The 277,420-nt window shown below is 38.4% G+C and overlaps 14 protein-coding genes, 2 long non-coding RNA genes and 1 other non-coding gene across 33 annotated transcripts in view; 6 read left to right on the top strand and 11 right to left on the bottom strand.

Annotated features, from left to right (window-relative positions):
- pwwp2a (PWWP domain containing 2A) overlaps nucleotides 1-4,757 on the bottom strand; it is a 9,482-nt gene extending 4,725 nt beyond the window's left edge. Inside the window, exon 1 of the mRNA XM_055179443.2 lies at nucleotides 3,645-4,757. Within this exon, the coding sequence (XP_055035418.2) occupies nucleotides 3,645-4,711 (1,067 nt within the window). The 5' untranslated portion in view covers nucleotides 4,712-4,757. The remainder of the gene's footprint in view (nucleotides 1-3,644) is intronic.
- A 2,482-nt stretch (nucleotides 4,758-7,239) lies between these two features.
- fabp6 (fatty acid binding protein 6, ileal (gastrotropin)) lies at nucleotides 7,240-9,517 on the top strand. The gene is made up of 4 exons (XM_055179468.2): nucleotides 7,240-7,397; nucleotides 8,821-8,996; nucleotides 9,229-9,318; nucleotides 9,394-9,517. Exons 1-4 carry the CDS (start codon nucleotides 7,331-7,333, stop codon nucleotides 9,454-9,456), a joined length of 396 nt encoding a protein of 131 aa, XP_055035443.2. The 5' UTR covers nucleotides 7,240-7,330; the 3' UTR covers nucleotides 9,457-9,517.
- Nucleotides 9,518-13,737: 4,220 nt separating this feature from the next.
- Nucleotides 13,738-32,207, bottom strand: ccnjl (cyclin J-like). The gene is made up of 6 exons (XM_055179454.2): nucleotides 31,894-32,207; nucleotides 31,195-31,290; nucleotides 28,092-28,302; nucleotides 18,877-19,176; nucleotides 16,146-16,305; nucleotides 13,738-15,951 (listed from the first exon to the last, which is right to left on the bottom strand). The coding sequence occupies exons 2-6, from the start codon at nucleotides 31,270-31,272 to the stop codon at nucleotides 15,486-15,488; spliced, it is 1,215 nt and encodes a 404-aa protein (XP_055035429.1). The 5' UTR covers nucleotides 31,273-31,290; nucleotides 31,894-32,207; the 3' UTR covers nucleotides 13,738-15,485.
- A 1,369-nt stretch (nucleotides 32,208-33,576) lies between these two features.
- LOC129423220 (uncharacterized) lies at nucleotides 33,577-39,987 on the top strand. Its single transcript, XM_055179442.2, has 3 exons — nucleotides 33,577-34,387; nucleotides 34,525-34,582; nucleotides 34,905-39,987. The coding sequence occupies exon 3, from the start codon at nucleotides 35,088-35,090 to the stop codon at nucleotides 38,691-38,693; it is 3,606 nt and encodes a 1,201-aa protein (XP_055035417.2). The 5' UTR covers nucleotides 33,577-34,387; nucleotides 34,525-34,582; nucleotides 34,905-35,087; the 3' UTR covers nucleotides 38,694-39,987.
- slc23a1 (solute carrier family 23 member 1) lies at nucleotides 39,730-49,146 on the bottom strand. Its single transcript, XM_055179447.2, has 14 exons — nucleotides 48,703-49,146; nucleotides 46,046-46,201; nucleotides 45,745-45,902; nucleotides 45,577-45,665; nucleotides 45,190-45,257; nucleotides 44,924-45,105; nucleotides 43,885-44,005; nucleotides 43,609-43,765; nucleotides 43,304-43,451; nucleotides 42,668-42,773; nucleotides 42,305-42,434; nucleotides 41,769-41,912; nucleotides 40,547-40,642; nucleotides 39,730-40,457 (listed from the first exon to the last, which is right to left on the bottom strand). Exons 1-14 carry the CDS (start codon nucleotides 48,733-48,735, stop codon nucleotides 40,204-40,206), a joined length of 1,842 nt encoding a protein of 613 aa, XP_055035422.2. The 5' UTR covers nucleotides 48,736-49,146; the 3' UTR covers nucleotides 39,730-40,203.
- Nucleotides 49,147-51,521: 2,375 nt separating this feature from the next.
- Nucleotides 51,522-70,191, bottom strand: pfdn1 (prefoldin subunit 1). Its single transcript, XM_055179467.2, has 4 exons — nucleotides 70,044-70,191; nucleotides 69,291-69,457; nucleotides 69,122-69,206; nucleotides 51,522-51,971 (listed from the first exon to the last, which is right to left on the bottom strand). Exons 1-4 carry the CDS (start codon nucleotides 70,104-70,106, stop codon nucleotides 51,888-51,890), a joined length of 399 nt encoding a protein of 132 aa, XP_055035442.1. The 5' UTR covers nucleotides 70,107-70,191; the 3' UTR covers nucleotides 51,522-51,887.
- Nucleotides 70,192-70,930: 739 nt separating this feature from the next.
- On the bottom strand, nucleotides 70,931-76,134 carry hbegfb (heparin-binding EGF-like growth factor b). Of its 2 annotated transcripts, none has more exons than XM_055179466.2 (6): nucleotides 75,782-76,134; nucleotides 75,089-75,283; nucleotides 73,626-73,812; nucleotides 72,312-72,467; nucleotides 72,132-72,210; nucleotides 70,931-71,974 (listed from the first exon to the last, which is right to left on the bottom strand). In XM_055179466.2, the coding sequence occupies exons 1-5, from the start codon at nucleotides 75,822-75,824 to the stop codon at nucleotides 72,135-72,137; spliced, it is 657 nt and encodes a 218-aa protein (XP_055035441.2). In that variant the 5' UTR covers nucleotides 75,825-76,134; the 3' UTR covers nucleotides 70,931-71,974; nucleotides 72,132-72,134. The 2 variants fall into 2 exon arrangements, with proteins under 2 accessions (XP_055035441.2, XP_055035440.2); XM_055179465.2 differs by having other exon boundaries at nucleotides 70,935-71,977; nucleotides 75,782-76,130.
- A 406-nt stretch (nucleotides 76,135-76,540) lies between these two features.
- On the bottom strand, nucleotides 76,541-81,226 carry hnrnph1l (heterogeneous nuclear ribonucleoprotein H1, like). Of its 2 annotated transcripts, XM_055179452.2 has the most exons (11): nucleotides 81,088-81,225; nucleotides 80,554-80,667; nucleotides 80,315-80,470; nucleotides 80,080-80,223; nucleotides 79,469-79,607; nucleotides 78,217-78,398; nucleotides 78,019-78,128; nucleotides 77,790-77,925; nucleotides 77,604-77,687; nucleotides 77,099-77,197; nucleotides 76,541-77,020 (listed from the first exon to the last, which is right to left on the bottom strand). In XM_055179452.2, exons 2-11 carry the CDS (start codon nucleotides 80,636-80,638, stop codon nucleotides 76,932-76,934), a joined length of 1,224 nt encoding a protein of 407 aa, XP_055035427.1. In that variant the 5' UTR covers nucleotides 80,639-80,667; nucleotides 81,088-81,225; the 3' UTR covers nucleotides 76,541-76,931. The 2 variants fall into 2 exon arrangements, with proteins under 2 accessions (XP_055035427.1, XP_073727280.1); XM_073871179.1 differs by having other exon boundaries at nucleotides 77,604-77,925; nucleotides 81,088-81,226.
- Nucleotides 81,227-82,258: 1,032 nt separating this feature from the next.
- trnaa-agc (transfer RNA alanine (anticodon AGC)) lies at nucleotides 82,259-82,331 on the bottom strand. Its single transcript has one exon. It is a non-coding gene; the product is annotated as a tRNA-Ala (tRNA).
- Nucleotides 82,332-83,060: 729 nt separating this feature from the next.
- Nucleotides 83,061-98,477, top strand: brd8a (bromodomain containing 8a). Of its 3 annotated transcripts, none has more exons than XM_055179444.2 (20): nucleotides 83,061-83,164; nucleotides 83,639-83,732; nucleotides 84,069-84,138; nucleotides 84,418-84,467; nucleotides 84,564-84,686; nucleotides 84,759-84,839; nucleotides 85,546-85,610; nucleotides 85,891-86,015; nucleotides 86,093-86,284; nucleotides 86,509-86,599; nucleotides 86,752-86,874; nucleotides 89,519-89,658; nucleotides 89,908-90,301; nucleotides 90,608-90,651; nucleotides 90,768-91,042; nucleotides 92,125-92,217; nucleotides 92,304-92,372; nucleotides 93,273-93,555; nucleotides 94,080-94,124; nucleotides 97,680-98,477. In XM_055179444.2, exons 1-20 carry the CDS (start codon nucleotides 83,146-83,148, stop codon nucleotides 97,737-97,739), a joined length of 2,436 nt encoding a protein of 811 aa, XP_055035419.2. In that variant the 5' UTR covers nucleotides 83,061-83,145; the 3' UTR covers nucleotides 97,740-98,477. The 3 variants fall into 3 exon arrangements, with proteins under 3 accessions (XP_055035419.2, XP_055035420.2, XP_055035421.2); XM_055179445.2 differs by having other exon boundaries at nucleotides 89,522-89,658; XM_055179446.2 differs by lacking the exon at nucleotides 94,080-94,124.
- Nucleotides 98,211-105,540, bottom strand: dnajc18 (DnaJ (Hsp40) homolog, subfamily C, member 18). The gene is made up of 8 exons (XM_073871180.1): nucleotides 105,053-105,540; nucleotides 103,108-103,309; nucleotides 102,869-103,018; nucleotides 102,562-102,770; nucleotides 102,206-102,318; nucleotides 101,969-102,078; nucleotides 100,443-100,615; nucleotides 98,211-99,489 (listed from the first exon to the last, which is right to left on the bottom strand). The coding sequence occupies exons 1-8, from the start codon at nucleotides 105,186-105,188 to the stop codon at nucleotides 99,365-99,367; spliced, it is 1,218 nt and encodes a 405-aa protein (XP_073727281.1). The 5' UTR covers nucleotides 105,189-105,540; the 3' UTR covers nucleotides 98,211-99,364.
- A 300-nt stretch (nucleotides 105,541-105,840) lies between these two features.
- On the bottom strand, nucleotides 105,841-111,316 carry ecscr (endothelial cell surface expressed chemotaxis and apoptosis regulator). Of its 8 annotated transcripts, none has more exons than XM_055179459.2 (10): nucleotides 110,970-111,311; nucleotides 110,451-110,534; nucleotides 108,665-108,781; nucleotides 108,495-108,551; nucleotides 108,194-108,295; nucleotides 106,898-107,008; nucleotides 106,735-106,833; nucleotides 106,616-106,649; nucleotides 106,391-106,461; nucleotides 105,841-106,137 (listed from the first exon to the last, which is right to left on the bottom strand). In XM_055179459.2, the coding sequence occupies exons 1-10, from the start codon at nucleotides 111,031-111,033 to the stop codon at nucleotides 106,037-106,039; spliced, it is 840 nt and encodes a 279-aa protein (XP_055035434.2). In that variant the 5' UTR covers nucleotides 111,034-111,311; the 3' UTR covers nucleotides 105,841-106,036. The 8 variants fall into 8 exon arrangements, with proteins under 8 accessions (XP_055035434.2, XP_055035435.2, XP_055035433.2 ...); XM_055179460.2 differs by having other exon boundaries at nucleotides 108,495-108,548; nucleotides 110,970-111,310; XM_055179458.2 differs by having other exon boundaries at nucleotides 108,495-108,548; nucleotides 108,665-108,784; nucleotides 110,970-111,304.
- Nucleotides 111,317-113,764: 2,448 nt separating this feature from the next.
- Nucleotides 113,765-188,583, bottom strand: ppp3ca (protein phosphatase 3, catalytic subunit, alpha isozyme). 3 transcript variants are annotated; one of them, XM_055179448.2, is made up of 15 exons: nucleotides 188,402-188,583; nucleotides 187,666-187,942; nucleotides 167,241-167,441; nucleotides 149,434-149,558; nucleotides 146,516-146,627; nucleotides 145,597-145,742; nucleotides 145,328-145,467; nucleotides 138,092-138,169; nucleotides 136,117-136,211; nucleotides 132,307-132,432; nucleotides 132,118-132,195; nucleotides 131,614-131,698; nucleotides 123,006-123,103; nucleotides 122,512-122,562; nucleotides 113,765-115,581 (listed from the first exon to the last, which is right to left on the bottom strand). In XM_055179448.2, the coding sequence occupies exons 2-15, from the start codon at nucleotides 187,712-187,714 to the stop codon at nucleotides 115,403-115,405; spliced, it is 1,563 nt and encodes a 520-aa protein (XP_055035423.1). In that variant the 5' UTR covers nucleotides 187,715-187,942; nucleotides 188,402-188,583; the 3' UTR covers nucleotides 113,765-115,402. The 3 variants fall into 3 exon arrangements, with proteins under 3 accessions (XP_055035423.1, XP_055035425.1, XP_055035424.1); XM_055179450.2 differs by lacking the exons at nucleotides 138,092-138,169; nucleotides 188,402-188,583 and having other exon boundaries at nucleotides 187,666-187,929; XM_055179449.2 differs by lacking the exons at nucleotides 122,512-122,562; nucleotides 188,402-188,583 and having other exon boundaries at nucleotides 187,666-187,929.
- On the top strand, nucleotides 124,425-129,420 carry LOC141366091 (uncharacterized). Its single transcript, XM_073871181.1, has 2 exons — nucleotides 124,425-124,658; nucleotides 124,997-129,420. The coding sequence occupies exon 2, from the start codon at nucleotides 125,065-125,067 to the stop codon at nucleotides 126,067-126,069; it is 1,005 nt and encodes a 334-aa protein (XP_073727282.1). The 5' UTR covers nucleotides 124,425-124,658; nucleotides 124,997-125,064; the 3' UTR covers nucleotides 126,070-129,420.
- Nucleotides 188,584-199,072: 10,489 nt separating the features above from the next.
- On the top strand, nucleotides 199,073-229,309 carry cxxc5a (CXXC finger protein 5a). Of its 4 annotated transcripts, none has more exons than XM_055180083.2 (3): nucleotides 199,073-199,546; nucleotides 209,902-210,946; nucleotides 228,160-229,309. In XM_055180083.2, exons 2-3 carry the CDS (start codon nucleotides 210,125-210,127, stop codon nucleotides 228,202-228,204), a joined length of 867 nt encoding a protein of 288 aa, XP_055036058.1. In that variant the 5' UTR covers nucleotides 199,073-199,546; nucleotides 209,902-210,124; the 3' UTR covers nucleotides 228,205-229,309. The 4 variants fall into 4 exon arrangements, with proteins under 4 accessions (XP_055036058.1, XP_055036056.1, XP_055036059.1 ...); XM_055180081.2 differs by having other exon boundaries at nucleotides 199,073-199,542; XM_055180084.2 differs by having other exon boundaries at nucleotides 199,076-199,542; nucleotides 228,163-229,309.
- Nucleotides 229,310-236,938: 7,629 nt separating this feature from the next.
- On the bottom strand, nucleotides 236,939-239,020 carry LOC141366225 (uncharacterized). The gene is made up of 2 exons (XR_012371326.1): nucleotides 237,556-239,020; nucleotides 236,939-237,311 (listed from the first exon to the last, which is right to left on the bottom strand). It is a non-coding gene; the product is annotated as an uncharacterized lncRNA (long non-coding RNA).
- A 7,736-nt stretch (nucleotides 239,021-246,756) lies between these two features.
- LOC141366092 (uncharacterized) lies at nucleotides 246,757-264,227 on the top strand. The gene is made up of 3 exons (XR_012371093.1): nucleotides 246,757-247,099; nucleotides 248,598-248,683; nucleotides 262,471-264,227. It is a non-coding gene; the product is annotated as an uncharacterized lncRNA (long non-coding RNA).
- The last annotated feature ends 13,193 nt before the right edge of the window (nucleotides 264,228-277,420 follow it).

A 277,420-nucleotide genomic window follows, 5' to 3' on the forward strand; every position in this document is an offset into this window, starting at 1 on the left:
GTCCTTGGATGTCAAAAACACACTTTTGGGCATTGCAAAACCATGTGTAGCAATAACACTGTTCACCTGTATCAGTCCTGTATCAAATGTGAGCCAAGTATAATTTGCCTAACAAATAGCAGATTTCTACAGATAAAAGAATGAACAATTACACAGCCCAACCAAAAATTAAAGAGCCTCCTTAAATGTGCACTTTTGCATACATTGTGAAATAATGTATGTCTCTACAAAATATATCCAATAAGTAAGTCACAAACGTAATTTTCTGATTTTCCATTTTAATATACAAATGCAAAAACCACATACTACACTCATGCTTGTGTGCTTGAAAATCAGTTAATGCATCACAGATATGGTGCAATATGATCTTAAGAAGCAGGTAAATGAAAGACGACCCATCATAGAAATATAGATTAGCAAGCTAAGTACTATGGTTGCACCCCTTACTCATATGCATTACTGTATGTAATTTTGTAGTATGAACAAGTAGTGTGTTCACGCTGATAAAGCAGGCACTATCAAAACATAAGTAGTGCACTGTGATACCTATAGATGATGCACTTCCCATTAAATAAAAATAAAGGTGGAATATTGAACACTTCATAAACTCATAATTTCCCTACATATCAATGGGGAAGAGCGAAAATTACTTAAAAATAAAAAAACAACATTTCACACTTAAAATGAATAAGTGCAACATTTGGACAGTCAGTCAGTATCCGTGTTTAGTGTGAAAACACTATTCACACTTTTGTACTAGGAATGCATATGAACATAAATGCACTTATAGTCTTATAGTTCGACTCTGCAGAGTATATAGAAATCATTTAGGAATTTATCTTTCTAAATGAAATAACCCAAGAATTGTTGCAAGATGTTTCAATAAAAGACTATAAATGATCCAACATGAAAAATGCAAATGGAAATAACCCTTATAGCAAAGACTAAAAATAAACTGGACAGCATGGTTGGCAAATCACTTTAAAGCCATGACAGCAGCAGTACATTGACTGACTTCAGTCACTGTACTGCTGCTGTACATCCCATAGTTCATTCAATGAATATTAATGAATATTATTCAATCCCACAGACATTAACTGCTTTCAATCTGTTACAAAGTGATTACACATCTATCACCACTCCAAATGAAACATTACACTTAAACTAATAAAGATAAAGTAGAAAGCAAGAGTGCAAGTCTGAGAGACATTTTTTAAATAAAAACTTTGACTTTTTGTCTTTGTTTGACATATAGAGCTGTGTCTAGGGCTGAATAATAATTTAATAATTCAATGTATTTTGCAGTATATTTTTTTAACGGTGATATGGTTACTAAACAGATTTCCAATATTTCGATATACATGTCATTATTTTTAACACGTCTAAAAACGGGTCAAGACGCTTCTTCCTTCCAAAGCGTGCTCCCGTGGCGTCTTTCGTAGCTAAAGCAACCATGAGCTACGCTCTCCGTGGCGGTGAGGAAAACAAAATGCAGGATCGGATTTAAATCACTCATCTGTACCTCGAGTCAAATTATATCATTGTAGGCATGAGATCAAATAATCTGCTTGGAGATTAATTAAGCTAAAGAGGTTTCACTCAGAAGTGCGAGAAGGTGCGGGGTTCGTTCGCATCAAGTCACAGCTTCCAATATTGACACCATATAGGGAGGTAAAGAATGGGAGATGTAATGCAACACGAATTAAACTATGGATAAAAAATAGAATTCCATCATCAGAATAGTATGTGCACACTGTATGCGCACCGCCAGATTTTACGCGTAGGTCACGCATGCACAAACAAACGTTGCTATATAGCACCAAAAGTGGTTCTTTGCTCGTAATCATAGAAGAACCATTTTTAGTGCCATATAGCACCGGTGAAGCACCTGTGTAGAACCATATAGTGCTTTGTAGAACCAAATGTGTTGTGTAGTGGTGCTATATGGCCCCTATATGGTTCTACACAGGTGCTTCACCGATGCTATATGGCACTAAAAATGGTTCTTCTATGATTACGAGCAAAGAGCCACTTTTGGTGCTGTGTAGCACCATTTTTTTTGTGTAGTATGTAGCCCAGGAGATTCATTGCATACATGTATGATAACTATGCTTTGCAAGGTTGTATGTTTGATTGTGCGTGTATGTTTGTGTATTATAAAAAATAAACTATACTCTGGGCTTTAGACTTCCACTCACCATACTTCATAAATATCAACACATTTTGTTTGTTTCAAAAAATGAAAGTACAAGCTATACTTATAACATATAACTGTAATATTCATTTATTCACATCACTATTGTAGGACTAAAATGATGAGTGTCCTTGAGGATCTGCCCACAATATAATTATTCTACACCACGTCCATCCTTCTTTAAACCAATCTGGTGTCTTGTGTAATTAGTTGGTTGACTCATTTGGTCTGTCAGCATGGGCAAGTGTTGCCTCTAAAAGTGTAATATCCAGCTGATGTAATCATCACTTTCTAGTAATGTTGTTGCACAGGCTCTTCCGGACACAAAGAAACATCACAGGAATGTTTCACGACTTATCTCAAGTGAGAACTGAGAGACGGGTGATCCCACAACACATGGGGCCATATGGATTGATGACACTATAAATTGGGCTCAGCTATGATGACTCTCTGACACCAGGAGAAAATGTGTCAAAAAGGGTGTTGAGGATATTTGTAGGGGGTGTATGGTGTTAATCACCAGCATTACACACAGTTTCCATGGGTATAGTAATGTATACTATAATTATTTTGTTATAGTGTATACACTATTAAAATAAAGGTGCAGTCGGAGCCGATGGTGTAGTGGACGGTGCTCCGACACATGGTGCGGACACTCTTCTGGCGGCCCGAGTTCGAATCCCGGCTCGAGGTCCTTTGCCAATCCCATACCCCTCTCTTCACCCTATACTTCCTGTCATTACAATCTATCTAATAAAGGCAAAAATGGCCAAAAAATAACTTAAAAAAAGAAATAATAAATAAATAAATAAATAAATAAAGGTGCTAGAAAAGTTCTTCTTTACTACCTTAGAAAACCAAAAATTATTTTATTTTTGGAAAGCATTTTTAAGCATGAGTGTGACATGCTGCATTTTATTTTCTAGTGTATAGATGTAAAATTAATTTTGATATAAATTATAAATTTTGTGTCAGACCACAGAACTATACATTAATTTACTATAATAAATTGTAGTGAAATTCCTACATACCATAGTGGTTTTAAAACTTACCATAATAAATATTTAAAACAAATTACTATCATTAATATTACAGTGACTGTACTACACAATAGTATAAATACTACAATGTGCTACAGTACACTAAAATTTCGTACAGTTCCCTATTGAAAAAAATTAGGTATAATATAATATCGTTTCATGTATGTTTTCAAGTAAATAAAGTAACGAAGTAATTAAAACTTTTATCAACTAAATCTATAAGCTAATAAGAATTGCACTGCAGGTTTACTCCTAATCAATACTGATAAAAAAAACTTTAAACCAACCAGTTTAAGTTAAAGAGGTTTAAAAGAAAGATGCTGATTACACCTCAGCAATGCAACCATGAATTTGACAGCTGTGACAGCTGAAGTGTGTGGGGGGGACACAGGTGCACATTATATGTTTACCTTTTAGAAAGGTCCATGAGGACCCCGGAGAAGATCTTCTCCCCTAAACGAAACGACACCACGAGCGCATCATCAATGATGTGATCCAGTGAGACCCGAACCTCTGACCCGAGCACCAAACGGCTGAGCGTGTCAGATTCAGGGCACAGAACCGGGGGTTTCGTCTCCGACTCCCCTTTAGGTTCGCTGAGGTCCGTACTGAAACTCTGTTGATGAAGAGGATGCGAGTGCACCTCCTCCGACGATGAGATGAGCGACTGATCCACCGCTCCTGAAAGTTCGGGAGAGTCCTTACTGGAACCAGTAGAAAAGTCACTAATGCAACTCTGTCCCAGAGACGACGACTCTGTATTGGACAGAAAGTCCAGATTATCCGAGGGGTGAGGGGTTTCGTGAAAAGCACCCTCGTGACTTTTGTGTTCTGACCCGGCGAGTTCGGGCTCTGTGTCTGGCTGCGTGAAGCCTATCAGTTCGCACTCCAGATCAGTAGGATGGGTTGACGCGGGATTTGTGTCATAATCGACACTCGGTTCGGCTGGCACGGCGAGAGACAGTGCGCTCTCGGGTTCGGAAGGATGAGCAGGACGGGAATGCAAGAAGACGACAGAGGGCTGGGAGTCAGAGATGGAGCTCGGATGAAGGCAGGGGCTTGATTCAAGAGGACTGACCTCGTTTGCAACCTCCACCTTTGGCGAGTACGATTTTTTCAGACCGTATTCAGAAATGCCTTTATACCTGTAGTCCATAAGCATGGGCGGCTCGGTTCCGTCCGTGCGCCCCCAGGAATCCCCCGGCTCGGTTTGCTCACCGTCCGCATGGGCAGCGAGGGCTTTTCCCGCGGCTTGAAGGTCCGGCCTTCTGATTTCCATTTGGACATGGCTGCATTCCTGAACTGCATCCACATCTTCGGGTTGGTGACAAAGCTCCGTGTCAGAGACGAAGTCCTGCGTTGAACGGGTTTCTAGTTCGTCCACATGCTCTCCTGGCTCGGTGTCGTATTCCGCCCCGTCCCCCGCTGTCGTTGATGCCGCAGCAGCAGCTCCTGGCTCCGCAGCCACGGCCGCCATTTTCTTTCCGCTTTGCTATTGCTACTTGGCCCTCTCCTCCCGATACGATTCGAGCCCGCCCACCTACAACTGCTGACACTTGCCATTGGTTGTTTTAGTGTGCGCTTGTTATTGATTAGGTCAGGGTCTTGTCATTCAAAGAAAAAACGCGGTGTGATTGGCTTCTGTTATGTCAATACACTTTATTATTTGGATACAACTTTAGCGCCGCTAGAGGCGATGTTGAGTTGTGTATTTATAACAGCGTTGTCCAGTTTTTGTTTTCTCAGTTGCTTTCAGCGTGAAAAAAGCATTACTTTAAAATGCCAATTCAAGATAAAGTTGTATTAATTTTATTAACAAAGTAGATATTTAAAAATAAACAAATTGTGGATAATGGGTGGGGCATTATTGCTTTGCAATAAAATAAACGTGCAGACAAGACTGATTTGTTTTATTTTATTTTCATATTCACCAATGCTGTCTAGTTCAGAGCAGCTGACTTATGCATATTTTATAGGTTCATTTTAACCAGCCATTGTATTTTCTATGACCTACTGATCATCATGTGACCTTTCACCCATCTTCTGTCTGATGATACCCTGTCTCCTATTATGCAGATGGGCTATCTGCCTATCTATCTATCTATCTATCTATCTATCTATCTATCTATCTATCTATCTATCTATCTATCTATCTATCTATCTATCTATCTATCTATCTATCTATCTATCTATCTATCTATCTATCTATCTATCTATCTATCTATCTATCTACATTAACAGGTTTATACAACAGTCTTTATTTATTTTATGCATAAAATAAACGTGAATAAATAAATTAAATAAAAGCGATAAAGTCAAAATATAAATCCAATCAAATAGTCTTTAAATGATTTGTCACCATGTTTAATGTTTCAACTTAATTCTTTTATTGTCAAACCTTGAGAGAATGGCAGTATTGTAAAAGTTTATGTGTTACTATAACTTTTTCCTGGTGACCTTTTTAAGGACACAGTTTAATGAGTATTTTGCAATCGTACCATATTTTGTTAGTGATATATTATTTTATGACCTATGACTTCATACATCAACTCATTCAGTAGGGGTTATAGCAACTTTCCTACTCCATTCAACTTACATTTGGATAGCACATTTTGCATATGAATTCTGTTGTACCAACATTTTCAGAGCAAAAATAATGAATTTGCCACACAGCGCTCTTTTGTGATACTTTGAGATAACAATATCTCATCATCAATGGCCTTTTATGCTTCAAAGAAATTTCACATTGTTCCCTTTTCACCCGAATGTGTGCTTTCAGATGTCAGACCTTGCAGCTAGCTCATCCTGTTCTGATCCAGCTTTTATCTCTTTTGGCACATCATTCTGCAAGGCTTGTGATCTGTAAAACTAAATTTTATCTATACATCTTAACAAAAAAAAAGGAAATGTAAGGCTTTTTTGGCTGGGATGGCATAGGGGATGAAGCATGATGCAACGAAAGCTGTATTCTATGAGAAACCAACAGGGGTTTATGTGCTGAAGGCCAATGGCCTGTGAGACAGATAAGAGGATTTTAACATTCACTGTTGAGAGCAAGCTCATTAGATCTCTGTTGTTCTGTGTTCATCTGTATATTTAAGGTTTTTGTATGTAAAAATCAAAATCTATGTCCCTGCAAGATTATTTCATCTTATGCTTTCAGTCTAAAAAGCTTGATATTACTTCAAAGCAAGGTCAAGGCAAATGCTCCTCTGTACTGCCAAGTTTTAAGCCTTGAGCATGGCTGCAGTCCATTTTAAAGCTGGTTTATACAAAAAAAATACTATAGATGAACCATTTATGCATTTGGCAGATGCTTTTATTCGAAGTAATTTACAGTGCATCATAAGGTATTACTATTTTATCAGTACACTCTCCAATAAAAGGTACATGAAAAATTTATCATTGGGATAGTACCTTTTCAAAAAGTATACTTTTTTTACCTAAAAAGTTACATATTGGTACCTCGCTTGTACCTCAAACCTAAATCTCTGTACCAAAATGTTACATATTAGGACGGTGACAAAAAGGTACAATAAAAACTCTTGTTCAGTAAAAGTTGAATACAAATCATATCTTACAGGTTGTGTTAAAACTAAAAGCATATACATGAGAACAACCCAGGCAACAAAACCATTTGTTTCAAGAAGGTGGTAAAAGCTGTTAAATCATTGATAAGTTATAAGTTATAACTACACTATTCATCATCTATATTAGCCATATGAATGACAAATACTATTGGCATTATTTCTACTGTCATGTACAAGCACTTCCGATGATCTTTGCATGGTGAGACTGATTTACTGAAAAAGATTTTAAAAGTCACTAAATTTTCCTTTCATTGCCCTGCATGGTGCATTAGTGCTAGTCAAGGTAACCAACCGTACGGTCATCCACTTGATGACTTGCTCTTTTGTAATGTCATCGTAAAAGTTTATTACATAGTTATTATGATGGTGTGCCCATAATGTCATGACAAAGAGTTGAAGAGAAAGGGTATATAAGCACAAGAAACTTCAATCATCAGTACCTTTCTCCAAGATCACCTTTTGCCTCGCTCTGCTCTCTCCGCTCAATATCTAACACCACCCAAACCATGGCTTTCGCTGGCAAGTGGGAAACTGAATCTCAGCAGGGGTATGAAGAATTTTGCAAACTTATTGGTAAGCCACTTCTTCAAATGACTATAAAATGTTTTTTTGCTTTACCAAAGTTGGTGATTAAAGGGATAGTTCACTTTAAAATGAAAATTCGTCATCATTTACTCGTCCTCATGTTGTTCTAAACCTGTATGGATTTTTTTTTCTGATGAACACAAAAGAAGTGATGGTAAACAGCCGTAAGTGACCATTGACTTCCATAGTAGGAAAAAAAATATTTTGGAAGTATTGTGATAAATTACTAAGAAAATATTTTGAGAAATGATGGTAAGCACACAGTTGATGGTACCCATTAAATTCCATCATATTTTTTTATTCCTACTATGGAAGTTTATGGTCACTTACTGCTGTGTGTTTACCATCATTTCTCAAAATAGCGTCTTTTGTGTCCATCAGAAAAAAGAAATTCGTGCGGGTTTGGAACAACATGAGGATGAGTAAATGATGACAGAATTTTCATTTTAAAGCGAACTATCCCTTTAAGATCTAGTGATTGAACTCAAGTGGTGTATATCCTAAATTTTCTGTTTGATAAATGAAAAAATCCTGCTAACTTCATCCCGACCATGGTGAATGACAAGCACATATTACATTTGTATGTTGGTGCTGGTTTACTCACCAGGCTCTTTAACTAGGTTAAAAGGATAGTTCACCCAAAAATTTTGTCATAATTTATTCACTGTATAAATGTCTTTGTTCTGCTAAACACAAATGAATATGTTTTTGGAAATGTTTGTTGCCAAGCGGATCCGGGGCACCATTGACTTCTACAGTAAAATAAATAATACTATGGAAGTCAACAGTGCCCCAGATCTGATTGGTTGCGGGCATTGTTTAAAATATCTTCATTTGTGTTCAGCAAAACAACGACTGGTTTGAAACATCATGAGAGTAAGTAAATTATAACAAAACTTTAATTTTTGGGTGAATTATCCCTTTAACTAGATTCATCATCACACTGTAAAAATACTGTGCTGCCTTGGAATTTTTAGTTGAATCGGCTCGGATTTACAAGTCATTTCAACTTACTATTTTCTATCTTGACTCGAGATGAGTTGTTATAACTTATAAAATTTAGTTGACTTTTCTCAACTGTATTTTATAAGTTGTGACAACTCATCTCTGTTGACATGACTTGTAAATCTGAGTTGATTTAACAAAAAAATTTTAAGGCAGCAAAGTATTTTTTACAGTGCAGAAAAGCCATGATAGTTGAACAGCTTCGCCATCAACCAGCTAAACACAGCGGCTATGCTTGTTTACCAGCTCGACCAGTACTAATTTGCATTGCAGTTGATTTGGTCTAACCTAGTGTTTTCTGCTTGGTCAAATGAGTGTTTTGTAAAAAACAAAATTATGTAATTATTGCTGGATTTGTTCATAAATTATACAAAATATTATATATATTATAATCACTTATATATAGGTATCCCTGATGATGTCATCGCAAAGGGGCATGACTTTAAGCTTGTGACAGAGGTCACTCAGAATGGAGATGATTTCACATGGATCCAATATTACCCAAACAACCACACTGTGACAAACAAATTCATTGTGGGCAAAGAGAGTGAAATGGAGACAGTCGGAGGGAAAAAATTCAAGGTATTGCCATGGAAAGTTCAACTAAGGCTCATTAATAAACACATATTGCAGCACTTATTGAATAGTGCATTTACTATTCAAGAACAACAGCAGGAACGAGTGCTTGAATGTATTTAATCTTCAGTGGTTATCTCTTTTATTTATGCATAGCATATGTCTGAGAAAACATTTTAAATCATAATGCATGAGCTATTGAACCAGTGAACACTCATATTTGCATTATTCATTCAAGGGAATCGTCAACATGGAGGGAGGCAAGCTGTCCATAGATTTCCCCAAGTACAACCACACATCTGAGATCAGTGGCGGAAAGCTGGTTGAGGTGAGATGTAAACATCTGTTTAAAATGAGCTGAAATGCACGGCGTATCTAATTCTCCCCTTTCTCTGCTTTGTAGAAATCTACAGTTGCCAGTGCCAAGGGTCCGGTTGTTTATGTACGAACAAGCAAGAAGATCTAACTACATTGACATACAAGACACTGTTCTGCTATGTACAAATAAAGTGTAAGAGCTTAATAAACTGTTTCTGTATTTCTTAACTTCATACTGCCTCAATACAATAAAAACATACAATAGTGTAACATAAAGTGAATTATTTAATAAAATAGAAATATTTTACCTTAAAAACAGCTTAACTACCACTGGAGGGCAGTCAACCCTAAATCATACACGTCCTCCCTCTAGCAATTCTGTAACAAAGACATTAGCATTCATTTTTTAATGCATACTAAGGACAACACTAATGAGTACAAAAAGGGGTGTGTGGGTTGATTTTTCAAGGTAACCTTTTAAAGAGACAATTAAAAATTACACAGAATTAAATCATAAAACCCCACAAGTTGTAAAGGCCACAGTATGTTTAATTTGTAACTGATTCAAACACAGCAAGTTAATGTTAAATCTCACTTTATGCAGACTATATGAGATGTAGAATGAACAAAGGAGTACAATGCATTAAAACAATAGCAATGTGAGGGGTTTGCTTTAGAGGTGCCCCCTCCTGATAATCAAGAAAAAAGGTGCCGGCCCTTCCCCCCTCTCTGCTTCGCAAACAAAGGTTGTGAAAATGATCCATTACCCGACTGCCCCTTTGCCAACTATCACCCCCCATTCAATCCGTGTCTCTTCATCATCACACCAACTTAGACATGTGCCCCCCCAACAAGCTTTAACACAAAGGGACAGTCCTCTGTCTGCTATCCAACCAATCTCCTTAATTACATAGATAAGAAGGGACTCTGTAAAACCTCTAATCTGGTTACGGTAAAGTGAACTCCATTCAAGAGTGTTAATTGGTAACATTTTAAGGCTTTTGTATATAAAATATCTTTTAAATAAAAAAATAGTTACATATAAGTTACTTTATGATGAAAGTAAAAAAGTATAAAACAGGAACCTTTATTAACGCATAGCGTCAGCAAAACAAAGGTCATGGGTTTGAATCTCAGAGAATATACACTGATTAAAGAAGTATAGCTTGAATGCACTTTAAGTTACTTTGGATAAATTTGGCTTATGGCCAAATAAATGCAGAAAAATACATATAAATATAAAATCTAAAATGTTGACTTTTCATTGTAAAATAAGGTTTTGCTGCTTTACATTTTCAAATGCATTCATATTGGACTTACAAGTAATAATAAAATGAAATTTTAATATTCTGGTTTACTTGTAACCAATTTGATTGCATATAAAAATGTAAGCAAAAAATATTTTACATTAACTGGATCAAGATTTTAGACATTTTTACATTTATATTATAAAATAATAAAATAATATACTTTATGATGAAAGTTAAAAAGTATAAAACAGGAATCTTTAGTTAGTAACGCATTGCGTCAGCAAAACAAAGGTCATGGGTTTGAATCTCAGAGAAAACACACTGATTAAAGAAGTATAGCTTGAATGCACTTTAAATTGCTTTGAATAAGCGTCTGCCAAATAAATGCAGAAAAATACATGACATTAAAAATATATGACTTAAAATGTTGACATTTTTTCTGTAAAATAATGTTTTTGCTGCTTTACATTTTCAAATGCATTCACATTGGACTAACAAGTAATATTAAAATGAAATTTTAATATTCTGGTTTACTTGTAACCAATTTGATTGCATTTAAAATTTTTAGCAAAAAATATTTTACAGTAACTGGATTAGGATTTTAGACAATTTTACATTTATATTATAAAATAATAAAATAATATACTTTATGATGAAAGTAAAAAGTATAAAACAGGAACCTTTAGTTAGTAACGCATAGCGTCAGCAAAACAAAGGTCATAGGTTTGAATCTCAGAAAACACACACTGATTAAAGAAGTATAGCTTGAATGTACTTTAAGTTGCTTTGGATAAAAGCGCCTGCCAAATAAATGCAGAAAAATACATATAAATATAAAATCTATGACCTAAAATGTTGACTTTTCACTGTAAAATAAGGTTTTGCTGCTTTACATTTTCAAATGCATATTGGACTTACAAGTAATATTAAAATTAAATTTTAATATTCTGGTTTACTTGTAACCAATTTGATTGCATTTAAAAATGTAAGCAAAAAATATTTTACAGTAACTGAATCAAGATTTTAGACACTTTTACATTTATATTATAAAATAATAAAATAATATACTTTATGATGAAAGTAAAAAAGTATAAAACAGGAACCTTTAGTTAGTAACGCATTGCGTCAGCAAAACAAAGGTCATGGGTTTGAATCTCAAAGAACACACACTGATTAAAGAAGTATAGCTTGAATGCACTTTAAATTGCTTTGAATAAGCGTCTGCCAAATAAATGCAGAAAAATACATGACATTAAAAATATATGACTTAAAATGTTGACATTTTCACTGTAAAATAATGTTTTTGCTGCTTTACATTTTCAAATGCAATCACACTGGACTTACAAGTAATATTGAAATTTTAATATTCTGGTTTACTTGTAACCAATTTGATTGCATTTAAAAATTTAAGCAAAAAATATTTTACAGTAACTGGATTAAGATTTTAGACATTTTTACATTTATATTATAAAATAATATACTTTATGATGAAAGTAAAAAAGTATAAAACAGGAACCTTTAGTTAGCAATGCATTGCGTCAGCAAAACAAAGGTCATGGGTTTGAATCTCAGAGAAAACACACTGATTAAAAAAGTATAGCTTGAATGCACTTTAAATTGCTATGGATAAAAGCGCCTGCCAAATAAATGCAGAAAAATACATAAAAATATCAAATCAATTACCTAAAATGTTGACAATTTTACTGTAAAATAAGATTTTTGCTGCTTTACATTTTCAAATGCAATCATATTGGACTTACAAGTATATTAAAATGAAATTTTAATAATCTGGTTTACTTGTAACCAATTTGATTGCATTTAAAATTTTAAGCAAAAATATTTTACAGTAACTGCCACTGGATCAAGATTTTAGACATTTTACATTTATATTATAAAATAATATAAAATAATTTTATTAAAAAATACATGGTATTCTTTTATCCTACTATGAAAGTTAATTGGGCTCATGATCGGTTTGGTTACAAACATTCCTCAAAATATCTTCATTCGTGTTTTCAGAACAAAGAAATGTATACAATATGTACGTTTGTAACAATATGAGAGTGAGTAAATGAAAACTTTCTATCTTTTTTTGGGTAAACTATCCCTTTAAATTCATTATTTTATGATAATAAATATAAAAAATAATATTTGTATGATCTAAAATTTTAATCCAGTTACTGTAAAAAATTTGCTTACATTTTCAAATGCAATTAAATTGGCTTTACAAGTATGAACTTCCTATTTTTATTTTTTTTATTACTTTTACATTACAATTTTTAAAATTTTAAACAGTGCGTTGAAATAACTTGCAAAGCCGATTGGTTGTACACTCTTAAAACGAATGTGTTAAAACAACGCATGCTGCGTCTAGTTAAGGACAACACATTTAATGTGTGTCCTTAACTAGACACATCTCCGTGTTATTATTGGAACAACACACCTTGTGTCGTTTGAACACATCTTGCCTTATCCCTTTTACTTATTTGAACACAAAATCAACACGAAATGACACACAATGTGTTAAAAAGGATAACACAAAACAATGCGTAAAAAATTAACAAATCCTTTCTTAGAATGTACTTAAAAAAATATTTTAACTGTGTACATTGTAACTTTTTAAACTAGATTAAATGACTCATTATTGATCTTTGATCAAACATGGTTTTTCAACAAACATTAAAATTTAAATTTCCTTTAACCCAACATCGTAGTTTTGTCCTTGACTCTGCACCCTCGAGTTTCACATTTTATCTTCACCATCTCATCCACCATGCAGAAATATTTTGTATATTACTCCACCTTCACTGTAGCTATTGTCAGCTATCTTTTAGCTGAGCCCCGAGGCTTTTATCTCTGAAAAGATCACTGGTGCTCAGTTGGATGCGCTTTATTTGTTTAGTGGTGTTTAGTGACAGGAAGAGCCACCATGTGAGGCTGGAATCTCCCCCATTGTCTTCAATCCAGCACGTGACACGCAGCCAGGAAAGGGGGAGGGCGGCGGTATTTAGGGGTGGGGCCAAATGAACCAGACCCCCCTCCGCAACACACCGCCAAGGACCTTTTCATGTGCAATGAGTCCCGACATTCATATGAAACAACTTGCCTCGAGCTATGCAAATTCCCCGGATCCATTCACAAACCATGCGTGACACACAAATAACATTTGACATGAACAATTTGTGCTTTTCATTTTATTTCTGGGGTTTTCATCCAAATGACATCGGTTATCCCCTGACCCAAATACAAGGTTTTAAATAAACCCATTAGATCATTGAATGAGCAGTATTATTGATCTCCAGCTTACTATAAATGTCTGACTCAGGAGACATTGGTTGCAATGTGCAACATTTTCTTGATGGAAAAATAAATCACTGCCTGTCAGCAGTAATAATGTATCAAACAAATAAAAACAACTAATTCTACATCATAAAAAAGTAGTGGTAGTAAAAAAATGCAGTCTAAAAGTAACAACCTAATGATTACGTATTGCACACACAGAGGCTTCACAAAAAAAAAAACGAATGAACAGAAATATAAAACAGTGCGTGTCTGTTACAGTGAACACAGTTTTCTACCTAAACAAAACATGAAAAAGAAGAATAATTAAACGAAACTTTGGAAAAAAATACAAAGCTGTGAATGTTATATGACCAATCCAGTAAAAAAGTATAAAGCAAAAGAACGTCGAGCCCTGCAGAATCAGCACATAAATGGCAATATATTGAGGTAGTTCAAAGTTCAGGACTACAGGAGAAAGATTTTGATCCAAAGTCCAGTAAAGTGGTTGAAAAGCTTCTCATTCAGCAGGACGTAAAGCAGACACTTTGGTCTAAAGGCCAGTCATCAACAACAAAAAAAGAAATTCATTGTGTAGCCTATACTTTCAGGATATAAAAAGCACATTTGGTTAATCTTATCTTTAGTGTATGATAAAATATTTTTGGACCAAGAATTAAAAATATCCTCAAGTTGAAATAAGACTGAATTGATGCTGATGTAATGTGTATAGGCAAACAAAATAGTGTCAATCATCCATCCGTCCCCCACCAAAATTTAAAGCATATTATAACAGTAGAACAAAGCCTGAATTACTAACCCGCAAAATGATCTTAAATTTACTCTGTTGACCGGTTGCTAGCATGACCTCAGAGGTAAAGACAGTGTAAGAGCAGTAACGTGAGGTAATCTTTCTAAGCCACAGTGTCGGCAGAACCACAGGGTGATCATGGCTATTTTCCCCAGGGGGAGGAACTAGTAAAGCATGGTTTCCTCCGGCTCAGGAGAGAGGGTAGGACATATGCCTCCATCCCCTGAGAGGCTTCCCTCCATCTGCCTGAGGAAAAACCTGGTTTCAACCTGTCAGCATAACGGCCCGTTTCGCTTTCGAAACCAATTCGGCAAGGAGAACAAAGAAGCTACTTCATACAAACATAAACTGTGTCAATGGCGTGTAAGATTTCTGTACATCCCTGATATGAGGCTTGTCACTGTAAACAGAAAGAAACACAAGATTCTTGGTCGTAAAGGCAGCAGCATCGAAGGACCGTACAGTAAATCCAGTGTGAAAGTTCCCGTGCTGGTTTGAAAAATGCTGGTGTGGTTGAATTTCATTTCTTAAGGCTGTATATTATAAAAAGTGTTCTCAGTCGATCAGCTTGGCCGATGTGGCACTGGCAGGAAAGTCCCTTTTTAACAAACTCTTGAAAAATAGACATCCTCAGTTCATAAAAAAGTAAGCGCACACAAATGTACGTTTTTAAGTTAATACTATAACCTCTGTGGGATCCACTCGACTCTTTGTCTTCTGTTTGGAAAGTCTTCGTCTGCGGCTAAGGCGAAGCCCCTCGGGGCCGGATGAGGGCGAGAGGGCGGAGGACGACGGCGGCGGCAGCCCCAGGTTGAGTTTGTCCTCCCTCTCCTGGCGTCACCTGTCGAAGCAGCCTGCTGTGAAGGTGTGATGAGAGCTCAAATATCCGCTCCCGTAAGTCAGACCGAGGCAGTGGCGTTCGGGCCCCATGCTCACCTGCATAGAGATAGGACCCTGAAGGGGCAAACCACGCAACCCGGACGCCAAGCTGGGGAAAGAAGCGAAGGAGCTTGCCGGCATTGCTGCAGAGAGCAGGCTGGCCTGGTGAGGCTGCAGGTAATCCCGAGAGCCCACGGGACCCAGTGCCTGGCAGTCTGCCAGCATGTGCAGCTGGGATAATGCCGGCGAGTGCTGCGGGTAGCTGCTGGCCTGGAGGAGCAGCTGCTGGGAGCTGGCGGTGGGCTGCCTCTGCAGAGAGGGGGTGGCAGGACTGGGCGGGATGTGAGCTTGGGGCAGGAGGCTTTGGCCAGAGGAGGGGGATGATTTGGATTTGTTGGCCTCTTTAACATCGTTGTCATGGGCACTGGAAATGAAAGAGAGGAACTATGAGCTTGACAATGAAACGTATGCTTATTTAATTATACAATGAAAGTGAATAGTGACCGAGGCTAGCGCTGCGTTTAACATCACTTTTTGTGTTCCATGAGTGGACAACTTTTAATTAATTCAATACAGATTATATCACATGTACACGGGTATGGTAAAGTTTGCTCTTACAGTAGCATGAGCTGGATACACTGTGTCAGATGATCCCAAGAGTAGCCGGTGAGCAGGTGGAGAACGGTGGTCCAGCTGGGCGAGATTTGCAGACAGATTCTGGATGCAGCTATGCAGGCAGCCGCCACCTGAGAGGGCCTGAAGCTTAGGAAGGCATGATCTACAACAAAACACACATATGCATGTTTACTGACCTTGAAGAAGCAAATAAAATGTAATTATACAGCGCTTTATTACAATGTTGCATTGTTTTTAAAGCAGCTTAACAGGAAAAAAAAAATAATATATGGTAGAAAGCATTGGTCTCCAACGTTGTTCCTGAAGAGCACATGCATATTTTACTCCAACACACCTGCCTCTAATTTTAAGGTAGCCTTGAACAACTTGATTAGCAGGTTCAGGTGTGTTTGATTGGGGCTGGAACTAAAATGTGCAGGGCAGGTGCCCTCCAGGAACAGGGTTGGTGACCCATTGTATAAAGAATATATGGTATTGTTGCAAATGTTATTGTTCTCATAAAATAGATTAAAATGTAGAAAAAAAATCTATAAAATAAAATAAAAGCGTGTATACTTTTTCTATCAATCATTTAGTAAATTGATATAAAAATGAACAGGCATCATAATCTTAACATGGACCCCCCCAAGAAAAATACATTACAGAGAATTTGCAATATATCATGAAAAGCAGGTACTAAAAACCATTGAGAAATATCATTAACAGACCAAATCAAAGACCATGCCAGTACATTACATTCCTAACACCCCTAAACCATGGTAAAATCAGTGTAAATAATATTAATTCTCAGATTAGGTCTGGGCAATATTGACCAAAATTTAGGGCTGGGTATTGACAAGGGCCTCACGATACGATGCGTTGCATGTTGCGATACATTGCAATGCTTTTTTTTTCAAAAATGTAAAAAATAGAGCTGATTTTTTTTACTTTTTTTAAGCCAAAGTGCATCCACACCAAAGCTGCAGGTGTTTTTAAATTTTCTGCAATTTTTTCAATCCCGCTAACTTCTGAGACATTGGCCGCATATGACCGACAACTGGACAGCGACAACTACAGCAACGGTGGAGGAGGTCGTTTGAATCACACAGAGGGATTATTAATTTTTTAAATATCAATAGTAGAGATTGAAATGAAGAGTTTCGTTGCGAAACGAGATAAATCCATTTTTTTACATTTTTGTCAAAACATGTTTATTATTATGTTATCATGTTATTATTTTGTTTTATGGTGCTACTTAGCTGAATTTTTTAAGTTATGAAGGTTTAAATCAAAACAAACCAACTGCAGTTGAATCGAAATTAATTGGAATGCACAACCAAAAAACGAGATTTCTGAACAATTAAAAAAACGGTGGTTATCGACACTCTTCAAAATTGATACACTATCATGGAAAAAGTATCACGATAGTTAGCTGTTTCGATATTTTTGCACAGCCCTAGCAAAATTTATATCATTTTTATTATTATTTACACACAATAAATATTCTAGTATTCTGCAAAGTGGAATAAATGTTTTTAAGCAAGTCAAAGCCTTGATAAATTACATTTATTGAAACAGCGTATGATGAAAATAAACTTCAAAGACTTAAAAATTCAAAGTTTTCCCCCCGGTTTGAAAATATACAGCTGTACAACATGCAAGCTGTCTGGAAAGCTTACGACTGACCTCAGTGTACATATTTTGGCAGAGCATCTGTTGCAAAACATGAGAGTCATATCAGACCATATGATATATAGACGGTATTGTCTCATCCCATATCCCGCTGGGAAAAATACCGATATATTACCCAAACTCAATATATTGCCCAGCCCTACACCAGATTGAATTATTTAACTGAGTAATATAGTATATTAATCTCACTCTAGTCTGTTCAAGGTTGCCAAGCAACATACTCAAAGATTATCCTATGAACATCATTTGCACATTAATAAAGAATCCAATTAAAGTGCGGTCAGAGGTTTGCATATATTAGCCATTTAACAGCAGATCTGATTTCATCACTTCTAAATATATTCAACTTCCAGCCGAAAGTTACATATTAAATTTTAAGAAAGTATTTCTTATGCTGCGTTCAGACCAGCCACGGTAGAGGCGTCAAGCGTGAGTGATTTCAATGTTAAGTCAATGTGAAGTCTCACAGCGCGAATGAGGCTTTTAGCGCGGCAGAAGCGTTTCCCCCTCATTTGCGCATCTAGTTCGCGTGAATGGCTCGAATTGAGCGTTGCCGTGGGAAACGCGCGAGTTGCAAAATCTGTACTTTGGCGGAAAACGCGCCACATTAACCAATCGTTAACCAGCTTGCTTTAGTAGTGACGTGTTTACAGAAAGCGAGCGGGGTCGCAGAAGCCCCTCCATGAGGAATTTCTGCGTGAATGGCTCGATGACTAGAATTTCACGTGCGGCTTTTACGCGTGAATGAAGCGAGTAAACTCAAAATGTTCAAGCAGCAAACTAGACGCGGTAGATGCTAATTTGACGCCTCAAACGCGCCTGGTGTGAACCCACAGTTAGGCCTGAGATAGATGGTATAGACTGGTATAGATTAGGCCGGGAGTAAGCCTTTGTTAAAATTAGGACATTTAAGAAGCTTTAACAAATATAACTATACTGGTGTGCGTCTTGAGACAAAACAAAAGCACTAATATATATTTTAGGATATGCAAATTATTTTAAGCCGAGGCTTAATATACCAAAGCGACTTGATGCTTATTACCTTGTAATGAGACCTCTAGGAAGTAGTGTGTGTACTTGTCCATGAAAGCTTTGGTTTTGGACAAGGAAGAGAGGGGCCAGCCGTTGTGCAGGTCTCCCTCTTGGACAGCGGCGTGGAGGTAGTAGTCGATGAAGTGAGCGGGTGTTGGCATGCACAGGTTCCAGCCAAACGTCTCCAACAGCAGCAGCTCCATCTTGATGAGGTCACGCTTGTTGAGGGTGAGGTTCAGACTGCACATGAAGCCAAGTGTGTTCAGTTGCTCCAGTTTGGGCACACGGTCCTCCTTTTCCTCAAACTTACCTGCGCAAAGATAAGCAAATATTAAAAACGTGTGTAACACATGTATGTTTTATATTTATTGTATGTACTTATTGCTTATTTCCTGTTCTTTGCTATGTAAAGCACACTGGTCAACATGTGTTGTTTTAATTGCCCTAATAAATAAATAAATGACATTGACAGTAAACCAAGAACGAATATGGTCGTTTTTTGAAGTGTGACGCAATTTTCATCCCACATCAAAGAGTGCACGCATACTGTATGCGCCCCGCCAGATTTTTATAACCCTTCATACATTGTTCATGTAGGACAGGCATGCACATATAGGAGAATGTAGTATGTAGCCCAGGAGATGCATTGCATTTTGTCGCAATGCGCATGCGTCAAACATTTGCGTACACGTACCAGTCAAATAAACTATGCTTTGCGAGGCTGTGCGTTCAACTTTCCCCCTATGTTCGTGTACGCAAAAAGCAGACTATTACCTCCTAAGACCCAAGCTTTGGTTTGTCTTTTTTTCAGATTTTTACCAGCTATTTTGGGGTTATGAAGAACTAATAAATATAATAACCAAATATTTTTATTGAACATGAAGCAGTGTAATTGTCCACATTTGTGTACAACAGGTTCCAGTTACACAGAATTAGTATTATGGTGCAAAAAACAAAACAAAAAAGTGATGCCCACAATGCAATGCAACCAATGCAAGATGGGAGAATTGCAATTCTGTTTGGTTCAGCAACTAATATAACATCATGAGATAAAAGAAAAATTTATGCAGTGTTTTTGTAGCCCAATACCTGGTAGAGCAAAGGTCATTGGTTCTGATAAAATGTATAGACCGAATTCACTTTAGGCAGCTTTGGACAAAAGCGTCTGCCAAATCCATAATGGAAATCATTTTTCTCTTTCCCATGTGATGAAGACCCAACTACAGGTTTGTGGCATGGCAGTAGTACAATTTTATTGCTTTTTCTTTAATCCTTGCTAAATTAGACCCTGTTATCAGATATCACAGAGACATACTTCATCTAAGAACAGTGCACATTTGTCTTTTACTCACAATCTTTGATTTTTTAAAAAGGATTTGTGCTGACATCATTAAGGTGAGGCATTCTGCAAATTCCTGTAATGAGAATACACAGCTGCTCCCTTCTCTGCAGAATTCCTTTGTTCTCTTCCCCATTCCCTTCCTGTTTCTCCTGTGCTAGGTGTTAATATCTTTTCCCCAAAGTCCAAGGCTCCCTAGTATTGCTTTCCCCCCGCACTCCAATGCTCCTACAATAAGGGCCTCATAACCTCTGACCCCTGCGACGCATACTTGAGTGCTCGGGCCCTCCTGCCCGGCCCCCCCAGATCAGTGGCTGGAGGAGACAGGAATACAAAAAGTACTATGGTATAGTAATGGTAAACCACGGTACTTTTTTGTATACTATGGTAAGGTAGTTGATTTGGAGGTTAATTTCTTTCTGAAAAAACAGAATTCTCTTAAATGCAAAATCGTAATGCCTAAATGAATAGGCATATGAAAATCATCTTAATTTATTTGCCCTTATGCCATCCCAGATGTATTTGGTGACTTTGTTGGATGGATCTTTTTAGAGTTTTGTAATGTATGCTCCCATATAAGAAGATAACATGATGGCATGCATTTTTTTTATCAAGTTATTTGTTTGCATTCAACTGAAGGAAGGAAGTTATACACATATACTAGTATGGCATGAGGGTGAGTAAACGGAGAACTTTCATTTCATTCCAGTTGTATTATCATCATTTTCATAATGACGTTAAGCTTTTAACAACATTTTAACAGATCCACACACACAAATACTTTCTCTATATAAATTCAAACTACATAATGTAAAGAACATTGTGTGAAAAGATTTAAATTAATGTGAACTCGATGAGTGAAATCAAACTTTGATGCTCCTTAACTCATAATTAGATTGAGACTTTAGCCTGGATGTCTGAGGAAGCCTGCTTGTGTCAAAACCGGCAGACACTAAAAGCCAAAGCGTAATGTCTTCTTTTAATTATCAGGGGGTATACAAACTCTTTTCATCAGCATCAAACCTCAGGGGGGGCATCTGTCACACTAATCTGAATATCAGGAACCCTGCTGAGTGTTTCAGTTTAAACATGCCCCGCCAGGACCCTAGGCTCCCCACCCCTCCCTTCTCCCTCCGAGGAAAGGCGCAGCCTGCATTTGACATGCTACTCGAGACCATTTTCTCATAAAGGTGAGCACCAGCTCAATTAGTCTCAGTACAGATGTGTGATTTCACAAAGCTTTTTCTAGAGATGAAAAACCAGGTCATGGTTCTTTTATTCTTAGAGATGCATTCATATTCAATTAAAGATGACATTTTAAATTCACATCCTGATACGTCTGATAAAGGAAAACAGGTTTGGCGGAGTGCATTGTGCTTTAACGCCTGCTTTAAACTGGTTACCATAACAAACCCCCATCATCAGCCAGAATCAAGAGAGGAAATGAGCCTGAAATCTCGCCCTCTATCCTCCTCTAAAGTTTTGAGTAAAGATAATGAGAAAGGGGAGGGGGACACAGATAACATCAGACTCAAGCGTTTATCCATGCATGTCCACCAAGCCGTATTTAGTCAGCATTTAACCCTAAATGCTATAATCTTACAAATTTGATCAAGTCTCAATTTATACTTTATGTTTTAGGACTGTCATTTTTTAGCTTAAGTTAATCTCAGATGTTTTTGGTGCGGTGTGATTTCTGCTGACTCTGCCTTTCAACAGATCATCCCTTGAGCTCAACTTAATACATAATGGGGCAGACACCCAGACAGGGCTTAAGTCTAGTCCAAGACTAAAAATGCTTGTTTGAATCGTCTTAAAGGAAAACACCACACTGATATATTTTATACCAAAACAATGGCAATGATATATTTTAAGATTTGTCAGTGCAAGCTGTTATCAGTTAAAGGAAAACACCACTGTTTTTAAATATTTTACTATGTCTTTACCTCAACTTAGACGAATTAATACATACCTATCTTTTTTTGAAGTGTGCACTTAATCTTTGTTCAGTGTGTTGTGAATGTGTTAGCATTTAGCCTAGCCACATTCATTCCTTAGGATCCAAACAGGGATGAATTTAGAACCCACCAAACACTTCCATGTTTTCTCTATTTAAAGACTGTTACATGAGTAGTTACACGAGTAAGTATGGTGGCACAAAACAAAACGTGTAATTTTTTAAGCGGGGAGTAGCAGGAGTGATGATGTTACTGCACGCCAAGGTCAAAATGCTGCAAACTAAGTGCTCCTCCGCCATACAATATAGGTATAGCTTTTTTGTGATGTGACACTGAGAGGCTGTTTACACTTGGCACCAACATGCGTCTTCATCGATCGGATCACAAGTGGACGACGTTAATGCCAGGTGTAAACGGTATTCAAAACGTTTTGAGCTCGTCCACTTTCGACCACTTTCAACCAGATCCAGAGGTAGTCGAAACCACTTTCGATCGGATCGCTTTGGAGTTGCGGAACGCACATGTGGTTGAATGCGTTTGAACAGCCACACGCTACCACCTTCTCTCCGCCCATTTATCTAATCTGAGGTATTAAACACAAGTTTTACGTCTTTTTTTTGACTTCTGGCGTGAACATACAGTGAACAGCGCTATTTTTAGCCTTTCATTGATAAAACTAAAGCGGCTGATCTCCGTAGTTTCGTTTTGAAAGCGTGTGAAAGTTGCGTGATCCTATTTCATCAATTGCGCTGAAAATTCAGAGAAAGCCCCTTACATACACACGTACACGTAAACAAGCAGTGGACTCCGACATAATATTAGTTTGTGTCCATATAAACTCATAATTACTCCCGCTTGGGTTTGAATGACAGCAGAGAGAGACTCGCCCACCATCTCACAGACCACCCCCTCACAGTATTCAGCACAGAAGCGGTCGAAAGTGGACATAAGAGACGGATTTAAATACCAGGTGTAAACGTAATGTGTCTCTCTCGTCCACTTGTGATCTGATCGATGAACACACATCTTAATACCAAGTGTAAACAGCCCCTGAAGTTGAAACAGCACATTGTACTTTCTGCATCTATCATCAAAGTGTTTATTATTAATACAGTGGAAATTAGTAGAAATGTGAATATTGGGTTAGCATGTTGATTTACGGTGTGAGCCCCTAAATTTTCTGGTTGTGCCCCTAAAATGTTCAGTTGGGGGCCAATGTGCTCCTAGTGAAAACAGTTAGTCTGGAGCCCCGTTATCATTTTTATCCGTTTAAAAAGTCACCACGTTTTGTTTGGTGCCACCATACTTACTCGTGTAACTACTCATGTAACAGTCTTTAAAATGGAAAAACATGGAAGTGTTTGGTGGCTTCTAAATTCATCCCTGTTTGAATCCTAAGGAATGAAAGGGGCTAGGCTAAATGCTAACACATTCACAACGCACTGTACAAAGATTAAGTGCACTCATTGAAAAAAGATAGGTATGTATTAATTAATCTAAGCTGAGCTAAGAACATAGTAAAATATTAAAAAACAGTGGTGTTTTCCTTTAACTGAAAACAGCTTGCACTGACAAATCTTAAAATATATAAGTGCCATTGTTTTGTAAGGTATGTTTGTTAAAACTACTTAATATCCTAATATAACCAAGGCCTAGTCCTGGATTAATCTAAACCCTGTCTTGAAAACTGCCCTAATGATAAATAAGCTTTAGGTAGGATTGGAAATAACTTGTATAACTAACCTCTATATAAATTCAGACTGACAAAACCAAGAATGCATATTTAAAGGGATAGTTCACCCAAAAATGAATAACAACTCTCATGTTGTTACAAACCTGTATACATTTCTTTGTTCTGATGAACACGAAGACATTTTGAGGAATGTTTGTAACCAAAACGTTGCACCATTCACTTCCAAAGTATAATTTTTTCCTACTATGGAAGTAAATGGGGCTCATGATCGGTTTGGTTACAAACATTCCTCAAAATATATTCCTTCAGGTTTGTAACAACACAAAAGTGAGTAAATTTATTTTTGGGTGAACTATCCCTTTAAATTGCATCGCCCAAAACGGACTTTCATACATCAAAAATGCTTCAATTAAAAAGACAGTTCTCCAATGTCTTCAAAGAAAATCATGTCTTGGCTCTGAATGGAAACGCTGCTGTGTTCTCAGCTATACGCATTAAGTCCATCCCTGCTTGACACGCACTGACTGCAGGCGGCTCTTGCAGAAAACCAACAATAGCAGCAGCCGCCTCAATCAATGACTTGGGAAAAGGGAGGGATATTTTAACAACACGAGCAAAGTCATTATTCATTCAGTCCATAGCAATTAATTAATGCCTGAACAACACTGCCAGAAGCTGGTCAGCGCAAAACAGCCCTCCCCCCAAAAGCCATAATGAGGCTCAGAATAATGAGAAAGATTCACTGTTTAAACACAGTGATGCAAAACAAAGTAAACAGAGACTAAGAAATGTAAAAACAGCGGGGTATTTTGCCTTCAAATGGTTTCACAACATAAACGTTGTGGTAAACATTTGTTATTTCGCATATGGCAGATGCATTTATACATTTTATCAGTATTTGCATGTGACCCTGAGATCGAACCAATGACTTTTGCAGTATCATCAACAGACTATTATGCATTTGGCATTCGCTTTTATCCTCAGCAACTTAAGAGTTTATCAACATGTGCATTCCCTGAGAATGAAACCCACAACCTTTGCGCTGCTAATGCACTGCACTACCAATTGAGCTCCGTGGGCGTAAGGAAGCAATCAAAATAGTTTTCCATATAAAGCACTTTGATCTAACCTTCCATTAAAAACATCAATGCACAACAAGCCCCCCCACCCGAATCTTATCCGCGTCTCGTTCCGTATGTGTAAGTAAACATGCTACAGCAGCTGATAACATGCCTCACAACATTACTTCAAGTGCTGATAGATTATGAGTCATTAGTCAGACTTCATTGTTTCCAGCATCATTAATCTACTGGAGACATCGGGCGCTTCCATGATGGAATATCTCGCACAATCTACCTGAAACCATTTTGCCATTCGATGGGGATTGCTAGGCACTCGCTGTGCTCTGGGAAGCTGAGCGCATTTCTGATTCGCGCATTGGGAAGGTTGCCTTGGCGACTGACGGAGGGGTCTGGAGGCCATGGCCTCTTATGCACACAGCTGTCGTGCAGCACAATACAGCAGCCTGTCACTGCGGATGTGCTTGCTCGGTTCCATACACGCAACAGAAACATCCATAGTAGCCAAATTTACAGTTCAGTGGTTGCAGAGGTAGTGAAGAGAGGGGCGAGTTGTGCCAGAATGGGGGATGTAACAAAAATGTTTAAAGATATGTTGCATTGAAAAAATATTGGTATGTGGTACCTTTATTTTGACACTCTTCGTAATGTCTTTCTATGCATTTCTGCTAAAGCGCTTATATACGTTTACTGTGCATACGAATGCAATGCAACAACAAAGCAGTGGTTTCAGCGAAAAGACAGTAGCAGAAAACTTTGTGTCTGCTGTTGAAATACCGATAAATCAATATACCCATGAATCAAATTGGAGGTTAGGGACGCGCAATAATTTGCATGCGATAGTCATTGCGTATCTCGTCAGTGAGGCCGGTTCCTTGATTAGTAGTAAATCGCAATCACCTGCTTTCAGATGGAGCCGCATTTACGACACGAAGCTGAGCACAGGGTGACAAGCTGAGCACAGGGTCTATTATAGACGGTTTCAGCAGTAACAACATAAACAAGCGGCTGTCGTGGCCCGCACGTAACTTCCGGTAAACTCCGCTAAGAATAAAAAAAAACAAAGTTCTTTAAACGTAGTTTATTTATATAAAAAGCAAAAAACAACACATAGATTACCTAGGAAACCAAAACATTTGTTATTTTCGACGAGGCATTTGTTCAAGAGATCAGTTCGGCAACTAGTCAGATCATTAAAAAAAACGAAACCGGAAGTAAAGTTCGGATCCAGTGTATCGCGTCAGCGCACGTGCGTCTATAAGTGAACTACGGCTTTGTGCAGTAAATGCGGATTCACCTAAAGGAAGTAGGTGATGCCGATTTACTACTAATCAAGGAACCGGCACCACTGACGATATGCGCAATGACTATCGCATGCAAATTATCATGCATCCCTATTGGAGGTATTGTTAAAGGAATAATCTACTCATTTTCAATATTAAAATATGTTATTACCTTAACTAAGAATTGTTGATACATCCCTCTATCATCTGTGTGCATGCACGTAAGGGCTGGAGCGCGCTGCGACGCTTCGATAGCATTTAGCTTAGCCCCATTCATTCAATGGTACCATTTAGAGATAAAGATAGAAGTGACCAAACACATCAACGTTTTTCCTATTTAAGACGAGTAGTTATACAAGCAAGTTTGGTGGGACAAAATAAAACGTAGCGCTTTTCTAAGCGGATTTAAAAGAGGAACTATATTGTATTGCGTAATAGCACTTTTGGGAGTACTTGGACTCGCCTGAAAAGTCCGCTCCCCTTCTCACTCTCATAATGGGAGAGGGAGGGTGTTACTGCGCCGAGTCGAAGTACTCCCAAAAGTGCTATTACGCCATAAAATGTAGTTCCTCTTTTAAATCCTTTTAGAAAAGCGCTACATTTTATTTTGTACCACCAAACTTGCTCGTATAACTACTCGCCTTAAATAGGAAAAACGTTGATGTGTTTGGTCACTTCTAACTTTATCTCTAAATGGTACCATTGAATGAATGGGGCTAAGCTAAATGCTATAGAAGCGTCGCAGTGCGCTCCAGCGATTACGTGCACGCAAACAGATGATAGAAGGATGTATCAACAATTCTTTTTCGAGAAAATCCTCCGCTACACCTTTAAGGTAATAACATATTTTAATATTGAAAATGAGTAGACTATTCCTTTAAACACCGTATCGCTGGCTAAAAGAATCGATATTATACTGTATCGTGCTGAGATGTCCAACTTACACCCCTAGTTCTTATTTAAAACGACGTTAGATGAAATATTTCAGTTGCTTCTAGGTGAGCTATGTCGGTGGTTAACTATTGAAAAGCCATAGCCTTCATACAAGCGTTAAAACTATTATGAAATTATTACAACACAACACGCATTACAAAATGCACCTGTGCTATTCAAAAAACCTTTGCCTTGCATAAAATCTGTAATATGCATCAAAATAAAAAAATGGAACGGGTTTGTGAATTAATTATCCATTTTTTGTCACTGCGGTGACACTTTGGGGACACCTCCAAGGGTAAGTGCGTCTGAATGTGTATATCAAATTCAATCAATGGTGAGGCTTAACGACAAAGCCAGGGTGACACGGGAGTCAGGAAGTATATCGCTATCTGAAATATTGGCAAAGACGGCATTACAGGGACAAAGTATAGCAAGGGAGACGCAGCATCTCGTTCCCATCTCCGGTAACAACAGTTACATACATAACCAGAGACGTTTTCATGTGTCAAACACAACTATGCAAAAAAGCATTTTGGTATAAATCAACATTCGCATACAGAAGATATAAGCATTTAAAGCGAACAGTAAAAAGTCTAAAATTTTTATGATATTATCCTACACTGCACAGGGAATAATATGGATTTTTTTGCAACTTCTTGCATGTAAAAATTCAAGCACTTTCAATGACCTGTATCTATGCATGTTTATTTTCAAAAACTTCCCAGGGCCTTGAAATTTTTCCCCCAGATTCACAAACTTTCAAGGACCCGTGGGAACCCTGCATCTTGTAATACATTCAATCACACAAGTCTCCCTTCTTAGTTCATACAGCTCGCCATGTGCAATACACCTCACAGTTTACTGCCAAATTAGGTACATTCAAGGATCAAAGTAGGCACACAAAATACAAAACAGATTAATTTTGCCTTTAACTTACTGGCAAGGAGGAGGCAGGAGAGGGCGATGACGTAGAGCTGCCGCACCGCTACATCATAGTGGTCCATAAAGAGGTCCAGCAGGTAGACAGCCAAGTGACGTGCAGTGGGACACAGCTGATAGCGGTTACTGAGAACGGCCAACAGGTCTGCAAAGTACCGACGCATCCCGATCTGCGGAGAGTGGGCCTGGTATGCCGGCAATTTCAGCTCCTGTGAGTAAAGGAAGATGTAAAAATGGACGCCATTAATTTATCTGACTAGGCGAAGTCAAAACTTTCAATAGTACTGTTTTTGCACGATCACTATATTAAAAAAGGGTTTTACGATCTTTACTGTCTTTGATATATAGCTCAATAATGTAACATGGCATTTCAAAGTATCGTGATATTACCATCTGATACCATTAATGTTCCATGTAATGGAAAATATGCATCATAGACCATCACTAACAAAAAGCATTAATGTAGTAAAATATTTTATTTTCCATTTGTCAGCATTTTTGTCAGTATAACAAAAGCAAGCAAACCAACTCAAGTAAAAATCTAATTTCACTGCAAAACTCGGTCTAAAAAGTGAACGGTTCAGTCACACATAATAAGCATCTAAACTCATTCCAGACGAGTCCCACAGGCAAAGTGTGCTGCTTTATAGTGGCTGCTCATGAGAGAGCCGGTTACTTCACAGGCCTATAACCCTCACGTCTCATAGCCATCTGTCCCCCGTGGGGTGAGGGGCTGGGATTTGACCCTCTCAAGAAGCCTTTTTGTGGGGCCTGCCCGCAATTTAGACAGCGCTACAGCTGCTGCATTTGAATGGCTGATCTGTTTGTCAACTGCATATGCAAACCAAGTTATCTTTATCCGAAGAACGAGCTTTTAATATGAAACGTCTATAAATACTATACCAAGGTAGAGGAAATAAAACCAGCTCGGCACCTTTTCGTAGTTTTACTTTGCAGGTCGCTTAAAGAAAAAACAGGAATTGCCACTTGAACGTCACATTTAAAGAGGAAATGATAAAATTTATTTTTTGTCATTTATTTAAAGGTGCAGTGTGTCATTTTTAGAAGTATCTCTTGACAAAAATGGAAAATAATATACATAACTTTATTATCAGGGGTGTATAAAGACCTTTTTATAACGAACTGTTATGCTTTTATTACCTTAGAATGAGACACTTTTATCTACATACACAGAGGGTCTCCTTACGTGGAAGTCGCCATTTTGTGTCGCCATGTTTCTACAGAAGCCCAAACTTTTTTACCAAGTTGTCTCCGACGATGACATGTTTTTCCGGTGGTGGCTACCATAGCTTCTCTATGAGTTTCAAAACGAGGAGTGAGCAGTTGACTGAGCTGTTGGTTGCAATTCGCAACCTCACCACTGGATGTCGCTAAAATTTACACACTGCACCTTTAAAAAGTGCATATTTTTAAAATGCATATAAAAATATGCACAGGCCTTGAGCCATAGCTTGAAATTAACTACACATTGCAAAGACTTTTAGCCCACCGTGGCCATACTTCATGCAAAACGAATCATTGCATATATCTGCACTACATTAAAGAGCACCTATTTCTTTGCTAAAAAAAACAGCGATATTTTGTATATTGAGTATATTATACAATGTTCACGTGCTTTATGGTTAAAAAACACATTATTTTCCACATACTGTACATTTTTTTACATCTCTTACTGAAACGCACAGATTTGAAAAGCTCTGTGTCCCTGATTGGCCAGCTAACCTGTACGTTCTGATTGGTCTGAATACCTCTGACGCCAGCCGGAAATGTGACGCTCCTTACCATGTTTGAATGGATTCACTCACAATGCAATGCTAACAGGAGTTAACTAACAGGCTGTGAGTCAAAGCAGGAGGAATTATGATAATGTCGGTGTTCTCTACATCCCCAATCCCAGGAAATAAACTGTTGCCTACAATCCGTGTTTGTTGTAGTCCAAAAAAGAAATTTACGTTGGAGATGATAACTCGCGTCATTGTTTACTTTGGCGTTTGTACCTTTTGCATATCGTTAACGTGTACTAATACACACTTACACACCAAAAGAAATGTGACATCGTCAGACCATTTGGTGCAAAGCGAGAAAAAGGGTCTTAAATAATCCACCAAAACATCGCATCTCCACACATCAGCTGTGTATCAGCGCCACGCACCAAAAGATTTCATATAGTAGCACATATCCATCCAACCAGCGGGATGAAAATATTTGTGCCTAAATAAATAAATGTTTTTTTAGAGGCAAAGTCAGAATAACAACGCCACTGCTTTCTGCCACAAGAAACTTAAGTGACTGCTGAATAAACCCAGTAGGATTGTTTAGTCCTGTAATCTTACGCCAACAGACAATTTCAAGTACAAACACACACACACACACAGACAAACAGAGCACTTCACATTCCAAACCGGATGTGAGCAGCCCCAATAAACAGGCCAGACAATAAAAGCACAACAGACTGCGCTAAATAAATGCACTTAACCTCACCGTCTGATGACAGCAATTCACTCAGTAGTTGGGGGGACACAAGTTCGGCAATTCCTTGTGTTTTCAAGTTGTAGAGCAGCAACGTTTACAATAATAAAGCTGAAGCGGTTTTCCAAGGTTACGCAGACAACATCATTTGCCAATCGACAGATGATACTAAGCATGAACAGGGCTGGAATTTGTCCATGGAGTGAATTTTAAGGGGGGTGATTCACATCTTTTATCCATGTAATACCATCTAAACTGTAAATTTCATTATAGGCATCTATAGTTTAAAAATATGCCCCCCAACTAGACTCCCCCCAGTAAATCACAGCCATGGAAACTGTGTTTCCGAGGTCAGGAAACTGTTTAGGATGGGAGTAGATGTACAAGACAATGTGTTGGACAGGAACCTTCATCCATCCACCATCAGGGGATGTTTTGGAAGGGCAGTGTGACATTTCACACTTACCCATCAAAGCCATAGACAGGTGAAACCAAACCTGGTTCAATTTGCGGCAGACATAATCGAATGATAGAGGCCTGGAGGCTGACATTTGGATCAAAGCTTCATTGACATGATGAATGCAAAGCGTCTGTGTATTTTTACAACTCGCCTTAATCCGCAGAGCCTGATGGATGTCCGCTGCGAGCTGGCTTTTCCACCACTGCCCCTCTGGTTCCATCTTTCCCATCCAGAAAGGGCCCAAATCCTTCAAAAACACAAACAAAAGTGTGAGAAAACAAGCAATGTTGGTCTACACTGTAAATTCATCCAACCGCAGCAGTTGTAAAGTATAGCAGCTCTATTTCAGTTCTGCGTAAAGAGAAATGCCACAATCTTTACTGTAGGTGGAACTACAGACATGGGATAAGTGAGCATTTGGTGGAAACTGTGGCAGTAATTGTACATTTATTGCGAGCCTTTAAAAGTCACCCAGCAAAGTTCAAGCAGTTAATCCCACGCTATGCTACATCAACACAGTCGGTCATTGTATCGTTGCAATCACAGCTTCGTCTTATTTCTTCAATTTAAGCCATATAGTAGGCTAGTTAGCGATAAACTTTGGGTATAGACTAACTTTGTTCGCTTTAAAACTCCGAATTTAAAGTGACCGGCGCCGCACATCCACCCCTGGGGCACGCCATGACTCTCTACTACCGCGATAGAAAGTATACATACGAGTTGCGAACCAATAATGCAAAGACTTTCAACGACGAAAATCGCAACATAAAACATAAGCTACACGTGTAACATCGTAACGCTTTACTTCGTAACAAACAATCATCTTAATCCCTATCGCAGCTCGTCTTACCTATTAGACAACAACGCTCCAGACCCCTTTGTTTCAAAAGTGCCGCATACTGGAGTTATATCCTTCAACTCAGCGTGTTTGTACTTTTCAAAACATGTCCCATATCAAGGACAAATCTTCTCGCGTGTATATCAATCGCTTCAGTGTACGGTGCGGCGACTTTTTTATTATTAAAACACCGCCGCGTGTGTATCCAAGTTAACCTCTTTGACTTGTTTCGCCGTCCCGATGTAATGTGCTCCCCCTGTGGCCTGAGTGGAGCAGATCTGAATGATGTTGCTGTGCGGAGATTGCGTGGTCGCTCCAAACGGGGAGGAGCCTGTGGACATTAAGCGTGTTTGACTTCATGCGGCGCTGCGCAAAGTGACCGGTCTCCGACATCACAGCAGCGCGAGAGCGAGTGGAAAGTACTGGATAACGTTCGAATCGCTCTCGCGGTACTGTGATGTCATATTCCGATCAATCTACGCAGCGCAGCTCGAAGTCACCAGAGCCAGTCACATACGCCTATTAACACAAACGTTGTTCAAAACAATTGAGGCTCGCCAATTCATAAAAAATAAAAAACATTGATAGAATATTGAAATGTATTTGTTCATATAAAGCTAAATGTACAAATTTGAAGATGATGAAGTTATCACTGTGATGTAAAGGGTGTTTAAAAATAAATTAGTGGGGGACATATCTTTGCACATTTAAATTGATCCTAATATAACAAATTTTAAAGGGGTAGTTTACTTAAAAATGAAAATTCTGTTGTTACAAACCTGTATAAATATATTTGTTCGGATGAACACGAAGAACGATATTTTGATGAATGTTTGTAACCAAACCAATCATGACCCCCATTCACTCCCATAGTAGGATAAAAGAAAACTATAGAGGGGCTCACAAACAGTTTGGTTATAAACATTCCTCAAAAAAATGTTTCTTCGTGTTAATCAGAACAAATACATTTATACAGGTTTGTAACAACATGAGAGTCAGAAAAATATGACAGAATTTTCATTTTTGGGTAAACCATCCCTTTAATATGATAATTCCTTTTTACGAATTAAATGACACATATTTTGTAATAGTTAAATACATAATATGGACAATATGGACTTATTTGAGATGTGTAATAACATTCTGCACATTTTATATTTATTCTTTATTTTTTAAAATATACCCCCCCCCCATGTATATATCCATATTTGTACTTCACGTTCTCATGTAATAAACACAAACAATATAATCAGTGACAGTAAAGATATTTTACACAGATGGATCTCACAGATGTTTATTTACTTAAAATATTCTAAATCCTGTTGAGTGTTTTGATTTGTATTTTATTTGGCCAGCAGATGGAGACAGTACTCTTAATGACTATATGCCGGTTTTTAGCTCATGTAGTATATGGATGTATATGGAGTTTAGGTGTTTTTAAGTATACAATGGCTTATCAATGTGCAGCACTTTTTCATTCTTTATTTTCGGATCTTATTTCAGGAATGAAGTTAATCTTAAATTTAAAATTTACTAAATGCAACACATACCTTTCTGTAAAACTACATTGACCACAGTTTCCTAAGCCCAATGAGTATGTAATAGTGCAGTGTTTCTTAACCAGGGACCCTTAACTGGACCTTAATATTACTTTTTTAAGGCAAAAACATTAAAATGTGCTACATCTTTTCATATTCATATTGTTCAAAAGGTTGTCATCTACTGCAATGGTGGACCTTAGTACCAACAACCATTAAGTCAAAAAAAGACGGTGCTAAAGTAAATAAAATCCTAGTAACAGTGAATGCTAATATAGAAGTGATGTTAGGCTGCTGCTCTTAACTCTCTGTAATGCTATGCCACTTCTCACAACTTAACACTACAGTGCTGGCGATCCCCTCAGGTTTGATATATGTGCTACTATGCACAAGGGAAACTTTTGAAATGCCATGGGTGTGAAACAAAGTAGTCTTATTTCCACACTGCCCATTATATCATCTCATTAAATCATCATGCACAGCCAAGACCAAGTGGCTCAAATGCCATAACTGTCATGGCCTGCACACATTTTAAAGACGACATGCATACCCTTAAGTTTGAGAGCTTCCTCCCATAGTGTTGTTAGCTCAGTTATATTTCACATTGAAATTAATTTTGTGTATAGTCAGTGAAATCTTCTATGAAAGGATTCATTTTTACAGTCGACTGACACACACTAGCATGACGACTCTATTTGCAGTGGCCATTAAAAGGTGCTATATTTACAACAGTGTACCCACAGGACATGAGCTCTATCTCCCCTGCTGATAGTATTAAGGGGCCTGAGAAACTATATTTAGCTGGCTCTGAGACTTCATTGGCCATGTTAGTCAGATTCCAAAAGAAAACACTCCAGTACTAGCAGTACCAGCACCTGGTGTCAATGCTAACTGGCACACTATTACCATAGCTACGACTAGGCCTGGACCACGTTTCCTGATCCAGACCCCTGCAGGCAAAAAATAAGGTCTGATTCATTTCTTTAACAGTCAGCGTGTTAGTATAATCTTTAAATAGGGCTATTGGCCTCATTTCTTATTTTAGATATCTTGTCTGTTGATTTATAAAATGAATTAAACGATTTTCTTTTGATTTTTCATTCAGACATCTCAGGAATTCAACAAAAGTGAGAAAGTTTGTTTAGGTTGGTGACTTGGATCAGGTGAGAGGGGTTTTCCAATTGGGGGTGGGACAGTTTAATGCACCAGCTGTCTTTCTGGAACACACAATTTGTCTTTGACATACACTGTTAAGTCCACACAAACAGCAGGATATCTTTCATACTGAATCAAATGCTTGATTCAAATCAATACTGAATTGATGACATCCATATTTTAAGCATTGCACACATGACGTGTTCAGAAATATTATCAGTATTATATAATATATATAAAAAATGTATTTGTATGTTTTTGCATGTACATGGATGTTCTCTGAAATGGTAAATGTTTCAATAAATACATTTTTATTCTTGTTTCACCTAGATTATAGACCAGAAGAGGAAGTTACATGTTGGACGTATAATCTGTTTTATTGCCGAACACTCATTGGACATCTCATTCTGTAAACCTTATAATTTCTGCACTTGTAATTGAGGTCTGGCCTATCATCACTACTCCTGAAAAAACTTCTAGTGTAACTACATCAACGCTTATTAGACCATCAACATGGAAGGACATTTTCCAAGTGACATTTTAGAAGAAATGACTACGTCATCTCCATCAATCAAAAGAAAAGGCAGCCAGAATCACAGACAAAAAGATAAAGGGGAAAGTGACCTAGAGCAGGCCGATGAGATCATGGATGACTCAGCCAGTTCATACTACACTGCCCTTTGTTCTTTGAGTGAGTATAGTGAAGATATAGATGATAGGACAAGCATAGAGCCGCTTGAGTCGCAGGATTGTGCTACCTCTATGGAAGGCATCACTTCAACGTCCTTGATCAAAGACACCACTCAAGAATACAAAACACAAAAAGACCTGGATACAACAGAGCTGCCAGAGGTGTCCCAAGGTCAACAAGATGAATCTTCATCATTGAAGAGGGATTTGTTAGAATCAGAATCAAAACCTTTACTATCATCGATAACTTCAACAAATACGGATTTGCAATCTTTGAAGGCAGACGCCATACAAAAGCTGGACACTTCATTTAATTTCTCCCAAAAAGATTTATCACTTAGACCCAAGGATTATTTTAGAGGCACTGGGACTATATTTCACACTAACATTAGATCCGCTGAGGAGCTCAGCTATTCACAACACGGATCGACTTCAAACACTATTTTGCCTTCTCCTGACAGAGATCAGTATAGCAAGGGTAGGAAACCGGAGCACGGAGGCACAGAGCCAAAAGAGGGCCACGCGACACAACAGCAGAGACCCAACGAGTCCTGTTTTTTCAGAGGTGGGCATATTCTGGGTAATATGGTAACGGAGGGAGAGGGGCAGGGTACGAGAAACGAGCAGGCTGAGCTGTCACTCAGGTCTCGAAATAGAAAAGGGTCTGGAAGCTGCATCTCAACATTCACAGGCAGCAAGCAGGAGTCAAGAATCCCGTCGCACTATTCAGAGTGTATCTCCGCACCCGGGCAACAACATCAGCTACAGAACCTTGCTGATACTTGGAGTTTGAAAAAGCAGAGCACGAAAGGCGCCTGGCTGTCCAGATCAGTCTCTAACAAACAGTGCAGCACCTTGTGGCAACCTTGCCACAATACCAGCATGGGAACAAAACTTGCTGAGGCCAGTGGTAACCTGGCCCAGGTAAGATCTTCCTGTACTGAACCTGACTACTTGCATGTTTTCGGATCTTGCTGCAGGCCCTCACATCAACTGTCTAGTGATGGGAGCAACAATAACTGGAAAGATGACATTCTCTCTTTCAAAATGCAGATGTATTCAAACACATCTGCTTGTTCAGAATCCAGCAGCTTTGAGTGCATTGATGTTGCGGTGGAAAGCACAGAAGAAATCAAAAGAGGATTAAAGACTGTTCCTAAAAGACAAATCCAGCTGAAGAGACGCGATGTAGCTGAGTCACTTGTCAGAGAAAACAACGATGAAAGCCTTCAGGTTCCGAACCCACCTATGCGCACCCGAGATTTATTTCAACGTCAACATAGCATGCCAGAAGCATTTCACCAGGAGTCACACGCGACCGATCAGAGGTCAATACAAGCTGAACGAAAGCAGAAGCTACAAAAGTCGTTTTCGCTGGATGAGACGTCAGGCAAAACCAAAATGGCTTCCTGCATCATAACAAGTGTCCTATCCAAAAAGATGCAACATGAACAAAATCTTCGCACTATGGATATTGCTGATACTTCGGTCGATGCGAATGATTTGCATTTGGCGACCAAGGATGTACATGCTGAAATTACCAAATTACAACAAAGTGCTCTTCCCCAGACTGCCCCTCCGAAGACTGAGGCCCAAACGGAGTGCAGCCCCATCCAAAGGCATGACATTGCTAACTCCAAAACACAACCAAAGCCATTAAGCAAGCATAGCTTCAACCCCCTGCTAATTGGAATTGAAAGGTCTGAAATTCAAGGCAGTGGCACTGAAATAACTGTCCCTTCAGAGAATGAGAAAGCAGAGAAGCCGATCTCAAGAGAGGAGGTGGTGCGGCTCCCTAACCTGAGCCCGGGACCGAAGTTATCCTGTGACTCAGCAAAGAGCAGAGTGTGGACCTCGAGTGCAGCAACAAATGTACCTATCAGCGCACAGGCATCTGTGAAAACTACACCTGAGGAATGCCACATGGGCCAGAGAATCCATCAGGGTGGCAGCATTGAAAGTACACTCAGTCCTACAAATATTGCCTGCCTTATTTCTGATCTGGAGGCAAATGAAACAGTTCCCCTGGTTGATGAAGGAGCTGTTGGGGAGGGGCAGGAGAGTGTCAAGCTGCTAGGACAGTTTACATGTCCGGGTGTGCAAAGCCAGGGAAAAATGAAAGCCATGGCTCCTATGCATGTAGTAAGAGACATGAGGAGCCTAGTGAAGAACACATACAACTTGCCCTTTAAGGGCCCAGTGGAATCAGTTCATAGTAGCACTCCTTTTCATCACAATCAAACCAACATTAAAAATGAAGATAAAGGAAAGCTACACAGACAAGATGAAAAGCCCCTGGTGCAGAAAGACTCTCCCCCCATTCCACTGGACAAAATGAGAGATCTGGCCTTTCATCACTTTACACCCAGAGGATGCTCAACTAAACTAATGCCTCCTGTGGAATCAAATGACAAAAGTCATACGGTTGGATTTACAAAGGTCAGCCAAACTAGTGTAACCAAGGCAAACAGCTGTGCAATGTCAAAGCCCCCAGGGATACAGGATAGCCAATTTGGCTTTTGTAAAGGTGGTATTGCAGGCAACGAAACAAACTTAAAACCAACAAACAGGAAAGATCTAACAACGCAAACTGGAGAGTATTGTTCAACTGAAGCGCCCATGAAACAAGAGTTCAACAGCTCTGACAACGACCGGCAGGCTGCTTTCCATAGTTTCCCAGTACCAATGCAATATTATTCACCTACAGTAAGCGCTGAACAACAATACCACAGCAGGATGATCAGTGATGGCCAATGCGTGCCTCCCAGGTCACAAAGTTCAGCCGGGCCTCTGTCTGCTTGCGTCCTAACAGTTGCGTCGACACCTATGGTTCAACACCCCTGCTATTTCAATGCCAATCCACTGGGTTACCAGACAATCTCTCCTCACATTGGATATGTTCAAGGGCCTGTTTTGTTTCAAGCACCTCTTTATAACCAGCCACCTGCATCTAATAGCAATATCTCTCTATCGAGATCCCTCTCCGAGGATGGAAAAATGCAGCAATCCCCAACAGATGGCTCAACCAATCATTCTGAAGAGTCCATCCTTAACACACCTTCTCCAGATGGCATACAAAACACAGTTTTTGTTGCTCCCTTGCCTGCAGAAGCCAGGCTTGGAGGTACAGGGGTGCTATGTCCAGATGCAGGAGGAAGCCAAAACCAACGCCAACTGTTGGTGGACCCGGAAACCGGACGCTGCTTCTATGTGGACGTGCCTCAGTTGCCACAGCGCAAGATGCTTTTTGATCCACAAACGTGTCAATATGTCGAGGTTCTACTGCCACAGCAGACGCTAAACAGCGCTGTCCTGCCTTCACCCTGTCCGATACCGTTTGCTTCTGTTCACATCCCCCCCATGTACACCACACACTGCTTACCTTTCGTGCAAGCACATCCTCAGGTGCTCCAACCACCAGGACCATGAAACCTGATGGGACCTAATGCTCAAGGATCAGATTACTCAGCGCCTCTGAGGTGCTGAATTAGAGCTGTTTATAAGCTACCGAATGAGTGAAACATGTTGACCATCTGCTACCCTGGCCTCAAGCGTATTTTCTTAGCACTGCATTTCTTTGCGAAGGCTACCTCTGGACTTGCAACTGACATGGGTGAGGTTAATTACATCTGTTGAAATGTTGTTAGATGAATATGAATTCACACATGCAACACGTATATAAACAGAGCACTGGCTTTAAAGGGAGAAAGGGCTCAGCGCAACTCTGGTATGGGCTATTGAGACTCACAGAGGGACCTGAGGGTCTTTAGCAGGTTTAGCATCTATGACAAAGGTCACAACTGTAATGTAAATGTTTACTGAATGCCAATTTGAGTGGAACCATGGCTTTGTTTTCTGTAAACTGTGGCTTACATGTTAACCAGTTTCTGATAATACTTCAGAGGTTTGTTTATTTGTAGACATGCTTACATAGGGTATTGGTGTCCCATGTGACTTTTTTAATAGGAGAATCCAAAAAACATATATATACTAGCTCTAAAATGAATCTGCGCTACAAATGCGTAATATTATTCTCTCCTGACATCAAGCTGTCTGCTTTAATACCAAGAGCTGTTATCTGAGATTCAGGCTGGATTATGGAGTATATATATATATATATATATATATATATATATATATATATATATATATACACTCGGTGGTTCTCAAACATTTCGGCATGTAACCCCCCGCCCATGTAGGGTGAATTCCTTCATGGCCCTTATTTTTCTGTGGTTTAATTACACAGAAATGATAGTAAAATAATGTTTTATAAAACTGAGCCCCCCTGGCACCATCTCGCACCCCCCAGTTTGGGAACCACTAGGTTACAGGTCACAGATTTAACAAAGCTTTGCTAATTGTTGTTAAAAGTGTGAAGAATGAATCAGAATTGCTTTGAAGATTCCACAAAACAGTTGATGTAAAATTATGTTTAATACAAAATAACTTAAACACAACTTTGTCAACACTGAACATCCCACATGATCTGTAATGCTTTCACGGCATACATAGTACACTTGGTATTTATAAACATTATACGTTACGATAACATGTATTTATACATTATGATTTGTTTATTTAAAACACGTATTTGTCACCATCTTCTGAAGCAGAACATTTCTAAAGATTTTTGTTTTGTGAGTTCATTTTTAGTCTTTTGTTTAGTGTCAATCACTTGCGAATTTTGTACACAAGAGGTAATAAATACTGAAAAACCTGACTTTCATTTTTTTTTTGTTATTTCAGTAAACCCCCTAATGCTTTATAATTTCAATTAATTTCATATTTGGTTTACTGTTAAACGAATCAAGTATTTAGTCTTTAAACTGTCCATCCAAATTTATGCTGTAATGGAGCATCTTTATTATTCTGTATCTTAAATAAACTACTGAACGAACAAATCTGGCGTACAAAACAAATAGTTAATGAAACACAGTTATACTTTGGTGCAGACTATTTTATCTGGATCATCTGTCACCACACCTTCGGTTTTTGTCTCCTTCTCCTCATTGTGCTTGCGGCGTAATGGCTTAAAGCCCCGGAAAGTGGGACAGATGGGCAGGTATCGCAGGCAGCCTAGCTTTCGGACGAGTCCCATCCCCACCGGAAAGTCATATGTGTCTGATTTCACTGTGTCTGCTCCAGAGCTCTCAGCCGCCCATTCTATCAGACCTCGCTCCTTTTTGGAGCCTATACACAAAATATACCGTACATACAGTGAAACATCAGTTGTTTGACATAATGAGTTTGAATGTTCAGTGTTAGAGACTGATGCATACCTGGGATAGTGTTATCCAGTACAAAGGCTATAAATCCACCTACAAACATCTCTGTCGTCAGGAGCACTGTGATGATTTGGTCTAGCTCTGCCACACCTGTTGAAATCATTCAAAAGAGCTGTTTCATTGTAATGTAATTAAGACTCGCATGAAAGAGAGAAACTGAACGATAAGGAGCATATATAAAAAAGCTTATTGATTTACATACTGTATATGGACTTGGCTGACACTTTTATCCACAGCGACTTACAATGGATTAAAGCTGTGTTTATTGTCAGTATGTGATTGATCCCACAACCTTTTGTGATGTTAATGCAATGCTCTACCATTAAGCTACAGGAACATATTTACTTGAGAAAGCCTGTAGTTGTTTGATGGTTAGAGGAAGTCCATATTTTTGGCTTCACTTTTTTGGAAAATATGCTAATTTTCCAGCTCCCCTGGAGTTAAACATTTGATTTTTGCAGTTTTGGAGTCCATTCAGCTGATCTCCGGGTCTGCCGTTACCAAATTTAGCATAGCTTAGCATAATCCATTGAATCTGATTGGACCGTTGGCATCGCGCTCAGGAGTGGCCAAAGAGTTTCAATATTTTTCCTATTTAACGTGGCTGCAGTTGTCTCAATGAGCTAAAAATAGTCCCCTTAGTATCTTTCAATAGCAGGGGACTATTTTCAGGCGCTGCGTAATATCACTATGCCTGGTGCAGCCATGTTAAAGCCGCAAAGTCCTTGATTATTACACCAGAATGAGAGTATAGTTCCTAGACATATATGCCTAGAAAAACACAACTTTTAATTTTCTGCCGGTCTTAGTACACCATGTAACTACAGAAGAGTCAAGTTTTAAATAAGAAAAATATTGAAACTCTTTGGTTATTTTTGAGTGTGGTGCTAATGGTCTAATCAGATTCAATGAATTGTGCTAAGCTATGCTAAAAGTGGTACCACTAGTCCCGGAGATCAGCTGAATGGATTCCAAAATGATAAGAATCAAATGTTTATCTCTAGGGGAGCTGAAAAATGAGCATATTTTCAAAAAAATTTGAGTGTCCGTTTAAGTGATTTTAATGCATCTTTAAGAGATGGCTTTAAAGTTAATGCATATTAAAAAGCTCCACAAAGCTACAATTTAGCTTTTTTTATAGGATCTGTAAAAATGACAGATATTTTGAGTAGAGAAATACAAATCAGTAAACATGGTACACAAATAACATATTTACCTGTTTGGATGCTGCCCGGGTGAGTCTCCAGATAATTGGGAAGCATAAGGCCGGAAAACATGGAGAAACCCAGAACAAAAAGATTTCTGGAGGAGTTCAGATCTACACTCTGGAGGTTTGACAATCCAACGGCTGTAATCATGCCTGCTCACAAACAGATGTATTAAAACACTGACCAGTCCACGCCAAAAACAAAGATGTTTATGATATCCAGACACACTTCTGACATCCATACAGCATCATTGGTGTAGACTTCATTCTAAAAGTGTGCATAAATTTATATGCTCTTCACTGACACCTTGCGGACAAGAGGGGAATAAAACACCTGAACTCTTAAAAAACACTTGAATTTTTATTATTTCGTGTTTTATTATCACCTGTCTTTTTTATTATGTTTATTAGTTGCACGGTCTAAGGATGCTGACCAGACCTACATTTCACTGCAAGTTGTATCCTGTGCATAACCTTGTATGCGACAAATAAACAAATTGAATTGAATTGACATAAGCAATGATATAAGACTTCAATAAGCTTACCAAATAAAGTGCAGAACATCCCTCCGAGCACAGGGTCAGGCAAAGAGGCAAAGAGTGCAGTGAACTTCCCAATAGTTCCCAATATTAACATGATGCCTGCCCCATACTGTATCACCCTTCTACTGCCCACCTGAATGAATACATAAAACACCAGATTTTTTACATTACTGTTGAAAACACTGCTGGTCACCTAACACAAAATGTCCATATAAAGCAGTGTAATGGATAGATATTCTGTATCCACCTGTTATATCAAGTCAATAAAGGCGTAAACGACACTTTTATGTATACAAAATGCTTTAACATAGGTTCAAAAAGTTAACACTAAAATTATACAGACCGGAAAAGCTCCAACTACATCACCTTTGTGATACCAAGCACCCCTATGTTAGGACTGGAGGAGGTTGAGCCATTTCCGGTACCCAGAAGTCCTGCTATGATACAGCACACGCCCTCTGTAAAGATCCCTCTAGGAAAGCAAACAATCAGAAAAATATCACCAATTAAAACCACTTAATATTAATATAATATTCATCATATAATGTTTATTTAAAGGAAAACACCACAGTTTTTCAATATTTTACTATCTTATTACCTCAACTTAAATGAATTAATACATACCCATCTTTTTTCAATGCGTACACTTAATCTTTGTACAGCGCATCGTGAATGTGTTAGCATTTAGCCTAGCGCCATTCATTCCTTAGGATCCAAACAGGGATGAATTTAGAAGCCACCAAACACTTCCATGTTTTCCTTATTTAAAGACTGTTACAAGTGTAGTTACATGAATAAGTGTGGTGGCACAAAATAAAACTTTTGTTTGGAGCCATAGGAATAAATGGGGCTAGGCTAAATGCTAACACATTCAAGTGACGCATTGAAAAAGATAGGTATGTATTAATTCATCTAAGTTGAGGTAAGAACATAGTAAAATATTGAAAAACGGTTGTGTTTTCCTTTAAGGAAAGGAAAAAAAGAGTAAAGGGTAATTTTTACCTATTAATAGCATGCACAGGAGGAGGCGGAGCCCCGGAGAGGCGAGCACATGCGTAATAATCTCCAATAGACTCGACAATACCAGCAAGAGTTGCACTGAACATCCCGAGCACCCCTGCCACGGTTACTGTAGGTAAACCCCATTGACCTGCGGCACACATAACCACATGTACCTGATCCCACCTGAGATCAACTGCTACATTTCTGGCTAATGATCTACAGACATAACATCTAATCAATAGCCTAATCAGAAGTTAAGTTATAAATAATGGGTGTGCATTATGGGAAGCAGAGAGAGTCCTTACACGGATAGGGGAAACGAAACCATGGCGCCTGGGTCATAATATCACCCCTGGAGTCAGTGCGGGCCTTGTAGCCGTACCGAGTCGGGTCATTTGGCAGCACATCTGTCAGGGTGAAAATATAGCAAACCAACCATACCACCATGATGGCCATGATGATCTACTAAGAGCAAAAGCAGCAATTACTTTTGTTCAAGTAATATATGTAAATATCTACTGAAACTATTATATCAGTTATAAATGTGTATGACAACTGCGAGGTGGAAAACTGGATCATACTGGAAACATTTTGAAGATCTGCACTCGTGTAAAGTGACAGCCTTTCTGTCTGGTATAGGCTGGTAAAGGACAAGCCCAGTTCCTCAGATACTGAGCAAACAAAACAATGAGAAAGATGCACCTGAGAAAACACAAACACACACATTTTTACACATTCAAGTATAAAGACGAATGGGTGATTCTCGCGAAATTAGACTTATGAGGTTGTCATGAAACATTTTAATAAAAAATTTAATGCAAAGTAAGAGTATCAAAATAAGAAGCATACATTACAAACATCTCTTCATGTACTATTTTGCACATGATTTCAAATGACATCATACAAACCAATTTTGTTGTTTTTCCACATTTAAGAAGAAAATTTTCATTACCGCAACGTGCCCATGACTGGATTTTGGTTCTTTGACATGGCAATATTTATAATTAAAATATCTAAAAAATAAAAAGCTTCAAGGCATGTTATACTATAAACATTTACAGTAAAGAAACGTGTGCTATTTGGTGATTATTGGTAAATGTAGAAACAATAATAAGGAATATAAATGTGTCCAAGACCAATTCTCTCATCCTCCGCAACAATTTTCAATCATTGTTTAAGCCCTCAATGAAAAAAACATTTTCAAAAAAAATTTGTTGGAAGGGACATAATTGACTGGGACACTCAAAATGGCTACCAGGCTAGCAGTTCTTATTTTTTCTCTCCAGATAAAAATGTAAATTTTGTTTGTCATAGAGCCTAGACAAATTTTTAGTTCTCATTACCGAACATGAGTTTGTAAATGCATATATTTAATGTAATATCATGTTGCGGTAATGATAATTTTTGATAATGATCATCTAAAAAATGTAAATAATTCTATAGAAAATATTTTTTAAATCTTCTAAAAATAATGGTTATAGTAAGTTCAGACCTTATATGTGCTAAAAAAAATGTCTTCAAGGGCTTTTTAAAAATTCTGATGCTGGACGCCTTCTAAGTCTGGATTTCGTGAGAATCACCCGGATGCATTAAAAACATTTATAATTTAAAGAGACTAACAGCATGGAGAGACCCCAGTGGCTGCCCGCTCGATCTCCTGCTGTCTGGAAAACAGACAAGCCAATCAGGGACACGGTAGGAGTGACGGTCAGCGGCCCGATTGCATTGAGCAGGACACCAGGGATTCCAGTCAATCCTATGACCACCTCAACCACGCTGGACACAATAATAGCACCCTGAATCTGGGAAGCATCAATACACACAAATGAGGGCCTATTGCATAAAGATGTTAAATACATTTTATTCAGACAGTGTTAGGTACACACCTCTCTTATTCGTGGGTGCCAGATATGAGATGTGTTGAGAGGAAGCGTCCAATCTCCGTAAATCTCCTCTGTGAAAAGCAAAACCAGTGTTAAGCATTAACCTAAAGTATTGACTTTTGCAATGTGGAATGTAGATAGATCCACAATTGACCATTTTTGATGAATAATACGGATGTGTATTTCATTTAAGCTATTTAAAAAATATATATATCATGTGCCTAGATAGACTTTTTGGGGATTAGTTTAATATGTCATAATTGTTAATTGTTAAAAGAAATGATGTCTTCACAAATATTTATATTAACTTTTATTTTAAAGAACACAACATTAAAAATGTTATTTTAACACAAATGCATGGCCCTCAACACTGTTTGAAACAATATATACCCTCAGGGGGACAGGTCCATCTGTCTAGCCTCAAAATTGCCTGAGCGGGGACGAGAAAGGCAAAGGCACTCGCCTGGAACAGAGGCAACCTGAACATGACACATAAAAATGATTAAACACATGAGCACACTTTAATCCCAACCACATGTTTTTGTTCTGAAACACCACCTGACACCAAATGTGGTCTGGATGAGAGTAGTGATGCCCACACAAGTGAAGATGGTGCCCACTAACTGGCTGACCGTGGACTGGTCCCGCCCCACACACATGGCATCGGCCAATAGAAATGGAACGGCGATTGTTCCACTGAAGCATGTTAGGTAGTGCTGGAGATGTAGATACAGTTTTTACACATTTGGGAACATGAGACGGCATAAAAATGAGAATGTACACTTTAAAAAGTTGGGTCACATATGGAAAAACCCCCCTAAACCTATTTGAACCATTTATGGGTAAAACACCCCAGTACCTGAAGTCCAAGCAGAATACACAGATACCAAGGTGGGACATCCTCAATCCTGTAGATCATATCAAATCCCCCTGTCTGATTCGGACTCCCATCAGGCTTGTTGTCAGCGGGCATCTCCTCTGTCTCTGCAAACACAACCTTATTTGAAGGTGGGAGCTAATGGAGAATAAACACAGAGACATTTTAGTTATTATATGAATGTAAACGCATTTGTGTGTTCATTCTGACAAAAGATTGTTTTTATAAAACTGCTCATATACCTCAAAAAACAAATGGACTGATATTTCAAACCAAGCAGAAAAGTATATAATGTCATGTCTTAATGAATCAAACTGAGTTTTTCTCTATCTATTACAACATCTTTAATATTTCAAATTAAACGATTTCTTTTAAATCTCACAATGATTGAAAGTGTCAAGTTAGGCTGTAACTGGTTCTAGTTTGCTAACATCCTCAATTTTCGCATGGTCGACATTTCATAGATAAGCGTGACAGGTTAGGTGTTAAACCTGTTAAAAAAGCAATAACATGGATAAACATCATGAGCTGTTACATCAGGTCTGGCAGGCATAATGTTGAGAATATTATTGATAAAGGTAGTTTTTAAAATGTTTAAAAAGTAAAATTATGTTTTTACTAACAACACTCTTTAGCTGTTATGAAGATTATGCATATTTGAGTGTACATATTGGTAATGTAAACGTATCTAAATGGTACATATTAGGACATATTTAAAGGGTAACAGCTTTTGTAACCAATTTTTTCTAAATGATACAATATGTATGTAGTGTGTATGTGACATTGGACCATAAAACCAGTCATAAGGGTCAACCATTTGAATAAATAAGCTTTCCATTAATGTAAGGTATGTGAGGATAAGACAATATTTGGCTGAGATACAACTACAATTTGGAATCTAAGAGTTCCAAAAAAATTAAAATATTAAGAAAATCCCCTTTAAAGTTGTCCAAATGAAGTCCTTAGCAACACACATTACTAATGATAAATACTTTTTTATATATTTAAGGTACAAAATGTACAAACTATATTAATGATACTTACATGATATTTACTTAATGATAGATCATTTTAACCCATACAATGTATTTTTGGCTATTGTTACAAATATACTCCTGCTACTTATGACTGGTTTTGTGGTTCAGGGTCACATGTTTAAAATGAGTAATTTCTATTAAAGATTTACTTTTCTAAATGTATTAAATTTATACCCAAGATGCTAAAGGGATGTTTATTACAAACTGTTCTGTGAATGAAACATTGTTGACAGATACAATTTAATTGTCAATTTATTAATAATTATTTTGAAAAACCTTTTCATTTTTTAATCAATTTAAATATTTAAAACAAAACGTTTTTTCACCTTAACTTTTTTGCTTAAAATGAGAAAATGTTACCAACCTAAGTAAGTTTTTTAAACATTTACTTTTCTAAATGTTTTAAATTTGCTAAAGTGATGTTTATCACTAACTGCTGAATAAAAACAATGTTGAGAGATAATTTATTATTAATTATTTTGAAAATCTCTTCTATAACAAGCTTAGTGATTACTTTAAAAATGTGTCAATATTTTACAAATTAAAGTCATTTTTTTCACCTTAACTTTTTCACTTAAATTGAGAAAATGTAAGTTTATAAAACTTAATTTTTTAAAGTGTTACCAACTGAAGTAAGTTTTTTTAAGTAGGGCAGCTTTCACTTTGTTTTTACAGTGTAAATGTGTTATTTTTTTCAGATAAAGAAGTGCAATGTGGAATTTTCAGACCCATGGATTGTCAAGCCAACAACTTTCTTAAATAATCATTCTATAATTAATAAACCTTTGCATATCATATCAGGACCTTTATTTACAGTAACGGTAATGAACGGTAATTAACGGTAATCACTCACATGCTTTGTCTTTTATTGGTCATATACAGTACTGTGCAAAAGTCTTAGGTCACCATCACCAGCTTTGTTGTTTTAAAAAAGTTTTAATATCCATCCATATTTATTTTAAGATACAAAAAAGACACAAACATTTTGTACACAAAATTAAAAACAAAACAATTTTCAGGACTAAATGTCTTCAGGCATCAGTCAGTATTAAGTGTGACCTCTCTTGGCACGAAACACATCTTGAGCGTTTTTGGAGACTGAAATAAAAAGACTAATTTCTTTAAAATTAGAAATTAGGATTTAATTTCATTTAGGTTTAAGAGATCCTGCAGTTTTGTGCTTATGTTCAAGTTGAAGGGGAGTTTACCAAATACTTGACACTTCAGCTTATACTTTTATACAGTTTTTAATAACATATACACATTTCCTGTATTTTCTGGTTGTATTCTAATAAAGAGACTGAGAAATAATTATATATGATCACTACAACATTGCAAAAACAACAAATCTAATGGTAGCATGGTGGCCTAAAACTTTTGCACAGTACTGTATATGAGACTGAGACAAAAACATTAATATCAAAATCTATCAAGAAAAATAACACAAAAAGTGACAGTTCTTTAAAACAGCAATGATCAGTGATGGAGTAGACAAAAGTGATTTTATCCGATCATATTTTTTGGTATTTTCTTTGAAATAAACAATTACAACGTGATTTCATTCAGAACAAAAGCACCATATTTTATTTTAAGATATTTTACCTTGAGCTCCTCTGTAGTTTCTGAGTGATTCATTGGCCCTTGGATGATGTGCGGGGCTCTGATGGGCCAGTGCTGCTATCTCCCATAGATAGACTTGAGACCTGGCTGGACACAAAGCACTGGTTATATGGGAGAGATAGAGAGAAATAGAGGGACCAGATTAGACAGGTTAATAATCTGCCCTATGCTCCTGGACTTTACTCCTCTCTTTCTGTGCTCATCAAAAGAACAGTTAATACATGCAATGTATTCACAAATAAGCTCCTTTGAATGGCAACCAGAACATGTGAGGTCATTCTTCAGAGCCCTTCAGTTATTTGTGAAAAAGTGCTGATGAATTGAAAAGTGCCCCTCCTCCACTTGTAATTCTTCAGTGCCATAGTGCCAAATATGCAATATTGTAACTGTTACACAGCAAAAATCAAAGGAGGTATATCCATGAATAATCAAAGGAGTACAGAACTTAGGTGTGAATTTTCCACTGTACTGTTAGACCCACCCATATTAATCACATGACTTCACAAGGTCCACACCTAAATGTGACGGATGTGACTGCATTTACTGGTTTGGTCAGTAGAGGGAAGTATTTATCAACATATGAAATAAAACACAAGAAGTATCATCTGTGTGGAGCAGTTCTGTAATGTGTGGATGGATGTTTAATTATTTTTAAGTAGTCTGAGCACTTAATAAAATATTTATGTCACTATCAAACAAAAATAACATTTACAGAAAGCTAACACAATTCATAATTAATGTGATAAATCCAGGGTATACAGGGTAACTTTATATAGCAGGGACCCCCAGATATGATAAACCTTTAGATAGAGACCACTCTCCTAAAAATATATCTATAGTGTGTATAAAGAAAAAAGTATACTGTGTTAGATAAATAGTTAGTGTGATACTATAAAGATAGCAAATTATTTATTGACTGAGAAAGACCTTCACAGTTTTTGTTCTTTTGAAATTTTCTGGGGACCCCTTAAAAATATTTGGTGGACCACGGACCCCAGTTCGAAACCCCTGTACTATAGAAAACCTGCTTAAATTTGAAGGGAACTCTCAGCCAATACAAAAATCTCGGGACCAGCTGAAAATGAAAAAGTTTAGTTGGCATTATTTGTTTGAGGCCAACCACACTGTCACAGAATAAAGAGTCAAAAAATGGTCCCTAGCTGTCACTGGCTTAGTAACCTTTTAAAAGTGCACCTTTGCAGTTCATATTAGTACCTCAGAGGTACATCATGGTACGAAATGCATACATGTCTGTACCTATAAATGGTACATAATAGGACCTTTTCAAATAGTACTGCCCCAGTCACAGCTTGGGATATTTTTTTCTGATTGTACAGAACCTCATTTGTTGTCATTATTGACAATGTCCATTATAACAAATATATATATATATATATATATATATATATATATATATATATATATATATATATATATATATATATATAATGTTTTTTTTTTTTTTTTGAGGAAAACATTCCAGAATTTTTCTCTTATTTTGATGGACTTTGGTGGACCCCAACACTTAACAGTTTTAATGCAGTTCAAAACTGCAGCCTCAAAGGACTCCAACCGATCCCAAACGTGGCACAAGGGTCTTATCTAGAGAAACAATTGTCATTTTTGATGACAAATAAAGGATATGCGCTTTTGAACCACGGCTTCTCGTCTATCTCCGGTCCTGTGACGCACCAGCCCGACCTCACGTAATGGCGTAATGACCTCAAAAGGTCACGTGTTACATATATGAAACGCACATTTGTGGACCATTTTAAACAATAAACTGACACAAAGACATTAATTAGTATCATTAAACATACAACAACGTCGGAACGGTCCTCTTTCACCACACTTGTAAACACTGGGGCGTAGTTTCGCATACATCATCCGTGACCTCTTGATGTGATGGCGTATTACGTGAGGTCCACAGGACCGGAGAACGAGAAGTTGTGGTTTAAAAGTGCATATTTTTTATTTTTCTTGTCAAAAATGACAATCGTTTTGCTAGTTAAGACCCTTATGCTTCAATTGGAATCATTTAGAGTCCTTTGAAACTGCAATTTTAGTGTTGGGGTCCATTAAAGTCCATTAAATGAGAAAAATCCTGGAATGTTTTCCTCAAAAAACATAATTTCTTCTTGACTGAACAAAGAAAGACATCAACATTTTGGATGACATGGTGGTGACTAAATTATCTGGATTTTTTTTTTTAAAGAAAATGGACTAATCCTTTAACATCCGCAGAACCTCACTGTTGCACAAACTCTTGGTTCTTATAGTGGACAAAGGTGCCAGACTATAAAAAGATATGAAAAAATAACCTAAAAGGTTATTTGTGAAACCAAAACAAGTCTATAAAGAAACTTAATTTTTGAAAGTGTAGTTTTATTTTTTCTGTCTGCTTAGAGATAGTCCAGTGTCATGTGAGCAAGGAAGGAGGATATCACGCAGACAAACATCTGCATCATTATAGATTGAGACACAGACAGACACACAGGAAAGACGCAGGAAGAGCAGTCTGGTGCAGATTTAAACAGAAGTCTCGCCTATTTCTCTTTTTCTGTTTTGAGGTCATCGCCTGAAAGTTTTCACAGGCTTGTGCAACATCTTTCTTTAGGTGGTCAGGAAAATCCAAAGATCACAAGAAAGAAGGGATGAGACACGAAAGAAGGATGTCCAGGGGAACGAACAGGAAACTGGTGACGTGCAGTTCCCAAATCTTGCAGCAATCAAGAGTGTCCATAATAATAATAATATCAGATCGTATCTAAATTACAGTATGACACACACAGACACAAAACCGCTTTCGAAGTCATCTTTATTGCCATGTTCACACCTGCCTACATAAAAAATGTTTTGTGTATTATTTCTTTATTTTTTTACAAACCATAGAAAGAAAATCTATAAAGAATGCAGTAAATAATAACTTAAAAAGACTTGGGTAGGTTAAAGTTCACCTAAAAAGGTCACAAGAGAGTACGTTAGACAGACTGTAAACATTCAATTTAACAAATCGCTTAAATAAACTTCCTCTCTACAGCTGACAAATGACTCTTACTAGCTTGGCTGTCACGATGAGCATTCTTGAATACATACAGAAGGCATGTAAACTAATGGCATGGTGTACAAAGGTAACAGAGCAGGTTTTGTGGATGGGTGGGAGTGTTTTACTGGGCTCTTCTGGACATCAGCATCTCTCGGATGTTGTCCTCTGCGTCTTTAACGCTGCGCTCTAGATACGTCTTCTTTTGCTGCAGAAAAAAACAGAAGACAAGCCACTTTAAGGGGTATAAATCGCAAAACCATGATCGTTCACAACACTGATATTTTGCATACATGCCTAAACAAGGCATTCGCAACATCAAAAGGTTTTTCCGTTGTGATCACACCCTATCATCAAGCTGGTGACAAAGTTGTTAAAATTCTTTGAGATAAGATAGGAAAATAAATGACACATTAAGACGCTTTTAACAAAACGTATGATTACAGTTGTTAAAAAAAAACTACAATTTTTTTTATATCCCTTACTGACCTAAATCACAAAAAGGCCGTATCTCAGACGAAAGGTGCTATATGCCGGAGAAAGTGTGAATGAGTGTTGCGTAAGATATGTTTCAGGATGTGATCACATGGTTGACACCTGGTTAACAGCGGTGATAATGTACAGAAGCAGGCCCCTACCTGAAATCTTCCAGCCAAAGAAATGAGTCAACACACACACAGAGAAAACCTTTGCCCTGGCGATGTGGCAGCATGATTATCTCTCTTACAAACAAAATAACACAAGGAATTGTGTGCAATCCACTAATTTAACAATTTTTAATCATGAACTTTATATGAACCACTGAGCGGAGTTTCATCAATGTCACAATTTTAAAGTTTGCGAAGTCTTCTAGAGAATTTCTTTCATATGTTGTAGTTTAAAGGACACATATTATGCAAACCTGAGACTTATACACTCACCTAAAGGATTATTAGGAACACCATACTAATACTGTGTTTGACCCCCTTTCGCCTTCAGAACTGCCTAATTCTACGTGGCATTGATTGAACAAGGTGCTGAAAGCATTCTTTAGAAATGTTGGCCCATATTGATAGGATAGCATCTTGCGGTTGATGGAGATTTGTGGGATGCACATCCAGGGTACGACGCTCCCGTTCCACCACATCCCAAAGATGCTCTATTGGGTTGAGATCTGGTGACTGTGGGGGCCATTTTAGTACAGTGAACTCATTGTCATGTTCAAGAAACCAATTTGAAATGATTCGAGTTTTGTGACATGGTGCATTATCCTGCTGGAAGTAGTCATCAGAGAATGGTCATAAAGGGATGGACATGGTCAGAAACAATGCTCAGGTAGGCCGTGGCATTTAAACGATGCCCAATTGGCACTAAGGGGCCTAAAGTGTGCCAAGAAAACATCCCCCACACCATTACACCACCACAACCAGCCTGCACAGTAATAGCAAGGCATGATGGATCCATGTTCTCATTCTGTTTACGCCAAATTCTGATTCTACTGTCTGAATGTCTCAACAGAAATCAAGGCTTATCAGACCAGGCATCATTTTTCCAGTCTTCAACGGTCTAGTTTTGGTGAGCTTGTGCAAATTGTAGCCTCTTTTTCCTATTTGTAGTGGAGATGAGTGGACCCGGTGGGGTCTTCTGCTGTTGTAGCCCATCCGCCTCAAGGTTGTGCGTGTTGTGGCTTCACAAATGCTTTGCTGCATACCTCAGTTGTAACGAGTGGTTATTTCAGTCAAAGTTGCTCTTCTATCAGCTTGAATCAGTCGGCTCATTCTCCTCTGACCTCTAGCATCAACAAGGCATTTTCGCCCACATGACTGCCGCATAGTAGACGTTTTTCCCTTTTTACACCATTCTTTGCAAACCCTAGAAATAGTTGTGCATGAAAATCCCAGTAACTGAGCAGATTGTGAAATACTCAGACTGGCCCGTCTGGCACCTACAACCATACCACACTCAAAATTGCTTAAATCACCTTTCTTTTCCATTCTGACATTCGGTTTGGAGTTCAGGAGACCGTCTTGTCCAGGATCACACCCCTAAATGCATTGAAGCAACTGCCATGTGATTGGTTAATTAGATAATTGCATTATAAGAAGTTGAACATGTGTTCCTAATAATCCTTTAGGTGAGTGTATTACATACTGTAAAAATGCTCCTGTATATCTCAGTGGAAGACCACTGCATTTACTGCACAAAAGGTCATTGGTTCGAATCCAATTCACATACTGTTAAAACTGTATAATAATGGAAAAAAGTGTCTGCCAAATGCAAAAGTAAAATGAAGTATCTTTAATTATTGAAGTACGCCATGTGTTTATATGAGTTTCCTGTAACCAGGCAATACCGTACATTAGATCACTGCTGTCTGAGAATCCCACCCTTCCTTCATCTTTCCATATTGACTTTTAGCCTACATATAATCTCTGAGTCTCTGAAACAAATTGCCATGATAACAACCCTACAATTTTATTGGTTTTTATTTCCGCTTTTATTTGAAGAACCTGCCGCTATACTTGAGTGAGTTTAAAAACTACTATCTTGTCAAATGCTTGAAAAAAGCTATTCGTTTTCCCTTTCATGATTCAAACATACCAATGGTGGGATAAAACAATGTCAGAAGTGTCACAGAAACAGAAAACGAGAGCAAAACCCAAACTGTGTCCTATAAAAAGCAAGAGGCAATTGTTCACTGAAGAAATTGTTTGTTTATTTTTGGAATCTCACCCAGCCTGTTCACACACAAAGCACTTTTGCATACACAACGTTTACATGTGCACATCTGCGTAACCTTCATGCAGGTTACAGATACATCGGCATGTTTTTGAAAGGAGGGTAAGAGTGGGAACCACGGCCTCTGTTTTGTAACCGGTCTGCGGGACATCAATAAGCAGGAATATTCTCTGAGCAAGCATGATAACAGATACGACAACAGATATTGGCCCATGCCTTTCATGTATGCCAACCCTTTAGAAAAGCTGCTTATTTTTAGATCAGAGAGGCCAAAGAAAGGTCAAAAACATATTTCAAAGGGCAAAACTGGGGCAGAAAACAATGGCGAGTAGGGGTGTGCATTTGCGTATCTAAGTAGCAAGTAGTATTGAATTGCGACTGATGGCATTTTTGCCATGTTTAAATATTCTTACGTACAAATGAATGCCTAAGAACGTCATCAGCACACCTATCATTTACCTTCTGTAGTCACAAGTAAGGGGTTGAACGCATTCAACGCTATGTAAGCTTTTATCAAAAGAATTTGTGGCATGTTGACACACAATATAATTTTGTAATGCGCTTAAGGGTTTAAAGCACAAATGTGCAGGTCATATATGTGTTAAAGGACTAAAGCATGAATTCTTCATACTTAATCATCCATTACAAGGTAGGATTTCTTTCTCTTTTCTGGATGGATGAATTGCAGGTGTTTTGCTATTGTAAATGATGTGGGTAGAGTTTAGAGCTCAGCTTTATGCATCATTAATGCATATGACCCAACTATACTGAATGCATCATATTTTACGTAAACAGTAAAATATGATGCATGTAATAAGTTAACTTTTTATTTATTATTATTATTATTATTATTATTAAAGGGGGGATTAATGCTATTTCATGCACTCTGACTTATTAACACAGTTTAAGAGTTGTAGTCCTCATGCTAAACATAAGCAAAGGGCCAAAAAAGCAGTTGAGCTTGTAACTGAGTATTTCTGAGCCAAACTCACACCTCCTTTTTCATACAAGTTTCAGAAAGTTTTTTCGAACGGGGGTATCCGTTACGAATGATTGACCCCATATTCCTTTTATGGGCCTTTACCCCCAGAAAAGCACGCCTGCCCTGCATGTCAAGGGAGAGCGAGAATGCGCATTAGCATTGCTCCGTCAAGTTATGGTCACCGGTATCACTGCACAGGACGCGACAACTTTGTTTTATTAAGATGGTTCGACAAAAGAAGTGTACTTTTGGATGCAAGGAGAAGAAAACCTTATTTAGCTTCCCATGTCTTAAAGGTGCAGTGTGTAACTTTTAGAAGGATCTTTTGACAGAAATACATTATAATAAAAATAACTATAGTTTCAGTAGTGTATAAAGACCTTATTTAATGAACGGTATTGTTTTTATTACCTTATGAGCCATTTTATCTACATACACTGCGGGTCCCCCTACATGTAAACTGCCATTTTGCGCCACCATGTTTCTATAATAGACCTAATCGAACAAGAGCGTGTTTGCCACTATGTTGTCTCAGATGATTACATGTCTGTTCTGTGACGCTATTGTAACTTCTCTATGAGCTTCAAAAGGGAGGGGTGCAATTTGCAACCTCACCACTAGATGCCGCTAAAATCTACACACTGCACCTTTAAGACACCAGCGGACAGCAACATAATTGCAAATGGGTTTATGTCTGTTCCCTAGCTGCAGTTCGGAGAGGTTTGCTTTACAAACAAAGCTCAGTTTCATTTGCCACTTGTTTACAACTGATAGAGCGGTCCCAACTTTAAAAGACAATGTATAGGAGTCGCAACCACAGGCGTAAGTAAATCAAAATCTTGCGTATTTTGTTTGTAATCGGCGCATACGTGCATGTAACGTAAACAACACCAACAACAAAAATCATTTTCCGCCTAAGTTGGCATTGTACTGCACTTACGACATTTACACCTTTTAAACGAGCACCTTTATTAAAATAGCGGATAAACAAACAAGGATTAATTACCAGATAGAGACGTCCTGCTGTAATCGTTGCTGCTGTTGTTTCTTCTGATCAATTACTTACTCAGTATCCGATTCTGGATCATGTATGCAAGGCTGTATCTGACTGTAAGCCATTAAAAATAGTGTTTATTTAAGTTTGATTTCCATCAATGTCACAACTGTTAGATTAGTATCCAAAGGCTGCGCATACTCGTAACTCTTCAGCTCCGCCCACCATACGCCTTCACATGTTCGTCTTTTTCCGGCAAAAAACGGAGTGGCCATTCTGTCTTTTAATAATCTGACAACACGAAAGACTCTTGAAAGATTTTATGAAGGATGAAATACTACTCTACACTTATTAACATTAGAAAAAACGGTGTGTGTTATGTGAGCTTTATTAATAATAATAATAATAATAATAATAATAATAATAATAATATTATTATTATTATTATAGGAAAAGTGCAGCCTTGAATTAAAAAATGACAAAAAAATGCAAGGAGGTGAAGTACACTATAGGTAATAAAGATTAACATTAGAGCTTTAACACTTTCGCCGCCATTGACGAGATATCTCGTCAATTAAAGGAATAGTCTACTCATTTTCAATATTAAAATATGTTATTACCTTAACTAAGAATTGTTGATGCATCCCTCTGTCGTCTGTGTGCGTGCACGTAAGCGCTGGAGCGCGCTGCGAGGCTTCGATAGCATTTAGCTTAGCCCCATTCATTCAATGGTACCATTTAGAGATAAAGTTAGAAGTGACCAAACACATTAACGTTTTTCCTATTTAAGACGAGTAGCCATACGAGCAAGTTTGGTGGTACAAAAAACGCAGCGCTTTTCTAAGCGGATTTAAAAGAGGAACTATATTTTATGGCGTAATAGCACTTTTGGGAGTACTTCGACTTGCCTGAAAAGTCCACTCCCCTTCTCACTCTCATAATGGGAGAGGGAGGGTGTTACTGCACCGAGTCGAAGTACTCCCAAAAGTGCTTTTACGCCACAATATACAGTTCCCCTTCCAAATCCGCTTAGAAAAGCGCCACGTTTTATTTTGTACCACCAAACTTGCTGGTACAACCACTCGTCCCAAATAGGAAAAACTTTGATGTGTTTGGTCACTTCTAACTTTATCCCTAATGGTACAATTGAATGAAAGGGGCTAAGCTAAATGCTATCGAAGCGTCGCAGCACGCGCCCCAGCGCTTACGTGCACGCACACAGATGATAGAGGGATGTATCAACAATTCTTAGTTAAGATAATAACATATTTTAATATTGAAAATGAGTAGACTATTCCTTTAAGAGAAAACGCTTCCCCGCCAATTACGAGATTTTCCGTCTTTCCGCAAAACCGCTATTATCCACCAGGTGGCGCACTTCCGCAACTTATACAACCCGGAAGTAGCGCCTCACATGAAAGAGAAAGAACTCCGTGTATGTTTTAAAGATCGCTCTTCATCTGATCTCTATGAAAAGTCCTTTGCAAAAATGGAATTATATCAGCTTTTTGCTCAAAATTGAGTGTTATTTATTTATGGAAATTATGGAAAGGTATGAAAGAATGGCTCTTTGACTGATTTGTTTTCTTAAGAAAGCAAAAATGGTTCCTCTATGGCATTGCTGTCAAGACATCTTTAAGCCTTTTTATTTTTAAGAGCGTACTTAAGAGGTTACAAAAAAATAAAAGAGCAAAGAAATGTTGCAACTAGATTTTAATAACCACTTTGCTAACTGAGGGATGTTTGCCTCCTACACAGCTCTTCTGGGTTGAATGTGAAACAATCGATCTTTTGAACTCAATGAATGTCCTGCTTGGTTTATGTATGTGTCTCTCTTTCACTTCTGAGCATAAACACTAGACTTCCTCTTACGAAATAAATCCAAATTCATAAATCTGTGATAAAAAATCAGTTTCATGGCACGCAAGGCAATATTCTACTTTCAAGGCTCAAAATCACCCCCATATATATTAAGAATTCCTTTATGGCCAACTACATATGTGAATGTTACGAAACTAAAAGGCTGAGTAAATTGACAGACTTATATTGAACAATTCATGAATGCATCAAAATCTGGACTAAACTGGTTATCATCAAAGGTATGAACCCAACAAAGCGGCCCTAATGAGGGAATCCCCTCAGCCCATGCCAGTTGTGTTATGGAAACACAGCGCTCCATGCACATAATGATACCTCAGAAAGCTGACCTTCCCAGAACAATGCGGAAGAAGGCACAAAGAGGTCTTGTGGCTTTCTCTTTGCAGCTCAGGCCGCAGAAGCCCTCATTGTTGTGGTCTGAATGGATCCTCTTATGGGACAGAGGGCCGCCCAATGACTTCTGTCAGAGCGCAGATGACAGGGCAGATAGTCTGCGCAGACGCTGTCCTAAATGAACCCTTTGTTGTTGTCGGCTCCGTCACTTGAGGCAGAGGTGATGGTTCTGAAATGGGCTGACCTGCCGCAATTGCACACGGGTCGGAAAAGCGAAGGCCTTCGACTTCTTTCGGTTTTGAGTGAATTCGAATATAAACAACTGCCAACGGAATGCTACAGTATTCTAATTCCAAAGAAAAGGAGGTGTAATGCTTTCGTTCATGCCTCTGGGGATGAATGAGAATGAATGCATTCCCTTCACACACCTTTAAAGTGAAAACGCAAAATATGCATACAGACTTCAAGCTTCTGGGATGCTGAATCATGCATGTCTTGCAGAAAAAAAATGTTTATTTTTACAGGTGTCTTTGAAACAGTTGCAATCGGTGCATGAAATGAAATCGAAAGAAATTGATTATGTTTACATGAACGCCCACAGAACAATGGGGAAAGAGGAATGTTTTTAAATTTATCCTAAAGCAAAAGAAAAAATATTGTTATACTCAGGGTTTCCCGCAGCACTTTGCAGTTCGGGCGGCCCGCCTAAGCTGGGAAACCCTACCGCCTTAACTAAGTAGTCAAAAAAATAAATTAATAATTGCCCCGCAAAAGGCCATCAAGTGCATCTTAGAGTAGTGCGGACACGCTTCACACAGCGAGCGTGCACGCGCGCCACACAGCTGAAATGAAAGACGTGGTCTGTCATGTCTGGAGGATAGCCATAAAATGCGTGTCCGTGAGAACTGTAAGTGGACTTATGTTTTGGGTTTATTTAAGCCTGTTATTGTATGAGTCTATAGTTCTTGCAAATTTAAAGTAAGTTAGCTGGTGATTTTGCTGTTTGAACAACCTGCTAGCTAGGTTGCACGTGCCTGTTGATTAGATATAATTGTTGAGCGCTCTTGCCCATGTTATTTATGTGCATTATTTACATGCTACAGTAGTTACATACCTTTAAGATAATGTAATTAATAGTGGGAAATAATCTGTTTCTACAATCTTCGCACTCTATTATTGTTCGCCAGACGTTCTACAAAAACTGCTTCAGTTTGAGTTTATTAACCCTTTAGTTTAGTTTCAATTCATCACGCAGCTATTCCCGTTAGAGGTATCTGTTAACCTCTTAAACCCTGAGGACCCAGTCCCGGGTACAAAATTTCGTATTTTGACTCAAATAAAATATTCTTTTAATCTTTAATGGTCCATCATGGACCCCAGTAACACATATGAGATACTGTTTGAAAGCTTAGACTCTCTACTTTCTCCAGATATGCATCACTTTGAGAAATCTTTTACTGTAAGAAAGTTATTTACACTTAATTTACACTATCACCCCCCCCATAATTTTTTATATGATTTAATATTCACATATTTCATATTTTTCAAGTATGACAAACATGGGCAAGTCTTATAACAAATGAAAGCTCTCATTCTCAGGAATAAGGCTACAGCGTTATTTTTGTTCTATTATCAACACATATCCAACAATAGTTGAATGAATAATAAGGTAAAAAATCGTCTTTTGTAAACATATGGGAAAATTGAGTGTGGACTGCCTCAGATAGCACATATAGCCACAAATGATACACCATCTTTTCTCTTAGGTCCTACTCTAAAAAATGAGTCCATTCACAGCATTTTCTTAGGTTGTGTGCATGAATAATCCCTTGTTATTTATTATATGTCCAAAACAAAAAATGTATATTTATATGAAAAATGTATTTTCGGACACTTCAGTAAAATGAAAATAACTTCTGAATGCGACATGCTAAAGAGATCATTCTTTTTTTGGGTGTTTACTGTCTGCTGCTGGTAACAACCAGAACTGTCTGCAGTCTGCTAGAGCACCCAGAACCAGAGTTATACACTATCAGAGGCAGTATTTACAACATATAAAAAGAAAATTTGGTGTTTCATCATATGAAAAACAACATAAATAACACTATTTGTCACAAACAGCAGCTTTTTATGTAACTTCAAAAGGTTTTCTTTAAAATGATATAAAGCAATTGCATTTATTCCACTGTATGTGGTTATGGGAGCACTTCAAATGTTTTTAGGCAGAAATTGTATACAAAAAGGGTATTATTCCTCCCATCAGTTGGAGTAAAATAACTTTTGCATAGATTATGATAGAGAAAAATCTTTTTTCCTCTGTAAGCTGGCAATTGCTGGAATCAAACAAAACTATCTGCAGGGAGCTGAGGCACTCAGGGCCAAAGTTATACACTTTTAAATAAAAACTTTAGAAAAAAAACATCAAAAAGCGCCTATTTATTTTTGTGTTTATTAGAGGACTGACATCACATACAACCATGTTTAGCACTTTCAACAGTGTATTATGTAATATCAAAGGGTTTCCTGTAAAATGATACCAAACAATTGTATGTAAACCTCTGCATGTGTGTATGGGAAGCTTTTGAAATTGGGTAGGCCAAATCCAGGCGAAAATCCCCAAAATAGCTTCAGGGTGGAAGAAGCTAAAAGCATTTAATGCATTAATAGTCTAGTATTTGTTCATTTTCTGTCATAGTTTCTTCAAAATTAAGTTTAACTTGAGTGTTTTTAATAAAAATATTTTCATCATGACGCGTACGCCCCACCCCTTTGATTGCCATGCTCCCAGCCTTGCCCACCTGCCCAAACCTACCACCTTAACTAACTAATTTTCTCCGGGAAACCCTGTATACATAGAGTATCTTCAAAATTAACTAAGATAGTGAGATAAAAAAATTCAGAACCAAGTTTAGGCATATCGCCCAGCCACAGAAATAAAGTTTGTTGGTTACATTTAGTTACAGTCTTTAAATATATTTTAATATAGTTAAAATTAGGGCTGTCACTGGGATTTTCACACACAACCATTTGACTGAAATAACCACTTGTTACAACCAAGGTATGCAGCAAAGCATTTGCGAAGCCACAACACGCACAACCTTGAGGCGGATGGGTTAGAACAGCAGAAAACCCCACCGGGTACGGTATATATATATAAATTGCATTTCTCTTTAATATCATGCAGCCCTATAGGAACCCTTAAAAATTAAGTCTGGTTTGGTGCTGGTGCAACGGCATGGATTAAAAAGCTGATTTATTTTGTTGATTTATTAAAGCTATTTGACCAATAGAGCTATTTTGTTGTCTAGAATACAATTGTAAAGATTAGTGTCCAAGCCACTAAAAAGAAAAGAACATGCCCCATAGTTGATGGGGAATTCTGAATAAAAGCACGGAAATGCCTCACAACTTGCGCCACAGTCAAGATCAAAAATAGTCAAAACAGGCACAGCGTGAAGGGTGTGAGGCGTGATAAATCAACTGTCATGAGTAAGAAGTAAATCTGATAGTGCCATGTAAGGACAGCTGTCCCCCAGCTTGCACCCAGGACGACACCCCAACCATGCAAATAATTCTGCAGCATCTCCCTCCTGCTGTCTCGGAGTATTTATAACAATCTTCATCCGTCTTTTTTGCAATTGCACGAAACAACAACCCGCTGAGGTTCAGAAAAGGGCGCTGACAGATCCGTAACAGCTCTGTCAACACGCTACACATCAGTCCCCTCCCCACTATGGGCATGCATCCCACCTGCATCGTGTGCAAATGATGACCTCATAGAGTAATCGGCAGTTGGGTCATTGTCACCCCAGGAGTCATAACTCATGCATGGGCATCACGAGGGCGGTGAGTGGGCACCGTTCAGATGCTGACAACATCGTGTTACCTCGCACTGCCTCACCCAAACTCTGTGAATAAAGAGGTCACAGGAGCCATGAGCTCATTCGCTCCCCGTGGTCTAAATAGGGTTCCAGTATTCGGCGGAAAATGGCAGCTATGCTGTCTGACTGTACACGGGCATTACAAAAGCAAGGAGGCCTCTGAAATATTCGCATGACTCAGGGCTTGATCACAAATGCGTATCCAAACATCTTTCAAAGGCTGGTCAGAAAGTCATCAGGCCTCCATCTCTCATACAGTTATCGCTTCTCGTTTGTTCACTGTGGGATATATGACGGTCAACGTGTAATGAAATACGCTGTCATCAGGTGCTTCTCAGAGCAACGTTGGGCTCAGTTAGTCGAGGGAAGCCCTGGGCCTCGTTCCAAAAGTCACCAGGCCTGCATTTATTCAAGGTGATGTCATAGCCGAGACTGAGATTACACCCAAACTGCCCAGCGCACTGCAGCCAAATACAGGCAGGCCCAGACACGATGCTGAAAGTGCACAAATACATCTCAGCATTACTGTATATCAGTCAACGCCCTTTTACAATCACACAGTTCTTATTTACTTTTCTAAACAACATATTTGCCATTCAAATCAATTGAGATCTAAATATTGTAAATGATAAAGCAGTGGATGTGTATATGTAAAGCCTTAGAGCATCATAACATACTGATACTTTTATGATGTCAGATGCACGCCAATGGGACACACATACATAAAAATAATAATGCGTAAAATGTTTCTTCACAGCGATGCCATAGAAGAAACCTTTTTGCTTTACTTGTCCCATCCATTCATGGTAAAATAACACCAAGGAAGATGGATATAAAAAACATCAGAAGAATTTATGATACGAGTAAACAGCGTTCATGACCACATCATGCAGGTTTCCCAAAGAGTTTGTTATTGAAGGACGGCGCAGTTAAAAATAAAATATTAGAGCCAACTTCAACCCACAGTTTAAGTGCGGCACAGCGCTGTATCTTATTTTACATGTGAAGAAAATGATCTTAAGGGTATAGTTAACATAAGTCTATCTTCATTTACACATCCTTATGCTGTTCCAAACTTAATAGTTTAGGATAACTGAGCTGATTTTGCAATACAATGGAATAAAGCAGGGCAAAAAGGCAAAAAATTAACCCATATGACTCAAATTATATTGACATTATTCAGTGTTTACCACATATTGACCTTACTTAGGCGGGCCGCCCAGGTAAATTAACAACCGCCCAAGTATATCTTGCATCAAATTTTGTCTTTTTTGTTTAATGTTGTGTCTCTCCCAATGAGTTTGGTGTGCGTTTCTTAATTAATTGGGTGCAACGTAAAGCAAGCTCTGTGTCACATTGTATCCTTCCTTGTTTCAGAACTTGTGCAGAGTTGTATCCATTAGGGGACTTCATGGAGGAACTGTACGGGTCCTGGGGTCTATATTTTAAATGGTCATTCAGGTTTGGGTTGGTCCCAGTTGATAACTCCGGGTCTTGGGTCTGATTAACATTGTGTGTAAAACCAAAGTCGATCAGAGAACGGTCATGATCAGGGTCAGTCTGCGCTAACCTTAGACTGTAAAAAAAGATGGACGACGCGACGTCGCCTCCCTCCATTGTAACGAATTGAAGCCAAAAATGTCCGACCATGGTCGCTGCCATGTTATGTAAAAACTAGGGCTGCACGATAAATCGCATGTGTTTGTCACGCGCATCTCGTCAGTAATGCCGGTTCCTTGATTAGTATTAAATCGCCATCAGCTGTTTTCTGATGGAGCAGCTTTAACTACACAGAGCCGTAGTTCACTGACAATCGGAGCAACTACGCATTAACTATCGCGGATGTATCGCCTGCGATATGTATGCGATATGGCCCGGCTTGTCAGGGAACTACGGCTCTGTGCAGTTAATGTCGCGCCATCTGAAAGCAGCTGTTGGCGATTTAATACTAATCAAGAAATAGTTTTTAATGAATATAGATTATAGAGAATATTTTATTATATTATATTAAAATATTATATTAGATTACATTAGAGTAAAGACTGAATGACAGGCTCGCCTCCCGCTCCTTAGTAACATCGCGCAAGGAAATAAAGAGGGTGACATCTAGTGCAGAAGACTGGTAATAAGATTAACGTTAATCTTCCGTTCAATGTTTGCGGAAATTGATATGGGAAAAAAATCGATTTGTGGGCTTTAAAGCAACACTATGTAGTTTCCATGTAAAAATGACTTACAGCTCCCCATGTGGTTGAAAAGCGCAACAGTGCCAGGTATGACACTTTTCTGCAGGCAGGGGGAGGGGCGGGGCTTTCCTACCCTCCACCGCCCCTTACAGAGTGTGCTTGTAGCAGCTAGGAGGCTGCTCAGGTTGCAGCAACAGTACAATTTGTCCAGTTAAAAGTTGTTCTATAACTGAAATAATTTTAGAGACAATATTTAAAGGTGGAGTCCATGATGTTTGAAAGCCAATGTTGATATTTGAAATCACCTAAAGAAACACGCCCCTACCCCAATAGAATCTGGACCTTCTGTTGATAGACCCGCCCCACACTTACGCAACCCGGCATTTGATTTGACTTGATTGGCTATAAGTGTGTTTTGGTAGTCGGCCCGTCTCCTTTTCCAAACCGTTTTTCAAACATCGTGGACTCCGCCTTTAAAGGTACAAAAACTACATAGTGTTGCTTTAAGAATCGGTTTTGAATAGACCACATGAAAAAAAGATTAATTGAAAAATCACATTTTTTTGCCCAGCCCTATCTAGAGACATGTTGTAGGTGTTGAGCTACATTTTCAACTAGGGCTGTGCTAAAATATTAATACAGCTAACTATCGTGATTATTTTTTCAACGATATTGTATCAATATTTCAATCTCTCCTATTGATATTTTTAAAAACCCATCAAATCCCTTTTTGTGCGTCAAACATTGTCCGGTTGTCTGTCATATACGACCATTCGGCCAATGTCTCAGAAGTTAGCTGGAGTGAGAAAATGGCAAAAAAATTTAAACGCCTGTGGAAGCTAAACGTGTTGAAGCACTTTAGCTTAAAAAAAGAAATAAAATTCAGCTCTATTTTTTACATTTTAAAAAAAAAAAGAAAAAGTATTGCAATGAATCACAACACGCAACATATCGTATCGTATCGTGATGCATTGTATCATGCCCCATGTATCATGATATGCATTTTATCGTGAGGCCCTTGCCAATACCCTTCCCTATTTTCAACATTTACAAAATGACTCTGTATGACACATTAAAGCCAGACAGATAAAAGGTGAACTAGATTACTGTATCTGGCACCTGATGACTGTAATGTCTCACCTGTACTCAGTTTCACTGCATTACAAGACAGTCATATAAAAAGGCCTGTGATGCAATTTTCACACACACCCACATTTTTACATAGAAACTGTTTACCACAATAGGAAGTGGTAAAAGGAAAATGATTGACAGCACAGCTAAAATAATCCACGGATACCATTCTAAAGAATGATATATTTATAAAATGACAAAAATTCTCCAGACTGTTTATTTAAATTAAAAAAAAAAAATGCATAGTCTTATCGCTAAACCAACACTGTTTGAGATAACACTATTTTTAGCACATGACTTAAATTCCAAGCATAAGGAAATACACAATTCCTCCCATCCTTCTTATGAACCTGCAGTCTTAAAACATGTGAAACACACAGAAGGGCTTCAGCGTCATAGCCTGACATCTGGATAACAAACCGCGTTGGGTTTTTTGAAACAGTGAGAACATATGTGTTCGTCATACCTTCAGTAACAAAAGAATAAAGCCCGCTGGATCTCTCTCATGTCATTCAAGTTAACAATAAGCGGGCTGATCTAAAAGCTGTTTGAAACAGGAGGCAGGACCTCCCGTGTGGCTACAGGTGGCTACACTCGTTCTTAAAGTTCAGGTAAACACGAACAGCTGGTTTTTCACCATAAACCAAAGAGATCAAAGAACTTACACATTTAAACTTGGTTCGAACATTCTGATGTGGGTACAACTCACAACTTCTGAATCTGAAGCAAGACAGGCACGTCAATGCTACAACCGAGCAGCAAATCTCGAAAGTCTATTGAAAATAAAGGGAAATTTCGAAAAAGAATCAAGTGGATTTTTAATGGTAATGATGCCGCAAAACCACACTGATGTTGAAAAGTATGATGACATACTGAATCAGTCATTTTCATACTGAAGCCCACAGGCTGGGCATAATGATGACATTTCTCATCACTATTTCCTCTAATACGACAAGTTCTTGTGAACAAAAGCGTCAGCTTTTCTTTACCCAGCACAGAATTTGGTTTGACGACCTACGACTTTCCACTGAGTAACAACATTTCTCATTTATACAAATGATCCTCTGTGTAATTCAGATCAAGTCACAATAAAACATTTTACATTGTTTTACAACATGGGTATTTGACATTATTCCCAAAAAGTGATATTGGCACAGGATGGTGCTAGCAACGGCACTGGTTCGATTCCCATAAAATCCACATACTTACAAAATGTATAACGCAAGTTGTTTTTCATTAAAGTAGGAGCTAAATGTGTAAATGTGAAAACAGATGCTGAAGGATGTCTGCTTATACAGGCATGTGGATGCCTGTGTAAAGATAAGGATATCATGAGAGCCATAAAGCCATTGTGGTTTTAGCACAGTGATGGGAACACAATGATGTACGGCCATCATTTTAACCACACATACCTCCCCCTTTAAAAGAAATGAACGTGAGAGAGTTGCTAAAACCAGACGGGAGGGCTTCCTCCAGCACAACATGAGTGCGACATTCTGAGCGTGCATGCAAAACTGTGGGAGAAGCATGCAAACATGGCCCCAGTTAAAAACCACACAAGCATTTGAGTTTCTAGAGAAATAACAGGCAATCCTATTAGACTACAGCCTTCTGTGGAAACTCAAAAGCCATAAAAAAAAATTTGAATATTTTTGATCGTAGGAGTGTCAGTCATTGATATCGGTCTTATCCTACATTCACATGCATTTAATCCTTTCAATGGTTGTTTCCTGCTCTTACGGGTGACCATGAATATCATTAATAAAATGCTTGTTGGGTGCATGTATCTTATGCATTTTTCCATTTTCTTTAAATATTTAATTCTATAACTTTTTAACTTTTAGGGGCAGGTTCCTGAACAGGGTTTAGATTAATCCAGGACTAGGCATTAGTTATTTTTAGGACATCAGAGTAGTTTTTACAAACATACCTTAGAAAAAACTTTACTGCTGTGCATCTTGAGACAAAACTTAAGATGAAAAAAATAAATATAAATATATGTCAGTACAAGATGTTTTTAAATTATGGCAGCTCAAACATGCATTTTAGTCTGGGACTAGGATAAGCCCTGTCCGGGAAACCGCCCTTAGGGTTGAAGCAGGTTGGCTGCTATTAGAAAAGTATGTCATTTTTGTTTTTAAACATACTTTATCCTTATTTATCCATAATTTAATCCTAAATAACGTTTTAAGACTAGTTACCACATGCCCAGCAAGTAATAGCAGCCATTTCACCATTTAGGTTAACTATAGATCCAATATACCCCAGGTATTAGTAAGCTACTTCTAGCCAAATTAACCATGAATTTGGTTACATGTTGTTTTTGCCTAAATAACTTGCAAGATGTATGATATTTTATCATGAAAGCAAAGTTAACTGTGATTACAATTGGTTTGGTTTTACTGATTGATTTATTTTATTTCTGCGCTATGGTTAGACGTCTATTCAATTTTGACTGACTGCCCAAATTTAGCCTTGTTTTAACCTAGACATCTGGGCTGTCTTTTATACGTCTTTTAAATGCAAAATTGTTTGTTTGGTGTACACTTGGTGTATATTTATTTGCTTTATCTAAGGCAAATGATCTGCAGTTAATTGGAGAGCAAGCATGCGGTGTTTCACAATTATGTGATATTCATTAGGACATACTGGCATTTACACCAGAAATGCAATGAGTTTACAGGGATGTGTTACTATCCTCTATATGGTTTGAGTAACCAGATCATATAACGCTTTAGGCCCTGTTCACACCTGAGCTGACCACTTGTAAACAGATCGCCCGAGACAGATGATAATAGCAAGTTAATGTCACCTTCGATACAGGAGTCTGTTCTTTATTTAAAGGGACACTCCATTTTGGGATCCATTCAGCTGATCTCCGGGTCTGGCGGTACCACTTTTAGCATAGCTTAGCACAATCCATTGAATCTGATTAGACCATTATCATCAGGCTAAAAAAATAACCAAAGAGTTTCGAATTTTTTCCTGTTTAAAACTTGACTCTTCTGTAGTTACCATGTGTACTAAGACCAACGGAAAATTGGGAGCTGGAAAATGAGCATATCTTCAAAAAAAGTGGAGTGTCCCTTTAATAGCATCAGTATGCTTTGCATAAACCATTTGATGATATTTTTGCAGACGTTAGTGTGTCCAAAAACACTTGTTATGGTGAGAGACAGATGCTGGTGAGAGCAAAATACTTTTAGGCAGTTGACAACTTGTGAACTTTGTATGTTTGTGTTTGGCCACACCCACCTCAAGCTCCTTTATCTTCTCATCTGCTGTTTTCTGCTTGTCCAAAAGTTGATTGGCAATCTCATCTTTAGACTGTAAAATGAACCTGCAAGATATAATTGGTGTTAACCTACAGTAAAAGGCTCAATCGCTTGATATTTAGCACAAAGCTGATCTGCCTTGCACATACATGCGTCCTGCTCCCTCGAACATGCGAGTGCTGCTAGGAAGTGAGGTGATCTCTACATGCGTGAAGCTTGAGTGTTTCTTCATACGGCTCAGCTGTTCGATCTGCAGGTCTGCGATCTTCACCTTCTGCTGAGTGTCAATCATTTTGGCCTGCAGTTCAGCGAAGGCCTGCAGAATACAAATGCGGCAACAGTTTTATATCTTAATAAATACCTAAAATATTAATAAATACTCTTAATACTTAATACAATTTTCTTAAGATCTAGGCATGTGACATCATCAGTTACGAATTAAAATAAATTAATGATGTAAATATGCATCAGAAATAAAATATACCCTTACAAAAATGACAATAGTAAAAGGTTTATGGACATTATTACAACATTAAACTGTGCTATCGTGTTGATGTCGCATTAAATTACACTTAACTAACAAAATAATAGATTTTAAAGTATATTTTGTAAACGTCATTTTTTTTGCAGTTATATTAGAAACAATAACTAAGGTATACTGGTGTGCATAAGGGTTTACGTTTTAATCTTTCAATGTAAAGGCAATATATGCAAAATAATAACTATAAAAATGTGTTCTGCCACAGGTTAGCAGTTCCCCTGCATTGTTTTTAACCATACCATAGCGTAATACTATTCTGACCTAACTTGCAGTAAAAACAATCACTCGTTAATTTATAAAGGCAAAATATAATTAACAAACGAGTTAATTACGGTGAATAAATCTGTAAATTGTCATTTACCTTCTTCAGCTCGAGGTCTACGGGCGCCGCCATGATGCTGAGGTAAAACGAGACAATGCGCATGCGCGACAAACTTGCGCATGAGCTGTGCCTACACAGACGGCAGAGAGATAGAGCATGCTTCTACACAAATTATGGGATGACAGCAATGATATAAACTGCACTCTCAAAACGTCGGTGTCTGTAAGATAGTATATAATACAGATTGTAAGTATGTAAACACCCTACTGAAAACAATTAAAACCAGCCTTGATGTATCTGGGGTTTTGGCCACTTTTTACCTGACCAGGCTGGAACACCAGCTTTGCCAGGCTGGGAGCTCCCTTACGAAAATGAACCATGGTTTTACTACCGTTAAAACCAAAAAAGCACATACTGTAGTAAAACCATGGTAACCACAAAATAAACATGGTTATGACTACCATGGTTTCATGGTTAGTGTAGTAAAATCATGGTTTTGCTGATAGTAATCAATACAACAAAAAATTGAGGTTACTACACTTTTACCACAATAAAACTATAGCTTCCATTGTAAACCATCTAAGACCCGCCAAATAGCTTAGCCATGTTTTCAGCCTTGACGAGCTTGTTTTAGCAGGTGGTCAGCTGGTCTTTCAGCTTGGCCAGCTAAAAAGTGGCCAAACCCCCTCTAAAACCAGGTTTGGAGACCAGCTACAACCAGGCTGTTTTCAGTATAGGGCATGTGACATTAGACAGGGGCCCTCAGTTTTATGACATTTTATGAAATGCATTAATTTATCACAAATTCTGTGTAATAAACCTCAGAAAATAAGGCTGCTAACCAACAACACTGCATTGTATAATTAAAAATGTTTTTAATTCAAATTCTGTGTTTGTTTTTGAACGTTTTATGTCATGAATTTTATTTTGGGAGTGGCATGCACAGCGGAAAGTTTAAAGACAAAAAGTGCGACAAACATTCTCCCAGACCATAGCATCTTTTTCCAATATAAACACCAAACAAATTCATATACAAACAGAATTGTTTATTAAACTGAAACTATTCCAATATTGCTTGAAAATGCCAGAGCTTGGATATCACTTGTTTTGTTTTTACAGTATAAAACACATAGCACTTCAAAAAATGCTATGATGAATATATTCCATTTTATTTCACTTAATTTAAGCTACACTTTTTCAGTAATACATATAAAAGACCCAATGAGCAAACAACGTCAAAAAACACAGTCCTCCGACATTCCTAAACAGTTCGTAACTTCTCTGATTGTGTGATTGTATATTTTTAGAGCACCTGCTGTATTTTCACAGTATGGGTATAAGGTTATTAAAATGTTATCTGAAGGTCTTTTATACAATATTTGATTTTAAAGACGGTCATGCATAAGCACAACAGTCATATTAGAACATTATTTGATTGTGTTTGTCAATAATAAATATTCATACATTCAAAACATTTTTAAAAAACTTACAAAATTGTTACATATTACAATAAATAACCAACGTATAAATAAATAATTACAAGAGCCATGTGGCGTTTAAACTGATCTGATCAGAAACACCTTTTCTTTTTTAAATAAATAAGCAACAACATTACAAGCAACTTGACTGATGCAGCTAAAAGGTGGTACTACATTCATCACGTGTTGCACTTCAGTTCCTTTTAAAATACAAGCAGTCCTTTCAGTATATTGTCTAGGTGGACAATGGCTAAGGTCAAACATTAGAAAAATCCTTCATTCTTCAGTGTCGGTAGCCATTGTCGAGGAAAAACATAGGGGACATAGGAATGATTTAAAAAGTAGGGAGGTAACAATTTTAGTTCCCCTTGAGATGTATCCTATAAGATGAAGGCAATCATTTCTATGCCCTTGCCAGACATAACAGTTTCCTCGTCACCCATAACGCTCCGCCCATGTGGGTCACATGTCATGACCATCTAGCTTTTCAGTCTTCTGAAAAAGAATGATAAAATATTATTAATTAATAACAAATCATTAATGATTAACATCATGATTCATTACTGATATAAAGGAGCACATACCTAAAATACACATATCTCTGGTTATACTGGTTATCTCTAGAAATTTATTGCAGACATCTATTTACCTTTCACTGCTTATCACTACTGCACGGAAGTTTGACCTTTTCTTCACTTTCCACATCATCATCACTTTTTTTGTGGTACCTGTAAAAAAAATGCACACTATTTGATGTTGTCTTATCAAGGAGTTTTAAAACACAAAAGTTTTTATGTTTATACATTATTGATGATTTATGGGAACTGACCTCAGTGTCAGCAGAATGCCAATGATTGTGAGACACATGAGGGACAAGACCACTGCCATTACAGCTAAAGCTGTGGTCCGGCTGTAACGCTGTTCCTCTTTAACTACCGGTAATGTGAACAGGTGACATCTCTCCCCTGAGAAACCGGCCTCACATCTGTAAAAAAATCATTCATTTATTCATTATTTTAGCAGTACATAAAAGCAGTGTTGGGGAAAGTTACTTTAAAAGTAATGCATTACAATATTAAGTTACTCCCCAAAAAAGTAAATAATTGGGTTACTTAGTTACTTTTCATGGAAAGTAATGCTTACTTTACTTTTGCGTTACATTTGCGTTACTTCTTCTTAGTTGGCTGAGGCTTGATCTCTTTCAGGCCTTGCAGGAGTTTTTTATGATCACAAAAATGTCAAGCTCTGGCCTGCCATCTCTGTTTCTGACTTAAAGAGCGTAATTCTATGTTAATATGTTCAGTTTAATTCAGTACATTATTTTATTTTTAAATTGAATTAATTAAACTAAAAAGTATATCGCATTACTTTAAAAAAAAGTAACCCATGTATTAATGTGTACATTCATAAAGAAATGCGTTAGTTTACTCTTCGTTACTTCAGAAAAGTAATATTATTACGTAATGCGCGTTACTTGTAATGCGTTACCCCCAACACTGCATAACAGTATTCATTTCATTCACAAAAGCACTTTCTATTAGGAATTAAAGTCTGTGTAAAGTAGTACTGAGTTATGGAGTTACACCTTTAAACAGTTTTTCTACGTTTCTAAGTTCAGGATAATTTGGGCGGGGCTAAAATGGTAGCTCTATGACGCACTGGAGTCACCGCCTCTAAAACAATCGCGAGCATCCATTCAGGTTGCAGTGGTATTTGAAAGTTTAAAGAGATGGCAGCTTTCCCACGAGTGGGCATGGTTTTAGCGCCGACAGTGGACACGCCCCCGGCGTTTGAGAGCAGAAAATTTTGCATGATTTTGATTTTATTCACTTGCCGATTTTGTAAATCATTCAAATTTTTCTGTGGGGTGACAAACTGAGAACACATTTAATACTAGACTTCACATAGACTTTAGACTCTACTATTTTGCATGTACCACAATTCTATTAAGATTTTTTCAGCATACTTAATATTGTTGTCTTCTTACAGAACATGCATATTCACAAAATACTTTGTATAAACACATCTGCTTATTGAATATAGATACATGTAAACGTTATGTCTTTGTTAAATAACCTGATGTGAGAATCTATGATGTCCTTAACAACAAAAAGCTAAAAAGAAAGAAATGCGCAAAACTCACACACAAGAATGAGACTGTAACTCTTTCAGATAGTGACAAACTCCATGAATGCAGAAATCTTTGTATTCTGACAGGCAGGGGTTTTTCTTCCTCCCCCTACCCTTTCCTTTGCCCTTTCTTTTGCCTTTTCTTTTCTTCTCAGTAATGGGCATCATAGACGGATGTTTGGGTTTTGTGGAAAATTGAACTGTTGAGCAAGAAATAGCAGTGATGTAAGTCCATGATGATCTAATATCGTGCAATATTCTATAAAACTGACTCAATGAATAAAACACTAAGATTGCATTTTCTGTAGATGTGTACAATACTGTTTTGGTATCCAACAATAATCATCATTCATTTTTTATCGCAGTCATCTGTCAGAACTTAATGTTAAAGGGGCCATGACATGAAAATCTGATGTTTTCCATGTTTAAGTGCTATGATTGGGTCCCCAGTGCTTCTATCAACCTAGAAAATGTGAAAAAGATCAACCCAGTAACTTAGTTTTGGTAAACCATTCTCTGTAACCACATTAAAAAATTGAAATTTGGCTCTCTTTATGATGTCATAAGGAGCTCTTATTATAATAATACCGCCCCTAATCTGCACTATCCAACCACAGCACTGCCATTTAGTGCAGAGAAAAGCAAAATTGAGTTTTAATTGCAACAAACCACCATCATTGTGATCAGTGTTTGCACTTCATCAGCTCATTTGTATTTTAAAGGACACACCCAAAATGGCAAATTTTTGCACACACCTACAAAGTGGCAATTTTAACATGTTATAATAAATGATCTATATGGTATTTTGAGCTAAAACTTCACATATGTGCTCTGGGGACACCAAAGATTTATTTGACATCTTAAAAAAGTCTTGTGCCATGGCCCCTTTAAAGAAGTACAAATTGCACTGGAAAAAAACAACCAGGCTGTTCTCAGTCAAAATCTGTGCCCAAATGGGTATTTAACAAAAATGGTCCTTCATCCGTTTGGTTTTATTCTAGAAGCTACTGATAGCCTTGTCATGTTTTTCAAATATTTTAGTGGATTTTGTGTAATTATTAGAGTGTCATAATTATTATTAATAACATCAACATTTTCACTAGTGGACTCCATTGGGCAGATTCCCGGATTAAGACAGGACTATGCCTTATATTAGGGCATTTAGGTAGTTTTTACAAACATGCCTTACAAAAAACAACAGTGGTGTGCATCTTAAGACATAACAATGTCACTGATATATGTTTAGATATGTCAGTGCAGTATGATTTTAAATTAAGGCAGCTCAAACATGCATTTTAGTCTGGGAATAGGATAAAACCTGTCCAGGAAACCGCCCTATGTGTTGATTTAAATTAAATTCAGCAATTTCTTGCTACACCATGTTTGTTTACCATATTATTAGTAAATGCCCCCCCCCCCCTGCTCTCTATAATAATGGTCCACTGGTTTTTACAGTCCCTAAAAAAGCAACTGTACCTCTTGGGAGGATAAAATCATAATCCCCAGAGATTGAGTCATCATCATCATATTCCAGATCATACAGATCGGATGTTTTGTCTGGCTGATGTCCTGATGTGCTGCTTGTCTCTTCCAAGCTTTCAATACTGTTGAGCACTGTTGTTCTGGGTTTGGCACTTTCATACCTGTCCATAGAGGCGCAACTGCATAACACTGTTACACAAGAAAATACCCTTTAGATTTAATACACATGGTGTGCTTTAGGTACAAAATACAGTTAATAGATATAGATAGATAAATACAGGTAATAACAAAAAAACAGTAATACACCAACTGATGAGGTTGAATGAAAAATGTTTACTATGTTTTACTGTAGTAAATACTCTAGTATAATTGCATATTTACTAAAGTAATGTTCACAAAACACTATAGTAGCTGGGAATTTTACTACAGTTTACTAAATACTAAAGTACACAAGTGATTTTTAGAGAGCATACAATAAAATATGGAATAAATAGGTAATAATTGGTAAAAAAAAAATGTGTCTCAAACTGCTTTTTAGAACTTCATAACAACAAAAAAATCTTAATTTTAAACAAATCTGCCCACTTTACAATACGAGTCTGATACTGTAAAAGTCTCGTGAAATAAAGTCACGCTAGTTTTGGCAGGGTCGAGTGTAAAAGATTACAGCAAAAAAAAGACACTCACCGAGACAATAAACGACAATGATCCCAAGTCGTAAAGTATCCATATTCGTTTCAAGTATGTTCCGAAAATGAGCAGATCAGAAGTCCCCGTGCCCCGTCTCCAGCACCGTCCGATATCTACTGTAAACGCCAGGGACGAGCAGCGCGAGCACGCGCCGATGCAGTTATAAAGACTGACACAAGCGCTTCCCCTTTATGAATCCATGGACGCACGTCATCAATCATTCATTCAGTAGTACACATTTACTCAAAGCTAAAACTGAAATGCTGTCTTTGCTCAAGATGGTCTAATTTTGGTCCTAAATATAGTTTTATTAATTTAATATTTTAAACATTTTAATAAAAATTACCCCAACATGAGCTCCATGTGCTACGGTAGGTTTTATTTGAAAAATTAGCCACACCTATATAATTTCATGCTTGGGAAAGGGTGATCCCAAATGAGTCATTACTAAATTACATGATTTTGGCACAAAATGTAAAGCAAGGCTTGGTGGTTCAAGGCTGGGTTATTTTTTTCATTAAATACTTTGAATTGAATTCCCAGCAGGACCATTGGCACCACCTTGTGCCCAAAAAAATGAATCTGACAAAGTATGGTAACATCATAACCCCACCTCCAGAAAAGACAGACAGCATGATCATATCTGCAAAATTAGTGAGGTTTTAACTATGCTTTATTGTTGGACCTTTGATCCATCTAGTATTTTGTAATGACCAACCGAGAAAGACAAATTTTGTATCAAAAGACACCTGTTAATACATTAATGAACATTTATTAACAAACAAGGGGATTTGACAAAAAAAAAAGATATGTAATTCATCTTGCACTCAAGCACAAGAAAAGAACACAAAACATTTTCCAGTTTATTTTTAAAAAGCAGTTTCAACAAAGCTTTTCTTATAAAAAGTGAAGCCGAAACACCACATGCCATGCACGGCCAGTGTTCAACAGTCTCTGAAGTGAAGAGGGATACGATTGGAAGATATTTACAAGTACAATTATAACTAATGGGGTAAAGACTGGAGTTCAACGGCTGAACGCCACAGGCCTTGCAAAAAATATAATACTGATTCCAGGGGTGAGGGATCAGGATGCAGGTGGTTAGGAGTGATTCTGGTTCTTCCCAATTGTATTCATTCAGGTGCATCTACATGCCCCAGCCTCCTCCCATACCATTCATACCGACAGAGCCACGGCTTCCACCATAGTAACTGCTATTCATTCCGCTCTGGTTGTCTGTTGAAATAAAGGAAAGCATGCATTAAAACCAGTCTCCGACATCACTAAATCATGCATAAGACTAAAAACCCGTACTGTAGTCATTGTAGCCTCCCATGCTGGACTGGTTGTTGTACCCTCCTGTGTAGCCCCCACCCATCTGTTGCCCTCCGTGTCCATAAGATGACTGGTTTCCTAGGAAGAACAAATATTACACTTTTACACATTTATTACACATTTGTTTTAAGTTTGGGTTTAGTCCCTATCTTAAACAGGATCTCTATGGACTACTCAGAGGCAGGGTAAGGTAGCAGATGCAATAATATTCCAGAAAAAAAAAAACTTTTAGTTTTATTAGTTTGATTCACTTTTTTATTCTTTGAACATCTAACATTCCTAATCACACACGTTATACATACAACCATTTGCAAAAAGTACCGCTCCAGAATTTGACTGAGATGCCACATGTGGTTGTTTGTTATTGCAGTGCTGTTTAATAAATGTTTCCAGTGTATGTGGACAAATTTTGCACAGAAAAAAAAAAGAATTCATACTGATAGACAACAATAAGTCTGCTAGGATAGGTAGATCATGAGCTTACCCATTCCACCTATCATTTGCCCTCCATAGCTTCCATTACTGCCCCCAGCTGTCGAGTTCAGGAACAACTCAACATAACGGTGCTCTAAAAAGGAAAACGTACAAGTCAATATTTTACTTTTTACAAAAGAACACCAGCATTTAATGCTAGCACCCAAAAACAATGAATTACTTTCACATAACTTACGCATATTTGCTTTGTCCTTTGACATGGCAGCTACGGCATCCTCATGGGTTGCAAATTCAACGTCAGCCTCTCCGGTCACGCGCCCATCTGGACCGATCTCAATATGCACACGCACAGGGTTCAGAGGAGAGAAAAACTACGAGAGGAAAAACACATTTTACAATCAAAACATAAAATATGATATATATCAATCATACATTTGTCAATGCAAACCAAACAGTCTACTTACATTATAAATGTCAGGTTCTGTTGCCCGGTAAGGAAGACCCCTCATGTGAACACAATGACCAGTGGTACTCTGAAAACTACCACCATCACTGTAACGCCCACCTGACACTTCTATAAATAAAATAAGGTGGCACATTCAAAATGGTTAAAGCACAAAAGTGGCGAACAACAATGGAATGTGGTCAAAGGTTGAACGGACCTCCACCGTATCCTCCACGTCTGACCCGATCAAACGACCCACCGCGACTCATGCCATTGTAGCCTCGGCCTCCTCCGCTGGGTCGATCATAAGGGCTGGGTCTCTGCATCCCTATGCCTTTACGAGGAGGCTCATAATGTGTCCGCACTTCAGCTCGACTGCTCTTAAAGATCTCAATGTACCTACAACCATACAGATTACATTGAGGTGCATACTCCTATTTGCCATAAAAAGGAAAAATGCTCAGTATAAACACACCTTTCCAGAAGTGCAACGGACACCAAGAAAATAAACAGTACTATGACTTTATTCAAAGCGAGTTGCGTTCAAGGTAAAGATATTTATGTCCTTCCTGTGGATCGAACCCATCGTCTTGTAATAGCAGTAGTATGCGTTACTGAGGACTGATTTTTTTACTGTAATGTATTACAAGACTTCAAAATTTGAGATCAAGTAATGTTGGTGCCAACTTGTTTACAAACCCCAACTGCTTTGTGGTTTAAAAAAACTAAGTGTAAGTAAAGAGATATTCCCTTAGATGCATTGCATCAACATTGTTAACTTAAATGGCAGGGCAGTTTGACCAACTATTGTAAAGGTTAAGTCACACTGCTGCAAAAACTGCAACATTTAATTTATGTTTGTTAATACTATTTTAAATAATTTATATATACATTATTATTATACACTGTATACCCACGTTATGTAAACAAAAACGTTTTTTCTGCAGACGGTTAGCTTTAAACAGTTTAACATAAAATATTTGATTTGGGAAAGATAACGGACTTCCTTACACTGCCCCAACAAACACCAACAGGTTTAAAACTCAACAAAACCCAACAACACCTGTTAGAATTTGTTGTCTATGGAGGTAGTGTGAACTAGTTTTACCACTTACATATGACTGTAAACCAAGCTACTGTGCTACATCTGTAGAAATCCATTACAATTTCCTGCCTATAATCGTATTCAAACTGGCTGCCGAAAGGTACTTGTTTGTATGCATATAAATAAAATTTCCTGTGATGACAAACCATTAATATGCATTCTTCATCGATGACGATCGCTGCGCTACACAAATAAACACATAGGAAAGTTACGAATCCTTCAAGGCCTCGGAGCTCTCTGGTAAAGACGTGTGCATGTCCATAAGGCGTGTGTAGGTTCATGTTGCATACCACTTTAATGATAACTGTAGAGTAAGTGTTTACCATAAGAAAAACAACTTAACCATCCAACCATCCATCCCCACCTGTGCCCTATTCTTTCCTTGTGTTTCTTTAGAGCCTTTTCAGCTATATCCTGTGAAGCAAACTGCACGAAGGCCTCCCCCGTACTCCTCCCCTGGAAGTCCACCGGCAATGTTATCCCATTTGGCACGATTTCCAACCCTTCAACCCAAGGACAGATAACCCCATTGGGGACATATTAAATAAATCACATGCCCATTTACAGTCTTTTCTTTTCTTGAATGAAATAAGAAAAGAAAAACAAAAAAGCATATTGCAATGAATGAACCTAATGGAAGAGTTCCACCACTTGGGAACATGGTCTCAAAAAGTGGGCAAGCATTCCAATATCTTCACTTAGACAACATTTTAAAGTGGCCATCCCAAGAGTTGGTAGCTGACAAAGAATATTTTAATTCCCATAACTGTAAAATAATTTAATTTAGTAAAACAATGTTGTAAAAATGTAGAGGAGGACCAAAAGTTGAGCTCCTGAGAAATACTGCAAGATTCAATGTGTCAAATTATTCTAGCAACCATGGGAATGGCCAAATGTACCTCTGTGAGGTCTACGCTGGGCCATTACTTATTCCGATGTACATGTAAAGAGGTTCAGGAAACGGTTTGAACGTACCTGAGAAAAACTGCACAATCTCTTCCTTGCTACATCCGAAAGGGAGTCCGCGCAATCTGACCAACCCATCTCCCTCTGTCTCTGGACAGTTTGGACCAGTGTGCTTCATAACCCAGTCCATTTCCACATTGTTTGATTTGAATACTGAAAACATAAAGATGAGAATTGCCATTGAGCATTTAAAAAAAAAAACGCGTGAAAATGTGAAAAACTTTAGTTTGCATTGAATTCATACCTTCTACGTATCTGTGTCCCATTGTGTCTCTGTCTTTTTTGACTGCGAGTTTAAGATCTTCTTCTGACTCCAGCTCCACAAATGCTTCTCCACTCGGCCTGCCTTCTCGTGTGTATGTGAAGTGAATGGCTGTTCCATTGTTGGCAATTTTACAGCCTGGAAAAAACATTCCTTTTAATATTTATAACACTTTTTAACTATAAATTGTTAATTTTTGGTAAACATCATCCCAGTATTACCAGCAAAGAACCTGGACACTTCTTCCGCAGAGCACGACCAAGGCAAACCCCGAACACGGACAACAAATCCTTCATCGTCAGCCATGATAACACAACAGATCTTCTTAGATCAAGCTATAAAAAGCAATCAGTATTTAGAAAAACACTCAAATATTACTGATACAGAATAAATATTCAAAAACCATACAACGCAGTCGCAGATTTAAAGGCAACAGTTACTTCCACAATCCTTCTAGTCTTTGCATTACTGGTAAACACAATTTCAAGCAATAGAAATAAACTACTTAATTAGTCTTGACTGGGTGGATAAAGCCTGTTTTGGGGAAAAGCGCTATTTTGAGAAAGAAGTCTCTAGTGTATGCGCATTACGTAAATTCACAGCAAGACTCAAACAAAGAGCGCACACAGGCCTGTAAAGGCCGGGAGCTCCGAAACAAATATTTATTTAATTCCTTAACCGGAACGCAGTTTGTACAACAGCCCAAACGAATAACGAAATAAAAAACGATTTTAAAATACTAACAGAAATAATACCTTGGTAAAAATTTAATATTTTATCCAGCCGGCGTGGTCACGTTTGAACGCTTCTCCACTTCTCATTCACCTCAAGCCAGTGACAACTTCCGGCAAGCAGATACGCCCACTTCCGCATTCGGATTTAATGAGTTGATTCAGAAATAAAACACGTAATTTGTAACAAATTGCCATTGTCTGTGTTTTTGTTTTTATAATACGGAACGAATACCTTGACATAATTTAAAGGGTATATTGCATTAGTACATCTGTGGTTATTTATGGCTCTCACTAAATACTTCGAGTCTGTTTATATGATGGTAGGGTATAATATAATTTCTGTAAGATCGAACAGTACTGCAACTGTACTACTTGCCGACACAGTCGAAACACCAATTTATTTAGACTCAGACGGTTATTATGTCATAGACTTTACAGAAATAACTAGTCCGTGGCCGTGCATTGGCCGCTTTGGTCAGCTGCTGCGATATGTCGGCGGCGCCGCCATATTAGCGGTGGCAAAAGTAGCCTACAAACAAATGCGAGGAAATGAGGGAGCTGCGACTTTGTAAGATATAAAACACAATAACTTTACATTTCTCACCAAATTTGAATGATTTTTATCTGTGTGGAGTACAGAAATGTCTAGTCACTAGTTGCTTAGAATCTCAATTGTTAAGACTTTATAAATAAATAATTATTTATTATTTTCGATTTATTATATGTTATGTTTATAATCATGATCGCATGCCCTTGTCATGTATTGATTTGGCTTGAGGAGTCATCCATTATGTAATATAACTTAATACATGAAATTAAATACATTCTTCCCATGTGAATATCGCTTTTTGTATTAACACCAACTTTTAGTTTTCTTCTGGTTTCAGCAAAATTAGCAAATCCAAATCAATAAGTGACAGTCTGCTTTCGTTTTTATAGCACTAAACTTATATCACATAGCATATCTATATAACAAAAATTAGTAATGGATAAGTTGCCACCACTAATATGGCGGCGCCATTCACGCAAGATCCAGCAGCCAATGCGCTGTTTAGTTATTTCTTTAATGTCTATCTCAGATGTACAACAGCTTATAGGACTGGAAAATCTCCCCATCAGAATTTTTTATCAATTTTATACTACATTATTTTTGATGACAACATCATAACATTAAAATAGAACTTAAAAACATTGGAGGATGCGGGCATCGATCCCGCTACCTCTCGCATGCTAAGCGAGCGCTCTACCATCTGAGCTAATCCCCCGTCCACAAGACTTGCCCCCCCCCCAACACCATATATGGTTAACAACTCTGCTGCAGCTAAAACGTTTAACAAATTTAGATTTTAATTTATTTCGTATAATATTTAATGTTCATATTATACCAAATAAATTGTTTAACTATCTGGAAAATAGGAAAGTGTTATAAAATTTGTTTTTAGGAATACGTTTCATTTCCGGTTAGGAGTTACAGTCAAAATAAAACCTAAAATAAAAGAAAATGTTCATGTAAAGCAAGACATTATATATTCCAATCATAATAACATTTTAAATTGCTGACAAACGTGCTTCATTTCTGTGGAAACATTTACATTCACTCTTTGTGTCATTATGTCAACAGATATGTCTACGTTAAAAAAAAATTATATAAAACTGCAAAATGTTTGATGGGTAAACGTGCTGTTATAGATTAGAAATTAGTATGCGTTGATACAGAATTAATAATTTTTAAATGTATTTTTTCCTTTAACAGCATATAATACGCCAATCATGACAGGAAAAAAACTTTATTCATAACTGAATTCAGCACGCAGAAAATAACAATAAAAATGCAGTTATTAAAAGTTTGTTATACACCCCATAACATTAAAATTTAAGAGATTTAAACCCCAAATCACTGGTAAAAAACACTTCAAAATAATATTTTATGAAATAGATAAGGCACTTGTGAGCAAATAAAATAGAACGGTGCAAAATTATTGTTGAAAAATTCACACCGGATATGCATGCGCGTTTACATTTATTAGCCAGACACTTGTCATGCCAAAGAAGCAATAGAAACAGTCCAGTCATGACAAAATGGCGAGCGGAGTTGGAAGTGAGTATTCCTTTTTGTTTCTCTTTATAAATACTGCATTTGCGTTATACACATGTATGTGACAGAGAATATATTATATAAGATGCATGTCAAGCGCGTGCAGGATAGATGCTATGAGGCGCGTGCATAGGTGTTGCGCGATTTGACAGGCAGAAGTCATGATGGGAATGACGCGCCCATTGGCTGAATCGCTTGAGACGTTACGATACATTTATCATTGAGACATCCATTGTAGTAACTAGCTTCATTAGTCATCAAATTATCTTCTGCTAGAGCAAGACGTTGATGCAACGATCATATAAAATGGCCCCGTTAGTATTTGTCAAACTGCCATTTCTATTATGCATCATCTTTAGATAGACTGTCATGAATAGAACTTAATTGTCCATATTGCAATGTAGCACGTAAACATAAGCTACGTCAATGCTGAAATGCATGATTTAAATAAAGTATGCTTTTTTATTCTTTGAACAGAACACAAAATGCTGCTGGGCCCAACAGAACCTTGGTCAATTAGAGAAAAGCTTTGCCTCGCCTCCTCTGTCATGAAGAGTGGAGACCAAAACTGGTAATTTTCACTGATATTTTTGGCAGAATTTTTTTTTGTAATTTTAAAACCATCTGCATATTTACTATGGCATGACAAAGGCAGATATAACAAACTGATATTTATTAAATAACTACGAAATTGTCTGCTGCATAATCCAATGATTTTCTCTGGGTAAAATAAATAATACAATACCTATATTTGTACAAAATATGTACATATGTGCCTTAAAAAAACTGTAAATCACAAGTAAAATTGGAATTGGCCAATAATTGTTCGTTAAAATTGGTATCTGGTCTTATTTTAAGAAGTAGTATCATTGTCAAAATGTTATTGTTTGTACAACGGTTGTTTCAGGGTGTCTGTGAGCCGAGCCATTAAGCCATTTGCCGAACCCGGACGTCCACCTGACTGGTTCTCACAGAAGGTAGGGGCAGAGTTGTAACAATTAAACATTTTTACAGACTCAAAGAAGCTTAAAACATAAGGCGTTAGTGAGTCTATTTAGTAAAAATTGAGCCCCACACAGCAACACTGGCTCATTTACTGACATTTTTGTAGGGTGAGACTTTCTTTCTGGCTGACTTTCTGTGGTCATCAAAACCTTGCTAGTAGTTGGACATAAGTCACACTTAGCTTTAGGTGTCAATGATTTAGACATTTCATAATATGCACTTATAATACAAAATTTCTCACTGTCTTTCAGCATTGTGCATCCCAATACTCTGAGCTCCTGGAGACAACTGAGGCCCCAAAGTAAGCCAGCCCTCTTCCTGCTATCCTTTTACAGCCGTTCCATCATTCAATCCTGACAGCACTTATTAGACTGTGTATGCGTGTGCTTGTTTGCAGGAGAAAGCGAGGTGAGAAAGGGGAGGTGGTTGAGACGGTGGAGGATGTAATCGTCCGCAGACTGACAGCAGAGAGAATAGAGGAGTTAAAACGACTGATCAAAGAAACCCAAGAAAAGCACAGGTATCAAACTTAAGGCATACTTAACCCAAATCCAGGTCCCTACCGACTGTCCATCATTACTGTATTCTCTAGGAAACTGAAGAGAGAAGCTGAGCTCATCCAGGCAGGTCACCTGGACACCAAACTTGAGGAGCTATGGGAGGAAATTGTACGGTAAGAATAATTTTACCAGATGTATCCAATAAAGGATAGATGTCTCGCCCGCTCTGTTGGCCAATTGATTGGAACGTCCGCATTTGGCAGCCATCTTACCACAGGCAGCCCGCTCACTCGTAGCATTGAGTTTTAATGATGCAGGTACTTTTAAATGACCATAACTTGCTTAAAGGAATAGTCTACTCATTTTCAATATTAAAATATGTTATTACCTTAACTAAGAATTGTTGATACATCCCTCTATCATCTGTGTGCGTGCACGTAAGGGCTGGAGCGCGCTGCGACGATTCGATAGCATTTAGCTTAGCCCCATTCATTCAATGGTACCATTTAGAGATAAAGTTAGAAGTGACCAAACACATCAACGTTTTTCCTTTTTAAGACGAGTAGTTATACGAGCAAGTTTGGTGGTACAAAATAAAACGTAGCGCTTTTCTAAGCAGATTTAAAAGAGGAACTATATTTTATGGCGTAATAGCACTTTTGGGAGTACTTCGACTCGCCTGAAAAGTCCGCTCCCCTTCTCACTCTCATAATGGGAGAGGGAGGGTGTTACTGCGCTGAGTGATGACGTTAGAGACTCCGCCGTAACACATCTAGCCTTTATACATATCTATGGCTGAATCTATCGACAACCCAAATTATACGGCCTGTTATGAATGTGTATGCCAGTTTGGGGGTTTAAAAGCTTTATCTCAATTAGGAACAAAAAACAAGAGGAAGAGGAAGCTGAGGTGAAGAGAAAGGCCACAGATGCAGCATACCAGGGTACTAAAAAGAAGCCCACCAAGTTTTTTTTGCTAATAGTTATATTTTTTCACTATTTTAAACTTTGTGCTTTTTTTAACAAAATCACTATACTGTAGTACTTTATGTTATGTTGTATTTAAATTCCCACCTCAAGATTTTTTTCCATTTAGGTGTCTATATTTAATTGTCCCATACTAAACTAATAATGTAGTTATAATACAGTATTATTTAAAACATTCACACAGGGTTTCATTAGAGGTTTCATCGTAAAAGTTATTCATCTAATTTTTCTTTCCAGCCAGACAGGCACTGAAGAACACTCCTAAACGTGTGCCCTGTGTGACTCTACGCTCCCCCTCTGGGTCCTGTTCTCCCAGCCTAGATTTTCCCATCGGAGACTCGTCTGAAAATGCCAGCACCACTGTGAGTTTTAAGTACGTTTTTTGTACTTTAATTCTATTATATCATTGCATTCTGAAATTTATTTTGACCTGGTACAGGGGGCAGGGCTGACCGTTTTTGTGCCCATGGCGGAGCTGGCAGGCCCCGGACTGGTAGAGTCGAATTTGGGTTCTCTGCTAGATGAATCAACACAGAAGAAGCTTTTGGGGCAGAAAATCACACCGCCCCCTTCCCCGCTACTTTCAGAACTGCTGAAAAAAGGCAGTCTTCTGCCCACCAGCCCTAGACTGGTCAGTATTTTTCACATAAAATGTAACATTATCAGACCAAACTGTGTCAGAAATATACATTAAATATTAAATATCTTCTATTTGGCTGTTATGTTGCATAGCAGTTTTATGTTCAGTGCAGACAGATAAATTGCTAGTCAATGGACACTTGTTGCATCACATCTGTAATTACTAAAAGAAAAAGGATTGTTCATCTGTTCATCTACATGAAATCCGTATTGCAGGCAGTCGAGGGAGAAGCTTTATCTAGCCAGCTTACAGGATCTCAAGATGTTCAGATGACGTCTTCACTACCAGCCTCTCAGGCCGCTACAGGTAAAACACACTTGCTCCAGAAAAAAAGAAAAAAATTATATGGGCGCCATCTTTATTACATACTTGTCTTGTCTTTTCGTATAAAAATTCTATTATTGTTCTATATTAACATCCAGCCCGCTCTATGTGTGGGCCATCTATGTGTATTTTAGGTGCTCCCACATTGTCTCGTCTGCTGGAAGCTGGCCCCACCCAGTTTCCCTCTCAGTTGAGCTCAATGGCCACTGCAGACTCCACCCCCAGCACTACTGACACTGCTGTCCCGCTCATCACAGGTCTCATTATGACATTAGCTCTCTTTCTTCCCCATTGCTTATCTTTCACCTTCAGGTCATACCCAGCATTTTATTATCTATGTTAACCAATGTTGGGTGTAACTAGTTACTAATTTTCCTTGAAAAAAATAAAGAAAGGGATTACTCTTATGTTTTCAGTAATTTAATTACAGTTATTTCTGATGTAATTAAACTAAATACTGTGTATGGACTGTAGAACAATTATATACACTAGTCAACATTTGAAGTGGATCAAAAAAGTTCATCAGAGTTGTCCTAAGACAAGAACAGGTCTTTGGTAACTTTTATGAAAGGTTTTGATCCACTTCAAATGTTGACTAGTATATAATACAATAGTGGAATTAACACCAAACTTTAACGTTAAACTGCATGTTTTTTATGTATCTTTTTCACTTTAAATACTTTGGTGAGTTAATAATAAGAATAATGGTAACCCTCTAGTGTAGTTTCTAGTTCTCACTATTAACAGGTTGGTTATTAGCATTAATATTACTGAGATATTGGCTGTTTTATTAGTACTTAAAAAGCACAAATTAATGCCTGATTCCGCAAAACCTTATTCTACATTCTTAAAGGATTAGTACATTTTCTTAAAAGAAAATCCAGATAATTTACTCACCACCATGTCATCCAAAATGTTGATGTATTTCTTTGTTCAGTCGAGAAGAAATTATGTTTTTTGAGGAAAACATTCTAGGATTTTTCTAATTTTAATGGACTTTAATGGACCCCAAAACGTAACAGTTTTAATGCTAAAATTGCAGTTTCAACGGAGTTTCAAAGTAGTCTAAACGATACCAAACAAGGCATAAGGGTCTTATCTAGCAAAACAATTGTCATTTTCGACAAGAAAAATAAAAAATATGCACTTTTAAACTACAACTTCTCGTCTATCTCCGGTCCTGTGACGCGCCAGCGCGACCTCACGTAATTGCGTAATGCCGTGATAAGGTTACTTGTTACATATATAAAAAGGAACGTTTGCGGACCATTTTGAACAATAAACTGACACAAAGACATTAATTAGTATCATTCCACTTACAGCAACGTCGAAACGGTCCTCTTTCTCCACACTTGTAAACACTGGGGCGTAGTTTCGCACTCGTCATCCGTGACCTCTTGACGTGATGACGTATTGCGTGAGGGTAAATTATCTGGATTTTTTTTTAAGAAAATGGACTAATCCTTTAATCCTACTTATTTCCTACCAATACTTAAGCTTAACAACTACTTTATTAAGTATAGATAAGCAGTAATTAGGAGTATTTTGAAGAAAAAGTAGTTAATATTTAGTTAAGTGAGAATTGAACCTTAAAAAGTATAACCAGAATAAGTTATGTACTTTTATGATTTATTCGAGCCACTTCAAGACTATTTTTGTATCATTTACTAAATAGGATTTAGAAAGTAATTAGTAAAACGTAATTAAATACTTTTTGGAGAGAGTAATTTGTACAGTAATCTAATTACATGATTGAAGATGTTATTAGTAACTAGTAATTAATTACTTTTTTAGTAACTTACCCAACACTGATGTTAACTAAACACTCGATACACCAAAGGTATTCAACCTTTATCATGCCAATAAATAAAGAGGAGAACCAGGGACCCCCAGTATCAAATTAAGACTGGGTTCACATACTTTGTTATGATGGTTACATTACAAGGATGTTAAAATAATGTTTGGCCTACTACATAACATTTTAACTGTTTATCGTGGGAACGTTATGCTTTTCATTTTAGTTAAGTTTTGTTTTTATTTGTAGCCTATTAATGCGTTTTTGTTTTATGTCTAATAAAAAAAATGAGAGAAAATTAGTTTTTGGAGGACCCCCAGTAATACCACTTCAGAGCTTTAAGGGTCCTCAGACCTTCTGTTGAAGACCCATGCAATATGCGTTTTTGCCAAAATAACGAGTTGGATGATATTGCATCATGTAAGCAGTCGACAGTGTTGACAAGCGGTTTGGTTTCATTTATTTCTTTCAAATATTTTAGGGCTATGGTTAAATTAACCATATAGTGTGACAGCCAGTGTAATGCCAAGACAGCCCAAATTTTGCCTTGTTTTGGCCTAGATGTCTGGGTTGTGTTTGGACGACTATTAGACGTCTGTTAAACCCAAAATTGCTTGCTGAGTATGTACTGCATTATTTTAACATTATTTTAAAGGTACACATTTTTGTACCTTTGTTTGATTGATATATGTTACTCTGTACCACAAAACCAGTCATAGGGGTCCATTTTTTGACATTGAGATTTATGCATCATCTGATGTATACAAGCTTGATGTATGATTTGTTAGGATAGGACAGTATTTGGCAGAGATACTTTCATTAGAAAATCTGGAATGTCAAAATATTGAGAATATCACCTTTGAAGTTGTCAAAAAAAGTCTTTAGCAACACATACTGTATTACTAATGATAAATATATTTACGGTAGGGAATGAACAAAATATCTTTACTTAATATCCTAATTATTTTTTGCATAAATATGTGATAATTTTGACCCATAAAATTTATTTCTGGCTATTGCTAGATATATACCCATGCTACTTATGACTGGTTTTGTGGTCAGCAGAAAGATTAATGTATTTGATATGTGTCTGTTACTTTGAATAGGAGGTGATGGAGCACCAAATGCACCAGTAGATAATAAGGAAGCAGTTTTAGGGGAAGATGACCTGGTGACTGTGTCTTATATGGCAGAGGAGTTGGACTTGGAGACAGTCGGGGACATTATAGCTATTATTGAGGAGAAGGTACAGCAAAAGACATCTGAATTAAAATATTACAGCATTATTGATATAATAGGCACTGATTTCTATTGATTGATTTCTATCTATCTATTGATTGATTCTCTTAATTTAAGTTTGTGCAAGGATAAATAGATTCATAAAAGAAACATATATTGAATAAGACATTTTTAAAATAGTTTTCAATGAAGTAACCATGGTCATACTCAAATCTTTGCGTTTTACATCAGTAAATGAGTTACACTATTCACACAGGGCAATGAAAATGTAGAGGCGCTGGATGCCGCAGCAGTGGAAGCTGCTCTGTCCTTGTGTGAGGATACGGGTCACAACCTGACAGGGACCTGGGAACCCAACACCTTCAGGCCCATTGGTCCTGAGCCGTCCGGCACCACAGATGACCTAGACCCAAATCCTCTGCACCTGTTAGAAGGGAAGAGAGAGGATCCTGACACATGTGGATCAAGTGGCTGCGGAGCACAGGCGTATCCGACTCCCTCATTCACTGTACCTCAAGACACCGTCCCGACCCAAACAGAATCAGACAACCCCAGATCAGAATACACTGACAAGGCTAAAGAGGAAAGATCAGAACCTGTGCATGCTGTGATTAAACGTGAGAGTGATGAGTGGACACAGTCTCAATCCGGTACTTCAAGTTACATTTACAATTGTAGTAAATTTAAATAATTAGAATTTGTAGTTAATGTATTATAATGTACGTTGATGTTTAAAAGTTGGTAGCAGAATGCACTGTATGTGCTTATATACGGCATACAGTGAATGCATATAGAGGTAAGGTACTATTTCCTCTTATCTTTTCACTACAATACAATTCTCTATACTGTAGCACCCATCAAACATCTCAGCCAATCAAATGCTCCATATGTGACAGCATTAACTGTGTTTGCCCAAAATGCCCAAAATAAGTAACAGATCATCTACTGTCTTCCAGATACACAGTCAGAAGATGATCCCGCGGTAAAACAGCACTCAAAGGTGTGGTGATGCTGTGACTGTACTTACACTAATGCACAATGTACGATGCACACATGAACCCAGAGAGTAATGCGTAGTCTGTCCTGTGTAGTATTTTAAACGCTCCTTGTTAACAGGAAGTGAAAGATGAGGAGGAGGAGGAGGCTGTAAGCGATACAGAAGAGGGCAGCGTGATGGAGATAAAAGCCGGATTAGAGGGTGACGGAGCAGAGGATTGTGGGGGAGACGAGGATGGAGAGGGAGTTTATCTGTCTGAGGCTGAAGGGGAAACCGAGTTGGACCCTCCAGCCAGTGAGAGCGAGGACGGCTACAGCATGCACACTGCATCCTCTTCCCTACAGCTTCACACCACTGCCGACTCAATTCCCAGCAGCCCTGCTTCCTCACAGTTGTACGTTCTAAAGATAAGAGGCATATAAAGTATTCCCAAAAAAAAAGAAATGTTGCACTGTAACTAACATTTTAACTCTTTCCCTGCCATTGACGAGTTAGCTCGTCAATTAAGAAAAAACATTTGCATAAAAACTTGTTCCTGATGAGGTTTTATGTTAATCTGTAATACCGCGATTATCCACTAGATGGATTTATAAAAAACTGAAGCAAAAAATGATTTACTAATTTTAACTCCGTTTATTTTTTGATAATCGTTCTGAATCTGATCTCTTCACAAAAATGCTATTATTTTACAGGGTTCCCACAGGTCCTTGAAATCCTTGAAAGTTTGTCAATCTGGGGAAAAAAATTCAAGGCCCTGGGAAGTTTTTGAAAATGTACATACATAGATACCGGTCATTGAAAGTGCTTGAATCTATTTTATGCAAGAAGTTTTCTGGAAAAAAAATCCATATTATTCCCTGTGTAGTGTAGGATAATATCATAAAAATTCTAGACTTTTTAAGTACACGTGCTAAACTGTTAGCTTTAAATGCTTATATCTTCTGTATGCGAATGTTGATTCATACCAAAATGCTTTTTTGCATAGTTGCATTTGACACATGAAAACGTCTCGGGTTACGTATGTAACTGTTGTTCCCTGAGAAGGGAACGAGACGCTGCGTCTCCCTTGCCATACTTCCTGTGTCCCTGTAACGCCGTCTTTGGCAATATTTCAGATAGCTATTAACTTTCTGTCTTTGTCATTAAGCTTCACCATTGGTTGAAATTGATATACCCATTCAGACGCACTTGCCCTTGGAGGCGTCCCCAAATTGTCACCGCAGTGATGCAGCGCGAGTTCCCTCAAAAGGGAACTGTAACAATGTATCTTAAAAGGTAGCACAATGTAACCTTGCTCTCACTTGAAATGTGTCCCCACATTTAGTCCTTGAATTTGAGGGTATTGGACCTGGAAAGTCATTAAAGGTCCTTGAATTTGAAGTTAGCTAAGGTGTGGGCAACTTTTCAAAAAAATGGCTGGCGGGGAATGAGTTAATAAATAAATTATGATATAATGCCCATCCTTTTTGTCCTCAGCTCTATCTGCAGTGAAGATCAAGAAGCCATTCAGGCTCAGAAGATCTGGAAGAAATCCATCATGCTGGTGTGGCGAGCAGCAGCCAATCACAGGTAGGAGTTTTTGCTACCAAACCTTGCCACCTACATGTGCGTACAATTTAACTTTGGTAATTGTGGTAATTGGTCACTCTGGACAGGTATGCAAATGTCTTCCTGCAACCGGTGACAGATGACATTGCCCCGGGTTACCACAGTATTGTTCATAGGTAAGAGCAAATCACTTAAATGTTTACATCACTAACAGCACATGTGCAAGGGTTTCGCTACCATTCAAAAGAAAGGGGCTTTTTTTATAATAGTAAAGGTATCAAAACTATAGATTAACGCAATTAAGGAAATTTATAAACCAGTGTGCTGCAAAACATTTACAAAGGCTATGAGGCAGTTGCGACCGGTGAAGACTTTTTTCGAGGGCGCTCGATGCGAAGTTTGTCACAACATGTATGTAGCCCGTCATGTGTGTGGTTCCATATTTCAAAATATGTGTTCTGCGCGTCGAGTGAACCTGTTTGCATCACATGTCATGCCAAAATAAGTGCCTGCTACAGACGCGTCTAAAGGGTTTATGATAAAAGAGACGCTTTTGTTTGCCAGATACTTGCATAATGTCATGCGTAATCAGAGTTAAGGGAGTGTCTTGTGTGTATTTTGTGAATGTGAGCGTCTCTTTTATCATTAACGGTTTTGAAGCGTATGCAGCAGACACTTATTTTGACAAAACACGTGATGCACATGGTTCACATGACGCAACAAACACATATTTTGAAAATGCCAGCAACACACATGACACTCCAAACACTTATTTTGAATTTGCGCCCCTCGGATGAGCAGTCATGACCCGCCACCGCTGTGAGGTAAACTAAATGCTGTTCACTATTTTAAAAGGGGAGGAGCCACTCAGTATATCCTGCCATAACTTCTTGTGATGATGTCAACACATCAAACAAAGTTGCACATTTCAAGGCACTTCATTGGATCTTTAGGATTTTAAGAAACATTTCAGTAAACTTTTGAACAGTAGTATATATATTCAGTCATGCTGCTGCTGTATATACTGTTATAAAACTCAACCAAGTGAGTTGTTTTATTCTCTGACGTCTTCTTAGGCCAATGGATTTGTCCACCATCAAAAAGAACATAGAGAACGGTCTGATCCGCACCACAGCCGAGTTTCAGCGTGATATCATGCTGATGTTCCAGAACGCCGTGATGTACAACAGCTCCGATCACGACGTGTTTCACATGGCCGTGGAGATGCAGAGGGACGTGCTGGAGCAGATTCAGCAGTTTCTGGCCACGCAGCTGATCATGCAGACGTCAGAGTCTGGCATCAGTGCCAAGAGCCTGCGCGGAAGAGATGCCAGCCGTAAACAGGACCCTAATGACAAGGTGAAACACTTTATACGAGGCAGTACAGTTTGACATGTCAGGAGATTTTTGGACCACTGACGATAGCCGGACTGGAATTAAAGAAGTGTAGTTGAAAAATGTGACCCTGTGTGTGAAATCCAGGCTAAAGTCTCATAATCTAATTATAGGAGCATCAAGATTTTAATCATTGATTTCAATCTTTGACATGACCTTACTCAGTCGATATTAAAGATATCAAGATTACATCACGTAGGATGATTTTATGTAGAAAACAGTAGCTGGGTTTTCACAAATGTTTACAAAAATTTCTCACTCACCTTCTTTTCCTTTTTAATATCCACCTTTCAACTGCTTTTGCATTTTTAATAGTTTGTGTATGTGTGTGAGAGAATGGAACTTTATTAGTGGTAAACTCATATAAAATGTTTCTTGTTAGATGTAACGGCATGTTTTAAGTGTTTGAGTATGTATTTGAGGCCTTTTCTCTGCTTTTCTCTTTCTCTCTCTCCTTATTTCTCTAATGGTGACCTTTCCTCTCACAGGACTGTGTTCCCATGGCCTCTCCTGCATTTCTTCTCTCTCTCTTTGTGAGTATCTGCTCTCTGCTGTTTCCACCTCTTACTGACACACCAGGAGTGATATTACGTCACCATCATACAGACAGAGCGCAGCGCGTCATAACCTGAAAACCACGCCCACCATGGGGAAAACAACCCAGCCGTCTTCATAGACTTTGTATTGCGAGAGGCTGCATCCTTGTCATTTCTGACTTATAACAAAAAACAGAATAATGCCTAAAAGCTGCTGTGTGACAGGATGTAAAGCTAACAAGCAAAAAACCTAGAAACAAGTTTTTATAAGCTGCCAACCCCAAAAAATTAGTGTTTAAAGACACAAAAATGGAAAATAGGCAACTTTTCATAGTAATACTATTAGTAGAACAGCGCCCACTAGAGGGAAACGTAGTCGGCGATCTACTTTTTTCTCCTTAAAGGCTGGGTTTTACGGCTCGACAGCTTATAAAAACTTATTTCTGTTTTTTTTGGCTTGTTAGCTGTACATATTGTCACATAGCAGCTTTTAGGAATTATTTTGTTTTTGTTTTAAGCCAGAAATGACACGGAGGCGGCCTCTCACAATACAAAGTCAATGGAGACGATTGGATTGTTTTCCCCCCGTTGGGCGTGGTTTTCAAATTAGCATAACTGCGCTCTGTCTCTATATAAAGAAATGAAAATCACACTTCACTTTATATATTTGATTTATACTCTGAAACAGCAGCACTTCAGATAAAAACCATTAAACAGCAGAAACAAGCAATTAACTCTTTTTACACTTTACATCATTTTATGAAATTGAACTTGCGATTCAATACACATTTACAATGTATTTATATTTTTTGTTTTTAGTTTTCTGATATATTGTAGTGTTCATGGCCGTAGCCAGGGTTTGAAAATGAGTGAGGTTTACTGTACATAACTTACAAATGTACTTGCTATTATTAAAGGGCACCTATTATGGCATTTTACAAAATGTCTGTGAAGTTTTTGCTCAAAATACCCCATAGATCATTTGTTATAGCATGTCCAAAATTTGGATGGGAGCAAAAAATTTCAAAATGGGAGCAAAAAAAGTTTTCATGTGTGTACCTTTAAATGCAAATAAGCTTCAGCTCCTCACTTCATTACAAACAGACACTGAGCGCTTTCGGTTGAAATAGATTAATACAGTCTGAGACAATAATATCTAGTGGACAGAGTACAACTTGCTGAGGATGGAAACTATATTAATGCCGGACTGTAAGTGGGCGGGGCTTTATCAGTGTGACCTCACATTGATAAGAGAATCAAAACGGCATGTCTAATGACACTGCTTTGATTTAATGAGGATAAAAAAAGAAGGAGAGGGTGGATTTTTTTCATCGTAGGGTGGTTGTGTTCACACACACTATGTGTTTACACCAAATGCGTTTTGGGCGTCAAAATCGTGTCTACCGCGCCTAGTTTGCCACTTGAACACTTTGAATGCATTCGCGCGTGTAGAGCGGAGTAGATGCGCGGAAAAAGCAAGCATTTGACGCGCGTCCGAGGCAAAATCCGCTTCTTGTGGGAGGGGCAACTGCTGTGCGAGTGTCTGTTTGCAAGATGACTGATGTTGATTGTGCATTTATCAAGACAGTTACCAGTTTGTATTTGGTAACCTTACTATAGGGGGAAAATAAATGGCGCGGGTCGATAAACGTCACGTGACTCAAAAGTGAAGTGTGTATTACAACTTACCAGGTTGCCCAAAGTCCTCACTGGCACTCTTCCAAGCGAGGTCCTTTTTATTCCTGTCTCTATAGAAATAAGAACTTGTGTTGTATAGCTCCTGGTGACTGCGCACGGACAATATCAAGCCTTGGTTGAGTGAGTGACTCCGGGCGGGGCTGCCACCACAGCAGCAGGCAGGCTCCTCATTGGTTAACGCGGTGCGAAATTCCGCCAAAGTTCAAATTATTCAACTCGGGCTTCAGCCGCAAATTCGAGTGAACCGCAAAATGCACAAAAGCACCATTCGCGCGTACCGCGCACAACGTTCAGTTAGCGCCTTTCGTGCGAGCTTCACGCGCGAATGAGGCGGAAACGCGCCTTCCGCTCCGCGCCGAACGCCTCTTCCGCACTGCAGGACCTCCTGACGCGCGTCAACGCGTCTTCACATTGACTTAAGATTGAAATCACTCGCGCTTCACGCCTCTACCGCGGTTGGTGTAAATGCAGCATAAAAGTGGATTTTGCATAATAGGTGCCCTTTAAAGTGTAGTTTTAGTACATTCAAGTATACTTTATTTTTACCTAGGATCTATTGTATTCTGTCTACCTTTTTGCCATTTTACACGTTGGGTACACACTCTTTCAGTCTGTTTTGGGGGATGGACTTGTCGACTTAAGGGAGAATTTTTTTTATGCAACAATGCTTTTATTGTAATCATTTTGACCATCATAAGGCCTGAATTTACCCCCTGGAGCCATGTGGATTACTTTTTCCGAAGGATGGATGCACATTCTTCGTACTTGAAGGAAGTAGATTCTTAAATTGTTAAAAAGCTTGGAAGAGCAAGGAGATTTTCTGAAATACCTAAAAATGTTTTTGTCTGAAAGATTATCGATATATTTATCTCAGATAGCTTGAGGGTGAGTAAATTATGACGTAATTTTCATTTTTGGACGAACTATCGCTTTAATTCAGTTTTTCATTCCCTCACGAACCACCAGGGGCTCGCGAACCCCAGTTTGGGAAACCCTGGGTTAGGGAAACTTATAACACAAACATTTCTTTATGCTTACGTGCGTCTATATACAAACTAATATTAAAACGTGTTAATGTATTAAAGGAATAGTCTACTCATTTTCAATATTAAAATATGTTATTACCTTAACTAAGAATTGTTGATACATCCCTCTATCATCTGTGTGCGTGCACGTAAGCACTGGAGCGCGCTGCGACACTTCGATAGCATTTAGCTTAGCCCCATTCATTCAATGGTACCATTTAGAGATAAAGTTAGAAGTGACCAAACACATCAACGTTTTTCCTATTTAAGACGAGTAGTTATACGAGCAAGTTTGGTGGTACAAAATAAAACGTAGCGCTTTTCTAATCGGATTTAAAAGAGGAACTATATTTTATGGCGTAATGGCACTTTTGGGAGTACTTCGACTCGCCTGAAAAGTCCGCTCCCCTTCTCACTCTCATAATGGGAGAGGGAGGGTGTTACTGCGCCGAGTCGGGGTGCTCCCAAGGGTGCTGTTGCGCCGTGAGATATAGTTCCTCTTTTAAATCCGATTAGAAAAGCGCTACGTTTTATTTTGTACCACCAAACTTGCTCGTATAACTACTCGTCTTAAATAGGAAAAACGTTGATGTGTTTGGTCACTTCTAACTTTATCTCTAAATGGTACCATTGAATGAATGGGGCTAAGCTAAATGCTATGGAAGCGTCGCAGCGCGCTCCAGTGCTTACGTGCACGCACACAGATGATAGAGGGATGTATCAACAATTCTTAGTTAAGGTAAGAACATATTTTAATATTGAAAATGAGTAGACTATTCCTTTAACTCTGAATATCCATCATTCATGGCTATTCTCGATGCCTTTGCAGGATGGGGGCACCAGGGGGCGACGCTGCGCTATAGAAGCAGACCTGAAGATGAAGAAATGAGCAGAACTGACCAATGAGTGGATTCATAAAATACCTAGCAAATGACTGAATGGCAAAAAAACTGAATTTGCCTGAACCATACACCCCTATCCACGTTAAAATGGCAGGCAGGTTTCAAGGATCTGACTGGAGTCATGGGATGGGACTGCCTCATTATATGAGTGTGTGTATATGTTTGTCCTTATGTATTTGTTGTAAGGTGTTGCCAGTTGTTTTTTGTGTATGAATAGTGCCTTTATAGGTGTCGATGGATGGCTGGAGAATAAACCTGCGATGAATAAGGCCTTATTACAGGGTTGACATTATGATCCATACAGTACTGTGCACAAGTTTTAGGCACATCAGATGCTTCACCCAAATTTTTTTTGGGTGTCAAAAGAAGAAATTAATATAAATGTATAGCCATTAACAATGAACTAAGATTCTTACATACAATATAGCCAACACATCAAAGATTACAGAGACCTAGCATATGATTCATGTTTTATTTTAGCGGCACAAAACCCACACTCAATCCAAACAAAACTTTCAACAGTTCGGGTACTGCATGGAACAAAATCACAATACCAGCACAAACTCCACATCTCTCTCTTTAAACATTTCATCCCACATCAGGACGTCTTCATCAGTACTTCTGAACATCTCAACATTCATGCTCAGTTTGTGCTGAAGTTCAGCATGTTGTACTAGTGTTCAGTAACATGAGGTAAAACATTAAATCTACTTCAAAACAGCTCAGTAATGGTTATTTGCCTGGTTATAATCACTGGTATTAAACTGTGATGGGTTAACAACTCTAAGGCATGTAAAACTTGAGAATGCATGAAAGGGTTGCATGCAATACACCATTACAGTTTTAAGATAAAGTGCCAAAAAATATAAATCAAATACTGCATGGGAATAAAACAACATAGGTGTTTGTTAAGGCGATGAGAAAAAAAGTCTGAATGTTGCTTTAAAAGGTTTTGTCACTTAATATACTTATAACTGTCCAAAATGTACAACATCGTAACAAATGACTAAAAGACTAAATTAATGCACACAAAGATTATTTTGCTACTTCAACAGCTTTCAAAAGTTGTGTAGTGGTTTGTTATTAAGAAATCTTTTTGTTTTCTACAAAAACAAAAAATAGCTTTTGTCCTATGAAAAGCTTTAATCATCTTTTCAAATGTAATTCACAGCACAAATCGAGTCAAAGTTAAATACGTTATTAAATAAATTATTCCTATTAACATAAAGCACTCCCGGGAGTGTCAACACAAAAATCTCCTGTCAATTAGTAAATCCTGTCAGTCAGCCTGGAGCCTGCGCTCCTTAATGTAAGGAAAAAATTCCAGGCGTTCGAACCTTTTACAACCTTGAACCTCCACTGTGTGGAGGCTGTGCATCATCACTGCCAAATCACTTACTTCTACAATACAGCCTGAATCATTTGTGTGAATCTGAGCTGTGTCAGCCTTCACCCCATTTTCAGGGATGAATCAGGCACTCACAAAAAAATCGACCTGAACTCTCGTCCTTCTATTCGAAAAGGTGACCCCACCAAGTAAATTGAAATATATAACCGATACTAAAAGCTTCTTTATTAGGTTGGCCGTGCTTTTTGGAAGGGGAACGTGCGCTCAGTCTCCTCTCTGTCGACCCATGTAGCGATGCAGCTTGTCACAGTGATCCAGCTTCATGGTCTCGGCCTTCTGCTTCAGACGCTCGTCGCGGTACAACTGCCCGAGGTTTGCTAGATCAGACTCTGTAACACAATAAGATCGACAGAGTACTATTGTTATTAAAGTGTAAAAGAGCAATATGAAGATCAATCCGGTATCCATTTGGAATTGTACTGTGACTTGTTGTGTATAAATATACTTTTAAGATATGTAATTCACTCAACATTTTGAATTAATGCTGCATTGGAAGTCTCCTATAACTTTAGGAGATGTAATGAATGATGCTGGATTTAATGGCACCAGGACAGCATGATCTAGTTTAGTGACAGAGCTTGTCATGGTTTTTTGTACTATGAAGCTATAACTGTGCGTTCACACCAGACGCGGAAAAAACGTGCTATCCGCGCGTAGTTGGAGGCTTGAACATTTCGAGTTTACTCGCTTCATTCGTGCGTGAGATTCTAGTCATTCGAGACATTCACGCGTAAATTTGCGTCATGGGAGGGGCTTATATAGCTCAAATTGAGTAAACGTATCAGATTGCTCGACCTCCTCACTCACTTTCTTCTAAACAAGATCCTTTTAATTCCTGTAAAAGTATGAAGATGTCTCGTGTAGCGATGATGATTGTCCTCCATTGTTATTTTTCTGCCTCCGCTCGATTCCTGTAATTACGTCACTGCTAGAGCAAGCTCCTGATTGGTTAATGTGGCGCGAAAATCCGCCAAAGTTCAGATTTTTCAACTCAATTTGGGCAGAACATGCCATCCGCGCGCTCCACGCCATTCTCGCCGCAGGATGCATATTTACGTCTTTGTATTGACTTCACATGTTAATCACTTGCCTCTTCCGCGTCTGATGTGAACGCACCATAAGAAACCAAGAGTTTTAAGTGTACAGCGAACATTTATATAAATAGTTTGATACATTGGATCCAGTCATCTTAGCAATGTTATTACACATCATAAACTAAACAAATGATTTACTGAAAATGTAATCATTTATCGAAAATTGGATAACGTGTGAGAAATCCTACTTTGTTGTTTCTCTTTCCAGCAGCTGCTTTGTAGGTGGTCAACATAGTCGCTCTCAATGGTCTTCTCTAGTTCCTCTAGTGCAGCCCCACGGTACTCCTTCTCAAAACTCTTATCCACATAGTATGGTACACCCATGTGCTGGGTTTCCCTGGACACCACCAAACCCATGGACCTGTAAGCCGGACACAACGCAAGATTAGCTTACACTCTTGCGCCACCGAGCATGCAAACCAAGTAATGTCATCATCTGCTCTTTGTTGTAAAAGTTCCCAAACTCTCCTTGGGAAAAAGACATTACATCTATTGGTCCCACTGATCCGTGTGTTGTGCACCTGGCTGTTTGTATCACATCCCTGTGTATGCACAACATGTTTGCAACTTCAAGGGACACTCCCCTTTTGTTTTTAAATATACTCATTTTCCGGGTCCTCTAGAGTTAAACATTTGATTTTTACCGTCTTGGAATCCATTCAGCTGATCTCCGGGTCTGGCGGTACCACTTTTAGTATAGCTTAGCACAATCCATTAAATCTGATTAGACCATTAGCATCACGTTAAAAAAATAACCAAAGAGATTTGATATTTTTCCTGTTTAAAACTTGACTCTTCTGTAGTTACATCGTGTACTAAGACCGACAGAAAATTAAAAGTTGTGATTTTCTATGCAGATCTGGCTAGGAACTATACTCTCATTCTGGGGTAATAATCAATGACTTTGCAGCTGTAACATGCCTACAGGAGGTGCAATGATATTACACAGCAGCCGAAAATAGTCCCCTTAGTAACTTTCAATAGCAGGGGACTATTTTCGGGCAGTGCATAATATTACTACGCCTGCTGCAGCCATGTTACAGCAGCAAAGTCATTGATTATTACACCAGAATGAGAGTATAGTTCCTAGCCATATCTGCATAGAAAATCGCAACTTTTAATTTTCCATCGGTCTTAGTACACAATGTAACTACAGACAAGTCAAGTTTTAAATAGGAAAAATATCAAAACTCTTTGGTTATTTTTTTAGCGCGATGCTAATGGTCTAATCAGATTTAATGGATTGTGCTAAGCTGTGCTAAAAGTGGTAGCGCAAGAACCAGACATCAGCTGAATGGATTCCAAAACGGTAAAAATCAAATGTTTAACTCCAGGGAAGCTCGAAAATGAGTATATTTAAAAAAAAAGAAAAGTAGAATGTCCCTTTAAATGAAGCGAAGCCTGTCGACTGTTTGTACAGAAACTGTCATGTGAGACAGACGCATCTATTTGTGGTGGTCAATTTTAACTTCGTGGCAGATTGACAAATAAATTACTGTATGGGAAACACTGCATTTCAACGATGCTCCCTCTGCTGCTCGCTCCCAATTTTTGTATTATGTCACAGTGCAAATATAACGACACACCTATAATCCCTCTCATTCTGAAGTGGTACAAAACTCAACGGAAAAGCTAACCGAGCCAAAGTAAAGTGAGCTGACACGAGCCGACCCGTTGGGTACTATGCAATGGAAAAGCGCCGTTAGTGACTTACGGTTTGTAAAAGAGGCTATATGGAGGGTTGGTGGCCATCAGCTGAGTAAACACAGAGATCAGAATAAGCACCAGAACCGGCAGGAGTTGAAGGAGAGCTGTGAAGTTGTTCTACAAACAAAAAGAGAAGTTAAAACAAGCCATTTTCATTGCAGGAATTTAATACTGATATATTTGAGAAGTTTTGGCTGTTGTAATGATGTGTACAATGACTAAGCAATGGTTAGGATCTTCTCACTTGACTGTGGATTTCCTCCACCTCCTCCTCTCTTCTCTCAAATGTGCGACGTCTGCGTGGCTGGTAAAATTGAGCATAAGAGGCTCCTCGGTTTGTGTACACGTGGATGTTGCCTATAAGACAATAAGAATTGTATATTCTGTTTTAAATTGATAATGTGGACTATGCCAACTCTTTGATAGTTTATCATTCAAAAAATCATTAAATTGCTTAGAAAAGTATTAGCATACATCTCTCTTTTAGTTCATATCTATAAAAATGTATTTGTAATACTTCATGTCAGACGTGTAAATCCACATTACTTAGCAATAATAATACTGATACTTCACTGCAATGATTCCCACAAATATTCAGACCTGTTGGAAATCTGCCCCCGAAAAAGATGTTGAAAAGCTCCTCTGGGGAGATGTCAGCCTCAAAGTCTCTGGTGAAGTTACGGTGATATCCGTAAGCATGGCGGGACTGTGCTGAAGTTTGACCGGATGTATCTACAGACCCCTGTTCGCCATATTGATCATACTGCTGTCTTTTCTCTGGGTTGCTCAGCACAGCATATGCATTGCCTATAGCTGCACAGGGGACAGGATTAAAAAATCCCAATGTCAAATAAGATGCTACATCCATACAAGCTTAAGCAAAAGAAATGGCCAGAACCGGTGCGAGATAGCTTTAAAAGCATCTGTCGCTCCAGGGGCAAAGTTTTTATCTGGGTGGAAACGTAGAGCCAGCTTTCTGTAGGCTTTCTTTAGGTCGTCATCGTCAGCATCTTTCGATACTCCCAGAATTTCATAGAAGTCTTTACATCTCTTTATCCTGCACAGATTTATGGAGGAATCAGGTTCTCTCATATGAGCAAGTTTTAGGGTGGAGTATCAATGATGTGTTGGCTGCGTTAACAGTACCTAAGCACTCCCTGACGCTGCTCCTCCGTGTAACTCTTTCTGTCATCGCCGGACCCCTCTCCTCTATCTTGCGTGTCGGGCCGCTGATGTGAAGCCGGGCCGTTCTCATTGGAGTTCCTCCAGCCGGGTGTTGGTGGCGTGTACACACGGTCTTCATCAGGGGGCATGGGACCACCATTCTTCACAATGGCATCGATTAGTACTATAAAGATTTTATGGGTTATTATTTTGTTTGTAAAGATCCAATGAAATCACAACAATTATTGTGTTTAATCTAATATTTGTTGATTAATGGGGTGGTTTTCCGGACAGTGCTTATCCTAGTCCCAGACTAGGATGCATGTTATGCTGCCTAATTTAAAAACATTGTGCACTGACACATCTTAACATATATCAGTGACATTGTTGTCTCAGGATGCACACCAGCAATGTTTCTTTGTAAGGTATGTTTGTAAAAGCTACTTAAATGTTCTAATAAAACTAAGGCCTAGTCCTGGATTACTTTAAACTCCTGTCTGGGAAACCGCCCCAGCAATTTATCCGTGTACAATAGAATCTGGACCTTCTTTTGATAGACCCGCCCCACACATACACAACCCAGGCAACGATGTCGGTTAGTAGACACGCCCCTTACTGTTGATTGGCTACAAGTGTGTTTTTGGTAGGCCCGACCATAGATATGTATAAAGGCTAGATGTGTTACAGCGGAGTCTCTAACAGCACCTGCCGGCCATCTTACCACAGGCAGCGTGCTCACCCGCAGCATCGAGCCCCAATGGTGCAAGTGCTGTTAAATGACCATAACTTGCTTAATTTTCTTACAAACATTATTAACGTGGCTATAATTCTGGATGCTTTAACATGTTTCATGAAAAAAACTTTCTTTTTGTATAAGTATGCAGTGTCATAGGTACATCTTTGGCGTTTATAACCAACCAAACTGTTTGAAAATCGGTAGAAAATTAAGCAAGTTATGGTCATTTAAAAGTACCTGCACCATTAAACTCAATGCTACGAGTGAGCGAGCTGCCTGTGGTAAGATGGCTGCCAAATGCAGACGTTCCACTCAATTGGCCAGCAGTGCGGGCGAGACATCTATCCTTTAGGGCCCGACTACATTTTCCAAAGCGTTTTTCAGAAATCATAGCTTCAAAATTCAAAAATGAATGACCATTTAATTATAATGAGCCTCTTTGCATCAGATTGTGTAGTGGCAAATCAAGTATTGTCCACCAATATATATCAGTCGTTTTTACTGATTTAAAACCATTTGCATATCGGCAATAGCACAATACGACAGCTATAACAAACCGATGTGAGGGCATTAAGTTATGTGTTTCATATTCACATATAATGTTTTGGGTTATATATGTTAAAACAAAATTAAGTCTTGTTGATCTCAAGAAATATTTGATAGCAAAAAAAAACTGTAAAGCTAAACAAATCTTCTTGGAAAATGTTAACATTGTACGGTTTAAGGTCAAATTAATCCAGGTATGTTATGAAAACGTAGGATTAAACTTGGCTATTGATTTTTATTTGTGATTTTATTTCAAATCAATGATCTACTTTAATGACAAAATTGAAGTGCGCAAGTCTCAAACATCTGTATCGGCCGATAGTTCTTTGTTAAATCTGATATTGGCAAAAAACACCAAATCATTTCGTGCATCTCTAATTTTAAGACTGTACACTGTTAGTCTATCATGACAAACATGACACATTAAGCATGTATTGTTAATAATTCAAGATTACAAAATCAGCATTACATGTTTATAATTCATCCATTTCAATGATTGACAGCTGTGGGAGACCCGAGCACAGATTATATAACGGCCAACATCCCGACGCTGCACTTTCTATTTCCGAAAGCAGCACACCGACCAACAAACACATATACACACATCTGATTTGTCAATCAAAAAACAACACGGACGACACAAACCTCTGGCCCGGGTGCTGGGGTAAATCTTCTGAGCCTCATACAGCAACTGAAGGGCTTTCTCCTTCCGTCCCGACCGAAGACATAGTTTAGCTTTCTCTATCAGTCTGTCTGATTCCTCTCGGTCCATCTCAAACATCGCACAAACACGTCAGAAATAACAGCTAAATCTTACCAAGCGGTTAATAAACACAAAGCGATCGAACAAAGGTTAAATGATTTGCTGTAATGTTCACTCGCAATGTTGTTGACATCGAGCTTAAAGTAACGTTAGTACGTTATGCTAATGCAACCGCAACAATTTAACGTCGGATTTCAATCATTGCTCTGACCGTTTAGCGGACATTTCGATGACACGACATAGTCGAATATGAAGTTGTCAAATCACTACACCTTAAATTTGTCTTCGTCATTGTGAAATGTGCGAGAAAGAGAGAAATGCAACACTCGGCGTAACCTCCATCGCTCACCGGAAGCGGAAGTGCAGAACGCGGGACTACAACCCGAATAACCAATGAGAACGCGCCATTACTGACCCTAAAAGGCATGATTGTTTTTAATTAACATGATCAAAATTTAACTAAAAAACAAGTAGGAGCGATGACTTGTATTTTGGCATAAAGAAGGGGGAAAATAAAATAATAAATAAAATAAATAACCCAATCCATGTTTACCGTGTAATGGAATTTTTAGGTAAAGCCTGGAATGCTTTGATGGAGAATGGAATGGAGCTCACGAGATTTTGTTTTTTAAGAGCTTTTCCCATATTATTCTTCTATAAAAACTTAATATTAGAAACAAATGTACAATTTTATTTGAAAAAGAAATTCATGAAACTTTATTAAACAATGGAGCATTTGTCAAATGTGATATCACATTAACTCTCTGACCCTCCACTGTTTATTCACATACATTCAGCATTATAAATATATAAAATGAGTAGGAAGCAGGAACTGCAATTCTCTTTGCTCTGTGATCTGAGTGAAATTAAAGTTCGCCTCTGATGTTCAGCAGGTCTCTGTTAAGTTCTTGCTCCTCATTGTCCACTATAGTACTGTGAACTGACGAGACTCGAGGAGAATCTGCGTCTGCAGAAATATGAAAAAAACACGTTTACCGGTTTTTTAATATGTGACCCTCTCTGTGAAATCAACGATTAAGTCTTATAATCTAATTATGAAAAGAGGAGCATCAAAGTTTAACCTTACTTAGTCAATATTAAAGATATCAAGGTTATATGATTTTATGTAGAATAAGTAAATGAATTATTCAATGTATGGCATACTGTTACTTATTATAAGTCATGAAACACACACACATTTGAATCTCAGCTGTTCTTACCATAGTCTGTGTTAATTGTCCTTACAGAAACAAGAGTGATGCTCTCTTTATCACAGTTGTTTGTCATATTGCTTGAAAATAAAAATAAAAAATATTTTACACTCTAATGCAATATACAATAGGGCAAAATAGGGTCTGAGATAAATAATAAATTACAATGACAAGGAAAATCTCATGTTCATTTACTTGTAATTTAGTTGTTAACGTTGGATTGTAAGGCCTTACCTGTCAGTAACCATAGAGTCGTAATTTTTAATACCTGTGAAGAAATAACCATGCATCATATGATAAATTTATATCCGTGTGTATTTAAAAAGTACTGTCAGAAAGACGGAGAAACGCACCCTCCTGTTGTTTTGTATTTTTACACCGTCCCTTGAAATTGATGGTAGTCACCAGAATCACCATGACAACAATTAAAATGAGTATGAGACTCATTACACCTGCAAGGACATATTTTAGCACTGGCAAAACATTGCATCATGAAATCATTAGTGTTAAACATACCAAAAGCAAGCATAGTGAGGCTGTTGCCCAGGTCCTGTGCAGGTGCAGGTGTGACCTCAGAGGTGGTGAGGTTTGAATGAACTGCAAGGGTCGAATTTCCAGAAACATCCACTGCACACAGAGCAAAAGTGTAAAATACAGTTTAAGTAAGTGGGTGATTCTCACGAAACCATTGAAACACCACGGCACTAATGATTTTAGCTTTCAAATGTGTAATATAGTTACATTAAAAAGCATCAGAATTAACAAAATACTGTGTTCTACCTTGCACAATGTGTGATTTCAACATAAGAATTTATAATTGGAAATTTTATCTCATTTTCTGCTGAAATTCTCATTACCGCAATGTGTCCGGCTGTGTTTGAACATGCGTTATGTTGTAATTTAATCAAATTAACACAAAAATATTAAGAAAAAAAATAAATGGATGTTTTGCTAGACTACTTTAGATGACAAAAAATTTTTTACTGAATATTCATGTATAATAATAATGAAGAAAAATGAGGAAAATGATGTGTCCATGCCTGATGTTCTCATCCTCCGCAACACTTTTTGAGAACAGTTTAAGCACACATACAGAATTTTAATAAAGTTTGATTTTGAGTGACCAAGTACATGGACCAGTTACTTCAAGATGGCTACCAGGTAAGATTTTTACAGTTAATTTGAAATATTGTCTTGTCAGAATGCTTACACGACATTTTGATTATCATTACTGCAACAGATGCTTATTAAATGTTAATTTAATGAATAGAAGCATAATACTTTGATTTTAAATGCATGTGCAGAATCTCCAAAGTTCTTTCAGGTTTGTCATGTCATTTTGAAAATATGTCAGTGTTGATGTTTTCTGACTGTTGCGGTAATGAGATTTTTTAGGACTAATTTTTTAAATTATGTTACAAAAAGTGTTAAATGATAAGTAAAAGTTTTTTAATTAATGTTCCCATTTACTCCAGACTTTGTTTTTCAATGTCTGGTGGGAAAAAAAGTAAATTTAAGCAATTTTTACATTTTCATGCTTGACATTTTTAAAACCAAGTTTTCGTGAGAATCACCCAAGTATACGTTTCTTATGTTGAAATGGAAATTTCAGAAAGTTGTATCTCAGGGCCATTGCTAAAATGCACTGGAGTTGGACAATATTTTTGGGCAGGCCCCTATAGGAGGACCAGTGAGGTCTAGAAGGTTTCAAGTGGTCGTTACAGTGTACCTGGAGAAACTAATGCACAACATTGAATGATTTTCTTTATTTATTTACAAATAGAAATATAAAGCAAGCAGGAAAGGTTGCACCTGCTAATCTGGCAACTGAAGATGAGACAGCATGTTGAGTTGGCTTAGTGTAGGATTTTGAACTTGTTATTGGTAAGCTGGTGATAATAGTAGTAGTATGTCCTGTAATGAATAGCTGTTATTATGACCTCATGACTTTCATAACGTTTGCCGTTATGTCAGAGTTCACAGAATTTTCCAGTTGGTAGACAAGTCAGATAAAAGATTAACATTACCTAACAGGCTAAAGAATGGCTAAAAACAGCCATGTAAGGTCAAAATCTTCAGTATATTCAGTTCGACAGTGGTAAATAAATACTACCTGATGTCCTGTTTAAAGAAGATTGACCGTTTTCACCAGGCACAGCAGTCGTACCTGCTTTAATAAAGATATGCAATGTTTATTTTTCATGTGTGTCATTGTTTGTGTTGCAAGCATATTAATGTTTGTTGCTAGTGTAAACTATTACTAAAGTGATATTTGTTTCTTGCCTGTTTGCCTGGAAGATAAAAGAGTCATGGTGGTTGTGGTCACAGTTGGAAATTTGTGGTTGGTCATAACAAGGTTATAGAAAGATGTAGTCAGTGATTTTTCTGAAGACGATTGGGCTGCTGAAATTAAACAAAGATATTAAAATCAAGACATATTTATGTACACAGCTTCAGAGATCATTTATTTCAATAAATTTATAATAAATATAATCTGAAAAATATCCCTTGTTAAAGGGACACTCCACCTTATTTCGAAACCATGCTCAGTTTCCAGCTCCCCTAGAGCTAAACATGTGATTTTTACCCTTTTGGAATCCATCCAGCCGATCTCCGGGTCTGGCTGTATCACTTTTAGCATAGCTTAGCATAATCCATTGAATCTGATTAGACCATTAGCATTGCGCTTAAAATTAACCAAAGAGTTTCGATATTTTTCCTTGACTCTTCTGTAGCTACATCGTGTACTAAGACCGACAGAAAATTAAAAGTTGCAATTTGTTTAGGCTGATATGGCTAGGAACTATACTCTCATTCTGGCATAATAATCAAGGACTTTGCAGCTGTATCAAGATAATGGTCTAATCAGATTCAATTGATTATGCTAAGCTATGCTAAAAGTGGTACCGCCAGACCCGGAGATCGGCTGAATGGATTCCAAAATGGTAAAAATGTTTAACTCTAAAAACAAATAAAAGATTATTAAAGATATAAAAACAAACTAGACCTTTACAAATATAACTTGAAGAGGGAAATAATTCAAGTCTACCATATTGAAACGCACTGATGCGTTCAGTACCATTGATGGATGCTGTTAAAAATCATCGTCTCAGATCATTGTATGAAAAGTGTTTCTTGGCTTGTAATCATAGAGAAACCATTTTAAGTGCCATATAAGCACAGATAAAGTACCTGTGTAGCACCTGTGTAGAACCATATTGTGCTAGAACCATATGTGGTGCTATAGTGGTGCTATATGACCCCTGTATGGTTCTTCATAGGTGCCTCATAGGTGCTATATAGCATTAAAAATGGTTTGTTTATGATTACGAGCCAAAAAACACTTTTAGTGCTATTAGCATCGTTTGTTTTTAGAGGGGAGCTAGAAAATTTGCATATTTTCAAAAAACGTGGAGTGTCACTTTAAGGGTTTGTTTTCAGAATGATGCCATTATACGGTATATTAACCAGTTATAAAGCATTGTTATTTATAATGTTTTACAAATTCTTCTAAATCCCAGAATAACAAGAGTATTGAAGCAAAAAATAAATCTGTCTCTTTAATCATAAACACTCATTTGATTCACTTAAATGTAATCCAATTCAAAAAGCATGCTGATAGTTAACTGTTAATAAATTGTGGAATGGAAATCTTTTTAGTGTAATTCCATCTTAAATGATAGACAAAAAAATCAGTTGTTAAAAAATAGTAGTTGTTGTTGCCAAAAAGCTATTACTCTGAAGTTGTGTATATTTTACAACTTTAATTGTCACTTGTAATGAATTTTTGATTAATCACATTTCCATATAGGCCGTTGTCAATACTTTTATAGAGATGCTGCAAAGTGTCATAAACACAAATAAAAATACGTAAGAATGGTTATAAATGTTATGTAACATTAAAACACAATGAATATTACTGGAAACAAATGGAGTCACTGTAAAATTGACAGTTTTTGAATAGATGCTAACATCCTTTATGTGCCAATAACATGTGCTGAATGTAAAGCACACCACCTCAGGTAAAATGGATTGGATTTTCCAAACAGTTCTGAATAAAAATACTGACCTGCGCTTAAATAAGTGAGACGTGGGGACAATGTGGCTGTGTTTGGTAGTGATGTAGTTGTGATTAAGTTGTTTGTGTCATTTCCTGTACATAACACATGGGAGAAAAGTTTTTTTAAAGCTTATGCCAACAACCTTTAGTTTTTAAAGAATTTATTCTTTTATTTTTCACAGTTAATGTCACTTAGTCCGAAAAGAATCACATTTAATTTTTATTGAGCAATAAACTTGACATTTTTGTATTCACTGCATGTTTTTGAACAACATGATATTTAATATAATTTATGTATTTTGATTATAAGATCCACTAGCAGGAAACTTTTGTTAAGTAATCCAGTTAATCGCAATAATTGAAACTTAGTTTACTGTAAGTTTATAAGCAACTTGCAATGTTTAAAGATCATCATAAGTCATGGAAAACTAAATAGATACACAATTCAAAAGTAGCAGAAAACCGAACCACGAGGTATCAGATCTAGTAACAAAACACACCTATTTATAAGACTTGTGATTGATTTACCTTCTGAGATGATGGATGAAGATACTAAATAAGGAATAATCAGAATATAGAAGAGCTGCTCCATAGTTCAGTCCAAATCAACACCAGGCGACGTATCCCTGTTATGTTTCCCAGATATAAGTATGTATTTTATAAATCTTATAAAGCAGAAAACCACATAGGCTAGTCGGGTTCCTGTGTCTGTATATTTGGCTGATGTATTAATCAGTCTGAATCAATTTCCTGTTCCGAGAGTTGCCGTAGTGTAAAAGCACATAATATTATAATAAAGTCCTGCTGAGAAGCGTGTGCATGGCTGTGTGTACCAAGCCCTGGTTTAAGGGAGAGGTTACTGTAGGCCCCCAAGTTTCCTGTGGAAGAATAGCAGGAAGCAGGTGGACTGCCCTCATGGAAAAAGCCTTCACCAGTTAAGTGCTTTAAACCCAACACTCTGTTTCAATTTATAATTTTTAATTACAAATTGCACATATGTATACTATTCAAAAAAGTTCATCTTAGGTTCATTGAGTCTTTCCAAACACACACACAAGAGGAAATATTTTGGCTAAATTCTCAACCATGGAAACCACAGAGTGCAATGGCCACCATGTCTTTATACCCAGATAGCAAGCGCATGTGGGCCACTTCAAGCAAAGATGCAGCACTGCTGGCCTTCTTATGGCCCGAATGAAAGGGATGTGGACCTAAAGTGGCTCACATGTAAAATAGCACAAATAGGCCAAATAAATCAAATCACATGTGGGCCTTTTTAGGCAAAGATGCGGTGCTCACGGCAACATGTCATCTGAATATGAATAGTGAATATGGCCCAGCAATTCTGTGGTGGTTGGTATATAATGGTAAAAATCATATTCTAATTAATTGATTTGCTCATCAAAAGTTTCTTTTCTGTCAATAATATGTATGAGATCCAGCACTTTCACAGCAGTTTGTCTGTAAAGCTACACCATGTATATTTCAACCTTCATAATAAATTTTCAAGACCCTTGTGATAGTACATCGACTTAAAATCTTTAAACCGCACAATTTTTTTTTACGTGAATTTTGCTGGAGGCTACTTAAGGAGTGTAGAGAGCAACTTCTATTATATGACTCTGTGGCACCCTGTTAGTGTCACAGACCTATGACACGGGCAAGGTTTGATACCCCTTTAAGGCAATTTTTTATATAAACTCACGATCTTGATTCATACATAAATGCGATCTTCTTTATAAATGACGGCGATTATCTTGCATATAGTTCCCTGTATTCAGATGCTGCATTCACATGTTCACGTATTTACCTTTCTTTTACTGTCTATTTATTTACATTACAATCCAGGATGCTATAGCAGTCAAACGTGCTCAAACTCACACAGTGTAAAACCAAACCCTATTTATTCACCAATCCCTATTCATTCACCAATCAGATCTGAGCGTTTCTCTCTTCTCTCTTCCTCATTTGCTGCGTTCCGCTGTCACTCACGTGACGTATTACAAAGCGGCAGACCTAAACACATCGGTTTACTTCGATTTGGAGCACAAAATAGAGGAAAAACAAGCGCCATTGCGGAAAATCCTGGTGTCGAGGGAGAGAGAGACGATGCAACAATATTTGTTTCGAAAAAGGCAAGGAAATACTTCTGGTCGTTTCTCAATTGGAAGGCTGCAGCCTCCGGAGGTCAAACATGCAGGCTGCACACGTCATCAAGCCTGGTTTATTAACGTAAACTGAGCATTACATTTGCAAGTCATAAGCATATTGCAACAATTTACGATTAACTAAGTATAATAGTCAACTTTATAATTGTTAATATTCTGAAATAAGAGAGTTTTGATGACGTATGCAGCTTAGAAATACGACATCCGGAGGCTGCAACCTTCAGATTGAGAAATGGCTTCTGCCACGAGTTCCTCATCAGAAAGTTGTAACATGACTGCGTTTCTCCCTGATGCCTCAAAATGTTGATCATTTAGCGTGTTTAGTTTAAATGTTTAGTTTTTAGTTTAGTTTTAAGGTTGGCCAGTTCTTTTCCTTTGCGACAGTGCTGCGGCGCTTGTGGCCTCTAGGGGCGCTAGGCGTGAAAAATACGTGTCTAGCGCCCCCTAGTGGGCAAAAAGTTCCGCGGTGTGCCTTTAAGGAGTTTTTGAAACTTTGGACAAAATTAACCATTGTATATTTGGGACACAAACATCAAGAATCAGAGTATGAATCTCAACCATGGTGACAAAGAAAATTGTAAAAAGTTTATTATTGATCCATGTCGCAGTGCATGATGCATTGCAGCATTTGGCTGACATGTGGCATTGCTCTGGCTTCTTTGTGGTTGAGATCTGGCAGACTGAAGTGGACCACCCAAGGGCCATCATTCCATGCGGTATGTGGGCCAGAGCAAGGTGTTGGGTCTGGGCCAAAATTTAAATAAAATGTTACCCATATTTGGGCCAGATCTGCATTATTTGTTTTGTGCATGGCTGACATGTGGCATTTCCATGGCTTGCTTGTGGTAAAGATCTGGAAAACAGGGGTGGACCACTCAAGTGCCATCTTTCCATGCCCAAAGTGGGCCAGATGAAAGTGTCAGATGTGAGACAGATCTGGGCCACAGCAATTTTGCTATCTGGGTAACCCAGTCCGAAGTCTTATAATCTAATAATGAGATCAGGAGCATCAAAGTTTGATTTCATTGATCTTATTCAGTTAAAGTATATCTGTAGGATGATTTTATGTAGAAAAACTATACATCACAAAACATAAGCTGGGTTTTCCCTGACTGGGTCACAATCATTTAGTCCAGCAGGAAAAGGGGAACGCCATTTTTAGTTCATGCATATTTTATTCAAGAGTAAAAAAAGTGATTTGTCCCATAGGGCATGCTTACAATATGTGTTTTCATTTAGGAAGTTAAATGCGAAAACTCAGTTCCAGAGAAAATTACAAGAAAAATCGTCACAAATCCATAAAATTCCTCCTTTGAAATAAACCACATCTGGACCAAACAAGGATCAAAAACAGTGGAAATGAAAGTACTGTAAGCTTAATTGTAAGAATAATAAGAATATCATCAAGAATCATAATGATAATATAGTTGTCCTCTTCAAAGTGAGACACTAAATTTTCCTTGTGTCCAATTTGTTTACATTTGAATAAACCATGCGATCATGCTTTGGCAGCCTGAATGTTGCTTTTCACCGAGTAATATGTTCATTCACACTACTGAACAACTTCTGTACACCAACTGAACGAAGAAAAGAAATGGAAACAAACAAACAAACAAACAAGCGAACGAACAAAAGGAAATGAAAAGAGCGCCAGTGCCTGTACAGCAAAACTATACAAAAATAAATAAACGATCAAATGATATCAATCAATCAAATAAAAGATTACAAAATCATATATATATGTATATTATTATAGATATAAAAACAAACTAGACCTTTACAAATATAACTTGAAGAGGGAAATAATTCAAGTCTACCATATTGAAACACATCACAATTATAATTTCACATATCAATAAGGAACTTAACTGCATGCACTGATGCGTTCAGTACCATAGATGCTGTTAAAAATCATTGTCTCAGATCATTGTATATATATTTATAATATTATATATTATTTATTTATTTGCGAAATGTACTCGTTTTCGAATTACAGGCAGGTGAGAAACAATCAGGAAGGTGGCGCCAAAGGTTGAGCTTTCCTGCAGTACTTCTTCATCCGAATGGTGCTTTTGATGTGAAGAGTCTACAGTGGACGAACAGCACCACTAAGCTCCGCCCTTTACCACCTGCATGGCATCTTACCAAACACAAAATCAATAAATAAAACCCCCCAGGTAAGATTGCATTGTCAGTAAGTAATAAAATGTACACATTTTGTCGTTAAATGTCTTTTCTTACAAACGTTCAAATCGTGTTTTTAATAATACCAGTAGCAAAACATTTTCAACAGTAAGCTAGTTTCATTATGAGATGGGATCATGAAAGAAAACTTCAGAAAGGAAAACGTGTGCGTGGAACTGGTACAGGCTCAACGACCGCACCGATGAACTACACGGATCAGCTTAAGAGAGAGAGTTCCTAAACCCCGCCCGCATATGGGCGGAGTCAAAAAAAGGAACTGGCAGGTTTTGCCCTTAAGACCGCCCCCTCTCTGATAAAGACACTTTCAGCCCTTCACAGGCAAATCACCCCCCCACCCCACTGTTCCCAGAGAACAGGCAGAAATCAGCATGGTATACTGCTGCGAAACCGTAAACAAGACAATACTCCGCCTCTCACCCACTTCAGTGAAAGATTTTAAGTCTGGATCTCGAATTAAACATTGGAGCAGGGATGTGTAAGTGATCATTGGGAAGCAGGAGGCCTTAAATCACGAGTTTGGCGATGTCCTGCCATGCATCGTGGGGTGGCATGGACTCAACGGGTGCAGGTGGGTGGGCAGCCGTTTCATCACTGGATGTTACTGTTGTCGTCGGTGCCGTTGGTCTCGGACATGTTCATCTTGCCCATAGAGTGGCCCACGTGGTTGACCCCGTCTTTGCGGGGGGGCATGCGCTCATTGATACGGTCCAGACCTTTAGCTTCCTCAAAGCTGGTGATCTTGTGCTGAGGAGAGAAGCCGCGGATGGCTGTGGGGGAGACAGGAAAAGACAAAATAAACAGCGGGACTCCATCAGGACTTAATGACTCAATTTGTTAGGGCTGCACAATTAATATACAGCATAGTATTAATCGACAATACGACTTTTTTCTTTCGCAATGGTGCAGCCCTAACTGTTTTCCACTAACACTGTTTTGCCTGTTGTCAGTACTACTGTATAAGATATCAAAACTGTGTCCCCTTCAGCGTATCATTGAGATGAGCTGCTGAGGTTGCAGTAGAGGAACACACTCTGGTTGGCTGAGAGATCCTGATGAAGATTATCACATGCTATATGACCACACTCCAGTCATGTTGGCCAAAAACACAGCATATCAAATAAACATGCCTCCAGTTTAGATCTCAAACCATCATGCATGTTATAAAATGAATGCTAGCAACCACCACTTTAGTTGCATAAATGCCGTGTCCAAAGTCTGAAAAGCGCCGCGTTTACAGGAAGAATGTGGTGAAAGTAAAACCTTTGTTTTATATTACACAACAGTTACACAAAAACTGCCCACACACGGACACACACAAACACACTGTTTTGAATCACTCTCCGTGTGTCTCATTAGTTCACTAGCTCGTGAATCAGTGTGTGAATCCCAATCGGAAGTTATTATTCCGTCAAAGATCAGCGCTCTTGGATGTTACGTTAAACTTAATGGAATTTATGTCTTGTCACATCGTGTGGACGATTAACACATGGAAAGAGGAATGTAAAAAAATTTTTTTTCTGGAGCAATATCTCTTCTCAGAACGCGAAAACACCGTGGAACTGCAGGTAAGCACCGCAGCTTTTAAATGTGGACATTGATCATTTACTTTATCGTGACGTGACTATTAAAACATGTTATGAGATATCGCCACTGATATATTTATAAGCAGCATGCAAAAACATCTCTCTGACACTTATAAAAAACCGTTTTATATAGTACTGACAAGAACAAAGTTTAATAATAATCGAGTGCTCGTATCGCGTCAAGAGTAAATGGGAAAGCAATAGCAACGTTATACAAGTATAGTTTTATTAACTTTTACCTCACGCCAAAACAATAACAACACAAAAGACACTAAATATGAATAAAAAAACAAGTAATAGTTTTATCATGACACCAAATACTGCTGATTTGATCTCATTTTGACGATCATAAACAAACAAGGCCAACATGAGAGCCAGGGTATCTCTGTCAGAAATGTAACCCAGAGAGGGCGGTGGTCAGCGGGGCGAGTGAACACTGACGTCCGCTCATGCTTTGGTTCTCATTCGTACTGAATCTCACTAAGCAAACGTTCAAACAGGCGCTATCTTTACTAATCGACTGCAGATTTAAATATAATACATATACATTGTCGACTGAACTAATCTTAAAACTACACTTTGTGACCAAGAAACGGTAATATAAAGAAACGGCTTTTCCGTCCATTGAGTTGTTATGAGATTCAAAGCAGCCGAAAGTGTTACCTGTCATTCTGGCCGCCCTCAAATCCGTGGCGGAAGAAGTAGTTCTCAAACAAAGAGCCTTTTAAAATAACTCCGTTGTTGTTTTCTAGTTTTCGTTTTTCAAACGTGTGCCGTCGAACTGTTGTATAAAAGCAATATCGCTCTCGGAGTCGTGTGATATAGCTCTATATCATCACGACTGTGATTGCCTCCGGCACGAGGCCGTACTGCCCTAATCACAGCCGTGATGATATAGAGCTATATCACACGCCTACTCGAGCGATATTGCTTAATCACGTGATGTTAAGGTTTTTTCATGGAAGACATTTGGAGCAACTTTATGCAAAACTATTAGTATCTCTATATTATAAAGCCTTTAAGCAACATTTATTTTAGATATAAAAGGGGATTTTTAAATTCACTTTTTGAATTATGTTCAACAATATTTAAAGTAAAACATTTAAATGCATAAGAATATGTTTCAGTGATGACAACTGAATTATTGAATCAGAATTATGATTGATTCATGATTTTCTGAAACAATATAAATAAATTACTGTAACACTATATTTACACTATTTACAGACATCGGTTACATTAATATCAGTTCTACTAAGACAAAAAAACAAGTCGTGTTTTTCTACGGAGCCATTAAGGTGACATTGGAGTAAAAATTAAATAAAGTTTAGTTTCGTGTGCTCTCGTGAAACTATCGCATGCTCATGTGAAACTTTCGCGTGCGCATGTGAAACTACAGCGTTTAGTTTTGCATGCTCATGTGAAACTTTTGCATGCTCACGTGAAACTTTCGCTTTCATGTGCGTGCGCGATAGTCTCACGTGTGCGCGAAAGTTTCACATGAGTAAACAAAATTCTGCACATGAACGTTTCACGTGAGCACATGAGCACATGAAACTTAACTTTAGATTTTTTTTACTCCAATGTCACCTTAGGGGCTTGATATTTTTCAAACTTAATGGGCAATTTAAAAGTGCATTATAATAATTGGAATATTAGGGTGGTCCTTATAATGGGTCATTTTTTTTTAAAATGTTCAACTCTCACTCGCTAAATGTTTTAGGATATTAACGAGCCCCTTAGGCATGGGCGTAGATTTTGGGTGGGACGCTAGGGACATGTCCCTAGCAATATTCAGGAAAGACTGAATTGTCCCTAGCAATAATTTTGACCAAACAATTAATCTGTATTTATATATAACCACTGATGTCCGTATTATTCTTGTGTTTTCTATTTTTTACTTATTTTTTCAGGAATCATTTAAATGAGATTAGAAATCTTTCGGAATCCCGTTCTGTAAAAATGACGCTCTATGTGGTACACAAACGGTTAACAGCTTTCGTTCTCTGCAATGCCCACCTCCGTAACTCACATCGATAATATGATTGGCTTTGCATTTCTTTAGTCCCGCCTCTCTACTCACATTGCTAATATGATTGGATTAGCATTTCTTGTGTCCCGCCGCTCTTACTCACATCACTTTATGCCTTTACTCGCTACGTGTGATAGGATGGTTTCACTTTGTACAACGCGCCAAAGTTCACTCAACAAGACGCGCGTGATTATTCGGGCTACAGGTAAGTAAGGAAGAAAGTATTATTATACCCACTGTAACTGTTTAATGCACAAGGACAGTGTTTTCACCAATACACGACAATCCCATGTTAACCTGAGGAGTTGCAAACTTTTGTCAACCTTATATTAATGGGGTGGCAAGGTTATTTAGGGGGTCCTTAATCCATGAAAGAAAATAACCTCAACATGGTAAAAACATGAATTCATGTCATGATTGCTGAATACTTTACATTACTGCACTGTGGTCATTACTTGCACAGATGTAGACATAATGTAAGGTTGCATTTTAAACTTAAACTATTTTTTCACACTGATTAAATGTCTGTTAATGAAAAGAAGATTTAATGTGAACTACAGAAACATTAATAAACGTTGTTCAGGAAACAGCATGATATACATACCAACTTCAACACTGGGATTTTTTTTGGCAAAATTAAATTAAGAATTAAATATTAATTGCATATTCTTCATTGTTATACAGTAAATATGAATTCATATATGTTGTGATTTTCTTTTTTTTGACAAAGACTTTAACAGTTACTGTTTATTAGGCTCTAGGACATAACAAATTGTTTATTATAGTACATAAAATTTGGGATGGCACCGGGGGTAGCGAGTGAGATGTCACTGAGTAAAGTGCATACTGAGTTGTCTGTTGTTTATTTCAAGTAAACGGTGATAAACAGTTTTTGCAATGCGACCATTTTATTTATGTCCCCACCAATGCCAGAATCAAACCTACGCCCTTGCCCTTAGGTGACACTGGAGTAAAAAAAATCTAACGTTTAGTTTAATGTGCTCACGCGAAACCTTCATTTTGCACGTGCACGTGAAAGCGAAACTTTCACGTGCGCACGCAAAAGCGAAACTTTCACGTGCGCACGCAAAACTAAACTTTATTTAATTTTTGCTCCATGTCCCCTTAGGGCAGTGCTTCTCAATTATTCTCTGTTGCGCCCCCCCCAGGAAGATGTAAACATTTCGCGCCCCCCCAACTCTCCGCCGCGACTGTAAATAGTATAATTTATCTATAAAATGACACATCTGCAAAACATTGTATCCTTATTAACATTAAAGAAAACACAAAAAAAGAAATATCGATCAACTCACAGCAAAGAATAACTGTATTAACATTTTTTAGTCTGTAACAGAAAAGACTTAAAATGCATCAATTTGCCTGAAAAAAAAATCTATCCTTGTTTAAAGAATAATATTTTTCACCGTTTGATACTGAAAAAATAAATTAAAAAAAATCAATAAATAAAAATAAAAAAATATCAGAGTCAATGTGGTGTAATGTATTTAAGTGACAGTGCAAAAAAAAATCACTTCCTGAAAAAGTATTCTCCCCCAGGGTCTTGCGCGCCCCCCCTGGTGTCACTTCGAGCCCCCCCTGGGGGTCCCGCCCCACTATTTAAGAAGCACTGCCTTAGGGGCTCCGTAGGATACCAATAAAAACACAATGTGCAAAATTTTTAATTGTTCCTACAATATCTATTTTAGAGGTTGCTCAAAGCCTTTGAATATTTCTGAAATCACGTATTTTTGCAAAAACTGTACCATTTAAAAACGCACAACACACATAAAACTTGCTTCTTAGAGGGTAACTTTGGATCCGAGTAACCATACAGCGGACTTGCTTCGTGTTGCTTCAGCCGTTGTCTCAGTGTATTTGTCTACTGTGCTTCATTCACATTGAAGCTTTCTTGCTTTGAAAGACATATAACAACTAAAACAGGAGTTTTAATTGCATGGAGCATGCTCAAATAAGTCCATTGCTGCCTGTCTATTGTTTTAATAAGTATATATTATTAAACAATTATACATGCTACCATAATACACAAATGTGTTAAACTTCAAAGGTCGTGAGCAACCTCTAAATATTAATTAATATTGAAAAATATGGTCAATATTTATTTATTTATTCAAACATATTGGTGGGGTGAGAGCATGAACCTTTAAAAGTGAAAAAATAAGGACCACCCTATGGAATATACTTAATTTTATATTGTACTGTTAATTCTCACAATTTACAGCGAAAGGTGGCATTTAGCAGTGAGATTGCGAATTGCAATCCGCGGCTCAGTCCACCGTTCACCCCTCCCATTCGAAACGCATAGAGAAACAACGGTAACCACCACGTTTAGGGCTACTGTAGAAACATGTCGGCGACTTTAATGTAAGGGCTGTATGTAGATAAAAGACTCATTTTAAGGTAATAAAACATAACTGTTCATTATGTAAGATCTTAATATACCACTAAATTTAGTTATGTATATTATATAGCATTTCTGTCAATAGATCCTTCTAGAATTTACACACAGCACCTTTAAATCACTCGTGCAAGGCACCAACCTTCACCCTGCGTCCCAATTCATTTAGGCTACCATACATCCTGAGTAGTATTAAAATTTAAAATTATTATGTTGAAATTTAGCACCCGCAAAGTCTTATTTATCCAGTGAAAATTCAAGGTGTAGATCCATGCACAGCCTATTGGCTGATATTGGCTGAAGTTTAACTCTTTCCCCGCCAGGATTTTTAAAAAAAGTTGCCAGCCATCGCCAGCATTTTTCATGATTTTCACAAAAGTTTAATGCCTTCCAGAAAATGTTCTTCTTTAAATATATAAACAAACAACAGATGAAAGAACAGACCCTCTGCTTTCAAACAAAAAAGCCGTTCATCCTACCTTCATTAGTTCTCTTGTAATCACCTCTCAAACATGGGTAGGTTTCTTCAAAAACACCCAATTTTGAGCAAAAAGCTGAGATAATTCCATTTTTGCGAAGGACTTTTGATAGAGATCAGATGGAGAGCGATCTTTAAAACATACACAGAGTTATTTCTTTTTCACGTGAGGTGCTACTTCCGGGTTGTATAAGTTCCGGAAGTGCGGAAAGACGGAAAATCTCGTCATTGTTGGGGAAGCGTTTTCTCTTAATTGACGAGATATCTCGTCAATGGCAGCGAAAGAGTTAATGATGCTATACAGAATTAATTAATGATTAATTCGTTATTTTATGATTATAATCATTCATATCATTACTGAAGAAATAACAAATAAAGAAAAGCTTAATAGGCAGGGTGCATGATTTTAGAAAAACGATTTGGAAAAGGGAGTCGGGCCGAATACCAAAACACACTTGTACCCAATCAGCAGTAAGGGGCATGTCTACAATCCAACATCATGCCTGGGTTGTGTATGTGTGGGGTGGGTCTATCAAAAAAAGGTCCAGATTCTATTCGGGTAGGGGGTGTGTTTGTTTAGGTGATTTCAAATGTCAACATTGGCTTTCAGAGATCATGCACCCCACCTTTTATCCAAAGAGATGAATTTTGATGTGTGTTGAGTGTTAAAGAGATAGTACACTCAAAAAGGGATAGTTTACCCAAAAGTGAAAATGTGTTTATACAGAGTTGATGGTACCCATTTAATTCCATAGTAGGAAAAACAAATACTATGAATACCATCAACTGTGTGCTTGCAATCATTTATCAAAATATCTTCTTTTGTGATCAACAGAATAAAGAGACCCATACAGGTTTAAAACAACATGAGGGGGAGTAAATGACAGAATTTTCATTTTTGGCTGAACTATCCCTTTACTGATCACAATGTACATCATTACGTGTTAGTGTTCATGCTATTTTGTTACACACTAAAATGTAAATTCTTTTCCCAGTGCATACTTTTAGTGCATGATGGAGGCAAACTGGGAAGCAGCATCAGTTTCAGACACAGCCAAACTGTAAGCTACTGCTAGCAAGCTAGTGTTTGTGCCCTTTTGTAGTGCACGATGCTCTCTTAACCCATATCGTCTCCTCTCTGTGTGGTGTGTTAGCTGGTTAGAGTGTGTGGCTAAGCCCTGGAATTACCTTCTCCGTCCTCATCTTCTGTCTCGATGGCTTCAATGGCTTCGATGGTTGCTGGAGGGAGAGGAGTGGAGTGTGTTACACCTGAACAAGCCATGCAATAGCAGTAATGCGCAGGCAGCATTCGCGCACGGGCACTGGGCTATCCCTGCATGCATGCCAACCAGACTATGGACCACAGACGCAGACAATATCCTCAGCCACTCGCACTCTACAGGAGTCTCACTGTGCTACAGACACCGTATGGACCCTACAGAAACTCATTCTCACCCCAGCTTACCAGCTATGGGTAAACCGGCCCACTAATGTGTCCACGCTTTGGGGGAACGACGAGCGAATCACCCAAAGCCTGGAGTTTGTCAGAGGATACAGAGAGAGACAGATGATGGACAGGTGGAAGAGACAGACACATATAGAGAAAGAGAGGAGAGAGAGTGAGAGAAAGAAAGAAAGAGACAAAAACCATAAACACGCCCAGTATTGGGTCGTGAGCTCACCGCTCTGTAGAGTTTGTTTGCCTCCGGACAGCACACCGCTGGGCAGCATGCCAGTAGGTGTCAGACCCTTCAGTGTCAAGACATTTTCACTTTCCTCTCTGCCAGGATGAGATAAGAACATTAGTATTATTATATCAATATCAACATATCAATGTATAATGTGCAATTGGCAGACGTTACGTGCATTCAAGATACAGACACTTTTATTGGATGTACACACGTTACTGAAGTTAACTTCTGTTCAGGTCTGGCTAAACTGACCTCTGAAACAAATTTGTTGTTGAAAATAAAAATGTTTTGGTTTCCAAAAGACGAAGAGAGATGGATCACCGCCGTGTTATTTGGCAACAAGGCAAGAATTTTATCGGACGCACGTGCATTGTCGTGGTTATGCGTCTGGTCTGAACTTTACTTCCGGTTTCTGTTTGTTTAATGGTCTGACTAGTGGCTAAAATGAACTCTGGAACAAATACCTTGTCAAAAATAACAAATGTTTTGTTTTAAATCACCACTATGTGAAGGGAGGTTTGGCAGCCGGTTTATAGACCCCTTAAACATTGCAGCGTCTCTGGGTGGGCGGGGCTTAGCTGGAGGCAAAAAGAGCAGCGGAGGCAATGTTGACAAGCGTAAGCTAGCACGTTTTAGGAGGGATTTATTAACTCATTTACCGCCAGCCTTTTTGAGAAAAGTTGCCCACCTGCATTTTTGTGATTTTAACAAAATTTTCACAAAATTCCTTGCAGGAAAAATCATTTTCTATAAATATATAAACATACAAATTATATCAAATTAAAGAACACACCCTCTGCTTTCAAACAAACAATAAACAAACAAACAAAATGGGGAAAAAACGTTTCATTATATATTTACTTTTTCTACTTAATTTAACTACTGAAATAAGGATATTTCTCTTCAAAAATACAACATTTTGAGCAAAAAGCTTAAAAAAATAGCGTTTTTGTAAAGGAATTTATGTTAGAGATCAGACTCAGAATGACTATCAAACATAAAGGCAGTTAAAAAAAAATCATTATCTCTTTTTAACTTCCGTTTTTGATAAATTCGATTTGTCGCCATCTGGTGGATAAAAGCGGTATTACACTTTCACTTTGAAATTCGTCCAAAAAGGCATATTTATTAGTTAAATATGAACTCATAAATGACGAGATAACTCGTCAATGGCAGTGAATGAGTTAAAGGGACACAAGGCAAGTCTGAGTATTATTTCTCTACTAGCTCCCCCTAGTGTCTGGGAGTAAATGCTTTCTATATCTGAGACTTGACGAGACTGAAGGACACCGGGTCGGATACAGCGAACCTGCAAGTGGGGTATTCTTCCTACAGACGGTAGGGGCGGGCGAGAGAGTCTTCATTCGTCATGTAATGAGTCATTTAACCAAAGTCAAAGTCTGGAGAGACGCAAGAGAGAGACGCAAGAGAGAGACGCAAGAGAGAGACGCAAGAGAGAGACGCAAGAGAGAGACGCAAGAGAGTGGAAACACTGTTATCGGAGCTCCGCCGAGTTCATCATCTAAATCTTACTTTCTTACTATCTTGTTCCTATCTATATAATATAACTTACTAGTTCATCTTAGGAATACCTTACCGTGACGATTATTCAACAGTTTCAATAAGTGAAACGATTTATCACTGGTAAACACCCAGTATTAGCATATAGCCCGGTAGCATTAGCAAACGAGGAAACGCTGCTCCGTGCATTGGAGCTCCGTCGAGTTCATAATCTAAATCCTATTTTCTTACTATCTCGTTCCTATCTATATAATATAACGTACTAGTTTATCTTAGGAATACTTTACCGTGACGATTTTTGAACAGTATTAATAAGTAAAACGATCTATCACTAGTAAACACCTAGTGCTAGCATATAGCCCACTAGCATAAACAAACGTGCACTTGCTCACTGTCTGTTTACTGTAAATCTGCCTTCTTTTTCGATCTAATGGCGGACTCATCCGATGTATGTTTTTCAGACCTTTCCTCACCAGAGCGGGAAGCTGTGGAGGAGTTGTGTCCCGGCATTAGCACCAGGCGGTACAGCATGCCTCACATCACCCTGGCTCCAGGCACCCGGAGACGACCGAGGCACGCAACGAGCGAGCACCCATCTCGATGCAGCTTCACGGACCGCGGTCTGGCGAACGGAGACGCCATCGCCCAGCATGAAAACGGTAAGACTCCGCTTGTCATTGTAACCTGCACTACTTGCCACATGTACAGTTTAGCTTCTTCCGTCAGCATAGAGGGGTTTACATGTGCTAAGTGTATTGAAGTAGTAAGGCTGACGGAGAAGGTTGCAGAACTAGAAGCGCGCATCCGAACGCTAGTTGAGGACAGTAAGACCGCTAATGTTAATGTTACAAACACTGTTTCGGGTGCGCCTAGTGTTAAGCGTAATACACTTGGCTCGGTTCCGACTTCAGAGTCAAGGCGGCTGACTAACTGGGTGACTGTCAGGCGGCCTAGTCGCATTCGGCATCCAAATCACGTTCCTGTTTTAATATCAAACAGATTTTCTCCACTCAGCAATACACCGGCTGAGACATCTGTTAAAGGTGCCCTGGTTATTGGAGATTCTATACTCAGGAACGTTGGCATTGAGGCACCAGCCACCATAGTCGATTGTATACCGGGAGCCAGAGCGTCTGACATTAGATCCAAACTTAAAGTGCTGGCTAATGCTAACCGTAAGTTTTCTAAGATTGTTATTCACGCCGGCACGAATGACACCAGACTCCGCCAGTCGGAGATCACCAAAGATACTATTAAAGAGGTGTGTGAAATTGCAAAAACAATGTCAGACAATGTAATTTGCTCTGGTCCCCTCCCCGCCTACCGGGGGGATGAAACTTACAGTAGATTAGTGTCTCTTCATGGCTGGATGTCAAAGTGGTGCCCTCAGCATAACGTAGGGTTTATAGACAATTGGAAGCATTTCCGGGGAAGACCTGACCTGCTAAAGAGAGATGGCCTCCATCCGTCTCCGGAAGGAAGTGCTATACTCTCTAGAAATCTGACCAATAGTCTTACTTTTGATATTGTCTGACTATCCAGGGCCCAGGTCAGGAAACAGACAGATCGGCTTACCCATCAGTCTGTTAGCTGCCTTGACATGTCAAGATCACATATATCCCAGCACATAGAGCCTTTTTTAACAGAGTACCAACACATCTCGACTGTGTCTGTTCCTCGAACAAATAAATACAGAGCACCGTTTACCTCGTCTCGTACAAATCTTATTAACATAAAACTAGAACATAATACATTAACAGATGAAACTCAAATGTTAAAATTTGGCCTTCTTAACATTAGATCACTTACCAACAAAGAACCAATTATCAATGAAATAATTACTGACCAAAACTTAGATGCACTCTGTTTAACAGAAACCTGGCTTAAAGCAGACGATTACACCAGTTTAAACGAATCCACCCCACAAGACTATTACTATAAACATGTTCCTCGTCTAACAGGGAGAGGGGGTGGTGTAGCTACAATATACAATAAAATATTCAAAGTAAACCATAAATCCAACCTAAAATTTAATTCGTTTGAAATAATACTGTTAAATATGGAAATAACTGATCGCAACAACAAACGACTTTCGTTCATTTTAGCTACCATATATAGGCCTCCAGGCCACCACACAGATTTTCTAAAAGAAATAGCAGACTTCCTATCTGAGCTTACAGTCACTGTAGATAAAGCTCTTATCGTTGGTGATTTTAATATCCATGTGGATAATCCAAATGATGCATTAGGACGTGCGTTTATGGATGTTCTAAATTCTCTCGGCATTAAACAAAACGTGTCAGGGCCCACGCATACTCGTAATCACACACTAGACTTAATTCTGTCACTCGGACTCAATATTAATGACATCGAAATATCACCCCAGAGCGATGCCGTTTCAGACCATTGCCTTGTGTCATGCACAATACTTCTAGATAGGACCGCTCAGTCTACAACATGCTACAGATTAGCCAGAACAATAATTTCCACCACTAAAGATAGCTTTATTAGCACTCTTCCAGACCTGTCTCAAATGAAACATGTAGCAGATAATCGTGAAGATCTAGATATTATAATAGAAAACCTGAACAACGTCTGCTCTAGCACGTTGGATGCCGTTGCTCCCATTCGAAAAAAGAGAATCAAAGAAAAACCGCCAGCTCCATGGTATGACCATCATACTGCAGCCCTTAAAAAATTAGCTAGAAAAATGGAAAGAAACTACCGAAGCACAAAGTTAGAGGTATGGCGTTCAGCATGGAAAGAGAGTGTTCAACACTACAGACAGGCTATTAAAACTGCCAGATCTACCTATCTCAGTACGCTTATTAAAGAAAATCATAACAACCCTCGTTTTCTATTTAGCACAGTTGCGAAACTGACTAGAAACAAAGAACAAACAGAAACCAATAGTAAACTCCAACACAATAGTGATGACTTCATGAACTTCTTTACTAACAAAATTATGTTTATTAGGGAAAACATAGAAACTACGCAAGCAGCCATCACTCTACCCAATAGTACATTTTCCACTAGATTACCAAACGAACATCTTGAGTCATTTAATCCTACTACAATAGAAGAGCTCTCTAAACTAGTAACGTCATCCAAATCATCGTCCTGTATACTAGACCCCGTTCCCACAAAATTACTAAAAGAGGTATTTCATGTAGTGTCAGACACGGTACTTAATATCTTTAACTCATCTCTAGAATTAGGATACGTTCCAACAGCTTTCAAACTAGCAGTTATTAGACCGCTCATTAAAAAGCAAAACCTTGACCAGGGAGATCTTAATAACTTTAGACCAATCTCAAATCTACCTTTTCTTTCTAAAATATTAGAAAAAGTAGTGGCAAGCCAGCTACGCACATTCGTAGAAAATAATAATACATATGAAAAGTTCCAATCAGGATTCAGGCCCCACCATAGCACAGAGACAGCGCTGCTTAGAGTTACAAATGACCTCCTATTAACATCCGATCGTGGTGAAATCTCAATCCTTATATTACTAGACCTTAGTGCAGCCTTTGACACAATAGATCACACAATCTTACTCAATAGACTAGAAAACTATGTTGGCATCAGTGGTCAGGCGTTAGCCTGGTTCAGATCGTATCTAACCAATCGATATCACTTTGTTTATGTAAATGAGGAAGAGTCATATCACTCCCCCGTTAAATACGGCATACCTCAGGGATCAGTTCTAGGCCCTATCCTATTCTCGTTATATATGTTACCTCTAGGAGACATTATCAGGAAACATAACATAAGTTTTCACTGCTATGCGGATGATACCCAGCTTTACATCTCGTCGCATCCTAGCGAAACCCACCAGTTTTCTAAGCTAACAGACTGCATTAGTGATATTAGGGACTGGATGGCACAAAACTTTCTTATGCTAAACTCCAATAAAACAGAGATACTTATTATTGAACCGAATCGCTACAAACATAATATGTCAGATTACAAGTTGCCCATAGATGGCTGCACGGTGGTGCCATCTTCCACGGTTAAGAATTTAGGCGTAATGTTCGACAGCAATCTATCTTTTGATAGTCATATCGCCAACATCTGCCGCACAGCATTCTTCCATCTTAGAAATATCTCAAAAATACGCCATATGCTGTCTGCATCAGATGCAGAAAAGCTTATACATGCTTTTATGACCTCTAGAATAGACTATTGTAACTCGTTACTCGGGGGATGCCATGCAAATCAGGTAAACAAGCTACAGCTGGTTCAAAACGCCGCCGCAAGAGTGCTTACTCGATCTAAAAAGTATGACCACATCAGTCCAATTCTGGCATCTTTACACTGGCTACCAGTTAAATATCGTATACAATTTAAAATATTACTAATCACCTACAAAGCCTTAAATGGCCTAGCGCCTTCGTATATTAAAGAACTACTATCAGAATACAATCCATCACGTAAACTGCGCTCACAAAATTCTGGTCACTTAATTATCCCTAGAATATCAAAAGTGTCTAAAGGTGGTAGATCCTTTTCCTACTTAGCCCCTAAGCTCTGGAATGATTTACCAAATAATGTTCGAGTATCAGACACAGTCGATCAATTTAAATCTAAACTTAAGACATTCTTCTTTAACAAAGCATTCACATAAAATGTCCAGTAAATGTACATTTCCCGCAGTAGTTAGTTTGTCTAGAACAAAGCACTCACATACCACATATGGGTAATATACTGTTGCCGCAATAGTTAGCCTGTCTGGAACCGAGCCGACTTGAACCACTATAATGTTTGACACTTGCATTGCATGCGAACGGCCCCTACGCTAATAGAATTCTGTTTTTCTCTCCCTGTCTCGTCCTCAACCACGAGGACCATGAGACAAACAGACCCAGTTCCGGTTGCTGTGAAGATCATATATACAGACTTACGAAGATGATTTATTAACATAAAAATGCTGCCTTGTGTCTCTTTAAACATGGATGCAGAAGAAGGTTTGGAAGTGTCCGAATATGTAGTCACTGATTCTGCGGGACCGTGACAGCTATTTTTCTCGCGATTTTAACCAGGTTTTGAATATTTCCTAGACAACATATGAATTACTTTCGGGTGGTTTGGGAAATTTTGTCAAGGCTTATTATCTAATGTAACCTATAGTTGGGCTAACTATGATTAGCAATGTGGATTATTTTAAGAGACCATTCAAAGGATGGCACACACATATATCGCTGTATGTTTGTTTTACATTTAAGCTAAACAATAGCGCTGAAAGTTGCCGACTTTTCACCTATAAAACAGAAACTTGCTGATTTGTACTAGATAAAACCAACACAACAGTACATATGCATAGATTATTTTACTTGATATGAAGTGTGCACTGCAAACACGAGCGTTATCGTCTCAGTTTAATCTGTACGCCGTATTGCATTCAACCACAAATGTCTTTATTTCTGTGAAGGAATGGGATCCTATAAAACTTAATTTTTTAACCAAAAGTGCTGTTCCTTTTATTCTGGCAGCCAAAAACACAACAAGATGACATTTTAAAGTCAAAAACTCAAACTTTTAGCGCGCCTGCTATGGGTTCCTTCTTATTTTTGGCCTCCAGCTACGATGTCACAGTGACGTAGGCGATAAAGGGGTCTATAGTTAACATTGTATACATTATAGCAGTGGTTCTCAAACTGGGGGCCGGGGCCAGGGGGGCCCCAGTTTTAGGACATTTTATAAAATAAATTAATTCATTATACATTCTGTGTAATTAAACCTAAACAAAATATGCCTATTAACAAACAGCACTACTTTGTATAATTTAATATGTTTTGTTTAATTAAAATGTTGCATTTTAGAACACATTTGTCATTACTTTTCCTTTAGGGGGGCTATGAAGGAAAGCTCCGTACACACAGGGGGCCGCACGTTAAAAAGGTTTGAGAACCACTGCATTATAATACACATTTTACAAAGCAACGTTACCTCAGTGTTGTTTTTTATATGCTTTAGCTATGAAATATGATTATGAACTAAGTTAATTTACTTTTTGTTTATTTTAATTGTTATCAGAAATAATACACTACTCTAAAAGGACTTTGTTGTTTTTGTTACGCCGCTTTCTCATTTAAAACATAACAAAATGTGCAAACACATTAAGAACTAGTATAAGCAGTTTATGTCATATATATTCTGTACTGCATCGCATTTTTGTAACAATATATAGTAGCACAATAATTAAAGGCGGAGTGCACAATGTTTGAAAGCCAATGTTGATATTTGAAATCACCTAAACAAACACGCCCCTACCCCAATAGAATCTGGACCTTCGTTTGATAGACCCGCCCCACAGATACGCAACCCTGGCAAGGATGTCGGTTAGTAGACACACCCCTTACTGCTGATTGGCTACAAGTGTGTATTGGTAATCGGCCCGACTCCCTTTTCCAAAGCGTTTTTCAAACATTGTGCACTCCGCCTTTAAACCAGCTAAGTCAGCATATTTTATCAGCATAATATAAAAAACATGGTTACTGTAGTAAAACCATGATTACCACAAAATAACCATGGTTTTGTAAATAGTAATCAATACACAAAAAACATGGTTACTACACTTTTACCAAAAAATGTACCACTTAATTTTTGTAAGGGTATGACTGGATGGATGGTTGTCTTTGACTACAGATTATGGGTGCGTGAGCCCCACATCCACATTCAGCTCTTCTGCATGGATTATGGTTAAAACAAATGTTTTATAGAGATTTACTGCACTTGTATCAGCTATAATGGCAACCCCATAACTGCACAAACTATGCTGGTCTTCTGGGATTTCATAATAAACATTAAAAAGCCAGTCAAAACGACACACTCGTGTCCCTCGCAATACGACTACCATAGCTTTAGTGGCTCACCAGAAGTTTTACACAAAAGAGCTTAAAGATGGCCGCTCCCACATTTCCGTCAAAAATTCGTCTAAAATAAATGTCTCTTTTAAAGAAAGTGTGTCAGATTTTCCATGAGATGTCCATTAGCAGTACCAGAGAAGGATTTCATAAGCATGTGACCCAGCTGGCCACAGACTAAATGATTCAGCTTGAGGAAGCTCTGTTTGTACCTGAGGACGGAGAACATCTTGGCCATCTTCCCAATGGCACGGATCTTGTTCCTAATCACCTCTTTCCGAGCAGCTGCTGCATTGGCTGTGGGTGGAAATAAAAATGAATCAGACTGTGACCACCACAGGCAGAAAAACTCCAGAAACTTTTAAATTGCAATTTATAGTCTTGCCAGGTTAAAGTAAGAGATTACATATATTGCGGCGGTGACAATTACTTTAGCAGGTAGCTAAGGTAACACGTCGAGTACTAAGCGGAATGTAAGTGCCATTAGTAATACAACATCACAACACCCCCGAGCCTCGATGGCACTTTACGAGAAAGATATTGAAAGAACCAAGTCATTATTCAGGATGCACCTGACGTCAAATAGGCCATTTCTCTAGAAACATAATAATCATGATTCATGCGGGGAAATCGTAAATCACTTTTATCTTTTATATACACAGTTATTTTTGTATTAAAATGACAGGTGAAGGGAATGAAAGTGGAGCATGTCTTACCGTCAAAGATCTCTTCTCCGTCATTCATCAGCTCATCGTCAGAGCAGATGCTCAACACGTTGACCAGCATCTCTGTGACTGAAAAGCAGAGACGGTTTCAAAACACTAAACATTTTTTTTCGCAGTTGGGTCATTTTTAACTGTGTCATGACAAAAGCTGTAAGTGCTGTGTATTTGGATGTGAAGTACCTTTCTCCCCTACGAACGGCAGCGACCAGGTGAACACATCCATGAAATTGGGCAGCCAGTAAGGATGTGGGGAGCAGTTAAACTGTCGGATGTTCATTACATTATTCTCATACTTCAGGACAGCAGCTGAGGAAGTGAATAAACAGAGTAAATAAGCCTGCAGTATTGAGACTTTACTCAAATATGAGCAGTAATCTCAACACTATGTTGTTTCCCGAGCCTCAGGGTTACTAATGCAGGTGAAACCGGTGTTTTAATTGTGTCTCCAGTACACACTGTTTTATGAATAAACTAGAATTGCTCAAACAAACCAAGTTATTTTTGCTTTAGTGCGTATTTGTGATTATATAACAACAATACATTCGCCATAGGAGGAACTATGAATAGTTTTTAGAACTATGTGCCCATTTGCGTCCCAGGGGTTCATTTTTATTATCTAAACTTTCTTTACCTTTCTAAACTTTTCATTAAAACTGGGTTTGAAACTTTTTGGCTTGTTTTGGGGGTTTTTACCCTTGCCAATGACAATACATTCAATATTTTTAATTATTTAAGTCATCATTTTTAAACCTATAACAATCCAAACAAGGAGTGACATGGACATACACTCGTTTAATATTTATTGAGGGGGTTTCCCAGTCAGGTCTTATCCTAGTCCCAGACTAAAATTCATTTTTGAGCTGCCTTTATTTAAAACTGAACTGGTTTTCTACAGTGATTTGCCGTAAAATGTGATCTGATCCTCATCTAGGTCACAACAATAGACAAACACAATGTGCATAAGTTGACAACACACAAATAATTTTACTTTCTTGTGTCTTTTTTGAAAACACCCATTAAACATTCATAGTGCTGGAGGAAAATGTAAGTGAACCCATAGACTAATTACTTTAATGAAAGCTCATTTGTGTCAGAAACTGGCAAACTGGAGTACAATAATAAAACGAATTTAAACCCACTAAACACAGGACGTCGGATAGACGTGCAGATTATGTCTATATTGGGTCCGTCGGTCCATGACCAATTCTGGACATCTATTCGACGTCCAAAGTAGGTCCACTATTTGGACGTCCAACCATGACCCTACTTGGACGTCATATTTACGGGCAACATTTGGCGTTTGAACTGGGTAATTTTTTGGACGTCATATTTATGTGCAACATTTGACGTTTGAACTGGGTAATTTTTTGGACGTCATTTGGATGTCATATTTATGGGCAACATTTGACGTTTGACTGGGTAATTTTTTGGACGTCATTTGGATGTCTATGACAAGCCTATGTCTATATTACATGATTAGGCCTTTAAAAATGTGTTTATTTACAAATATCAGCATTATTGTACCAACATGATTAATACTTACGTATAGTCTATATTATTTATACAGTACTGTTTTTTCTGCTTTCTTGAATTACATACAAATTCATCTAAATGTACAATTAAAAATCTGTAATTAAATGTGTAGTTCGTTATATTAAAAGTATATGACCTAACAATTTAACATGAAAATATTCTCATAATGTTGAGTTCATGGTATGAATGCAATATGTGTGCCTTATATACAATGTAAAGATATGGCCGTGTGGTTAGCGAGACTTGTTTGTAACCCAGAGATGGAAGGTTCCACAGCCGGGAGGAAATGACCGAAGCGTTTCGGTGTTGCAGTGGATGGGTGAAGTGCAGAGACAATCATCTCTTTTCGCTTTTTTCATGTCTCTGTTCCTTACACGAAGGTCCTAGGGATGTCAACATTTAGACGAGCAGAAGACGTCGCCTGGCGTTACAAAACAACCCCTTTTATGGATTCGGACGTCCAAAAATTACATAAAAAAGACGTCATTCCGACGTCACTTTGTGCAGTGGGAAGGTGTGGTTTAGTGCAACTTTGATTGATTAAAAGACACTCAAACATTTTAAGATTGCTGTCCTTAAAAAGCATCAGCTTTTATGAACCATGCCTCTCTAAAGATATCCAATCAAGGGTTGTTGCTCTCTATAAGGCTGAAAAGGGATACAAAACAATCTCAAAATGTTTAGACATCCATCAGTCGACACTTAGAAAATACTGTCTTTAAATGGAGACAGTTTAATACTGTAGATACCATTTCTAGAATTTGTCGCCCAACCCATCTGACTCCTAAGGTTCAATGCAGTAAACTGTTTGAATTAAAGAAGAACCCACGAGTATCAGCTAAATGCTTGAAGACATAATTGGAACTGGCACACATCTCTGTTCATGAGTCTTACCATAGATCATTGAACAGGCACAGTGTCTATGGCAGAACACCACAAAGGAAGCCGCTGCTCTCCCAAAAAACATCGCTTTGTGCCTGAAGTTTGCAAAAGAGCACCTTGGCAAACCCCAATGCTACTGGGAAAATATTTTATGGACTGATGAAACAAAAGGTGAGGAAAAATACTACGGCACAAAAAGGGCACAGCTTAGCAACATCAAAACATCATCCCAACAGTGAAGTATGGTGCAGGGAACATCATGATTTGGGCATGCTTGCTACCTCAGGGGCTGGACCACTTGCCATCATTAAGGAAAAATGAATTCCCAAGTTCAAGGGTGTACTCACACTATCCAAACCAAACTGCGCTCGGGCCTGTTTTACCCCCAAAGCCTGGTTCGTTTGACTAGTGTGATCGCTCTGTACCACGGCTGGGCGCGGATTGGTTAATCGCGCCCTGGCCCGGTTGCAGAGGTGGGCGGGAGCGCGGTTCACTTGGGCTCAGGCGCGGAAGGCTATGGTGTGAGCGCAAGCGCGCCTGAGTGCGATTCAAAAGTTGAATACGTCAATTGCACGACCCCTCACCTTCATCTGCCTCCGTAAAAACCTTTTGATGCGCGCAGCAGGGTTACTTCAATGTCCGAGCTGCACACGTGACAGATCAACTAAGCAATATGATGACATGTGAAATGGGGTGTCAGTCATCGCGCACCAAACAACTCTGAATAAAAAAACCAGACTTAACATTACAATGGGTTCCAGTGTTAAGAGAGCGCTTTACTTTTTTCAAAACAATCACATCTTAATGACGAAAGCACTCCCGGGCTCGGATTGATAAAAGTACAGTGTGAGTGCATGCATCTGGGGGAGTAGGGAGGGGTGACAATCGCGCTGGGGCATGGTTTGGTTTGGATTATGTGAGTGCGCCCTAACAAAATATCCTACAGGATAATGTCTGGGTGGCCGTCCGCCAGTTGAAGCTCAGTAGATGTTGGTTGATTCAGCAGGACAATGACCTTAAGCATTGAAGTAAATCCACCACAGACTGGCTTAAGAAAAACAAAATGCATCATTGGAGAACTTTTAAATCCAAGGGTTCAATACATTTTCCTCCAGCACTGTGAATCTTTAATGGGTGTTTTTAAAACCGCCCCGATAAGTCTTGGAGATTAAATATAAGATATGTCATAAGCAGCATGGGTAGATTTGTAGTAACAGTCAAAAATACATTATATTGGTCTTATCTACTTTTTAATGACAAAATTTATTCGGAGTATTAAGTAAAGATCATGAAGATATTTTGTAGGATTGGTTTAGGATTGGTTTTGTGGTCCATGGTCACATATGTGTTGCAAACAAAGTAAAATCATGGTAAATATCACGTCCACCTCCACTAGATGGTACTGCTGAGAGAATGACCCTGTTCAATCAGCAGATGATGAGAGCACATGGATGAGGTCACTCCGACTGATGGATGAGATCACTCCCGCCCACGCTCTCATCCCGCTCTCTCTTCTCATCACGGTGCTCACGCTCACACACATCTCACCCTATGGATTCAAGTGGCTGAACTCACCTTTGTTATTGTAAACATCAAGGTAGTTTGGTGCAGAGAAGATGGTAATTAGAGAAGGAAAGCCGGTGGTCTGACTCTTCCTGTACATCCGGTATCTGTGTGCAATAAGGGAGTAGAGATCCAGATTAGTGTATCAACCTCCTACTGCACTATCAATAATAGTCCTATATCAATAGGATGATTTTACACAGAAAATAGTAAATCACAAAAAATGACTTTAACCACGGTCACAAATAATATCTACAACAATTACAATTTGTACTGTTGTGCAGCAGCTATTATTTTTGGTCACCTTCATTTCCCAGCAGGTATCATTGATGGCTGCAGGCACAGAGGTGCACCTTTAATTTAACCCAGCCGAGCTGAAACCAGCTCACTCACAGATGATTTCATGTTTCAAGTCATTTCAAGTAGCCTACATTTCAATTTGGACGTGACTGACAGCGGTGATGTCAGGCTGGGTGAGGTGTTGACCGTGTCATTAGTCCATCCATTTCTGCCACTTTCACCCATTCAAGTCAATTTGTGTAATAGCTGCGAACATGATAGGTGGAAATTATCGGATTGATGATAATCAGCCAATCACGGCAATGCGGAGGCATTGTGTTCTCCTGCGTGACTTTTTGCTTGTGTTTTACTGTTACACTCACACAAAAGCAATGCTTTTAGCCTCGCTCTGAAACTTTATCCATAGATGTTGCAGTTTAACAGTGTTAGCTTAAAAAAACGCAGGATAAAGTGTATTCTCACATTTCATAATATTTACTGTTTTATATTATATATATTTTATTTTAGTACTGTATTGTTTTCTCAAATGCATTTGAGGAGGCACAGACATTGGCCCATCATGGAGGACCACAAGAGTCATGCAAAATGTAATAAAGAACTTAAATATTTAATAACTACCTGGACAATAAATATATAAATAAATAAATAAATAGACAAAGTAAAAAAAATCATGTAACATTTTATTAGGCAACAAAAATGAGATCACAAAAATAACGCAGAAATGAAATATTAATCCATTGATAAATAGTTCAAAGTAATATAACAATTTACAAAAACAACATAAAACACTCAATAAGTTCATCATTTTAAATTGCATTTATAAATTAAATAATGGAATTTCAAAATGTATTTCAAAAAGCGATTTAAAAAGAGATAAATAACTGGATTTATAAATTGAACTACAAATACAGGTTTAAATTAGGCATTTAAAAGGGCATTTCCGTTTAACATTTCTGTTTTCATTTCCCGATGGTTCTCCTTATTCTTTTCGCTATTCGATATGCGTTTAGTTTTAGCCTCTCTATTTAGCTTTTCCGTGACTTTTTGGGTCATTGCAAATGGTCAAATGAGAAATGCTAATTAGCTATGGCCAGGTGAGCTGATTGGCTCTGATTGTCCGTCATGCGCAGATTTATAGATCTCGGATGAGGACCCAAAGAGTCACGGAAAAGCTAAATAGAGAGGCTAAAACGAAAAGCAAATCGAATAGCGAAAAGAATAAGGAGAACCATCGGGAAATGAAAACAGTTTATAAATCCAGTTATTCATTTCTCTTTTTAAATCGCTTTTTGAAATACAATTTGAAATTCCGTTATAAATGATGATTTATAATGTTGATATAAATGACGATATAAATGATGATATAAATGACGTTATTTTCATAATCTCACTTTTCACTGCCTAATAAAATGTTACATGATTTTTTGTAACTTTGTCTATTTATTTATAGATTAATTAATGCATTTTTAAACAAATCTATAAATTGCAATTTCTACTGTCCAGGTAGTTATTCAATATTGAAGTTCTTTATTACATTTTGCATGACTCTTGTGGTCCTCCATAGCCCGATAGCACAAGTAAGAGACTGTGATGCACAAATGGAAATACAGATTATGACAGATAGATAGATCGACAGAGCTAGAAAGAAAAAGAGAGAGAGAGAGAGAGGAAGAGAGACAATACATACCCTGCATCTTGTGCTTCGTGTGCTCGAATGATTGATAACAAGTTATTATTCTGTAGGAAGTCACAAACTGCTGGATAACTGCAACATGGAAAATAAGAGAGGGAAAAGAGAATAAGAGAGAAAATAAGAGCCAGCATTCAGTAAATGTGGGTGGACGTGTCTCATTAACACAGTATTGTTTTTCTATGCTTTCCACTATCAGCCAATCAAAACATACGTGGCTTGTGTAAATGTGGCATGCCTGCAGTTCAGCATGTGTCCAGTGTGGTGCTATACTGATGGATACAGCATTCCCACTCCCGTGCCAAAAAACAGCACAGCTGGCCACAAGCATATGTTGTGTTTTTGAATGTTGGTGCGCAGGTGTTTCTACCAGGTATTTTAACTAGTATCAAAAAAAGACATGTAGATCACACCTCAAATCTCATTCATGCGTTTATGCAAGGCAGTTTATAGTGCATTCAATCTTTACATTTTATATGTCTACAATTTTTTAGTTTGCCAAGTCAATGTTCAACCAGTTAACCCCCACACACACATTTATGTACATACAACACATTTGATAATTTGTTAAATTGCATATAAACATGCTCAGTTTAAACCAAGCAGGATGGCCTGCGTTCATAATTTTGCCCTGTCAAAAACTACTGAAACCTGCAGTTTGATATACAGGAGGGAAGCTCGTCCGAGGGTTTTATGTATAGCCTGAAGCAACTTCTCACCTTCACTGTTAGACAGAACCAACACAGCACTGCATTTGTTTGCCTACAACCCAAAGAGTGTGTAAAACAGTGTGAGATCTCTCTCTCTCTTATTCTTTCCAGCTCTCTAACAATCACTTCTTCCTCTGCATCTCTCTTTCTTTCTCTCACCATCACTCGCTCCAGTTTAGGAAGAGGAAACGGGTCGTCATGGCAACACCACACTGCGGAGCCCTTGGGGATTGTGGGATAGATCGCAGTGCTGTGCTGCCGTAGCTGGCCGCAGCGTGGGCCCTTACTCTCTCTCTCTCGCTTTTTCTTTCCTTCGCTCCATTTCATTCTTTCTGCTGACAACAGTAAGATCTAGAGTCCATAAGGGCATCCCTCTTTTGTCTGTCTGTCTATCTATTGATCAACTGTATCTGTCTGTCTGTCTATTTATGGACCTAATGTATGTTTGTCTGTCTGTCTGTCTATCTATCTACTGTATCTGTCTGTCTATCTATTTATGGATCTACTGTCTGTCTGTCTGTCTGTCTGTCTATCTATCTACTGTAAATGCTTGTCTGTCTATCTATTTATGGATGTGTGTTTATCTATCGTTCTACTGTATCTGTCTATATGTCTGTCTGTCTGTCTGTCTGTCTGTCTGTCTGTCTGTCTATCTATCTATCTATCTATCTATCTATCTATCTATCTATCTATCTATCTATCTATCTATCTATCTATCTATCTATCTATCTATCTATCTATCTTTCTATTATACCTGCCTGTCTGTCTATCTAGCAATCAATCAATCTAATGGGTCTGTCCGTCTGTCTATCAATCTACTGTATCTGTCTGTCTATCTATCGATTAAAGTGTCTGTCTGTCTATCAATCAATCAATCTAATGTGTCTGTCTATCTATCAATCTACTGTATCTGTCTGTCTATCAATCCACTGTATCTGTCTGTCTATTTTTCTATAGATCTATCATTCTAATATATCTGCATGTCTGTCAATCAATCAATCAATCAATCAATCAAATGTGTCTGTCTATTTATGGATCTACTGTATCTGTCTGTCTATCTATCGATTTAATGTGTCTGTCTGTCGATCTAATCTGTCTGTCTGTCTATCTTTCAATCGATCTAATATGTCTGTTTGTTTATCAATCTACTGTATTTGTCTGTCTATGTATCGATTTAATGTGTCTGTCTGTCTTTCTATCGATCTAATGTGTCTGTCTGTCTCTATATCTATCCATCGATCTACTACATGTTCCGGTAGCTCAGTTAGTAGAGCAATGCGGTAATTGCAAAGGCCATAGGCTCAATCCCTGGGATCACACATACTGATTAAATGCACTTTTGGAAAAAAGCATATGCCAATTGCACAAATGTTAAATTTATAAATAAAAGTATTTTTTTGAGACATGAAGAGTGAAGCTTGTGAACTTCAGCAGGGCTCATCGTAAAAAAAAAATGTATTCTGGCCCAGTCGGGCCAGTGGTTCAGGTTTTCACTTGCCCTGCCAAAATTTTCACTGGCCCCAATAAAAAACTGTCAGTGTAACATATTAAAAAAATTATAATTTTAATAAAATAATAATAATAAAAGTCAAGTATAATTGTATACATATACAACAGACATGTTCCAAAGAAAAAAGATTCCCAACTTTTCTGTTTTACCTGTAAACTGACAGCAAACTCTGCAAAATATTGCATTGTTTCTTTCGTCGTGTTTTACCCAGGTAAATGTCTACTTCCAAGATGTTAAATAATCTACATTGATGAAAATGTATTTTAGTGACTGAGGGTGAAGCACTGGCCCGATCGGGCAAGTGACAATACTTTTTACTGGCCCAAACATCTCTCACGCTTGCCCCGGGCCAGCGGGCAGTCCTTTATGTTGAGCCCTGTTCAGTTTACTTGTTTTCTATCACATTACTGTACAACTCAGCATGGTAAATGGTAAAAAACACTTTACAAAGACTAACATGACATTGTGGCATTGCATGAACCTGGTAATTCATAAACTCCCTTTATAAACTGACCCTCGAAGAACACACTGCAACTTTTCCCATAATATGCATTTTGACATTTTCATTCATCCAGGTGCATCATGGGAAAACCTCATGCATGTAGTTTGCACATGTATAAAGGCAATTAAATAAACAAGAGAGCGAATGTATGGAAAGAGAGGTGATTACAGTTTTTCTTAGTCGCTTTGAAGCATTTCTCAGATCAGAAATAAATTTTTCAAAACACTTTGTTCAACCTCCACATCATCAAGTCAGTTGTGCACAACATAAAAACAAATTCTTTGCTTTGGACAAATGGCAAATGCTTTGATACAATCATACAGTTGATTATGTACAATTGTTTGCTGTTTGCTACATTTTCAGGTGCCATTTTCATTAAAATACATTATACTCGTTTCTGTTGAATAGTATTACACCTCAAAACATTTAAAAATTAGTTAATAACTTTTTTTCTTTTGACGATTTATGTCTAGCCTTTTTTTTTTAACAAATCCTGGTGTTGTACCTGTTTGATTAGTTATGCAATAATGGGAGAAAAAAACAACAACAACAAAAATTTGTTCATGACATGCAGAATGGTTGACCTTTTTGTCATTATCAGTTTTTCTTTTTTCTTTTTGTAAACCTTTGTAAATGTGAACTGAATTAAGGGGAATGAATGTGTGAAGGGTTAGATGACTGTATAAGACATTGTGAGTGATTCTTTGCTAAGTTGCGAGCATAGATATTTGTTGTGATGTGAATGAGAATCTGCCTACAAGAGATTTGAATATTTTTTTTTAATTATACAGTGAACCTTTAGTTGTATTATTTTGTATTTGTACTGTAAAATATGTTTTATTCAATACCACAATGTGTGTAACTTTTTACAGAAAAAAATTACATACTGTACAGTGTCCACATGTACCACATGTAAAAAAATGCAGCCATGTTAATTTACAATCATCATTATCAAAACTGTAGCAACAAAGTTCCCATCAGAAAATACTGACACCTATAATTGTGTACTCTCGTCATATTGACAACATGGCTAAACATTTTGACTGTCTTGTTCATGAACAATGACACAAAAAGAACTTGCTATTTTGATGGGATTGACATGTTCACTGACATAGAAATATGCTTTTAAGAGATGAACTAAGGATTTTGAGCAAGTTACACCCTTTTGCAGGAAATTCATGATGTTGTGCACTTTGTAAAAATTGTTCTGAAAAATGCACTTATTATTTTCCAAATTTTAAAAAATGCTCCAAAGCGACTGAGTAAAACTTTAAAGACCAACATGGTGATTCAGTGAGGTGGGCAGCTTGAGGAACGCTGACAACACTGATTAAAACAAACTGCTTTTCTGAGCCTTGCATAACAGATATGTGTGTGGGTATGTATGTGCAGTAAAGTATGCAGCGTGGTGTGATAAATTCAATCGCGTGTGCGTGCATGCTCAGTAACGTGCCTGTCACTGCTAACACACAGATAGAGGAAGAGTAATGTTGTAATATTGGGCCGTGGCTCAGCTCAGAGATGCACGAATGAATCTAGAGCTTTAAGTGACAGGCCTAAATAGGCTGTTTACACCAGACAGCATCTTGCAGTATTCAACACAGCTGTGTATTGTGAGTATTAGAGACACAAATACATGTGCACATAATCCTATAAATGGCCAAAAGTGATGTCCAACTTTGAACAATTGACACTCTTTATTTAAAGGGGACATTTCACAAGACTTTTTGAAAATGTCAAATAAATCGTTGGTGTCCCCAAAGTGCGTATGTGAAGTTCCAGCTCAAAATACTACACAGATAATTTATTATAAAATGTTTAATTTGCCACTTTGTAGGTGTGAGCAAAAATGTGCCGTTTTTGAGTGTGTCCCATTAAATGCAAATGAGCTGATCTCTGCACTACATAGCAGTGCCGTGGTTGGATAGTGCAGATTAAAGGGCAGTATTATCCCCTTCTGACATCAAAAGGGGAGCCAAATTGCAATTACCTATTTTTTTCACATACTTGCAGAGAATGGTTTACCAAAACTAAGTTACTGGGTTGTTCACATTTTCTAGGTTGATAGATGCACTGGGGACCCAATTATAGCACATTATAGCATAAGTTAACTTGTCAATGGCGGGGAATGAGTTAAGTACCAATGAGGTACTAAAATGCCAGCCTGGGTGCCAGCCGAACTTAGCCCCGCCCACAACATTTCAGGTTGGGAAGTTTGGTCTGGTGTCGCTCCGTTGTGGCGCAACTATGCTCTACCAAAAGCTGATCGAACCAATTAAACTGTCAGGGAGGGCTTTATAAGATGATGGACAGATTATCAACAGTAACATAATCAACCACGTCACCAAAGAGCACTTGTGTTGAATCTGTTGAGATGAGAATTGAGATGTGAAGATTCTGCCATCGAGTCTGTTCTAGAAGATATCGATAGATATTGACATTGATTTTAAAAGAGGAACAGAGAAACGCGATCAAGGCATTTGTTGATTGGAACAATGTTTTTGGCGTCCCTACTATGGGATTGCAACTTGGCGTGCACGACAACGTGGATATAACTAACGGTCGTTGCCAGCTTGGAAGCACGTGGATGAAGTTCATTTAACTTACAAATGGTGAGAGATGGTCTGACTGTATGACTTAGTAAATAACTCACAATGTCGTGATATGAATTAAATGTAGTAAACATAGTAGGTGTCGATGTACGTTTGCTAACTCAGACTTAGTACAATCATAATGTTAGTCTCATTGTAACGAAATAACTAGCAGTTCAGGCTGCAAAAGTACAAACACCATTTAAACAACACACTTGGTTGCTCTGATTGGTTGTAGGTCTATCCAATTGAGTGCAGAGGCATTTTTGTCCTGGTTTGGTTGAAACACGGTCCATAATCACAGCCCAATGGACTAAAATTGAGTATGATAACGTCAGGCTACTAATATGCACCCTTTAGGTACAAAGGTGTGCTTTATGAAAGGGTACAGCCCTATTGACAGCTAGGGTACATATTTTGATCATTTTCACTGACAGTGTGGTTAAAAATCAAATAGCTTTGTAATGACAAGAGTGTATTTTAATACACACGTAAAAATCAAACCACAATCAATATTACAACCTTGACAATGATCTTCCATGTGAGTGTGTTTGAGAGGGAGCAATGTATATAAGTTATGCTTAGCGTTTACATACTAAAATAAATGCTACAATGCGGGGAAAATAAGTATTTGACACATCAGCTTTTTTATCAGTAAGGGGATTTCTAAGTGGGCTATTGACATAAAATTCCCACCAGAAATAGCCATCAAGCCAAATATTGAATTCATACAAAGAAATCAGAACATTTAAGTATACAAGTTGAGTCATAACAAATAAAGTGAAATGACACAGACCTTAACTCTTGCTCAGTCAAAAACAAACACATTCATTCCCACACAAACACTCTTACTGCTCTTCCATCAACATGTTAGTAGTGTGTGAAATATTAAGAGCTTGTTGCATTATGCAGTCCAATCAGAGGGCAAAAAACAACAGCAGACTGGGACACCTAGAGAGACCCGACAACTCCCCATCAAATCGACTGCCCTTCCACTCTCATACTCACACACATACATACAGTACACAAAAGCACATACAATGAAAATGTGTGTCACACAAGCATTAGAAGCACATGGTTACAAACACGCACATTTGCATTCATGCATCTGGCAGACACTTTTATCCAAACTTATTACACGGCTCTCTGGAATGCTTGATTCTGATTGGTCAGTTGAGACATTTGCAGGTTCGTTCTTTTCGAATAATAACCGCTCCAAAATAATAACGCATAGCCGGACTACTTGCACGAGTAATATCGCTCCGCGCCAATAAAGATCAATAAAGATTACTGTCTGTGTGGCGCCATCTTGTGACAAACACTCGACAACCACGACAAGACACAGACAGCTTACTGAGACTGAACTTGACAAAATAGAGCATGACAGCTACGAAGCCAACACACAAAAAAATACAGAATGGGGATTAAAACTTCTCAAAGAGAAAAAATGGAGACAAGTATGAAGCAGAGGATCTTTATAAGGTATTACGATCATTTTATGCATCTGTGCAAAGTTTCGCGGAAGGATAAAAATGTTAATTTAAAACAAATATGCCAATAAAATGTTTCAAATTCATATTCATGTCCAGTTTTTTTTCTTATGTGGCAAGTAGCCGTGTAATAGGCGGGATGATGTGGAGGCAGCCGGTAGGATTGGGAGGTGGGCCCCTTCAGTGTGATACAGGACCCTCCGCTTCGCGTCGGGTCCTGGTCACACTGTCGGGGCTTATTTCCCAATAACTACCGGCTGCCTCTACATTATCCCTTACATACACGTGTTGTCAGTATGTGTTTACCTTTGGGTTTAAACCCATGACCTTAACGCTGCCAACATAATGCTTCAACAGGAACTACAATACATCCATCCATCACAATCTCAAAATTGCCCAACATTCCTCTTGTGCCCCAACAATTAGTTACCTGTAAAAGTATGAGCAGCCTCTCACTGTGTTGTGGCTGAAATATTCTTGGTTCTTTTCATTGCCAAAGTCCTCCAGTGGGTCCGACCAAAGCAGATCACACATCGGCCCGAATGCTGGAGGCTCCTTAAAGCGGTCCAACTAGGCCACAACGACAAAAATATCATACAGAATATAGAAATACACACATACACTGCTTTGTTGTGGCCATGCATGAAATGTCTGTCCTCCCACACACAGCATCGCTGTTCACGCATGACTTGGCAGTACCTTTTTTATGTCGTCTAAAGTCTGGACTTCCGGGGACAGTCCACCGTGGACGCACAGGAACTGTTGGTTCATGAGCGCAGCCAAGGGCAGACAGTCGAACGCGTCCATACAGGCGTCATAAACCTGCTCTGAATACTTGATTTTACCTGACGCACAGTGAGACAGATAGAAAAGAAGACCACGTGTGAGGAGACAATGCCATTTATTTTGCATATGTGTGAAAAGATTGAGAGCATCAAAGTTTGATTTCACGTTAGTCAATATAAGATATCAAGGTTATATTTTCACAAAACGTTCTAAAAACATTATGTTGGATGATTTTATGTAGAAAACACATGTAACCTAATATCTGTGCCACAGCTAGTATAAACAACGGCTACACTTCCAGCCTCATCGTGTTTTTCTCTGCCCTCATTAGGTTTCTACCGGGACCCAACTTTATCGGTGTCTCAGCGCGTCTCACACACACAAAATATAAAAGTGTCTCAAGACAGATGACGTTTTATTTCTCAGCGTGTCGACGCGTGTCTTTTTCTCATTATGTCTCAATACGCCACCTCTCAAAAGCATTTGTAACCATGGCAACCGGTCAGCGGTGTAGACACACAAGAACTACGCACCTTTCCCTACCACCTCTCGAGTCTCTGTGCTCCACCGCTAAGCCTCATGGGAAGGCTCCACTCTTAAAGCATTACCTCATACTTCACATCCCCCCCTCCCGAACCCCTCCCACCTACTCAGTGTTACAAACCTCATTCACTTTAAATGGAAAGATTTCTTTCTATCATGAACAATAGATAGATTCAATTGAAAAGTGTGTTTTGCTATTTTTGTTAACTGCAACAACTAAAATGCATTCATTTGATCCAGGCTTTCCCATCACATCACACTATAAGGGGTGTACAAGGAAAATACTCACATTCTTGTTTGAAGGTGAAATATTCTGTCAAATGTCTACATTCATGATTTCCTCTCAGTAAAAATAGCGTCTTTGGGTAGAGGATTTTCAGTGACCAGAGGTATAGAACGCACTGCAGGGAAAAAGAGAAACATACATTGAATCACATGTCCAAATTTATTAGATACCTACCATCACATACACCACGCTAATGCAGGCCTGTGTAGTGTTAATGATACACTTCCAATTACATTACATATGTTATCACATCTACTGTCAGTCCCTATCTTATTCACTGACTGCCCTCAGACCACCAGTGTGCCTCATTCTCTCTCGCTTTACTGCAGAAACACACACTTAGGGTGTTTTCACACCTGGTTCGTTTGAGCCCTCCAAACGCTCTCAGATCAGTTCAGGGTGTATATGTGAACAAACCAAGTGATCTCAGACCCCCCTAAAAGGACCCAGAAGTGAACCGAACTCAGACCACGTCAGGAGGTGGTCTGAGTACGGTTCCCTTTGGGTTCTTTTGTGGTTCGATTTCTTTTTGATATGTGAAATCAATGAGGTCCCGGTCCGCTTTGCGTGTCGTTTAGACATTGTATCAAAATCAACTGCTGCACAGAAAGCTGGCGTCTGAGTTCTTATGAAGTTGTGATGTGAACAAGAAAGGGTCTGAGATCACTTCAGTTCTGAAGAGGACCAAAAAAAGAACTGGGTCCTCTTTTGAGTTCACTATATTGTGAACACCAAAAGGACTGAGGTCACATTCAGCTAGTTCCTTTTCTGGTTCACTTTAAGTGAACTGGGTTTGGTTCTTTTAAAATGAACTATATGTGAAAACACCCTTAAACACAACCAGACTGACAAACTCATGCTGTAAATCTCATCTATTTATGAAGAACAAATATATCATCCAAGAGTGATTTAAATGCAGTTGATACAATTTTAAATAATTGCATTATCGTTGTGGTCAGTCAGCATACTAATACATTACTTTATAATTAGTAGGGGTGCGAGGGGCAAAAACTAACACGGGGTTAGTTGTAACACGTACCGTTTACATTGTTGCACAAGGTTGAGCATTTTGTTTTCTGGTATTTTTTCACACTGCCAAAAGACGACCTCCCGCAAATTATTGGAAATGTATAATGTTTTTCAAGAGGGTTATTGATGAACGAGTATTTTGGTGGCAAGTATGTAAAAAATTTTATGTTTTCTCAGTTTCTAAGTTGGGTGTGTAAGATACTAAAACATAGACTAAAACATAGCATCGTTTTGAAATATGTCTGCAGCTATTAGCAACTTTTTTGGTGGGCTTGAAAAATCTTGACCCAGCGGGGTTAAACCCCTCAGCACTTACGATATGGAAACCGTGAACCTTAGCGTAATTCTTGCCGTTGTTTTAAATAGGCTACACATGAATGATTGCTGACTGCCAACAAAATAAATGTGCCTGTCTTATTAAAAATCATGTGTCAAATTTATTTTTGTTCATATATTTAATATTGATTGAATAAGGTCACGTCAAAGATTGAAATTATAATGAAATGAATGGCTAAAATCACACTTTAATGCTCATTATCTCAGAATTTGGTTTTGAAACTGTAGTATGATTATTACAGACTGGGTCACATATAAAAATTTTTTTTTTCATAATTGTGCTGCTTTTTTCACATATTTATACATTTGTATCCATTTACAATTGAACTATTGTTAGAAAAGGGCTGGATGAATGAATACAGTGTGGATACCTGTCTATTACAGACAGATATATAAACAATATCCACTTCAAGTATATAGACAAAATAGTATTGAAATATTTTCCTGCAAACTTAATTTTTGGCAAGTGTTACAACTAACCACCTGCCTGTTACAATTAACCCCACCTATGGGGTAAGTTGTAACATTTGCACTTCTGTCCCGTTTGGTGTAATTGTCCAAGAATGGTAAGTACTAGAAACAAACTTCAAATGGTCATTTGTAGCAGAGATGTGTGTGTTGCTTGTGTAAAAATAGAATTAATCAAACTTCAATATTTTTTGAATGATTAAGCCAAAACCAAAAGGCGTTATGTTATGTTGTGCCCTGCTCTCCCCTACCCCTAATGTACATGAAAATAAGATTCTATTTATTGCATACGTTTCTGTTTTCATTATCTCTTTACTGTCTATACAAATTTTTTAATTGTGTACAGCTGCTTTGCAACAATGCAAAATTGTATAGATATCATGTGCATTATGTCACAACCCTTTAGATTACTAAAACAAGTCACTACACACAACAAAAGATCTCCACACCTATGAATAAAGCATCAGAAATCTAGTTAAACTGATAATCTACTTTGAGTTTTTGGGACATGAATTTGGCAGAGGAACGTGTCCTATAGACACATAAAACTAATGCATTTTTCTCTGTTCAGTGAGCGACAGGGAGAAACAGCGCCTTTCATTTACTGAGTCATCTGACTGTGCAAATAGTGTTACCCAAAACATGCGCTGAATGTTTAGACAAAAGAACATGAATATAACTTATTCTGTAAAAATATGCGCATAGTTTGTTATCCAGACGGAGGCGCTGGGTGCACTGCATTAGATAAATACAGTAAAACTGCCAAAATCACTGTTTTGTAACGTTTAAATACAATTTTTTACTGGTTTTAATGTCTGAAAACAGAAACAGAACATATATGTATATAAAAATAACTTTATTTGCACTTAGTTGCATTAAAATACAGTATATGACAGTTCAGAGTCTGGCTTTAAGCGCAATTGGTCGTAATGATGTCACAAATATGCTAATTAGTACATCAAGAATCGAATCGGGACCCTAAGAATCAATTCTGAATTGAATCTTGAGGGTCCAAACCATTTTCCACCACTAGTAGTTTCTTAACAGATCATCAATGTTGTTGGGTCATATAATGACACTTTTCTCACCTCAATACTGAAGTAACCCCGGTCCACGTAGTCACCCAGGAAGAGGTATCGTGTCGTGGCTGGCGAGCCTCCCACCTCGAACAGCTTCATCAAGTCAAAGAACTGCCCATGGATGTCACCACACACTAAAGAGAGGAAGATGACTAGATAAGCTGAATGAAGCACAAAAGCAAACACAAATGCCTTTTCACACGTACAGAATATACTAACCAAGGATTTTGGTTTGGTCACTGAAAGAACTAGAAACATTTGAAGAGTTTGGTTCCAATAACTCTGATAACGTTTTTTATATTATTCAAAAATCTTATTTTTTGTTAATATCAATCAAACTGCAGTTGTTTTTTTTTGTTCGAACATGTTAACTGCCACTGTCCAGTGAGCGGGACACCTGAGTTTACTTAAAATATTTTGCATGTAAATGTTAATCTATCACGATTAACAAACTATATATTGTTGGAAAGGTCTAAGAATGTAGTTTTAATATTTCAAAACCTTTTATCAGTAATAATAATGCACTAATTTGTAATTTATTAATTTGCAACAAGAGTATGCAGCAAACCACACAGCAAACCAACACAAACCTAATTTTTTTGAATAATACTATATTGCATTATTTTTATTTATTACAATATATTTAAACTGTTATAACAATAAAAAAAAAGTTTCCTCTCCAGATACTTTGTAAAAAACTTTAAAGTGTCTTCTTTAAAACAAGACCAAAATTAGGCCAAGACAAATAAATAAAAAGCCAGAGTTAAATTCATTTGAAGGTGTACATCACCTTTTCATCCCCCCCCACTCAAAAACGCCTGTGCCAGTTAAAGGGTTAATACAGCTAAGTAGCACAATAAAACACAATAAAAACATGATATCAAAATAATACAAATGTTTTGAGTTATCTGGTTTTAGACCAAACTTTTCATTCATACTTACTATATTAAAATAATCTGGGATTCTATCATACAAGTAAACAAATTTAACAATGAACAGCTGAAAACAACTATAAAAGCTTTGTTTAATTAAGGCACATATTATGCAAAATGCACTTTTACAAGGTGTTTGGACATAAATGTGTGTTGGCAGTGTGTGAACACAAAAACCCTACAAATAAAAACGCCACCCTCTCCTCTAACCCCAATTAAACCAAAGGATGCTGTTTTGATTTTTTTGTTAATGTGACATCACACAAACAAAGCTCCGCCCACAGCCACTGACTTTTTAATTTTACCCAAACCCACTAAATGTGTTTGTTAGCACATTGTAGTGCTAGTGCGGTTAAAAAATACTATTGTCTCAGACTGTATTTACAAGAATCAGATCTATTTTTAACCTTACTCTCTGTTGGTAAGGGAGTGAGGAACAGTAGCTCATTTGCATTTAAAGGTACATACAGCGTGTTTTTGCTCACACCCAAATTGTGGTATTTTAATATGCTATAACAAATCATTTGTGGGGTATTTTGAGCTGACACTTCACAGACACATGCTAGGCACAACTGAGACTTATAACATCTTGTAAAAATGGGCATAATATGTGCTCTTTAAAGTAGTTCGGGTTCACTGCAACCAGTCAACCTACCTGCACAAAGTAAACAACACCCATATGTAACTGTAAGTTTAATTTATAACAAGATATTTTACCGATGATAACATGACATAAAACCATATAATACCTGCACTACATTTAAAGGAACAGTATGTAAGAAATGTATAGCAATTAATCATAAAATGGCCCTGATATATCACTAGCCATTAAGAAATAATTTTCATTTCAAATACTTATATCACTGACAACAGTGGTCCAACCAGGATATTGTCATTTAAAAGTGGAGTTGCAGCCCTCAACTGATGTTTATTTTGTCATGTTGTGTATTGGCCACCAGTTGTGTGATTGCAGTACCAGTTTTAGCCACAAGTTTTGTGATTGCAGTACCAGTTTTGGCCACAATCCTACATACTGTTCCTTTAAAAGCCTACTTACATGCTCAGTAATAACAGTACAAAGAACATTAGTAGGGATTATTTACCTTTAGTTGGTCCCTACTTAAATCTACATGCTTTGATACAAACACAAATTTATAGCTAATTTATACAGTCAAAGCTACTGAAACAGAGTAACCGCACCCCTGTGCATAATCTCTAAACTGATCAAGCCGTAACAAACTGACAGAAATTACAGTAAACACAATCACAGCTGTGCACATCTGAGGGAGTAAACCACACACAAGACCTTATATAAAACATAGCTGCCCTGTAGATCTATGTTGATTGTTTGCAAAATAAATCTCTCTGACACACACATAGAGAGAGAGAGAGAGAGAGAGAGAGAGAGAGAGAGAGAGAGAGAGAGAGTGAGAGAGAGAGAGAGAGAGAGAGAGAGAAAGAAAGAGAGAGAGGGAAAGAAATGCATACTCCTGTTGCCATGGAGACATGAATTTGATGAGAATAAAGAATGAAATAAATGAGGAGTTTGCGTTGGCATGGAGATGCAGCCTAAGCTTTTACCCCAGAGGGGCTCTCAGACTGTAGTGTGTGTTGGCGTTGCTCCGGACAGTGAGGGACACACATTTAAAACCCACTTAGTGAACGCAAACAGCTGATACACATGCATGGGAGCGCGGCGGCAAATAGCAATGATGAAGGTTTGTGAAATTATCAATTATGAGCTTGTGAGGAAAGAAAAATGTCAAACATTTCACTTCAGTAAAATACTTGCTCTTGTAGGCACAGGTTTTTATACATTGTTGGGTCCAAATTTAAAAGTCTGTCCGTTCGCCACGATTCAAATTGATTATAAATCTTATTAAATTATGCTTATTTGAAAATGTAAATATGCAGAAGTGTATATGTGAGGGTTAGGGTTTGGAAAGGGTTAGAATATAGGGTTTGTACATTATAAGTCTATGGAAAGTCACCACAAACGTGTGTGTGTGTGTGTGTGTGTGTGTGTGTGTGTGTGTGCGTGTGTACTGAAAGTCCAGATTGTGTGCTATGCCCTACTGTAATTGCGTCACCATGTCTGAGATGTGCGAAAAACTGTGAAGCAACATTCCATCTGACTTCCTGTTTCTACCATTTTAAATCATCAGGTTTTCATCCATCCTTACAAATGCTTCTTCAACCAACATACATGCAAACATTAATTTCTTGTGCTGAACAACACACTCATCACATGATCCTCCTTTCCTTATGATGCAAGTTCACTCGAGGGACACTAGCATTCTGTCAACCTACACCCGAAAAGCTCCTTTACTTCAAAATCAATACCCGAATCGATCGATCCATTCTCCAAACGAGCACTTATTTAGCCTTAAATGTCTCAGAGGAACCGGCTTAAATTAAGATTCCTCACGTCAGATGAATTGGCGGACTTATCTGCCCTAAATCACACGGCAGCCTGCCGAGGCTGACATACATGTAAAATGGGCCATTAACATGAACCATTAACACACATTATACAGCAAAAGCCATAGATGCGATCAAGCATTGTGGCATAGTCAGAAAGAGTAAATGCCTCTAGAGGAAACAGCTAAGGGGACCGTTGGGGCCGCAGTTAACGCTCTTTCTGCAGGAACAGAGTTGATGAATGACAGCGAAGTCACAGGCTGAACTCTCTCCCACTATCCGTGTGTGCTCGCTCATCCACCGACTGGTAAAGAGATTCTTCCGCCCCCTTGTATTCAACTGTTACTGCTCCAGCCCTCTCACGCTGTGATTATTTGCCTTCCTTCACCCTGCCTCCTCTACTGCACCCCAACCATCGATAAAAGCGCTGTTGCATTGTGGGAAAAGGAGCATGACACCATTTCTTCTCATAAGAGAAACAACTCAGATGAAAGAAAAATCTCTTAACATCTCATTTGTTTCTCAGAGGTAGCAATGAGATTAAATACTCATTTAAAGTGCTCCTGCGCTCTATTGGCTCGATTTCAGGGAACGCAAATACTGATAAAAATGTACAATGAATGCAGTGTAATGTTTGGAAAAAAGCATCTACTAAATGTAAAACGTCTTGGACCTCATTATATAAGATTATCTTACCATAACTTTTTTCCCATACTGAAATACTGATTTATAAATATTTGTTCATGTATAAATTATTTATGTACACTTAAAGCGTATACACTTTCTTTATAAATATTTGGTTATGTTGCAGCCTGATTGTTTTTATTTAGGGATGCACCAATAGAAAATTTCTGTGCTGATACCAATAATCGATTACTCAGAATGACATCTACCAATACCGACAGATATCTACCGATACCGACAGATACAGATTTAGTTTTTTACATATGTTGTGAAATCCTAGTAGTGCAGTAGAACAAACTGCAATTTTGTTGTCATTGTCAGCTAATTCAAAGTAATCATACAGATTTCCGATACGTTTTTCCGCCCCTTTTGATTGCCAGGATATAATCTGCCCTGATCATCAGATGTTTATAAACACTCGGACAATGTCAGATAGTGAAAAAACCTTTAATATGCTAATACTAAACTAATTATTATAAGCTGATTTATTGGTGCATCCCTAGTTTACATACATTTCCCCCATGAATCTATACTCCATGCCCTATAATGACAAAGTGTCAAATTTGTGAAATTTCTGTAAATTCATTAAAACTTCGTCAAACAAGACGAATATGCAAAGTCCCCCTGTAGTTGATAATTTTATCACTTAAACTCATCTTTGAGCATCATAATAGTAAATGTTTTTCTTGTGACAATAATTTCTTCATACTTTAAAGGATAATTCCGGTATTTAACACTTTGAGTCTCATTTCTGGTTTGTTTTGGATGAACTACAGTGATGGACACTGTAATTTTGACAATGGGTCGTGTCTTGACTTTTTGACTCATTTAGAAGTATCTCTTGACTGCTTCAGAATGGAAGTCAAGGGTCATGCACAAACATGTCATTAAAACAACACATTAAAAAACTGTGGTACTCACCGAGTGGTTCGTGGTGTTCGTTGATGATTAAAAACAAGTAGTGTAGCGAAATACAGTTTCTGTCGTGTTTTATTTGGCAATTCCAAAATTCCAAGACTCATTGCTCGCTGATATATCACTCCACCGCCGGAAACGGAAAAGGGGTCTGTTTACATGTGGTTGTAGTTTTTTCGCTCGGTTTCTGTCAGAAGAAATTTTTCCCATATTTGATGGCTCAGTGACTAGCCTTAGGTTTGAAGTTGAGCTTGATTGTGACTGTCTATATGCTAGACACCGAGATCCATTCAGCGTCCTTGTACGGCAAAGTGGTTGTCGCCATCAAGTGGTTTGGAGTGTGCTAACGCTTCAGACTCGAATATAGAGCGGAAGAATATTTGTGAGGTATCTGAAAAAATAGTTCCACTATAGCAAATAACACAGATTGAAATCATACATTGCGCCGATATATTTGTTTTTAATCATCAACGAACAACACAAACCACTCGGTGAGTAGCACAGTTTTGAAAATGAACGTTAAGTGTTGTTTTAATGACATGTTTGTGCATAACCCTTGACTTCCATTCTGAAGCAGTCAAGAGACACTTCTAAATGAGTCAAAAAGTCAAGACACGACCCATTGCCAAAATTTCAGTGTCCATCACTGTAGTTCATCCAAAACAAACCAGAAATGAGACTCAAAGTGTTAAATACCGGAATTATCCTGTAAAACATCTTGAATTTAACTACACCCTTGCCTTATTCAGTATATGCAGATCTACAAATATGCTAATTAGTCCCCGCCTCTACTCAGTCGCAAAGCTTGGACCATAAACATATATGTAAATTGATACTACATTTTTTGTGAGAATTATGAAAATTCTATGGCATTTTAATAACATTAATACCTTATTAAAAGATAAAAAACTCTACCATGTGATACATTTTGTTATCATGATATAAAATGAATCCTATCGTGAAATAAAATTTTGGTCATATCGCCCACCCCTATTAGACACATAGTCTGGTTCAACATACTGCGTGTTTGCAGTAGGGCTGGTCCGAATACCATTTTTGAGCTTCGAAGCTTCGGTAGTAATCAACATTGAATATTCGAAGATTCGGAGGGAGGGGAATAAACATATTCTTCTCTCTAATAAAGGCAGAAATCTCTGTGGCTATCTGTGTGCATTTACTTCACGCGTTGCGGTTGTGTTGCTGCGGAGCCAAGGGAGTGTAGTGTCGCATTTTGGTGCAATATGGACACGCGACACGTTCAGAATTAATAAATTTTTTAATAAACTACAGAACCGCCTGAGCCAGAAGCAACATGCCTCACACAGGCATGGCTTATATGCTCTGAGAAAGGACACTGCACTAGTGATACAGGTCTTTTAAGAGCAATACTTAAGGTAGCCTAAAACCAATCACTTCCAAATCAGAAATTAGCAGCACAGTAAGAACTTACACCATAACGGAGAACGAAAAATAAATGAAGTTCAACTAACTGCAATAAAAAAATCCCAAAATTGAAAATCGAATGCCAATCCACCGAATAAATATTAAAAAAACAGAATATTCTGTTTCAGCCCTAGTTTGCAGCACACATTTTTTTTATGTTTATATATTTAAAAAAGAACATTTTCTGGAAGGCATTAAACTTTTGTGAAAATCTTGAAAAACGCTGGCGGGCAACTTTTTTAAAAAACGCTGGCGACGAAAGAGTTAACAAGAAGTAGAGCTGAAGCCATACATATCTATGATTGGTTACATGTTTGTGACGTAGCAAACCGAGGTGATTTCAAACTGCAAATTTATTGCACATGGTTTGCCTTAAAGCATATTAAAAACAGCACATAAAATATAAACAACAATAAAAGCTTAATTTACAGCACAGGGGGACTTTAATTATTTCAAAATAAAATCTCATAAATGTTATTAATTATGCATAATGTTCATGCATTTATTTGTAAGTATTACATCACACCTGTCAAGATGACATGCAGTACCCAGATGGGGTTGTGTTGTATTTTCAGTGGGTTGAATAACACGGTAATAACAAACCCTCAGAAAATCGTCACTGACCAATCAGAATCAAGTATTCCAGAGTAATAAATATGTATAACATTGCTGTATGTCAACAACTGTCTTCTATTTTATTTTCTAGTAAAGTATTTTATGACAAAAAAACACAGCAACTTGGGAGCAATAAAAATGTCAATATTGCAGTTTGAGTGCTGTGGCTCAGATTATTCATAACAGTACTGTATGTTAGGGGCGTCATGTATTCACTTATTCTGTGATGCTGTTGTTATGTGTGTTTTTTGTTGTGGGAGAGCAGAGGGGGTTTGGTGTCTCATAGGAGCCCAGAGTTCTTCATATATACCCAAGTGGGCTCTTTTTCTCCCTCTGAGCACCTGATTTTCTCCTGGCGACATAAAAACCTTCTCATCTCACAGAGCTCTACCTCCGTCTAAAATGTAGCGCTGTTAAAGTCTTAGTAAATAGGAATAGGTTTATGTAATCCAAAACTGAAGGGAAAAAATACAGATATGCTCAGTCACGTTGCATCAGTGCTGCATAATGCATAGGTAAATCAGATGCGCCGGGCGGTCTCTGTTAGCAGCAGAAAGTGTTTACTGAAAAACAGTGGATCCTGCATATTGAAACAACATTATGCATGAGATGTATAAATTTTGCTTGAAAATTATCTTTCTGGATCGTAGTGTTAAGTGTTTCTGTGTAAATTAATTCCCTGGGTCGCTTTAACAAGGCTTGAGGAGAAGCAGGTATTAAATGTGCAATTGACGTGCTTCTTCACATTCCTGTGTCACGTGCTGCACAAATGCATGAAGACGAGAATGTAAACGCAATCTGCTGTGTGTCACAATGAGTCTGTCATGATCACCCACAGCGACGACTAAATGTTGTTTCATTCTGCACTCCACTTTCTCTCCTGATAGATGATCATTCTCTTGCCTTGCTCACTCATCCTCTCCTCTCATTATCTGTTTCATCTGTCCTCTCTTCTCTTTACTTCACTTTAGTTTAACTCCTCTTCCCTATGGCAGCTTCACCCATGTGTGTTATTTTCCTCTCCTGTCCTGTTTATATTCTCTTATTATCTGCTCTTCTCCTCTGTTTTCTTGTCTCCTCATTATCTGTTCTTCTGCTATCTCTTCCCCTCTTCCCTGAGGAAGTTTCTGTCCTCTTTGTTTTCTCCTCTCATTATGTGTTCCACTCCTCCCTGTTCTCCTCTGTTTTTTCCTTCTAATTTTCTTTTTCTCTCCTCTCTGTTTATCTCCTCTCTGTTTTTTTCTCCACTCACCTCATCTACTCTCTGTTGCTCTTCTCTCCTCTTTTCACTCATCTCCTCTCTGCTCCCCATTTCTCATCACCTCTGCTTTTTCTCCTCTCACCTCATATGATCTCAGCTTCTTTTCTCTGTTATCTCTCCTCTCACCTCCTCTTTGTTTTTCCTCATCTCCACTACCCATCTCATCACCTCTGTTTTCTCCTCTCACCTCATATGATCTCAGCTTCTTTTCTCTGTTATCTCTCATCTCCTCTCTGCTCCTTATCTCTTTTCTCACCTTTTGTCTTTTTTTACCCTTTGCTCCCCATCTCTCATCTCCTCTGTTTTCTCTTCTCACCTCCTCTGTTTTCTGTTTCTACTGGTTCTCATCTGCTCTCTGTTCCTCTTCTCTCACCTCCTCTCTGTTTTTCTCATCTCTGCTCCCCATCCCTCCTCTTTATTAATCTCCTCAGTTTTTCTCCTCTCACCTCCTCTGTTATTCTTCTTCTACTCATTCTCTTCTGCTCTCTGTTCCTCTTCTCTTATCTCTTCTCTTTTTTCTCCTCTCTGCTCCCCGTCTCTCATCTCACCTCATTTTGTTGCTTCTTCTTTTTTCTGTTTTTTCTCATCTCCTCTCACCTCCTCTCAGTTTTTCCTCATCTCTGCTTCGCATCTCTCCTCTCTGTTTTTCTCCTCTCACCTCCTCTGATCTCTGCTTCTTTCTGTGTTATTTCTCATGTCCACCTCGCTCCTCATCTTTCCTCTTACCTCTGCTCTTCATCTCTCCTCTCACCTCCTCTCAGTTTTTCCTGATCTCTGCTTCCCATCTCTCCGCTCTATTTTTCTTCTCTCACCTCCTCTGATCTCTGCTTCTTTTCTGTGTTATTTCTCATGTCCACTTTGCTCCTTATCTTTTCTCTTACCTCTCCTTTTTCTTACCTCTGCTCTTCATCTCTCCTCTCACCTCCTCTCGGTTTTTCCTCATCTCTGCTTCCCATCTCTCCGCTTTATTCTTCTTCTCTCACCTCCTCTGATCTCTGCTTCTTTTCTGTGTTATTTCTCATCTCCACTTTGCTCCACATCTTTCCTCTCACATTCTCTCTTTTTATTACCTCTGCTCCTTATCTCTCCTCTCACCTCTTCTAAGTTTTTCATCATCTCTGCTCCCCAACTTTTTTCTTTATTCATCTCCTCTCTGTTTTTCTCTTCTCACCTCCTCTGTTTTCTGTTTCTACTCATTCTCATCTGCTTTCTGTCTCTTCTCTTAACTCCTCTCTGCTCCCCATCTCTCCTCTCACCTCATCTGCTCTCTTCTTCTGTTTTCTCTCGTCTCAGCTCCCCATCTTTCCTTTCACCTCCTCTCTGTTTATCACCTCTGTGCCCCTTGTCTCTCCTCTTATTTCATATGTTTTTCTCCTCTCACCTCATATGATCTCAGCTTCTTTTCTCTGTTATCTCTCATCTCCTCTCTGCTCCTTATCTCTCCTCTCACCTTCTGTCTTTTTTCTTACCCTTTGCTCCCTATCTCTCCTCTCTACTCCTCTGTTTTCTCTTCTCACCTCCTCTGTTTTCTGTTTCTACTGGTTCTCATCTGCTCTCTGTTCCTCTTCTCTCATCTCCTCTCTTTATTTATCCTCTCTGCTCCCCATCTCTTCTCTCGTCACCTCTGTTTTTTCTTCTCTCACCTCATCTGATCTCTGGTTCTTTTCTCTGTTATCTCTCATCTCCTATCTGCTCCTCATCTTTCCTCTAACCTCCTCTCAGTTTTCCTCCTCTCACCTCCTCTGTTATTCTTCTTCTACTCATTCTCTTCTGCTCTCTGTTCTTCTTCTCTTATCTCCTCTCTGCTCCCCATCTCTCATCTCACCTCATTTGGTCGCTGCTTCTTTTTTTCTGTTTTCTCTTATCTCCTCTAACTTCCTCTCAGTTTTTCCTCATCTCTGCTCCCCATCTCTCCTCTCTGTTTTTCTCCTCTCACCTCCTCTGATCTCTGCTTCTTTTCTGTGTTATCTCTCATCTCCACTTTGCTCTTCATCTTTTCTCTTACCTCTCCTTTTTCTTACCTCTGCTTCTCATCTCTCCTCTCACCTCCTCTCAGTTTTTCCTCATCTCTGCTTCCCATCTCTCCGCTCTATTTTTCTTCTCTCACCTCCTCTGATCTCTGCTTCTTTTCTGTGTTATTTCTCATCTCCACTTTGCTCCACATCTTTCCTCTCACCTTCTCTCTTTTTTATTACCTCTGCTCCTCATCTCTCCTCTGACCTCCTCTCAGTATTTCCTCATCTCTGTTCCCCATCTGTCCTCTCTACTCCTCTCCTCTCTGTTTTCTCTTCTCACCGCCTTTGCTTTCTGTTTCTTCTAGTTCTCATCTGCTCTCTGTTCCTCTTCTCTCATCTCCTCTCTTTATTTCTCCTCTCTGCTCCCCATCTCTCCTCGCATCACCTCTGTTTTTTCTCCTCTCACCTCATCTGATCTTTGGTTCTTTCTCTGTTATCTCTCGTCTCCTCTCTGCTTCTCATCTTTCCTTTCACCTCCTCTCTGTTTTTCTCATCTCTGCTCCGCATCTCTACTCCTATCCTCTCTGTCTTTCTCCTCTCACCTCCTCTGTTTTTCTTCTTCTACTCATTCTCATCTGCTCTCCGCTCCTCATCTCTCCTCTCAGTTTTTCCTCATCTCTGCTCCCTATTTCTCCTCGCTATTCCTCTCCTCTCTGTTTTCTCCTTTCACCTCCTCTGATCTCTGCTTCTTTTCTGTGTTATCTCTCATCTCCTCTCTGCTCCTCATCTTTCCTTTCACCTCCTCTCTGTTTATCACCTCTCTGCTCCTTGTCTCTCCTCTTATTTCATATGTGTTTTCTCCACTCACCTCATATCTGTTGCTCTCCTCTCATCTTTTCTCTGTTTTCTTTCATCTCCTCTCTTCAGCTATCCCCTAACCTCCTCTCTGTTTTTCTCATCTCTGGTCCTCCTCTCTCCTCTTCTCACCTCCTGTTTTTCTTCTTTCTACTTGTTCTCATCTGTTCCTTTCCTCTCATAAAAAACAAAGAAAAAAGCAGAAAGCAGAGGAGTCTTTTTTCTCCTCTCACCTCATCTGCTTTCTGCTTTTTTTCTTTGTTTTTTTACTTATCTCTGGTCCTCATATCTCCTCTTAACCCCTTTCTGTTTATCTCCTCTCTGCTCCTCATCTCCTCTGTTTTTCTCCATTCTGTTCCTCTCCTCATTTCTCTGTGTTCCGTCATCTCCTCTCTGTTCTTCATCTCTTTTCTCATCTCCTCCCTGTTTATCCACTCTGTTTCATTTCTCCCCCTCTGTTACATAAGATATAGCTACCCCACCGCTGCTAGATAGAGCAGCACACAACACAAATCATTCTCAGCATAAAATGAATAGGCCTGAAGCAGCGCTCTGTATGTGTGTGATTGTGTAAGTAGTCTTGATTAACAATAGCAGGAGGTGATGGCCATACAGCTGGGTGAAGGTAGTGACAAACGGCAGCCGATATGTCTTTGTTTTCCATTATGTTGCATCACAAAGGAAGCAGATCTAACAACAATGACGGGTACTCGCGTACACCGAGCCTCCTGCATATTTCATATCCCTTTGATATTAATAATAGACGATCGGCGGGCATAAACTTCACTTGGCCTAATTCTGGCTGATCTGGACAAACATTTTAAATAATGGGACAGACCGCTCACAAACACACACACAAAAACATACACCCAGAAAACGCTGAGCTCATAATGGTGATAATTGTAAGGATGCGTGCTTATGTGTATCAGTGACCAGTGACTATGCAGTGCTGAGCATGATGGTGGTGGGGAGGTACTTATTCTCACATCACCCACTGCAGGCACACAGGGTGCAAGCAGAACTGGATGATAGGAAGATATTTAGAGAGAAAGAGAGAGAGAGAGAATGATAATATTAAGCTATGAGGTTCAGATGACTCAGAGGTGTAGGTGTTCTGCAGTAGAGAGCCTCTCTCTCTCTCTCTCTCTCTCTCTCTCTCTTTCGTGTGCTGTAGGTTGCTCTGATCAACTGATGGATTTTAACAGCTGCACTGTACCAGACAAATCTAAGTGCACAGTGGAGTTGAACTCTTCCTGCGAGACTGCAAGGGAACTAGGGTGAACTGATGTGTTTTTATGTCTGTATGATACAATAACACAGACAACAGGTCGACTTTCAGTGACTTTGTATAACTACATTAGTGCTATCCCTTATGAATGTGCACAACAAATTTCAGCTATCAGGTGCTTCTTTTGTAGTGGTTATTTGTTGAAGGGATGGGTCACTAGTCAAACAAAGACTAAATCAATCAATCTTTTAGATTTTTATAGGTTATATAGTTTGCACAATACAACCCTTTCTTTAAATGAATTTGCTCTGCAGACACTCATTTGCTCTGCAACTTACACTGCTTCAAAGCATCTTGCATCATAAACGTTACGTTATCAAGCATCTCAATTAAAAAATAAACTCGATATGAACATTATGTGAAAATCACATTTAAATACATTCGGGCAGTCCATTGAAAATTTTGAAAATATGTCATTTTGGCTCAAGGATTTTTTACATCAGTTGTCTCAGTTTTACATCTGAATAGGAATGACACCTCTGGCCCACATAAAAAACACATTGAACGCTAACTGCTTTAAAAAACACTGTAATTTTGCCATAGTGCATGAGATGTACTTTCAGGATAAACAGAATCACATTACAAAAAAAAAAATAATCAAGCTACGTCCATTATCTCTGCATTTTTTTCGTGCGGTTACACAAGGACCTTTTTCTTTCAGGAGTAAGCGGCTCATACACGGATGAGACAGCGGAAATCACAGCCAGCTGGTGCGCTGACACACTCCTGCAGATGGACGCGGGTATCAAGTACTCAACTCTATTGATTATACACAGAGACTGACAAGAGGCGAAAGAGAAGAAACCAAAATGCATATACCAGCTATTACATACACAAAGACAAGGTTTTTGTCATACACAGCCCTGGGTTTTAACTACCAACTTGAAATTGACATGATGAAAGAGAGAATTAAAGGGATAGTTCACAAAAATCATTATTTGTCATATTTACTGTCATGTTGTTCAGTGGCGGCCAGTGACTTATTTTTTCGGGGGGCTCGATGCGAAGTTCATTATAACATGTATGTAGCCCGTCACGTGTGTGGTTCCTCATTTCAAAATATGTGTTCTGCGCGTCGAGTGATCCTATGTGCATCAAGTGTCTTGTTAAAATAAGTGCCTGCTGCAGATGCGTCTGAAGGGTTTATGATAAAAGAGACGCTCGCGTTTGCCGGATAATCGCATAATCTCATGCATAATCAATTGCATTTATTTTGTAAACGTGAGCATCTCTTTGATCATAAACGGTTTTGACACGTGTGCAGCAGGCACTTATTTTGACAAAACACGTGATGCACATGGTTCACATAACACAACATATTTTGAAAACACGAGAAACACACATGAAACTCCGAATACGTTTTGAATTTGCGCCCCTCGGATGAGCAGTCACAAGCTGCCACTGATGTTGTTTCAAACATGATATTTTTTCAGTGCAAACTTAAAGGTAAAAGTTCACCCAAAAATGTAAAAAAAAAAATTTTACCTCATAATTTACTCACGTTAATGCCATCCTATGTGTACATGACTTCCTCCCTCTCTTCAAACTTACACATTTAGAATTAAATTAATAACTTAATAACATATATGACATAATATTTACAAATGATTAAACCAAATAGTGTGTTTGTGACATTTGAATGTCTTGTCTTATTTTAAAACCGAAAATAAATGTGTTAAAAATTTGTTAAAAATTAGCTAATAAAATATTTTGAATCAATATTTAATGTACCGGCCACCTATACATTATCTCTTACTTATTGTTTGACTGGTATAGAAAAAAAGGCTTGAATATTTTTGCTATAAATAACTCTCATTGTGTTTCACAGAATAAAGATTTTGAAAGCGATAACAGAATTTCTATTTTTGGAAGAATGTTCCCTTTATACCTGAGAAACATACACATGCACAATAGATGCAACTTCAAAGTGACAGCTACATTCACAGGCAAACTTCATTCCAAAACACCTCAAGCGTTTGTTGCTGCCTTTAGTTTTTGACGGTCTCATTCGTTTTTTATCGTACAGTCGGGGCCTTTGGAGTTTATTTTTATATTTGAGGTCAGAACGCAATCTCTCAATCTCTTCTACAATGCTGCCTGTGCTCTTTAGTAGCTTCTGTTGGCTCACTGTATCAAAGGAGCTCATCACTGATATACAGTTAACACAAGCAGACGCCATCAGTTAAAAACTGTATTGCATACAAACACAGATGCTAATGTGCAGATGTACACAAGCATATTCTGGTCTTCAAATGTAATATATGACACCAACATTACTATAAAGAACAACACACGCTCTGTTTGAGAAAGCTTTTACTTTACATAGTCCAGGCCATCATTTCATCACCGGTCATGGTTAAAAAGCTTGACCTATAAAACACTACTCATTTTATCTTCCATCCCGCAAACCCTCTGCAGGTTTCCGAGAGGAATGTCACTTATCTCAAACCGCAGGCAGGATAAAACCTGAATAGTAGATTAATTTCTTAATATTCTGAACACTTTATCTTATACAGTGAGGAAAATAAGTATTTGAAAACCCTGCTAGTTCTCCCACCTTGAAATCATGAAGGGGTCCGAAACTGCCATCGCAGGTGCATGTCCACCGCGAGAGACACAATCAAAAAAAAAAAAAAAATCCAGAAATCACAATGTATGATTTTTTAACTATTTATTTGTATGATACTGCTGCAAATAAGTATTTGAACACTTGAGAAAATCAATGTTAATATTTGGTACAGTAGCCTTTGCATTTACAGAGGTCAAATGTTTCCTGTAGTTTTTCAGCAGGTTTGCACACACTGCAGAAGGGATTTTGGCCCTGGACATGTGCTGGTTTAAGCAGGGGAACCTTCCGTGCCATGCATGATTTCAAACCATGACGTCTTAGTGTATTACCAACAGTAACCTTGGAAATGGTGGTCCCAGCTCTTTTCAGGTAATTGACCAGCTCCTCCCGTGTAGTTCTGGGCTGATTTCTCACCTTTCTTAGGATCATTGAGACCCCATGAGGTGAGATCTTGCATGGAACCCCAGTCAGGAGAAGATTGACAGTCATGTTTAGCTTCTTCCATTTTCTAATGATTGCTCCAACAGTGGACCTTTTTTCACCAAGCTGCTTGACAATTTCCCCGTAGCCCTTCCAGCCTTGTGGAGGTGTACAATTTTGTCTCTAGTGTCTTTGGACAGCTCTTTGGTCTTGGCCATGTTAGTAGTTGGATTCTTACTGATTGTATGTGGTGGACAGGTGTCTTTATGCAGCTAATGACCTCAAACAGATGCATCTAATTTAGGATAATAAATGGAGTGGCGGACTAACAGGTCTTTGAGGGTGAGAATTCTAGCTGATAGACAGGTGATCAAATACTTATTTGCAGCTGTATCATACAAATAAATAGTTAAAAAATCATATATTGTGATTTCTGGATTTTTTCTAGATCACGCCTCCCACAGTAGACATGCACCCACGACGACAACCCCAGACCCCCCCATGATCTCCAAGTGGGAGAACCTGCAAAACAGCAGGCTGTTCAAATACTTATTTTCCTCACTGTATATCATTATAAAGGCAGAAATCAGTGTTATATTAGTCAGCAAAACAAACAAAAATGTACAAAGTGCACCTGTTGAAAAGCCTGATGGGAAACCAGCACACAAGCATTCAAGACAAACTATGTGACCCTGCCTGTGAAAACCCAGCAAAAGTCATTGTTTTCTACATATAATCATCCTACATTATGTAAAGAACATTCTGTGAAAAATAACCTTAAAGGGCGTTTTGCAGGTAAAATTTTTCAACGAATTTGTGCAATTTGCGTGTTGATAATAAACATTTAAACTGTTATCCATTGTATTTTATGTTGTTGGGTATCACAAAACCCGAAAAAGTATGAAAAAGTACAGCAATTTGCAATGATTCTCCTTTCCCTCACAACGCACTGTATGACGTCACGCTGGGGAGAGAATTTACCAAAGCCGCCTTGAGAGCATTGAGAATGACTATAGAAAGACGAGTAAAGTACAGTTCTGATAGCGCAGATAATAGATAAATACATACATACATACATACATACATACATACATACATACATACATAGATAGATAGATAGATAGATAGATAGATAAGATAGATAGACAGATAGATAGACAGACAGACAGATGGATAGGCTAGTATAGAGAGATAGGCAGACAGCCAGATAGCATAAGGTTAGCATATCTTCGTGTAGAAAGTAAACAAACAATTAACATACTCGTGCATGCTGGCTTGAGGGGGTCCATGATCCTGCCTGAAATGGGTGTAACTTTATGCGATCTTCAGCACAAACGGTTTTGGCAGCATGTCTCTAATCCTGGAAGGTGAGTGAAGCACGTCACGTCTGTTCGCGGGTACCAGCGACCCAAACGCACTCACTTTCTTACAGCCAGTAGCGAAATGGCAATCGAGAGAGTCGGAACTTTCACGGGCCGATCTGATAATAGTTATACATTTCGAGTTATATTAGCAACACCGTCTGGCGGCGTGATGTGCGCCGGTTCCCGCAGCCCGCTGGTCAAACTGTGCAGGCAGCCTCTCTGCTCAATAAAGTATATAAAAGTGCTCAACCTGTTCGGCAGGTCCAAACATGTACAGGATTTATAAAAATACAGTGATCAACGAGCGGTTCCTCCTCAAATGGCTTAGCCTGTCGTGATGTAAAAAGCCGCCGAACGCCTGTTTATTACAGTATGTATGCGGTCAGATCCGAGTATGCTGCAGCTGCTGACTGCTGCTGCGTATAAAATGATCGTGTGATTCGTTATAATCGCATAAACAATATAACAAAGCATCCTTTTATTTCACAAAACAATATATTTGAGATATTATTTGATAGACTAGTAAGTGTGGATTAAGGATGTTTAAAAATCTCTAGCCTGGTGGTCAGGACATGAATGGATCAAATCAGCAGATTTGCGAAGTTTTATTTATCTCCACATATATCATAAATAATAATTAGCAAGGTAACTTTGCAGTATAACACATTATATATTTCCTACGATGTATATATGATTTCCAAATTATATACGTAAGTATTAAACAGCAATAAATGTCTCATCTATCTCTATGGCTCTGGCTGAGTATTTCTCCACTTCTCCCCAACGTGACGTCATCGCAGAATTGCGTTAAAAAAACCGTTAATACCAAAAACGTAAAAAAAAGTGAGACATTTTTGAGACATTTTAAAAATTATACACATATCTTGAGTGATTTATGTACCCATTAATCGACAGTGGTGGTTAACCTGCAACATACACTTTAATATCTTTAATATTGACTGCGTAAGATCATGTAAAAGATTGCCCCTTATCTCATAATTAGATTATGAGACCTTGAGGCCTGGATTTAACAGACAGGGCCATATATGCAGTATGTTGGCCTTTTGAATTAAGAGGAAAGCACCATGATGTACCTGTGACAGGTGCCTCTATGTCCAGCATGGTCTTCTCCTGCCGTAAGATGGTTCCTCCTTCATTGATGATCCGGAGGGCCACGGTCTCCTCCACTCTGCCTTCCTTAGTGAGGTGGGCTTTCAGTAGATCCACCCTGGGCTTCCCCTCACAGTCAAACACCTCTTTCATAGTAAGGCGGTGACTCAGGGGAAAGGGTACGGCTAAAGGAAACAAACAAAACAAAAAACAGATCAGATCTGAAGAAAAGTACATACTGTAGTTCAGGGTTTTCGAGTTTGTCACTGGCACTATTTTTAGATTAGTTAAGATTCTATATTTGTACATCACATTTTATTTAATCAAAATGGACTTGCGTAGCACTTGGAAATAATTATTCCTGTAATCACAGATGCCTCTACTGTCCTCATTCGTTCATTGAGATCACTTACAGCGATGCACAAGTCTCATTTTACCACAAAACCAAAACTAAACTGCTATACGTTAGCTGATTGACAAGTCATAATAACAGCTGCATATTAAAGCTGCCAGAGAGCTGAATATGAATGAATAATTGATTGAGGTGCGGCGAATGGCGTCTCGATCCTCAGCTGGGTGAAAATTCAATTGAGAAATTAGGTAGAGAAAACAATATCGACACCAAAAATTGGGGCAAAGGCAGTTTTGTACCGCCGTGACTCACTCGTGTGTACACTGATAATGTGAGACTTGGCTTCAACAAACCATTGGCATGGTGAATTATTTACGGGTGTGTGCTAGCAAAGATTAGCTGTGTGCCGCACGGCAATAATTACGGAGCGCTGTTACAGTGGCATTCAGAAGAACTTGGAAACGTCGTTCGGATGTGTGATGATGCTGGATTTCAGACACTACAGACAGTGGGGACACTTACAAGGAATCCTGGAGGAGCTGTGTGCAAACCATATATTTTGTATTGCTGACTGGTGATTAGCAACAACATATTCTGCTTGTACTGTAGTTTGCACATAGACACGGAGAGAAAGAGAGAGAGTAGGGAAACTGGTGAGGGAACCTCAGGGCTGGGACTCAACGTGATCAACACAAAGCTAAATAATTCATGTTTGACTTCAGGGGGAAAAAAGAGAAATCTCATGTTCCTGCTGCTGGGATAATGAGACCAGGCCTGGCATGGGATTTTAACAGCGGTAAGAAAACAGTCCATTCAGAAGAGTGTGTGTGCTATATATTTGTGAATGCTCTCTCATGAAATACACACTTCTGCTATATGGTTCTTTTTCGTACATTTTATAGGCTGTATTACAATATGCCTGTTATATACAGTATGTTAATTGACCATTGTGAAACAGAAAGCCGTTATAATAGCTCAAAAGAGAACTAAGAAAAGTATTAATACCATAAAGTAAGCACATAAGGTAACACTTTACTTGAAGGGGTGTTCATAAGACTGACATGACACCTTCATAATCATGACATGACACGTGCCATGAACATGAAGGAGATTTTATGCACTTTTAACTGTCATTAAGTGTCATTTGTTCAATTGTTTCATTTTTTATGCAAAGATGACATTGTTTGAGATGTCTTTGTTATGACAACTTGACATAATACATCATAACTTGTCATTAGGGATGCTCCGATCGATCGACCGATAATGCTTGCTATGTTTCTCAATGAATTACGGTGAAATGTCGCTACATCCAAAAGCCAGGGGGCGCTCTCGTGCAGAAACTTAAAATGCGCTGTAAACGAAGAACAATACACACGCAGCTGTGATGACACGCAGCTCCATGAAATGGCTGAAGGATATATTTATAGTGCTGTTCTTCAAACCTTTTCAGGTATTTTCATGATAATAAAGAATATGTTTAATAATTATGTTTGACGAGTGTTGCTTTTTTAAATGCATGTTATAAACGACTCAAACTAACAGTGATTTTAGATCAATAAGGACTTACTGATCAAAAGCCGTAGTGCATGAAATGGATGTAATAAGATCGGCTGTCCGATTCAGAATAGTGATCGGCCACGTATTATTAGTGGAGATCGGAATTGATTGGAGCATCCCTACTTGTCATAAATCTGTAATAAACATGACATAGCAGAATAATTATCAAACTTAAGAAACTACCTAGCTTTATGGGTTAACATACATTAAACCGTCATTAAAATGTCAATAAGTGTAAATACTATGTAAAATAATTTTGAATACCTTAACAAAATCTAACATAGACTATATAAGATTATACTTAACTTTCTATGTGCACCATACATAAAAATGCCAGCCCATTCTCACGAAATTTCGTTATATAGTCACATAAATGTTTGATTCGTGATATTATCACAAATTTCCATGTTTTTTTGTGATCGTATAACGCATTCCTGTTTTCGTGTGATTATCACGTATTGGTTACTCAACTGTTTTGTCCTATTTTCTTACCATTGTCGCTTCGGTTTAGGGTTAGATTTACATAAAATGACATCTCTACCCAAACCCAACTCTAACCCTAACGCTGCCAGGATTCTGCCGGAATAAGGTCTTAAATTATATCTAGTCTTTGTAACAGGGTCCTGGCATGTGGGAAATGCGTGGTTTTAGTATTGATTTATTCTGACCACGCATTTCCCGGGTCTCGTCACTTTTTACCCGCTCCCTTACTTGTCATTGATTTCAGCTGTGTCCTTCATTAGTTGTCCCTATTTATTGTCGTTGTGTTTGATGTTCTGTGCACGTTCGTCTTGTCGTTTTCCTGTGTCATTCATCTGTGAGTATTGAGAGTTATTTAGTCTAGTCTGTTATATGTTGTGAAGAGTTTATTGTTGGTTTATGTTAAGTTTAGTGTCAGTTTAGTGTTGCGTCTTGTTTTGCCCCCTCGTGGGTTTTTATTTTCCCTGTTTGTTCAATAAATTACTTATTTTTTGTCACGTCTGCATTTGGGTTCGTTTCTTGTTAATTCCTCACAAACGCCAGGTGACATATAAAAAAATAAATCAGAAAAAATAGTATAAACCAATACATAAAGTGACATTCTAATGCAAGTACCAAATCTAACCCTAAATCGAAGCGACAATGGTTTGAAAATAGGAAAAAGCAGTTGAGTAACCAATACGTGAAAATCACACGAAAACAGGAATTCGTTATACGATCATGAAAAAAATTCGTAAATTCGTGATAATATCATGAAAAAAAAATAACAAATTTACATTACTATATCACGAAACCTTGTGAGACTGCGTAGAAAAATACATAATGACATTTTAATGACAAATTATCTTTGTACCACTGTAGTTGAGGTCAAGAAAAATATTTATGACACTGTTATGACAGAGTATTAAAACTTAACGACATTTTAATGACAAATTCAATTTGTATAACTGATAAAAAGTGGTCAGTTATGTTGTTTTGGTAATGTCAAGTTGTCATGACAAGGTATAATGTATTGGTTAATGTCAAGTTATCATAACAAAGACATCCCAAACAATGTCATCTTTGCATTAAAAATGACATAACTGAACGAATGACACTTAAAGCAACACTAAAGAGTTTTTGCTCTTTGCTCCCCCTACAGGTTAGAAGCGGAATTGTCCATTACCTCTGTCGTAAATACTGCAGCATAGCTGGCTCTGATTGGATTGTAGGTCTGCCATAAAGCAAGTTTCTGTAGTTTTCACTCGAACTACAGGACCGCGACCCAACAGTTGGAAACTTCTTTAGTGCGGTTTTGGCCGATAGAGGGCTGCAAAGCAAATGTGAAAGTGCCGTTCACCCTGTTTCGAACGACTGAAACTTTTTTGGAAACGTTATTTTAAGGTAAAAAAACTCTTTGGTGTTGCTTTAATGACAGTTATCATAAACATGCATAAAGTCTCCTTCATGTTCATAACACTTGTCAGATGCTGATTATGAAGGTGTCATGTCAGTCTTATGAACACCCCTTTAAGTAAAGTGTTACCACACATATATACACATGTTAGATTTGTTGTTTTTAAAATAGTATAGTAAATGAAATTCACAACAGTTGTGTCACTTTTGCATTATGTATTCAGCGCAAAACTCTGCAACCCAACGTCACATCTAATCCAGTCCATCAATTCAAACAATTCACAATTTGCACCTTGCAAATTGCACACAATATCTGGGGTGCACTCAAGGAAAACATTTTATCAGTCCATGCATTTCTTGAGATTCAAACCAAATGCATTACTAGTCTAGCACCATGTCCTACTGGCCGCTACAGGGCCACTTTTGGAAGAAGCACATTTCTGTGATAAGAGAACAGCTAAAGCATCTCAGCAAATCGTTTGGCACCTCTCTGACTCAGTGTGAGAGTCCACAGAAAGACGTCATGGCACAGTCAGATAAAGAGAGCGAGAGCTAGACACAGAAGCATCATTTGAACATAATGCCTCTTCTACAAGAACACATCGTGCCTATTCATCCCCATATTCGCCATTTTTTAAATATTTGTTCTGAAAGACAGACAGACAATTTGTGTATATATGAACAATAATGAGATGGGCCAGAGCTCCGTGTGTGGTCTATTAGAGACTTAATAGAAAGAATAGACGGGAGAGAAAGAAGGGAAAGTCTGAAACGACTGATGAACGATAGTCTTTGTGGGGAAGAATGGAAAGCAAACAAATACAAAGAGAGAAAAAGAGAGGTTCAAGGGTGAGGTTGAAAACAGCAGCTTTGCTCTTCACTTCACAAGATGTTGGACTGTGGTGCATGTTGCCGAGCAACAGCTAGTGACTACTGAAGTGTGGCCGGTTTAGACACAGTATACACTGCGATTTAAGACTAAATCATAAATGTTGAGATCACCAGCAGCGCAGTTGTTCCTTAAAAACCACAATCGCTGAAATATTCTCTAGATTTAATAAACTTGTGCTGAAGTGCAGCGAAAAGCTAAGGCAAGCAGAAAGGAGACCAACTCTCATTGGGAGAATCTCAGGGGTGTGTAATTTACACTTATAAGGAGTACACATCCACACAGAAAAGTGTGCTCATATACAAGAGTGTGCACAAAAGTGAATCAAGCGGGAGCCCACGCGCGGCAGAATGAGATATAGCTTGAGCTTATACTTCAATTATGCTAAAATTTACAATACTTTGCACACCGTCCTAAAATAAGCAGATCTCAGCTTCTTTTCTGTCCCAGCTGCTTAATGTAGTTTCGAGAAATAAAGCTCTGTTTCAAAACCTAGTGAGATCCCATCATGTCTACTGCAGTTTCAGCACCTTATGCCCACATACAGCATTGTATTGCTTGATCGTGTACAGTATGTTGCTAAACTGGTACCTTTAAAAAGCATAAACAATATATCCAACAAATACTGGGTCAAGTCTCTTGACGGGATTGTCTTTTCTATAGATCTATAATGTTTTAGATATTGTTCATACAGTTGAGCTCATAGGTTTATACCCATTGCCAAATCCGCAAAATAAATACATAGTTAATAGAAATGATAGTTCACTTTTACCATCTGTGTCTGTAAAGGTCTTTTTCAGTACTCAAAAGAGTGAGGAGAAGCATTTTTACACAATTTCAGGATAGTAAAACACAAATATAGCAACAAACACTGAAAACATATACTTAATTTGGGTTTGTACAGTTGCTTTGGAACAAAAAAAAAAATGTGGGTCAAATTGACCCGCGAAACTCAAAATCGGTACAAATTTTTTTGCGTACACTTCAAAACATTTCAGAGTATCCTAACTTTCCATGCATGTTCATGGTCCTAAATGAGAAACAGTCACAAAATTTCAAGAATAAAATCACAGGTCAACTGTTTTTTCCGACAGCTTAAAAATCAAAACGGGTCAAATTGACCCGGAACATAATACAAGGTTTAAGCAAATAATGAAAGGAATCACACATCAAACTGCAGTCTACTGTCCTGAGCAAGCTTCATTGAATAAATATATACAAATAACCAAGTTTAAAAGTTACATTTCTTTGATTCTTAGTACTGTATAATGTTACTTGGCTGATCAACACTGTTTTTGTTTTGTGATTGTAAGTGAAACTGCCCACTGATCATCCGAAAAATCCTTTAGGTCCAGCACCTACTGCATGTTTGATCCGTTACCAACATTAAAGGCGGGGTGCACGACCTCTGAAAGCCAATGTTGACATATGAAATCACCTAAACAAACACGCCCCAACCCCAATAGAATCTGGACCTTCTTTTGATAAACCTGCCCCACACATACGCAACCTAGACAACAATGTTGGTTAGTAGACACGCCCCTTACTGCTGATTGGCTAAAAGTGTGTTTTGGTACTCAGCCCGACTCCCTTTTCCAAAGTGTTTTTCAAAAATCATCCACCCCGCCTTTAACTATGATAATGAGATTCATCTTTTCACATCAAGGAAAACTGAAAAACTCCAACAAAACTATTGCAAAAGATACAAACATTCGGCAAACACAATACATTAGGAGCCAGGGTTATGTAAACTTTTGAACAGGATGATCGGTACACAAAAAATGCAGCATAAAGTTAAAACTAATTGGTTATGCAAGTCAATTCAACCTACTATTTTAAGTTCTGGCTTGTGATAAGTTGACATAACTTATAAAAACAAGTTGAAATTGTTTAACTTAATTTGTTAAGTAACATAAAATATATGTTTGATAATTTTTTACAGTGTATGAAATAGCTTATTCAGGACAGTAAATTAAAAACAAACTGCAATTTAGTTGGATCCATTTAATTTTATATACTAACATTCTGCAAATTTTTCAAAAAGTATGTAACTTATGAGCACAACTTTATCTTAAAAGCAGCAAAATTGCTGCATAGAATTAAAAATGCTGTCTGTGTAGGGATCTAACCAGATTTTGGAACAGAGCTAGTCAGTGTACCTCTCTTCTAACACAGTATATGTCTTTATTTTCTCACAATGTCATTTCAACTCAACTTTAATTGGGGAAAATCTTGTTTATATATCAGACTACTGTATGTCACTGTACAATCCTCTGTGAATGAGTCTGTTGTGGTCTAACCTCATGGTTGACTATTTTACAGCTTTATTACACCAAACAGATTCTCTTTTTCCTTATTTACTCCTTCGAGAAAGCTTGAAATGTTTGTGACAGACAGTAGTAAACCTTCATAACCTGAAGGACTGTCTATAACACATCACGCCTGCATATGAGACAGACCAACAGCTGTGAATAAACCCTACCTGAAAAAGCCCAATCGCAATGGTTGTCTCTTATGAACACATCGTTCAACGCTAACAAACACACCTGTCAGCTTGACACTGTGCACGTCTGTCAATGTTCTCATCATGTTAACAGAAGAGCTTCAGGTCATGAGCACACACACACTTGCTAATTCTACCAGCCAGTATGATACACAGCCAATTGTTACTGTGTAACTTGCTGACTATTTACATGACTGATCCAGTAATATTTAAATGATTTTGCATAGTAAAAGCCACATGTTTTTCATAAAAAGGTAATACAAAACACCAACAAGTGCTGGAGCATTCTGAAACAATCTGTTTTGATGAGCCTCAAATGTAAAAAACAGAAAAATGACATTTATTGCTTATTTAAAAATGTTATGTTCTAACCCTTAAACTATTTCAGGGTTGAATATTACTGGGTTGAAGTGCAATGTCTAATAATGGCTAAAGCTAGCAAATATCACTGCAGCACAATACATTTCTTACAAAAACAATATTCTTGCACTTTGTGTCAAAATGTTTTTAGTTTTGGTGAAACGATGTTTCTGTTGTTTGAGTATTAGAAAAATGAAATACTGTTACTGAATTTTAGAAAGACTTCTTACCTATTTGCAGCATATGGCCAAAACAAAAATGATATAGTAAGCTTAAATATTACGTCAAAGCAAGGAACAATTACATTTAAATGGGAAAATGTCACAGCTTAACAGGGCACAGTACTGGAGCACAGACAAATTCTGCATTTTCTCAACAAAAAAAAAAACATTTTTAGAAGTGAAACCATGACATTTTAATTTCAATAGAAGCAAACTTCAGGTAAAATTAGCTTATAATTTTATAACCCATTAAAATGTAATGGTAATGAGGGGAATGTTTGCAAAGTAGCTGTCATTAAAATAAAAAATAAACGTAAAAAAGCAATGTTTGAATTTTTCAACTTTAAAAGTACAAAATACTATTACAGCGTAATTCACCGATTTCTACACTCTAAAAAATGCTGGGTTATTTTTAACCCATTGCTGGGTTAAAAAAGGGATGAGCCCAGCAGTTAGATTAAATTTAGAAATTTTTTATATTTGACCCAACAGTGGCTTAAAGAGATAGTTCACCCAAAAATGAAAAATGAACCAAACTGATCCGAAGCCCCATTGACATCCATAAGGAAAAACAATACTAATGAAGTAAATGGGGCTTCTGATAGGTTTGGTTACAAACATTCCTCAAAATATCTTCCTGTGTTCATCAGAACAAAGAAATTTATACAGGTTTGTAACAACATGAGATTGAGTAAATGATGACAGAATTTTCATTTTTAGGTGAATTGGCTTTATGCCCAGCTGCACTACTTCCTGAACTTCAGCCAGCTCCTTGTTTCCTGTCTGCCATTATTGGAAAAACTGATTAAAGGAATAGTCTACTCATTTTCAATATTAAAATATGTTATTACCTTAACTAAGAATTGTTGATACATCCCTCTATCATCTGTGTGCGTGCACGTAAGCGCTGGAGCGCGCTGCGACGCTTCAATAGCATTTAGCTTAGCCCCATTCATTCAATGGTACCATTTAGAGATAAAGTTAGAAGTGACCAAACACATCAACGTTTTTCCTATTTAAGACGAGTAGTTATACAAGCAAGTTTGGTGGTATAAAACGTAGCGCTTTTCTAAGCGGATTTAAAAGAGGAACTATATTTTATGGCGTAATAGCACTTTTGGGAGTACTTCGACTCGGCGCAGTAACACCCTCCCTCTCCCATTATGAGAGTGAGAAGGGGAGCGGACTTTTCAGGCGAGTCGAAGTACTCCCAAAAGTGCTATTACGCCATAAAATATAGTTCCTCTTTTAAATCCGCTTAGAAAAGCGCTACGTTTTATTTTGTACCACCAAACTTGCTCGTATAACTACTCGTCTTAAATAGGAAAAACGTTGATGTGTTTGGTCACTTCTAACTTTATCTCTAAATGGTACCATTGAATGAATGGGGCTAAGCTAAATGCTATCGAAGCGTCGCAGCGCGCTCCAGCGCTTACGTGCACGCACACAGATGATAGAGGGATGTATCAACAATTCTTAGTTAAGGTAATAACATATTTTAATATTGAAAATGAGTAGACTATTCCTTTAATCCAGGTGTGTCTGATTATTGTTGTTGTGACTACTGAGATCAGGCACACCTGAATTAATAAGTTTGTTTGTGACTACTGAGGTCAGGCACGCCTGGATTAATCAGTTTGTCCAATAATGGCAGACAGGAAACAAGGAGCTGGCTGAAGTTCAGGAAGTAGTGCAGCTGAGCATAAAGCCTATTACGGTTTAAGGCTACATTTATACATAGCCGGGTATTTTGAGAAACGAATTCTTTCCCGCCTCCGTTTTCAATAATAACATCGTGCACACAACATCGTTTTCAAAACTTTCCATTTACATCAACCCGCATAAATACGTTGTCGAGCGGCATAATAACTATGCCAAAGCTGTGGGAGGCAGTGTATTAAGGGGAATACAGCCATGCAAGCCAATCAAAATCGTCAGAATCGACACCAACGAAGAACACGAGCGACTTCCTGTTCCCTTCATAACAGCACACATGGGCTGAATCCCAAATCGCCTACTTCCATACTATAGAGTATGTAAAAAGCGCTACTTTGCGTACTATATAGTATGGAGGTGGGAGGTTTGGGATTCAGCCATGATAAACCTGATTGATCAGTAGCCAAACAAACTGTAAGGGCGCTCTCATGACGTTAAACATTTTCTGGCGCAAAATGTGACGTTTAAGAACCTAAAACCCCGTTTCTCCCCGTTGACACGGCAACACATAACCGGGGTAATCAGAAATATCCACTTTGGCCGGAGGTTTTAGAAATAATCGTTTTCTGTAATAAAAACGCGGTTTTCGTGTAAATGACAGGCCAAACCGCAGGGAAATATATGCGTCTTTCCTTTGAATTACAACCGCTAGGGTTGAAAATAACTAAAAGTATGCACTGTTTGGCCCTGTACCAAATGGCACACCTCCTGTGGACTTACGGTCTCTTAGTTAAATTGCACATGCTCGCTTAGTCTACGAGTCCGTAGGGTGTCCCATCTGTCATTTTTAAGCTCCGAAGTGTGCTCATCAGCGCCCCCTTTGCACCCTTGATGCGGTCTTTGGCGAAGCCTGCATTGCTTCACGCATTTTACCAACCCAGAAGTCCTTGCAAAAGAGCGAAAGAGATCAGACAATGGATGGGAGTTCACACTGATGGGCAACTTCTCTTCCTATTTCTGGTGTGACGCTCGAGTCTGTCCCAAAATACGACTCCGGTGCACCCTCGTGGACTTGCGTCAAGGGTCCCTAAGGTCTGCACTACATTATGTCATCAAAGTGGGCCTTTTTGTGTACATATTATACAACTTTGCAGTTCGGGCGGCCCGCCTAAGCTGGGAAACCCTACCGCCTTAACTAGGTCGTCCAAAAAAATAATAATTGCGGCACAAATGGCCGTCAAGTGAATCTCTGGGTGTTTTCACACCTAGTTCGTTTGAGCCCTCTAAACGCTCTCAGATCAGTTCAGGGTGTATATGTGAACAAACCAAGTGATCTCAGACCCCCCTAAAAGGACTCAGAAGTGAACCGAACTCAGACCACGTCAGGAGGTGGTCTGAGTACAGTTCACTTTTGGGTTCTTTTGTGGTTCGATTTCTTTTTGATATGTGAAATCATTGAGGTCCCGGTCCGCTTTGCGTGTCGTTTGGACATTGTATCAAAATCAACTGCTGCACAGAAAGCTGGCGTCTGAGTTCTTATGAAGTTGTGATGTGAACAAGAAAAGGTCTGAGATCACTTCAGTTCTGAAGAGGACCAAAAATGAACTGGGTCCTCTTTTGAGTCCACTATATTGTGAACACCAAAAGGACTGAGGTCACATTCAGCTAGTTCCTTTTCTGGTTCACTTTAAGTGAACTGGGTTTGGTTCTTTTAAAATGAACTATATGTGAAAACACTAGGGATGCTCCGATCGATCGGTCGCAGATCGGTATCGGCCGATAACGGCATTAAATGACTCGATCAGTCCTCGTTAAATTTGCTGATCTCGTGAACCGATCTTTCTGTTTACTTTTGTCATCATATGGCTCCTCAATGCGGCTGCAGTTAGAGACCATTTTTACGCAGTGAGAGCATTTTTATAACCCGTGGCTCATGAGCGACGTGCAGATTTGCATTTCTCTCTTTGCCTTTACAGAGATATGTGTATTTTCTATGAGGACGCGGTCCGGTCCTAACAGCACGACCCGTCTTCACATCCCCATCAAACAGCGTATACAACACACATCTATCGCGGACATTGCATCCTCATGCCGAAAGTTTATTATTTGCATGTTTTTTAAAGTTTTGAGCATTTAAACTTTCATTTTCCTCACAGCTGCTCTCGTCTGCATACACCCACCGCGCGCACACACATAAGCCTCAGTCATCAGTGCACGTGAACAGAGTGATCTCTGTCAAGTCTTAAAGCTACAGTAACCTAATTCATCTCTCAATAAAATCACTCTCTGCTCTTCACTAAAGAACTGTTATACTTCATACGAATGCGTGTATATTTAATTCATACAGTAAAGACTGTGAAGTATTTTTTTTCATTACTTTTTACAGACATAAGCCTTTTTAAAGGCACATTACATTTCTCTTTGCAGAAGAAATATTTGTCGTGCTAATTTATTTGATTCTCTATTAAAACAATAATAAACCTAATTACTGTAAGTAATATAACAAATGCAACATCTGTGGTATTACTTTATCTAGAAAAAAATGTTAAAAGTTACAGTCATCAAAGAGCTTGCATATCAGCTTGAAAAATCGGTATCGGCATTGGTATCGGCCGATCACGAAGACAACCAATCGGTGATCGGTATCGGGCTGCAAAAATCCTGATCGGAGCATCCCTAGAAAACACCCTCTGAGAATAACGCGGATGTGCTTCACACTGCGAGCGGGCACGCGCACCACACGGCCAAATGAGAAAAAGACGTGGTCAGTCACTGTCTGGGGGATACTAGTAGCCAGTTGATAAAACATCTCAGAGTATAGCACAGACGCGATTCACACCACGAGCGTGCACGCGCGCCACATGCCGTAATGGCCTGTCAACTGTCTGGAGGATAGCCAGTTGATATAACGCGTGTCCGTGAGAACTGTAAGTTGATTTATGTTTTGGGTTTATTTAAGCCTGTTATTGTATTAGTCTAGAGTAAGTTAGCTGGTTATTTTTGTTGTTTGAGCAACCTGCTAGCTAGGTTGCACGTGCCTGTTGATTCTATATAATTGTTAGGCGCTCTTGCTCACGTTATTTATGTGCATTATGTACATGCTACAGTAGTTACACTCCTTTAAGATAATGTAATTAATAGTGGGAAATAATCACTTTCTACAATCTTCGCGCTATCTATCATCGTTCGCCAGATGTTCTACAAATCTGCTTCAGTTTGTGTTTATTAACCCTTTGGTTTCACTTCATTACGCAGCTATTTTCGGTTAAAAACATTTAAGTCATTAATAATCTAGTATGTGTTCATTTTCTGTCATAGTTTCTTCAAAATTAATTTTTATTTGAGTGTTTTAAATACAAATATTTTCATTTTCATCATGATGTGTACGCCCCTCCCCTTTGATTGCCCCCCCCCCAGGCCACGGCCACCCGCCCAACCCTACCACCTTAACTAACAAATTTTCTGCGGAAAACCCTGAACTGAGTGCAAAGCAAAGAAGTATGCAGGTCCTTGGACATACTAACAGGTAACAGAAGTGACCGCTGTTGCCTAGACACACACTTTGAACACACACATCAAAATACAACAATATTTCCATTTCAGCTTTTCTTCATTCATTATTTCTTACATAATCTTTTCTATATAGCTTTATTTATCATTTCACCAGTGCATTGCATATTTAAAAAAGCCAATGCTGAGGATAGGAGACACAAACCACAAATTTGATTTTAAAGGGATAGTTCACCCAAGAATAAAAAATCTTTATTTTCTCACCCTCATGTTGTTCTAAATCTGCATGGGTTTCTTTATTCAGTTGAACAAAAAAAAAAGATATTTTGATAAATGATCACACAGTTGACGGTACCCACTCACTTCCATAGTAGGAAAAACGGTGGCATTGTGAACGCACACTAAGGCACCTGCAATGCCTTAAAATGCTGTCTTCAAAGGCAGCATACTTAGTTTTGAAGCAGAGCTTATGTGTTAATGATGTCAAGATTCTGATGGCATAATTCGGCTTTGGAAATCTCACCAAAATGTTTGAAACCCACATTATCTAGTATTAAACTCATTACTCATTCTGTTCATTAATCTGTTTGAATAAATATGATTGCGGCAACGATTGGATTATTTACTTTCCGACATTACTAACTGTCCATGTATTGGTTTTAACATACAGTGTACTGCTGAGTAAAAGCGTGTCTGTTGTCAGCATCTGACATCCGCTAACACCACACAGCAGATCTTTATTAATCTTCAGTTTAAGGTGGTTCAGCGATGGCACGAAACTGTGAAGCCTGTTCAAAGAACAGAGGGAAGTGGACATGTTGACAGGACATTATTAATAACTGAAGAAACTGGATTATATAACGGCCTCCACAGTGTCTACCACATTAACTGAAGCAGGATCAACTGCACGACGGGAAGTAGGAATCACTTTGAACATTTTGACTTGCGTTTCAAACTAACGCCCTCCGGTCATAATGTCGACGTGTCTGATCTCTGTCGTTGTTTGTGTTACAAAAACAATACACGGGACTGAATAGATCTGCTAACCAGAAATTGGGAGCACTCTGCCTTATCTGACTCAACTCAAACTATGAGCACTGCCTGTCCCTGTGTTGAAATGTGTCAGTGGTCCCCGAAACATGAACAGACTTGGATGCCTTATGTGTTCAAGGGCTGTGCTAGTGTGGCAGCTTGCAGGCCTGAGCACAAACCATGCATGAAAAGCCAATATGCTGGAAAAGGGAGAGATGAAAGAAATGGAGTCAGTGTGGCTACTGTACCCGGCCCTGCCGATTGGTATGAGAATGGGGGCAAGAGGCTCGGGCAAAGCGGTTTGGAGGTGTTTCAGGACTATGCGAAAAGAAACAACAGGGTTTGAATTCAAAAAGAAAACTGTGGGGGAATAAGGTGACAAAATTTTGGAGGTGCAGAGATTTTATTTAGAGGCATAACACCGTTTACACAAACCACTTTCAAAACTTTGTATGCACTTTGGCCATCTGTTTACCTCACAACAGCATTTTGGGGTACTGAAAATGGGTTTGAAATTTTACATTTTTGAAAACAATACTGCTTTCATATCCTTTCTGTGTAAATGAAAAAATAATTGAATTTGTGAAATTATGCATATGGGTGATTCTCGCGAAATTAGACTTGTGAGGTGTCATGAAACATTTTGATAAAAAAAGTAAATGCAAAGAAAGAGTATCAAAATAAGAAGCATACAGTTACAAACATCTCTTCATGTACTAATTTGCACATGATTTCAAATGACATCATACAATCCACATTTAAGGGAAAAAATTTCATTACCGCAACGTGTCCATGGCTGGATTTGGGTTCTTTGACATGGAAAATTTATAATAAAAAAATAAAAAGCTTCAGTGCATATTATACTATAAACCTTTACAGTAAAGAAACATGTGGTATTTGGTGATCATTGGTAAAGAGACAATAATAAGGAATATAAATGTGTCCAAGACCAATTTTCTCATCCTCCGCAACAGTTTTCAATCATTGTTTAAGCCCTCAAGGAACTAACATTTTCAAAAAAAAAAATCTTGGAAGGGACATAATTGACTGTGACACTCAAGATGGCTACCAGGTAAGCAGTTCTTATTTTTTCTCTCCAGATAAAAGTTGACATTTTGTTTGTCATAGTACCTAGACAACTTTTTAGTTCTCATTACCAAAACATGAGTTTGTAAATGCATATATTTAATGTAATATCATGTTGCGGTAATGATATTTTTTATAATAATAACAATAATAATAGGAAATATTTGTTTAAATCCTCTAAAAATAATGGTTATAGTAAGTTCAGACCTTAATCGTATATGTGCAAAAAAAATGGCTTTAAGGGCTTTTTAAATATTCTGATGCTGGACAGCTTCTAAATTTGGATTTTGTAAGAATCACCCACATGCTTATTTTTATTTCTTTAAAGTGACATTGCCATTGGCAACCTTTTTGTTTTTAGTACTCCATTGTCAAATAAACATCAATATAGAGAAGGATGAAGCAATTATATTTATTATATTATAACTGAGGGGTAACTGGAGAAAATTTGATGCAATTACATTCCCATTCATCTTAATGACAGTTGCTTGGTGGAGTAACATGAGTCATAAGAAAACATTAATAAGGATGCACACAATTCCTGGTCCAACATTACTGACTAAACTACCGTAAAAAAAGTGTTGATTAGCCGCAATCATTTTTATGTCAAAAAACTAGTAGGCCATGGCTATAACCAGAGCTTTAAGGGAACTGAATCCCCTAAAATAATAAATAAGAGATCCCCAAATAATATTTCATGTGTGTGTGATTTGTGCGTTCATGCAAGGCTGCTATATAACATATAACAAGCAGATCCTGAGAAAGCTCCCACCCTCATCCACAGAGCTGTCATGTACAAGCGTTCTCGTGTGTGTCTCGTCCTCTCTTTCTCTCTCTGTCCTATCTTCTTTTGTCTTTCCTTGCAAACATGTCCTCCCTGTCCATTTTTCTCCATGGAAACATCTTTATTTCTTACACTTTAACCCCCCAAACCCATGTTCACGCCTACCCATCACCTATTCAGTCCTTCTCCTTTAAGACTGTGCTCATACATTCCTTCATTATTTTCCTCCCTGCTCCCCCCATCTCCTCCTCTTCTCCATCTCATCACTAGTCCTCAGGGAAGTGTTGTTATGTAAGACAGCCATGTGAACTGAAACAGTGCTGCAAAACCAATGCTTAAATAATTCACCCACACTACTATATAAAGCTTGCGTGTTCATCTAAGGCATGCAGCTCATTCTCTCTTAATGCTGTCAGTAATTACTTCACATTCCCATTTATCTTTTTATACTTGATCTGTACCACCGATCTGTACTTTGGTCCATTCGGTTCGGACTCCTTGTTCTACCTAACAGATTATGCCCACATTTTGTGTTAAGCACTTTCTTAAACAACATTTCTGGATAATTACTCAATGAATTGCCTAAGGGATTATACTAATTCAAAGTAAAAACATATGCTTATTAACTCATTAAAATTAGGAAATTGCAAAAGCAAGGAAAGGCTCAAACTGAGATATTTGGTCAACCGATGATGAAACCTCCAGTTTAAATGTTAGTTTGTATGTTGGTTATATAACTTATAATATTACAATTTAATTTGATTTAAAGGAATATTCCATTTTCTTAAAAGAAAAATTCAGATAATTTACTCACCACCATGTCATCCAAAATGTTGATATCTTTCTTTGTTCAGTCGAGAAGAAATTATGTTTTTTGAGGAAAACATTGCAGGATTTTTCTAATTTTAATGGACACCAACAATTAATACTTAACTCAACACTTAACAGTTTTTTTCAACAGAGTTTCAAAGGACTATAAACGCTCCCAAACGAGGCATAAGGGTCTTATCTAGCGAAACGATTCTCATTTTTGACAAGAAAAATGAAAAATATCCACTTTTAAACCACAACCTCTCGTCTAGATCCGGTCCAGCGCGACCTAACGTAAATGCGTAGTGACGTAGGGAGGTCACGTGTTACATATATAAAATGGAAATTTGCGGACCATGTAAACAATAAACTGACACAAAGACATAAATTAGTATCAGTTGACATACAACAACGTAGGAACGGTCCTCTTTCAACACATTTGTAAACACTGGGGCGGAGTTTCGCGTTCGTCCTCTGTGACCTCTTGACGTCATGACGTATTGCGTGGGGTCACGCTGATGCATCACGACCGGATCTAGACGAGAAGTTGTGCTTTAAAAGTGGATATTTTTTATTTTTCTTGTCAAAAATGACAATTGTTTCGCTGGATAGGACCCTTATGCCTCGTTTGGGATCGTTTGTGGTCCTTTGAAACTTCGCTGAAAAAACTGTTAAGTGTTAAGTATTAAATGTTGGGCTCTATTGAGGTCCATTAAAATGAGAAAAATCCTGCAATGTTTTCCTCAAAAAACATAATTTCTTCTCTACTGAGCAAAGACAGACATCGGCATTTTGGATGACATGGTGGTGAGTGGATTATCTGGATTTTTCTTTTAAGAAAATGGAATATTCCTTTAACAAGTACTTATGCTCTGCAGTATAATTAGATTTTTTTAATTATATATATATATAAAATCTTTAAGAGAAAAGTAAAAAGTCACATAAGTTGGTCACAAAAAAAATCATAACAGAGCATGCTACTGTCTGCCAACATTTTGAGTATGACTGTATAATACAAGTAGGCAACATTATTATACAAATCTACATATGTACTACATTAAAGCACAGAACTACTCTGCTAGGTATTACCTTTCTGAGTGTCCCGTTTATATCCTGACAGCACCTCTTCAGACCCTAGTGGCTTGCCAAGGCCCACCAGGACTAACACAGTTAATGTCCCAGAATTGGACTTACTAAACTAGGCCATTCTAAGCATGGCATGTAGGTAACCCAGAACAGTGAGTGGGCTATTGGCATCTACTGTACAGGCAGCATTCAGAATAACACTTGTCTATCGTGGTAAGAACAGGTGGTAGAACATTGCGCTGCCAGCAACAATAATGTCAAGGGTTCGATTTCCATGGTTTACTTTATGCATATGTAAACCATTACTTTGCTTATTATATTCGTATTTCAAAATGCAACTCATCTACTGCATGTCAACATTGTGTATCCTAGGAAACAGTCGGGCCTTAAGGCTTTTTTTCTTCTAAATAATTTCATTTTAACATAAAAAAGTATTTGCATATGACTCATTCGCTCTCCAAGTGGACGTTCATATGCAGCTAATGTTCAGCCTGTAGGAGCATTTCAACATCCTTGCAAATCTATAAATGATTTGCAGTGTACATTTGTACTGGAATTTGTATTTATCAAATGTTACAACACATTCATGCCACAATAGGAACATTAAGACAGATTCATTAGTGAGCTGGAAATGAGTCTGGGGAATGTTTGCACTGAGGGTACAATATAATGATTTAGCATACAGAATGATGCACAGTACAGCTCCCGTGAGACCAGGCGATAAAGCAGCATATCAAAACACTAAATGGAAAGCGCCATAAAATCCATTATGTCAGTGCAGAAATGAAAAGACTAACTCTTCTTGCACTTAGTAAATGAGACTCTGTGCACTACAGTCCATTCACTATTTTATGAAATCCTACTTCGCTGCAGCGGGGATTCGGCGCAGAGACAAATGCTATGTTTGTCGCCAGTATTTGGAGCAGCATGCTGCTAAATACAAATGCTCAGCTAACCTCATCACTTCAAATGTGGTTATTTATTGAAGCATTTTGTTGATGATAAAAGCCCTTAATTATACATAAAGGGGGAAGGGAGGCTGCTAAGCACAGGGGTGAGCTGGGAGCGCGCTGAATCAGAGAATAACATTACACTGATTTACAGCATGTTAAATGAGCTGGATCTAAAGTCTGGGTTCTGACGGGTAACATGTCAGTACTTAATATGTGACAATAATATTCACTGTGTGCAAATAAAGAAATTCACACAAGGATATTTTATAATGTATAAGTAAGTGTTAAAGGTGCAGTGTGTAATTTTTAGAAGGATCTCTTGACAGAAATGCAAAATAATATACACAACTATATTATCAGGGGTGTATAAAGACCTTTCATAATGAACCGTTATGTGTTTATTACCTTAGAATGAGACGTTTTTATCTACATACACGAGGGTCCCCTTACATGGAAGTCGCCATTTTGTGCCGCCATGTTTCTACAGAAGCCCAAACTTTTTTACTTAGTTGTCTCCGATGATGACATGGTTGTCCGGTGGCGGCTACCGTAGCTTCTCTATATGTTTCCAAAACGAGAGGTGAGCAGTGGACTGAGTCGTTGGTTGTAATTCGCAACCTCACCACTAGATGCCACTAAAATTTACACACTGCACCTTTAATAATCCTATTAGTTGAAATATGAAGAAACAAATTCAATACAAATACAAATGTGGATGCATTAGCATGAAAATTAAGGAACTGTTTTAAAAGTTCACCCAAGTGTTTTTGCAATTCAAAAGCACTCAGGTAGACGCATGTTAGTTGTGTAAAGAAAAACATTAATGTTGAGATTACACAAAGGGGGAGATAACATTTTGCCTGCCCTGACCCACTAAATACTTTCAGACTGAGCAACTCTATACAAATATACAATGCCTATTATATTAGAATCACAGGAGATTTATCTATACAGCGCTGGATGTAATTTCTGCAAAAGACACAAGTTTCTGCAAGCAGTCAAAAGTATCAGTCCATGGAGAAATCCATGAACGTGTGAAAATCTGACCCACTAGCCGTCAAATGGTCAGGGCCAACCGATAAAGGCAAACAGACTAATAAAAGCATGCAATGCAATGCAGAATGCACCATATGCAAAGTAAAATAAATCAAATATTGAAACTATGGGAATATTTTGAATATCACTTTTCCCTTCATACATTTTAAACCTACAGCAAATATTGTAAACGATTATACTGCAGCTCTGGGATCTCCGCTATCATGTTGCTGTGAATGCATGTGAATATTAATGCAGGCTACGTGACCAATAAATGTGAGCAAATCAATTGAACGCAACGGGGGCGTGACAGTTTCGGGCTCAAACCATTTGCCTATACAGACAGGCGGCTTCCCCTTTGATAAAGAAGATAAATATGAAAACCTTATAGACTACTGAAAACCATTCGTGATGCCTCCTAAATCCTGCTGCATCACCGCCTCCACTGGATCTGCCTTATTTCACGCATCTGCCCGTGGACTTCATTACGATCAGCCCACACGAGAGAAAAATCCAAAGACTGAAAGCGCATAATGATAATAAAATGCTAAAAAGCAACAATAGTCCTCTATGTTTCTGAACATTGCATTAAACGGCGTACAGCTAATTATCCCCGCGCTGACAACATAGGTTACAGTAAATAGAGGAATGGTTTACATTGAGGTAATGATGCAGGTAGAAGGAAAAAACGTCCACTTACATTTCACTATCCGATCGGTGGAGTTCAAGACCATGTCAGACATCTTCATGGGCAGTGGATGTCTCCAGGCGAACGTGTTTCTCCCTCCTCGCAGAAGAAGCGCTTTATTCTCGGCGTGTTGTCGCGGTGGCGAGATGCGGTTGGTGCAGTGGCATCACTCGGATGCGTCTCCTCCGTGTCTCACCGCCGGCGCTGGGGAAGATGCTGCTGCCTAGAGAGGGTGGAGGAGGATGCTGCTGCTGCTGAGACTCTGGCTGTCGTGAGGGGGAGGATGGAGCTGATGGGGTGGGGGCGGTGGAGAGAAACAGGAGAGAGAGAGAAAGAGAGATCTGCTCGGGAGATCCTTTCAGCGCGTTGCACCACCCCGAGATGGCGAAGCGGGGAACTCCCACGCACCCGCGTGAAGGGGCTGCGTAATGCTGCCATCAGGTGGAGGTGAAGGGCTTTCCCGAGAACGCCATGTTTGATCAATAGTTGATATGCCACTCATGTCTGTGTCATATTGGTGCGTATTTTTTATCCGTGCGGCGTTCAGCTACTATTATTTAATCTAAAAATGAGTGGCATGTAGCCCTATAAGTTGTCAATCGTGTGTAACATATGTATTACGCCCTTATGAAAATTACCATGGCAACCACAAGTTTCCTTTAAATTATTTTATACTATTACTATATACATATATCTGAGATAAAAGCGATCAAAACTTAAATAGTAAAACCTTTAAAAACAGGCCTACCTGAAACATCTCGAAACTAAACGGCCCATTAAACGGGAATGGCATCCCAAAATTTGAATCTCCAAAAGCGCAAACATGTATCATAAAAGTAATCCACTGAGTTAATAAATGTCTTCTGAAACAAAACTTTGGGTTTGTATCAAAAATATAACGACAAACATTCACGCCTTCACAAGAAATCAAGTTCGCGTGAGCTGACGCATGCGCAAAGTCAGACTAGATTGGCCACATTAAATGTGAATTTTGTTTGATGGTTTTTATTCGGACTGTAATACTAATGTGTACATTCATATATTTAGGTAATGTATGTGTATTAACTTTGTCATGAGATGTACATTAGCGATACTACAGGGTAACTGTAAAAATATAATTAAAATACTTATACTTATTATAAATATAAGTATAAAAAAATACTGTAATTTCATTAGATTTCAGCTGTGAATTCACAAAACACGACTTGTGGCCATTCATATTGCTTTATTGCACAGCAAATTAAATTAAGTTAAAATATTGTTAAGATTGACCATTTTGTTGTGCCAAAAAAGGCAGTTTTATACATTTTAATGTTACGAACATTAAATTTAATTAAGACTGTTTGTAATTGTTAACAGGCTTATAGACTGAAATGCCCCTAATGTGCCAATTCGTGCGTTTACATGGAGCATTGTGTTCCAATTGTAATCGTTCATTTAGAAAGAGAATTTGATTTAAATTGAGTAACTCTTGTGGTCATTAAAGCCTTGCATTTTTGTTTATAAAGTAGGATAGCCTGCCACAGTTTAATTGCATCAAAATACATGAAAGTCACAAAAAATACATAAATCAAAACACTTTAATCTCGAAAATAAGCAGAAAACCAAAGGAATTTAAATCATGATGTTTTCTGCAGCAGACTCTTCTTCTGTGAGTCAATGAAGGACATTGGAGACGCATACAGCCACCTGCTGTTCACCTGCGATCAAACACAACACCATCGCTGTGATTTTTTTATAATTTATAAATGTAATAATTAAAAAATAATAATAATTTATAAATTAAAACTGTCTGAGAAAAGCAGAAAGACGGGTAATTGTACTCATAACAATTATTACACTGTAAAAAAGTTATTGACAACATATTTTTTAAAGTTAATTTAACTAATCAAAGTAAGTTAAGCAATGTCAACTTGATAACATTTTTAAGCTGATTAAACAACAACAACAACAACAACAACAACAAAAACATAATTGATTTTATAGACGTACATGGTATTTTTCTAAATATCTACCTTTGTTATTAATGAAAGTCATATAAACCTGGAATAGCATCAGGTTGAGTAAATAATTTGTTATTAAGTTAAACAAATCTTGAAAAGTGTGTTTTTTTGTATACTTTGTTAACATTTTACATTTTGGGTATTTATATGTAATCCCTCCAATAATCAAATGAAGCATTTTTGATACCAATGATGATATAATGTTTAAACAATGATTAATGAGATCATAGAGAGTTGACACTTCAGCTCTTCAAATGTCCAAACCAAATCACTCATTTGACTTTGCAATACGTTACTCATCCCATAGAGGTCAGTATAGACTTAAGTACAAACCTTAAGTTTACAAAGACTTAAGTTTACATTGACAGCCAAATGTTCAGCAGTGCATTGATGTTTATTGGTATAACAACTTTCTTCCGTGGACTATAAGATAATAAGGATGTACTACATTTCAGTGTCAAACTTTACAAGTAGCATTTAATGTAGTTAGTTCTCATTTTAGTTAGTTGGGCCATTAAGTCAATGAGTATTTTGATCAGATTATTCTTGAATATTCATTGCAAAAATGATGTAAATGAAGTCAGTATGTGTTAAACATAAGACCAGTAAACAGAATAGCGTACTGTATCATTGGTCAATAAAAACTTATGGTCCTGGTTAAGTTAATATTGCTGTGCTGGGCTGTACAAGATTCTCAAACAATCCGTACAATGTTTACATGGCAGTGTTTACCTTTTTAGGGGCATTGACCTTATAATGGCTTACTTACTTACATTTGTCTCTGTATGCTGTGATATAAGAAAATATTTTAACAATGAAAAAATGACACACCTCTACTTTAACTTAAAGGAATCGCTCACACAAAATACTTTCATTTTTGCTCACCCCTATCTCATCCCAGGTGTAGCCGATAGGATTTTCTTTCTTCCCTTGAACACAAACTTATTTATTTTAAATAAAATCCTGGCTGTACTTGACTTTGTAATGTAATTGAATTGCCTCCAACTTGTTGAAGCACTTAAATCCATCATCACAAACAGTCCATTATACGTCTAGTGGGTTCAGAAATGTCTTCTAAAGCAAAACAATTGTGTAGTGTATATATATATATATATATATATATATATGTGCTGGGCAAAGATTAATCGCGATTAATCGCATACAAAATAAAAGTGATTTTTGGCATAATATATGAGTATGTGCTGTGTGTAATTATTATGTATAAATAAATATATATATATATATATATATAAAAAATTAATGTATGTATTTAAGAAACATTTACATGTTTATATATATTTATTTATATTTTTATATATTCTATATTAAAAAAAAATATATATATATATATATATATATATATATAAATAAAACAATTCTGAAATGAATATATGAATGTGTGTGTGGTTAAATATACACCATAATTAGACACAGTACACGCACATATATTATGCAAAAAAAATCACTTTTATTTTGTATGCGATTAATCGCGATTAATCTTTGCCCAGCACGCACACACACACACACACATATATATATATATATATATATACTTTAAAAAATATAAACATTGACTTCTGTGTTATACGACAGGCCACGCAAAACACAGTTGATTTCTGACGTAAGCATGACATTTGACCTCTTGCACATAATCATATTTTTGAATAAGTATTTTTCTCTCACAAAACCTCTTTGGAATCTTATGGATGACTTATTGGACGTATCTGCTTAGTAAGAGGATATTCAGTTGCATTAGAAAGCTAAGGAGAGACAGGATTTTTATATAATTCTGCTTGTGTTTAGCTGAAGAAGGGAAGTATATACTGTACAAATTGGATGGCATGAGGGTGAGTAAATTATGAGGGAAACTATTCCCTTAAATGTTATGTCCACAGTGTAGCCAGGTGACCACTAGATGGTGATCTAGAATTGCAGGATTTTGCTTACACATTTGTGCTTTGAAACACTAGATTTCACCTTTCTTACACCATTAAGCGTCTGTTCTTTGGTTCATTTGCATCATTTGTCCAGTTGATACTCTTACATGTGTGTTAGGCTTTTGTTTTTTGTTTAGGAATCTCTGACAAGACTGTACGAGCCCAACATTTTAACATCGTACCAGATCTGTCTCATCAGCATCTCTAGTGTAAACATGAGCATTAGACCACACCTGTTCCTCCGATGACAGTGCTAGTCATTTGGCCTTGAGGGTTAAGACCTATGAGCCCACCTCCTCCTCTAATTCTCTACTGTCTGCCAGCATTTAGATGAATCCCTGTGCGGCAGGGTTTAGATGAATCTCTCTCTCTCTTGCTACTGGGTCAGAAGCAAAAGATAGCCCAACCCCTTCGCTGTCATCCTGTCAGGAGCAGCTTTTCACAGACAACCATATGTTTTTGAACGCCAAGGGAGAGTTCAAGTATGCCTCATAATCCAACACTGTTGATGGGGGGAAATAGGAAACAGAAGCAGTCTGAAGCAATGAAGCTGTAGGAGGAAATACAAGAGATCTTGTAGTATAATGCAGTGCAGTTTAGATAAAAAAAGAAAAGATGATGCGAGGTGAGATTGGGGTCATACAGGCAACTGACAGGAATAAAAATGCCCTAGATTTTTAAAATATGAGGTAAAGATGTTTAAATAGATTTTTGTTTTGTTATATTGGCTTAAGTTCAATTTTAGGCTTAGACAACAATGGATTTAGTGCAAAGACTGTAAAAATATCTATCATTAAGTTGACATGGGAACAGTACCCCTTAAGGTGGACTAACATTGAACCCTTTAGGGTTATTCTGAACCAATTATTGTCAAAAAGGGACAGTCATTGTTTTAAATAAAACCAGAAAAAAATTAAATTTGACCGATCAATCGGTTAAAACAACATTACATAAGTGCAGCAACTATTTAATATGTGACAATGGTGATCCATGTTTAATGTAATGCATGCATCCTTATGTTATTTTTTGGCATTTGAGTATTAATTTAGTATTCTAGCACAGCGTTTATTGCGTAAGGTCATTTTGTGCATTCTTTACAATGTACACATTTGGCTGACAGTATATCAAATGACCTACAATGTATTTAAGGTATACATTTTAATCAGTATGTGTGTTCTCTGGATCAAACCAATGATCTTTTTACTGCGTACACAATGTTCTACCATCTGAGCTCCAGGAACATTACATTTGCACATAATATTTTAAGAGCTTTATTTGACATATAATTGTAAAATTATCACTTAAAAAGAATCAAAAGTTAATTTCTGGATGATGCATTGGTGAAACAGAGCATCCAGGCAGGTTTATTGTAATGAAGCAGTGGTTGAATAGATGAAGGAGTGGTGAGCTTCAGGAGATATGTGTGTGCCCCGGGGCAGAGAAGAGAAAGCGGCACTGCAGTGTTTGTTTGGAAAACTCACACAGCTCGCAAACATTCCTGAACGTCTGCACCACCGGACATCTTCCCTCTTTCACTTTTTGTCTGAGATTTTTTGGCACTGCTGCAGTGCTGGTCATGCATGCGGCTAAGACAGGAACCAGCAAGCAGTGTTAAATTAATACCCGCCTCTCCCTCTCTTTTTCAGAAAAGTCTCTGCCTCGTCTCATGCGGAGAGAACGCAACAAAGATCTGAGTGTGACCGTAGCCCCGGGGCCAGCACGCCCACCACGGCCTCTCCTGTGTCACGCATTGCTGCTCAATACCAGAGCTCTCTCTCTCTCTCTCTTTCGTGCGGCCAAACAGGCAACTTGGTATTTTTCATTGTGCTGTTACTCTCAGGACACATATTGGAATCTAACCCATGCTCGGACACAAGTCTATTTATTATAAACTAATTTTAAAACAAGGTAGCAGAAATTGGGAACCTGGCTGAAATAAAAGCCACTTAATTACATAAGCATGCTTCTAATGGTACCGATTGTCTGATCCAGGTCTTAAGATTCTGACATGAAAGTGTTAAACACTTCGCATTCAGCACTCAGCTGTAAATTGATGAATTGTATTGATGTCACAGTGTTTTATTGTATTTAAGTATTTATTGTATATGCTTGTTTACAGAGAAATGCATAAATGTTAGTACATGTAGCAGTTCTTGAAAACATCTGAAGTTTGTTATATTTTCACTTTTAAGAAGTAAACTCAAAATGCTTATTCACAAAATAAACATAGTAACACAGTTAAAAATATGGTTCAGTAATTTCCAGTTTCTTTTTCACTATAAGAATATCAAATTACAAACTTCTTACAAGCTATCAGAATTCTGTGACATCTTACTGTTTTCAGAGATTTTAGTCATTTTAATGTTGATATTATTGTTTTATTATGTTTTGTTCTCTACAATTTACTGCGCTTTTTGACTCCATTTAAACTTTGATTTGTTTTAGACTTATTTGTCCTATCTTTGTTTTGAAAGTTTTCAAAAAGTTTAATGCTGCGTTCACACCAAAGCGTATAGAGCGACAAATTTGCGTCTAGTTTGCCGATTGAACATTTTGAATGCATTCGCGCATCTAGAGTGAAATAGACATGAGTAAAAAGCAAGCGTTTGAAACTAAATTGACACGCGTCCGAGGCGAAATCCACTTCTGATTGGTTAACATGGCGCGAATTGACACCAAAGTTAACATTTTTCAACTTGGGCGTCAGACGCGAATTCGGGTCATTTACGCAAACTGAATGCGCGAATGTGGTGAATTCGCGTCTAAGGCGCCGCGCTAAACACCTCATTCACGCCGCGAGGCCTCCAGACGAGCATAAACATGTCTTTACATTGACTTAACATTAAAATAATTAGCTCCAGACGCTCTATTGGCGTTTGGTGTGAACGCAGCATTAAATTACATTTTTAAAAATCTCTGATAAGGATCTAATTTATTAAAGCTCACGTAACACACGCTGTTTCTGCATTTCTGATGTTAATCTGGAGTACCTATAGAGTAGTATGACATCCTTTATATCTCTGAAGAGTCTTTAGTTTAATCAGATTTATAAAAGAAAGATTAGCTTTACCGAATCTTTCCGATAACGTACGCAAAAATGAAGAAGGAGGAGTTATAACACGGGAGGAGCGAGTACGAGTCATGCAACACTATACAAAACTGTTTTAACTTATGATTCACTACATGTTTGTGTCATTTATAGAATATGCACGCGACTATTTCCAACATAAGACAGAAGTCTTACTTACCGCGTGCAACTCGTCATCCAACGATTCTGTGTTTCACCGCGCAGCACCCTTAGCACGTTTGTCAGGGACTATTTTTTTAGCGGAAAGAAGGCTTTTACTTATTTTACTTCATGAACGTTGTGTTCATACATATTTTAATGTATATTTTAACTTACATTGATCAAATATTCAGTGTTATAGACGGTTTCATCGGACGCACATGATACGTCTGGATCCGAACCTTTCTTCCGGTTTCGTTTATTTAATGGTCTAACTAGTTGCTAAACTGATCTCTTGAACAAATGCTTCGTCAAAAATAACAAATGTTTTGGTTTCCTATCTAATAGTAATCTATGTGTTGTTGTTTTGCTTGTTATATAAATAAACTACGTTTAAAGTACTTTGTTGTTATTTATTATTAGCGGAGTTTACCGAAAGTTACTGCGGACCGCGACAGCCGCTTGTTTATGTTGTTACTGCTGAAACCGTCTATAGGGATGATGTCATACCATACTGAATTCTAATCTGTCTCCTCTCTAACATTTATTTGCATACTTGTGATTGTTTTTTTCTGCCTCCTGTCTAACCATAAAGTCACATTTACTCTGCAAACATGGTGTCATGTTGAGTAACAAGCCTCACACCGTGTGTCAAAACAGTGGTTTCATGTGCGCAGAACCAATGACTTGAACCTTTTACATTTGTTTCATTGTATAGCCCTGAGTCTTCTTTAGAAAAAGCACATTTAATTAGTAGCTAAGTAATGATAGGTAAACGTATTACTTGAGCTTCATTCTTGTGTAAATCTTTGAACACCTGCACAATCCCAGGGCCGATCTTTATCAGCTTCATCCAATGTCAGTTTCTTCTTGAGAAACATCTGAGGTCAAGCTTGGAATGCCATGAAGTCTCAGGGCCAGTCTCATACCCTGCACTTATAATTGGGAAGATTAAAGTATTTGCAGATTTCTACTTATGACCAGGTTTTATCTGAGACTGATAATGAAAGCAAAAAATAGCTACCTTTCTATCAGTCATATCATAAGTACATCAGCTGTCTCTCCACCTTTTCCCACTATCATCGGATAGTGATTTATTTAAGCAACAGGTTTAAATCGGTTGACAGTCGTGCTCTTCTCTGAGGTTGCTTCACAATTGTTGCTCAAACGATGGTCTTCACATTCCAGACGTCCTGACCCATCCCATCCCCCAGCAGGTCATAAAGTTTACTGATGATTCGACAGGCTAAAGGATTGATTATAACTGCGACAGAACATGTTATGAATGTGACTAACTGTTGTTCATGCTTGTTTGAGTATTTGGGGTTTAAGAAGATAGAGAAAGAGAGAGATCATTGTTCTGGTTTTTGGAAAAGAAGTAATGTGATGTCAAATCATAATTCAGTTTTTCTCAATTGCATCTACATTACATGAGCAGTAGTTTGCACAATTCTCTTCTTCTGTCACTATAATCAGAGCAGAAACCGGTGCCGGACTGTTGGATAACGTTCACTGCTCCCCTCCCCCTTTTGGACACGTTTATGAAGGCCTTGAGAGTTGGCGGAGGCCGGGTACAGAAATCGGTCAGGCACTTCGACATGGAAGTGATTTTCAAAAGCAAAAGGAGGACGAACGGATTGACGTCTGCTTAATGTAAGATACGGTGAGGCCAGGCACTTTGCCAGAGCCATAGAGACACTCAGGGGATTACGAAGCAATGCGTGTCCAATTTATTCACGCCAGCCCGTCGGTGAGGGACTGGATGCGTCCATTGTGCGCTTATCTCTCTGACGAAACCCGTGCGTGTCAGCCCACGACCACGAAAATATGTCAGTGATGAAACAAAAGCTATTTGTCGAACTTAGACAACCAGTGTAACGCAACGCAAACCTGGATTAGAATACAGTGGTCTCTGTATGTGCGTTAACTTAATTTTTACTGATGATGTTCTATATGGAGAAGGAATTGTTCACTGATAGCTATACAGTAATGAAGAGATTTGTGTGCCAAAACAATTGTTTCATTGGATAATTAAGATATGTTTTACATTATGGCACACCACACAGCTACTGATGTCAATGTTACACCATGTAAGCACAGTGTTGTAATTTAACTATGTATATTTTTCCTCATGTTAGTATTTCTAAGCCAGTTTGATATTGTAACCTTGGATTTACAACTATGCCAAGCAGTTTCCATGTAATCACTATGGATTTACCAGTGTTTTCTTTCTTTTCCTTTTTGGCAAAGATTTACCAAAGTGTTTTTGGCTGGGTTACCATGGCATCACCATTAGAGTTGCTATGGCATTACCACAGTGTTACTTTACAGGGAGGTTTGAATGTTACCAAAGGATGCAAAAAGGCTCTTAGTCATTCTGATCATATGCTTGCAGTTGCAGTATTGCACTAAAATACCACCATTGTACAATAATATATATTATCAGAACAAATATAAAAGCATAACATTTCTGTCATAAAATCTTGACATTGGTGATATCTACATTATCTAGCTGCTGACTGTTCTTGTAAAAGCTTCTGAATACATGCTTTTTATGCATTATGTATATTGAATGCATAACAAAAGGTGCCAGATTTAGATGCACTATAGTGTTTTTGTATGGTTTCCTTCAAAACAAATCAATATTTTCAATACAAAACTTTGTATGACACTATTATACTGTGTAGCCTATGTATTTTAATGTACTTCATCTAGTGAGAAATACGTATCCTACTGCAAGCAAAGTAAATTTTATCATCACACTGTCCGAAAAAAATGTTTAAATTGGTCCCTGGCTGTCACTAGGGCAGTGACATATTGACTAATATGTACCATTTAGATACAGACACAGTATGTATTTAGATGTACCTCTGAGGTAATAAGAACTTTTCAGGTGCAAAAAATAAATATTTTTGAAAGGGTACACCAGCGATAGCTATAGGGAACATTTTACATTTTTTTCTTAGCGTATTTCATAATTAATATTAGACCTGGAACTTTTTACATATATTTATAGCCTACTGAAAAAGAGGGCTTTGTCGGTGTTACTGAAGTCATTATGAAATTCGTTTTCAATCATTGGTGAAAATATAATTTGTAATTTAAATGGCATTAAGTGAGATAAATGTACAATTGTGCCTTTCACTAGTGGTCTTAAACTGTTGACCTTACTATACCTAAATAAATTGTCACTTTTAAAAATTAAAAATGAATTATAAATAATGCAGTCCGCACTCAAACCACGTAGCGGCGTTGCGTTAGGATAAGTTTGACAGGTGAGGAAAAACATTATCCCCGGTGTTGCTGAATATGATTAAATATCCTTGCGTCAGGAATAAACTGTCTAATCAATAAGCTGTCTTCGATGCCCCTTACATGAAATAAAGGTTTAGTGAAGGCGATATCTGTGCGCGCCGCGCGCGAGTATTGGTAGCACGTCCCCTCCCCACCCTCTCTATCTCTCTCTTGCTTGCTCGCGAGCGCGCGCTATTTTCCAGCTCGGAGCCTGAAACCCGCGCGGCTCGATCGATTCGCATTGATTGTCCCTGACGAGCTGCTCCACTTTCTAGCCAATGTCAGCTCGTCTGCGATCGGGAAGGAGAGAAATGAAGGAAAATCTCTGCCGCCCTGGCGGTGTCATTTCCACACACTTCGGTTGGCCGCCTGCCAGCAGACAGGACATTCAAAAGAAGCGGAGTGGACTGGACGAAACCGGGAGCCGGACGGCCACATCTGACCGCTGTTTACAAGACTGCACAACTCACAGGGTTACCTTTACATAACATGACTGTGTACACTAATATTTAAAGCCGGACATTGCACTATTTAAAAGTTTTTTAAATAGATGCTTTTCACGCATTTGTATTTAATCCATAAAATTAAAATGCAGCCCATGATGTAGGATAATAGCGTTGTATGCTTTAGCATTTGACCAGTGCTTTACTGATACAATGCATTAAGTTATTGGATTTGATAAATTATTTATTTTTTTTCAAAACAAAGTCTCAAAGAGTGTAAATAAATGAGTAGATCCTTTATACTTAATTATTTCATAATAATTTACTTAGTCAAAACTAATTTTATTTTCCCAAATTAAACCGAGTAGTAAGTCATGCAGTCACCACGTGCACTCTTCTGACATTGTTTGATGGTAAATATGAATGTGTCGAAGGGAAGTTCAGTCTTAAAGAGGTATGACGACATATCAACTTTTGCTCATAGAGAAAAAAAACCCGGGTGCACATTGTATGAGGAGAGCGAGCCGACACAAACATCAGCCAAACAATAACCCTCTAACGTTACACGTTGCATATCTATCATATAAAACACCTCAATCGCTACACTGTGACGCGTAAACGTCGACTCATAATGTCTTTGTTTATCGGTGTTTTTCCTCCGTGGCGCGTCGCGCGAAAGTCCACTTCGGTTTTTACGCGATGCTCCAAAAATCTATGAAATGTGTTTGCATGTTCTTCTGGATGTAGAGGTGGGATTGTGAGAATCGAAAGGTTGGTGAGCCCACACGCTCAGCTTCCCAGAAAGTACGTTTAGCAATAATTTACTGTCCTCTTCCTCGCGCGCTCGTTTCGGTCGAAGGCTACATGATTTCTGGGAGTGTAGAATAAGGTTTTTCTCGCTTCTTTTGGCCATCAATCCCCACGACAGGCTTGGAGAAGGGGCGCTCGGACAGTGGAAGCCCTCCCCTCCGCTCGGATCTGCCTTGGTAGGTGCGAATAAAAAAGGGGCCAGTGTTTGCAAATATGCAGATACATTGAAGGGGGGGATCATACTTTGTTGAAGTCTGCTCAAAGTTGGGATGTCATTTTCCTAACGATCTTGTCGGCTGGGAGAACGGGAGAATGAATCTGCCGTACGGTCTCGCTCGCGCTGCTGCAGACCGTATACTGGCACCGCAGAGACCGAGGTTTCAGATCATTGAGTCTAGACAAAAGGTATTTTTTGCGCTGCTTTTAATATCAAATAAAATTAAAACCCGCCGCATGTTTAGCGACTGGGCATTACTGACATGTTCCAGATTTTATTTTAATATGGGAACATAAACATGCTTCCCAGGAAGTAATATGCTTCCTACGATTCTTAACGCAAGTATCCGATTAAATCAAATGTGTCAATTTAGGTGACAAAAAAATCATACATTTACAAATACTAATTATGTTTCGATACAATGATGGACTGTACAAACTTAACACTCCTGAAATATATGCTAGTAAAATAATGTCTCCGATGACGTTTATGATAGTTTCTCCAGCATGTAACGACAGGTGGTATTGTAGCTAGTTGATGAGCGTTATGTTATAAGAGTACAACTTTTGGTGAACCAGCAGCGGCACACCTGTGCATTCACCATTACGCATTGATCGTTGCGTGTTTTAATAACGACAGTTATAGTAAAATTTTAAAAAGAAATGTGTTTTCCCCGTATTGATTTTCTTCTGTTCGGTCGATCACGATTTGTGATGATTTGCGCAACCCATCGGGGTGGGATTAGGCAGAAATGTGCGCTTCATTGTTCGCCGAGAGGATATTATCAGGCTGATGTCCCCGCGGAGAGCGAGCAAGCCTTTACTGCTGCAGTCCGCGAGCGACAGTGCGCGGCGCTCATGAACGCACTGTTTGTGAGATTGCCAGTCATTAACTTTTCACTATGACGCACAGAGTTGGAGAAGTTTGGACGCGCGTTTAAAACTTTGAGCTGTGCGAATGCTCAAGACGCCGCGCAAGACGAAGGCTGGCGAAAAACGTGAATTATTGTCAGCGTTTGCATTATCAGGATCTCGTGCGTAGCTCGTGTGTTAGCGCGTGCGTGTGAAAGCGCGTGTTTGTGTGTGTGTGTGTGTGTGTGTGTGTTCGTTGGTGGCAGAAAGCGGCAGGGGGAGATGTTACGTTGGACTCCGCATTACCTGAATTACTCGATATCTGCCTGCGTGACGTTGCGAAGCAACCTGACAGTGAATTTTTCCCCTGTTAGCGGGTTCAGCTGTTCAGTAGCAGGATTTAGCAAATGCCTCCTCCTTTTTACAATCTGTTGTAGTGAGTTAATGTTACAAATATTTAGGTTTATGTTCCGACTTAAATCACTAGTGCAAAAATAGATACAAACAAACACACAATAGACATATACATTTGTTAAAAATAAATATTCAATTAAATTTTTATTTTTTATTAAATTGCATCTAAAATGTATGCTGTTTATAGCGTTATTATCTGTTTTTCTGGTTCGTAAAATGTGTATATTATTAATAATGTATGCATTGTTTTAAGTCCTCGTGCACTGCAGGACTGTCTGTTTTAGGTCGTTATTCAGTAGGGGAGGACCAATTAGTCGCGTGCTTGTCCCTAGGGAGGAGGCACGAGCTCTCATAGCAAACAGCTTCACATGACAGTACAATTACAGGCCTTGCGACCTAAATATGCATAAATAAATACATTTTTCAGTTAAAGCTAATGTTTTAATTCACAGCAAAAACACACACTAATCTTTTCTTCAAGTTTTGAGCAAGTCAGATATAGTTTGAACTTTTTATTTATGCATCTGGCAGGCACTTTTATCCAGAGCGACAATAAATTCAAGTTACATTGTATCAGTATGTGTGTTCCCTGGGAATTGAACCCATGACCTGTGCGCTGCTGACGCAATGCTGTACCAATCAAGATACAGGAGCACCAGTGTGAACCTAGCACAAGTGTCAGTTACTTTGTGTAAAATTTCCTCATACAAACAATAATCCCAGATGGGGGAAGCATTTTATAATTGAAAGGTTTGAAGGATTTGCTGGGAACAAAGCCTAACATATTCAATTCTTTTCAATTTGCTGTTTGAGTATTATTAGCCATTACCTAACTTATGAGTGATATCACTCAAAAATCTCCAGACGCGCATTTAAGTAGCTATTATTTTGTGCTTAGTACATTAATGAGTCTGCTGAATGTCTGTTACAGTTATCACATCCTTTCATAAGTACTTTCATATTTCTTATAGCATCCACACTATTGAAATTACACTTTAAATGCATTCTGACCAAATTAATATGATCAAATTTATTGATCATAAACACATTCTTAAAATTTTACAAATTGAAAGTCTACATTTTCTTTTGACTACAAATTATAACAGTGAGAAAGTAATGTTATTAGTTCTTTATTGTTGCTTTGCGTCATCATAGTGTCATTGCTGTGTAGCAAATTGGTTAAATTGATCAAAACATAAGCCCAGTTTCAGTTGTTTGAACTTTAACAATATGAGACAGTGTCAGTATTTGCAGTAATTGATAAGATAATGTTTATCACTTTGTTTGCTACTCACATAGTGGTGGTTTATCGGACAGGGTTTAGATTATCCAGGACTAGGCCTTAGTTATATTAGAACATTTAAGTAGTTTTTACACACAAACCTTATAAAAAACAATGCATATGTCAGTACAAGTTTTTTTTTTTTTTAAAGGTATTGCGGAGGATTTTCTATTTCCGGGTGGATCATCAAGACTATTGGTCCTCCTAGTTGTCAATCAGGAGTGTTGCGCAATTGCATTTTTTAAAAAGTGGAGAAGGCGGTTCTTTTTTAAAATGTGAGAAAATCCTCCGCTACACCTTTAATTAAGTCAGCTCAAACATGCATTTTAGTCTGGGACTAGGATAAGCCCTGTCCGGGAAACTGCCCCATGAGTGCCCTTTGGTGTGTCAACACTTTGGTTAGCTACAGCAGTTACAGTTGCTTGTTAGTAGCTGACCAACTAAAAAAACAGTAGCTGGTTTTACACTGACGAAAGTTGAATCATTTGACTGTTTGAAACAAATTGCAATTTTAGTGGGTAAATGATGCATTTATTTCCTTTAACTTTGGATGTTTGTTGTCTGACGTAGCCTCTTCCTGTTCAGCTGTAAGTTTCTTGATCTCTCAACCTCGGTTTGAAAATTAATCCCCAGTTGTCATTCGCCAAGGTTACTGTCACTTGTTCCCTTAGATCAAAGAATAATATCCTTAAAGGCTAATATCTCAATTTCCCAACACATATTGGGTAGGAAATGATAGTTTATAACTGAAATGTCCCGTTCTTTTTTGTGTTTTTGAAGCTTTGATTGTGTTTACAGTGCGCAATATAACATGTGTTCATGGTTCACGTGTAAAAAAACCCCCGCTGTATTCACACAATTTACTTATCTGTATAGCGCTGTTTTCACTGTCCTAAAAACGGGCTGACGTCTTCCTTGTTCTATGAAGTCCCTTCTTCAGAAATACGTATCAAGTTCTGATTGTGTAGTTTGTTTAGTGTGTTGTGATTCGACAGCTTAGCAGAACCGTTTGAGCTTAGCTGGCGACTGACGTATTCCTGTGGGCGGAGTTTAGTGAAAAACTGTTTTATTGACATCATTCAATCGGAAAGTAGAGGGCTGTTGTCCAAACCGGCCGTTCGCTGTAGGCTTTGAAAGGGGACTTCTTATGAAGAAAATACATCGTCTGGCAGTGAACTTTGAGCTTAATAACTTTTGAGCGTATTATTTATGCTCTAACAGCAACATAACACACTAACTAAAGTTTGAAAAATGGGATCAGGAAGCTTAAGCTAAGCTTTAAGGTAGCTTTAGAGAAATATCTATTTATATTAAATCACTTCTTTGTGGTGTATTTTCTGTTTTTAGATCATATGAGGTAATATTGGTAGTATATGATTGCAATACATAATTGTTGTGTCCTTTGGTACCCCTAACCAGTGAAATATTATTGATTATGAAGAGTAAAGAGGTGCAGTAACTGAAGGCTGAATTGATCGAACCCATGTATTTCACCAATCTCTGACTCAAGTTTACTTAAATGCAGAAAATAATTAAGCTTATATAAATGTTTAAACACTTTATAATTATGTTTCTTTGCATTATTGTTTACAAAATGCGTGTTTAGCCTTGTAAATAACTTAATGCCGATATCACATATAAAAACACAAAATAGTGTCAAATATTTATTATAAATGTTGTTATCTGACATTCACTTGAATGAATTAATGAGTTGAAACTACACAATGATTTCAAACTGATTTTCAGCTTGACAGTCAAAATATTAATAAGATATCAGTATATATAATAGCAAAAGTACCTAATTTTGTATTTCAGGCATGTATTCAATAATGTAGTCATTTTGTTTTGCTACAGTGTTGCAAGTTAATAACTAATAGGACCTACTTGAAATGTGTGTGACAGAGTTGACACATTATGGTTGGGACAGAATATACAAGTGCAATTAAAATGAAAAATCTCTAAAAGTCACTGAAGGCTACGAAATTGTTTAATGTATATTATAGGAGAAATATAAAAAGAGGACCAAAACAGCTGACTTTAAACTTTGTTTAACGTATAAAAATCTTACACTAAGACACAATTGTGATAGCAACTGTCAGGATATATTACTAATGTTTCTTACAAATTAGACCTATTGAGCTATAGCCTGAGTCACAGTCTTGACCTAACCCTAACAAAATGACAAATTAATTAAATTTAAAAATGAAGGAATAGTTTAAGATTTTAGTGGAATAGTCTAATGTTTAATTTTAAAATTTAATGGCAAGTATATAGCTGTTCGTCCCATGTGTGAAAAATCAGTGCAATATTTGCATATTTCTTACTTTCAGTTTTGTCTTAAAGGAGCAGAACACAAGTTCTTTATATTTTTACTTTCATTTTGTGTCAAATGCATTTAAATGTGTTAAAATATCAAGCAAAAGAAACTCATAAAACATTCACCACTTAAACTGATTCTGACCATCAGACGGCTGAGTTCATGCACCTTGAACTTTTTTTGTTGAATCGACTCAGATTTATAAGTCATTTCATCTTACTGTTGTTTATCTTGACTAGAGATGAGTTGTTATAATTGCAGATGATTTGTTATAACTTATAAAATATAGTTAAAAGGTCAACTTCATTTTACAACTCATCTCTTGTCAAGGTAAATAATGGGTTGACATGACTTGTAAATCTGAGTTGATTAAAAAAAAGTTTTAAGGCAGCAAAGATTTTTTTTACAGTGTGACAAATCTGTCTGTTAACCCAGGTCTTGGCTAAAACAGTTTGCTTTCATGTTAGTTTGTTTATTTGTTAACACCTCTGGCTTTTCCATCAAATAATAAAATAGATGTTTGATTTAGAGCTTTAAATGGTTCATTACCTTCTACTGAGCTGCTGATTACATGGTTAAGGGTCCGATTACATAAGCTTTATTTCAATGAATACAAAGCATTACAATCATTCATAACCATGCCTTTGAATGGAGTCGGGTTAATTGTGCTGAAGTCCGCCTAGGCGCCTTTACAGCTGCGTAAGGTATTGTGCTACTGTGAGTAATGCGCTTATGTATCCTTAAGTATTGTTCGTGCACCTTACAGTCAGATGTATTAAAAGTTCTCGACCCCTCAGCGGAGCTTGAACAGCGCGATATCTGCGTCAGCATGCTGCTTGATACTGAGTCATCTGCATAATTTGTAGGAAGTTTGGTTAAAGTCAGACCCTCAGGTGAGGATGAATATCTAGAGAAATTCACCAATCACTAGACATCCATAAAGATAGGAAACTTAAATATTTTGTAAAGAATTGCTTGGATTTTGTGGTGGTACATCTCAGTATTCAGAATGAGGGTTTATCAGAATGATTATTGCGATGACCAAATTTACATGACTCTTAAATGCTCTCTTTGCTATAGCATGCATTTTAATTGTCGTTGAAGCAACATTTCCTCTATATAAGGAATTTTGATGGATGTAGACCTGTTGTCTAAGGCCTGTCTTTTATTTTGGTGCACATACTAACAGGTAAAAGTATTCACAGTGCCCATTTAAGCAAAAGCTATGCCTATTATATGCATCATGAAAAAGTATGTTTTGAAATTGCACAAACTTATACTGTACAAACTTTGAAAATAATTAAATTTATATATATATATATATATATATATATATATATATATATATATATATATATATATATATATAAATTTAATTATTTTCAATATATATATATATATATATATATATATATATATAAATTTAATTATTTTCAAAGTTTGTACAGTTTAGACTTAGTGTTAAATTGTATGGGACTAATTATGTTTTGAATGCAAATGTTGTCCATGTCACATGAATTAAAATCCTTAGAATACAAGGAAAATTGACTTAATTAGATAGAAATGTCAGAAGAAAATAAAGTGCACATGCATTGACTGAATGTGGGTGTCACAAATATTTATGTAATATATTTAAGAAGTACATCATTTAATATACCTTGCAGAGGCCAGCATGTACTTTTTAAGGTGAAGTATGTAATGTTTATGCAGCTGGATGAGCAAACCACAGGGAACTGACAATGCTTGGGAACTGACACATGCTATAAGACAGTGAACTGGCTGCTGTTTGCTTTTTATTTGCAGTGAGATCGATGGCTGCATATTACCACAAATAACATCCGGATCACTGGGTAGCTGGGTGACTGTATTTTCTCTTAACTGAGAAACTTCTCAGAACAGGAGAGGAAACAAATCGATTCATTTATGTCCAGTGGGCTTATTTGCTAAGTCATTTTGTGGGCCCATTTCCATCACCCTAATGGTTACTCTGGGAACAGTAATTAAGCAAGTAGTGCTAACATTGAGCCACCTGTCTCTTGCCTTTTGCCTTTTTTACCACATTTGACCGGCCACACAGCTTCTGTAGCTGAATGTTGCGTAATGTCCCAATCCAGTGTTGGCCAGCCTTTATTGTCTTACGTACCACAACAACATACACTCTGCTACTATCGCCTTGCTAATTTATAAAGCTTGCATACACAGTTTCCCAGAGGAACATGTTTCTCATGAAATTGCTTACAAAGTGTTCATATCAAAATCTTCAAAAGTATTGACAAAGACTTGGCAAATCTGAACTCGGTTTTGAGATCTTTCCTGAAACTCTAATGGAGATATTTGTGAGATTTCTTTTTTCTCAGGAGAAATACATAAGACGCTAGAGACTTAGGCAAAAGTTTCCATTTGCTGTCCTTTTAATATGGTTTCCATAATCGATTTGCGTAAAACTTTTTAGATATTTTCAAAGAATGACGGCATTTCCATTAACCACAGTTATGTGAGTAGAACTTAAGCCCTGCGGGGGTCGCACACCGGCCACGCAGCTCAGCGTCGCGTCGAGTCGCGTCTAGGACAACTCGGGGGTAAACCGGTAGTGCACATTAAATAGCAAGCTTCACCAGATAGCGTCTACTTCAAAATGCAAAATATACCTTAGCAGCCAATGTTAATCATTAATGATTTGGGACAAATATGATGTTATTTAATGTTAAACTATGTGAGTGGCGCGACAGGGATTTGAGCAACTTCCTGAGTTGTAGCTGGGCGGCGTGGACAGGCGCCACCTGTCGGCGCCGTTGTGCATATACTTATAGAAAGCAATGTGTTTGATTTTTTTAGAACGGTGCTGCGCGGCGCTGAGCGTCCAGTATGCGACCCCTTTAAGGGGTCGTTCACATGTGGCGCATAAAAACGCGCGGAAAATGCTAGGTGCACCGCTTTCTCCTTTATTCCAAAGTGCGCGGGCAGTTGCGCTCCTTAGGTGTCTGTCGATGGACCACAATTATGAGCTGCTCCTCCATTTTTCTGCTGTCGTTTCAAAGTAACAGAAAAGGTGAAGAAGCTGATTGGTTGGTTCTTGTCACATGACCATTCTGAAATGTTGAGATGTTTTTAACTTGATCCGGCGCGGATGCGCCTCGCTTCCAATATGAGCGCGCATACGTGCGCCTACATTTGAAATAACAAACTTGAGCGCGCAAAAGATGCAATTTGTTGACGTCCCCTAATTCTTCCTTTTGTGATAAGTCCTTCCAAAAGTCATGGCGACGTATATTGGTAGGTTTGTGTATCACAGTCACCACACTAGCCATTAGGTGCATTCGACGTGATGCAGCGTTTCCTTTGTATAAAAATAATATGTGTGCTCGACGTCATGCGCTATACTGTGTAGATCGACAAGTGGATGACCGTGAGAGCAATTTGAGAAATCATATGGAGCAGTTTGCTCTGGAACCGCTCTCACGCTCATCCACTTGTCGATCTGCACGGTGTGCCGCGTGGCGCCGAGCACACATATTATTTTTATACAAAGGAGGCGCAGGTATGTTATACACGAATTAATGTCAAGGAAAGCCCCTTATATGTGAAAGCGGCCAAGATTGGGGTGTTTCTGGGAGGTTATAGTGCACGATTTGTAAATGCCAAAAAACAGTTTTGCAATATAATTCCTTTTTTGAATTGTTTAAAAAATGACTTGATGGGTTTTCGTTGGCCATATTTTCAGTTTGCGCAATTTGAAGGGTAATGGAAACACAAGTATAGATGCTTAATATACTTAATTGAGATTAAAAGGGTCTTATTAAAGAGATTTTCTCTTTTTCTTTCTTATGAGTTTTTTTCTTTAAAATTAAGTAAAAATCCTGAAATAAATCAAAGTACAAATTGCTAAAAGCTTTTAAAAGGTCCTAATAGGCAGCATTTATGTACAGATATGTATATTTGGCACCAAAATGTACATTTGAGGTATTAATATGGACTCTTTAGGTCCAAAAATGTACTGTACCTTTTGAAAGCTTTTGTACAGCTATTTTATTAACTTAATTTGTTCTGTTTTAAAGTTTAACCAAGCATTTTAGAGGAATGACCCTTAATGTTTAGTACTACAGGGTTTATGTACACTAGTTAGGAATCACTGTCCTAGTTAGTCTGGGAATGTTATGCATCATAGCCTAAATTTTAGGGACAAAAGAGCAACACAGATAAGAGTCTATCACGGACATAATGAATTAAGTTGGTGTGTGTGGTGGTGTGTGGCCAACTGTTGGCTTGGTGCGGCATCCATAAGAGTGGAACGGATTTGAGATGTGCCATATTGCCATTCCAAGCCAGGATAAAAGAGAAACCACAGGCTGTCCATGGCAGGCTAGCACGGTCTGTTAGAGACATGCTTTTCTCCTTAGGTTTGGATGGGAAGTGAGTCATTGCCGCTAATACAGAAAACGCTGCTATGTAATTTCACTGCTTTTGGGACGTGAAGGTTGGGTGCCTCCACAGTCCCAGCAAGAGATGTGTGCGGTGGGGAAGGTTTGGCAGGCGTAAGGTGCAGTGTGGCCCCTGGTTTGAGAGAGGAGTGAGAGAGAACGAGTTTAGAGACAGGGAGAGAGAGAGAGGCTGGCTGTGGTCCGCTGGCGCCACAGACCCCTGAGCTTGGGAGAAAGCGGGGGCTGCGCTCCTGCCTTTGAAGCTTTACCTCCCACTAATTCTGGCCTTCCAATTTCCACACACTGCGTAGATCCCTTCGCCACCCCCCACCCCTCTCTCCCTCCCTGGTCCTTTGTTTGCCTTATAAGGACTGGCCCGGCCATTTCCTCAGCTTTTCTCAGTGGGGTTGTATGGGTGGGTGTTTGCGAAAGTCTCGGATGTGGATGGATAGGGGGGCGGCCAATAAACAATAAGTTCAATTCAGTGCCAGTGATCGGAAGTGTTTCATGTTCAACACATGATTGACAACACGTCTGTTTACATCTTTATAATATTTACTGAAGTTCAGAATGTCATATTAACAGTATGACATGCATGCATACTCTCTGCTGAAAGAGGTGATAAGGTTTATGGTGCTACAGGTGACATCCCTCCTCTCTTTTAGAAATTGTGTTTCTAAATTTGCCACGGGAAGCTGCTAATTGCATTTAAACATGATTATATAGTGCAGTTTCTCTATTATTTACACAGTTTTTAGTCAGGATGTGTGGCTATGCTGCAGCTCACTTCTCTCGTTTTTGCTTTACTCCATCAACGTGGTGTTTGAAGATAAATGTACATATTGATTTCTCAGGCACAGTAGGGGCATCAGTACAGCACTCAATAAAATGTTTGAGCCATGCAAAGTAAAGGCCCAAATTGCTGCTCACTGTTCCTAGTCGCTGCTTTATTCTCTGTTGTCAAGGTCTCTTTTAAACACCAGAAACATCCTAAACATCTTTCTTTCTTTCTCTCTCTCCTGTGTTTGTATCTCAGTTTACAGGTTTTCAGTGGAAAGATGTGGACGAGGGCTGAATTCTAGAGCGAAAGGTGTCGGGGTCTGCCTGCCATTGGCCGGCCAATTTGCCCGTTAAGGGGAGGCTCCACCCTCACCTGGGTACTGAGCGGATCATAAGCGCTGCCTGGCTCCTCCCTTGCCAGCCCCCGTCCCCTCCCCAACCCCGCCCCCCCTCCCGCGCACACACCCCGGGGCTGGACCATGTCTGTCGGACAGCCGGTGGGCAGCCGGACACCCAAGGCTCAGGACCAGGACGAGGACCAGGACAAGCGTAGCAGTAGGGAGAACAGCCCCGTCATCGAACGTCGCAACCGCAGCGGTATCATCAGCGAGCCCCTCAGCAAGAGCCTGAAGAGGTCTCGCACCCTCTCGCAGTACACTGCCGCATGTCCCCAGACCGCCAACGGACTGAAACACAACGGCCAGGCTAAGGGTCACGCGGCCAAGCCCCAGCCTGCTCAGCAGCAACAGCAGCAGCCTTCCGCCTCGGCCTTGGTGCCGAGCAAGCTGGACCGGACCCTGGAACAGGTGTTGGAGGGACAGAACGGCCTGTTGCACTTTGCCCAGGCAGCTGCGCTGCTTAAGCGGGCAGGCATGGAGCACATGCTCCTGCCAGGGGGAATGGGAGTGGGCATGGGCGGGGTGGGGGGTGAAGCGGGTACGGTAGACCTGGAGGGGGCGTCGGTGGCCGACACAGTGGGGGGCCACACAGACTTCCCGTACGGCGTGGGCGGAGGCTTCCCCTTCAATCCGGGCCTTTTCATCATGACACCGGCCGGGGTCTTCCTCGCTGACAGTGCGCTACACATGGCCGGCTTGACGGAGTACCCAGTGCAAAACGACCTGGCCTCCGCCATTAGCTCCGGGAAGAAGAAGCGAAAACGCTGTGGCATGTGCCCACCTTGCCGGCGCAGGATTAACTGCGAGCAGTGCAGCAGTTGCCGGAACCGCAAGACGGGCCACCAGATCTGCAAGTTCCGCAAGTGCGAGGAGCTCAAGAAGAAACCGTCTGCTGCACTGGAGGTAAACGATACTGAGACTCTATGACCTTTTAGGCAAATACTTTTGATATGAATGAATTCCATTAGTTGCTGTTTTGGCTTATAGGATTATGCAACAATGAAACGAAATGAGAGAATGCCTCGTGCACTATCAAATTCATTTGACTTAATTTTAGTGAGGAGGAGAGAGCGTCTGCCGAGGGTTAGGTCGCAAGATGATGCTACGGGGTGACAGGTGGCACTGGAGGTAGTGGGGGAGGGTGACATGGCCAGACAAACGCCATAGGGGTTTGTTCTAATCTGCCCCCCACTGCGGGATCACGTCAGTCCTCTCGCATCCCGCCTTTGTGACACTACTAGGACACTATTCAGAGACGTGACGCCCCCCCAGTATGACTGCTTGTATAGGGTCAGTTTTACTGGTTTTGTTAGCTTTATACATTCTATGTGAGGGATCAAGAGTATCGAGGTGGTGCTGTGTATATAAGGCCATCTTTTAATGATGTAGCAGCGGGCATGATGTGTGTATATTTGTGTGAGTTTTTATGTACGACGTAATCCATCTGGCCACGGGCTGTCATCTGGAGCACCAGGTGTCAGTGACGAATGGTCCACCCCCTCCTCCCTCTCAGCAATGTGGGCTCATGGTCCTCCAAACTTCTTACTGAGGTCATCCCAAGTTGTTTTGGTAGTGCAAACGCTAAAAAAGTGTTTGATTTATACATGATTATTTTTCAAAGTTTACTTAAATGTCAACATGAAATCATATTTGCTTTAATTATGCAAGTTTCTGGTGTGGTGCATGTTATTACGGTGAAAAATTGTTTGCGTTTCATTCAGTCGAAATGTTTTAACTTCGTCCTTGCCCTTCATCTGACATGACTGCGCTTTTATGCCAGTGTCACTTGGATAATGTTAACCAGTAGTGAAATATCTTTTCAGGCATTGTTATAGCAAAAACTAATTAATTAATTCTCAATGGATAAATGCCACTACATTTAAATATACAAATGAATAGAAAAAAATAAATAAAGTGGGTTGAGATTGGGTTTCAGTTCAGTTTGACTTTCAAGGGATAGTCACCCAAAAACGAAACTTCTGTCATCATTTACTCACCCTCGTGTTGTTACAAACCTGTGTAGGTTTCTTTGTTTTGCTGAACACAAAGAAAGATATGTTGAGCAATGTTTTCTGAGCACCATTGATTTCCATAGTAGTATTTTTCCTATTATGTAGGTCAATGGGGCTTCTGTTTCCTGCTTCATTACAAATATATTATTTTGTCTTCAGCAGAACAAAGTGGTTTGTGCAGGTTTGTAACAACAAGGGTGAGTAAATTTTCATTTTTGGGGTGAACTATACACTTTAAAAAATGCAGCATTTTTGTCAAATCAACATATGAAGAGTTTGGTACCAAAACGCAATAAATCCATTTTGACTAATTTGGGTAAAAAAGGTGTTTTCTATACCAAGAAAGTGTGACAAGAGATGAAAACTTTCACATAGCATCTTTAGGTTATAAAACACTAAAATTTCAAATCCATAATTTGATTTTCAAAGATTTATAATAAAAAAATGATAATTTTTTTCTGCAAAATGCAATAAATCCATGACAAGTTTTTTCCCCCCAAAATAAATCTATTGAATCAATATATAAATGTGCATTCATCTTTGTCATGCTATATTCATTTAGTTGACTAGTGGTATTAAAAAATAAACATGAATGGCATTAATCAAAACACTTACTTTGTCATATTAAGAACACTGTCATTGCTGCTGTCATCATTGGGACGTCCTCGCTGAACTTTTTTGACAGCGATCAGCTGTAAAATGTTTTGGTCCTGCTCGATTTTCGTTGACTTTGAGTAAAATAATGGAAAGTTTTTCATAAGATCCCCTGGGGTCAATGTGTTAGCATGACAGAAACTTCATGCTGTCGGGAGAACAAGAGAATTTTTCCTTCGCCCGAGTGCCTCTCACGTAAATTATTAGATTTTGATGGCTTACTTTTCTTCCCCACCACAGAACACCACCACAGGTTTATCAGTCCCATCAAAAGTATTATTTTGTTGTTATTTGTTTGTTGATCACGAAAAGTAGATGAGGAAAACTAGGATTCTGTGTGTATTCAAAGCCCCGCCATTGTTGCTTACAATGCATGGAATGGTGCGCTGTGATTTGTTGAGCGGATTTATTGCATTCTGCAGAAAAGGAGGACTGGCGTTTATCGCATTTGGGAAAAAATGAGAAAAGATGACAGAATAACACGGCGGATATTGGATTTTGCGTAAAATGAAGAATTTACTTTTTAATACTGACCTGATACAATACTGATTTTGGCGGTAACTCATTTAAAAAAAAAATTTTTTATTTATCGCGTTTTGGAATCAAACTCTTCATATATTTTTATGTTACTTTAACTTTAAAAAATAACTTTTTTATAAGTTATGTTAACCTATCACAGGTAAAAACTTAAAATAGTAATTATTTTAACTTCATTTTGAATTTTTTTACGGTTTACCTTTAATGATATTTTAGAATTTAAAATGTTTTTTGCTTGAAAACATGGGCTCATATAAAGTTCATCTGTAAATAGCCTGGCAGTTGTGTCCGAAAATCATCACAAAGCTTTACATTATTATAGAAATGTTTGGATATCTCAGTATGTTTAATCACATTTTTAGATGGTAAAATAGTACACCTGCAAAAAAAATTCTTCCTTAACATTTTCTTGTAAAAAGCAGTTCTGACGCATCTAACACAGAAGTTTTAATTGTAATTGATCTTCGGAGAACTTAGAGCATGGCCTGTATCCTTGTACTGTCCGACTCGAAACAAATAACAGTTACAAAGAACAATCTGCTCATTTGTGTTGGCAGTTCTTGTAGCTTTTCTCTCTGTCTCTGGTGAAACACTGTCTTCTGTCTCTTTATAACTATGCAACATCTTCTAACTTTTGAAAAAGGTCAAATGATTAAATTTGTTACGTACACTTGCTTACGATTAGTGTGTCTTATATGAAATAATGAAAAGGTTTTGTCCATTTTGATGAATTTCACACACAAATAAAATCTTCCAAAGAAACTTCCGCAGTTTGGTTTGCTGTGTACGGAACAGATGAAACACCATCCGTTAGAATAATGGCTGGTTATGTCGTGTCGTTAACATTTTAGTCATTAAAAATGGTCTGATAATTCCTGGCCCAGCTGTCCAGTCGGTGTGAAGTCAAACAAGGTCGTGCCTGATGGCGTCTCAGGGATTCCTGGTGATTAAAATGTGTCTAAAACATAAAGCGCTGCCGTTTTATGGTTTCTTAAATAGATGTTAATTCGAGCGCCTACCATGATGGGAATAGTTTTGCACTAAGGGTCTAAGAAGTGCTGCACCTGCTGTTTTATGGCTACTAGATGGAGTTGAAGCAGTACTGCAAAAACCAAATAGAGCACAACATATTGATTCATATTTCTCTTGCGAGAGTGTAAATTGGTGAATAGGCTACACATTTAAAGTTATAATGCTTAAAGAGCACGTATTATGCCATCGCTAAAATTACCTTCGTGTCATGTGAATGTAAACAGTCTGCAGCTGCAAAGCAAAAAGTGAATCATAACTCAAGTTATTGGCTTTCAAAAGAAAGAGTTGACTCTACTTGTTGTCTCTCAAATACACAAACCCTGTGGACTACGTCACATTGACGCTGTGCTCTCTCTCTCTGCGTTGTGAAAGTGAATTTTGGTTAATCTTCACCTCCAAAGGAGGAGGCTGTGAACAATCAGTTGTTTAAATTAGTCTACGATACCACTCCGATGACTGCTTCTCTAATCTGTATAGTGGGTTAACTATGAAGAATGGCTTAGTGCCTTGTTTATTTAAATCCAAATCACAACCTGTAAATACAATTAAAAATTGTTGCTTTTAGGTTTTATTGATCGTGCTAAATATGTAGTTTTGTACATCGTGTTGTGTGCACTCAAGCTAAACGGCTAGCTCACGTTTAGCGCTCTGCTAATCTGCTTTGGCCCGTCATTGTCCACAAATGCGTTAACTAAAGCCGCCATGAAACAGACGTAGTGATCGTCTAATTTTCCTTGTGGTGACGTATCCGAGTGAAGCAGCTTCTGAAATGAAATAAAGGTAGGGATGGACTTGAATTCGTCCATTGAGAATTGATTGGATCGTTTAAAGTTAGGTCATGTTGCTAATTGCTAATCCCTGAGATCTTTTCCCCGACTCCGCCCACCTGTTATACTATATGAGCGGAAGTAAAGAGAGATTGTTTCAAGGAGGGGAGGAGATTTGCATTTTGATAAAAGATTATGAGGGCACATGAATAAAAAAAATAACTTTTTTTATTTTAATTTCATTTTGACTTTAATATAGAATATCTGCCGTTCTTATTACTTTGAGTCACGATGAAAGATAAAGCAATACGTTGGAGTACAAACTGCAGTGCTTTAGCAGTAGTGCTGTGTCCCTTTGAGCTCGAACTGATTTTGTCAAGTGGTTGATGTCCTCAGGGCAACATATTGTGTTGACCCAAGGACAACATTTTTCTAAATAAAACCTAAACCCACCCCAAACACCAACCCTAACCATAACCAAACCCTAAAATCAGAGGGACATGATAAGTGAAAAACAATGGTGTTGAAACAGCTAATCCTAGTTGTAAGCTTAAACTTAAAACAAACTGTAAACTTATTCCTGAAATCTGATTGGTTGATTGAAATGTTGTCCCAGGGTCAACATAATGTTGCCCTGAGGACATCATCCACTTGGCAAAATCAGGAGAACCGTCCGGGCTCGACTAACAGATATAACGTTATTATTTGCGTGTTTAATACCAAGCTGTGGGCCCGGTTTGCTAATGTAAATAACATTTTCATTTTAAGCTTTATAACAGAAACAATATCATTATTATAAAGAATAAGAAACATGCAAGCACGTACAATGTAGTCCCTTTTCACTGTAAACACAGAGTAATGTGCAACGGCGACCAATAGTGATGGGTCGTTTTTGCAAACAAGCCGACTCTAAGAGACGATTCTTTGTGGCGAGCGAGAAGAGCCGGCTCCGGTCAGCGAGAGAGCCGAATCTTCAGCCGCGGGCAGGCAGAGGCGGGAGCTATTTGTATGTGGCACACGATGCGTCCAATCAAATAGGAAGACATACTAGGATTACCATTATGTAAAAGAATAAAGGTGATAGACGCTCCAAAAAGCCAGTGTAGTGGTACAGGCCAGGTACACAAAGCGATAGAGGAGTGGAGCCGGATTTAAATGTAAGCCCGTTGGGAGAAAGTTGAGGCATTAAAAGAAGAAGAAAGTTAAGTCATGAGTGAAAACCGAAAAAGACTCATTTTGCCTTTTTTTGTTAATGTTGTTTGATGTGGTTCTGTGTTCATTGTTCAATTGTTTAATTAAAGTTGTAATTATAATTATAATGAACACACAACCATTCACAATTGCAAATTTGGGCTAAAAAATAAGTGATACTAAATGAAGACCCGGAGCCGTAAGAGCCGGCTCTTCTGAGGGAGCCCATCACTAGTGACAAATCATAGCAGAGTAGCGTCACACAAAGGAGGGGTTTGTCGAGATGAACCTTCAAACTATTCATTTGAGAGTCGTTGGGAAATAAGGAAAAATTAAATGCATATTATAAGACTACAAAAGTTTTTTTTTGACCTTTCATGCATGTAAACCTGTTCTTGGGGACTCTCAAAAGCACATATTAACCTTTCTAATAGCATAATATTGGCACTTTAAAAGATTTTATTAAAGGGGTCATAGCATGAAAATTTGACTTTTTCCATGTTTAAGTGCTGTAATTGGGTCTTCAGTGCTAGAAAGCTTCAACCTAGAAATCTTGAAAAAGAACAACCCAGTAACTTTTTTTAGCACATTTTAGCTAACACCTACAAGTGGCAATTTTAACATGCTATAATAAATTATTTGTGGGGGTATTTTAAGCTAAAACTTCAGACTCTGGGGACACCAAAGACTCATTTACATCTTAAAAAGTCTCATAATACGTCCCCTTTAAGTTTTTGGAGTTCCCAGCAAGCAATAGACATCAATTCACTGTCTAGGTTAAGTATAGACCTGATATAGTCTTGCTATTAGTAATCAACTTCTAGCTAAAATAAACTTAAATTTGGTTACATGTCGTCTTTGCCAAAATAACTTGGGGGAGATGTTTAAAATTTCATCATGTAAGCAGCAAAATGAACAGTGATTACAAGTTGTTTAGTTTCAGTCATTTATTTAATTTGTTTTTGGGTTTATTCAATTTTCACTGACAGCCCAAATATTGCCTTGCTTTAGCCTAGATGTCCGGGCTGTGTTTAGATGGCTATTAGACGTCTTTTAAACGCAAAATTGCTTGCTGATTTATCCTTTGGTCCAAGATGATCTACCAGTGGCTGCTCATGACTGCTCATCCAAAGGGCCCTAATTTAAAATAAGTGTTCGTGTTTTGCGTGCTTTATCAAAATATTGGTTTGTTGCGTCATGTAAACCATGTGCATCACGTGTTTTGTCAAAATAAGTCCCTGCTGCACACGCGTCAAAACCATTTATGAGAAAAGAGACGCTCACGAATACTCCCTTAACAGTAAACACTGATTGTGCATGAGATTATGCGAGTATCTGGCAAATGTGAGCTTCTCTTTTATCATAAACCCTTTAGATGCATCTGCAGCAGGCACTTATTTTGACAAGACACGTGATGCACACGAGATCTCTTGATGCGCAGAACACATATTTTGAAAAAAGGGACCACACACATCACGGGCTACATACATGTTGTGACAAACTTGTGATCCGCCCTATCAGGATTAACCTTTATACTTTAAATATGCACACCCAGCAACAATGACTCTGAAAGGTTTAAATATAGATAAATAACTATTAGCCTATTTGTAGGTAGTGAATGGGATAATCAGAAATCCAACATTAAAACTTTGCTGGTAAACCTGATAATCCAAGAAAATATGATGGTTAAGCTAGAAATTAATTTTGATGTGGAAACCATGATTCACATTTATTTTTTACGCTTTTATTTAAAGCCACTTACAAATGAGAGAGCATTTAACATTTTGTCAGTGAGCTGACAATAAGCCATGTATAAAACCATACAAAACCGATTTATCGGTGACTTTCACTTGCGTTGAACTTCTAATGAAGTTGGTGTTTGACAGTCACGTTGTTGTGTTAATGGTTAAAGTAATGGCTTGTTCAGTGTCTACGTGTGCGTGTTTAAGAGTGTGTGTGTTGGTGAAACCGGGTGGGAGTGATCTTGCAGTACTGGGCTGTTTGCAGCTTTCACGGTGCATTGCTGGCATCTCTGAGTTGGCCATAAAAACAAAAGCAGGGGGTGTGAGGGGTTAGCATGCAGACCATCAAGGTCTTCACCACCTCACACCACACTGGCTGGAGATGTGGGGAATTATTTTAGGAAGCTAGCATTTGAATGAAAATAAAGAAGTAAATGAGCAAATTAGACCATCGTACACCCTGAGATCTCATAGTCTCTGCTTGTGTCTGTTTATTTTATGGGGTAAAAATGGGGTAGAGTATTGGTCTAAAATGAATCATTTTAAGGAATGTTTGATTGTGCTATTATTGTCTATTTTGTAATCTGTCAAATATGTATATTAGCTTTTTTTATTCCACATCATGGACACTAGCGTATGCCAGTTTGTGTTTGTAGCATATGCATGTTCTCATCTGGTAATGAAAGTGTTTGCACACACAAACACTTGTGTGTATTTGTGTGGGTTTACTTGGCAATACTTTGGGGACACTTTTCTCCCAGAAGTAAGCAAAACCTGAGACTTGTTTAGTTTCAGTTCTAACAATGCAAAAGTTTTGTGTAGGATTTGGGTTTATTAAGCTGGACTCACACTACAGGATTTTCAGCCTGAATCTACCCCAATTTTCCCTCTGGACTTCGATCAATTCCAATGTTCAGCTCTTATTATCATGATGTAATGTATGATGTTTAAATCTTACACCTCCCGATGTGCTCACAAGCAAATCTGGGCAACTTCAATCATATGAAACATGTTGGATATTTAGGATTTTTAATTGGAATGATTGGGGTGGCACAGTGGCTCAATGGGTAGCACTGTTGCCTCACAGCAAGAAGGTCCCTGTTTCGAGCCCTGGCTAGGTTTGCATGTTCTCCCTGTGTCAGCATGGGTTTACTCTGGGTACTCCGGTTTCCTCCCACAGTCCAAAAACATGCAAGTTAGGCAAATTGGAGATGCCAAATTGTCCCTGTGTCTGGATTTACTTTGTTTGAATAAACTTGTGTATGAATTAACCAGTTCTCGCCATCAATATAGCTGTAGATGCTGGAATGGTGTAAAGAATAAAGAAAGAAATTGGGATGATTACGTCAGTACTTTTACAATAGCCAATGAGAAAGGGAGGTGAATGACTAACCTTTTGAAATAGCAACCCTGAAATGGCGGAGAAACGGCTTGTGGAAGTGTGGAAAAACAAGACTGCCTGAATAACACGTCCATGAAAATCAAATTACGATTGTTGCCTCAAAATCAAGAGATGAGGAGAAATCGCCTTGGGTTTTAAACACTGTGTGAGTATAGAAAGCTGCTAGCGTACTTGCTAGCAAATGTAAACATTAAACATTATAATAGTAAATAGGTCATAAGCTGTGTCCCAATTCAAGGGCTGCGACCTTATAAGCATGGGACCTTAAAGATGAGCACTCGGTCTTTCAAGGTGGCAGCCTCAGAAGTTCGCGAAGAGAACTGAAATGAGACGGTCTAACCTTCGGACGACCCATAATTGGCGTCACCTGCTGCACGCGCCTGTCAGCAGGACATAGCGGAAACGTTTCTGACTTATAAAAATAAATATGAAATCAGAAAAATATTAATTTAGTTTAGAAAATATGACACGTTGATGTAGATTAAACTATTTAACAGTATTTTAAATTAATCAACCTTAGAAATATATGCATCATAAAAATAATAATATTAACACAAAACATAACTTATAATACTAAAACAGTAAGAAACTTTTTTTTGATAAATACACACTTTTATTTAATGAAGGTTTTAATTGTTTATTTTAGAATATCCAGCTGCCGTTGCAGGCGCGCAATGAATCTTGGGATATCCTCGGCTGTTAAGGATCCATTCGTTCTATCCTTAACATCGCGGAGAAATGAGGACGCATTTTGAGGCTTCATTCTAAGCATCCTTTGAATTGGGATGTCCTTACCAGCCTCAAGTCGCGCTGCTGTGACGCAATCGGTCTTAAAATACGTCCTTAGAAGGTCGCAGCCTTTGAATTGGGACACAGCCATAATCTCTATTCGTTTACATCCATTTCCCCTTGAGGTGACGTGAAGTGCTCGCTCTGACATAATAATCTTAATAATATCCTGTAGTGTGATGTACCATGATTTTAAAATCTTGTAGTGTGAGCATGTTTAAGATTTAGGAGAATAAAATCTGTCAAGATTTTTCTTATGCTGGGTACACACCAAAAAAAAAGTTTTTACACCTTAACATAAGATTTTCAAAATGTGATGGACCACAAACATGAGGATAAAAAATCTAGATTTAACCGGTTTGCACCTATAGTGTGTGGTGTGCCATGCGTCGAAGACCGCACACCACACACAAACACATTTTCAACCTTGACTGCAAAATCTTGCTAAACTTTAGAATAAGCACAGCGGACGATATGCAGGAAGAAATTTCAATGATAGTGTTTGTAATGATTTTCAGCACGATTATCTATTGGTGTGTACCATATTATCTTTGGTGTGTACCCAGCATTATGTGTGCCAGATTTAATAATCGACCAATGTAGTGCTCACACTACAGGATTTTTAGAATCCTGGTTGATTATTAAATCTGGCTTAGCATTCGCTAACTATAACTTATTTACAAACAATAGTCTCATTGTTTTTACATTATGACATAATTTAGATAGCTAGTTAAATGTGTATGCGTCTGTATGCATCTCATGAGAGTGGCATTAGAGAGAGGCGTTTGATTTTAGATGATGGTGTCATCAGTGCTCTAAAAGGTGAAGATTTTCTTGGTGTGCAGAAAGGAAGAGAAGGTGCCACACTACACCTTTAATCTGACACCCCAAAACCCACACACACATTCACACGCCCAATCACAGCAGATGTACACATGCAAAGCAACAGGCAGATTGTAGATGACAGTCATCATATGACTAAACAGACAGTCACCACATGACCTAAAATACATGATCTCAAGTGTGTGAGGTCATCAACAGGAAACTGATGGGATTTCTGAAAATAACGTGGTTCTTAAAGGAATAGTTCACCCAAATATTTAAATTATCATAATTTACTCGCCCTTATGCCATTCAAGATTTATAGAACTACTTCAGCTGAACAACAAAAAATAATTTTATATTAAAAGGCCATCATGTTATCTTCTCATACGGGATTGACAACGCAAAGCACTTAAAGGTACAAACATCCATCACTTAAGTAATCCAAATGACTCCAATGGGTTAATAAATGTCTTTTAAAGTGAAGTGATACATGTGTGAGTGAAAACAATTCACATTTTGAGCTTATTTAACAAATGATGGCAAGTGCACATCATATGTAAATCAGGGGAACCATGGAGGGTTTCCATAAGACTGATTAGGCAACTGGTCAATTAAGTTCTGAAGTTTTGCACATTTATACTCACCATTTAACCACAGGCTACTACTTTATTGTCAACATATGACAGTAATGTAAGGCTGATGATCCAGTGAGGAAATGCTCAGCTGAGTGATTTATAGGAAAATCAATAAACTGATTTTTCTGTTGACACTCTTGCAGGAACGATGACCTTGGAAACACGCATTGCCACGCAAAGCCGCCCCGTTGTCACGGCCCACTGTTTGTACAGATTTAGGGTGAAAGGTCATGAGTTGGGCGTCACTGTGGTCACCCGTAGGGTCGCCTTCTAAAAGAGGACTGGGCGTTAAGGTCACCTCTGGTGGGGTTGTCAAAAGTCAAAGGTCACAGTCATCACATTCTCAAGGGCTCGTGTGCGCGACACACCCTCAGTGTTGGTTTAGAATTTCACATGCTGACTGCAGTCGACTTGTCGTATTGTTTTTAACTGAGCGTACAGTTTGAAATGAGTATCTATTCAGATTTTCATTTAGGTATTGAAATTACGCATCATGCAAGAAAACAAACAATCAAGATGTTAAGTCCTTATCATTTGAGATGTGTGTACACTGTTAGACAAAATGGTTAAAATATGTACCCCAACTGTTACTGGGGCATTTTTAGATATTTTTACATTTGGTACCAAAATGTACCTCTAAGGTCCCAATATGAACTTTTTAGGGTGCAAGGCAAATGAAAGGGTACAGTGACAACTGGGGAACATATTTTGCAGTGGCGGCCAGTGACTTCTATTTTTTTGACGGCGCACGATGCGAAGTTCGTCACATCATGTATGTAGCCCATCATGTGTGTAGTTTGTAATTTCAAAATGTGTTCGGCGCGTCGAGTGAACCTATGTGCATCACGTGTCTTGTCAAAATAAGTGCCTGCTGCAGACACGTCTAAAGCAGTGTTGTTTTTGGCAGCCATTTTAGTTTTAGTCTTAGTCTTTTGGACGAAAATGCTTTTTAGTTTTTGTCACATTTTAGTCACTTATAAACTTGATAGTTTTAGTCAACTTTTAGTCTATGAAAACACAAAAAGGTTTTAGTCAAGTTTTAGTCGATGAAAACGCAAAAAGTTTAAGTCAATTTTAGTAAAAAAAAGTAGTCTTTAACAAATTAATTCAGGTTAAAAAGTGTGGTGTATTTAATACTATTAAAATGTGCAATAAGGTTGTCCCTGAGGGCTTGCCATTGTTTTAGTCGGTGTGCCTTCTGCGCATGTCATAACAAAAAATTTGAGCCTGATATACCCTCATGTTAAATTTGTGTGTTACGCTGAGACCTTGCTTATAAAGTTGAGAAACAAAGTAGATATATGTAAAACCTTAAACTTACCATTAAATGTGTCACAAGCCGATTGTCGAGTAAAATTGAATGTATATGAAATGTTAACAGCGTGACTTGTTAGTTACCTTTAAAAATATATTAGCGTGATGAGCCTTAAGTGCAGCTTGAGGTTGGTGGTATTCTTCCCACCTAGTTTGTGGCCACACTTACTTATTTCTGATGGATTATACTGAAAGGATGTCCATAAATCATCTCGTCGTTTCAGTTTATTGGCGTCACCGCCACGGTCCTTCGAACTCGCCACAGCTGCAGCCAGGTGTTGGGCGTACCCAAAACAAGGATAGGAAGCGGCAGCATTGCTGATACTTTTTAGCTAAAAACAGATTTCATGCAAAATATACAGAAATGACATGAATTGTGAACGTCAGACTTATAATCATTTTCTTCGTCTCGTCTTGTCAACAAAAACTCGAAAGTGTCTCGTCATGTTTTCGTCACCTTAGAGCCATTTTTTAGCTAGTCATCGCATTAGCGTCATAAAAAAAGGTGCGTCAACGAAATCATTTCGTTATTGTCATCGTTGACGAAAACAACACTGGTCTAAAGGGTTTATGATAAAAGAGACGCTTGCGTTTGTCAGATACTCGCATAATCTCATGCGTAATCAGAGTTTACTCTTAAGGGAGTGTCTTGCGTGTATTTCGTGAACGTGGGCGTCTCTTTTGTCATAAATGGTTTTGACGGGTGTGCAGCGGGCACTTAATTTGACAAACACGTGATGCACATGGTTCACATGACGCAACAAACACATGTTTTGAAAACATGAGCAACACACACGACACTCCGAACACATATTTTGAATTTGCGCCCCTCAGAAGAGCAGTCACGAGCGGCCACTGATATTTTGACTTTTTTTACATCATAACTCTTTAAAAGAGACGTACTCTCAAAAACAATGTCATCATTTACTCATCCTGATGTCATCCTTACCTTTCATGAAACAGTCACTACGACGTCATGTCGTGACGTCTCCGTTTCCTTTCTTCAGGGAAAGATTGTTACATACGTAACCAAGACGATATTTTGGACTATATTTCTATCGAGATTATGCGCTCATGTCACGTTGCTGTGTGTGTGGTCATTAAACATTTAAACTTAAATGTCTGCACACGTTTAAGCACTGCAGTTTTAAAACAAGTGATTTTAAGCCATTGAAACACAAACAACAGAGCTATATGCGCACGCTGTTTCTGTGCGAGAGGAGGGTGCAGGCTGTGCATCTGCTGCTCGTGAGCATTTTTGCCACTTTATTGGCCTTAAATTCACATATGCATCAAAATGCCAGTCTTTGCAAGTATCCATAAATATGGTCATTTAGGTTTTAAGAGAAATTTGGGCTCTCAGTAAAAAATTTATAGATATCTAATCATGGGTGAAATGAAATAAATAAATGAAACCAAACACCTTGTAATCAATGTTGACTTTACTTACATGATGGACAATCATCTATCAAGTTATTTAGCAAAATCGAAATTTATTTTGGCTAGAAGTAACCAGACTATATTGGGTCTATAGTTAACCTAGACAGTGAAATGATGGATGTTGCTTGCTGGGTAGTCTTACACATTTCCAAATCTTATGCTTAGGTTTGAAACCAATGCATATGTTTAGGGTGGTCTCAGACTTGAAGAGAATCCACTTTCGATTAGAAATTAGATTATCACTGAAAGCAAGTTTGCCATATCCTAAAATGTAGTTTAGGTAGCCAGTTCACCAGGTGTTAAAACAGAGCTACGTACTCTGCAAGAGTTTATTGTTATAAATGCAGCCCTTTGTTCAAGTTACTGTCGTCCGTCAGAAAATAATGACCATGCACCATCTGAAATAAAGAAAAATGACCTTTAAAAAATCTGCTATCCCATCCAAGAGGATAAAATACTCCTGCTACCATGATTTACACCATGATTAGTTTGTGCCAACCAGTAAAGTGATAACATCTCGGAGGAGTAACATCTACCCGGCTGTTGCCCTGGGATCACTGTATGCTGACTCCGTTGGCCCGTATTACTGCGCGTTTGAGCGTTTAAAGAGTAGCTATCTGTCAGTTGTCTCCTGCAGGAATGCTTGAAAAATATTATATTGAGTGTGTGGGCTGGAGCATGTGTGATCATGTGAGCAGGGATGTGTTTGCCGCCCATGGCTCGGTCCAGAGCTGGCGAATGTGTGAGATTCTGTGCCGCAGTAGCGTTGTGCTGGGGGGGGGCATTACCTCGCTACGCAATCCACCTCAATCTCAAAGGTGGGTCGAACTGCCACTTTCTTTCCCTCACCTGTCCTGGTCTCAGAGCCCACCTGAGTCCTGCAAAGAAAGAATACAGAGAAAGAAAGACGCTGAGATTTGTGCAGACAGAGGTACAAGCAAGAGCAGCACGGTGGGCTCTCGACGTGACTGCGTGGTGACTAAATAATGAATGTGGCATATCGAGTTTCACGTGGAGCCAGGGCCATGGCCCATGGCTGGAGAGGAGGGGGAAGAGGGACACAAAGAACAGGGTAGGAAAGAGATGGAAATTAAATGAATCACACGTCCGCAAAGAAGAGCTGAACGTATAGATGCACCACTAAATGTGACATGCACCATGTTTATATTTCTGGATACACCTGTGAATATCATTTGCAATCTCATTATTTGAGCTCATATGCAAAACCCTCTATGTGTGTCTGACATGTTTACTTGTAAATGAGCATTTTTATCAGACTCTTAAAGGGCCTTATCATGGTTTTAATGTTTAGGTTAAGTAATTTCAATTTAATGGCAATTAAAACGTTATCAGTCAGTAAGGTAAATGGCTTATTTTCACAATGTTTTACTGGTCTTTCGCTGCAAAACCTTCTTAGTACATGCAAAAATCTCCACCTTTAAAATAGTCTCCAGTCACTCTTCACTGTTCTTTCTGATTAAAGGTAAAAAAAATTAGGTCAATATCCTAATGTATTCAGTAACTGGTTAAAAACCTGGCAGCTCCACAATCGAAATCTGACGTACATCTTCGTGCAATTTTCTGTGCACTCATAATATCATTTTTAGATGGTGTTTCGCGGCTTTTGCATTTGAGCTCTTCATATATTTATGGTTTTTTTTAGATAGACAGTGACAATGTACAGTGTACACTTACAGTACTGTGCAAAAGTCTTGGGCCACCAGCACCACCAGACTTGTTCTTTTAGAAGTTTTAATGTCCATCCATATTTAGTTTTCAAATATTTTTTTAAGATACAAACAGAACATACAGGAAATATGTACAAAAAAATAAAAAAAATACATTTTCAGGACTTAATGTCTTCTTTAGGGTTCGTCGGTGTTTAGTGTGACCTCTCTTGGCATTCAACACATCTTGAGCGTTTCTGAGCAGAATGAAGTAAAAAGACTCAAATTAGGATTTAATTTCATTTAGGTTTTAAGAGATCCTGCAGTTATTGCTGAAGTGGAAGAGGAGTTTACCCTAAAAACTTGACACATCAGTTTACATTTTTATACAGTTTTTAATACTACATACACATTTCCTGTATGTATTCTATTAAAGAGACTGAGAAACAATAAAATATGATCACTATAACATTGCAATAACAACAAATCTAATTCTAGCATGGTGGCCTAAGACTTTTGCACAATACTGTACAATGTCAATGTATTGGCAGGATCTACAGCACACAACTCTCTTGTTTATACGTGTGGCAGACGCTTTTATCCAAGGCAATTCACAGTGCATTCAAAGAATACATTTCATCAGTATGTGCAAATTGAACCCCTGACCTTGCAAGAGCCATGTTATACCAGTTGAACAACAGGAACACTTTTACATATGCATGACTTTAGAGACATACAGATGTTGAATACATTGAATATACACTGAAGAAATGATTCATTCAATTTACTCAATTTTTGTAAGGTAAGTGGTTGCAATCAATTTATTTAAGCTACATTTAAACAAAAGTTTTTTGTTTTGTTTTGCCTTTCTAATTTTTTTTGTTAAATGTAGCTTAAATAATTTGATTGCAACCACTTACCTTAAAAAAATTGAGTAAATTGAATGAATCATTTTTTTCAGTGTATATAGGTTATTATTTTTAATTACATTTTAATGTTACATTATATATTCACAAATTTTTTATACTTGTTGAGCTTTGAAGATAATTAAATTTAGCCATACAAACATTTTATTGGACTTAAAAAAGTCCCATCTGGATTTCATTTATGCATTTCCAATTAAAAAGGTCATTCACTGGCAGGTATTATCTGTCATTTAAAGTGTTGAATTTGGTCACCTGTGACAAGTTAACAGCGATATCATTTCCACACAAGGATTTGTAAATATCTCTAAAGTTGTACATGTAAAATAGACTCTTTAGATTCTAGAATGTGTTGATATTGGTAACACTTTACAATAAAGTTGTATTTGTTAACATTAGTTAAAGGGGACATATCATGAAAATTTGACTTTTTCCATGTTTAGGTGCTTCTATCAACCTAGAAAATGTGAAAAAGTTCAACCCAGTAACTTAGTTTTGGTAAACCACTCTCTGTAAGCACGTGAAAAAATAGGTCATTAAAATTTGGCCCCCCCTTGTGATGTCACAAGTGGATAATACAGCACCTTAATCTGCATTATCCAACCACGGTACTGGCATTTAGCCAAGAGATCAGCTCATTTGCATTTTAAAGGACACACCCAAAATGGCACATTTCTCATACCTTCAAAGTGGCAATTTTAGCATGCTATAATAAATTATCTATTGGGTATTTTGAGCTAAAACTTCTCATATGTACTCTGGGGACATCAAAGATTTATTTTACATTTGAAAAAAGTCTGGTGAAATGCCCCTTTAATGCATTAGCTAATACTTCTGCAAAATTTATTAATCATAGTTTTTGTTACTTTTAGCATTCACTAATGCATTTTTTTTTAATCAAAAGTAACTATACATTAGTAAATGCATAATTAACTAACATAAACAATTGAATTGTATTAACTAACATTAACAAAGATTAATAAATGCTGTACATGTACTGCTCATTGTTAGTTTGTGTTAGCTAATGCATTTACAAATGTTAACAACCAAATACAACATTATTGTACAGTATTACAGATTGTATGTTTTACAGTACATACAAAAAGCTAAGTTTGTGTCTATATGTTTTGCCCACCTAACTTATGCATTCTTTTTCTGTCTCCATTTCTCTTCATGTTTTTGTAAGAAGGTGATGCTGCCGACAGGAGCAGCGTTCCGGTGGTTCCAGTAGGACTGTGACCTCTGACCTCCACCCAAAGCTCTGCCATCAAGTGCAATGCCAACTCTCGCTTGGATCATCTCAGCGCCGACACTGGCTGACAAACACAGACTACGTGACAAAAAGAGCAACTACGAGAAAAACTTCATCGCAAGATACAGAACAATAAAGCAACGATACAAAAAGAATCAAACGAGTTATGGATGCACCTACTTATTCCTTGAACCAAAAATTAAACATAAATAAAAAATATCTATGGCAACTTTCATTCCCTTTTATATGTTTCCATTTTGGTACCTTTTTGTCCCTTTTCCAGCAGATTTTTTTCTGTGGCTTAGACATGGAACTGTTCATTGACAAACAGGAATGATGGACTGAGTGTGGACAATCAACTAAATCTCTGTGTTTGGTGTTAATGTTGTTCATGTGTGGAAAGAAACAGTACTTGTGTAGAGAATGTAAATTTTACGGCTATATTTTAAAATTAGTGGCTAATGGCAAGCACTATTGTAATTTAGGACCATTGCTCTTACTTAAAAAAAAACTGTATTTTATGATTGTTTCCTTTTTTTTAAGTTTGATTTAAATTTATAGTTTTGAAAACTGATCAGTGTTTGAAGGGAATAGTAAATATTCCAAAATGTACGAATGCGGTTTTCGGAATAATTTGAAAGAACAAATATGCATCATGCAAAATATCAAATTGCCATTGTTTCTATATGGTTGTTACTACTGGAAACAAACATTTCTGTTTGTTTTACTGTACCGGCAGCATTGTGTTATATCGTCAGATTGCATCGTATCTCATCATGTAATATTACGTTATATCACGCACCATAACAATGTGTTACGTCTCGTGATGTCACGTTATATTACGAAGTGTCACCGATTATTGTGTTCTCAATGTACTGGTCTGAATTTTTACGGAGCCCTCCACAGCATTTGGAGACAAGCACTCGGCTCGGCTCAATCGAACGCACTGAAAGAAATAACTTTTTATTTTGTTGTTTGCCGGTAGCTACATCTTTTAAAAGCAGCAATGTTTGTATTGGATTAGAACTATGGGCTGGTTTTGTGAATAAAAACAAATGCATGTATTTGTGTCAAAAATTTACAACCCTGACGTCTGTCTGTTTGCATGTTTTTTTAAGAAACCAAATTTACAAAAAAAAAAGAGTATGAAATTGTTCGCTTTAGGTTGTTTCCTTTTTCAGTCAAACGGTAAAATAAAAAGCAATGGGACAAGATGTGGTTTTGAGATGCGATAAAGATGTTTTATCAAGAGTCTTTGATTTTTCTTTGCTCATAAAAACATTCTGCAGTATCTCAATGAAAGCGAAGATGCGCTGAAGACTGAAACAATGTGCTTCTGTTGCCCACCGATCTAAGTTTAATATCACTTGCATTCCTTCGTAAAGTACAGTCTGACATTTAAAGGTAAAAACACAATTAAAAGACAATGAATTATTGATACCCAGCCAATGTCTCTGACCGAGAGTCTTTGAAAGCTAATCAGCAGTAACTTAAATGGGAGGGAAGCTTTGGATGGGCTGCAGACCACCACAGAAATCATTCACATGTGGATCTTGTGGTTTTTCATGCTGTAAATCACGATCTGTAGGTGGACACCCACTGCTGGATAATTGAGAGGTAAAGTTTGGGATTCAAAACTGGAACTTTATAGCTTTCAGTCCACGTGTACTTTGCATTTGTGCATTTGGCAGATGCCTTCATCCAAACCAAAGTGACTTGCGTTTAAGCAATATTGGTGTTTTCCCTGGGAGTCAAACCCATAACCTTTGTGCTGCTAACACAATGCCCTACCAATTAAGCTACAGGAACACTGCAAAACTATGCAATCATGACCTTTGCAGATACACTTTGAAAAGCTAAAAATAGATTAGTAGAAATACTGATGACTCATATTTTCTTCAAATAATATTCCCTCCAGACTGATAAAGTCCCTACCTTTAACACTGCCATCTAACAATGGGCAAATTACATAATGGCTGTGATGTAACTAAATCATGTTGGCTATTTGAAAGAAAACTGATGTCAACACAGAAAAAAAAACATTTTACATTTATGCGTTTGGCAGACACTTAACCAAAGTGATTAAAACCTACACATTTGATCATTATGTGTGTTACCTGGGAATCAAACCCATTACCTTTGCAAAGCTAACGCAATGTTTTACTAATCTACAGGAACTACATTTTAATAAGGGCTTTCCTTAAAGAGTCTCTTTAAAAGTACCATCTCCCAAATTTAGGGTAATACTTGTTACCTTTGGGTCCCAAGAAAGGATATAAAAGAGATAAATTCCATCAGAAAAGTGCACGCAAATTTGGGAGAAAGTGCATGGTGTATGTGAATAAAATAAAGCAGTGTGTGGTGTTGTAGCAGAGAGGTAGAGGTAGCAGCTGCAGGCCTGGAGAGCTGGATTGAGTCCTCAGCGCTGTAATGAGCCCAGGTCTGTGGTGCAGTCATCAGAGCGAGATCTGTAATGAGCCACAGTCTCGGGTGGAGGCCCAGTTTGGTGGGCTTCGTGCAAAAAGTGTGCGAATGTCTGCGTGTGTTTATGTGCAAGAGAGAGACAGAAAGTGAAGCTAGAAAGAAAGAGAGAGAGAGAGAGAATGTTCCCATCTCCCCCCTGGTGACAGCGATGGGCCAGTGCCACGGCCGCGGCGCTGAGAGGAAGCTGGGGCTCTGCATTATTAATGCGCGCCGCGGCGTCCTTGCATCTTCCCAGCCGCACAGCTCACTGCCCGTCCTGCCATCACAGAGGGAGAGAGAGAGAGAGAGAGAGAGAGAGAGAGAGAGAGAGAGAGAGAGAGAGAGAGAGAGAGAGAGAGAGAGAGAGAGAGAGAGAGGTGGGATTGTGGTTGGTTGTGCCTGTTAGTGAATGCAGTGTGTCTGCATGTGTGTGCTGGGAAAAGAGTTTTTCTTTCTTTTGGTCAGTGTGAATCTATATGCCCAAGTGAGGACTTCGTTTTTTTAGCCAGTATATATTGTATCTACTGGTAAAAAATGGCCAGTTTGGGTATACCTGATTGTGTGCACATCAAATGTAAAGGGACATTAGTTAAACAGTTATCTGCATTGTATCCAAACAATACAGCACATGAATTATATGCACTATAGTTTTATGTGTTATATTTTTTCTGGTTTGTTTTATAATGTATACGCATGTTCACTTGACCAGTTGTAAATAAGTGAGTTTTCATTTATCTACACCTTAAAAAAACATTGAAATGGTTTTAATGGGTGAGTATATGGAGAAACAGAAATACTGGTGAAAATCTATGCTGGGGTGCGTTTGGTACAGCAACGTAACTTGCTGCTTAACCACCATAGTACTTACATTGTTTGAGAAAAGAACTAGCTGGGTGATTCTCACGAAAACTTGGTTTTAAAAATGTCAAGCATGAAAATGCAAAAATTGCTTAAATTTACTTTTTTCCCCACCAGACATTGAAAAACAAAGTCTGGAGTAAATGGGAACATTAATTTAAAAACTTTTACTTATCATTTAACACTTTTTGTAACATAATTAAAAAAAATAGTCCTAAAAAATCTCATTACCGCAACAGTCAGAAAACATCAACACTGATATATTTTCAAAATGACATGACAAACCTGAAAGAACATAATTTGGAGATTCTGCACATGCATTTAAAATCAAAGTATTATGCTTCTATTAATTAAATTAACATTTAATAAGCCTCTGTTGCGGTAATGATAATCAAAATGTCGTGTAAGCATTCTGACAAGACAATATTTCAAATTAACTGTAAAAAAATGATCTTACCTGGTAGCCATCTTGAAGTAACTGGTCCATGTGCTTGGTCACTCAAAATCAAACTTTATTAAAATTCTGTATGTGTGCTTAAACTGTTCTCAAAAAGTGTTGCGGAGAATGAGAACATCAGGCATGGACACATCATTTTCCTAATTTTTCTTCATTATTATTATACATGAATATTCAGTAAATATTTTTTCTGTCATCTAAAGTAGTCTAGCAAAACATCCATTTATTTTTTTTCTTAATATTTTTGTGTTAATTTGATTAAATTACAACATAACGCATGTTCAAACACAGCCGGACACATTGCGGTAATGAGAATTTCAGCAGTTAGATAAAATTTACAATTATAAATTCTTATGTTGAAATCACACATTGTGCAAGGTAGAACACAGTATTGTGTTAATTCTGATGCTTTTTAATGTTACTATATTTCACATTTTAAAGCTAAAATCATTAGTGCCGTGGTGTTTCAATGGTTTCGTGAGAATCACCCAGCTAGTCACGACTGTTTCCCAAAAACCTAATCACTTTGTTGCACATTCATCGTTCTAACCATGTTGGTTTAACATAATAGTTTATGACGTCACATACATGTGGGGTAATAATGCCCATAATGAATCTATTGGAGATCAAATTAATATCTAATTATTGGGGCAAATACTTTTCTCCTGTATTTGTTTTCTGGAAATAAACAGAACCAACCGTTGGTTTATAAACAATCTTATGCCGAATTGTTGCTACCTTTTTAGAGTCTAACCATGTAATGAAAACAGTGGCGGATGGTGACTTCTTTTCCGAGGGGCGCAAATTATGTGTTCGGACATGTGTGTTGCTCGTCATTTCAAAATATGTGTTTGCTTCGTCATGTGAACCATGTGCATTATGCATCTTGTCAAAATATGTGCCTGCTGCAAACACGTTGAGTTTATGATAAAAGGGACGCTCACGGACACAAAATACACGCAAGACACTTCCTTAACAGTAAACTCTGATTTTACATGAGATTAAGCGAGGATCTGGCAAATTCGAGCGTCACTTTGATCATAAACCCTTTAGATCCGTGTGCAGCAGGCACTTATTTTGACAAGACACTGGTTCACATGTTGCGCCGAACACATATTTTGACATGACAAGCCACAAACAGCAGAGTCCTGCACCGGTCCATTTTTGGAGACCCGCTCTCGCCCGTACCTGCAAAGTTCAGCACCAGATCCGACCCGTCACCCGTGATAATATCAAAATTAAATCCGCACCCGCCCAGACCCGTTAATATCCGTACCTGCACACGCATAAATCACACACGCTAAAATCATTTAAGTTAAAGTGCTTTATTTTTTATCTCGTTCCTCTCTCAACATCACAACAGTGTCATGAATGGGCTAATGAAACAGGCTTAAGTGCGTTTGTTTTGCGCCATTCAAGTAGCCTACCATCGGCACCTAAATAGGCTATGGAACCTGATAACTATAGACGGTTTCATTGGACACACGTGCGCTGACGCAATTCACGTCTGGATCCGAACTTTACTTCCGGTTTCGTTTTTTTTTTATCGTCTGACTAGTTGCTAAACTGATCTCTTGAACAAACGCCTTGTTGAAAATAACAAATGTTTTGGTTTCCTAGATAATCTATGTGTTGTTGTTTTGCTTGTTATATAAATAAACTATGTTTAAAGAACTTTGTTGTTATTTATTCTCAGCGGAGTTTACCGGAAGTTATGTGCAGACCACGACAGCCGCTTGTTTATGTTGTTACTGCTGAAACCGTCTATACACAAATAGACCTATTAATGAAAAAAAGAACAAGAAAAAATACAACTTACCTACACAACCCCTGCTGTGCTTCTACAAGTCTTGTCTCGAAATGCTTTCTAAAAGAAGATGCTTCCAGTTTCCGGCTATCAACGGCAAAACTTTATGCAACTCCTGCAACGCTCGCTCCAACTAGGCTACGAGAAGCATCAACAAAGGTCGCACTGTCGCAGTGGTGGTGACGTGATGGGTCAAATGTCATATGTTGCGTGTGTAATGGTAATTTAGACATAAAAAATATTGCACATATTTTCATTTGCGCTACTACCCGCTACTAGTTAATATCCACTCGCATCTCTGCCCATGAATTTTGGGAATGTCACAATCCACCTGTTTTAGACACTTTTATGTACCCGCGGGTACCGACCCGTTGCAGGACTTTGACACACAGGATGGGCCAAATACATGTTGTGACGAGCTTCATATCGTGCGCCGTTAAAAAAGAAGTCACCGGCCACCAATGGTTAAAAGTGAGTGAGTGGTCAGTCTCCACCTTATATTTCGTCGCTGCCCGATGAAACTCAAGTTATGTCCAAAACTTTTCAGGAAGTGAAAAAAACACCGTATATCAGTTGAATGTAGCGTTGTCATACTTGGTACAGCATATTTACATGTAACCATATTCTTGCCAGTGTAATGATATAATCCACATTTGACCAAAATTTAGTTTAAATGGACATGCGTGTATATTTTACAGTAACTGTGATCGATACGCGTTCTTCCGATCATTAATTAGAATGGCCACGTCGCATTTTATATTGACAGATGAATACGCTCAGTTTATTAAATAGCCTACGTCTTAGTTAAATATGCTTACTTTATTTAATATTAATTATACATTTATTAAATGTCTCTTGCAAACTATGTAGGGACAATGAATCAATACACTGACATGGTAATGCTAGACAACAGGGGCGTCAGTTTGTGTTGAAAAGTGGTGGGGACAAAAGATCAGATAAAAACATTACTGCAGGACGGGAAAAATATTGAATAATGGCGCATCAAAAATGGGCATAGCGTAGGCCAGTTAACAACAAGAAAATAGTCAGCCTAAAACCCTCAACAATGTCGACTGCACACATGTAACAGTCCCTGCAACACCAGCTCAACTGAACAGTGCCAAAGCACCATACCGTAAAAAACAGCAGCGCGTTTAGTCAATGATTACAATTAATTTCAATACATATGTAAAAGAAAACACACCATAAGCATACAACGCAACATATGTTACCCTGGACCACAAAACCAGTCCTTAGTATCGCTTGATTTTTTAGAACATTTTAACCAAATGTGTTCAAAAAGTGCTGGGGACATGTCCCCAGCTCCCCCAGTGTAAATAACACCTATGCTAGACAGATACTTTGTTTGCACAGTCCTACCATGATTTTGTCCCGTCTAGAGATACGTCTGGCATCAGGGGGAAACGTTTACCTCGATGAAGGAAAGTCATTGTCTCACCATCGGCTATGTCCAGTGCTGAGCTTCGATGAAACTTCACGAGACCGGCGAGATGCTTTCACAGGCCGGGAGATACGCAGCGTGATTGACACCAAATGGATATACGTGTGAATCAGATGACATGATTTTACAACTTTTCATTGGCCATTTAGGTATGTGACGCATACTGTATACGGAAATGAACCTGGACATTCAATCCGTCGAAAAATCTCAAAATTGGCAAAATCGACATACGTGGTTTTCATCGGACAGCGGCGATTTGTACTTGTGATGGATCTAAAGCCATAGTGGGATTGTAGTATAAAAAGACAGGGTTGTTTTCAACCCATGGTTGGGTCAAAAAGAGACAAACCAGATGGTTGGGTTAAATTAACCTAGAAAATGTAAATTTTTGGTCCAACCATGCACTGGCAGAATAAAAGGTTTGAAACTGTACCTTTTCTGTCACTGGGTTTGTACCCTACAGAAATACAAAACAAAATACAATTTTGGGTAGATTTCTTTACCTTAAGGACCTACATTGTTAGAAAAAAATGGTCAAAATATGTACCCCAGGTGTCACTGGGGCAGTAGGCTACCCTTTAAAAGGTCCTAATATAGACCATTAGGTAAACATTTAGTACCAATATGTATCTTTGAGATACTAATATGCATTTTTGAGGTACTAATAAGCTCTTTTTGGTACCAATATTTACAGGTAATAAAAGGTAATCATTAGGTGCAAAGCTGTACTTTTTGAAAGGGTACAGCCCCAGTGACAGCTGGGGTATATATTCTGACCATTTTTTCTGACAGTGTGGGTTACTTAAAACAACCCAGCATGAGATGAGGTGTAGTGGGTAGCGCTCCGACATGTGGTGCTTTCGCACTTTCGGCGACCCGAGTTCGATTCCCGGCTCGTGGTCATTTGCTGATCCCATAGCCTACCACTCCTCTCTCCTCCCTATACTTTCCTGTACTCTCCGCATTCACTGTTAATAATAAAGGCAAAAAAATATCTTAAAAAAAGAATCTAAAGGTGAGTATGTGCTTGTATATAAACATTTGGCCGTTATTTGGGTATATTGTGGGCGTGTTGGTGAAGTTGTGGTGGGTACCGGACTGGTTGGTGAGGTATAGGGTAAATCACACTGTCCTGAAGTAGAGGGTCAGGGTGCCGAGCAGACCTGTCACAGTGGAAGAAACCTAGAATCTTATCAGCAGCGCACAGACATGCAACCCCGTTGATCTGCTCACCCTCACGGCCAACACACGCGTGCCCTTCCCCCAGTCTTACGCTCGCTTCCTCACAATGCCCTCAGCCAAGACAACAGCGACAGCCAGCAGTGTCCAATAACCCTGCTGGACCGCCTTACTGGAGGCCATCAGAGCTTCACACAGGAAAACACGGACGGGTGAAACATCAAAGCCTTACGCTAAATTGTAATTGATTTTTACATAACTAATGTAAAGAAGATCATTTCATGAATGTGGCAAGTAATTTATGAATTTATATGGTGCAATTTGATCAAATACAGGCATATCGAGTTTCAGTTTATCAAATAAACTTGTTGGGCCTTTCATAGAAACACACAGAGCAACACAACGTTTACACTTTCAAATCAGCATATAATGGCTCATAAAGTGCCTAAAAAAAACACCACAAATTTTCAAAATGTAGACCCTAAGCTGGATCAAACAAAGAGTGACTTTATTAGGCAGGACAATGATCAGATTGGTCTGACCACTGTGATTGTGGGTTACATCATTGATACAAATAGTTTTCTACATTTACACTCAATACTCAGTGATCAAACTCTTGTGTGAATTAGGGTACGGATCTCAGCAGCGACCTTGCCCGGATTTTCTCCTCAGGGTGTGGAAGAGGGAAAGGAAGACAGAGATGAGGAGAGAAGAAGCTTCAGCGCTGTGGGAGGCTGACAGCCTGAGGGCCCAGGCCTGTGGCTGAGGGTGAAGCGTGGTTGAGCAAGCCCAATGAGCTACTGCAGCAGAGGAGGACACGTCACCATCGCTGTGAAGATCTCCACCCGACCCCCACAGCCCTACAACCGTAGATAACAATCCATAACATCTCAAAACCAGAGGCGAAGTGCCACACACAATATCAGTAAGCAGTTTCATAAATTGGAGTTTCTGCTCGTGCCACTGCTCCGGCATATGAGAAGTGTTGACAGATGTCCACTCGGACAGGTTCCTTATCTTGTAAACAATGACAGGTAGGCATTGTTTTATTTCAGCACATGCACGAGACATATATTGCCCAGGGTGCGCATGGGAGATATATACCTGCTATAAGGGCACAAGACAGTCTAGCGTAGGAAAATAAAAAACTTTCAATAAAACATGATTCCCACATTTCTACCCAACTTCGGCTCTGTGGGGAATACCAGCATGCTTCACCTGCAAAAGAGAGCAGTTGCTGTGAGGTGGATTGTATTGTGTGATAATTCCTCTTTTAAAGGGATAGTTTACACTAAAAATACAAATTTTGTTGTCAATTATTCAGTCTCATGTTAACTTTCCTTTAGTAAAGATATGTATCTTTTCTATTGTTGTGTGGTTATGTAATAGATTTAAAGAGCTAAGAATCATAATATTAAATGGATTTATTTTAATAAATACCTTCCCCTTCATTTCTGTCATTCATACTTGCACATATAAACATGCATCGTATGTAAGCATTACATGTCCAGCTATTTTGAGGTTAGGAAGAACCAATAAATAAAATAACCAAATATTTTTCTTTGAACATGAAGCAGTGTAATTGTCCACGTTTGTTTACAACAGGTTCCAGAGACACAGAATTAAGTATTATGGTGCAAACAACAAAATAAAATGTGGCGTCAATGTATGTGGACATCCAGGTCTTAGGAGGTTAAACATTAATCAAAACATCCCTGTGAACTAACACAAGTTTGGTAGCAAATTATAAAGTAAATTTTAGTATTATGTTGACCTGTTCCCTCACGAAAACTAACCATGGTTTTATTATAGTAATAGTTTTTATTAACCAGAGCCTTGTTTTTTGGTTAAATGAATTTCTGTAACCATACTTTTACTACAAATACAGTAACTGTTTTTTGTATAGTGAAAAATGGGCCCTATTTTAACGATCTAGACGCATTGACTAAAGCGCACTGTCTAAACGGGCGTGTTCGATTCCACTTTTGCTAATTTAATGACGGGAAAAATGGTTTGTGCACCGAGCGCACGGTTGAAAAGGGTTGTTCATATTCTTCTAATGAGTAATGGGTGTGTTTGGGGCGTAACATGCAATAAACCAATGAAAGTCTTATCTGTCATCCCCTTTAAAAGCCAGTTGCGCTGGCGCTTTGTCTAATCCCTATTTAGATGATGGACTTTGTTAACTGAAAAACTAAGCCCCCAGTTAAAAATTTCACAAAGTTTTCATTTGTATTGAAATTTGGAATAAAACCTTTAAAAGTCGTTTTCTTTTAGTAAGTAAAAGAAGTAAAACAAGTAAAAATAGCAGCCTTTTAATTTATGTAAATGTATGAATATCCAACATCATCATAAAATAATTTTCAAATATGCAAGAAAAGGTTTGCAGTGTTGAGGGTAACGCATTACAAGTAAAGCGCATTACGTAATAATATTACTTTTCTGAAGTAACGAGTAAAGTAACGCATTACTTTATGAATGTACACATTATTATTTGAGTTACTTTTTAAAAAAGTAATGCAAGTTACTTTTCAGTTTAATTAATTCAATTTAAAAATAAAATAATGTACTGAATAAAATTACGCACTCTGTGTGCCTGAGCGGGAACAGTACTGCACCTAATGGAAAAGCTCCCAAAAGTAAGCTGACCCGACCCAAACTAAACCAAACCGTGGGGTACTATGCAATGGAAAAGCGCCATTTGAGTCAGAAACGGAGATGACAGGCCAGAGCTTGACATTTTTGCGATAAAAAAAAACACCTGCAAGGCCTGAAAGAGATCAAGCCTCAGCCAAGTAAGAAAAAGTAACGCAAAAATAACTTAAAAGTAACGTAAGCATTACTTTCCATGGAAAGTAACTAAGTAACGCAATTAACCTTCCCCAACAATGAAGGTTTGTACTCTAAAAATATATTTGTAACAAACAGGAGATAAAAAATTTACAAAGATGCGGAGAGCCGTTTCAGTACTCGGACAGCGCCATGTTTTTTTTAAAGCATTAATTAAAAATGTTTCTCATCTCACCATCCACAGGTACAGAGTCATCATATACAATAAATCCACGGGATAGTATTTAAATAATAAAAAAAAAGATATATTTGCATTTGTTTAAAGCAAAAATTTAATTAGCCTACATACCAGGCAACACGTACAGTAAAGCAGCTCTTTACGCCTTCTAACGTCTCATAATTAGTCCTCATTTATGTCCAAGAGACTCAATAATAAGCTTTTACATTTTAATCCTTTGATTTTTCATATTATAAAAAGGGTTGTGTTCTGCTGCGCATATATGTGAAGGATCATTGTCGTCATGTATTACGAACGCACTCATTAAATAACAAAAACAATATTGCGCCATTGACTTTAGACTAGGTTTTAGTTGGTCAATGGCATAGTCTATTTTAGTTGCTTCAAAATAGCAACGCGCCAACAATGCGCCTGAACACACCTCGTTTTCAGACCAGAACGCCCATGGGCGCAAAATTGGGCGCAAATGCATTTGCTATTTAAACAACGTGGCGCTAAACGTGAAAATTATCATTGCGCCGGGTTGAAACTAGAAAAAAACACTTGCGTCGTGCATTGTGCTGCATTGCCCCTGTATGATAGGGCCCAATGAGTCTTTAATCACCTGTGTGGTTTACTATATCATTATTAAATTATGATTAACTGTATTTAAAGCTAAAGTACAGGTAGGCTGTTTTGTAGCATTTAGCAATAGCAAGCTAGCTTTAAAGGCATAATAGGGAAGATCCCAACAAGAGACGACAGAATGCAATGATTTCTCATGTCTCATTTACAGATGACATTACACCACATAACATTACAATATTAATCAAATCAGTTAATATTAAACACAGTTGATGATGTGGCTTATGCAAATACTATCGATTGATAGGTGAGTGGAACATCCTATCATTGCATTCGGGCCGAAAGCAATGACTGAACAAACATGTTTTGATATAATTCATTTTTAAACCACATATAAATAAACATAAAATCTGATAAATATTGCCTACTTTTGCTGAAAACCATACAAAAAAGGAATATTGACACCCCAAATAACGTTATTAAGCTACTTGTAATTACCAAAATATCCCAACAGGTTGAAAAACACGTTTTTCTCTCTCGGAAGCGTTGAGTTTGCATTAACAGAATCTCTGATAAATGCAACTTGAGAGTCTCAGTTAAATAAATGGTACCTCTCACGCTCTCGCACTCTCTCACCATCACCCCCCCCCCCCCCACCAAACACTCACACAATCGCACGCGCGCGCGAGCACACCCGCAGAAACAGATTAAGCTCAAATCAATGGCTGGAGCTGAAGCGGAGGAGAGATTTCACCCGGGCTTCTCGTTAAGGCCTGGCGGAGGCGCGGAGGCTCGGGGGAGTATTATTACCCGGGTGATGCTTGATAAGACGCTCGTTCCTCCACGCCGCGTCCCGCGGGACAGATACATCGCGCAGCCATGGAAACCGTAAGGCTAGGTGTTATGCTATAATTGGGCCGGTGCTTTTAACAGCACAGCCACACAGCCAGGTATGCCAGCGTCTTCAAATGAGAAATTATACCGTGGTGTGTGGAGGAAGAGAGAGAAAGAGAGGGAGATATGGGGGGGCGTGAAAGCCTTGGACCTTCACCTTTTCTAATACCGCAGGCTCTTTCCCCATCTCTCTCCCCCTCTGTGTACCTTTCGACGTAGGCTAGATAATTTGTTTGCAGCTGGAATACTTTTATAGGAAGAAAAACCAAAAAGATCTTGACCCCGTTTACTTTTTTAATACATATTTGTAATGCAAGGTCTACAATTTTTATGCAGTTCTATCTTTAAAATCTTTTAAAGGGGACATTTCACAATATATTTTTAAGATGTCAAATAAATCTATGGTGTCTCCATCTATGGTGCGTATGTTAAGTTCTAGCATGTTAAAATTGCCACTTTGTAGGTTTGAGCAAAAATGTGCAAATGAGCCCATATCTGCACTAAGGGCGCACTCACACGCGTTTGACCCCTAAAGTTAATCGTGCCCTGGCCGGCTTGCAGAGGTGGGCTGTAGTGCGGTTCACTTGGGTTCAGGCACAGAAGGCGCAATGTGATCGCTAATCGTGCTAGAGCGCGTTTCAAAAGTAGACACGTCAATTGCGCTAGCACTCACTTTTATCTGCCTTCCTATAATCCTTCTGATGCACGCAGCATACTTACATGATTGTCTGAGCTTTACACGCAACAGATCAACTAAGCAAAATGATGGGCATGTGAGAGGGCTGTGTGCCATGTAGCGCACCAAACTAACTCCAAATAAAAAACACATACTTAACATTACGATGGGTTCCAGTGTAAATAGAGCTTTACTTCCTGTTTTGTTCAAAACAATCGCATCCTAATGACGAAAGCACGTCCGGGCTTGGATCGATAAAAGAGTGCTTACTTCTGGGGGAGTAGGGATGGGGGGCAATAGTGCTGGGGCATTGTTTGCTTTGGATAGTGCAGATTAAGGGGCAGTATTATCCCCTTCATACATCATAAGGGGAGCAAATTTCAATGACCTATTTTTTCACATGCTTGCAGAGAATGGTTACCCAAGTTACTGAGTTGTTATTTTTCACATTTTCTGTCCCAAAACATAGTATCATAGTATTGTAACAGCTGATTTTACCTGCGCAATTCATACCGAGAGGGATGAGTTTAAATTATGCATCACTTAATTAATAAATTAAAGTTAAATTAATAATTGCTTCAGTAAATTACTAACGAAGTCACATATTTTTTTATTTTTTTTTCGTGATATTGTCACGAATTTCCAAGTTTTTTCGTAATCGTATAACGAATTGGTGTGATTATCACGTATTGGTTACTCAACTGTTTTGTCCTATTTTCTTATCATTGTTGCTTCGGTTTAGGGTTAGATTTACATAAAACGACATCCCTACCCAAACCCAACTCTAACCCTAACGTCAGGCGACATATAAAAAAATAAATCCGAAAAAATAGTATAAACCAATATATAAAGTGACAATATCACGAAACCTCGCGGTGCAAAAAGTCCACATACTGATAAAATTAACTGTAAGCCACTTTAGATCAAATCGTCTGCCAAATGCATACTATGCAAAGAATTTAAATTTAATAAACAGTAGTAAAGAAGTAAACAGTAGTAAAGTTGTTTTATTATGACCTTAGCTAGCAAATTTAAAGATATCAGTTTAAGTTGATAGGACCTGATCTTTTAGGACTCAGAGGCGTTGTAAATATAGCGGCTACCATCTAGAAAATGTTATTCCTAGCACTCGCATTTTAATAACCGTTATTCATTTGGAATTATAAAGTTGTATTCAAAACCTCTCACCGGTGACGTTTTGTGTTACAGTATGCTGATGTGTGCCAAAATAAGTGAGCAACAGTTACCTCCAAACAAACAAACAGATTTCAAAGAATGACACATAACATAAAGTGCCAACATAACTTTTGCTCTGCATTTTGCTCTAAACAACCCAGCCCAGCAAGCAATTTTGCGTTTTAAAGACTTCTGATAGCTGTCCAAATGTCTAGGTTAAAACTAGGCAAAATTTGGACTGTCAATGAAAATTGTATAGACCCAAAAAGAAATGAAATAAATAAATAAAACTAAACACACTTGTAATCACTGTTGACTTTTCTTACTCAATGTAATATACCTCTCCCAAGTTATTTCAGCAAAAATGACATGTAACCAAAATCAAGGTTATTTTGGCTGGAAGTGGGTTACTCATAGCAGACTATATCGGGTCTATACTTAACCTAGACGGTGAAATGATGGATATTGCCTGCTGGGAGGCTACATTGCCAGTGCTGACATGTCGTTTTCAAATTAATAAAGGAGCCTTGGATGCATTTATTGAACCAGAACTGGCAGATCATGAATGTGTTGCATCAGGAAGTAGTTTTGAGACGCTGATAGGCTGATTTTCCATACTTTACATGCTTAATGCCAAAATGTTGTTAAAGGCAATATCACACTGTCATTTTATATACTACCATAACTAATCACAGGCCATAAAGGCTGAAAAATAGTAAATTTTTGTGTACGCGGACCTTGCGTGACACAATTTTCGTCATCAAAAGAGCACCGCCCGATTTTTGAATTCCACATACAAGGTAGTGCATGTGCATAAGAATGTAGTATGTAGCCCAGGAGATTTTGTCGCAATGCGCATGCGTCGAACGTCTGTGTACATTTATGCGTCAAATAAACTATACTTTGCAAGGCTGTGCATTTGAACGTATGCGTACGTTCACGTACACGTAAAAACAGACTATGCAGACTTGACACACTCCTTTTTAGTGTAATAAAAATGTAGTATAATAACACAATAATATAAAATAGTTATACATTATATAAATAAACACCGTTATGCCTTACAAGGTTTTATTAGTGATTAGTGGTTTTTATAAAAATATTGTATTATTATTTAATATTATTGTGTTATTGTATTAAATTTTTATTACACAAACTGAAGTGTGTTAAGTCTGCATAGTTTGTTTTTTACGTTTTTGTTTTTTTTGCTTGTTTGTCGCAATGCACATGTGTCGAACGTCTGTGTACAAGCTCGAGTCAAATAAACTTTGCAAGGCTGAGCGTTTGATCGTGTGCGTACGTTTGCGTACATGTTAACAGAGACTAGGCTTAGCATACTCCTGTTTGTGTAATACAAATGTAATACAATAACACAATAATATAAAATAATACTACATTATTTTTATAAACACCATAATGCCTTTTATTAAAAAACCTTTATCAAAAAAATATAAAACGTATTGTTTGCATCTATTGCGTTTACCTACATTTATACCAAGATTAATTAAATAATTTAACAATGCATAATGTAAGGACATACACATTCTCCTTCATTCTGGGTTGTTTACATAGACTTTGAAAGCTCCATGAGGGATTTGCAGGAGATATTGGCGCAGGTTGCAAGAATAGTGCAGAGCAGAAGAGAAAAGAAGGGAAAGAGTTTCGACGGGCAGCCGCTCGCTCGCTCTGCAGGCGCTGTTGATTACGATCAATTTCCCTCGTATCGACGCACTCTCTGGCCCTGAGCGCTAGTCCCTCCTGCTTTTAACATGCTACGTGCTTTGTGTACCATGACACCTCTCTCTCTTACTTTCTTTCTCACTCCCGTTGTCTTCGCTTTTTCCCATCACGGCCATTGGCGCGAAGCGCACCTATGACTCATGCTGAATGTGAGGCTAGGAGGTCTCGCAGGATAGTAAAGTGTGAGCGGTGCAATTAAAAACAAACAAACAAACTGCAGCCCATATCCAACACTCACACGTTTCATGCCTTCTAAAATGAATGGTATGTTGTTGCGTGCAGCTGTTGGGATGCCAGGCCAGCATCGTCGGATGGAGGCCACGCGTGAGCAGATGGACGGCGGATAGCCGTAATGGAAGAGAAAAAAGTGCTCTTCTGCAAGAGTGAGACCGCAGGCAGGCAGAGTGCGAGAGGGCGCACCCTCATCGTTCTATCTCTCCGCTCTTGGCAGCCTCCATCCAAATTAATTGCATCTCCGAGAGAGCGGGAGAGCGAGCGAGGGTGAGTGAGATTGCCCTACCGCTAGGCTGGTGTTGCTGTGGGGGAATCATTTAAAATTCTACCTCCCATGTGGTTCCTGGTTTCCAGTTTAATGACCCCCACCCCTCTTGCTCTTTCTATCCGCAACCCCCCCCCCAAGCCCGTACCTCCGTCGTTGCCTCGTTCCCCTGTCCGTTTTCTCTCTTTTTCTCCCAGGTGAAATCTCCCCCCACCGCAGTTCCACGTAACGCCCCGCTCGCCAATTACCAATCCGACATCCTTTCTGTTCCCCCAGGGATCGCGCCTCTTCACCTGTTGTCACAGGCGACAAACGAAGTCTTTCGCCGAATTCCGCGAGCCACGTGACATACGTCGGTAACATGTTCGAGCCAAGTGGAAGAGCCATATCTATCCAAAATGATTTTATTCAAGCAGCGGTAGGGACAGAGAGGACATCGGGGGTTTTCTATATCAGCACGACCTGCGAACACCCAACGCCTCATTGACATTTACACAGAGTTTGGCAGCTGCGTGACTCACACCTGTGACTGTGAGGTACATCATGGAAGAGAAAAGAAGAAAACAGGAGTGAGAGAGAGAGAGAGAGAGAGACGACCAGACAGACAGGAAAAAGAAAGAGACCTAGAAGCCGAGGAGACATTGAGGTTGGACGCTTTGGGTTGTGGCCCACCTTGACAGTCACCGGGGTCTGAGACCATCTGGCCGTGCGTGTGTGTATGTACGCGTCCTGCCAGGTCTCTGGGCTCCTGTCACCTGCATCAGTGGAGGATAGCAGGAAGGAAGTGCTCTCGTTCAGCCAAAAGAGAAAGCGAGAGAGAAATTAGGGATAGGGCGCCAACCAATAAGTCTAAGGATGTGAGCCATTGCATACGAAAACAATCCTCTATAACACACATACTGTATACAGAGCTGACCACACACAAGGTTAGCATGACTCTGTGTTTGTCGTATGAGGTTATTTTCTATTTCATTCTGGTTGGGTGCGGTATGTTCTGGCTCCCCTGTTTGGTCAATAGCAGCGCACAGCTTGTGGATCGATGCGGGGTCAATAGCTCTCAGACGCCTGCCTCTTTGTGCCGCCGCTGATTTAGCTAGCGTCCGGCCCACTTTCTTACAAACTTGTTTTTTCTTTATGAGCATCTCACTTGCATCGACAACCTGAAATTAGAGATGCAGCAGTAAATTTGTGATGGGCAGAAAATCTGCAAAATGTAGGGGTAAAGGTACTCTAGTAGTTTGTTTTTGTGAATGCCGTGCAATATTAGACATATTTTAGATCTATTGTAGTTATGGGGTTATTGCTACGCGACTTTATCAATGTGTGTCACCTGTCTCTTTCAATTAAGTCGTTAGGAGGCGTTTCTAAAACCGTCCTCTCAGTGACTGACAAAAGGCGGATGACGTGAACTCCCCTGGTTTACTTCCATTGGTAGACCCTCCAAAGTTGGTCATCATTTGCATAAAGTTGACTGTTTCTCAACGTTGTTGTGAAGCTGGACACTAGTGTGCCATTACTAGTTGCTGGCATTGTGCACAGGGATGCCACTAGCGATTTTGGGCCATATGAAAGAATAGGAGGTTAGCCCCTTTACCACACCCATGTTACTACTAATAAAAATGATATTTGGGGGCCCTAATGCCCTAATAAGGGTACAAAAGTTGCCAGGGGCAAATGTCTGTCTTTTTACTACTGTAAGTAACACCACAACATCTCTAAAAGCAAAACTACTTGCCGAATCTCCTAGCATCGCAACACACAAAACTCAAACTCACATCCCTTGTGTTTGTGTGTGTACAGTATGTGGGATTGTGTAAATGCTGTTGGGGAGTGAAGGGAAAAAATAGCTGATATTCAATTGATCTCTCATCTGTTTCTTCTTTACTCCCTTCAGTCCTCCACACATCTGCACCCAGGCCAAAGTTCTGCTCCACCACAGACCTGTGAGCCTTCGCTTTCACCACTGGCTTATATTTCATAGCTACGCTGTTGTGAGCCGCATGGATCAATGATTTGGGCGTGTGTTTATATTACGCACGAGTTGGACAGTGGATCATTGATCGCTGTGGAGGTAAATAAAATGCATGGACAGAGAACCTATAAATATATTTCGGATAGTTTCTTGAGTTTTGGGATTGTTACTGCATACAATTTAAATTCTTTGTAAAAGAAATGTATTATGGTAGTTGACACAAAATACCTTTGGGAAGTTAACACCCATGGTTATAAGACTTCTTAAAGGGACACCCCACTTTTTTTTTAGAAAATAAGCTCATTTTCCAGTTCCCCTAGAGTTAAACATTTGGTTCTTACCGTTTTGGAATGCATTTAGCAATGATAATATGTAGTGCCCGAAAATAGTCCCCTGCTATTGAAAGATACTAAGGGACTATTTTTGGCTGCTGCGTAATATCATTGCGCCTGCTGCAGCCATGTTATGGCAACAAAGTCCTCGATTATTAGGCTACACCAGAAGGAGATTATAGTTTCTAGCCACATCTGCCAAGAAAATCGCAACTTTAAATTTTTCGTCAGTTTTAGTACACGATGTAACTACAGAAGAGTCAAGTTTTAAATAGGAAAAATATCGAAACTCTTTGGTTATTTTTTAGCGTGATGCTAATGGTCTAATCAGATTCAATGGATTGTGCTAAGCTATCCTAAAAGTGGTACGGCCAGACCCGGAGATCAGCTGAATGGATTCCAAAATGGTAAGAATCAAATGTTTAACTCTAGGGGAGCTTTAAAGGGATATTTCAGCCAAATATAAAAATTACCCCATGATTTACTCATCCTCAACCAATCCGAGATACACATGTCCATAATCTTTTAGATTAACACATTTGGAGTTATTTAAGTCTTTGCTCATCCAAGCTTTAAAATGGTAGAAAACAGGAATCAGGGAACTTCTGACTTTAAACCCCCCCCCCAAAAATGCATCTATCCTTCACAGAAGTAATCCACACAGCTCCAAAGGGTTAATAAAGGTATTCTCTGGGCAATCAATGCGATGTTGAAAAAAATGCATATTTCAAACTTACTAGCTTCAATAACGACGCCATCTTGGAGAGTTTTAGTGTAGTGAGCGTTGGTTGCCACGGGTACGTTGCATGGTGACTCTCGTGAATCGTGTTAGTCCAAGATGGCGTCGTTACCAAAAGCTAGTTTATAACGTTTTAAATATGAATATTTGTTTTACAAAAAGATTACTTCTGTGAAGGATGAATGTAGTTTTTTGGATTTCAAAGTCAGAAGTTGCTTGTTTTCCACGATTATAAGCTTGGATGAGCAAGGACATTTACTAAAATAACTCCAAATGTGCTCGTCTGAAAGATGGTCCCAAGCAGTCACTGGGGCACTATCATTTAAAAATGTCCTAATGTATACATGTGGTACCAATGTGTACTTTTGAGGTACTATTATGTAACTCTTGAGGTACTTAAATGAACTCTTTGATGCAAAGTACTTTTTAAAAGGGTACCATCCCAATAGGGACCATTTTTGACTATAATATCTGACATTGTGGATGGTTGTGGATCACCTATTTATTTGTATTTTATGTATCACAGTGTTCTCAAGATGCATCAAGTCTCTTTCGATGAGCGGAGGTGTTTACATCAACATGCTCCCAATTGATCCGAACACCCATTGATTGGTAAATATCCCACTGTATTGACGTATTGGTCCGCTACCAGTTCGTGTCTTAGGTTACATCACACTCCTCTTTATCCCCCCGACACACAAACACGCAAGCGCAGGCTATTTAAAACACATAAAGCGACGTAAGTGTTCTCGTCAATGTTCCGGATCTCGCTCAGAAGCTAGAAGCGTGATGGAGAGGCTCAGAGCGAGCGAAGCAGCATTATGGTAATTGTCATTACCGAGGCTGGAGCGGATGCGTGACTGACGCCATTAGAGAGAGTGCAATTACAGTAGGGTTTGGCGACCTTGCTGACTGGAGGAGGTCAGGGCTTCTCATTAGAGCGGCGTGGAAGGCAGCCCAGTGTCTCCAGCCTGCCAATCAATACCCTCGCTCCCCTGGCCTGAACTAATCACAGACCTGCCGCCCAGACCCACCCTCTCCAAGAGAGCCCTGGACGTGAGACGTTGATGATGTGATATGCGCGCACGGCCCGCTGGCTCCACACACACATGCGGCTGAACGTGTGCGTACAGATCTGGTCAGGAAATCTGTGCGTCGGTTCTGATTTTCAAGGTTGGGCGTCGCTTGAAATCTGACACCGCGATCCGTCCCTGAAACTGGAGCAGGTTAACTGAGATTGGTCACAGAAAACGTCTGCAGTGCAATGGAGCCAAAATACTCAGATTGCCTAAAAGTGAAGAATGCGACATACATTCATGCATTCATATTGTGAAACAACTCTTATTACAATGCTATCTCATGGCAATTTGTACGTATTTTATGAGGTGGCTAATTCATACATCCACACTCGTACATTTTTGTACAACTTGCTTTAGACCCGTTGACATTGGGGTTAGGGGATGGGTTTCGTTATTGTTTTTTTTATTATAATCGTATGATTTTGGATGATTCATACGATGGCAAATATGTACGAATTCTGGTGGGATCAGGCTGCTTATTACCATAATTCTTAAATACTCTGTAAAAGACTTTTTAGTAGAACCAATACCTAGTTTCAATTTAACAAACATTGGCAGACATTAAATTCGTAGAGGGGTGCAAAATGTTAAGGGTTCTGGATTCCCAGAAACTAGTAAGCTGCAGTAAAGTCTCTTCCCAAATGTAGATATCTTTTATATTGCTCGCTAAGAAACTTTTATTTATTGCATGCATTCTTTGTAGACAGGCCAATCCCAGAATGCATTGCCATAAGCTCATAGAAAGTAGCAATGAATAAGGAATGAATATACTCATATACTCGTATTTCATTTAATATTGATATGCTGATAAAATGCTTAACAAGTTTACAAGTGTACATCTGTATGTTTGTGTATGTGGTTTGTGACATCACTTCAGCGCAACACGCTGACGTAATGCACTTACTGCAATGTCAGGGTAATGTGGTTGTTTGTACTGGAACATACTGATGAATAATCTTGTTTGATGTAGTACGGAGATACTGAATGCTCTGAGGTGGCTGTGTGTGCATGGGACAGGCAGGCTGTGAGTTAGTTGTCCTCAGAGACGGGGAGCGAGAGGGGGTGGGTTGGTATTGTTGGGCCGGAGGGCTCCAGGCTCCAGCACATTTCCGCACTGTTCGCACTCCACCGCCTCAGTCACCAGCCGTGCCTATTAAATCAAGGGCCCTGCTCTACAAAGACTGCCAATTATGCCCGACCGAGCCGCCATTCTGCCTCTCTCTCCATCTTTCTATTTTCCCATCCGCTGTTGCTTTTCTGGGTAAAAGTCCAATGTGGAAAACCTGATCCAATCTCTACCAGTCCTATTATTCTCTCTGTTACTGGTGAAGTCGTGGTTGAAACACATGTGGATTGGTGTATCAGGAGAGAAAGAGTTGTATCTGAGTTGGATTATAGATGCATTTAAGACAGCTGATTTGTCTGGGTATCTAAAGGCGCTTTTCTATTGCATAGTACCCCACGGTGTGGTCGGGGTTGGGTCAGTTTACTTTTGAGGGCTTTTCTACTGGGTGCAGTACGTAGTACCCGATACTTTTTTAGTACCAACTCGGTCGGGGTTCCAAGCGACCTGTGCTGATACCAAAACGTGTCGCGAAAACATTGTAGATCACTAATATGTCTGAAAGAATCGTCACTACCAGTGTCATTGCTTTAATGTAAAAGATTAGCTTTACCTTCGTGCTAGCTTGCGTTGTCTTGAGTAAACCTGTTGTCATCTGTGCTTTGCTGTAAGTTCCCAAACTCCTTTTTAGCGATGAAAAACATCCACAGGTTGAGAATCAGGAACACCATAACAGTTTTTTCCAGACTTGCAGTTTGTGGCAGCACATTCACGATGCGCATATCTGCGTATACATGCTTAAATAAAACTTAAATGAGGCTCAGCTGAGCGCTTCGACTGACGCCACGGGTGTTTGTACAGAAACTGTCATGTGAGACAGAGGTAGTGATAAACGTGAACGCAAACATCTATTTGTGGTGGTCAATTTTAATTTTGTGGCGGACTGAATAACGCTAAATGAATGTATGGGGATGTTTAGCATTCCAACGACGCTCTCACTTGTATGATGTCACAGCAGTAGGCAGCGCAAATATAACGACACGCCTATAATCCCTCCCAATCCGAAGTGATACTAAACTCAATGGAAAAGCTAACCAAGCCAAAGTGAGGGGAGCTGACCCGATCTGACCCAAACCAAACTGTGGGGTACTATGCAATGGAAAAGCGCCATAAGCCAATTCCCATGACTGATACTTAAAGCTTAAAACAAAGGTTTCAGAATAGCGTGTTCATATGATTCCCACAGTCCTGACTGTGAAAAGTCTTTACCTCAAACTAACCCTTCTTTTTCAGGGGTGGGGCAGTGGGCGGGGTTTGACATAACATGCACTGAAATAAAAGATTTGTTTGTTCAACTTAAAAAGGTAAGTTACTTGGTTGCCTTAAATTTTTTTAAACAGTTTTTTTAATTGAAGTAACTCAAAATTTTAAGGGAACCAAGTAACTTACTTTTTTTAAGTTTCAACTTTTCTTACAGAATGAACAATAGTGTAATGCACCATTACTCTATTAAAGTGTGGAAATAGTTTTAAATAACGCTGTGACGGTCTCTATGAACAGTTTTACAGAAAACACTAGACAATGGCACAAAATGTGTATAAACTCTCAGGGTCAGAAAACAAAGTGAAAAAGTTTGCTCATACATTTAACTTGATAAGAAATGCTATAAATATCTTTTAAAGATTTGCTGCTAATCTGGCAATTCTTGACAAATGCATTGACCTTTTTTTGTTCAAACATGCTCACTGTATTAAGCCGGTATCTTGTAAACATGACTTGGTTTCCTGGCAAACTGATAAAAGAGCTGTGAGCTCACGTGACCTGTCAAACATTACACCTTAGTGTGAAAATTGGGTTCTTTACAATGTTTTCCTTCAGCCTGTAGCATTAGAGCATGCAAGTAAATTAAGTTTGGCAAATCAATTTTAATAGACAGCATCGTTCCATAAACCATTTAAGTACACACTGACTGGACTTTTATGGACCAGATCTCCTGGGTCCACATTTTTGCATCTATATATTGTTCATAATGTCTAGTTCCCAAACATTTTGTGCTATGATTTGTCGGTGTCTGTAGATCAGTCAGGGGAGTTATAGCAGTTTAGGTCAGTTTGTTATCTTGCAGTACTTTCTACTTGAACAGTCAACTGTGCAAACAGTTTAGCATTGTCACTTTTACACCCACATAAACTCTAAAAAATGCAGGGTTATTTAAAAAAAAAAAATGAAGTGAGGCCAACCACTTTGGTTGTAAATTGAAACAATGCAGTGTTGTTTTAACACCAAAATCCTGGGTTGTTTAAATTCAAATATAAACATTTTCTCGGTTAATTTAACCCAACCGCTGGATTCGTCCCTTTTTAACCCAGCATTTTTCTTAGTGTGTACAGGCCTTTAAAGGGATAGTTCACCCAAAAATGAAAATAATGTCATTAATGACTCAGCCTCATTTCGTTCCAAACTCGTAAGAGCTACGTGCATCTTCGGAACAGAGTTTATGTTTTAGATTTAGTCCAAGAACTTTCTGACCCTTCATTGAAAATCTAGTAATGGTATACTGTCCATGTCCAGAAAGGTAATAAAAACATCATCAAAGTAGTCCATGTGACATCAATGGGTCAGTTACAATGTTTTGAAGCATTGAAAATACATTTTGGTCCAAAAATTACGACTTTATTCAGCATTCTCTTCTCTTCCGCGTCTGTTGTGAAGCGCATGTGTGAGACTAAAGTCACGTGACTGCAGTGACGTGGATGACGTGTTATCCTCAGACATGTTTGCAAAGTTTTTTTCTCAAACTTACAGTGTGTGTCTCCCTCAGACTGTAAACGAAGCCCGGGGCACAAAAAAAAACAGCTGGGGCGCACCAGATAACACGTCAGCTGCGTCACTGCAGTCACGCATGCGCTTCACAACAGATGCGGAAGAGAAGACAATGCTGAATAAAGTCGTAAGTTTTGTTATTTTTGGAACAAAATTTATTTTCGATGCTTCAAAACATTCTAACTGACCCAATGATGTCACAAGGACTACTTTAATGATGTTTTTATTACCTTTCTGGGCATGGACAGTATACCGTACGTAGATTTTCAATAAAGGGTCAGAAAGCCCTCAGACTAAATATAAAATGTCTTAAACTGTCTTCCGAAGATGAACAGAGGTTTGGAACGACATGAGGGTCATTAATGACATTATTTTCATTTTTGAGTGAACTATCTCTTTAAAGGCAGGGTGCATGATCTCTGAAAGCCAATGTTGACATTTGAATCACCTACCCCAATAGAATCTGGACCTTCTATTGGTAGACCCGCCCCACACATACACACCCCGGCCAACGATGTCTGTTAGTAGACACGCCCCTTACTGCTGATTGGCTACAGGTGTGTTTTGGTAGTCGGCCAGACTCCCTTTTCCAAAGCGTTTTTCAAAAATCACGCACCCTGCCTTTAATGATCAGTTATATAAACTCTGTGATGGACTATATTGGTATTTGGTAAAAAACAGTTCAGGTATTTTTTCTAAGCTACATAAAATCATCCTACACAATGTAAAGATCATTCTTTAGAAAATATAACATTGATATCTTTAATTTTAACTACGTAAGGTCATGTTGCCATAAAAAAAGGAAAATTGTCATTTGTTTTGAAATATTGTGGTATTTTTTACAAATGACTTATCTGTGAGCTTCATTATTTTTTAAAAATTCATGTGTCCTCATAATCTTTAATCAAAAACACAAATCTCCTCCTCAAAACGTTCTCTCTTTTTTTCTGGTCATATGGTATGGCAGGTGGGCGGGGTCCGAGAGAAGATCGCTGCAAATGATCCAATCAAAAGCCGGTTTCACTCGGATATACGTCACCACATGGAATATAAGGCAATCGCTACTTCCATTATATTGCGACTTTAATGATAGAAAGGAAACTTTGATGCTTCCAATCCCAAATTAACATTATGAGACTTTCATGGTTTTGTGGCAGTAGCACTTCTGTGTCCACCTTATGCATTTATACAACAAATGGCTGATCAAATAAATCTCATTGGCAGTGTGCTTGACAGTGTGTGCATGTCTATGCATGTACAGTCATGTGTTTTTGGGAAGGTGGTGGGTGTCTGACAGGCTTGCCTTATGAAAGTGACCCCAGGCAAAGAGCTGTTGTTTTCTTCAACCGCGTCTCTCACTCTGGATGTTACGGTTCTAGGATACTCAATCTGCTTTGTTCAGTCTCTGTATTCCATTAAATGCTCTCTGTTACTCATAAACACCTTTTAAAAGATAGTAAATAAAAACCAAAGTAATGTCTCACAGGAACCACAGATAAGTTTAGGAAATGAAACTATAATATTCTGTAATTCTTTCAATATATTGGTCTTTTTGAGAAAGTATAGATTTCACACTGGTGAAGGTTTTTGAGTGTGCATCTCCCGTTTTTCCTCTGCCTGCTGAGATACAGAACTGATCCCCAACGGATAAGACTGGAGAGATAGTGGTGCATTGTCAGTGTGTGTATGTGCCACACGACCAGGGTGACGGCCGCTTGTTTACCGGCCGCATTATGTCACCACGCTTCCTCAGAGGCTGTGGCAGGTCACGCCAAGGCCTTCTGTCCACCTACACACACACGCACACGCACACACACACATACAAACACACAATCGAGTATTGCAGCAGTAGGGTGAAGGACAATGCAACAATTATTTAGGATTGGACATTTCAGACAGACCACTGATGTGGACAATGTGGCCATCCAGCCTTCATTAAAACATGTTCATAATCTTCATGGCTTGCATATGCTCGTACCTCACGGCCTTGTTAAGAACTTTTAGAAAATGATGAACTCCTGAACCGTTCCTCTCTTTTCTCCTCCACGATATTAACACATTCCTCTTTGAAGATTTGCATGTATTGCCAAATGCTATTTCCCCCTTCTTTCCAATTATAAGGAAATGTGCTTATATTACCTGTCAGGACTGTTGGGGCTGCACCAATAATTGGGCCAGAAGTGAACTTTCAAAAGTTGTCGAACTTGCAAAACCATAAAACTTGTAATATACGCCACTATTATTAAGTAATTCAAAGTTAGAACACAAGTGTTCATTAGGGGATAATTCTTTCCTATAGACAAAACAAGAGTATGGAGGCACAGTATGTTGTGTGAACTTCACAGCGATGCCAGTCAAAGGGTCTCAGAAGAACCATTTCATTCTTACCGTTTTATAATTCAAAGAATGTTTTTTCACCACAAAGGACCTTTTGTGAACAGAAAAGAGACGTTAAAGGTTCTTTATGGAACCATTTAGTCAAAAATGGTTCTACTTTGGCATTGTGAAGCATCTTTATTTTAAAGAGTGTGAGTCAAAGAGTGTGTTTCTCCATCAAGAGATGGATTTAACACCCCTGATTCACCATGTGTGTAAGGGATAGGTACATAAAGGATTAGTACATTGGACACCGTCAGAAAAAAAGGTCCCAAGTTGCCATTGGGGCAGTACCCTTTAAAAAGGTCCTAATATGTACCATTTAGGTAAAGATGTTTATACATTTGTTATACCAATATTTAAGGTACTCATATACACTCTTTGGTACCAGTATGTTGGGGTGAGCGGGGCACAAACTAACGCGGGGTTAATTGTAACGCAGCTAATTTACATATTTCTACAGGGCCGAGCAATCTGCGCTTTTGGTCATTTGTTATGACATGATCTCCTGTGAATTTGTGAAAAGTTTTGATTTGTTTTCATTAAGATATTTAACTAAGACTGCTTTGTGTCCCAAATAAGTCAGACTAAAAAAAACACTGACTTAACAAAATGATGGGTTTCAGTGTAAAGAGCACTTTACTTCCTGTTTTCTTTAAAACAATAGCATCCTAATGACGAAAGCGTGCCCAGGCTTGGATCGGTCAAGGTACAGTATGAGTGCGTGCATCTGAGGGAGTAGGGAGGGGTCGAGCACGGTCTAGTTGGTTCAGGTACCACCTCAGGATCATTTTTGACAGTGTAGTACATTATAAACATTTTATACTCCAAGAGTGTCAGGAATAATGTACATTTGACTCAACATTTCTTTTCTACATACAGTACGCTTTAGTACAGAAACAGATACCATGATTTTACTTCCTTATGTAACTTGTGTTGTGGATCCTAAATCCAGGAGCACAGAGCTATTCACAACAGAGAAGAAGTCTTTATGTCTACATTATGATGTGTTATGCTGGCCATGAAGTGAAAATGAAATCAACTATCGGTTATCTAGATTTCTCTGAAGAACACAGTGTGGTGTAAATGCATTAAGTAATGTGTTATATATCAGATTTCCCTCAAAACTGTAAATAAATCCATACAGAAAAAATGAATAGATCTGGAAATCCAAAGTGAAGTTGGATTGGTGTCATAGAAATCTGTGAATGGGGAGAGAAAACTGCTCAAATCCATTCCCATACTCTGGATCAATCATACTCATTTTATTTATTTTATATTGAGTTGATTATATGTGTGAAAGCTATGTGTGTATATGTGTGTGTTCTCTGTGTCTGCGGTCCCCACATCTATAATCCCTTTTATTGAAATCCGTGTCACCCGCTGCCTGTGTAGTCCAGCACCCTGAAGAGCCAGCCGGCTGGCACTATAATGGCCTATGCAGAGACAGGGCGAGCGAAGACTATCAAGTCTATCATTGTTTACTCTCACATCAGTTTAGGACATGAATTTAAGAGACAAATGTATGATATATTTTGCTATGTCTTTGACCACGTTTACACGCACCCTTATAATGCAACTATAATGGGATTTTGGCAATATTGAGATAATACTTTACCTCATGTAAACACAATACTTTGATAAAAATAATGTGATTACGCTCATAATCGCAGCAAGTATAATCGTATTAAAACAGGCATATGCTGTTTAAACACTTTAATCGCATCTATACTGTAAGTGTGTGTGTGTTTTTGTCATGCACCTTAAATGCGAATTCATTTTAAACTTGACATTAGGGAGTTTTCCCTGAACTCTGTCAACACGACTTGCAGTCAGCATTCTGCCTTCATCCAGAAACAACTCAAAAAAAGTGACAGCAGCATATAAAACTGTTACACTGCAAAAAATGACTTTCTTACTTAGTATTTTTGTCTTGTTTTTAGTAAAAATATCTAAACATTCTCAAACTAAGATGTATTTTTTGATAAGCAAAATAAGTCTAGTTCTTAGACAATAATTATAAACTTTGTTAATTAGTGCTTAAAACAAGCAAAAAATCTGCCAATGGAATAATTTTCTTGAAATAAGTTTACTTTTTTTATAAACAGTTAATTGAAGAAATTTTTTCTTGTTCCATTGGTAGATTTTTTTGCTGGTTTAAAGCACAAATTCACTTAAATTTTATATATATATATATAAAAACTAGACTTATTTTCCTAGGTCATTTTGCTCATCAAAAAAATACATCTTAACATAAAAGATTAGTCAATTTTCTTAAAAAAAAATTCAGATAATTTACTCGCCACCATGTCATCCAAAATATTGATGTCTTTCTTTGTTCAGTCGAGAAGAAATTATGTTTTTTGAGGAAAAGATTCCAGGATTTTTCTCATTTTAATGGCATTTAAAGTCATCAATACTTAAAATTGCACTTTCAACTGAGTTTCAAAGGAGTCTAAACGATCCCAAACGAGGCAGAAGGCAGTGGTGTAGTGCAGGGTATATGCAGGTATACGGAGTATACCCACCTCTTTATTTGATGGCATGGGGTATACCCACTTCTACTGGGGGCATACATTAAGAGTATACCCACTTCTACTGGGGGCATAAACTAAGAGTATACCCACTTCTCCAGACACCACTTCACCACTAGCAGAAGGGTCTTATTTAGCAAAACGATTGTCATTTTTGGCAAGAAAAATAAAAAATATGCACTTTTAACCCACAACTTCTCCTCTTCCTCCGTGACGTGCCAGTGCGACCTCACGTAATTGTGTAATGCCGTGGAAAGGTCACGTGTTACATGAAACGCACATTTGCGGACCATTTTAAACAATAAACTGACACAAATACATGAATTAGTACCATTCGACATACAACAACATCGGAACGGTCCTCTTTCTCCACACTTGTAAAAACTGGGGCGTAGTTTCGATACGTCATCCGTGATGAAGTATTACGTGAGGTCGCGCTGGCGCATCACAGGACTGGAGGAAGACGAGAAGTTGTGATTTAAAAGTGCATATTTTTTATTTTTCTTGTCAAAAATGACAATCATTTCGCTAGATAAGACCCTTATGCCTCGTTTGGGATCGTTAAGAGTCCTTTAAACTGAACTTTTAAACTGCATTAAAACTGTTAAGTATTGGGGTCCATTAAAGTCCATTAAAATGAAAAAAAATCCTGGAATGTTTTCCTCAAAAAACACAATTTCTTCTGGACTGAACAAAGAAAGACATCAACATTTTGGAAGACATGGTGGTGAGTAAATTATCTAGATTTTTTGTAAGAAAATTGACTAATCCTTTAAGAATTTCTAGATATTTCTCCCGAAAGCAAGACAAAAACACCAAGCAAGAAAGACATGTTTTGCAGTGCAGAGGCACTGTCACAATATTTCTGTCTTCGTCACAGTAGCGAATAACAAAATACGTCCATAAAAATGTGTTTGTCACTTAAAGTAAGTAAATTAAATATTTTATATTTCATGCTACATTGGTCAACCTGTTTAACTTGCAGCAACAACAACCAGTTTAACTGTTATATGCCAACTGTATGGAAGTTGATGTTGGGCCGTGATGGACTGTTAGTATGTTCAGGGAATTGTCACCTGTATAAACGGACAAAACAATGAAAAGGTGTGGTGATGGGGACACCAGGAAATAAAAAGAGCAGCAATTCTGGTAGTTTAAGTCTTAGAATTTTAAATTTAAGTTAGTCTAATTTAGCAAACATGTTGTTATAGATCACCAATTTTGTTTCGTTAAACAACTCATCAACTCGATCATCTCCTTATCGATCAGTGAGTATTTCGGTATTACTTGGTCACATTTAAATGTTAGTTTAAGACTCAATCTGGTTTGCTTTCCAGCCTCAGGGTATATGGACATCAGTGGGCGGCCATTTTGTGATGTGAGCTGAAAAGAAGAGCATGTTGTCCTGCACTCCCTCATGGATCAGCTCAGATGTTTTCAGTCTCTCTGCTGTGCACCTGGGAGTCACGGCCGTGTGTATCCAGAGAGAGAGAGAGAGAAAGAGAGGGGGGGCGAGAGGAGAGATAGATATATCCCCGTTCAAGCCTGTGACACATTAATTATTAACAAACTTCGAGTAAATGCGTAAACTCTCCCTCTCTCACTCTCCTGTCGTCTCATTCCTCTCTCCTCCACTGCTCACCATCTCGTCTTCACTCATCCATTTATTCCTTCAGCGCTCTGTTACCAACAAACACCTCTCCCTCTCTTCTGCATACACAGTCACTGACAAACACCCCTCTCTAAACCTCTCAGTTTTTTCGGTGAGTTTTCCCTCATTCTTTTTCCTCTTTTAGTGAAGTGCAGCGTGCTGCTCGTAAAATGAAGTGGAGCATGTCGATTGGGGGGTGCAGGAGGGTGGGTGACAGCAGTGTCAGGCGAAAGGCCCCGAGAGAGAGAGAGAGAGAGAGAGAGAGAGAGAGAGAGAGAGAGAGAGAGAGAGAGAGAGACAGAAATGGCATGAGTAGGACGTGGTGAGTTCGAGGTGTGGAGGTTAGAAAAGGAAGCTGAGGTTGAGTTATAAAGTCGAAAACAGCCTTTTTGACATTTTACTGCTTAATGTCACATATAGTTTACGTTTTCAATGATAGGGATAGTCAGTGAAAGCATAAGACTTTTATTTAGCAAATGGTAGATCTCTATTGTCTTTATACGACAGGTGGTCGGTGGGGTGCGGTTGAAAAGTAGAAGAGATTGATGTCACCCTAAAGGAAGTCGTGAATCGCTTACAACAAAACCTGGAATGCATATTAAGAAAGTAAATATGGTCTGATTTCATACAAACTATACTTTAATTTTTGAAGAACTGCACTGTAAACAAAAATGCAGCATGAAGTTTAAACAACTTAATTATGCAAGTTAGTCCAACCTTTTAAAGTTTTGACTTGTGATAAGTTGACATACCTTAGAAAAAACAAGTTGAAATTGTTTAATTTAATTTGTTAAGTTAAAGTAACATAAAATATGTTTGACATAATTTTTTATTGCATAATTTAATGCATTTTCTTGATGAGCAAAATGACCTTAGAAAATAAGTCTAGTTTTTAAACAAAATATATAAAATGTAAGTGACTTTGTGCTAAAAACAAGCAAAATGGGATAAAAACATTTTTCTAGAATTTTTCTTGAATTACGTGTTTAAGAAAAACGTTCAAGATTTTTTTGCTTACCCCATTGGCAGATTTTTTATGCACAAATTCACTTAAATTTGATATATTTTGTCTAAAAACTTTTTTTGTCTAAGAATTTTTTAATATTTGTACTTAAAACAAGACAAAAATACAAAGAAAGAAAAAAATTTTGGTCTATTGGTAACGTCATGGACATTATAAATGGGCGTTGTCCCATAGTTAATTTTGCATTAAAGTTTTATTATATATATATATTCAAATAAAAGACAGGCATGTGATTTTGGACCATCATCATGTTTTGACAAATATACAGTACTTTGCAAAATGCCACCGCTGGCTTTGTTGTTTTAAAATTAGTTTAAATGACCATCCATATTTCAGGTCTTTAAGATATAAACAAAAAATACAGGAATTGTATACAAAAAAAGATAAAGCACACAAAAGGACATTACACTTTATTTAAAAAATCCCCATTTTCCAGCTCCCCTAGAGTTAAACATTTGATTTTTACCGTTTTGGAATCCATTCAGTTGATCTCTGAGTCTGGCTACCAATTTTAGCATAGCTTAGCATAATCCATTAAATCTGCCCTGCTAAAAAAAGCATCAAACCAGCATGGGAATTATGCTGGTCTATGCTGGTTTGATGCTGGTTTAGCTGGTGGTCACTAGCAAACCAGCACCAAAACACAACATATGCTGGTCTTGCTGGTATGACCAGCATGGGATGCTGGTGCTAATGCTGGTTTGGTGCTGGTTTAGCTGGTGCTAATGCTGGTGCTGATGCTGCTTTAGCTGGTGTTCACTAGCAAACCAGCACCAAAACACAACATATGCTGGTCTTGCTGGAATGCTGTTTTTTTCAGCAGGGTGATTAGACCATTATCATCGCTCTAAAAAATAACAAAGAGTTTTGAAATTTTTCCTATTTAAAACTTGACTCACTACTTTAAAAAGTAATATCACTACGCCTGCTGCAGCCATGTTACATCAGCAAAGTCCTTGATTATTAAGCCAGCATGAGAGTACAGTTCCTAGCCAGTTCTGCATAGAAAATCACACCTTTTAATTATCGAAACTCTTTGGTTAGCGTGATGCTAATGGTCTAATTAGATTCAATGGATTATGCTAAGCTATGCTAAAAGTGGTAGCGCCATAATCAGAGATCGACTGAATGGATTCCAAAACTGTAAAAATCAAATGTTTAACTCTAGGGGACCTGGAAAATGAGTATATTTTTAAAAAAGTTGAATGTACATTTAAGAACAAAATTGCTTCTTCTGGTTAAAGTGAGTAGTGAATAAAGACTGTCGTCCAAAAAATTACCTCATAGCTTGTTTGTGGAAGCAACTTATTACGACCTACAGTTACGTTTTAAGGATAAGGGCCTGTGGTTACGTTTCAAGGTTGTTTACCTTACGCGTCCTTCAGACCACCAGTGACATTCAGTACCGTCCACTCCAGTAACTGACGAGAGATGAATGACGTGACCTCCATTCACTGGTAGTTCCCTGAAAGTTGCTCATCATTTGCATTAAGTTAAACTTTTCTTAACTTTTCTCACGCCCATCCGGTCACCAACGATCACTTTCCCTCATGTCACCAAAAGTCCCCAAGCTTCCACTGAAATGAAAGAGATCATGTTGCTCTGCTACTACTATTCACTGAAACAACAAATCTAATGGTGGGATGGTGGCCTATAAGTTTTGCACAATACTAGTTACTGTACATCATGATCGGTAAATAAGTGAGTGTTAAAAACATAATAATTGGCTAAAAGTTTCTGTCACACTTGTTTCACTTGGACCCTGTCATGATCATAGTCTCCATGGACACTGTCTCCACGGCATTATTTCAATCTTGACGCACAGATTTGTGTACGTGTGTGTTTTTAGGTGTGTGAGTGCACCAAACAACATCTCCAGACCAACATTCATGCTTTTATCAGGGGTGCCCTTGAGTGGGTCACTTTCACACGGGTAGACTTGCAGAACTCAATGCAGATGGAAAAACCCGACGTTGCTGGGACAGGAAGTCCAAAGGCTGGAGAGATGAAGTCATCACTACACTCCCCGACTGGAATGACGGTTTGAGAATGATCAGCGACCACAGAGTTGAAGGACAGGACAGAGGCACACCCTTCACAAGTAAACCGTTTGTATTAGTGTGTCAACGTGAAAGAACGTTTCCCCAGCGGTTCGGCCGTCTTCCTGCCCTCACCTGGACACCAGTAATGGAAAACAACCCCGAACCATTTGTTTTTCATTTGTGCAACTATTTTTGCTCTCAGACACACACACACCCACACGAGCACACACGTATACGCATTGACACACATCGGGAGAACAGCTGCAGTAAGCGTGGAACAGAGGACAGTGTCTATGGCCCTTCGGTCTACCTCACCATGGCAACACTTCCTACTGCGCAGATGTTGCAGCTGGACTTGCAAACCAGATCTACCCAGCTAATGGTTTATAGGCACTCACTCGGCTTTTCAGAACATAACAGCGGTGTGGTGGACGTCTAGCGTGAGGGCAAAGGAAACTTGCTGGGTTTGGGTCTGATTTTTGGTTCAGTTGAAATTAATATTCCTATTACAATATCATTTACCTCACATTTTCAAATACAATATTTGTTATGTTTATATTAGCATACTACTTTTTAGATGGTTTGTGCATGCTTTTTTCAAAGCTCAAGCTATAGCCTACATTTATGTGTATTTATCAAACCACAACATTTTTGTCACCCTACTCTCTACCAATAAACCAGGCAAAAAAATGTGTTTTCATTTCATTTAGGTCATTAAATGTGTTAGTTATAGACATACCTGAACGTGTCTGAGTGGGTGAATTGTGAAGCTCCAGTAAGTTGTTTAGTTGTCTTCATCAATTTTGTCTGGGTGACTTTGTCACACCCAGAGTTTTAACCACTATAAGATATCAGTGATGCAAAGGATGATGCAAAATGTTGTCACATCATCACATTTACCTTGAGGAAACTGCAAATGTCTACAGTTACTTATTTTACCTACTCTGTGGTGAAATCTATGTTTGTGGTTAAATAATACATCATCAGTATTATCCTGAGTCAGTGTGGCTTATTGCTTATTACATCACATTTGCAAACACCTGGATGTTTATTTTATAAATCGAATTTGTGTGTGTGTGGACACCAGGGAGTGTGTAATACAGAGAGAGAGAGAGAGAGAGAGAAAGAGAGAGAGACACTGGGGCGTGGGGGGTGGCTGGAGTGTGGAAGTGGGTCATCTGTGACATACACCAGGTTCCTCAAATGAGTCGACCCATTCTCTCTCCTTTTTACCTCCACACTATCATCTGTCCCCTCCTCTGTGTCTTTGTTCCTCTCAGTTCCTACAATAAGCAGCATGAAATCTTTATAGTCAGACTTATATGATGTTTGCAATCTATTTGACTTATTATTTCTATATGTAGCTCACTTGGTAGAGCACTGTGTTAGCAGTACAAGGAGCGACGTAAAAAAGTAAAACTTGAATGCATTAGATGTCACTTTAAATAAAAGTGTCTGCAAAGTGAAATGGAATAAACGGAAATTTATTTAACCTTATTTGAACTTTTTACCAAAATAATTTATACTAAAACAGCACATTAACCTTATAGAAAAGGACCATGATGATCATTTTTATATAATATTCTTTTATATTCTTTTTATAGTAAAATCCCTATTAAATCATAACTGACTATTCTTATGTTTTAATGAAATATTGTAGTGTTTATTATAAACAATTTATCTGTGTAAGTCAATATTAAAAAAAAAAATTTATGTGCCCTCATAACTTTAATTAAAATCTGAAAATGTACTTTCGCCCTCCTCTGGTGGTCATTCTCTAACCGTGGGTTCACACCAGCCTCATTTAAAGAGTAACTAAACCCTAAACCAACTTCTTTTAGTTAATGATCTGTAAGAATGGGGCTTTATTAGTGCTGTTCATTGATTTTAGTAAGTTTTTTGACATTTGGATATAAAGTGTTTCAATACTACAATATATGGTGTAAAAACGTCTGAGTGCTGCCCTCTTCAGGTTGAACGGTGGCTACTGCAGTTGAATTTTCCTATTGGATGTTGGGTCCAAAAAATAACTTGTGACGTAAGCAGGTTCAAGCTCACCACGCCCTTGTTACGATCTCACCACACACTTGGTACGAGCTTAGTTCGTCCCCTCTATCTCCGTTGGGATCTGCCCACTTTTCTTGCATTCTTCAAATATTGCCAGTGGGTGGAGTCACGCTCTGACCAGGGGTTTAGTTACGCTTTAAGGGGTCAAAATCGCGTCTGCCACATCAGTTTGCCGCTTGAACATTTTGAGTTTACTCGCTTCATTTGCTCTTGAAAGCCGCCTGTGAAATTTTACTGTGGGTTTACACCAGATGGGAGTTCAACGATTTGCGCGAGTAGATTACATACAAAGTCAATGCAAAGACACAATCAGACGCGTCCTCGTGTGGGGCAATGCGAATGAGGTGATATGGGCGGCGCGTTTACCGCGACAACACGCACTATTCGCCTCAAACGGGTCTTCGACCCAGGTTGAAAATATTCAACTCGAGCGAAAATTTCGCATGACACGAAGTTAAAATCTTCAGTACATTCTCGGGGGATTCAATATTATACCCTGTACCGTGATATACAAAACATTACTGTTATCCCACTGGAAAAACTAATGGATTGCGGGCCGTGTATTTTAGGCCTTCAGTAAAATCTTCTACCTGATTTTATCCACCTCTTCATACCATCATTATGACGCCACAGCTATAGAAACCAATATTAAACAGAAACACAGTATAACAGGTTGTTCTATCACAGACAGATATCTCAATGCCATATATCTTTAGATGTAGAGTGAGCAACGCGATGCCCCATGTTTGGTGTGTACGTAGAATGAGTCATCGAGACATTCACGCAGAAATTTGCATCATGAGAGGGCCTTCCATAGGCTTCTGCGACTCCGCTCACTTCCTGTAATCACGTCACTACTAGAGCAAGCTCCTGATTGGTTAACGCGGCGCATTTGCCCACGAAAGTTCAAAATTTTCAACTTGCGCATTTGCCGCAGCAACGCTTAATTCGCACCATTTGCGCAACCTAGACACGCGAATGAGGCGGAATCGCATTTACTGCGCTAAACGCCTCAGTCATGCCGTGAGACCTCCAGACGTGCGTCAACGCGTCTTTACATTGACTTAACATTGAAATCACTTGCGCTTGATGCCTCTACCATGTCTTGTCTGAATGCAGCATAATGATGTCAGCTAGATGGCTTGGGCGGGAGCATCCGTTAACTCTGCCCCCTCCAATCGTCAGTCTGCGGTGTTACTTTTCTACAACCAATCAATTAACAGTGTAAAACACAAGCCACACATGCTAGTTTCCATGTGTTTCAATTGAAATTATGTCACAATACAGAAGTAAAGCCTATCGCAACTTCCGGTCCTCGGGGGCTTTAATATTATAACCTGTACCGTGATATACAAAACATCACTGTAATCCCACTGGAAAAATTACTGGATTGCGGGCTGTGTATTCTACGTGATTTTATCCAGCTCTTCATACCATCATTATGACGCCACAGCTATAGAAACCATCAATATTAAACAGAAACACAGTATAACAGGTTGTTCTATCACAGACAGATATCTCAATGCCATATATCTTCAGATTCCCGTCCGCAATCGCAGGTGTCTCGTATCAGTTATCGTTTACATTCAGAGTCCTGCAAGTGGGCAGGTAGCCGTCAGTGAACTACTAATATTTGATGTACTGGGTGGAATAACATACATGTGTCATTTGAGGTGCAGATGCGGGTCAGGAATTAATAGGGGAGTGTGGGTCTAAAACCCAAAGACCATTTCAACTCGATTTGGTACACTCTGATAGGCAACAGCCCTCAACAAAAACCCCATTTATTTTTCCCATAGACTTTTCGAGTTTTGTCCAACAAGATCATCTTCACAGATGAACACAACTTTTGATTTTTGAAGTCTAAATGCGTTTACTAGAAATGAAAACTAACCTTGGCTACAAGCGAAGTATACCACGGTCACTCGATTTCTAAGTCATCACCACAAAGCAAAAAACAAAAAAGTCCCAGAAAACATAGTCCCATGTAGCAACCACTCATTTTAAGACACGTAAATGCTTTAAAAAGTCACAAGTGTGGATACTGGTGTGTTTTATGTCGTTCAATAAAATGTGAAAATATCTTGTGTTAAGCTTAAGATTTTGTTTAAAAGACAAGTTCGATATTTTCCAGTTAAAGCCCTTTTTTCAGATTGTTTATGATGAAATAGAACAGTTTTGACTGAAATTTGGACATATACGGCTGCCCCGAGAATTTTTGTGTGTTTGTTGTTTCACCTCCCACTTCTACAATGGCTGCAAAGGTGCACTGAAACAATCCTTCCTAAAATGCATTAAACTTTCGTTTTGCACTGAAACAATCCTTCCTAAAATGCATTAAACTTTCGTTTACAAAGACGTGAAACTTTCCGAGTGGTCAGGGGTGTTCACTGATATGCTCACACAAAAATCGCTGCAAAAGATGCTTTCCAACAGGTTTTATCGTAATTTTTGCCAACTCCATTGACTTGTATTAGATGTGTTGTGAGGTACAGTATTACTCTGTGCCGGAAACGTTGTTTGTGTTCTTGCAATTGGCAAAGGCGGATTATCGCCACCAACTGGGCTGGAGTGTTAATTATTTAAGTTCTCAACGGAAGAATGTACGGGTGTGAGGCGTTTGGAAAAATAGGTCCACAAGATTACAACGAATGCTAAAACACCTGTTGGAAAGCATCTTTTGCAGCGATTTTTGTGTGAGCATATCAGTGAACACCCCTGACCACTCAGTGAGTTTCACGTCTTTGTAAACAAAAGTTTAATGCATTTTAAACAAAAGTTTAATGCATTTTAGTTTAATGCATTTTAGGAAGGATTGCTCCAGTGCACCTATACACCATTATAGAGGTGAGGGTTGATACAACAAACTCCCCAAAATTCTCGGGACAGCATCATATGTCCAAATTTCAGCCAAAACCGTTCTATTTCATCATAAACAATCTGAAACAGGGCTTTAAGTGTAAAATACCGAACTTGTCCTTTAAGGTGTTTAACCAAACCCCTATTCAAAAACCCCATTGACTTCGAGACCCGGAGTGCTAAAATAATAACTCGCTTCTGGGTTTTCCCTACAAAAATACGTCATCACTGACGCACTTTATTCCTTTTAAGATACAGATGCCAGCACTGTTGATTCTGAATGCCCTTATGGCAGATTTCCTTGACCCTGGCAACACATGATGGCTGAAATATGATTGGATAATAGCTCCAACAGAAAAATACACTACTGGAAGCAGCGCAACTGAGAAAATGTATAAAAATGAGGAGAATAGACTATTGGGAATAATTTAATACACATTAATGAAAAATATATTAAAACACGTCAGTGATTCTGACGCTTAGGGCAGCAAAAAAGGCCTTGCGGGCCTTGACCGTCCACCACTGCTGCCATCATGTACACTGGAATACACTGGTATGAACATAACACTGACAAAGTCCTTTTTTCATAAGTGCACTGACAATTAAGGTAAACCTAATTGTCCAAGTACTACAAAAAACACACACAAAGGGAGTTTGAAAGCATCTTGATGGGGTGTAATTATTATAGCAGGTATGAGGGAAACTGTTAATAATATCTGCCTCATTGCACATTCAAGCGTTTTTTTAACAGTCCCTGACGTACACAAGCTGAGATGAAGGGAGATACATCTACACCTCTCTCTCACACACACATAAACAGGGTCTCTCCCCCTGCCCACTTCCTCTGCAGCCCGTGGTGTTTCCGTTGGGGTGAGAGAGTGCCAGCTCGGTCCCCCTCCCGTTCCCCAGTGGGGTCCTGCCTCCTGGCATCTGTCAGGGCAGCTGTCTCTCGACTCATACCGCGCCCGTCCTCCACGCAGCACTGAACGACACGCACACACACACACAGGTTTACTTAGAGCAGTGATTATATCATACACACAGGCACACAGTTTACTTTGGGCACACATACACACAAATCATTTTTTTACCAATTCTCAGATACGTAGCCGTGACATCTGCAAAACTGACATACACATTAATTTACATAAATAGTACAATACGTGACAGTGCTGCAGGACTATGTGTCAAGTAAGCCCAACGTGAACACGACAGGTTTAGGCACTGATTTGGCTGGGAATAATGACACACATGAACACACAGAGTGCTGGCTGATTGCAATCTTACAGCATATACACGCAAACACATAAAGACAGCCAAGATCGGGATAGGAAGCTAAAAAAACACATCCAGTCAAACCGTTGGTAATAAAACATTTCAGCAAAAGTTAGAGTGTGTGGGTGTGTTTATGTGTGTACTTGTGTTTACAGGTGTGCATGCACCACAGGAGGTAAAAATGAGTGAATGTGAGGTGCGCAGGTGTTAGCGAACATCTTAGCACTCCGTCAAGCCTCGTACATACGCGCACACATGCATGTAAATGAGAGCAAAAGAACCTACAATCGTCTTCTACCTATATAAAAGATAGATCTCTTTGATATCTCAATTATTTCTTCCAGACACTCAGAAATCTCAAAAATGTCTCATTTAGAGATTTAGAAGAGATTGCAACAAGCTCAAATTTAAGTCTGCAATCAAGAGTCAACATTATTTAAGATTTCAACATGAACTCAAACATTTTTCCACAAATGTAAATTCAGATCACTTTACCTAAACTAATCCCAATGACTTAAATTATTAAAAATAAGACAAAAAGCAGTTAAATAATTTAAAATAACAAAAAAAAAATTTGGATATTTCTAAAACACCATTCCCACAGACCTTTGGTTCCAGAAAATACCCATAAAATTGCCAGACAAGCATCTTTGTGAATGCAAACACGTCCCGTAAATCTTTTGGGATTGTTGCAGGAAAGAGGACCTAGTAAGATACACGGAAAACCTTCTGTGTAAACAAAAAGACGAAACAATGCTGTAATGGGCATGTCGTGATCACAACAAAAGTTATGGTTCAGCTCTATAAAACGAGAGATTTACATGCAGATCAACATTCACGACGAGAAATGTTGCAAACTAGATTGAGACAGGAAATGATAAGAAACGCATAAACAAATAAGGCGCGTGCCGTAGTGAGGACACACGTGTCATGGCAACATTAAGTTGGTTCAACTCTTTAAAATGACACAACACGTGTCATGGCAACATTAAGTTGGTTCAACTCTTTAAAATGACACAACACGTGTCATGGCAACATTAAGTTGGTTCAACTCTTTAAAATGAGGGATTTACATCCAGCCCTACTGAAAAATCCAGCTAAGATCAGCACAAGCTGGTGAGCTGGTTTTAGCTGGTCTCCAGCTTGGTTTTAGCTGGTGTAGAAAGCTGGTTTTGCTGGTGTAGCAAGCTGGTCTAGCTGTGTTTTGGTCACTTTTTAAGCTTGTCTAGCTGGACTTAGCTGGCAGACTGGAAGACCAGCTGGCCCACCAGCATGACCAGCTTTGTCAGGCTGGGAGGACCAGCGTAAACCACCTTAAACCAGCTAAAACCAGCTACCAGCTTATGCTGGTCTTAGCTGGATTTTTCAGTAGGGAGATCAACATTCACAACCAGAAATGTCAGCAAACTGGACTGAAGCAGATATCAGGTAAGTTAGCTCGTCACTTACTGCGCTGAAGCGGAGATCATTCAGCATCATCATAAAGAATTTCGCGGCACGTGCTCATTTGAGCTTATAATACACAAAAATGCCTGCGCGTCATCCCAACAAGATATATCGTTCAGCTCCTCAAAACGGGGGTTTTAAATGCATATTAACAATCACAATGAGAAATGCGTAAAACTGTATTAAAGCAGAGATCAGGGAGCTCGTCAAATATTCACTCTGAAACTGAGATCATTCCCCAGCATAGAACGGCTCATCACGCGCTCCTTTATAGTCTTATCATAAACAAAAATTCACGCGAGTGGTTTCTGGAGAGAGAAATAATAAATAATATGCAAACTTCAGACGCTGCGTAGAAGAAAATGCAGGACTTTAAACAGGTCACATGCCTTTCCGGGACCTTGCAGATTCCGGCAAATCATTGGCAGTGTTAATGAACAAAAAATCAAACGATCCCGGAAAAATCCGGGGTGCATTTTCCAGAATGTCTGTGGGAAAAGGGCTTTAGTGTTTGGTTATTATTGTGACAAAATTACATGATCTATTTGCCAAACGCTAGAATATTTTATTTGGTAGAAATTGTGAGTGGGGGGGGGGTTATTGGTGTGGACCTTGAAGTGATAAAGGTTGAGAACCACTGACCTAACCACATTAATTTTACTTGCCACACACATGAAAATTTTAAGCCTGATTTTCACCCACGGCAAACGAAAGAGGGCGTCGCCCGATTAGTGTTTCCTTGTCCAAAGAAACCTCTGGTGTGGGGTGTCATTGCGATTATTTTGCTGCTCCCGATCACGTTGGAGCCTCTCTGATGCCAAATCATAAGTATCAAACAAGTTTTGAGAAAGAATATCAACTTGAACAACTATGGCAACAGTACAAGTGCTTTTATAATGTGTCATGTAAGAACTACCACAAAATAGTTTTTCTCAAGTTACGTTTAATCTCCCGCGATCCCGCGTCACTTTAAAATCATAACTACACGTGTGTCATCACGTGTGTTATGTTGCGGTGTGGTCGAATGATCCCGTGTGTACGTTCTGAGCATTATGTTGTTAAAAATCATTTGACACTGTCCCTATGTCTATGGTCTCCCATGGATTTAAAATAGTTTAAGATGTAAAAATCATCCAGTGTTTCCCAGGCCCTAAAGGAATACTCCACTTTCATAAAAACAAAATCCAGATAATTTACTCATCCAAGTTGTTTATGTCTTCATTTGTTCAGTTGAGAAGAAATTACGTTTTTTCAATCCAGTTTAAAAATTGCAGTTTCAACGCAGCTTTAAAGGACTCTAAACAATCTCAAACGAGGCATAAGGGTCTTATCTAGCAAAACAATTGTCATTTTCGACAAAAAAATAAATAAAAATAAGCACTTTTAAACCACAACTTCTTGTCTTGCACTACCCATGTGATGCGCCAGCGCAACCTTACTTAAGCATGTCAAAAGGTCACCAGTCACATATGTGAAACGGACATATGCAGACCATTTTAAACAATAAACTGACACAAAAACATTTATTAGTATAATTCCATATACAACAACGTCGGAACGGTCCTTTTTCTCCACACTTGTAAACACTGGGGCTGTAGTTTCGCATACGTCATGCATGAACTTTCGATGTGTGCTTACGCAATACGTGAGGTCACCCTGGCGTGTCACATGGTTCGTCCAAGAAGAGAAGTTGTGGTTTAAAAGTGCATCTTTTGGGATCGTTTATAGCCATTTGAAGCTGTGTTGAAACTGCTAATTTAAACTGCATTGAAACTGTGAACTGTTGAGGTCCAATAAAGTCTATTAAATTTAGAAAAATCCTGGAATGTTTTTCTAAAAAAACAAAAAACAAATCTCTTCTCTACTGAACAAAAAAAAGACATTAACATTTTGGGGGTAAAAAACTTATCAGGATTTATTTTTTATGAAAGTGGAGTATTCCTTTAATGTATTTTAACGATTGCCGCATTTGTTTTTTCATCTTATTTCTCTTATAATTCTAGAAGAAACAGCAGAGCCCAAGCTGATACTCACACAACTGAGAACTCCATCAAATCTCCAAGAGCAACCGCTAAGCAATAACATTTTACTCTGGGTACCCACTGAACCCCACTAAGAAAAGTGAAGTAGTTCACACAACCCTAACACACCGACTCCAACTCATTTAATGAAGTTTCTTGGTCACTTTTGGGTACGCACACACACCTCCTGTTAATAGGGAGGGGGCAACCAGCATGGATGCGGCCCTGATTAATTGGGCGCGACGCAGGGAAGTGGGTCTGGAAACTACCTGGCAATTTCCTTCTCTCTCTCTCTCTCTCTGGAGTGAAGAGAGTGGGCAGGTGGGCTGCTGGGAGGAGTGGCGGCAGCTCTGCGTTGATATTCCACCGGCGTCCAGCTTGCCCGTCGCCCTACATAGCAGCCTCTCCCTCTGGCAATGCCTGGCTTGGCTTTAGGCTCAGAGCTTAGCACACTCCGCACACTGCGGCTTCGACAGACTTAACGCTTGCGAGCTTAACGCACACTCACCTTCCAAACGCACGTGCACGTGAAGGGACGAGCTGACCAGAGCCGGCCAAAGACTGAGATATTTCATTCTGCTGTGAATGCTGCAGTGGGTATGAGCTCAGACTGGCACCACTTTCTATGCATTGGCCTGTGTGCCTACATAGAAAAAGAAAGAGAGAGACATTGTGTCCACACTGCTAGCAAGTCGAGCATCCAAACCGGACCGCTCCCATTATAATCAACACAGCATTATAGACAGCTTCATTGATTATAATGGGAGAGATCTGGTGCGGTGGCATCGCTCGCTCTAAGGCTAGTCGGAGTGTCAAGGGAGAGAGAAATGTAACAGGAAGGGGAGAGATAAATTTTCCTCTTTCTGCCTGTTTGTGTGTGTATTACCCTGCGGAACAGGACAGAGACCGCCATAATGAAAGCACAGGAAGAGGGCAGCAGCTGGTGGCGTGTGTTTGAGCCGTGAGGATAAGACCGCGCGCCGGTCTCGCCAGGGTCTTTCTACAGCACCGCTCACACACACACACACATACATACACGGAGAGACTGAGCTTCTTTGTCCGATTTGCTGCCGCCCATACTGGAAGAGGGCCCGGGCCTCAGGGGCCCGCCTGCCTGCCCAGGAGCCAACAGCACTGCATCAGCCACGACTACACCCGAGCCCAAATCCAGCCCAGATCAGACACAGCTCCAACACCACAACGGCTTAAAACAACACGAGCAGAACCATTTTGGTAAAGAGATACGTAAAGCGGAGAGAGTCAGGACATTATCCAAAGAGTAAGGGGCAAAGTCTGTATGTCAAACAGCAATAACAGATTTATATTTAGTGCATTCTGTCAGGTTGAACATTGGCATTCAAGAGATATCTCAAGGGAAATGAGTCTTCATAAACAAAATTTCCATTTAATAAATAGTTTGACGTCTTAATGAGTCTTTGAAAGACATTATAGACTTAAAATCTTGACCTGGCTCATCTTTGAGCATTCATAAGAAAGGGGGCAATGTAAAAATAAGTCTGATGTTTTTATAATGAAGTGACGTTGGGTTTAGGGAGCTTCATTCCTGCTTTTCCAACAATCCATTATTGTATGATTCATATCGTACATATTAATACAAAAGCGACACTACGTATGCTAGTTACGTGTTCTCGTGAGATGAGATTGGACCTGTTCCTCCAAAAAACCTTCACACAAAATGAAGATGCAGGTTGTATTTTTGTAGCCCACAGCTGGACAGAAATATCGAAGTTTTTAGCACTTGCAACATAACAGCGTAAACCTTCAGGATCCAGAGAGGGTGTGACATGTCACAGCATGCGAGTATCTGTCCGTATCTGCACGCGTATGTGCTGCATGTTTCTTGATGTCGTGAGTCACGGGGAGATAACGGTGAGATGAAGGAAAGGAAGGTGGGGAGATTTGGGGGATGGGGGCTTGAGGAGGTCTTAGGGCAATGGGGATGCGTAGATCCAATTACTGCCCCCCACACTGAGTCTTTTATGCGTGTGCCCCTGCTGATAAATGGATCTCTGATGCTCAGCCAGGCTCGGGTTCAACATGGCAATATACCAGCATGCATTGCAACTTCTGCATTATGGCGTTGTACGGTGACACGTGTATGAGTGCATGTTTAGCATCTTTAAATGCATTCTTTAGAAGGAACGTCATTGAATTTGGAAATCAGACTTGGTCATTAACCGTTGGCATCATGAACAGGTTAAACAGATATATCTATTTCTAGTCTTATTAATCTTGCATGCAGTGTTTCTCAGTTGCTCAGTTGGTGGAGCATTGCGTTAACAAAGGTCAAAGTAAAAAAGGTCATGGGTTCAAGTCCAAGGGAAACACACCTACTGATAAAATGTATACCTGTACCTACTAATGCAAGTAAGTCACTTTGGAAAAAAACTTCTGTCAAATGCATGAATAAACCCTAAATTTAAATGTAAAGTTATGTCTACTTGGTAAATTCATATACTCATGCTTGAGTACTGTGTAATTAAATACTAGCTTATCGGTAAATAACGTTAAAGGAATATTCCATTTTCTTAAAAGAAAAATCCAGATAATTTACTCACCACCATGTCATCCAAAATGTTGATGTCTTTCTTTGTTCAGTCGAGAAGAAATTATGTTTTTTGAGGAAAACATTGAAGGATTTTTCTCTTTTTAATGGACTTTAATAGACACCAACAATTAATACTTAACTCAACACTTAACAGTTTTTTTCAACGGAGTTTCAAAGGACTATAAACAATCCCAAACGAGGCATAAGGGTCTTATCTAACAAAACGATTGTCATTTTTGACAATAAAAATAACAAATATCCACTTTTAAAGCACAACTTCTCGTTTAGATCCGGTCGTCATGCGCAATACGATGCAATACGTCGTCACGTCAAGAGGTCACAGAGGACAAACGCGAAACTCCGCCCCAGTGTTTACAAGTGTGTTGAAAGAGGACCGTTCCGACGTTGTTGTATGTGGAATGATACCAATTAATGTCTTTGTGTCAGTTCATTGTTCAAAATGTGCGTTTTATATATGTAACACGTAACATCCCTACGTCACCACGCATTTACGTTAGGTCGCGCTGGACCTGACCTAAACAAAAAGTTGTGCTTTAAAAGTGTATATTTGTTATTTTTATTGCCAAAAATGACAATCGTTTCGCTAGATAAGACCCTTATGCCTCGTTTGGGATCGTTTATAGTCCTTTGAAACTCCGTTGAAAAAAACTGTTAAGTGTTGAGTTAAGTATTAATTGTTGGTGTCTATTAAAGTCCATTAAAATGAGAAAAATCCTGCAATGTTTTCCTCAAAAAACATAATTTCTTCTCGACTGAACAAAGAAAGACATCAACATTTTGGATGACATTGTGGTGAGTAAATTATATGGATTTTTCTTTTAAGAAAATGGAACACTCCTCTAAGCTGTTTTAACACATGTATAGCTTGGTAAATAAAGACAAACCCGACCATTGGGTTTAAATTAATCTGTGCTGCTTTGTTTCAACCCAGTTGGGTCAAATCTGGACATTTTCCAGGTTAATTTAACCCAACAGTAGGGTTGTTCATATTATACCTACTTATGGCCATAGTTCAAATTGTCCATTACGTGACACCATTACGCTCATATATTTTTGTTTGTTACTTGGATTTGAGTGAAGTAACAAACCCAATGACAAGATCAGGTCATTGGGTCTCATTCACTAAGCATGCGTACGCACAAATTTGTTCGTGAAATGTGTGTTCGGACGTTTTAACTAACAAATCATGAATCAACAAAAACTTTCATACTAAAATTTCTTCTAAGGGGCAGTTTCCTGGACCAGGATTAGCTTAATCCAGGACTAGGCCTTAGTTTAATTAGGAAATATAACTAGTTTTAACAAACATGCCTTACTAAAAACATTACCTGTGTGCATTTTGAGGTAAAACAAAGGGCCCTGATGTATTTTAAGATATGTAAGTGCAAGCTGTTTTCAGTTTGGAGAGCTCTTAAATGTGTTTAAGTCTAGGACTAGTCTAATCGCTGTCCGGGAAACCGCCCCTAAATGTTTCAAAAACGTAAGAACAACACGTGCACAATAATCATGAACAAGGAAAAAAATGATAAAATATACAACAGATAAATATTTTAGGGTTCTCTTTCCTTGTTCATGATTATTGCGCACATGTGGTCTAAATTGTTCTAATGTTTTTGAAACATTTAGAAGAATTTTTAGTATTAAAATTTTGTTGATTCATGATTTGTTAGTTAAAACATCCGAACACACATTTCATGAACAAATTTGTGCGTATGCATGCTTTGTGAATGAGACTCAATGTGTATTTGTAATATTTGGTCCCAATTTTTTATCGATTTTACTGGTAAACAACGGTTATGAAAAATCTGTTGGGTATAATGTCATTAGGCTAAATTCAACCCAGCATTGGGCCAAAAAAGGGATGAACCCAATTTGATGTGATGTTTCAACATAAAAAGGCTGGGTTGTTTTAACCCAGGAATTGCTGCAAATGACCTAGTGAAAGCTGGAAATTGTCATGTTCTTTCACATGGTAATTTTTTCTTGAATGTAAGTGCAATGTTTGAATATCTTGATTGTAATTTGTTGTTATTGCTTTGTGTAATTTTATGTTGTGAATAATTTTAAAGAGGACCCCAGGAAGATTAGCTGCCATTAAATGGGCCGCTAATGGGGATCCTAATAAAACAATAAAACCCATTCTTGAGTCAAATATAAACATTTTCTGGGTTAATTTAACCCAAAGGCTGGGTTTGTTCCTTTTTGACCCAACGCTGGGTTGAAATTAACCCAGCATTTTTTAGTGTGTAAAAACTTTTTGTTGTGTCTCAATGTCATGCAATTTTCAGAGGCAAGCTGTGATAATTGGCAATTGAAGTATGCACATAGATGTTTCATATAATTGTACACTTCATTATGACTGACATGTGTATTATAATGGATTGTAGCATACTTTTCCACTTTTAGCCTGTTTACCACTCTGACCCACACGTTTGCTCAGTGTGATGCCCACTGACGCATAAAGTCTTTTGTATTCCCAATTTCTTTTCCTGTCTAACA

Source organism: Misgurnus anguillicaudatus, chromosome 9 (assembly GCF_027580225.2).
Source record: "Misgurnus anguillicaudatus chromosome 9, ASM2758022v2, whole genome shotgun sequence".
Lineage (NCBI taxonomy): Eukaryota > Metazoa > Chordata > Actinopteri > Cypriniformes > Cobitidae > Misgurnus > Misgurnus anguillicaudatus.

Bases quoted from the DNA above. Each gene is read 5' to 3' on its own strand.
- fabp6 (XM_055179468.2), top strand. From the start codon at position 7,331: ATGGCTTTCGCTGGCAAGTGGGAAACTGAATCTCAGCAGGGGTATGAA. The intron at 7,398-8,820 runs GTAAGCCACTTC...ACTTATATATAG, and splicing joins AGAATTTTGCAAACTTATTG to GTATCCCTGATGATGTCATC. The intron at 8,997-9,228 runs GTATTGCCATGG...TATTCATTCAAG, and splicing joins TCGGAGGGAAAAAATTCAAG to GGAATCGTCAACATGGAGGG.
- ccnjl (XM_055179454.2), bottom strand. From the start codon at position 31,272: ATGGGAAAGATGGAACCAGAGGGGCAGTGGTGGAAAAGCCAGCTCGCA. The intron at 28,303-31,194 runs GCGAGTTGTAAA...CTTTACTCACAG, and splicing joins ATCAGGCTCTGCGGATTAAG to GAGCTGAAATTGCCGGCATA. The intron at 15,952-16,145 runs GTAAGAGCAAAC...TTTCATTTCCAG, and splicing joins TGTATCCAGCTCATGCTACT to TGCCCATGACAACGATGTTA.
- LOC129423220 (XM_055179442.2), top strand. From the start codon at position 35,088: ATGGAAGGACATTTTCCAAGTGACATTTTAGAAGAAATGACTACGTCA.
- slc23a1 (XM_055179447.2), bottom strand. From the start codon at position 48,735: ATGAATCACTCAGAAACTACAGAGGAGCTCAAG. The intron at 44,006-44,923 runs GTTAGTCTCTTT...GTGTTTTCTCAG, and splicing joins CACTGGGGTCTCTCCATGCT to GTGCATCTTTCTCATTGTTT. The intron at 43,452-43,608 runs GTAAGGACTCTC...TGTGTGCCGCAG, and splicing joins GTTTCGTTTCCCCTATCCGT to GTCAATGGGGTTTACCTACA.
- pfdn1 (XM_055179467.2), bottom strand. From the start codon at position 70,106: ATGCGCATTGTCTCGTTTTACCTCAGCATCATGGCGGCGCCCGTAGAC. The intron at 69,458-70,043 runs GTAAATGACAAT...TGTATTCTGCAG, and splicing joins TAGACCTCGAGCTGAAGAAG to GCCTTCGCTGAACTGCAGGC. The intron at 51,972-69,121 runs GTGGGTGTGGCC...TTTTTTCTGCAG, and splicing joins AGAAGATAAAGGAGCTTGAG to CAAAAGAAGACGTATCTAGA.
- hbegfb (XM_055179466.2), bottom strand. From the start codon at position 75,824: ATGGATACTTTACGACTTGGGATCATTGTCGTTTATTGTCTCG. The intron at 73,813-75,088 runs GTACAGTTGCTT...CTTGCTCAACAG, and splicing joins TGATTTTATCCTCCCAAGAG to TTCAATTTTCCACAAAACCC. The intron at 72,211-72,311 runs GTCAGTTCCCAT...TTTTTTTTACAG, and splicing joins GGCATTCTGCTGACACTGAG to GTACCACAAAAAAAGTGATG.
- hnrnph1l (XM_073871179.1), bottom strand. From the start codon at position 80,638: ATGGCTGACGATGAAGGATTTGTTGTCCGTGTTCGGGGTTTGCCTTGG. The intron at 79,608-80,079 runs GTACGTTCAAAC...CTTGGGTTGAAG, and splicing joins GATTGTGCAGTTTTTCTCAG to GGTTGGAAATCGTGCCAAAT. The intron at 78,399-79,468 runs GTGGGGATGGAT...GTATGGTTGTAG, and splicing joins AAGGAAAGAATAGGGCACAG to GTACATTGAGATCTTTAAGA.
- brd8a (XM_055179444.2), top strand. The intron at 90,652-90,767 runs GTGTGGTGATGC...CCTTGTTAACAG, and splicing joins CGGTAAAACAGCACTCAAAG to GAAGTGAAAGATGAGGAGGA. The intron at 92,373-93,272 runs GTAAGAGCAAAT...ACGTCTTCTTAG, and splicing joins TACCACAGTATTGTTCATAG to GCCAATGGATTTGTCCACCA.
- dnajc18 (XM_073871180.1), bottom strand. From the start codon at position 105,188: ATGTTTGAGATGGACCGAGAGGAATCAGACAGACTGATAGAGAAAGCT. The intron at 103,310-105,052 runs GTTTGTGTCGTC...AAATCTTTATAG, and splicing joins CCCCAGCACCCGGGCCAGAG to TACTAATCGATGCCATTGTG. The intron at 99,490-100,442 runs GTAGGATTTCTC...ATTGTGTTACAG, and splicing joins CTGGAAAGAGAAACAACAAA to AGTCTGATCTAGCAAACCTC.
- ecscr (XM_055179457.2), bottom strand. From the start codon at position 111,033: ATGGAGCAGCTCTTCTATATTCTGATTATTCCTTATTTAGTATCTTCA. The intron at 107,009-108,193 runs GTGCAACCTTTC...CTCTGTGTGCAG, and splicing joins TTCAGTTGCCAGATTAGCAG to TGGATGTTTCTGGAAATTCG. The intron at 106,138-106,390 runs GTAAGAACAGCT...ATATTTCTGCAG, and splicing joins GACAATTAACACAGACTATG to ACGCAGATTCTCCTCGAGTC.
- LOC141366091 (XM_073871181.1), top strand. From the start codon at position 125,065: ATGCCTCACATCACCCTGGCTCCAGGCACCCGGAGACGACCGAGGCAC.
- ppp3ca (XM_055179448.2), bottom strand. From the start codon at position 187,714: ATGAAGATGTCTGACATGGTCTTGAACTCCACCGATCGGATAGTGAAA. The intron at 145,743-146,515 runs GTGAGTATTTTC...ACTGTGCGTCAG, and splicing joins TTTCACCTTCAAACAAGAAT to GTAAAATCAAGTATTCAGAG. The intron at 136,212-138,091 runs GTATGTATTGTC...TATTGCACACAG, and splicing joins CACGAAGCACAAGATGCAGG to ATACCGGATGTACAGGAAGA.
- cxxc5a (XM_055180083.2), top strand. From the start codon at position 210,125: ATGTCTGTCGGACAGCCGGTGGGCAGCCGGACACCCAAGGCTCAGGAC. The intron at 210,947-228,159 runs GTAAACGATACT...TGTTTTTGTAAG, and splicing joins AACCGTCTGCTGCACTGGAG to AAGGTGATGCTGCCGACAGG.